The sequence below is a fragment of the Mugil cephalus genome, chromosome 18 (assembly GCF_022458985.1).
Source record: "Mugil cephalus isolate CIBA_MC_2020 chromosome 18, CIBA_Mcephalus_1.1, whole genome shotgun sequence".
Lineage (NCBI taxonomy): Eukaryota > Metazoa > Chordata > Actinopteri > Mugiliformes > Mugilidae > Mugil > Mugil cephalus.
Genome location: NC_061787.1, coordinates 15,014,602 through 15,232,208, shown reverse-complemented (window position 1 = coordinate 15,232,208; position 217,607 = coordinate 15,014,602). Strand labels below are relative to the sequence as shown.

The window sequence follows — 217,607 nt, the reverse complement described above, 5'->3', positions numbered from 1 at the left end:
CGTGGTTGTGGGCTGAAGGTGAGTCGCCGTCACCTCCTCCTGCAGGACCATGAATGAAAATCACTCTCACTTTCCAGTACACACACACACACACACACACACACACACACATATATATACGCAGACACATGGCCATTTTCTTCAACCTTGAAAGGGAAAGCTGCTCCGAATAAGGAGATCCTTTGAATGGGTGAACGGAAGAGGGGGAGGAGGATGGGGGGAGGAGGCGGGCGGGGGGGTAAATAGACAAAAAGCCAGCGGGAGGCGTGGGTATAAAAGAGAGGGAGCAGGTAGGAGGAAGAAAAGGGGAGGGGGGGGACATCAAAAAGAGTCATCATGCTCCATATTAGCGAAATAATGAAATTTGCCTTTTAGCTAATGACATCTCACGATGGCTCTGTTTTCACATAAATTGCGGCAGGACAGGCTGCGTCTCTCGCCCGCCACCTCGGCACAAAGCCATTCACTCCGCCACACACCTATACGCCCGGACACTCGGAAACACACACACACACACACACACACACACACACACAAACACACAAAATGATCAGTGCCACAGCGGCGACCCGTCAGTGTCCCTGTTTGAAATTCAACACTCTCAGAGACCTATATCCCTTTTCTGCCCCACACCCTGAATTCATTACCGCCACCACACACACTCACACCTATAATCATATTCATCATACTCGCCAGAGCCTCCCCTACATCTCTCCCTAAATTTTCTATCCAAGGGAGCCCCAATATGGCGGCTGATGACCTTCATTAGTCTCCCTTTCTTTCTCCTCCACATGCTGCGTTCATCCCCCCCCCCCCCACACTTCTCTCTCGCGCGCTGTGTGCGTTCACAAACTCACCCCTTTTTTAGTATTTTCTCCTGTTTTCCCGACTGTTACACGCATTCAAACACTTTTGCTCACATCTCAGTGACTCTCACGTGTTCTTTCACGCACTGTTTCCCCGTGGCTTTCCTTCTATTTCTCTTTACTCTTTTTTTTTTTAATCCATCACTCTCTTCTCATTACTCCCTGTCTCTGTTTCATTAGCATACAGAGTAAGAAGATGGCGCTGGGGGTAATCTGCGCGAGTCACCGGTGACAAAATGGAGGGCGTCATCAGAGGTCGCGGCGCTGTCACCAGCCGCCAAACCTCGGCTGACGTCTGCCTGTCACACGCTCGCGCGGCGCCCACCGCGCATATTCGCAGGCGCGCGGGAGGGGAAGAGGGGGAGCGTGTATCTGTAATCAGGTGTGACACATCACAGTGTAAACGCTGCAATCCTACCTGACAGCCGCGTACACACAGGCGGCGTTTGCGTCGTGGGCCACCGCGACGCAAACAGACACTGACAGGTATCTGAGTGTATTCTGAGCCGCGCATAACAGCGGTTTTAATGAATACAGCCCGGCTTGTTTTGTTTTGGTTTCTTCAAGTCGTTGGATTTATCAAGGTTTTAAAGGATGTAAATGTGGGTGTTGCGCAATGGGAGATGGACTGTGATTCTGTTTTGTTTTTTGTTGTTTTGTTTTTTGTTTTTTTCTGCCCGTCAAGAAGGCTTTCTCCCCCCATCTTCTGTTATCTCTCATCATCGGTTCAGTAGACGGACGCTCAGAAACTGCCTCTAATCAGTTTAATGGAACGTTGTCCGCACAGAGATCCGTATCATTAGGGTATCTTTTGTGATCAACAGCTTTCTGTCAATCTGTCTTCCTTTGAATGCACGTATCTACCAATCTGCTCTACTCCCCTACATGCCACAGAGTACGCTTCCAGGTACATTGCTAGTGTATTTTATAGAGAAAAAAAAGAGTACAGTGCTGAATTTTTACCTGTTTCTTCAGTCCCAAGATCCTCATTTCTTTTGTCAGAAAGCTACATCAATCAATATTTGTCCTTGCAGTTCATCACTTTCTTTATAAGTTCAGTACTTAATTTCAAGTTTTTGGGAACGTTTCGTGGAAGGTTTTATTCTCATTTCATTCTCGCTGACCACCAAAGAAGGTGAATTCATAGAACTGTGATTACATTTGTAACTTTTAATTGATTTAGCTCAGCGTGTCAGCGTAGGGATATCACCTCAAAAACTAACTTTAAAACTCCAGCACACTGTGAAATGCAGGGAGATCAGCATAATCTTGATTAAACTCATCAGTATTGTTTGAACTTGTTTGCCCAGGACCAATTTTAAAACGGTTGACAACGAGTATGTTTAGCCCGAAACAACAATGTTGCAGGATAATAAACCAGTTCTAAACCATTCTCACCCCAGTTTTCTTTTTTATCTGGAAAATTGGAAACTTTTCTTGTTAAGTCTCCTAGTTTATGTTTTTTCTTATTTCATTCTTGCTGACCACCAAAGAAGTTGAATTCATAGAACCATGGTAACCATTTGTAACTTTAGGCTACCCTGCTTCCATTGCCACCGCTGATACCAACTTTAAAGCTGCAGTGCACTGTGAAACACAAAGAGATTTACCTGGCATCAGTACTGTGACCTCACCTCACCCTCCCTTTTTAAGCATTTGGCAGATTCTGTGGCTATAACTGAGGAAAATGGTAAAGGGTCTCTCTAAGACAAGTGTTTGATTTCTTCACAGAAGTGGACCTGGATCCTTTATAGACACGAACAGATCCTAAACGAACAAAACCAGATGAATTCTTATATTCAGGTGTACACAAATGAAACCATGATTATATCTATTATATTCCATTTCTGCCAACAGATGCCCCTAAATCCTTCACAGAGGACCTTCCACATCATTCCGCATTTTTTTTTTACATTGCTTGTATCTGTAATTAACAAGTGTCTGAAGCACGGCCGTGTTTTTGAACAAAGCTTAGATTTTAAGCAGAGTAATACAAAGCTGACCTATTCATTTTTACTGTACAAGGACATCTAAGCGCACTTTACTTTTTAACTGATTAAAGCCATTAAAATATTAGTGTAAGTAGAAAGAGCTAACTTCTCTATCTGACCTCCGCAGACGCCACGACTTTCATTTACACATCCTGTCATGTTTTTCAGCTTTTCTCTCTCGCCGAGGGAGAAGCTGCAGCGTAGCATGACAGTACAGCGCGTCCAAAATCACGGGTGTGCGCTGATCACTTGATGGACTTCTACTCTGATCTTGATTGGAAATTGTACACTTATTAATATCGGCTCTCGCTTTACAAGCCAACTGTGTCCCAACAAAATGAATCGCACTGGGCTTAGAGAAGGAGAGGGAGCATGTTGGCGTGTAACGAGATGGGAAGAGAAGCGCAAGAGAGGGAAGAGACACTGTTTAAAAAAAAAAAAAAAAAAAAAAAAAGATGGTTACAAAGAGTGGTAGCCATGGAGAGAAAAAGAAAACGAGAGGGGAAAGAAACGGAGAGGACAAACAGGGAGCGAAGGAGAAATTCCCAGGAGACTGTGTTAAGTTGTATTGGTGTGTGAGCTTGTCACTAATAGTGTCCCTGCCATGGTTATGAGAGCTGGAAATGCTTTGGTGCTAATAGACAGATTATGGAAAGAAACGAAGCATGTCCTGAAATCCTCTTAGTGAGGCTTCACCTTTTTATTTATTTATTTCCTGCCATATTCCTTCATTTCTTTCTTTCCCCCCTTTCTGTCTCTACCTCGGTGGCCTTGGCATTGTCTCGCTGAACGTGTTTCATGTTTTGTTGGCGCTTGGCGGGTAGTGTTGTCTCTCTCCCTCTCCCTCTATCTTTTTCTGTCTCACACGTTTTCAAAAGGCACTTTATTTATTGTCCCTGGGGAGCACTACATTATGCATTAACCTGTTCAATTATGCATTCATTTATGCAGCCGTTGCCTTATGTAAATGCACTTTATGATTAAACAAATTGTTTCGCTGTTTGGCCGTGTGTTCCCCACACTGAGTGTTTGCCAGTGACATCATGCGGCGGCGGCGGCAGCAAGAGACTCCATGTCTAAAAGTGTGTATGTGTGAGGCCTATTTGTGCTCTATTAAACTGGTGAAGGGGCCTTGGAGACTGCAGAACACTCTGTGGGCTTCACAGACTGATACAGAAAAGGGGAAAAGCAAAGGTTTCTTCAGCCGCTGTTGTCAGTGCCCCCTAATTCAGAAAGCCACTAAGAGCCCATCTGATAAAAAAAAAAAAGAAGAAGAAGAAGAAGGCATCTGGTCGTCTTGTTGGAAGCTGTTGAATCCTGTTGGTTTGTTGGCTTGTTGGTTTAGAGTTTCCACATTCCATAGTATATTAAAACCAAAGAGACAACGTGTAACAATCCACAAAAGGGCTGCAAGTCCTTTCAAGGCCTTAGCGACTGTGCCAGCCTCTTTTAATGCGTCAGTGCCGGCGGCCAGATGTGTCCGTCTGTCCGGGCCTCCTTTCGCCAACGCGAGATAGTATCTCAGTCGCACTTGATGAAATATCTTCAAATGTGATGGAAAAATCTACCTGGGGTCAAAGGTTAAGGTCACTCTGACTTTGCATTTATTTTTGACAATAACACAACTTGGTACAACATGAGAGGAACACCATGGGGGTTCATTGGGACTGTAGGGATTAGAATTTGGTAGTCAGAGATTAGAAGGGCACAAAACATACTATTATTGTGAAGGAAAATAGAAAATAATATATATGATTAAAACGTTATGACCACCTGCCTCCAAAACAGTTGCGACTCATCAGAGAATGGACATTGGCCGTCTGAGGGTGTCCTGTGGTGTCTGGCAACAGGATACCCAAAGGCGCACAATTGTTAGTGGGAGTCTTTGGGTCCTGGGGGGGCCTCTGTGGATCAAGCTTGTTCCAGTGCATCCCACAGACACATCCCACAGTTTGGGATCTAGTGAATCTGGAGGCCAGGTCACAACCTTGTGCTGGGGAGTAGTGGTTAGAGGTGCAGCTTGAGGGCTGAAAGGTCCCAGGATCACCTCCCACCCTCTCCATGGCTCTGAGCCCTGAGCAAGCACCTAACCTCCAATTTTCTATTTTCTACTTCCTGTCAGTGTTCTAATGTTATGCCTGATCGGTATATATACAGCGTATACGCCCAATATTCCCTAACCCTTAAAATGCTTGTCTCAGACCCGAGGCACCGACATTCTTTCACAATTGCACTCACACCAAACCATTTTAAACACATCTTAGTTGCTTAGTGTCAGAAGATTTTATTATTCTTGGCTGCTGTTGGGCTACAAGCAGTGAACTCACCATGGTCGGCGCAACATTTGTGCTTCTGTGATGATAGACTTAGTGGATGTGTGCCAGGTAATGAGAGCGTTACACCACAGCGACAACACCGTGTTAGAAAGTGTAGAAGAACCCTGAAACAACAGCTAATTTTACAACAAGTACCCTTAATAGGCGGTGTTACAATGCCACCGGAGGCCTTGGAAGTCTCCTGTTGACTAAAGACTAGAGGAGAGTTGCTCCAGACATCTTAATCACAGCTATATATAGCCTTCCCCGCTATCTGACAAGAGAAATGAGCAGCCATTTAAGACAGATGAACTGTGTCTGGATGGCGGGTAGACTTATCTAAACCGCAGCCACACCTTTGATCTACTCCAGAATCTCCCACCGGTTTCCATCTGATACCCGCTATCTGATTTACCCACGCCACTGAGGAATGAGAAATTTTAGAGGAGAGAAGATGAATGGAATATGCATTAAGACACCTTGACTGTACCGTCACTTTATTTTTCCCGCCCCGCTTTCGCCTCTTTTTCTTTTCACATGCAGCTATTCCTCAATCGTGCGGTTGTAGACCCCCCCTCCTCCCCCTCCTCCAACCCGCCTACCCCCAGTTCTCTCTTTTCACCTCTCTTTCCCTCCCCTTCTCCCCTCGGTGCGCCCTGCTCTCGCTCCATCTCTCCGTCTCTGCCGGGGTGTGAGTGAGTGATGGAGTTTTAGTGGACCCCGCGAGTGGTCCTGTGGTTTTTCAGTGCCACACATCAGAGGCAGAGCATTAGCCTTCTGCATGCTTCAGGAGTTTGGCTTGGCAGAGCACCAGGCCCTAACTACCTCCTCTCCAGCGCTCGCTGCTGCCAGCGCAGGCCAGACAAACTACCTGAGCCCCGCTCGCACTACACGTGAAATTACACTGATGTCCCACTGTTTATATTTATATTCATTAACTTTTATGGGGACATATGTGTGTTTTTATTGCATTCATTCTCTGAACGTGGCCGGACACGGAGCGAGCCGAAGTCAGTTTATGTTGGCCATTCTGAAGGAAAGTAGGTCCCTATCTGCATAATATACAGTAAATCTTCATTATCCAAACCTCAGACTGTACGGACTGAATGGCTGAAGGAACAAGCGTAATGAAGAGGACATGCACAGCAATGCAGAGTTATAGTCTGGTAATTTTCTGAATTAATAACTGAGCTACCTGGGACCCGTGTCTTAAAACGCTACCAGACGACGTCAGCTTCGTGGGAAAGCGGGTCCTGGTGGAGATACCGGACCAAAGGAAGCATGACAATGTAAGTATAAAGGCATAACGCCTGTGATTCATGTAGCTTTAAACTGGTCTACAATATATTAAGTAGAAAGGAGAGAGAAAATCTCTTCCAGCCGCCCGCAGCTCCTCCTCGTGCAGTACTCGCAATTTCACGAACAGTAACTGTAATTAAAAACAGATGAGCATTAGTAATCTGGCTGTAAAACACTGCAGGGTCATGTAGTACACGAGGATAGGATCAAACTTAAGTATTCATTCATTATTTACCACATATTAGCGAGTATGCTGCATGCAATCAAAACTCCAGCTCTGACATTCCCTCACATGCAGTATTTCTCGCTCTCATCGCACTGGCGTTTCAGAGACGAGTTCTTCTGGGCCTTTTTTGGCGTGAATAGAAGAGGACATTTATTCTCTCCTTTGGACCCCGGGTCAGCGAAAGAACAAAGTCTTCTCAGTTGTGGGGGGGACAGGGCATGAAACGAGTGTCTGGCTTTTTTTGTTTGTTTGTTTGTTTGTTGTTTGTTTGTTTGTCCTGAAACATTAGAAAGGAAAAAAAAAAAAGAAAGGTTTTACTATGACTGAAGAAAGCACGAGGGCAACAAGAGTCACTACGGCAGACAGATACCCTCAGGCTGTGCCACACACCGCCTGCGCCGCTGCATCCGGCGCACGCACAGTCTTCCGCAGATGTGGTGCATCACATACCATCAACACAAAACACATCGGGAATTTCAATCAACGCTGCTTTATTAAATAGTAATCACCCAAATGCTACATTGGCATAATTTATCACGTCCCCCCCTTCCTGCGAAGGATGTGGGTTGAGAACGCGCACTCCACACATCACGTTCCAGCTAATTCCTGGACATTACGTTCGGCTAATACGCATTCAGAGCAGCTCTCTGGTGGCGGTTTTTGCAAGAGAATAATTTATCAAAACAAGTGCTCCATTTTAGGCTGTCCCTCAATTGATTGTGACCGGCACTAAAAGATGCAGTAGTTAGGCGTGGAGCATGCATAAAATTATGCTAATGGACAACACTCGCATTCATACGTATCTACATATGGATGTATACAAGCAACTTTGATAGTGAAATCCAAGATTCACGTCGTGTGATTTAAAATATACGAATAGATAGATGTATATATATATATATATATATATATAAAAAACTGCGCGCCGGCCTTTTCCTGATTGCACTTTATTGGCAAGACTAAAAGCATATTAAAATGAAAGGCTCATACAGAAGTAACGCACATACATTAGAACCTGCATACAAATGTGCTGGAACGCTGGAGTGTTTTAAGAAGGAAGGAGGTCATTCAGGAACGTGCATTTAGTGTATTTGCTGACATATTAACTCCTTAAACTCGTGACTGAACTGCTCGCAGACTTTTCTGATTATTTTGTACCGTGAAGTTTTGAAGCATACGCCGTTTTCCACGCGCGCTCGTCTTTGCGTTTTATGTACTCGATCATCTCCAGTGATACTTGTTTTTCTGTTTTGTTTTTTTCACAGTGACCCTCACGGTAAGCGAAACATTTTATCCTTTTGACATGTTTTAATCAGTCACGTAAAAACAAATGCTTCAACTGATGCATTGTGTTCGTTTCCTGATAACAAAGGAGCGGTTTGCCACAGGGAAGCTGGAGCGCCATCATTAAGTCTGGAGCTATAGCTTCATATTAATGCATCTTAACCGGATGTTTAGCAGTGCACACACTCATGCATATGGGCCACACAAATTACAGACGTTCAGCTCGCTGGTGACACCTCAGTAGTCACATGCTCGGCCATATATCTGTGATAATGGTTACTATGCTGATGATCAGAGCTATTTACTTTAAATGGGTCATTATCAGTGGAAGTCTCTACCTTGTGATGGTGATGGGGGCTCTGACAGATATATTGCCAAGCGGGAATAGGTAGTGATGATGAGCCACAGAAGTGTGCCGCCATTCCGTGCCTCCGTTCTCTCCTTGTGTCTTTCCACTTCATTGTCGCCTCACCTCTTTGTCCTTTGGTTCAATTTTCGAATCACAAGTCAGGAGCAGTCAAGTGCTGCCATTCCGCCGCGCGACGTCTCAGAATTCTAAAGAGAAGACGGGTGGCGGGGGGGTGGTGTGTGGGGGGGAGATGTATTAGCAACACAAAGTCTGCGCTCTGTTTTTATTGAATTATGAAGAATTTATGATAGCAATTTGATCTGGTGTATCACTTTCAGCTCGGCTCTTGTTCTGCATGTTTAAGATATAGTGCGGCACTTCAATATCGGCCTCTTTGGGGAGTTGGCAGGGAGCAAAGCATGCTGTGTGATGCTCCGCTCATCCCAATCACAGCGTTGAGTCTTCAAAGAAAATATGATGACTCAAAATTATATTTGACACGGTAATTATAAAACTACTTAAAACTATAAAGTCTCTCCCGATCCCCCCCACCCCTTCGTTTTTATAAGCCCGTGTTTATCTCCCCCCATTTTAATTAGTAAGTGGCATTAATTTCTGGTTTTGCTTTTATCGCCAATCATTTACAAGCACGAGGACGATCATGTTAATATTGCCGAATTATGAAATACATTCCTTGGGTTAATTAGGTTGTTCTTTTTAATTAGAATGTAATTGTGTGAATTGGTGTCTTTTCAAGGGGAATGGCAGGCCATCAGAGAGAGAGCGGGCGGTTCCAGCGTGGCAACCGAGACCGTAGGCAACAGTGCCCTCTAGATGTCAAAAGTGAAACCGCACCGCTGGCCTCCCCTCTTGTCAGAAGGATGGCTTGTGAGTGAGTTATTTGCGTGCGTGTAATGGGCCTTCGTGGAAAGAGAAAAAAAAATAGTTTTATGAAGGGTCCACTTTAATGATTCATCAGTGAGTCATAAACCACTCATGGAAGAATATCTATTTTCATGGCGTTTATACTTGACATACTTCTGATGTTAGGTAACGTATTTTTTTCCACCTAAAAACTGATGTTTTGGAATGGCGATCACCTTTGTGTGAAGCGCGGATGTGCTGCAGAGGAGCCTTTTCTGCCTCGACTCCGAGCCGCGTCGGTAATGAAAGGAATTAAAAGTGAGATCAGCTGGAGGGCCTCTCGAAGCGCCGGGCCCGTGCGTGCGCGCACGCCATTCCGCGGCTTTGCCTTTTTTTTTTTTTCCGTTCGCGATGCCCGTTCGCCGACGGCTCCCTCTCGCTCCATTTCACCCGCAAACAGCACCGCTACACGGCAGACCGCAGGTAAACAGCGCTATCTCTAGGCCAATCCTTCAGATGGGGTAAGGCAATTACAAACGCCGCGTGTCACCGCGCCGCGCCACCTACGGCGCACGCACACACCTGGAGACACACCCCTCGGCTTCCAAACTGCACCCCGCGCGCCCTCACTATTTCATCTCCCTCTCTCCGTCTCTCCCTCTCTCTCTCTCGCTCCCTCTCCCTCCCCTCTCTGCATGTCATTCTCTGTCACTCGCCTTGTGCAAAATTGCACTGAGGCGAGCTGCCACAGTATTGAGGAATAGTGTCATATACTGGCAATTTCCTCCCTAGGTGTCAGGCATACTTTACCTTAATATGTCTGCAGCGACTCTTAATAAAACAGTCTTGTCTATATACATATCTCTGCCGCGGCCCGGCCTGTGCCACACTGCACACGGCACTCAATAGCATGCTGTTAAATATTTACCTCCGCTGAATGTCAATGGAGGAGGAGTAGGTGGAGAGGAGAGGAGACAGAGGAGAGAAATGGAAAAATGTGTCCCCGGTTGGTGTTTTAGCTGTCTGGATCTGTTGCATGGAGAAACTCCATATCAGCCAGCAGAATGTTTTAGGATATTGTGACGCCGTATCAGTGTAGTCTGCCTGCTTGAGTGGTGGGGTGGGAGAGAGGAGTGGGAGGGTGGGGGGGAGCTGGAAATTGAAAAATAGTTGGATATTTGCGCCCCAGACAGGAAAGAGAAAACATTTGGAAATTTACTGCGCATGGCTGCCGTGTGTTCACAACCTTAAAGCCGCATTCAGCGCGTTAGCCGGGCCTTTGACCCGAATGAACGCTAGGGCCCATGCAGAAGGTCTGCGCGAAACTATTACGGGCTGAGATCAAGTCGTGCACGTCGCTAATTGAGCTTCTTCCGGCAGACTTTTGCTATCACTCCGAAATCCCACATATGCACAACCTTCTGCAGAGGATAGCCTGGAAATGAAGGTGAGATGAGAAACCGGAGAAAATAGATATTTGACCCTTCATTTCCAAGGTTCGTGCAAGCATTTCGCATGTCAGCGCTGAAGATTTGTGTTGTTTTGGCTCGTTGCTAATAATAATAACATGTGTTCATGCTGCATTGTATGCAGGGAATGCTGGGAATGTGCCTCAGCTTTCAGAGCCACTGGTAAGCTGATATAATCCTGGAGTGTGTGCAGCAGTCGCCCTGGATAATCACTATCAATCCGCGGCGTTTACCCTCGATAGCCTCGCGTTGAAAATTAAAAACGCTCTGCCGTTCAGTCGCTCGAACTTCATCACTCACTCACTCGCTCATCTGAGCGAAAGTTGGAGAAGTATCCGGAGGATGTTAACTATGTGGCAGGTGATCCTGATAATAATCATGAGCTTGAAGGTGGGTGGGGGGGGAGAAGGAAAGCTAACATCTCCTTCAAGTGCAGATTTTCCCGCTCAGACTTAGAGTCGGAAATATTCTCTGCGAGAGGGGAAACACAGAAAAAAAAGGAAGAAAAACGGCAGCCGGGGGTTTTTAATGACTTTCTGCACATTAGAATAATCTGTCATTTCAATTAGCGGGATTGTCATCTGTGAGATGTCTCCCGCTGCACCCGCACGTAGACACACCCAAGGGTGCGCACGTACACACACACGTACTGCACATACCTATACCTTGAGGTTGTCATCTGTACCCCTCATGGGAGAGAAGCAGGGGTGTCAAAGCAAGCCACCCCCTCCCTCCCTCCCTCCCCCTCGCCTACCAACCACCACCACCACTTCCGTCATCACCACCACACGCAGACACGCCGGCAACACCAGCACCGCAACTACACACACCATCCTTAAAAAACAAAGCAAGGTTTCAAGGGAAATTGCTTGACAGCAGCTTAAAAGCCAGTCAGGAATAACTTATCAGGCGAGGGCTGCCATCGTGCCTCGCGGGGTCATTTCATTACGATTACCTTACCCTCCTTAACTCAAAGAGAGTGAGGAGAGAGAATGAGTAAGGGAGAGGGGAGGGATGGAGGAGGAGGAGGGGGGTGGGGGCGGGGGGGTACAGGTGGTGGTGGTGGTGGTGGTGGTGGCAGGGAGGGGGTAAACTCTTCAAGAAAGATAGATAGAAAGGAAGCCGAAGTTTCAGGAAGTGCTTAACTTTTACTTTTCGTCGTCTCCACTCTCTGGTTTTAAAACTTGTCTCGGTAATGAGCTTACATCTTCTTCTTCCTCTTTTTTTTTTCTTTTTTCCTTCTTCCCCCGCCGCTCCCCGCCATATACAGTATTTCATCTCCTCTCTTCTTCTCCTGCAGGTAGCTGTGCAGAAAATAAAAGAAAGGTGAACACTTTATTTGTTTCCTCGCGCTGTCTCTGGTTTTTAAGGTCAACCCTTTTTATACGGTGGAGCATATTTGACCCCGAGACCTCATTTGCCCGAGGGGGCTTAATGCTGTTGTGGGTGGAGAAGCAGAGAGGAAGAACTTGCCCTCACGTCCAGAGGAGTAATTTCATTAAACTTGTTTTTATATATATATTTTGTTATTTTTCTTTTGTTTTGTGAGGATTACTTGACCCACTTTTAAGCTGTTATTACTTCTATCTAATTATGTTTTCTAGCTTAAGGAAGCATATATTTCTTCTTCTTCTTCTTCTTTTTTCTCCTGCCTTTGTACCTCAGGGCAATTAAGAGGCTTCCAGAAAATAAGAGTGTATGGCATGCGGGGATGATGTTATGATTGCTAATTATGCTCTGATGCGGCCCTGAGAAACGCTCGGCGCCCTGGCTTTTGTCCGGCCAGCTTTGCCAGGCCCAGATAATATTTATGAAATGTAGACATTCTTGGGGCTAAGGCAGACTCTTTATAATGGGAGACAGATGGGGTCTGCTTCGGATTAAGAACATCGACTCCGCTATCTGTGGGAACACCTTCCCTCGCCGTATGTGCGCGCTTAAAATGTGTGCGCACACGTTCCGCCGCGGCGCATTTGCATCCGCGCGTACGCGCGCGCCCGAGTGCTCACTCATGTGTGAACGCGAGCGCGCGTCTGTAAACGCAATTGTCTCTGACAGCTGCAGCGTAGTTATATTTTAATGCGTTTCTGAGCTATGATAACCATCCCCGCAGTCTGCCCCTTTCAGTGCCTTATAGATATCTGACAGTGGAAATGGGAATAATTGTACAAAAACGCTTCTCAATAACAACAACAGCAACAAAAAAAAAGATCCTTTACAATTACATAGCTGGAGTTCATTCGGGCCAAAACTTTGTTATTGCCAGCAGCTATGATTCCGAGTAAATGTTTCTTCAATCCTGATTCATCAGAGCCAGCGAAGCTCCAGTACCGCGCTGAGACGTGCAATGCGAAGGCAAATTGCAGATAATATTCCCCTGACAAACAGCATCGCGGCGTATTGTTTACACTGCTAACGCGCCATCCCGGTGACGTCGAGCTAACGCGCTAATGATACCATGACAAATCCAAAGGCGCAAACGATCTTTGGGCTGGTTCAGCGGGCGAAAACGTTGTTCTATCTGTCCAGTCGTTTGCAGTTATTGAGATTTAATTGTGTGATTTCCAGAAAAGGGCGCGAGCGACCAAAGGCGTCTTGTAATGTCTCTGCCGCCGCCGCGAATGGAAGTGATCATTACATTCCGCGGCGGCCATAAAATTAGATGAAGTTTTCGGGATCCATATAGGTGCTTTCACCTGGCATTAATGATAACGGCGCCGGGATATCAGCTACACGACTGCCTATCGCCCTTTCTCCGCTTTTTCTAGCTTTTTTTTTTTTTTTCCTCTTTTGCTTTCTGTGCCTACATTTTCCCTCGCGCTCACCTCTTCTTCCTTTCACTCCTGCCTCCTTTCTTCTCCTCTCTTTCATTTTTCTTTCTATTTGTCCTTTCTCGAACACCTCCGCTCCCTCTTGAGCCAGGGCTGACAGGATAAGAAATATCTTTCAATAAGACGGCCCAGGAGAGGAAAGATTGATAGTGAGACAAAGGAAGGATTATGTACTCTATGTGTGTGCGTGTATTTGTGTTGGTAAGTATTCTTACATGCATGCACACCTGTCTGAGCTGCACGCTCGGAGCTTTCAGCTGGAATAGACAGAAAATGGAGTGAAACTTGGATGATTGCATTACCATTGAACAAGGCTCAGATTCAAGCAGCACAACGCTGCTTCCATGAAATGCACTGGCTGAAATTTATAAAGACACTAATACTCCAGACTTGGCCAAAGGAAACTGAATTTTTTCGAAGTGTTTTCTCTTGTTTGGACAACTTTGAGATCGCTGGACACCGCTTTTCTTACCCTCAGCACATCCAAAATCATCAAAACGCCCTTCGTAAATACATCAAAAATAAGTAACTGAGCTGCGATGTGTATTTTTTTAAGCGAAAAAAAAAAAACATCCAGCTTCAGTTTCAGCAGAGACGAGAAAAAAAAAGAAAAAAAAACACTGAGTCTCTTTTGCCCCATATTAATACTCATCCTTCTCCAAAATGAGCAGATGGAAATTAAGTGAATCTGTTGAGGCCATATTAGTCCCATTTGGGTAAGTGTCATTGAAAAGATAGAGAACAGAGCTAAGTCGAATGACACTTTCAGCTCAATGAATTAGGCACAGTTAAGGATTAGCCCACAATGGAGGTCAATTGATTAACAGTGTTAAATCCAGTGTTGAAGTTTGAATAAAGACAACTGACAGGGGAAGACGGGAGGGAAGGGGGCGAGTTTGTGCGAAACTTGGAAGCGCCGCTCTTTGTTTTTTCCCCTCATCTATCACAGGTCAGGTTTGCATTATGTTATTTTACCAACTCATGTATGTTTTCCTCCCCGTCAGGCTCCGATTTCTGCAATATCAAAGGCTCAGATCGTCCTCCTTTTATCCCGCCGTTCCTCTCCCCTTCCGAGTCTTTTATCCTTCTCTCCCTCTTCCGTATCTTTCCCGTCCTTTTCCATCTGTAGTCGTTCCCCTGGTTTCATCCCCCAACAATGGGGGTGAAAATTACATTTTAGCTGGAACGTTTCATGTTGCAAAGCGCCAGCCGGTGTAATCTTTTTTTCTTTTTCTCCCCCCCCCCCCCTTTTTTTTTTCGCAGAGGTGAAAACATCAGGCTGCATTTGCTGCACTTCATGTATGTAAATCAGAACAGCGATGCACACCTTCAGAGGCCGGCTAGACGATGCGTTCAGACTGCTTAGGGAGACTGATACAATGTAAGCTCTCGGCGTGTTTGTGTGTGTGTGGTTCGCTCTGTGCATGAGCGAGTGTGGGTATGCGTGCGTTCGCGGGCCTGTGTTTATACCCTTTAGTGACAACCTCAACATAATCTGAGCTTGCTCTACAGGCGTGGTGGGATGATACTTCAAAGTAAGTACCTGCTAACAGACATTAGTCCATGTAAACAGGGCGTACTCTGCCTAAGCTGGGTGTGCGGTACTGCACCATGTCTGTGCAGGTGCACGTGCAATGGTAAATTAATGTAATTACGCACTGGTTTGTGGCGTGGTTTCATCCCTGCGTCGGGAAAAACGGTGCCACTCTACGCTGGACCATTCAGCTCGCGCGCACAATTTAGTGTAGCGCGTGCGGTCTGTTTGCTTGTCATATTGCCTCTGTAGTGGCAGGTGAGGGAGCCAAACGTAATGAGGCTGTCTCCCTTATGGTTTAAACATGAGCGCGGAAAGATGGAGACGGAGAGAGCGAGTCAGTACAGTGTCTTGAGGCGGAGAAATAAAGAGGGGACGGCGCTCTCAGCTGTGTAACAGTTTGCCACGTTTTACTGGGAGAAAATCCTCCGGTATGAAAAAGCTGCGTCTTTGTATCTCTGCATGGCTTCATTTGACAAACTTTTTTTTTTTCATATATAACCTGTGCTGGAGTGCAACACAACATGAAATGTCATAAAACAGCGTTTAAAACTGCATAGTGAACGGGTTCCAAGACCATTCTGTCGCCGCAAGGGCCACATATGATTATGATCCACCATTGTGATGTCAACCAACAAAATATGAGCGTCTTCTCCAAAGTTTCTTTACAAAACCATACCTCCAAGAACACATAATTGCTATCTGAATTGCTTTACCTGGAAAAGCTCCATTGAAATCCAGGCCACGTGACGTCCTTACATTGTAAAGTGGAAAGTGGACCAGATAAGAAGATCCGTATGAATGGAAGGAGACACAAAGAAGTGTAAACCCAGAGCGCTGCCTTCTGGTATGTCCATACGACGAAATTAGTCACCTTTATCTTCGTGTCCAAGGCTACTTGCAACAAGTAGAGACAAAAGGGTGATTGACTGGGGCCGGTTGGCGGCACGTCACTTTCGTAAAGGAGGCTGGAGTTCGCTGCTCATCGCAGACGTGCTGTTAATGTTACTGCTGCCCTCTCTGTGACTTTAGCCACACAAATGTTACCAGGAACAGATTTTGCAGCAGTTTCAAAATGTAAATAAAAACAAATCATGCCTGTCATCATGTTCTAAAGCAGGGGTCGTCAACGTTTTCAGGCCAAGGACTGATGGAGAGATTAAGCAGGGACCCCCTACCTACTATATGTGTTCTGTATTAACCTCGGCCTAGTGCTTTATATATATATATTCATTTTTTTTACAGTAGGATGGACATGCACCTGCCATAAACATACCTGACAGGTGTATAATATTGGCAGATAAAGAAAATAAATGATAGATTCAAGTTTTAATTTCGCCTGGGGACAGAATAGACTGGCCAGTTGCGGGTAATCTGACAGAGTCCGCAAGTTATATGCGGCCTTGTGATTGGCTCGGCAGCGATGGGGCGGGTCCTACTGTTTAAAGTAGATTGACATGTCCCGCCTAGTGTGGCGCTCCGTATGAAACGGTGCGCTGCTGAGACAGCTCCTGTATCGCTGAATGAGAAGCACTGACCGAAAGATAATGTCCTGTTCTTCCATTCATCCCTTTACTAAAATGTATTGGGTTCATGTGAATGTGTATCTAAAGAAATTTGTGTGGGGAAATCGTGAGGGAAATTTAAATATATGTATAAATTGAATCAAACAAAGATGTTGCTACCCCCGTGCAGTTCCTCTGCTGACCCCCTAGGGGTTGCGGACCCCCTGTCAAAGAAAGCTCTTGCCAAGGGAAGGATTGTGCCTTTACAATCCTGTGTAATATCCCATAGAGTCCATCGTGTTGTGTCGCCACGTTTCTACAGTCAACCCCAGAGCAGACCTTTTTAGATTTTAAATTCTCTTCTACTTTCACAGAGGATGCGGTGATTGAGAGGCATTCATCAATGAGTTTTCCTTTGCGTAGCTGTGGCTCGGGTTGTCTACTAGTTCCATACCTGGCCCATCCACGCGCGTTGTCCTTGGGAAAGACAATGGAGCAGAAGTTGCTCCCGTTAGCGGCGGCCGTGCAGCTCTAATGCGCGTGTGATTGGATAAATGGTAAAACATTGTAAAGTGCTTTGAGTAACATGTAGGTAGAAAAATGCTATATATGTTCACAACGTCTATTATTTCACCGGCAGCATTCTTTCTCAAAGGGCTTTTAGATTGCGAAGACTGCATCGCTATCCTTTACTTACAGGGAAACAAATTAAATATTATGGAGAAAATAGGGGATTAACTAATAAAAACGAATTGTGCATGAATCTAACTTTTTGGAGACGATGTGTCCTGACGTGATGAGATAACAGGATCCGTCTCTTTAAAAGGATTCTCCCGCATCAAGTACAACAGGAAAAACAATCCTGAAACAAGGGAAGTAATCAGGTGAAACTGGACGAGAAACAAATCATCCGTCTGTCGTTTTATTTGCACTTTTTTGCAGGAGAAAATTAGATTTAAGGCTCAATATGATTCACAGGCTCATATTATCTGTTAAGACAGATTACCTCCAAGTCGAACACCTTCACCCTATACTTCACAATGCCGCTGACATGTCATACATCAAGTGCACTTATCAAACACCATTATCACACCTTTGGATGCATTGATGGTCACCCAACCTGTCCAAACCAGCCGGTTCATCCCTCACCATATGTTTTTTTTTCTTTTTTTCTTTCTTTCTTTCTCCACTGATAGAAATGAGAGAATAGATGTGAAGAAGGTGTAAAAAAAATCACCCTTGCAGACATCATTTCCACCGTGAGACATTTTTGTAAGGATTTGCCTTTGTGTGCGACTTCCATCCGACATACTTTTGCACTTTGGATCCCTCCTCCGTTCCTCGTTTCTGCCACTCCGCCGTTCTGCCGTGTCCCGGCTCGTCCCTTATCGCTGCATGTTCAACACAGGCCGAGGGACTCCTCTTTCCTTTCTCCGTCCTCCTTCTCTCTTTGCCCTCCTCTTTCCTGCCAAGACAATAGTCGGGCAGGATAACCCCTTACTCTAGAATTAATTATCTGCCCCTTTAATTCTGGGCCACGCTGATTAGCTCTGTATGTAAAATGGAGTCCATATTAACATAATATTTGGCTATCTCCTCTAAGCTGAGGTCCCCTGACCTTTTCAATCTCCTAATTCTTTGCCTCCGTCTCTTTCTCCCTCTCTCTCTCTCTCTGTCATCTTTTACTCTCAGGAGGTCCCTGACAGTCCCAGCCTATGAATGTGATTTGAAGGGGTAAATTAGATTTTGCTTCTCTCTCTCGTTCTCTCACGTTTCCCATCCCTCCCTCCTTCTGTATGTGCATGAAACTAACGACAGTTCATTTCGAGGCTCGGGTATAATTATGTGTGCTTTTTTTTTTTCTTTTTTTCTCTCTCTATCATTGACTGCTCTGATGGCAAGGCTGATATGCTGTGTTAATATAAACGTTTAGCCGGGTTATTATGAGCCCTGAGAGTCGTAAAGGACAGCCAACCTGCTCGCTGATTGTCTCCCATGCAGGACGTCCGCTGCCACCGCCGCGCTGCCATTCTTCCCTTTATCGCCGTCCCCTGCCTCTCTGTTTCTATATTTATCGCCGCCTTGTGTCTTTTGTATCGTCGGCTGCGCTCGGTGTAATGTCTCCTGTGCGGAATTAGAGAGACTGGAGGGTGCTTTTAAATCAGCTTTCTTGAATGGGCCGGCATGGTTGGCACTCTTAAGACGGTTGCCGTAGCAGGACTGGTGATAATGTCATTTGTCGAAATGAACATCGGTAAGGTGCATTAGATCAGTAGTCGCATATCGTGTAAGTGGATTCACCGCATGAATAATCACTGCGGCAGAAACGTTGTTAAAGAAGGATTGAATTGTTATTGTGTTTCGTCATTTTCATTAAGTCATGGACGGATTTGACTTTTTTTCAAATTGCTCATTTCCTCTGACTGATATTTCAGAAACCCAAAGATTTAGCATGTTCTGAAATCAAACTGTGGAATAGGTATGACCAAGGCCCGAAAGTATCAATTGGTCCAAATTATTTCTTTTCTTTTCTGATTTGACAGTTGGAGCATTTATTGTCCTTCCTTGGTTTGGGACGGGCATTTCCCATGATCACTTACTGTATAGAATAGATTTATGTGTATTTTCTCTCTTTTGCTATTGTCATGGGAGAAAAAGATATTAAGTAGCTGGGTTTACAGATTACAATCGGTTTAAACCAAATGAAAATGCTCCATATAAACACCTCATTTGGAATAAACAGGCCCAAACCGAATTCAATTTCATTGGGAAAGTCATGTAAACAGTGAATCGGAATGAAATCAGGCCTTCCTCAACCCGAGAGCTTGTTTTTAAAAAATAGACATTATCGCACGCTTAGACGATAGAAAAGATGAAAATGAATTGAAAATGGGATAGACCGAAGCGTGGAACAAATTCAGAACCGCTGGAAACCCTTGAAGACCAGCTGCCATAATGCTAACACAACAGCAAAAGTGGATATGACCCCACAGACTTTCCGAATCAAGATGTTGCTTTAGTAATAAAAGTGTACAAACAATAGCAACGACTGCTGCTGATTGGACCAGAGACCCCCATCTTTGATCAGTCACGTGATGCGTTCATCGATCTGCGCATGTCACACGTCTATAAAACGGCCGTTCCGATTAAACGTAGAGGTACGTGGAAACATCAGACCTCACATGTAAACAGCTGACCTGAAACCTTCAGTGGAATGAGAAAACAGTGTCCATGTAAACCCAGATAATGACAGGGTGCTGTTGAATCTTTAGAGTAATGCTTGCTGCATGATTCTTTTTTGTAATCAGCTCATCTTTAATACCCTCAATGAACTTACAATGCATGCTACTCTCCAGTGGTGCAATAACCCACTTTTTAAAGGACAAGTCCGTCTGTGTTCTCTTTCTGGGTGTCTTTAACAGGAATACACAGTCTGACCCAGGTAGTTCAGAGCACTAAAGGCTCGCTGTCTCCTCACACATGCTGTTTTCTGGCATGGACAGTGACCACACTTTTGGCTAATCCTCTCAATTCACATGTGCAGAAAATGCCTGATGCATGAAAAATAGAAGAACTTCCTACCATCCACTACTTGGCTTACTACTCAGAAAACCGTTGCGATCATTGCGTCCCACAAGTGTCATTATAAGACAACTGAAGAAATACCTCAGCATGCAAGTGGACCATCCTACAACCAATCAGAGCCATTGTGTCGTAAACAAATTGGACTCCATGGCGCTCAGATCATGTCTCCTTTGTCCATCGCAGCATAAAAGCCCACACGAACAATTTGATTAGTCACTCAGACTTTGTCAAAGGCATAACCAGCTCCCAACAGAGTGACTCCAGACCAACTTTCCCCGCAAAGGTTTCTTGGGGGAAGTCAGAACTGTCTTCCAGGCTACTGTTGAACAGAAAACTTTCACACTGCACTGGGAGGATAATCTTCTCCTCAGTGCATGTCTGTTGTTAGAGCTTGTTGTCCAGGAATCGGGGTTTTGTAATGATCTTCAACTCCAGTCGATCCTGATCACAAATTGGAAGCTTTTCCCGCCGCCGACATCAAACTGCGCACAAACAAACCATCACTGCTCAGTCACACGGAATTAGCAAGCTGTAACAACATTTACAGTCTCGGCTAAGGAAAGTCTTTAATTGCCCAGCAGTGTGTAGGAGAGTGTCTCCGTGCATGTGTACGGCTGCGCTCGCTTCCTCCTGCTTCTCAGATTAGATGTGGTGTGTGTTGTTCCAGCTCTGGGCAGGTAAACAGTCAGAGGGACATTAGCTTCCAATCAGCCTGCGCTATATCACCTAGAAGTTTAATTAATTTCAATCCATAGGGCTTGCGGTACATAGAAAGTGTGCATTTCTAAGTGTGTGTTTGTGTGTGTCTGTTTCCATTTAGACTCCCTTATAACCCTTTCACAGTCGGGGTGTCTAAAACTGCAGGAAAGGTCAGCACATAATCACTCTCTTTAGCCTGCCTCACATTTTAATTGACTATCTCCCACCGGCTCCCACACACACGCACATACGCCATTCACACTACCACACACACACACATGTACTGTACATAGACACACACACACACACTCCCCCATCATTATGGTCGGTATAGATCCCAGTATGAATTGATGATCTCCTATCTAAATCCTAATCACTCTCTTGGACCTTAGGGAGGCTCAGTGATCCGTTTCCTCTTCTATTCCGCCGCGGGAATCTCGCATTCACATGCTGAGTCTGTTGATGAGTAGAAAATGAACATTTCTACCTGGCTTAATATTGTACTTCATCAGAAGTCCTGTGGAAAAAATTGAAACGGACATTAAATGGATCTGGGAGACAGGCATCAAAAGCCAAGACGTCGGAGGAAATGAAAGACGTAGAATGCAAACGCAAATTTAGATTAAAAAAAAAAAAAAAGTCATGATGATTTGCCTTTTATTACCAGGTAATCACATGTAATGGCTGCATATAGATGTGAGATCTGTGAGGGAAGGTGAAAGAAGTATAAATTGACAGATGCGAAGAGCATGGTCTATCTTTGATCTCTCTCATGCTTGTTAACGTAGCAGTGACTGAGTCAACGTGATGCAGCTTTAATTGGAAAAAAGTCAAGGAAAATGACATGGGAATGAACATTGTGTAATTCCTTTGCCTTTTAGGCTGAAGATATGGTTGCAATCAATAGTCTTCGCATGTGCATGATGGCTGCCTTCTGTATCCTTCTTCAGTTCATCCCCAGAAATTAATTCTATGTGTACACAAGACACGATTCACACATGAACAGTAGTGACAGTGTAGTACATAGTGTAGTATGTGTATGTGAATGGTCATAAATTTTGAAAACAGCCTTTTAGCCGGTCGGTAATCACCTGCATTTGTACAGTGTGTCCTTGTCGCTGTGCTGTGACAGGAATAGTTGATAGGACTTCAGGACTCCTAAAGTTGACTAAAGACCTGTAGTCCGGCATAGCTGGTCTTAATTTTTTCATCAGAATTTTAGTCTGTTAAGACACGTATTGTCCGCCAGCCATCAGACACCTGAGCTGGCCTAAGCAATTTTGCCAACTTCCTACGAGCCACAATGGTAAGTGAATTATAATTAAGTTCTATACAGTATCAGTTTTCAGTAGGGCACACACATACACACATACAAATCTGTACTTCAGTTTGTGCCCTGAAGCATCAACAGCATCATGTTGTTAGATTCTGCATTTGGTTACAAAACCAAAATCTAGTTTTTAACTATTCATAAAATACTAAACGCTCCGACTGTAGTGAAACAAGGGTTATTGACCTTTACAGATGGATTGAGAGTCATGTCATAGATAGGTGAGAGGTCAGAGGGATCTAGCCTTCAGTGAATCTTCCTGGGTTTTAGCAATACTATAGATATATTTTCATTTTTTTTCCAAAAGAACTTGTGTGACTATGGTTTTAAGACAACACATCCATATTTCATTTTGACAGCCCCACGATCTCAAACTAGAGAACACCTTCCGTCCGCCCACGATCTTTGGCGGCCCACTTTGGTTACGTCAGACCCCAGATTGGAAACAGTTGCCCTGGAGGAATCATGCGAGGTAATGTAGCTTTATGTTAACAATTGCATTTACAATGCCACTGATTGTCTGTGTGGTTTAGAAGCAAATATATGCCTGGACTCAGAGTTCTGATGATGGACAAAAAGATTTGAAGTTAGTGATTTCTCCAATAAGAGTCCCTCAAATGCCATATTTGTCTAAGGAAAAGAAGGATGAGAAAATCATAAAAGAAAATTAAAAAATATCATTGTGTCTTCCTTTAAACCATGATACAACAACAGCATATGGAGTTTTTAAGTCATAATCATTGTCAGTTTCTCTATTAAAGTACAGACAGACCCAGACACAATTATGGAGACCCTGATATACAGACAGACCCTGGGTGGCAGCTATTCAAACATCTACATAATGCCCATTGATGCACCATTTCCTGAAGGAGCAAGAAAGAACCTGCATACGCACGCACACATTCACACACGCGGACACACAAACAAAATGGCCATAACACAGGCCCGCTTTTGTCTCAGGCTTTTGGAAGTAGAGAAAAGGGGAGTGTGAAAATGAGTGAGCGAGAGAAAAGAAGCCCAGGATGAGGTGTGTTATTCAGCCTCGCCGCAGGGGGTTAGGACAACTAGGAGACCAGGAGAGTCTGCCCATTGTCCACACATGCCACACACATCCACACACACCGGACACAAAGCAGGCTCCGCCACAGCAAAACCCAATATGTTGCAACATTTGCCAAAGAAACGTGAAAATGAGTGTAAATTGAGGTTATTTTCTCCACCTCTCCCTCACCGCCTCACACTTGTTATTCAGTCACCCTCGGCCGTGATGGGGGTGCATTCTACATCCCCTTCTGTGGCTGAAGTTCAGCGCAGCCACCGTCTGTGGGTGCCACCAGAAATGTAAGTAAGGAGCAGGGAGCTGGAATTATTCTTTGCTCAGTTTTTCTGGCGCAGATCTCCCTTGGTTAAAACAGCTTATGATTATCCCTTTTATGATGGCATTGATTAGGTGGTGAGTGATACTTTAACTGTTTGCACCCAAAGGTCTTCTGGACTGCGTTGTGCGTTGTTCTGCACTAGCACTACTACTACAGCTACACATTAACAGGGCTCAATGGTCATCGATCATTGTTAGACCATTTAATCACAGAGTGTGTCCCTTTCAGTTACATTTGTTATTGTGCGACTTTAAATGTCTTCATTTCAACAGAGCCGTTTAGAGGCACATCATACAATCACATCAGACTGTGGGGACTCACTTTCACTGTGTTCATACTTTAGAACGTAGGTCTTCAACAGGAGGTCCGCGGAGGTACGGAGGCGAAATTTTCAGTTGATTACACATTTTTTACATTTTTTAATTTTCCCCCACAACTTTGAATGAATCCAACATATTTTAGTGAAGGGATAAATGGAGGCAGAAGACGATATCTTTCACTGAGCACTCCACTCATTCACATGCGACACAGGAGCTGTCTCAGTAGCGCACTGTTTCACACAGAGACCTGTCAATCTAAGCTTCTTGTACAGTTGCACGGCCACCCTACTGTCGCACATGTTGAAATAAAATAAAACGTGAAATAAAAGTCGAGGCGAGTTTAATATAGAACACATACAGTAGGTAAGGAGTCCCTACTCATCTCTCCATCAGTCTGGGGTCCTTGGCATCAAAAACATTGAAGACCCTCACTTAAGAAGTTAAGATCTATTCACAGGGTTTAGGCAACATATCAGGTTAGGTTTGGGAAAAGATCATGGTTTGGGTTATAATAGATCCTTTCAAAATCAACCAAAACCTCCTTTTTGAAATTTCCTGCAGGGTAATTCCCGCCCCAACTATAGAACCATACTCCAGCTCGATCAATAACCCCATAAACGGGGTTTATACTCCCACAGCCAGTCTACACATCAGGCAACACAGACTACTATCTGAGTAGATGGTGCGTTGGAGGCTAAGCAAATGAGATTTTTTTTTGTGCTTGCCATGAGGAAATGCATTTTGGAACAAAGTTACATTTCTGGGGAGGTGCACGTCACTTTATTCCGTAAGCTACGGAAGTTTTCCATCCAGAGCTAAGGTGTAAAAGTGATTAAACTAAATTAAACTAAAGTTGTCAGCATTCAATAAATTGTCGCTGGGGATTTTCATACTGCAGCTGCTTAGAAACAACACAGTCACTTCTCAACATGTTTGCTTCAGCGTTTTATTCCACTCGTAAAACCATCACAATCCTCTTCAATGTGAGCCCTAACCAGAGAGATGTAAACCAAACAGCGATACCCTGCCTTGAAAAGTGACACCTTTTTCTTTAGCAGTTTTCACTTAAGAAAGAAATAATCTTGCCTAACAAATCCGCTATAGAGTTTACTTCTCTATTCAACAAAAACTGTGTGAACCTTGAGTGTGATTAAAGTCATGGTCAACAAAGAGACATGCGGGAAGTAAAGCTATTGTCTGCAACTGCAAGGCTAATGAACATTTCAGTCAATATGAGGACAATTTACATGTAGAGTGTTGTTTGTTGCCTACTCTGCCTATACCAGAAGAAATAAAAATTATGTAGCGCTGCATTACCTCTGAAAATCCAGTTTTACACCTCCTCTACGTAACATTTTTTTGTTTTTTTTTTTTTTTGTTGTTTAACGGTCACAAAGAATCTAAAATGGGCTCATGCATAGTTGTTTATGTTACATGGATATCAGAGACAGTATATCTAGGTCTGAGTTTGGTAAATAATATATTAGATGTACTGATTTTTGGGTCATTGATAGTCATTTTTCAAGATGGGCTTTAAACATGCCTTTTTCTCTGCCTTGTCAAAATTCAGTTGAAACCGACTGCGCAAAAAACATTGAGTACTTTTTTTTTTTTTTTTTAACCAGAGACATGGTGATCAAGGGAGTCCACATGAAAGCTTCGATCCTTTATTGATTCCACCTTTTTAAACTGCGCCTCTCCTGAGGGTGAGATCCAAATTATGAGAGAGACGCGGGTTAAAAAAAGGATTCGCAAATTGACACACTGATCGTGAGAAATCAGACGGAGCTCATTATTAAAATGCCATGCCTAATGTTTCGTACACTCGCTGTTTATTAGTGAAGCCGAGATCCTAATTTTAACTGTCTCCACACATACATCATATTAAAAGACGCAAGCTCGGTTTTTGTTTTTTGTTTTTTCTTCCCTTTTCTTTCTGCTGCAAGACGCCCAGTACAAAGTGGGGATGTGTAACACATGTGCTCGCTTTGAAAAAGAAGTTGATAAGGGTTGATAATGATATAGAGAACTACAGTAGAAACTGTCATCATTTGTTCTTTGTGTAGCACCTTGCAGTCTCGCAAATCAAAACTCCAAACCAGAGGCTCTCCATTTGTCTCCAAGTATTTTGATCATTCTGCTTTATCGGTTTCAAAGGCAATATTGCAAAAAAAATTTAAAAAAAAATAAATAAAATAATGTGTCACAGGAGCTAGGCAGTTGTGACACTCAGGAGAGAAAAGATTCGATGAAGGCGTTCATTGTTGTTAAGCACCAAACACACGTGTGTTTGTGTTCTCATGTTGTGCTTCGCTTGTGGCTTATTCCAGCTGATCCACTGCTTTAAGTAGGTGAATGCAATTTGTAAATGTTGACTTGTGTCAGGTAAGCCTCTGTGCGCGCCCGTCTGCCAAAGAAAAAGTGAATATCTTTGAGTTGCAGCTAATTTACAACAAAGAAACATCAGTAAATTAACAAGCGCTCCATAAATAATTGAAGTTTAGCGCGAGAAATGCTGTAGCTGTTAACTCCGCACATGACATGCTGATGTTCTCTGTGTTTCCTTAACGATGCCTGTCTACTTAGCGCACACTTTTGCAGCATTTTCATCTTTCATTGGGTTAAATGAAACAGATGCAACATGGCTCTCAGATTTTTTTTTTTTTAAAAAAACACTTCATCCCACAGTGTCACTTGTTCAATGATCTACCATGTTCATTATTAGTTGATTTAAGAGAGCTGGAAATGAGAAGAGGAGAGCGCGTCCAGAGAGAGAACAAGCCAATGCTTGTGGGAATGCTTGTGTCAATCTTTTCTTTAATTGTCAGGAATCAAGAGGTGTGTGTGTGTGTGTGTGTGTGTGTGTGTGTGTGTGTGTGTGTGTGTGTGTGTGTGTGTTCGTGCGTGCGCGCATCTGCTCCTGCACAGAGTGTTTGTGCAGTGTTTATGAGAGCTGTGTAATGATAGATTCACAGGTTGCTCCCATTGAGCCGCGGCGCCTCTGACCCCTGACCTTGAAATCTCCAGTCAGGTTTAATGATCCAGTCCTCTCACACCCTGGAATATGTTACCGTGGAAACATAGCCTTTTTCCCCCCACTCATAATGCAGGAGAGTTCTCCATCCGTGTCTAATTCAGTCTCAAGCCAAGTCGGTGACCTCTGAAGAGATGTTTGCAGTCTGATCAGTATATCCACAGACGTACTGTTTGTCTCCCAGAAGCTGATGTTAGGATTTCTTCAGGTTAAATAGTACAGTTAATATTATTGGCAGTGACCTCTGCACTCTATGTAAAACAGTATTACTATATAAAAACATTGAAATTGCATTAAAAAACATTATACGATAAGATAAACATATTTCACTGCATAAAAGATCATATTATATTTCCTATATGTTTTAAAACTGCTTGTTTAGCTTTGAACAAGATGCACTTCGTAAAATGAGCATTGAATGTGTTTGCATAATTTAGTAGTCACATTTTACACATAGCTGTATCCTCAATATGGATTTATATATTTGAATACGAAGCCTGTTTTATAACCATTAGCGCCCACTCACACATGGCTCAATGACTTCAAGTCTGCATTTTACAAATTGATAGCATTACGCGCCAAGCTAAATGTTAGCCAGATAAAGTTAACGGGCTATGGATTCTGCGTGCCCAGCCCTTGTGAGGGAAGAAGGAGCGGTCGCTTTTAATCAATGTAATATTTGTGTCTGTGAGCTGGGGACCAGCCACATTATCATGTCAAGTTACAAATTAAAATGCCTGGCCGCTAACAGACTGGGGATATAAATGGGCCATCATGGCCATCTAAGTGTTCTAATGACATTTTTTGCCTGCCAGACAATTAATTCTATCAATCTGCATAACCTTTCCCAAAGCTCCGAAAACAATGGCATTTTTATGGCTCAAAATGAATGGAGTCCGACTGAAAAGTATGCTCAGGCAATCATTACATTATTTAACAAATGTATTTAATTGGATTTTGATGCCTGGGTGTCTGTTTCTGGAGCGCTGGGGCCAGCATGCTGACTCCAGCTCTGGCTAATTCAATAGGCTAAATGGAATCAGTGGAAACACTCTGCAATCATCACTGCATTAGGACGCTCATTCCCATCATGTAAACATTGCTTTGAGCCCTTGCCATTTATCTTCTGGTCTCTCTGTCTCTGTTTCCCCTTTATTTCCACCACTTCTGAAGACATTCTTTCATCCTCTGTTTAATGAAAGTTGAGGTTGAGTTCCGTTTTGGACTCAAGTGAATTCGCAAAAAGCAATTTACCAAAAAGCTAGCACTTCTAGACGCATGAACTGCTTAGCTCCTCACTTTTCATAAATTAGGGGTGGAAGGCTTCCATCAGACTGGGTCTCCAAGGGATTGGGAAGGTGCTAAGCACGTCTGCCTTTAACGGAGGTGAAAAACAGACTAATTCATTAAGCATTGATCACCCCAAATGACAGCAAAGTGCTTCAACATTTAGCGGGCAAATAACTGGCAAATTGGCACACAATTTTTGTACATTTCCAACTCTTTAATGGGTAAAGTATGGAGCAAAAAGGCAATAAAAATGTTAGCAGACAACCCGATGAACCCACACCCAGCCCATTATGTTCACCACTCCTTATGGCTAAACGTCCTTAATGTCTTAAACTGTGGGCAAGGGCTGTCCTAATGATGCATTTTGGTGAGTGTTTCTTACTTTTTGATCAAAATTACATGTTTTATTTGATTCTTTTGAATGCAGTTTGTAATCGGATCCCCATTATACAGTGGGTGAATGGACCCATTACGAAGGGTTAGGCTTAAAGCACCTGAGTATGTATTTGAGTAAATGTGCTTAATCTTGGATGACCTAATACAATTTCTATCAACACTTCATCCTGTTCCGGCCTACAAGATGAATACTGATATGACCTTATTATTATATTATTATCGGTCGTGCTGCAGACATACACGTACGTTCACACTTTTTACCTGCACTCTTAAACAGGAAAGTGCATCATGCAAGCAATATTAAATGTCAAAACGTGGCAGTACACTTACTGTGTCCAGACATATAAATGGCCTCAGACGTAACTGAGTCTGTGTTTTTAACAGATTTGGCCCTGGGTACAGCTCCATCTGAAAAACAATTAAAAGGGGCCGGAGCATGTCAGTCAACACAGGAAAGCTGGCAGACGGCATAAACGCGAGAGTGTTGGAGTGACGTTAGGATGAACAGTGATCTGACCTGAGCCCTAGCCAGACTTTATTAGCCTAATCAAGACAGGAAATGTGCGCAACCTCTTAAGCTTGACTTTACTCCTCGTCTTCCTGCGCTGTCTCCTTCTCCGTCTCAGTGCTCTTTTCTGTTTGTGTTGATGGCCCCCTTTTTTTTTTTTTTTCCTTCTGTGCTGGCAATGCCCACCCTACTGCGTCTCACATTGTGCCCGCTTTGCTGACGAATTTCTCACAGACGATCAGATAGTGGCGCAGGGATTTTGAAACAATACCTCTTCAAGCGGAGACTCTGAAAGGTGGTAATGATTCGCAGCATTACACCGGCGGATGCACGAGAACTCCTGTGTCTCTGTGATTCATCTGTTTCATCTTCTCATTACATAGCCGCAGATGGATTGACGCCTGCTACTTCTTCTCCACTTAAAACCTTGCTGTTTGTGGCATTCTGAGCTGCGTTGTGCTCATTTTCAGTGTTTTGTGGTTGAGTGCGATTAAGTGTTTGCGGCTAGCTGTGGCTGTTTTACTGCTTTGTGTTTGTAAGGCTTTCTTTCTGGTAATAGACAATTGGTTTGAAATTTTGTGTAGCGGCCGCAGTACGTGGTTAAAGGCTGAGTTATCCAGAAACTACTACTAATGTACTACTTTGACAACTGTTTTATCTTGCATTTACTTTGGGTCTTCTTGTAGTTGAAGCTGCAGTAGGCGGGAAACCTTGAGGCGGCAAATAAACTAACAGCATGTTACTTGTGATCCTGGTCACAATATACAGTAGCAGTATGACCATTACTGTCATGTTGTCTTTGTAAACTTGTGGGTTTGTAAAGATGTGACACCATACTGTAGAGTTGGAGGGTCCAGCTAGAAACATAAGGGGGTTACCGAATTAGCCACAGCTACAAGCAAGAATCTTATACCCCTTTCACATCAAAAATACCAGGTTGGCCCGGGATGTTCAGACCCGGGTCGACTCGCCTTTGGTGCGCTTTCACATCGTCAGAAGTCCCAAGTCTGACGCTGTGAGAGCTGCGTGCCTGTTTTTTCCTCCCTCTCATACACCATTACGTTGACAATGCCATCATGATACATTTAAGTAGACTACACTACGAGGTAAACAATGGACAGTATGATGTTTTTTTTTAACGCTTTCAGTTTGTTGATGACCTGAAGAATAGACCGGTCAAACGCCTGCTCTTTCAAAAGGCTGCTGATATTTGAATAAATCACTGTGTCCTGCACAGTGCCTGATATCTGCCGCCGAATCTCCTCTTCTGCTCGGATGCAGAGCAGCTCGCAGACCTCTCGGTCTTGCTAGTGCGTGGGATATCACCATACAAGCTCTATATATACACATTCGCACATGCATTCCCCCAAAGCGGTGCTGTTTCCAAAACATGACATAGGGCTAATTCACCTAAGCGCTTCCATTAATGATCATGTCACAACACATTTGAGTTGTTTGACAAAATGGACAAAAATCTCTGACCCTCAGAGATCAGTCTCTTATGGGAGTAGATCAAAACTTTACTCATTTTTTGAGCTGCTCACAGCCCTGGAGCTTCTACAATGACACATTCGACAGGCCGTCCCGTGACAAAATCAAAATGTAACAGGCAGGTACATCAACGTCATCTTGTAAATTAGCGGTTCAATGCGGCATTCGGTTCACATCAGAGCCGAGTTGAGCCGAGCTGCTAAAATCTCGGGACAATTGCCAGGTCATTCGACCTGGGTCAAAAACCTGAGTCGACAATCATTTTTTCGTTTGATGTGAAAGGGGCTTTACACTACTTTTTTGAAAAGCACCACCTAACCCACCAGTACAACACATTTAGATAGCTTGAGGAAATGAGAAAAAGTTAGTATCCTACCCGTCCTGCAAAAGTACGGCAAGCTTGAAACCCCAGGTAAGGCAGATGCCAAACGGTTCTCTCTATGGCCAAAATCTCCCATTATGATATATGATTGTCTAAAGCCTGAAAGTAGAGCCAAGTGGAGGTGCACAAGTCTTATTTCCTCTCAGACCACTTCAGTTACAGCATCCCGACATGATTCTCTGACTTTTAAAGAGCCAACTTTGGTCATATCTAAAGGGCTATTTGAGTTTCTACAAAATCTAGTAGTTTCACACAGATTCTGGTCCACTACTGGTGTCCTTGCCTTCAGCAGTAGTTTAACTTTATACATTGAGAATGGCCACGGCTAAAACCAATTAATGATTTTTTCACATAGTCACATATTTAAACGTAGGTCCTTGGCCCTGTCAATAATGCTAAATCCTGGAAGTACAAAGAAACCACCTTGTTGGCCTCGGTGAATTAGACGGAGGACAGGAAAAAAATGCCTTGAAAAGTTAGTTTGAAATGCAGTGAAATCTAATGGCGGTTATCAGTGAATATTACAGAATAATGCTGACGTGATTCGAGGAGCTGGCTGTCAGAGGAATGCGCAGAACCAGAAGTAGCTGTGAAGTACATTTCACCTGGGGTCGGAACAGTCTTATAGCAAATGACGCAAATAAAGCAGAGAGGAATGATTAATGTGATTGCATGAGTGATTGCAGGACTGATTGATGGTTGGCCTCTTTTAATAAAAAAAAAAAAGTTTGTGACAAATAATGTTTTTTTCATCACAAGGAGAAAAAAAAGAGCAGAAGCACAGCAGAGACTGGAGGAAAGTACCCAGACAAGTTGGTGCAATATTGACTGTGCCATCTGTGATGTGTGTGACTTCAAAGGTACAATTACTTTGAGCGGTTTTAAGACTGATACCTGCTCATGTTAAGAGGCAGCCTCTCACCTCCGGAGAGCTGCCTGCCAGACGAGAAATAATTCATTTTTAAGAAACTTAGGCAAGGGCAAATTCTGCCACGCAGCTCTCTTCACATCCATCTTCAAAGAGAACCAAGATCCTATGTGAAACAATGGAATATTTGGCTTCTTTTTTTTTTTTTTTAACCAGTGCAGGGGCCTTTAATTCCTCTATTGTTACTGACAGGCCCTACTGGGAAGGCCTAAGAGGCTTTTTGAACCCCACTGGACACTCTTAACCACAGACCAATCAGAATGCACAATAACAACTGAACATTCATTCCAGAACTGCAGGGATTTTGGTATCGGGATGATCTGCATCTTTAGAGAGACAATAAAAAAGTCCCAAAGACATCCTGGGTGCATCCACGAGAGGCCATTTTGTTCGCTGCTTCCTCGTGTCTCTTAAATGACAGCTTTGCTGCAGCCATTAACATGCATGCCACTGAAACAAGTATTATAGTTTAATTCCTACCATGAAAAGCTTCCAGAGGCATGAAAAAAAAAAAAAAAAGCGAGGCACAATGTGGAGGAGGGTGTAAAGACAGACAAGCTCCAGAGGCCTCGTTGCTTGTGTGTTGCGTTGACTTAATGGCAAATGGATGTCATTGGAATTTCGAGCGAGGCAGCAAGATCTTATCGCTCAGATAAATGAATTAATATTTTACACTTCAGCTGGATTTTTTTTTTCTGTTACAAGAAGTTGAGGGGGGTGGGGGGTTCAAGTAAATTAAGGAGAAAGAAAAGAGAACGAGTGCGAGAGGAATAAGAGCCTGGGATGTGAACTCTCCTAATGTTATTCAGAGGCAGTGAGTCATGTAAGAAAAAAGGATCTTTTCTTGTTCCAGTCAAGGACATTATCTTCTCCTGCTAGCAGTTATTAGCATTAGCATTTATATATTCAATGCAATTTTGAGGTCTGGTGATACTCTGAGGGGTCAGGAGAGAAAAAAAAAAACGAAATGAGGGAGGAAGGATGAAAAAGGTCTTTTCTCTGTGTGCAATTGGTGCTAACCAGCGCAGAATAACCAATGAGGTAAGACACAAGGACATTTCATGCTGGAATTCAATCTGTGATCAGAGCTCAAATTCTCTCCATCAACAGGAAAAAGGCCCCCACCTTGAAAAAGAGCAAAAAAATTACATGAGCAATTGTTTAAGATTCCGAGCAGACCACCATATATAATCAACTATTTGTTGACTGAAGCAATACATTTACATGTGCTTTTTAGCACTCGCATTAATGTTACACATCGCACTTGCCGTGATCCGCGCTCCACAGATGTGTGATAAGGTTTGTGGGTCAGATTGCATTTGAAGCAAATGGTTTGAATAATTGAAGATTGGCTGTTAAATTGTGTTTTTCCATGAAAGAAAAGTGGGGGGAGGTGATCCACTTGATAGACACATGCGCACCCGCGCGCACACACACACACACAAAGTGGCTGGACGTAGTCAGCTAATGGTTTATCTCCCCACCACCGGAGGGTCAAAGATCACGAGCTCAAGCTCTCAGACGGTTTGACGCTGTTAGACGCATCATCTGTTCAATTCAGAAACAATAAAGGGGAATCAGAATGGCTCGTACCTCCCTGATAATTGGAAAAAAAATAAATAAATCTGGAAAGGAGATTTGGAAGAAAATCATTATAGATTTGCAAAAAAGTGTTTTAAAAAAAAAAAAAACTTATATTAAATAATGAATGTTTTTGTTCATCCTCTACCAATAACTCAGTTTTCTTCGAAGGAAGAGTGCAACCGTAACGTATGATTTGTGCTCTTGAAACTCTTGAAAAAGTCACGAAAATGTTGCACGCTATACTTTCTTTATTACGCAAGTCAGTAGACAGCTCTGCGTCTCACGCACCTGCCTTCCAAGGCAGATGTTGCCTTAATGTCCATCATTTCCGCAGAGGATGGGGATTACAAGCTCTGAAACCAATAAGAGCTTTCCCTCCAGAGACAACACAGAGTCTCGTTCCTAAAACATCTTGGCTCATTTTAATACGGAGCCGAGACGGAGGGAAAGAGAACCGCAATCCATGAATCTTTTATCAACATTCATATTTCAATATAGCTTTATGCACCTCCGACGTGAAATATGATCTTTACATAAATTCGTCCCTTTGTGTGTCCACAAATGTAGTCTAATCTCAGATATAATGACTCTCTTTATTCTCATCATCTTTTTGTTTGTTCCACGAGTAATTTCTGAGGCCCTAAGTGTCACAATTTGCCCCCTCCTACTGCACACACACACACACACACACACACACACACACACACACACACACACAGCCCACGCTCCCCTCCTCACACCAACACACACACCCACAGCCCACCTTGTCCTAGACAGTCATTGTGCGGTTGTATTAAGTGGTAGGGGGCAGAAGAGGAGGGGATGGGGCACAGTGAGAGAGGTGGTGGGGGGGCACATTCTCTTCTGAGGCTGACTTTGAGATTGTTATTATCATTTTCAAAGCATCAAAGCTTTCTCTCTCGCTTTCTCTCACTCTCTCTCCATCCAAGCTTAAAGAGATGAAAGTTTGCCTTTGTTCCATCCCCTGCTACATTACCTCTATGCATTAGGCCTCCTCTTTATCCGTGAAATTACCTTTTAGCTTTCTCATTCAGCGCAGGCAGTCTGCATGCGACGAGATGGCTCGCACTTTTTCTTTCACCACATCATACCCCCCTCCTCCCCCCTACTCACACACACACACACCTCTCTCTCTCTCTCTTTCTCTTTCTCTCTCTCTCTCTCTCACTCACTCACACACACTCTCCTCTAAAAAGATTGTTGCATTTGCGGTTTGATTTCGTCTACACCTCCTCACTCCGTTTCACTGTAGTTCCTTCTCCCGTCACCCCCACCTCCTCCTCCTCCTCCTCCTCCTCCTCCTCTCCACTTCATATAAGGTCCATCTGTCCCTTCATTATATGGTTAGTGTTGTTCTTTGATCGTTCTATCTCCAAAGCAAACACGGGGGCCTGTGTTGTTCTCCCCATCACGCAGATGGCTGAGAGATGATGGCTGAGATGCTTCTGTTGTCGCTGCCTGAGCCACTTTACCAGCCTCTTAAAGCGCTCTTTGAAGCTGACAGGAAGCACTCTGAGGGAGAAAAGTTGCTTGATCGTCATGCAAAAACATTTTCCTCCACCCTTTTTTTTTTTTTTTTGTTATGGATGCTTTGATTGAGCTGATCTATCTGTCTATCTAGAAAATCCGGACCAGCCGCATTACAAGCAGCGGATGGAGAGCAGTGTAAAGCTCAGCGCCCGTGCAACCAGTGCCAAGTCAATAGATTTAATAAATGTTCCCCTGTCCATAAAACGCTCGTGCAGGAGTAGCCGCGTGTTTGCTCTGCAAAGCAATACATGTGAGCAAAAGTCCTTTCCGCGCTCATAAACTCATCTCTGGAGAAGCACTTACCGGGCATTGTTTGGCCACGAGACAGCATTAATATACAAATGAGCAAAAGTGTATATGTATATGAGGGTGGGAGACACGCGCGCACGGGCGGGGAAACACACACAGACACACGTGTATTGTACACAGCTGGAATGACTCTCCCCAGACTAATGTAATTAATAGCTTTTTATCCATGTAGAATTTGAAATGAAGATGTAAATTGTTCGTTTAACATAGCCATAGGACATGGAGGCTTCTGCTGTCAAAGTCAATTACAGACTCAGCATAGTCCCAGACTTTATGAAAACCTAATCACGATGTGGTCTGTGTGTGTGTGAGTGTGTGTGTGTATGAACATGTGTGTCAGCTTGTCTGGACACAGGACAAGATGTGGAGTCCGTATGCTTGTGTGTGTGTGTGTGTGTGTGTGTGTGTGTGTGTGTGTGTGTGTGTGTGTGTGTGTGTGTGTACTGGAGTTTCCGTCTTAGAGTTAGAATCGGTTTTACACACTGATTCTGTGCAGGATCGCAGATAAAGAAATATTATCTACAGACCGAACCCTTATCGTCACACAAAGAAGCTAGTTCCGTTTGAGCCGCTGTAACTGAACGCGACTGTAATCTCTGAAAATGTTTTTTCAGCTTTTAATTCTTCGCGTATTCTCGTCAAACCGCCGTAGTCTTTGTGAAGTAATATCCACGTTGGTGCAGTTAATGGTGGAAGTTTCTCCTGGTAGTATTCTCAAGGCAGATGTTGCGCTTTATTTCCTTCCCTTTTCGTGTATTTTAAAGCTTTTGTTACAAGTTACTTTGCAGATTTTATATTATTGTATACATTATACAGAATATTCAGAATTAGATTCTGCTGCAGTGTTGTAATAATATATATTATTCTGAAATGGCCCTTTCTTCGTAATGAATACTTTACGAAGTATTTTAGGTACTTCAAGTATATGTTGATGAAAATACTTTAAGTTAATTTACTTATGTAGGATATTGGATGTCTAAGGTTTACTTGTAACACAGTACTCTTTGAAAAAGAGTCTAAATAGTTTTTCCATTCAGTTTATGTCACTTTTTTTTTTTTAGTATTTTAATTTTTATTCACCATAAACTGAAGGAGGGGTGTGATTGGTCCCAAAATCATTTGATGCCATGACAACTATATTCATACTTACAGACTCAGCTTTGTTGCAGTGGTAAGGCCTATTATAGATCGATTTACTACAGATATCTTTAGTACTACAAGAGATGCTCTCTGTTAAACAGATACATTGTGAAAAACTGAATTAAATTACATAAGTAAAGAATATCAGTTTAAATGCTTGTTGTGTTGTTAGACTTTTTTAAAATAACTACAACGATTCTGAATATGTAAACCCTGGCGGCCATGTTTCCCTATTTTAGGAAAGAGTTGGAGAAAATAATCAGGTTAGTTGCTAAGTATATCTTGTGTAGTCAACAGCGACAACAAGTCCTCTTTTTTTCCCCCCCAAGCAAATATTGAATACATTCTGCTCTTCACCTGCTGATCACGGAGTTAAGCTCACTCTTGATCCACCGATCTGACGTCGTTTATTACCCGAAAAAGAAAAGTCAAAAACACGAGTGAAAAATCTCGTCAAACTTTCTAATGCAACTTGTCACTCCGGTGGACGACTGACACAAATTCTGTTGACAGACCTCAAATACCCAAATGAGCTCAGCGGAGTAAGCCGTGCAGGCGGAGGTTTGCTTGCGTGGAAAGTCATTTATAAACGCCAAGGGTAGCCATTCATGCTCAATGATTTAGGACTTTCAAAACACATTTCTAGCTCATTTGAATAATAATGGTCATAAAAAACACTGCCTCGGGCGCAGCAAGCATACATCAAGCGACAACAAATGCCTTCTGAAGTTGTCGAAAGGCCCACAAACACGAAAACAATTAGGACACACAACTTAATTTGCAAAGGGTATATTTCCCAGTTACGCTGTGCTCATTTTAATGAGTTTGAAGGCAGTTGGGTCCAGTAGTTTGTGCTGCTGATTGATTGACTGTCGCAGCCATAGAGTACAGACTCAGACAGATGTCTATTAAACTTCACTGTGTCTCCGTAGATATACACACTTAGGCCTGTTTACTCATACAAAAACATATTTTGCTCTCCCTAGTTCCTTAAGCCTGGCTTAATCACACCAGGTAGCTGATGATAAGACGTTCAAACACCCACATGCACGGCTCACACAAAGACGGATCAAACAGACCAATCCACTTCAAACAGATGACCTCGTGATTGCGTTACATCAAAACTAGCATGCAATTAAGGCTGAGTAGTGTTCATCAGGCGAGACTCGCTTTGTCCAGAGGCTTTTCATTGTCCACCACACTTAGCAGAAAACATCAGTGAAGAGAATCAAAAGATGAGTGCAATTACACATCATCAGCGTGAGTAAAATAAAAAGGACTAACTTTTAAATTTTGAATAAAAAGAAAATTTGATTTTAACATACTTTTTTTGCCATGCGTGTTGGTTTATATAATTTATATTTGTGTATTTGGTATTGATGTGAAACTGCAAATGTAACACGCAGAAAATAATACAAGACAAAAAAAAGGTGTCTTTATCTGTATATGTGTTTTTCTAATATGAATAAAACCTTTAGCAGGTATTGCAGACAATAATCAACCTGGTTTTTAGAGGTTCACTGCCACGAGATGGGTTAGATTTACTTAATAACATATTTGTGTTGTAGCTCAGACTTTCTCGTGAAGCAAATGGGACGCAATGGTATGTTTGTGAAGTTGTTCAACTTGTAATTTGGCAGTATAGACTTAAGCTAGGGATGTTTAAAGACTGAAACTAGTGTTTCCAATACAGCCACAACCGAACCATTTTATGGCAACCCACTACGGCAACAGAATATGGGGAAACAGTATGCACGTATAATTAAAAGATGAAGAAATGGGAGCGATCTGCACAGTTAGCTTCTCCTCTGCTAATATTGCAGCATGCTTCTGGATTTCACCTGCGGACTGAATGGGCCCTCGGCCAATTGTGGGGAACCTGACAGAGTCGGTGTGTAATATGCAGCCTCTTGATTTGCTCAACAACGATGGGGCGGGGCCTACTGTGTAGGGGGAGCTTAGACTGACGGGTCAAATGTGCCACTCTGTGTGAAACGGTGCGTTGTCAAGGCAGCTCCTTTATCGCTGAATGAGTGAAGTTCTGACTGCAAGATAACATCTTCTGCCTTAATTTATTCCTTTACTAGAATATGTTGGATTCATGTTAATGTGTATTTAAAGAAATTTAAATGTATGGGTGAAATTGAAAAATGTATATATATATATATATATAAAAAATGTCTAATCAACCAAAGACTTTGCAGTACCTCCGCAGACCCCCGTTGTAGACCTATGAGGTAGACAGCAAAGTTGTCCCACCATATGAAGACATGAAGGTGCAAGACATACTCTACAGCTGGAACAGGATGCTAAAGTCTATAACGGAGTATTGTTCGGGTCCAAATATACGATCCATACTTCTCTATGCAATGGACAGTGCAAGACAACACAGTGTCCATTCTGTTTCAGGCTGAGGGGTTAACCCGAAAAGCGAGTTCCTGTGAAGAAACGGCCAACGACCCTTAGCATCAAAACCACAAAGTCAACCTTGACCGCAGCGATGTGTAAGTACTTTGCTATTTGCAATGGTGAGCGACATTGACAAGTCTAGACCGTAAGAATGGCCGACTCTTAAAGGTTTCACAAAGAGAGAAAGGTTCAAGTTCAGTAGATGTGACATGTTTGTTGATCTTTTCAGAAATGGTGGTGGAGGATGTGAGCTCATTTATTTGTACAGACGTTCTTTGTACTTTCATGATACTGTATGTCTGGAAAAAAAAATACTGATATTATCATAGGTTTTGTGATTGCCTTAGATAACCGAATGAGACCATATTGGTATTTCCAACCCAACCAATCCGACGATACCAATCAACCTTCATATTCAGTGAAGTTTGTGTTATTCCGCATAGGAAAATGTATTTTCCATGAACGCAAAGACACCAGAGAAAAGAATAAGTTAATGACATCTCATGACAGTTTCCACAGCTTGATTGCTAGGTTGATGTCACACGCGTAACTGTAAGGTTTGAATAACAACCTGGCTTTTTCTGCGCTTGTCAGGCACAGTGGCCTCGCTGATTGGCTTTTATTGTCTTTGTAACAATGAGAATGACACATTGTCGGTCGCCACTGGAGACCATGTACGTGCATCCAGACGGCGCTCGCATCCACACATGAAACAACATGCAGAGATGCACGTACACTCTTTACGCACCAAGGACAATACCCACTGCAGCCCAGGTGGAAGTGACACAAACAAACAAGCACAGCTCGCTGGCTAAAAACACTACTAGCAAACAATGCAAAGTGAAAAGATATTAATATTTAAAAAGATCATTTGCAAGATTGGTATAATTAGCGGCTCATATTCATGTATTCACTTCAGGGATATCACATCGAGACATGTCTACTTATTCAAATAAGATGCAACATGTCACAGGGTGCATATATGCAAATGCACATATGCCACTAATTACACAATGCCTGTCACAAAGAGAGAAAGGCTTTCAGCGAAAATGTTCAAAGTTTCCTATGAACTGTTCAACCAGGCTGCTCAGGCTGCTCAGGTCTAATTAAAACACGCATGTCCCCAAGGCCTTATCAAAGCACTGTAGAAATATGTACATCTCAAATAGATGAGAATTAGCTAAATAAAGGACCTCCCTGGTGCTTTTGTCCTGCTCAGATTCAAGGCTCTGCACTAACAAACTTTATTTCCGATTGATACTGATAGTCCACCGCAGGGATTTGAGAATATTTTGACCTGAGGCGGGGGACTTTTATTTTGACATCTTTTCCCCTGGCACAATCCCAGATTTGATAACGCGTACTTGACACCGGCTGTATTGAAGGCTGTTGTGATCGAGATTGTTATTTTAATGAGGTGGAAATGAGATGTAAACCTTCTAGGAAGTGTTTTCTAATTAACCAAATGATTTGGCCTATAGGGTTGTCGACTGACAAATCATACATTGTGTACCTCACAAGACGCATAACGGGATTTATTTTAAGCCATCAGAGAAAAGCAAAAGCTACTTTTTTTGCGGGGCACGGGGACAGTCTTCAAACTCTCACTAAAACATAATTTCATCTTGGTTTGATGTGACATGAAAACAACAGGGAGTCATTTCTGAAGTAACTGATAGTTGAAGTCCATCTAAGTATTTTAAACAAGGCAAGTAACCGGACTTTTTTGGACTTTTTTTTTTTTAAGATGTTTCAGCATTCATCCAAATACGTTCTTTGGTTCCAAAATTAAAAGAGAAGAGGCCTGAGGTGGCTTTGTTAAAGGCCCCTTTCAAACTGACATCAGATAACTGGTGGCAATGAAGGGAGACTATGGTAATGTCACATGTCGCTTGTGTCGAGGCAGAAAGTTGCAAAAAGGCCACCACAGCCATATAACATGAGTAAATAACTGTTTACAAGACGTAGTAATACGCATGGGGGAAAGCTAGGACTATCTAGAAAGTTGAAAGTCTAGAAAGACTGCCATACAGAGTATGATCAGTTGGTCTACTATATTTTCCATGTTTTTTTTCATGTTGCAGGGGAAGATCTTCACTGATTGTGAAATTAGAACGATCTCTCTCTCCAACAGGCTCAACAGCCGTATTATCATGCTTAACCGAACAAAAAGAGGTAGTGGTACTGTTGTGGGACATCATGACGCATAAATACTCCATCTAAATGTTATCAAGATGAAATGAAGAAACAGGGACAGGGATTTATTATATATATTATTAAATATATATATTTAAACATATTTAAAGTGCTATGTCTGTAATGGCAATAGCAGCGCGACCAACTACCGTAATAATTGTAGTCTGCGCGCTTTTTGTTTTTTTTTCTCTCATTCATAAAAAGCTGAAATTGGGCACATTTTGGGGCAAAACCACAGTTGGGGGACAGGTCCGCCACAAATCAGGGACATCTGGTCACCCTAAAAAAAAAAAACAACAAAAAAAAACTGACATGGCACTTTTTTTCTGGCACAAGTTCTCTTGCGTTCTGCAGCTTAATTTTTCGAACCTTTCCATCTCCACCACGCATTGCAGTGACGCACTTGCACTATGCGTGTTTAGAAGCGCTACATTTAAAATGGTCCAGTTGGAAGCAGTGTCTGAACCCTCTGTAATCAAATAGACCAATATGTCGGTATATTAAATGCCGGTATTTGGTATGAATCGGTATACTGCCCAGCCCTACGATATGTGTACAATAACATAGCTGATATACAACCATCTAGCAAAACATGGGGGCCTTTGGTTCCTATGGGTTGAGGGGAGGAGCCTCTGTGGATCAGGCTTGTTCCAACGCATGCTACAGATACTTGATCAAGGAGTTGGCTAAATCAACACCTTGCTCTGTGTGAGTCATTCCTAAGCTGTTTTTGTGTATGTGCCTTCACATCCTGGTGGAGATGACTGCTCTTCATTGCTATGAGGTGGGGGAGCCTGGTCTGGTCTAGTTGTCTAAGTAGCATCCACTTCAATGCCAGGTCCAAAATTGTCCCACCAGAACATTAAATTGTCACAATGTTACAGTCAGTGTTATTTCCTTCTCAGTCGGTGGTTTTAATGTTTTGGCTGATCGATGTATTTGAAGCCAGACAGCGGAGACAACCTCAGAGCTTCTTGTCTCGCTGCCCGTCCCGTTTGTCCAACAAGTCAACAATCTTTTCCAGAGCTTACTTTGCAGGTCGACTGGGTGTGGATGAACCGTTTATATGTTTGAGAATCAGCCGGTTCTCTGAAAACGGGAACAGGTGTAGCAAATGCATCAATCAAAAGTAATTGCCAAAAAGGACGTTTGTGTCTCACTCTGCTGCTTTCGAATATATATGTACATTCGTGTTAACATATACTTGCATTTTTACCCACAAACACAAAAGGCTGAAGCGTCTATTCTGCAGAGCCTCGGAGTGCAGAAGGGTCCAGGAGCCCGTCTGTGTGAGGAGAATGTATGCAGCTCAAATCAAAGTGATGTTGCACACAGTAATCTTTCTCTATTAAGGATGTCACTTTTTGCAATCTTTTTGCAATTGCGGCCTAATATCCTTTACCACTCCACTGCTGGGTTGTTGAGCTTCTGCGAGCGTACGTACACACATGCACTCAGTCACTCATCACACATATCCACGGTGTGTAGGTATCCCACAGAAGGAGTCAGTCATGTGTGTCTTTCAGATAGGAGCCGAGAAAGCTCTTGATTAGGACAGGAAGTCATGTGTGTAAAATGCACACTTTTTTTTTTTTATAACCAACATTGTCTTTCTGTACATGGTGAAGGTAATGTGAGTGTGTGTGTGTGTGTGTGTGTGTGTGGCGCACACATCTATAGAAACCATAATTAACTGACGTAAAAGTAAATAGTAATATGAAATTAATTACACGCTTACAGTGAATTCCTTTGTACCTTTTAAGGCGAGCTCAGTTCTAATTTCGAGGTAAAATAATTAGATCCGGAGCTGTTTTGGAAATGAAACGCCTTGCCTCTCCTATGAAAGACAAATTATTTACACTTGGTTTGTTTCTGATGATAAAATTCTAAATGAAAACCCAACAGTCTTGTGAGCTGCAGATAAAAGCGACTATTGTCTAATTCTACTGAGGTGCATTTAGATCCCTTTTTTTCTCTCCCCTTGATTAAACTTCATTTACCCAGTAATGGTCTGATTCACGTTGTGAAGCGCATCACTGTTGACCAGTCGGCATGTTTGTAGAGGCTGACGGCAAGTCGTTCTTCACCTTTAAATACAACAGCGAATCGGACAGATTCTGGAGAATCCCGTTGAACTTGCTGAAAGGCGGCTTTTTGGGGGTTAAAGCGCGGGTGGAGGGAGCAAACGGAAAACAAGAGAGTGAGCCTTTTCCTGGAGAGAAAAAGTGAGGGTCACCGATTACAAGACACAACTTGTCTTATGACAGCAATATCACATTATGGACTATTGATGCAAGTGTCACTGGAGAAATTGCCATCTCTGCCACTTTGCTGATGGATTTTTCCCTTACTGCTGAACATGAGAGTAGACAAAAGCCCTTCCTACTTCACAGGCGGAAAACAAACACCCGAGATTAGAAAATTATGTTTTAGATATACTAGAATCTGACCTTCTTTGTGTTTTTATATATATATATATATATACACACACACACAGTTTTCTCATTTTGTTGTACCCTAGCTGGTGTATTATTATGTATCATCTGTGTTAGCAGCTCTTTGGTGTAAATATCTCCAATAGCCAAAAGCTTTTATATTGACAATCAGGGTGTTCCGACTCAAATGTGAAGATGACGTTCATATTCTCTAATGTATATCGGTGTAAAATTGTCTTTGTGCCATTGCCAAGTCAAATTCTGGCAAAGCCGATGACATTTCTAACGGTCTCGGTCGGACTAATTAGCGGATGTTAGCATGCTGAGATAACACTGCTAACCATTAGAGACATTGCTAACGTGGTACTACACAAGGTGGACCCATGTATTAGCCGGTCCCATCACACTGAAGTTATTGAGTGCTCTCGAGAAGGCTTCCCTTTGAAGGTCATCGTTCAAAGCGGAACACCCGATTTGACACCTTTAACTAGAAAAGTGGGATTAAGAAGCAAAGTCATTTTCCTGTTTGGTTAGAATGCAAATGACTCGTCGGCCTGTGCGGTTTCACAAACAAACTACAGCGAAGGCGTTTTCAAAGAGACGGATCGAGCTGTACGCAGCTTTGATTCCGCGCTGCCTAATGTTTAAATAAGGGCAGTATTCATGCACCCTTTTACTGTTTGATATCACCTCTTATCGCGCAAAACATAGCCCACCCACAAGCTACAATTTGCAGTACGTTTAGTATTATTGACCAAGGTCCATAGGGCCCCTGTAATTTAAGATACCAAGCACAGACTTCTGGCGCCTCACTACAGGGTTCCTAATATCCTTTGGATTGAAGGTGCTTTAGTTCCCAATGCAAGCCCGTGACATCATTAGATGGGCGAAAAAGGTAAGTACTTCCTCAATGCAGATGGAGTTATTGGAAATCATGGCTCATAGTATATTCAGTTCTCTCCCTCCTTCTCTCCTCTCCAACTCCTCCTTTTCTCTCTCGCCCCTTCTTTCTCAATTGTGTCCCTCGCCTCCGGCAAATGGGAGTCATTTGTTTGTGTGAACTTCCCATAACCCGCAGCGTATGAGACACTTATCATTCAGAGTGGGGCTGCTCCGTCCTGAGTTGTAATACCACTCTCTTCTTCTCTTCCTCCCTTCTCCAACGTCCTGCGGTCCGTCATAAATGAGCCCCCCCCCATACTTTCACTTCCCCTTGTAATCCCTGCTACCCCCCATTCCCTTCCTCTGACGGCGTGCCCCACCTCCACCCCCTTCAATCTCATTCCCTATGTAATCTACAGGTACATGGACCATTTTCATTACTGCACTACTCATCTTATCATCCACCCTGTCATCTCCTCCGTCTCCTGTACCTTTCATATTCCTTTATTCTAACGAGTCTGCATCTCAGAACCCATCAGCGCTACACCCCTTTTCATTTCCCTAATGCACCCCAACAAACAATTGCGCGCGCACACACACACACACACACTATCATGGCCCTAACCCCTAATTTCATTGCCCTAACCTGTTCCCCATCATCATGATGTAGAGTGCACCCCGGCTCCCTGCAACAATCACATTGTGTAAGTGCGTAGCCAACGGTGCAGTACTAAATTTATATTTGTGTGTGTGTGTGTGTGTGCGCGCATGTGTGTGTGTGGATTATCTCTACGGGCAAAACAAGCAGAATCAAGACAAACAGGGTATGGGATGATAAAAGTGCAGAAAAGTGTGAGACAAAAATAAATATGGAGGCAGAAAGAGGGGTGAGACAGAAAGAGATAGAGAGAGGAAAAGAGGGATTTTTAAGGAGGGGAAGCTGTCATTGAAGGCCGAGGTGAGCCCTCAGCCTCTTGCTTGCTTTAATCCCTCATTTATGTGAACTCAGCTTTGGAAATGAAGCTGTCGCTGTATTTTCCTTCCCTTCACCCATCCTGTGGTATAATCAGAAACCACACGTGCAACACACACACACATACGCGCGCGCACACACTCATTCGCAGGACAGAGACACAGAAAATCACTCAGGAGAGGTTTTAAATTCATTCCAGAGTTACAGGCAGAGATTCGTACTGCCTCACCTTGTCTCCTAGAGGAGGAATCATCGGATATGTTGGAGACAGAAGGGAATTATGGGTAAATGCACTGGTGAGGAATGATAGTGTGCAATCTCCGGCTGTAATCTGGGCCGGCTGACACATGCCATTCATTTCAGACTGTACCAATATTCCCCAGCATGGCGCAGAGCCTAGAGTGTGTGACTTTGCAATCTTTCCTGGCTATTTTCAAGACGGAACGTGTTCAGGCCGACTGGAAGCGACAAAATTGCGAAGTTAAATTTTAAAAAAACGCCGATGCGCTTTCATTAAAATCTTATTTAAATGGTCCAGAGCGTTGGATCTCGACTTCGCCTGTGTAAGTGTTAGCAGATACAAGTAGCCACAAGAGAAAAAGGAACCACCGTGAAGCACATCCGAGGACGTGTCTCGCTTTCGATGAAAAGATTTGTAATAAAATGTTTTTATGTTGAAGGTACGTCTTCTTAAATGTTAAAGTAAGTGGGCGACGATCGAGTTAAAATGACATTTTCTTCAAATTCTGCTTCTTTAAATCCTATTTCTTAAAAATCATTTGACTTAGGATGACACAGGAAGGGCGAAGCACATGGAGAACAGCCATTGAAGTGGCTCAAGTGTTATTTTGGAAACCGTAGACCTGTACTGCCATCTAGTGGCCTTGAGGGAAAGAGTCAGCATGAGGTGACGGGGGATATTTGTTAATGGACAGATGGTCAGACAAGGACATAACATTTTGCTTTGCAAATCTTTTTTTTTTTTTTTTTCAAAATATAACTTATTTCTAAAATCAATAAAGTGAATTATATACTAAATTGTGTTAACCTGATAGCTCAATAATGTGAATACACTTACTTGTAGAGGGGTGAGTCTAGACAAAACAAATTGAAAATGAACAATAATAAGTATTGAGTCTGAATTTTGGGGGGGAAAATATTGCACATATATCACCTGTTAACCACAGTAAAGCACTTTGGAAATTACAACCTTGATTAACAAACTGAAACGCAACAAGAAAGAAAAAGATATTTCATATTCTTGTCCATCCTTTGTTGCCTCTATCTTTTCATCCCCCTGTTTCTCCCCTTTGTGGTCCTCCTCAGGAGGAGCGAGCATCATACTGGTGTGTAATAGAGTGCTGTCAGTGTGGGCCGCGGCGAGGTGTGTGTGGAGTAGAGCGGTGCGTCTCAGATGAGATATGTGACTGGCATGCTAACACGCAGTTTTATCTGAGGAAAAAGAGAGAGACAGGGCCCCCACAACTCCTCACTATAGGCCTTTGATTAAAGCTCCCTGGGTACACACACATATGCTCTCACTTCCAAAAACACACATATAGAAGTGTGCACACATGCACCTGCTCAGATTATAAATAAATTGCGGGACGGAGCAGACACACACATATAACTGTGTATGCACGCGCACATGTCTCCCCGTTGTAGGTGGTGTTGTTTTGACCTAAGCCAGGCAGCTTGTCCATTATGGAGTTGATAGGAGGATTTGGCCATGTTGATTCTAGACAACATCATCTCCTCTGCCATAAATAACCGGAGTGTTTTCTCTGAGTCACACAACAATATACAGACAATAAGAGCTCTCAGCTTTATCCCTCGGCCTCATCCACTGCACACATGCATCCCGAGAAAATGATTGTGGGAGGATGGACATAAACAAAAAAAAAATCAAAAAAAAAAAATTGTAGATTTAAAAGTACAGTTGGCCCCAATGCAGCTCAGTTTCAGCGCAAATTACCGGTTTGAATTCTAGTTTGGCTTTAGTGTCTGTGTGTTTTCTCAGACGGGCGGCCCAGGAAACTATTTTGATTTTAGATGAGCAGCATCATCCGGCAGTGTGGTCTCAATAGCCTGCCAATAAAGCTTTGGACCGATGAAACTACGGGGGGGCCACGATGACATCCACGAGGGAAGGAATGGATGGACAAACCACACTCAGTATGACTTCATGTGGCTCCACCGTACTGAAATACATTTGTCAGAATTCATCACCCTCTGTCCGTCTATGTTGTTTTTCCCGCAGAATCAAATGTGAAATTTTTCCGTTTATCAGAAATCTACTGAAATGATTTGTTGTCGATGGAGCGGCAGATAAACTGGAGAGAAATCTCCCAATCTCTCCCCCCCATCTCAGACTTTCCAAAACAAGAAAATGAATGAAAGAATGAAATGATGAACGAATATCATTTTACACACAAAACATACAAGGCAATTTACATTTGGTTCCCTGTTGTATTTTCTGTCTTGACAGCAAGAGGGCGGTAGTGAACCATACCATGGGAAGTCTCTGATTGTATAGAATGCATTTCACTCAATCCACTTAAACCAGAACTTTTAATTTCAGTATATAAATTAAGAAGTGTACAAATTATCATTACAAAACAACTGGAACATACAACTGATTAATGCAGACCAATGATATTTGACTATATACAGAAAGTTAAATATTACAATTTACCCACATTTCTTTTTGCATATACCCTGAAGTCATCATCAGCTATTTATATATTGTTGTGATGCTGATGTTAGTCACAAACTGGTATACTTTGTATTATGTTTATGGTGACTGAACATGAATATTAAGACTATAGTGGTGTGATTCTGCATGTTTTTTTTCCCATTATATATTCGTGGCTCCATATCAAATACAAAACACAGAATAATTTTTATACATATAATTGCTATTCTCAAATGTCCTGCGTGCAATTTCCAATGAGTTCTAAATGACAGATTGAAATCCTGAAAGTCACAAGAAAGCAAAATCGGTTTGTTCTTGGAGCAGTTTGCAGGCATGATATAGTCAATATACTGCTGCCTATTATTCATTTTGTTTTTGACAACCAGTTGCACTGATCAGTTGTATTTTCTTGACAGTAAACCATCAGTTTTTCAGCTGCCATTTCCTCTGAAAATTATGATTGGGTAATATTTCTTGCATTTACATATTTTCAATCTGTACAGACGGAATCATCTCAGAACGTGTCTGTATATCAATGCCCAGTTAAGAAAGAACTTAAAAAAAAGAACAAAACGCAGGTTTAAGACATGTCAATTACCCAATGGTATGTCTTATCAACATGAAAAACTAGACGCTAATTGACCACAAAGATTTTTTTAATAAACAGGAAGGACTGGTGTATTTCCTTGAAGCAGTGCTCAGTGCAGCCAGTCATAGTTGTTATTTAAATTCAGTGGGTCTTCTCCTCTTTTGCATATTGAAGTGGTCTTAAATATAAACAAATCACTTTCCGAAATAGGAATTTAAATAAAATACACACGGCCACAGTATGAGTATCGGTTGTGGGAGCTTTCTCAATTTAACGTGTAGTGTGAGCAGTACTGACCAGTCAGGTTTGAGTGGTCTTTGGTGGCATGTAGGTCCGTATAGAGAGCAAAGGTTGCATTTGTCAAGCAAATATCTCCAACAAAGTAGTGTTTTTAAACTGTTATCTGTCTGGTTTTAGTGTTCAGAGTCTCTGGACTCTGTTGTCCTGTCTCAGCTTTCTAGTTGGACTGTAAACAATGACGGAAAACATGGACTTAGCCAGGATATCTGTTATCTTTTAATCCTCTGGCAGCACCAGTAGCCCATTGGTTGTTGCCCCCCATAGGCAATATAAGTGATCAGTCGATAGCTGATGGGTTCCCTCTGGCAAAACAGAAACTAACTCAAGTAATACAATATAATTGATGTACAATAGAGTCAGACTTTGGATTTAATTTCTAGTAAAAATACACAAATTTGAAGGAGCTCAGAACTCATCCTGGCTACAGTCACATCAATCCAGATGTGAACCTGTGAGAATTAATCTTCTATATGGTGCTTAGGAAAAACACAAAATATGGCCTTTAGATGACCGATCCTGCTGCCAGGTTGGAAGATTTAAATAATTAATAACGCTGCTGCTGTGGCATCCTTTCAAATGACAGACAACGCCTCTTTCATATCTGGAGCTGAAACACCCAATCATTCCCGCAGCCTAGCGCTGACTACAGGTAATATGGCCCACCGCACGAACCGATAAGCATCGTGCCCGGAGCCGCTGCTACTGTGAATTGCCAAGAAATAACTAAACAGGGGCAAACAGGGGGGGGGGGGGGAGGAAAAGCTTGGCACCTGTAGGAAATGTCACACAAACTTCTCTTATTAAGCCGTGGTTATTGTTGCAGCAACATCAGACGTTGCAAGAGGGATGAAGCAGGGTAACCAAAAACACTAAACAGAGCTTTCTCAAGTATTATACCATGACTGGGATGAAAACTGAGCCCGTGTCCGATTCTTTGACACAGCGCAGGACGGAGTCAGGGATCTGTCTGTGTGGAAGGTGAGGGACTGGCTGGAGGACAGTGAGGCTGGGGAAAGTGTTTGTACATCTCTTGGGCAGGAGCCTGTGGCGGCGATGGGATTGGAGTGTCTGGCGAGGCTGCAAGAAGAGAAGCAAGTACACGGAGAGACATGCTGGTTTATTTATTTGCAAATGAGCATGTTTTTGTATGGAAACTAAAGTAAGCGACAATGCAAATTGAAAAGTTCTCAGGACTATGTGATCTTACCTATTTGTGGAGTGTGATTGACAGGCATGGTGCTGATGACCAGTGTGTGCCCGGTCACGGGGTCCTGGGCTAGCTGGGTGTGGGCCGAGTGGTGCAGGTGTGAGGGCTCAGCTGTTAGCCCTGAACGCACAAAACATCATAAACTCACAAATCAGTTCCTGTAACCAGTGCACAGAAAGATTTCTTACTTAATTGAGCTAGTTTTGAAGAACCTCGTTCTGAATTGTGTCCTCTGGTGGTATTTGAGACTTCGTAAGTGGTCATTTCCAGGAAGGCAAGATGTACTTCTACGTAAGTAACCCCAGTGGTATCAAGGAAAAACTGTCAGCAATTGCCTAGCATGACTTGCAGCTGATGCAACCACTCCAACACCAAGTATTTTGTAAATATGAGTTCCTGTGATGTAACCACGAGCTCAGTTTCATTAGAAGACCATTTCATCATGTGTGTGACAGGCCAAAATGTCTTTTGAGAAAAAGGTATATGTGTGCTTTCTAGATATGTCTTCCTTTAAAGGACCAGTGTGTGGAATTTGGTCTCATCTAGTGGCGAGACTGCAGAGTGCAATCACCTGAACTTGTCTTGTCTCCAATCCTCCCTTTGCGGGAACTGTAAAGGGCCTTCTCTAGAGCGAATTGTTTTGAAAATGGCAGACTTTAAGAAGAGGACCCCCTACCTAGTCGACTAAAATGCTATAATTCTGACTATGTAAAAATGTAATTAAGAATATTATATTCCATGATGGTACACCACTAAAATATAGACACAGGGCTTTTAAAAGGGCAGAGAAATCCATGAGAACAGCTTCACAACACGTCCAAATAACTGTCTTTTCATTTTACGAATCTCTGATACATCAATAATGCAACAAAGACTATAATCTTTGCACACATATGTAGTGTAAGCCATCTGCTTCCTAATTGTTTGGTTTAGTTGACTACTGTTCTTGTTTGGCATTTGTTAAGCATAGACTGCGTCCGTCTGCAGCTGCACTAAATATAGTAATATTTGAATAGCAGGGGGTATTGTTGTTATTGCCGTTGTTGTTTTCCTTGCGTATATTAGTTCCACATTCCGACAAGACGTTGGATATTAATACAGCTTTTTTTATATATATATATCCTGTCTTCTTAGTCAAGTTGTCATACTGTGGAGTTTTTTTTCTAGCTTACTGTGAAAACTGGAACACGTTGTTCCTACATCTTACCTCATGGTTGTTTGTCAAGGCCCACCCGAGGATACATTTGATGCATGCTGGCTTTAACTTCCTTATTTATAGGCATTTAGATTTGTTTGCAAATTTGTCCCCAGTAGCATCTAATGCATCCAGTTTAGTCCATTGTCTGAATACGGTATGTAAATTAGCCAAAGTTTCACAGTTTTTTGTTTTTTTTCAAGAACTTTTTGCCTATCGTATTTATATCCTGGAAAAGTTTGCTGGTTATGTGCTCCTTTTGTTTTTGCCCCAGTGCTTCATAAGTCTACAGTACACCACAGTCGGGAGGATTGAGGAGTTCCTCCGGAGAATTCAGGGGTATTGCTGAAGGTCACCCTATTTGTCTTTGTCTTGGCTGCAGATTTACACGGCGCAGAGTCTCACCTCCCAGCAGCATCTCGTGCAGCAAGTTGTCTATCTTGGCCAGGCCGCACAGCTTAATGAACTGGAGCTGTTCGATCATCTGCCAGGTGATGCTCTGCAGGGTGGGCAGCAGGAGTAACAGCTCTCCAAAACGACCCCTGGAGTCGTACTGGCGGTCGTTAATGTAGTCTTCTAGACTCATCTGAACCTGCAAACACACACACACAAGACCAAGTCCCTATTACTGCCAGCAAACTGTATGTTTTTCCTCGTATTGATGACAAATGTGTTAAAGGGTAAAGTAACGTGATTGTAGTCGCTAATCTGTGATATTCTAAAAACATCCTAGAGCATGGTAGGAAGCCCGGCAGTGAGCTAGAAGGGTCAAATGGTTGACCTACCTGCAGACGCATGGCCTTAATTTTCGAAGGGTCCCGCAAAGACTTGGCATCTGCAGATTGGGAGGAAAAGCATCAGTAAAGGGGGTTGCATTTAGGCAGGGAGGGATCGGGAACCAGAGTGAAGGACAGGATGAAAAAACACACACACACACGCAGAAAGATCAGGGATGGAATCGAGGACATGAGTGGAATTGATGGAATGATTATCGTCAAACTGGGCATGAAGGCAAAATAAGGGGATTTGGGTAACGCTAGAAGGGGGGCAGGGATTGTGGTCACACTCGGCCACATAGGAGACATAAAGTGGGGATGGAGAGATCGGGATCTAACTTTGAGGGGAATTGTGGCCAGCACGCGTTGGGAAGAGAGAGATCTGGACAGAGATGGTAATGGATAAAAATCATAATTGCCATTTTCGTCCTCCTTATCTTCCACCTATTTTTGTTTTTCATTTACCTCTTAATGTCTTGATATAACATTATCTCTACGTTTCAATGTGCATAAAGTATATTAAGTGTATATATATAACAGATACAATACATGTTACTGCTTATATCAGTTTACAACACATCTAATCAATTACCAATTACTTTAATATTAACCGAGCTTTTCACTTGAGCCAACAAACAGATGGTAATATAATTTTTATTTTTTTTTTTACCTGGGTCAAAGAAGACGATAGCCTTGAGAGCTGCGTACTCATTGTCATCTATCTGGATGTCCTGGAAGGGCCGGACCAGCTCATCCAGCACTCTGTTGGCCACCCTACTTATCTCTGGCTCGGGGCTGTTCCTGTGGATCGTGCAGCCATTACCTGCAGACACGGTGAGTATAGTTAGCGTTGAGACGACAGAAAGGGAAAAGGTATAAGGGTGTGTGTGTGGGTGAGGCGGGTGTGTGCATGCGGGGAAAGGTGATTGTTGTTGCCTTGAGAGAAAAGATAAGTTTAATCTTGTAGACTTTTTATTTGAGGGTTTCACTCAAGGCAAATAGACGTGTCGAAGGTGCAAAGAAGCGTAGCATACTCTAGAAGTACGCTCGAGTGTTTGTGGCTGACAAATCTGCCGACAGCGTGATGTTGGCTCATGTCCCGCTAATAAATAATGCCATTTACAAGAGACACTTTTGAAGTCACAAAGACACAGAAAGCTCTAGTTAATCATTCGCAGCCTCCACACTTCAGCGCTTAATAGCCACACACGCACAAGAAGGCCATTCCAGTGGTCAGTTTCTACCTAAAAGCAGGAAGTCCTTGAACGGCATTGACCGTTTAGCAACCCCGAGCAAGAGGTGTTCGCCTGCATGAGCCCTGAGTAAGCTCACCTGGGGACAAACACACACATGTACACACACAGTTAAACAAACAGTGCAACAAACAATGCCTCCCTTTCACCCCCACTAAACATGAATGCCACTCTTGTTGGGCAGTATACTGTATTTACTTGTCTTTGAGCTAATGTGAAGTAACAGTTACAGCATTTCCAAGTGCATCTTTTTTTTTTTTTTTTAAATTCAAAGCATGGTCGCACATTAACAAAGGTTAGAAATGACCGGCGCAGCAAAATTCACAGCAGGAGTTTGATTTATTTCTTAAAAACAATTATACGCACGCCAGGGATGAGCCATCATGCACCACAGCCCTGTTACCTGGTCGTCCAGAGGCAGTTCTCCAAATGCAGGGATATATTTAGCCCATTCCACCAACACGAGTAGCTGCTGTCTCATGGAATCGCACACGTCCCCGACAGTGGCCGACTTCTGCTCCGATATATCCGATATTCCAACCGGGGTAGTGATCTGTAGGAAAGAATTGACAAAAATCTGTTTATGTCTGTTTTGTGGAACTGCAATTTAGCCACACACAGAAATAATTCATAAGGGGGTTATCACCTGTTGGGACAGTGATTCTGCTTGGGCCAGGATGGTAATGGGCGGCAGGTCTTGGGAGTCGGGGATGCTTCTTCGGGAGCTGATCCGATCTCTCTCGTTCTGCACAGCTAAGAGTCAAAAGGTATCACGCGTTTAAAAGATGGACGGAAATGAAAAGGGAACACGGGGCGGGGGGGAGCGAAATCAACTGCAAATGCTTACGTTCCTGATTTAGGTTAAACGGCCTCGTACGCCAAATCGTGACAGCCGACACTGGGTTAGTTAATATTTAGAAAAATAGCCATACAGGCTGGCATCAGCAGGAGGAGTAAAACGTTAACCAGTCGCAATCCAGAACAACATGTTTGAATAACACATGATTAGGTGTCGTAAAACTCTGTGCCAAGGTTATACCCCTCATAAATATACACACACACTAAGTAATCAGCGGCTTTATGGCCGAGGCGATTTCAACCATCTTGAAGCAGCTCTTGGGTTCTCTGCATTTCCTTCTGTGTCACCGGTTTCGAGTCGACGTGTCGCAATGGAAACACGTAACTGACATCCCGATTGACAGCCAGTCAAGAACGTTAGCCGTGCATCGAACTTTTGTTAAATCTCGGGTGTTGCTGAAGAACCCCACCTTCCTTTTTCATGCCAGCTCTGAAGCATTTGTTGAGTCTGCAGAAACGACACTGGTTCCTCTTATCTTTATCCACGATGCATTGTCTGCTGAACCTGCACAGGATGAACAGACTGATATAAGTACCCTTTATAGAGCCTGGCACGAAGACACAATGTGCTGTAACATAATGTTATAAGGCGTGTCCCAACTAGATGACTGATCTGCAAATTATCACTGGGGCCTAACATGTATGAGCAGGTTTATGTGCACATTTTTTTGCAAAAACACACATGTGTAGTTTTAGTCATGCATGAGGCCACTATTAATGGACTATTAATGGTGCATGTATCAAGTATCGGCCTATTTTTCTTTTGTCATTAAATATGTGAACGTGTCCTCGTCGTCGCCACCTGCAGGTGTAGACGTGGTTCTTGCGTATGGAGCGCCTGAAGAAGCCTTTGCAGCCATCGCAGCTGGAGGCCCCGTAGTGTTTCCCTGTCGCTTTGTCTCCGCAGATCGCACAGTTGCTGCTCACCCCGTCTGAACCAGGTAGGCTCGGCTCTGTCGGCATGCTGTCTGGAAAACACAACAAGGCAATCACACAGGTGAATACACACGCATGATGTTTGCATGTGCGATCTTGTTATCGTCTACAATCTGGACTGTTTCGTTGACACTGTGTTTGAAGATTCTCAGCACATCTCGGTCATGAAACAAAGCTGAAATCCTAACTGGAATCTAACAACCTAAAAGATGACTGGACTTCTTAAAGCCATTTCACCACCCATTCACGCTCCATCTTTTCTGCTAACTGCCTGGTGGTTTCAGAGTGTCTGCGGGTGGAGACCACCTGAAACTTCTGAGGAACCCACGCAGCTGAGTGGTGAAATGTCCTCAAGAAACCTCAAACAACTGCACTATGGCCTTGTTTCAGACACACAAGCTCTGCTGCCATGCGCGCGCATCCAAATTAGAGAAACAACGCATGGCGGCTCAATTATCAGGCATATTAAGCATTTATGTGAATGTCTTTGTTTTTACGGCCACCTCTTTATTGCCGCCATCATGATCATTATCATCAGCGGCAATATCACGACCATAACAGAAAACAGTAATCGTCATGGTCGTCTGCATATTTATTGTTCCATCAAAGCCCATCAAGTACAACGCGATCATGACGGAAATGTAAAAAAGCTCACAACAGGGATATAACTAGAGGCCCCGACTGCACGTCTCCCTCTGTCCCACTCCAGGGCAGGGCGCAGTGTGAGACGGGTCAATGTTTGACTAACTTTTCCTTCACATGCTGAGGTGACATCAGTGTGTAGCGGTAGATGCGTGCTTGCTCTTCGGTTAAATATCTTTATGGCGCTTACCTGCAGTTCCCAGATAAATAGTTCTTATTAAAGTTCAGATTTATTTTATTTTATTTATTTATTTATTTATTTTTATATTTCTTTCTCTCTCCTTTCTTTCACAACCGCAGATTTTCTTTAAGCAACACGCAAGCAGGATTTCTTTTCCCTCAATGGCTGTAAGCAGACAGCTGGATACACGCACTGCTGGCCAAGATTAAAATGTCATAATTTTCCCCACCACCAAATTTAGCCATGTGCTGCAGGTTATGTAAATTTTTTTTTGCCCCCTTTCTGCAAGTAGCAGCTCATTTACCTTCAGCTGATTCACTGTGTCTCACAAACCAACTCACTTCCTCATCTGGTTCTGGGGCCGATGGCCCGTGCCGGATCTTTCATCTTGCGTGAAACACTTCAGTTTGTACACAAGGCTCTTCATCCTCTGGCTACATTAAGTAATTCTGCAGGTATTTGCAACACGTGAGGCAGCTGCTCATAGCTGTTCGTGCCATGTGTCTCTGTATCATTGCAGAATGAGTATGCAAAGTGTGTGTCATGCTAATTTGAGGTGCTTAAAGACAGATGCTTATCTGTGCAGGTGTTATTTGTGTGCATGGGCTTCAGTGTGCTCTCATATCTTACCTCCTCCTCCATAGAGAACCTCTGCATTCTCAAAGCCCAGCGTGCTGTATGAGGGATCCAAGCCTTCACAGTAGTTGGCTACTTCCATATCTAACAGGGATTTACTCTGATGAGCAGGATACTTCATTCCTCTTCTTCTCTTCTCTTCTCTTCTCTTCTCTTCTCTTCTCTTCTCTTCTCTTCTCTTCTCTTCTCTTCTCTTCTCTTCTCTTCTCTTCTCTTCTCTTCTCTGTTTCATCTGATTCTTTCAGACATGACAAGGGGAGATCCCTGGCATAAAAGATCCATAATCCTACCTGATTGGGCCAAGAACAAGGAGAGGGGGAGGAGCCAGGGCTAAGACTTCTCACCTTATTGCATTTTACTTATCTGTCCTTCTCCCTCACACTTATCACAGGGATGAGTAGATAGGGGAGGATGAGATATTTCCATTCTCCCACCCCTCTGGTTTTTACTTCTTTTTTCTTTTCTTTTTTTTTTAACCATGAGATAGATTTCATCAGCTTTCGGTGGAAGTTTTGATCCTTGTGTGACTGTGTTGGCCCTTAGAGACACGGACATTTGAGGTTTGTTCGTGCGTGTGCGAGTGTGTTTGTGTGCGCACGCGTGTCCTTTCCAGGATTCCTAATCTAATCAATAGCAAAGTAACATCACCACCACCACAGCAGATATAGTCCATAAAGACACAAAGCGAAATGAAACGCTGATAACTTCCTTGAAGTCTTCCACAGATAGTGAACAAATTAACCGCTGCTACACAATGACATCTCATATATTTTTCTGTCCAGTTAATATGTTAATTTATTTGTCCATTTGACATTTTTATTTAAATTGTGGGCTTAATTTCAGGGTTTAGGGTTTTTTAAGGGTTTTCCTGGGCTTAATCAAAATCTCCATATGTCTTTCAGTGAAACTGTTATAAATACACATGGAGACAAGACGAGAGTTAAAATAAAAAATAAAGGTTCCTCCTCCTTCTTTTCCTGGGCAGGGCTGTTATAAACACTCTCTAAATTACTGTCACGGCAGTTAAAATGTCCCTTCCCACCTATTTTACATCAGGGGTTTCATTGCACTAAATCTTATTGTGTGGCTGGAAGGTAATCAGTTTGGGGCATTGTGTTAGGGAAGGCTGTAAATGATAAGAGGCAGCATTGCAGGAGACTTGATGCCCCGCATCAACAACAAGTGGGCCAATCAGGACGGAGCACCGAGTATATGAGGACAATATATCGTCAGCTTAAGACACAGGACATCAGAATATACATTAGCACAGATTATTGGCTGAAGAGGGAAAAGCCTTTTGGTGGCAGGCTAATAACAGATATATTAGTTAATATTGCAGGCTGCAGTAAAGGGGTTAAGAGGGAGAGGTGTGAGAGGGAGAGAGGAATGATAGAGAGATTACAGTTTAACCAGGCAGAAAGGTCACGACTCCTGACTCATCAAGTTTGTGGAGAGTGGAAAAGAATTAAGTCTTTACAATCACCTAACACAATAGAGCCGTAACTATAGCAGCATTGGGGTGAAATTACAAAGAAAAAAAAAAGGCGGCCATAATATTAAGAGGCGGTGATGTAATAAGGAAAAAAGAAAAAGAGTTTTTTTTAAGTTTGAAGTTGGACATAATATTAAGAATAACCATACTTATTGTTAATATTGTACTGTATTTGTTAACAAAAGAAAATTAACATATAACGAGATATAAACAGAATCTTTATGGTTGCGGGGGCAGCACAAAGAGGTGGTCCCATCCTTGTATAACACAAAAGTGATCTTTTGCCAGATCTTATAAAACTTCTCCTCTGTTTGTTCAGAGAGGATTTTTATCTCAGGAATTTCATTGTTTCATATATTAGGTTTAGTACAGGGTTGTCAAACATATGGCCCGCGGCCAAAAACGGCCGGCCGGAGAATCTTATCTCGCGGCATGAATTTCCAAAGTACCAATTGCGGAAATTACAGAGAAAAAAAAAACACTGGTATTTGGGAAGATGAATTAAGTAAGCGGAATATCCTATGTACAGCATGGTTCCCGAACGCACCACCGCCTGGTGTCGCAAATGGTACGGAAGGTGTCAATCTGTTTGATTGGCCAATTATTGATGTTCAGGTAAACGTAAGGGGTTTTCCCGGTGGGTGGAGCTGAGAGGAGAGAGAGACGGAGCACGAAGGAAAGTCGCCGCTAAAACTTGGCTCATTAAGTTGCAGTGTTTTAATGCGGTGTAGTTATGCGCCTGCCTGGGCCTGACCTCACTGCGGACTGTCGCTAGTTAGCTGCTGCTAGCATTATAAGAGACTTGTGCTCGAGAAACACTTACTCCTTTTCTTTCTTTCTTTAGTTTTGATATGAAATGTGGGGATCACATGGTCAAAAATAAACGCTGTGTGTGCCTCTGGAAGTGTCTTTGTGGTAATAATTCCTGGTAAGGAGTAGGGAACTCAGTGGTTTTGTTAATGGATGGGAGGCTGGGCTCTCATGGGCTGTATGTGAAGCTAACCAGTTCTCTCCGCCCCCTAGAAATAAAGTGATTACCCTTTGATTAATAGTTTTGAGTTACCCACCCTCCTGTAAAATAAGAGAACAGAGGTAACTGCTCTTCCGAATTTGTCCAGCTAAATGCTAAATGAGCTAAATGTCAGACAGCAATAAAATTCCACTTTATTATTATTACTGTTTTTAAAGAAATTTCAGGTAGTTCATACAATGTTATCTCATAACATGTAAACATTCCCTTAACGTACTTCTACTTCTTTGCACTAAAACAAAGCAAAACATTTGGAGTTGCCTTCATTTATAGGCTATTATACTATAACATGTAATTATACAATAATCTGTTTGGCACTGGTTTGTTTTCATGTCGACGTCCGTAACTCCCAGTGTACCCCATTACAGCATCTAATTTGGGTCTATGCCAAATACTTTACTATTTCAAAGTATTTCCTAATAATCTGACACTCCCCGACAGCTAGGTGACCTAACGATGCGCCGGTCACACGAAGAGTGTACATCTAAAAATATTTCACTGAGCTTCTGTTTGTTGACAATGTACCACCTCGAATTGTAAAAGTCTGTGTCTCGCACCGGGTTGTGAATCAGTTTTGACGACGTGTGCCAGTCTCTCTTGTTATATCTCCTAAGTCATTGCTGAAGGCTCAAAGTAGCTTCACATTGCGCTCCGAGTAAGTGACAACAAGCACAGAAATTCGTCTTTATTACTGTAACGATGAGTGCTTTTGATCCTTTTTCTTTTTCTACACGATAAACACTTGACCATTGCCTCTTGGTTTGTACGATTAAACATTCACAAACAGTTCCATTGGATGGCTCACTTAGTTCATCACGCGGACACATTCAGCCACTGGGCGAACACATCGTGCAGAAGCTAACTTTTAAAGTTTTGTTTTAAAAGCACTGTGTACGGTTAAAACAATAAATGGTATCGTGGCCGCTTCCAGGACATAACTGCGCAACCTCGTGCCCGCCTAGCAACCAAAAGCTCTCTGCGGCCATAAAAGCCACCGCTAAGAGGCTATCTGTGTGTGAACGGGCCATAATGCTGTCGCCTCTATTTGGACTGGGGGGTTTTAATAGTCGCAGATGATGATCAGCCGCACAGCTCGCTCTAGTAAACCCCTACTTCCTGATACCCAGGCGACAGTAATAAAGAAAAAACTACACAACTCAGTACGTTCACTATTTCAACTGCACATTTGCATTGTGTTTGTGGCTTCATTGATCGTGTCTTTTCTATGGTTAGTTAGTTAAGATAAGTTTAGTGTCATGTGTGGCCTCATAAAATAATTATGGCAGTCCATTGTCAGGCTATGCTGTGTACAGGCTCAAAAGTCCACCAACAATTCTCAACACATTTTCTCATATCTACATAAAATAAGTTCTTAAGTTTTGTGGTTTGGATTGTTCGTTATTGTATATTTGTTGTGTGTGTGTTTGTGTGTGCACTGTCCACTTCATGTGTCCTCCTCAAGGTTTTTGGGTATTGATCAAAACTGGCAGGTACAAAAAAAAAGTTTTTGAGCCTCTTCTGAGAAATGAAACTATAAAGCCCACGTAGCCTATTTAAGTGGTTTTATCGTGAAGAGGTACAACGCATCGTGAGCAAACAATCATCTTCCTGCTTTGCTTTTGTTACAGGTTATGTCCCTGCGCTCATACAATGGGTTATCGCATGATCTTTACAGCACAAGCATGTGTGACAAAGTAAGTCTTTCTTATCTGTTTTCACAAGAATATTTCTGCTTACAGAAAGCAGCTCTAGAGACAAGACATGCAGCAGTGCGTGAAACAAGGAGTCTCGCCATTACCACCAAAATACCAGACCACGTGATTTAGGAGAACATGTTAGCAAACTTCCTTGAAAAAAACTGCTAGAGGTAAGATCACTTCCTCTTTAATAGCGACGATATATCTTAACATGTGGCAAATCTTGACGTTCGTACTCGCTAGTCGCCCGTAAATCGTTTGAGTTCGACTTACCTGCGTTTCTATTTCTGCCTGGGATGTGCATTTATCCAGGTGTGCTGTCCTACTCCAGTCGTGAGCAGTCCTCAGTGTGCCAGCAGTCTAAGTGACACTGAGCATGGGAAAATGGTAAAGGTGTTCAGCCACATTAAAAGGGAAGGTTGGAGACCTGAGCAGCCTATAATTCATGAAGCGACACATTGGATGGCGCCACCATAGCCCTGTCATTAGATCGATTTACTAAACAAACTCAAACTAGGGTGGGGACGTTAAACAGTAACCCAGCGCCATAAAACTGAAAAGGAAAAAAAGATCACCAGGTATGTGTATTTGTGTGTCCGTCAGGGACTCTAACGTCACCTCTTGAGGGCACAAGGTAGGAGATCCAAGAGGTTTTGAGGTAATGTTTCACAAAATAATGGCGGAAACATAATGACTTTAATGTTTATTTTTCTTCTCAACTCTGAATCTGAGCACTCCAGCTATGTACACAGGAGTCAAGTGTTAGCAAATACAGTGAAATAGATGTATTTTTTATTCGCACTCACAAGCCTTTGGCATTTAGTTACTGAAGACTGACCCTGAATGCCCAGTGTCATTACATAGCATAGTGTATACAGTACAAAAACATTCTTTAACTTGAATCTTGTGCAGTATAAAAACAAACCAGCAGATGGCAAGAGTTCATTCATTTTGAGTCAACAGCATACAGCAGGTTCCAGTCATGTACAATTCTTTAAATACTTTGATAAATAGAAACCCATCTTAAGGGATAATTTATATCTACTACCTGTCATGAATACAAATACAACTAATACATACACTTCCAGTCAAAAGTTTTAGAACAGCACGTTGTGTCCTCTGGTGTAGTTGGTCAGGGCTTCATCTTACAGTAAGTTAATGACTCAAAACTATAGTCCAAGCAACACCAGAAGTACCTCAGGATCAAAAAAAAGAAAAAAAAAAGATGGAAAGCTTGAAAACATGGAGTCCAGTGTCCAGTGACTTTAACTCCATGGAGTTGGTTTGTGATGAACTGGAGAAGAGTGAAAGCAAAGCGCCCTACAAGAGCCACACGGTTCTGGGAGCCTCTGCAACAAAATTGGGAAGAACTCTCTAAACAAAATCAGCCAAAGATGGTTACTTTGATAAGTTGAAAGTTTGGAAAATACAGTATTTTAGGTTATATATTGAGTCCATGATTTCTTTTTAACTCTAACCTAACCCAAACTTCAGTTGTTTATTTGGTCTGTGCTTTCATTTCTGAGTGAAATGAGACATTGAACCGCATACATTTTAATAAAAAAGAAGGGCAGAATGTTGGAGTGTACTAAAACTTTTGACACATATATATAAACTATATATATAGTATATATAACTATATATATATAACTAAAATAAAAAAATAACATAAAGTAGAGCTAGGGCTGTAAATCAGACCGCGAAACATTTGGCCTTGCGATTTGGTTTAGGAGCTTTACAACATAATTAATAACAAAAGTAGCACTAATAAGGATAAACAATTATTGCAATAAGAAATGCTGGCAAATATCCACTGAGTAAAATTATTTTTTTCTGATGATAAAGTTCCTGGAACTCAAAGATGAAGCCCCGGGTGCCTGTTGCTGATGTTTATGGCAACTTTTTCAATTCCATTTTACATGTTTCTGCAATTGTGCAAAACACAAGCACACACACAGTCATCTTCGTACCAACAGTTTTCACGCAGCCCTTCCTGGCAAACACACTCTGAAGGTTCTCCTTCCCAAGAAGGTGAGCATGTCCAGGCAATTAAAAGTGGTCAGACTCAGAAACACCTCGTTGGCAATCTCCAGTTCGCCGGAGAAGTTTCCTATGTAATACAGTCGGAAAATGTGGTAGGGAATGAAGCAGGCCACCATGATTAGGGCGAAGCACAGGCTTTTCAGCTGAGCCCCGAAGTCCTGCTGAGAAGACCATATTTGTTTATGCTGCCTGTATAAAACCCGCAGAACATTGGCTTGGAGGGCTGTCAGCACGACGGCCACAACTATGATCAATACACTTATGACGTAGTTAATCCCCTTGAATTCCTTTACCTTCTCTCCAAATTGGAAGCATTCTGTATGGTTATGGTTATGGCTGCGGTTGCTAGGGTTTTTTTTGTAGCCGTAAGTAAAATGGGTGATGCAAGGGTACGAGACGAGTACGATGACCCACACCACAACGCTGAAAAGGAGCGCGTGCATCCTCCGGAAGGTCGGCACCCGCTCATCCTTTTTGTAGAACGCCAGCAGGCGCATGATGAGGATGATCACATAGAAGATGAAGGACATGTACATGTGGATGTGAATCATGGCGCTGACCATTTTGCACCAGCCGTGGCCCAGGGTCCACTTATTTGTTGCGTAATAGTAAAGTCTGAAGGGCAAGGTTAGAAGGAAGATGAAGTGGGTAAAGATGAGGTTGAGCACAGCTATGGAGGTGGTGGAGGTCGCACTGGATTTCAGGACGTGGATCATCAGGCTGAGGCTTACGGTACCACAGAGCAGAACCACGGTGTAGATGCCCAGTACTATCATGTGGTGCAGTGGGATGTTGGATTCTGGATCCATTGAACTCGTAACTGTGGACAGTGTGGGCAGTGTGCTCTGGGCTACCGTGGAAGACATCTTAAAAGAGAGGAAGTAAAAAAAAAAGAAAAGAAAGGTGGACACATTGGCCAAAAAGAACATAAAGAATATGTGACTTTAACTTATTTTAAAGTGTACAGTGCACCACAGTATATTTACCTATTTTATGACATTATATATTGGTCCTATTCAAATATTTTCCAGACCACGACATTAACTGGCTATTTAAGCATTACATAAACGGACCGAATCCAAACAGTAACAGACATTAACGCACCGTAGTGAGATAACAATACAATTAAAAGGTGCATCATCTAAAGTGTTAAATTCAAATTATGTACAATGGATGAACATAAAGTTGAAGTCAGAAGTTTACTTACTTTTTTTTTTCTTTCGTTTTTTGCCAAAGAAGGACCGACTGCCGAGTGCTTGACTGTATCAAAACGAAGCTCTGTACTCTACAACATCACGTCTCCCCCGAAGCGGTGGTAAATCATGCCAGCGCCGCTGAAGGTGGGACAAACTCCGGTTTTAGGGGAAAATGCCCATTTGCTGGGTGTCTGCTTCTGCTCCGTGGAGTGGGCTCACCCTTGTGCTTGTACGGCAAGACTGGGAGAATGAACGGTTTGTGCGTTTGCGCCTGTGAGAAACCACCGTCCACTTTTGCATACTGTTTGCCTACTCTCTGTCAGAAACAGGAGGTGACAGCACACTCACAAACATGTCAGCGCAACCACAGAGCTGGTTGCTTCCTCGTTTTGGTCACCTCTCTTTCTCTCTCTTTCTTTCTCTCTCTCTGTCTCTCTCTCCTTCTCCCCTTCTCCTCTTCTCCCCTTCTCCTCTTCTCCCCTTCTCCCCTTCTCAAATAGACAGCTAACATGAGATGTGGTGCTTCACTTGGTCTGATTTAGTTATTGATTCATTGTTTAGAGGAAATCACAAAAAGTTTTATCGGGTGGAGTTGGGTGTCATATTGGCAAGCTATGCAGCATCTGATTTGCAATCAGAAGTTATCCGTCACGTTTCTAATGATATGACATGACCGATTCCAAACTAGGAAGACATCATTACCAAATACTGTAAATAATAGTGTACTTTGTACACAGTTGACGTGCCAACATGCATCGTTGACGTGCCAACATGCATCGTTGGCACGTCAACTGTCAGCGCTTCTGTATTTTAACATCAGTCCAAACAACAATAATCAAGTGCGTGATTAGTCTCAAACCAACCACAGTTGGTGTGTACTCCATGCAAGCCTAACTCCAATCACTTGATTGTTACACCATGTAGACAAAGTGTTGACTAATGCAAAAGAGAAGAAGTGAATCAGGATGTGGTGATGTTAGCTGTGATGTTGACAGATGTGTTGACCTCCTATGAAGTCAAATGCACACACGCTAAAAGTCGGGATAATGATCACAGATGACTAAATAAAATAAAAGGTATGTATTAGACACCACGCAGCATTTCCCTACAACGATGTGAAGGAAAGTCCCTTGTGATCACCGTAACCACAAACCCCTTAAGTTCACAGTAGCAGTTTAAGGTGGGAGAGTAGAGGTAAGCAAATGTGGTAAACAGTTCCCAACTTCATTATCTGTAGTGATGTTGAGTTTTATAATGTTCCCATTGATAAGAAAAAAAAAAAAGTTGTTTCAAAATTTGTTCAACATTCATAGTGATACAGTGATAATACAACCACAGTCTCAAGGACTGGGGTTTTTACTTCTTCTTTCCGTGGAGATAATTGACAGACATGTAAGGATTTCCCTTTTGCTATCCCACCAACCCCTAATGAGTCATATGGCTCCCTGATGTCGTACAAAGCCCATATACCCATGCAAATGCTTCACTTGCAAACATCCTCTTTGAACCAGTCCCTGCATATGAAGATGGTAGACTTGATAAACACGACAAAAGATAGATGATTAGCAATTAGATGAAATGCTGTAATTTAACCCTTGAAGAGAAGCTGGCAATTCCTCATTTAGACAAAATAGCTGCTTTTGCACAACAGTCTGCGATGGCATTTTTGATCCGTTCCTTGTAGGATTTTCCGCGTTTATTAGCCTGATAAAAGGTCAAATTTTGGTTCAACTTTATGTTTCTGTCAGATGGCCTGACAGCTTCACGCACTGTTGTGATGCCAAATTCAAAGGTGGACTCGATGTCCACTCCCCGGCGCAGCAGAGCAACCCTGAAGCATGGTGCTTCCACTGCCGTGCTTCGCATGTCTATTTCTGGCAGACAACTCTATCTTTGGTTCAGCTTACCTGCGTGTTCATAGGCATACAAGTTTTGTTTTAATGTTATTTGTGGACGGCGTGGACTTTTTTTTTTTTTTTACCCTGTCATGCATCGCAGAACTGTTTGGCATAAAACTGCAATAGCAAACAGAGTGGTAGACCAAAGATGTCTGAGGTTCTTATTTTCTAGATATGAATGTGAGATACATGTGACAGATCAGTTTACAGTATTTGCTCATCTTTATTAACACACACTGGTTTATTTCTGTGAGACACATATGTTTCATTTCTCTCCCTCAGGTTTATTTGCACGTATCAGTTCACAATAAGTTAAGACAGAACCCTCTTTCATTCTAAATCTTACAGGAAATTGTGTTAGCCTTCTTGATAGATCGGAAACAGCACTCTTGGCAAAGGCTCAATTCACAGTCAAATATTCAAGTAACACATTCACCAATGATTAATGCAAAATTAATGAGCTTGTACCAAACACAGGAAACCAGTGAAAAAGTATCTCCCTGTAAGACGTCCTTCCAATAGTATGTAGTACTGCGTAGTGACTTAAAACCGTATCCCATATCTTATATATAAAAACTGTAGAGCAATAACATAAATTAGCTACAAAACTAATCTGCAAAACTTAATTGAACAGTGTTTCTTTGAGTCAGTCTGTGTGACGCATGTAAACAGGCCATTTAGGGGAAGTGCATCTTGGGTCTCTTCCACAGGATGAGCCTTTGTGAGGTGAGAATGTGCGTGACAATGCTAAGCAACATCAAGAAGATGGTCATTGACATCACTATCACATAGTGGCTGATGCTGCAACAGATAAGAAAAAACAACAAATTTATAGTTTGTGTGTACATTAAGAAAGCCCACACACCACTCATGACAGACAACATATTTCCTCTACCTTGTTCCGATGTCTAACCAGCTGCCATAGTCCTGCACCAAGAAGAAAAAATGCTGCGGAGACGAAGAGTGTGTTAATAAATTCTCGTTATAAAATGTTAAACCAAAACCTTTGCGACCGACAGGAAATGTCTCACCAGAGCCATCAGGTCAGAGATAACCAGGACGATGAGGAACAAACTGGAGAAAAGGGGTAAGAAACAAAAGAGTAAGTTAACGAAAACATTACAGTCACAGAATGGACATCTGCAAAAAGATCATGCACGATACTGGACTAGGGCTTAACTATCTGGGAATCATCTAATTGTAATTTTTCTGACTGACATTCTGATTGTTTTGTCATGATTTGCAGTTTTATGTGACCAACTGGTGCTTTTACAGAGATGATAACTCAACAGAAATCCTTTTGATTAACCATTCCAACTTAACTGTTTACATCACTGTAGAACATGGGCCTTCAACAGGGGTCACTACAGGTGGGAGGGACTCATTCAGCGGCTGTCTCAACAGCCACCGTTTCACACAGTGTGCAACACTAGCCCTGTCAACCTAAGCTTCCTGTACACAGTAGACCCTGCCCATGCTGAGCCAATCACAAGACCGCGGACGCTGTCAGGTTCCCCAAAATTGTCTGGGAGCCTATTCAGACCCCAGGTGAAATCCAGAAGCACACTACAGTATCAGCAGAAGAGATGTTATATATATATGTTTATGTCACGCACTACTACTGTTGCACATTTGAAATGAAATGAAAAAAAAAAGAAAGAATATGAGAACCTGTGTATTATGTGAATATCTTAATATTGAATGCGAAATGATGATAATAATGTATATTTATAAATAGCATCAGTCCGAGTTTAATACAGAACAGGCAACCCCAGGCGGACCCCCTGTTGAAGCCCTATGTTATGGTATAGATTAAATAGCTCGATGTGTCAGAAGTGTGATTGACCCTGTTTGATTCAGCAGAGAACTCTAACCAACGTAGATCACTGGCTGTAGCTATTCTAAGATAGATCTGCAGGGGTAGGTGTCCCCATTTAATCTCTCATCAGTTTGGGATTCTGATATCTGACCTCAGCTGTAGAATATAACTTCTGTTTTTATCATGTGCCCAAATTAGGTAATCTCACTGGGAACGGTTAACCACGCCAAAAAGAAGAAGTTTATTTTTCTCAACATTATTGACAACACTGAATTCACTGAAGAAAAAGGGATGATTCACACTGTTCGTCTCTTCAATGCACTTTTTTTTAAACGAATCGTTGTTTTGTCGCTACCTTGTTTCTGTCCCTAATGTTTACCGCAGTCTGAGCAAACATGCGAACAAGCGAACATGTATTTGTTCCAAATATAGAGAACGTATTACATCTAGAATTTACGTCAACATTATGACGTAAGACCGCCTTCCCAATATTGTGTAGGTCTCCCTTGTGCCTCCAAAAAAATTATGACTCATCAGAGAATGGACATGGGCCTTCAGAGGGTGTCCTGTGGTGTCTGGCAACAGAATGTTAGTGGGGGCCTTTGGGTCCTATTGGTTGAGGGGAGGGGCCTCTGTGGATCATCACCCCACAGATACTTGATCAGTTTGGGATCTAGCGAATTTGAAGGCCACGTCAACACCTTGTCATGTTTTCTACTTAGAACACGTACGCAGACACTAGTGTTTTGCAAAAGACCTGAATAACAGCCTGATCAGAACAAAAATGCCTTATGTAACCACCTCAATCGGACCGGACCGGCCTGACCTGAAGGAATTTTCAGTTGGCAAGAGGAGTGGATTTGATCATCAGTTAGTAAAATATTAAACATGGCATGTGAGCCAATGTTTGCTCTGCTATCTGATTCTTTAAGACTTAAGTGAGAGCTTACCTTCTTGATGAGAGCTGTGTTGCAACTTGAATCGTCTCAAATGTGCACATAACTATGATGAATGGAATTATAACCTGGAGGAGAATTTAAGAATCCATTTAGATTTCTAAAAACCCAACAAAAACAATAGAGACAATTGAGACAGCTGATCCAACACTGATTGTAAGTGATTCTTTGGCCGTGATTAATGCGATCCAATTGTATTTGCCCCTCAAAAATTCACAGAAAGGTCAACAGCGTGAAAACTTGTGTCTGTAGACTCTGTCAGGCAAGTTAAAACACACAAACATATTTATCAGACAGAGTGCGACTTTTAAGTAGTATAAATAGCCCCCATGAGCAAGACTACTTCCCCTTCTAAGAAACACATCATTTATCTAGAAAATAAAGAGTGTGAAGTGCAGCACCTTCCACATCATGAGACCTCCCATGATGAATGGGTTGAAGACAGTGAGGAAACAATAAACAGAGGCCGGGTCAAAACTAGACGAGAGGAGAGAGGAAAAAGAGGAAGTTGGTATGGACCAGAATCTGTATCGGGGCGATACCGCTCTGACGCATTGCTAAAATAATAACAACAAAACACTCGCACTGTATGTAGATAGAATAATGTATATACCTGTTAATGGAGGCTATGTTTCCAGTGCCGAAAAAGGCCGTAATTATAAAAAATACCTGAAACACAGTCAAGGAAAAGACCTGAATCTTTTAAACTGCAACATTAAAAAAGAAAAAAAATTATCGGTCCATCTAATTGCGTAATTTCTAATTGTGGATACGAAAAAGTATGATCTTCTGATATCATCCAATTTCAGTTGGCGGATCTTGGTGATGTCGATGTTTGCAGAGAAATCTATAGTGGACAGCTGGAAGAAAAAAAACACACACAGGTATGATCACACACACAAATAACAAACCACAGAGGCTTTAGTAAGAAATGACACTATTTTATCATGAGATGGGGTTAGTTTGGCACTGTAAAGAGTGGACCGATGACACCGCAAATGTGTGCTTTCATAAAATCTAGACAAATATGCAATAATACACTGATCAAGCTTAACATTATGACCACTGACTGGAGAAACATTGACCATATTCTGTCCATCTCTACATCAGTTTGGGGGTCGAAAACATTGAAGGGCCCCTGGTCTTATCAACTAAAGATTTTGCGACCCCCTAGGGGTCGCGGACCCCCTGTTGAAGCCCTATGTTATGGTATAGATTAAATAGCTCGATGTGTCAGAAGTGTGATTGACCCTGTTTGATTCAGCAGAGAACTCTAACCAACGTAGATCACTGGCTGTAGCTATTCTAAGATAGATCTGATCTAAACTGAACGCGACACACCCGGTCATCCTTGGCACCTCCACCAGTACAAGTTTAGAGAATTTCCACTTGGTGCGTCTACCTCTTGCCTGCCAGAGGCGCCCTGAGCGAGCAAGGCCTCCTGTTCAATGTTGATCCACACAAACATTACCCAAGACAACACAGGTGGGAACAAGGCCTCCGACCTGGGTGGGAGAAAGCGGGAGAAACATTGGATCATTACTTCTGTAGCTTTGCTGCAGCGGCAAAACTCCACGCGAGCCGTCTTACCCAGTGCTGAGCAGCAAGTACGTGCACGTGAGAGACAGGAATATGCTGAGGAGTCGATGGAAAAGACGCGTGGAGCTCAGCAAGGGAACCAATATAGAAGAAGCTGAGAGACGAGAAGAGGCGGGAGATCGCATTAGTGCATCAGAGCATAGTTTACACGTCTGTTCAACCTTGCCAGGAACTTTAGGGTGAATGTAAGTGTCCTGTGCTCTCCTACCTAATGTGCTCCAGCTGATGATCTGATTAAGAAGCGGCAGGCCCTGTTTCTGTTGCAGGCTGGAGTGCGTGAGGGATGGCACGTATGCACAAACCGCAACGTGGAGCATCTATTCATTTTGACAGGTAATAAATTATTTCGTAGTGACACCTCCACGTCCACACATGATGCGATCGGAAACACGGTTACCTGACATATAAACTGCTGCCTGTCGCTGGGGTGTAGTGGCGTCCTGTGCCGTGATGACCATAGGTAACAGGCCGAAGTGAAGAGCGTGAGAAGACCTGCACAGGCACTGAGCAAACACACAGGACTATCATTTTAAAGGCGCACAGCTGCACACGTTGCCAAATACAAGAATCTACATTGCATCTTAATGCTGAAGACATCGAAACTGTGACGGAACAAACATGGAATTATGTAGTGAAAGTGTTAAATGAACCTGATTTCTTCAAATTAACCACCTTTTGGTTTGCTTTGCGCACTCTTAGCGTTCTCTCAATCGTCTTCATGGGGTAATCAAATGGAATAGTTTTCCATTAACTGTGCCGCCCAACTGACCACAAACCAACTCAGCGGGGCCTAGCTTGGGGGATTGTGGAGAACAGGCCACGGGTGACGTAGCACATCCGTCACACCCCTCCTCGGTCAGATAGCTCTTAAATAACCTGAAGGTGCGTTTGGATTCACTGTCCCGCTGTCAAAACAAATGACGGCCCCGAATAGAGAACCAACCAAATGAGGTGGCACATCGCTGCAGAATGCCTTGACAGCCACCCTGCTTGAGCACGCCTTGCATTTTGAATAAGGCCTCATTTTCATCGTCATCATCTGTGACCGCGACCAAAGCACACTCACATCTTCACACCTCCTCCTCTGTGCTTCAAGGTGAGAACCAAGAAAAGAAACAATTCAACCCCCCTTTTCTCACAAAGACATCAGGCCTGAGTACGGAAATCCACTGGTTTAATGTCCAATCCTTGTGTTTCCTGTCTCAAGCTTTTCTCTTGTTGTTGTTCATTCCCTGTAGTGGCTTCTTTGAAGCAATTCAACCGTAAAGGCCTGATTCACACAGTCTGCCACTTGACCTATGTGAAGCGTTTATGTGGCTCTGATCTGACATGGTGGTTAGTTTGTTTCAGAGTCTGCTCTTGGTTTTCTGTTCCTATTTAGGGGAAATGTCATCTTAGCCTTTGCTGGTGTTTGTGACTACACTTGAAAGGTACATTCAAGTTCTTGAAATCTCGCAGTGTTATTCACTGTGTACCGACCCTAACTACCTCGCCTCAACACAACACGGCTGGGGTTTAGCACGTAGAGTTGGTTGAAACAGGAGGTTGGAGGTGCGTGGACGTGATCTTGAGCGAGACACTGAACACAAGACCCTGCACCTTAACCTGTGGTTTCATACAGTAAGAACGCACGAAATTCCACAAAGTCATTCTTGCAAGGCACATGCACGGTAAGAGTTGTCATCAAAGCAACCAATAGGCGGCTAGTTTGAATAATCAAAAAAACATACTTACGTTTACACCGATCCAGCATAACATTATGACCTCCTAATGTTGTGTAGGTCTCCCTTGTGCATTCAAAACACTTGTGACTCATCAGAGAATGGACATGGGTCTACTGAGTGTGTCCTGTGGTGAGTGTGAGCGTGTGTGTGCGTGTGTGTGTGTCAGGCTGCATCCTGCTGGGGGTGGCTGCTGCCATCAACGAGTGTCACTGCCATGGGGTGGAGGTGCCAGGTCTGGTGTAGGTGCGTTCCACATGTCTGACAAGTTTTGTGGGCGATTGGTGTATTTAAAACTTTTAAGTTTAGAGAAGGCACGTCCAAGTTTTGACTGGTACTGGATGTTGAGCTAATTAAATGTTCATATCTCTCTCTAATTCAGACATGAATCAAGTTCCTTATCTGTTTTTGGAGTACAGATAAAATAAAAGATTCCCTTCTAACTGACCTACCTTTACATGCTTTTGTGTTTGACCTCAATGAGGCACTGTGGTGAATATTCTGATCAATATAGGTCAGGAAAGGAAGTACTCACACTAGATGTATGTTAGGCTCTCTACCCACAACAGGCATCAGGGGGAAAGCGGCCAAGCACAGACAGCCCAGAAACCAGCTCAGTGACCGCAACTGCAGACAGATAATTAGTTCATGTAGTTTGACATATTATACATTTGGACTTACAAACTAGGTATTTACCTGAGAGCAGAAAGTTCAAAATATAAGTAAAAATGATTATATTCATCCACATTGTGGACACAGATAACTGTCAGTACAGGGGATGCCAGAGCATAAAATTCGAATGTATACATGATTTGGTTACGGAAATGGAAAAGACAAATTGGAATGACCGCTGGCCACTTTAATCAAAAATCTTACGGAAATGAATTCTTGGAAAAGCTTCCTGACCGCACACCGTTTTCCATATATATCCATATAAAAAAAGTTTGGAAACAAAGCATGACTTTTCCTGGGGAATCCCCAGCTGTGACACACATTACCAGTAAAACGCCTGGACACACCTTCTCATCGGACTGAACGAGGAAGTGTGTCCAAACGTTTGACTGCGAGGTATCTTACCTTGGCCTTGCCAAAAAGCCCCGACAGGAAGGGCCAGACAGAGAGAGCAGCCAGGCCCACAGTCAGCATGGCGCGATGGAAGAAACTCAACACCTGGGGGCAGCAAAGACACACAGGCGGCCCAAAATGCAGACTGATCTCACGGGGTAAACTGGTGAGGAGTTTATTCGGGTGCATGTTGAGGTAAGTGTTTGCCTCTGCTGTAGCAGACACGTGTCTTTAAAAGGCAGAGGAATACTTACGAGTAGTTCGATCCCAAAAGCCACCAGCACAAAATAGCCGAAACATTTCCATAGGGGCAGAGAGGGGGCGGACCGGATCAAATCTGTTAGAGTCCCAGACCTAAAATGGACCAATCGTGAGAGTATTTTTTTCTTATTTTATCTATTGCGCAGGAGAAACATGAATGGTCACAACACTACTTCATAGGATCTAATTATTATATTAATTATTAATATAAAACTGCTTAGTTCATTGACTGTTCTGATATTAGACTTTGATAAAGATAGGGTTTACGGACGCTTAAAGGAAATTGCTTGGTCACAGTAGCTCACAGTTGCAAATAAAAAAAGAAAAATACCTGAAGAAAAATAATTATACAATAAAATAATATAAAATATACAAGATTTGCATATGTACAAAAATACAATAAATAGGAACAGAAGTACAAATAGGATAAGAAGTGTAGGATCTCTTACTCTGATTAAAAGTTTACTTTTTATTTATTTAATTGCTGTAATCACTTACTCTTTAAGAACAGAGTACCATACAGGGACGGGCAGCAGGCAGTAAATGTAGTAGGTAACGGGGCTCCTTTGGATGAGCAGGAACACAGTGATCACCACCGCCACACACATACACAGCCTCGCCAAGGTATGGTTGGGATTCTGCGTACAAACAAGAGCAGCTTAACGAGACGATCAGGTTTCGTAAACTTGTTCAAGTGGAGGCAATCGTAAGGGGCGAAGAAAAAAGAGATTGCGCACTGTTGTAAATCCTAACCTGTTTAGTGAGATTAGGATGTCTGTTGAGGCTGGCGTGAGTCTTCAGTATGACTAAGATAACATATGAGGTCCAGCCCACAAACCCCAGCACCACACTGCAGCCCAGGAAGAACCTGTCGTAGGTGTGGTAGTAGACCAGGCCCTCCAGAGAGAGGGATATCAGAGAGCGAAGCAGAGAGATCTGACAAGAAAGAACAGGGGAAATGAAACAAGATGCTTGTGCAGCATTTATTTTGCATAGAACCTGTGGACTGTATTCTCCTTGACACTCACAGCATCCTCATACTTCTCCAGCTGAATTAGTATTCTGGCTTTGTGAGTGAACTCTGCTTGTTTTGACTCCGTCAGTAGTCTGGGAACACAGAGAAACAAAGCAAAAACATGTATGAAGTGTGTGAAATTTAACTTAAATCTTAGACGTATCTGACGGAATGAAGGAAACATACAGCGATCAATCAGCCATAACATTATGACAGGAGAAGTGAACATTGACCATCTTGTGACAATCCAGTGTTCTACCAGGAAACTTTTGGACCTGGCATTCGTGTGGATGCTACTTAAACATGTTCCACCCACCTCGACAAGACCAGACACCCCCACCCAATAAGAATGACACTTCTTGGTGACAAGACCCGATCCACAGAGGCTCCTCCCCTCAACCCATAGGACCCAAAGGCCCACACCAACAACATTATGTTCGCTCGCTGCTAGTAAAAGTAAAAGTCATCCATTAGCTCGTTGTACTTACTGGTATGGGGTGAAGAGAAAAGGCAAGGTTGTTTCCTTTTTCTGGTTCATTTTCATCTAGAACAAAAACATATATCTATTACACATATCTAGCTAGTGTGCTCATCAATGTGCCAACTTGAGCAGACATGCATGCTGTCATACCTTGAACTGTTCTAGCACTTGAATGGCATTGGTGTACATGCTCTCTGCCTTGAACTGGTCACTGTTGTTGAGGTAGAGAAGTGGTAACACACCCTAAAGAGATGCAAAAAGCCTTAAAAGTTGGATTGTGATACTGAAATATGAAACCAAATTTCTGTTATTTGACTGGGCTACGCAGCCACAGAAGTGTATTTGCAAAATTAAACTTTAAGTTGATAACATATAAATAGCTAGAATATAAAATTTGCCATTAAACTCACAACAGAGTTAACAGGAATGGGGACACCAATGAGAGAAGCCATGAGGGGAGCAATGTCAGCCTGCAAATAAAATAGAGAAAAACAGAATAACAACATCTGGAATTTGGTGGCGCTCATTGATAACACTGACATCATTAAAAGGCTCCACTGTCATTATAACCTTACCTGATTGACGTCCACTCTACGGAGTTGTTCCAAATTCCAATCTGAAAGAAATAGTAAATAAGGACAACAGTTTAGACTTCATACAACACTGGAGAAGAATCCGAAGCTAAAATCTTCAAGAGTACCTTTTAGATATCCGTCATCGTATGGCTGGGGTTCAGTGACTCTTTGGGCATTTTGAACCCCAGCTCCCCACACTACTAAAGGGGTGAGCGTCTCAGAGGGATGGCCTGCACCGTGGGAACCTGGGGGCACAGGCACACCAATGTACCAAAACAGAAAAGTGCATTTATTACTTTGTTTAATTAATAATAAGCAGACAGTGAACGCTATTAAACAGCAAATGTAAAAGTCTTACCCCAGTTTGTCATGCCATGATCCGAGGTAAACACATAGGATGTCCGGCCATCGTGACCAAAGAAGGCCTCTATTACAGACACGATTTCAGCTACGCCGCTATCTACTAGCGCAATATTGTCTAGGTATTCCCTGTACAAGAAACAAAGTATCACAATAAAGGTTAGCGTGACTGAAGACTACAGTCAATCGAAATGAATGTGGAAAGAAAAACATGAAGCGATTCTAATAAAAGTTGATCTATTGTACTCACTGTGACATTGGTCGGTGAGCGTGTCCATTAGTGTCGATGCCCAGCAGGTGCAGGAAGAAGATGTTCTTGTCCTCGAGCAGGCTGGCCTTCAGGGTGGAGTTTGACTTTGCTGACCGAAAGAAAGACTGTAGCAACAGATTTAATATTGCATTAATTAAAAAGCCCAATCAAGCTCGTTACAATCATTCTATAGTGTATTTGGATGACTCCAAGTGGCTTTACTTTTTAATACACAAAAATGCATGATTTAACTAATTATTTAAACATGACATAGTCAATATGTGCAATTATGGCTTACTTATAGTAAAAACTAGATATTAAGTGTTAGCATACGATCAGCTTTTTTGTTAGTACTTCCACTACCATACTTTGACTTGACTGAACACCCAGTTGTCCAGCCTGGAGGCATCTGTGGAGGCGAAGTCCTCCTCCTCTGCTGGGTATGTGTGGGTATGAACATGATCTCCACTGGCGCCTGGAAGAATCAGAGAAGGAAATTGGTTTTACTACAGCAAATATTTCATTAATTTGGTGGCGAAATGTGTATACCTTTGGCAAACATAGGCAGGATATCAGGGCTGCCCCAGCACCAGGTGTGTCTGCTCTCATTAAACACCGAGTCGAACTCCACTGGATTCTCCTTCCAGCCTGAAAACATGCACAACAAAGGGTAACCTGCAGTGACAGACATGGCACTAGAGTCGCACACAGACACAAAGGTAGCATGCGACAGTCGGTGAACACTAAATGGCCTTTTCTGTATTTAAAACACACTCCAAGGACTTACCTTTAGCAACTGCACTGACATCCTCATAGAATCCTGCGATGAGTGCAACATGACCTGGACGAGACTCAGTAGGCACACGCGTGTGTGACACACCCCAAGTACCAGTGTCCTCTATTATACTCCTGATATTGGGAAACAGCATTCAGACAATTACTATCAATCGACACAGGACTAATTAACACACATACACACACACACACACACACACACACACACACACACACACATATTATTTCCTGACCTTAGGTATGGTGTTCTGGATGAGCCGTTGGGGAGCAAGGTGAAGAGACTGTCTGCTCTGAGGCCATCAGCCACCAGTAACACCAGTCTGGAGGCAGGGGCTGCCAGCGGTGTGGACTGGGGTGTCATCCCATGGACCAGGGGAGAAGTGAAGTAGATATCAAAGATGGACAGGAAGAAGACCACATGGACCGTCAGCCCAACCAGGAAGAAGGTGATCATCCTCATTTTGAATAACTGTGGAGTTACTTGAGCTAGAGAAGGGAAGAGTTTATTTATTTGGTAGTGAACGAAACTGGGGGATATGATAAAAACAACTGTTTTAAAAGTTAGTCTGTTTTTACATTCACGAGCAAGAACGTCAAAGTTTCAGAATAACACAGACAAGATAATCCCAAAGTATCTCACGTGTAACGACTGCTTAAGAGCAGGGTTAATCCTTTGTACACCATATGCTATTAGCCAATGTTCCAAAAATAATAGTAGTTAATAGTTATTTCGGTGCATTTTAATGGTACATAAAGTTTCAGCAGACTGACAGTCAGCATCATTGCAAACGTAACAGGAATTAGAAATTTTGGTACATTTTAAGGGCATACAATAAGACTTACCTACACGCAACGTCACCTCACCATACAAACAGGGATGAATGAGTGATCGGTACTATCTACTACTATCTATCATTCCATTCATTCACCTGTTAGGCAGAATGATTTTACTCCAACTTTATCTTTGTACATGACCAATTGCATATCGAGAGAAGCCGGTAGATTTAGGCTCTGTTGTTCGAGGCGAGATCGACGTAATCTTTAAGTGCGCACTTTTTACAAAACCAACTGTCCCCCGTCTCTAAGAAGATTACTAAAAGAAATTCAGGCACCATGAGCACTCACTTCCTTGTTGTTACTTCGACGTTGACGTTTGACGTGTGTAACATGCAGGTGCATTCTGGGTAGTGTAGTTAAACGCCACTTTATATTCCAGCGAACTTTCTTTAAAAAATGTATCTCGAAACGTAACAAAAATAAGTTGCTTTGTTTGTTTTTAATTCCACCTTTTGCATAACGGTGTAGTTTCATTGAAAACTATTTTTTGTCACAGTTTGCGTTTTTGATAACATATTAACCAGCTATTAGCTGTCAAACGTGCCCAGCCCATTTTTTCCTCTTTCTCCTTTAGAACTATCCAATCATATTGTCGTATCCCATAAAAGAGGCGGGCCTATGAGGTAACGTCTTTCAATATTGACCAATCACAGCTTCGTATTCCTTTCTCTTGTCATAGCCGCCTACCAAACCTCGGCTAACCTAATATCCATTCAGGAAGCAACGGGTCTGACTAGCCTAGTTAGCCCTGGTTGCTAAAAATCTTTATAGTGCAAAAATGGCGTCGGTCAACCCGTTTAATCTCAGTGATTCTGAGGAAGAGGCTGAACGGCGCCCCAATGAAACAATTGACACGGAGAGGAGCCCGAGTGACGGGGCGCCAGGGCCCCCGCCGGGAAACCCTTTCTCTCCGCCTGCGGACGCCGAGCTCCCGACGCTCCTGCTCTCTAGCAACCGGACGAGCCCCAGCGGTGAGGGCATCCCGGTGTCGGCCGCTGTCACCTCCGCTATGGCCGGCAGCGCCGAGGCACGGGTATCGGTGGACGTCATTGCTGCCCAGTTATTACGGGACCAGTACATCCTCACGGCCCTGGAGTTTCACACTGAACTGCTGGAGGCAGGCAGAGAGCTTCCGCGGCTGAGGGATTATTTTTCCAACCCTGGCAACTTCGAGCGACAGAGCGGCACTCCACCTGCTAAAGATCAGGTACTCGGACCTGGAGGACCTCTGAGTAAGTAACATTAGCTGCTGCTTTGTCTTTAATATTACACGTTAGCCCCACTAGCTAGCTAGCGTTAGCTTTAAACGTGGGATCTGGAAGCCGATCGATCTTGAAATATCCGCTCGCTGCACCTGCCCCTCAAGGGCCGCAGTCAACAAACGGGTTTTGTGGGTCAGCTGTGTTAGCAGACATAAACACGGAGGCTTTAGGGAATCACAGAGATGTGATAAGGCCACGCTGCATTCAACAGTCTACTAGCATGGGAAAAGGTGCATTTTGCAGACGGATGCTTGACATTATGACATACATATGACATCGCTGTTGTGTGATTGAGTCCTGTTGGAAACCACTCCTTTCCTAAGGAGTATCGGTTAAAGGTCAGGAACCACAGAAAAGAAAAAAATAAGTGTTATCATTTACCCACTGCAATGCAAAGATAATCGCTGTAAGTTGTTTCTGCAGACCAATGATATGTTAATTTTACTGTACAGTTAGAGGCTTTACATGCAGCACCTTAATCAACTGAAAACGGAATAACTTGCAGCATTGCATGGTGTCTGAAAAGGGTCTGGACTCATAAACAGACATACCATGTATATGGTAACCATGGTCACAGCCCAAGCTGCCAATAAATTAAGCCTGCTGTGAAGCAGTAGGAGTAGTGTTACCTTCAACCCCAATGTTGCCAAGCAGGGTGGCTTTGCATCAAAAGTCATTTTAGTGGCAAAACCCTTTTCACCAAGCTCAGCAGAGCAAATTTATTCTCTCCAAACATAGACCTAAGAGCAGCAAATTGGCGACACACTGAAAGAGCACTAGAATGGAGACAATACAATGAGGATCTATTGACTTACCCTGGAGAAGTGCCTATAAGTGTATAGATGTCAATATATATAAATCTTTACTTTAAACAATCAAACAATTTCTTTTAAGCAGGACACAGTGTAGGTTGTTTGAAGTTATTTAAGCAAATTAACACATTTTTTTTACAGATGCTGCCTCAGTTAACCTGCAACTGAAAAGCAATTCATTCATTTCTGTTGATCAGAGAGGGCAGATGGTATTTGTATCTTGATGTTAAAGTGTCTTGTCATACCTGTGGGCGTGATTTTAGAAACTGAACTGCTTCCAGTGTCTGTCAGTCTGCCAGTAGTAGCTACTGTCGCAATCAAAATGAAAGTGGAATACCTTTCCATTAGTTTTTAAGTAGTTGTGGAGAGTAACTGTAGACATTTATTTTTGACTTTACTCCTACAGAATAAACTCAGATAATGCGCCTTTGTCAGTTTTCCATCTGTGGGGACCAGGGAATAAGAATACTTGCACAAATTGTGATTTTATAATCAGAAAATGTCCAACACTTTATATCCAGTAGCTGCGGACAATGACCTGATATCTCAGGGGGCTGTGTTGTGTTCTAGTGCATGTGTCTTTGGAACTGGTGTGAGGCTTGATATTGCAAATAGGAGATTGCAGCAAGTCACATCCACTACATCCTCTGCATGTCAGTATAAACTCCCACCTCTACAATTAAATACTGACTGGGTGTGTGTATACACACAATATCTCCATCCCCACGGCAGCAAATTCAAAATACACGTGTGTGATATCTGTAAAGATGTGGTGCAAATCCCTGAAAGGTTTGGATCATTGTAACAGAATAAATGTTTTCTGATGGTGTCAGAACATGTCAGGACCTGACAGCTCTGCTGCAGGACTCACAGGAACGTGTCAACACTAATCTCTGAAGAGCACAGGTCCATAAGAATATTAAAACTGGATCAAGCTGGAAATTCTAATCTACCACATAGAAGAAAAAAAAATGCAGCAATTAGTATTAAGTTGAAATTAGAGACAGACTCAGCCCGAGGCTTTTCCCCCAGCATATTCCAGTAGCCAAGACCTCATGTGATCACTGGAATGAGGGGGAGGATTCTCATCTGCTGCTGCGCCAGTAAAACAAAATACATTCAAGTACTTGTTAATGGAGAGTTGTGCTGTTCAAATGTTGCTTATCTTCCCCAGTTGGTAGAGCAGCTTGCCATTTAGACAGACAATTGCTCGCATTTTCTTTCAGAAAAAAATAATTGTCCATTGTTATCACACTATATTCCATCATATTATGTTGAGAGGATCACGCTGTAGCTGTCGCATAACATTAAATTGAACGTGTAACACACTGTGTCACGGCCCAGCGTGATAATCATATATATACATATTATATATATATGTTTAAACGATATAAGTTTGATGAATGGTGTTGTTCAGCTACCTGGTAAGGTTACAGGTTTTTACTACTACTGTGCTATGAATGCACGACCTGTGACTGGTACTCAGCCGATTGTGCGCTAATGAATTTGTTACGAACTGCATCTGCCACATGACACAGCGTGGCATCTCCCACCACCTTGCTAATTTGCTTCAGAGGCGCATGAAAGATTCTCTCTTCCACTCTTTTTACATTGTCAAGTACGTATTTGATCATATGACTGTGGTTAATAGAGAGCTGCTGCATTTTATGGGCTCAAAACAAGAAACTGTAAGTTTTTCTGTATAGTACTAAAAGCATGTTATTGTGACCATTTTTTAGGTTTGGTTGTTTGTGACCTCAATGTATGTGTTACCATGTTGGACATCATTTGGCATGGTTATATCCAGAAGTAGTGGTTGTACGCCTGTTGAAATAAACTTGCTTTTTGCACCTCTGCCAATCAAGTAGCATTGCCTGTTAGGTGGCCCAGCCTCACATTCTCTATCAGCTCCCTCCACCCATTTCTCTGTCTGGGCAGAGCAGAGAGTCGCCATTGTGCGAGAATGTGATTAATGATATTGCTGGAGTACTGGCAGGGCTCCTTGTCATTCTGGACCGGCTCCGACTGGCTGCCTGTTCATAACTTTCTGCCGTTTATTAAGCTGTTTGTGCGTGTGTGTGTGTGTGAATGAGAGTACAGGGGTTTCTGCTGGTGTTTATGTCCAAATGCGCACATTTCCGATCATAGCATGGGCGATTACTGTGTGTTGTGGTTTGACTGCTCCTGGTGCTACTGTGTACAGTGGAGATGAGTAAGACTAGTGTAAATACATTTTTTTGTGTTCACCCCATTGATTCATTTCTTCTTTATAACTGCATATTAAGCAGTTGTACCAGTTTTGCATGACCCCGTCCCCTGTGTCATGGCTTTATAAACCTAAACACGGTACTCTAGGTATTGGCAAAAAGCTGCTGGGTGGATTAGAGCATCGTGGACGTGTGCTCAAATACGTCTTTGGATTTGAATACAACTGGGAAGCTACAAAGCGATTTAAAAAATAAACGAGGAGAATGATAGAACCAAAAATGAAAATACCTGCAATTACAGTTCTCACACACTTAAACACTGAAGTTCACTGTTTCGACAAATGAGTTGCAGCTCCTTACAGATAAAATCTCGACACGTCGTCAGGAAGTAAGGATGACTAGAAACAGCTCCAGTTGACCTCACACCGCCTTGACAGAACAATGACACACACAAAACCAATGCAGACAAGAACAGAAGTCAATTATTTTTATCATTGTTTGTCATTTATTTGTATTTTTGTTTTGTTGTTTGTTTTTTTGCTAAGGCCTTCTTTCTTGTTTGGTCTGCTCTCAGTGATCTTACAGTTGAATGCATTTGCGTGTACATCGAAGCTAAAACAAAACAAACAAACAAACAACAACAGTGCTGAAAGAAGCCACTTGGTTGAGTGTGAACAAGTCTTCAAGAAAACTCAAACAAGCCCATTTGGCTTTGGTTTTAGTTTAGTTTTAGATACACCGTGACCAGGATGATAAACAATTAAGTGGATTATGCTCTATCTCTGTACTGTCATGTCATGCTGGTGCTTTGCTGCTTGGTCCTACGAACATTTTATATGCTTTTAAGACAATTTTATTCACTTGTAGCAGAAAAGGAAAGCTTTTACTCTTATCACACATTACTCACATGTAAAGAATCTTTTTATTTTCTTTGTTTTGCCCCAAAGGCGAAGATATTAACCTGCAGTTTGTGCTCGTACTCGAGACTAAATCAGGTTTGTTGATTTAGGAAACAAGTTCTTTGGTCTTTATTACGTCTACGGCCCGTGCTCCTCAGCTTTGCTCGCTCGTTGCTTTCATGCCGGCGAGGCGTCATTTGGCCTGACCTTCTACCGTATCTTGATATCAGAGAACAAACAGGCCAATCTCACACTTGCACTGCAGTGGAAAGAAAGCCAACACCATTGACTAAGCTAACAGGGTAGCCTAGCTCAGTGAAATGTGAGCACGAGAAAGGTTATTTATCAGCTTAGTCCGTTCACTGAGTGAACAATACTTTTGGCGTTCCTGTGTATCGGTTTGGATGGAGTTAACATTTTTTGATTGACTGGTCTCCTCCTGTGTGCAGTTTACCAAATTGTTTCTTGGTTAAAGTATAATCTTCCTACAAAGTCTGCAAAGATGTCTGCTTTTATCTGCAGAAGCCTCTGTTTGCATTGTAGAGAGATGTTTAATTAGTGAAGCATCCTTTAGAGAGTTGTTATGTTTAAGGTAGGATTTCAAGTACACATTGTCACATTTTGGCTGCTTGACAGTGTGATGATCCGTTGATTGCATGTTGCCTCACCGCTGTCTCTGTTTCTGTGTCTCTGTACAGATCGAGCAGGCAGCATCAGCACCTTGGACTCTCTAGACTTTGCCCGCTACTCGGATGATGGCAACAGAGAGTCAGACGAGCGAGTGGCAGGTAAGACGAACCATGCTGTCAAAGAGGGAGAGAGAGATTCAGCTTCCCTCGGGGAAAGAGAAGATCAGGAGAATACATAATGGTTTAATGGCAGGAGCCCATAGAAACGCAGGGAGTCGCCTGAGAGCTGCGTTAATAAAAGCCGGAGTGATTTCAGGTTAATCCGACCTGTAATGATGATAATCTGATGTATGTTCAACACATTCTACTTTTTAAATGCAGCATGTTTCTTTCTTTAACTTGGCTGAGGAGGTGTCCTTGCCTTCAGCCGACATCTGTCAGACTGAGGAGTCAGTCAGTGGTATTTTTGGTGCAGGACTTGTCTCAGCATTGTTTGAAATCGCACTCCCTTTGCCCCGTGGCTCTGTCGTGACAAACCATCCCATAGTTTTAGCCCAGTACATTAACGGTTGTGTCTCACACCAATGACGCATCCCCACTCAGCAGCAGCTTTAACAGCAGATTCTCAGTTAACAGCATGTTGTAGATATATAGATAGATGCTTTATTAATCACAAACTGGGAAATTTCATTTGTAAATCTTCAGTTGTTGTGTAATGAGTATTTTTACGCTGTTGGCTCAATAAAAATCAAAACCAAATAAATCTGCTTTTTTACTTGCAGATGTAGAAAAAACAGCATCTTCTCTCCTATAATGTTAATGTAATTTTTGCATAATTTTTATCTTTTTACTTGTTAGTCACCAACATGAAGATAGAACGTTCTGGCTATGTACACTGTACCATAATACAATTGTTGACATTATCCATTACCAGCTTTCTGTAGTCATCCACCCATTTGGTTGGTAAGTGTTAGTCAGTGAGTCAAAAAGCCCCAATCCATAACTATGAGAAGGATTTATACCAACTTTGACATGAAATCAAATTTTCCAGGCAATGTATACGAATGCTAAGCATTTTAGTAAGGTTTGAGTTCAGCAGGATGCAGCTGCATTAGATCCTGACTGCGATACACTCAGTGGAGCTGATCACTTTAGTTAATTTGTGCAGTTTAACTGGACATGCACGTTTCAGTGGAAGTCCCACTAAAAATACACACCCTGGAAAGGAAGTCAGGACACAAGAATGGTAGAGCATTTCATCAAATTTCAAAAAGGTAAACACCTCCTGCAGGGTCCCGCTCATCTCATCAAAATCACTCAAATCATTCAGCGAAGCCACAGTGGTTTGGTTTGAAGCTGTGCGGAACACAGAAAAAACTGCTCTCCAGCCACATCCTGTATTAAACGTGAGAATGAGGAATGCATACACATAGGTAATTATAAATTTCCGTATGCTGAAAGTGTCTATATTGGAATCAAAAAACTTTACTATTTCCCCAGTCTTAGGTCTTAGGTGGATACTTCTAAAATGGAAACAGAGAAGTTACTTGCTTATGGTTTGGGGCTTTTATCAGGTGATGATAATAGTTAAACTACAAATGCAGAGTTGAGCACAGTTAAAACCATGCAGCAGAGATGTTGGTTCCACCTCACCCCTAGAAAATAGGCTTTATTTAAAAATGAGAAAAATATATATGTATACAGTATATTATTCATACACTTCCCACTGTACCAAATTGGCACCCATCTCCTCCCTCCTTTCCCCACTTTCCAACCACCCCCACTCTCATTCCCCTCAACCTGTTCTTCTTACCAAAACGCCTGCCCCCAGCTGTCTGACTCTGGGTTTTCTGGCTTTCTCCTGACGTTGATCAAACCCCAGTGAAAATACTGGACAAGTCACTCCATCCAGACTAGCTTTTTGCTTATTTTTTTATTTTTTTTTTCTCCCCCCCCCCTATTCAGTTCTTGGTTTTCCATTTTGTTGCGATTGCATCCTGTGCACTCTTGATCTGCTGCAAAGGGTAGCGGGTCAGAATGGGTATCGCGGCACTGCTATCGAACCGCGGTAGATTTCTACCTGCCTCTCACACTTCCCGTGCTGGTGTCGTAACGAGTGTGAAACCTTGGGCGACTTGGTTTTTGACACAGGATCAGATCACATAGCAGATTTTCAGTGCACAGCTATGCAACATAGTTTTCTTGCTCCATCGCTTATTACTTTTTTTTGCGTGTGTTCTTGATCTAACGTGTCTTAAGATCTTGTGTGCTGTTTTTCTTTATTCAGTGTTAGTTTAGTTTTTCAGATTTCTATTTATGAGCTAAGACTCCTAACGATGGGAGCCGCTGCTTCTGACTGTGTGAGACGTCAGAAGCGGCCTGCTTGTGTTACTGTGAACTAGGTCCTAACCAGTTATCTAACCATGCCTAAACCCTGTTTTGACTCTTAATTTTCATAGCTTAAAGTTGTGTTGTCCGTGGTGTGATGGACCAGTCTGCTTACAACAAGTAACCTGAGCAGTGGCTGTCCTCTGAGTGGCTTGAAACCAAATTATTTTAATTGCTAATTAGCAGGGCATTTGCCTGGAAGAAACCTGTGTCAGACAGCTCCTAGATTATCAAGGAATTCATTTCGGTAGCTTGATCTTGGATTTTCTCACCTCAGCTGCAACACATTTGGACTCCCATTTATTAAGTCAGGCACATCCGTGCTATTAATGGGATCAAAACGAGGGCAGGGAATCCTAGCATTGAGATGTGCCTCAATGCGTTACACACACCCGTCAGACAAAACATCCAGCCAGCTTTACCATGATCCTCTGCTGCATGCGTTCCTTGGACCCATGATTTGCATGCATCCTTATTCATTAATTTATTTTTTTACTTTTTTATTTTATGACTCTTACAATCTTTTGTGTCGTTGTTTGTTTTTTTTTCATGCCCATCTTTGTTTTATTTGTTTGTTCCCTGTCTTTGGTTGGATGCACTTCCTGTGTGTGTGTGTTGTCACTTCCTGTCCAGTGCTGGAGTTTGAGCTACGGAAAGCAAAGGAGACCATTCAGGCTCTGCGCGCCAACTTGACTCAGGCAGCAGGTGTGGCGTACTTTTAACTTCTTCTCCACCTCAACCCTTTTTTTTTGTTACAGCGTTCTCTCCTTTTGTTTTCTAAGAGAATTCTTGTGAGCCGAGTGGCGCTCGGCACCGTTTCAAACTCATCTAATGTCTTCTCAATTTCTCAGAGAGCGAAGTGCCCTCTCAGGAGAGAAAAAACTTCAAGTCGAGTCCTGAAATTCAGGTGGGGAATCAGTTTTTTGCCTTCCGTTTTCAAAATGAATCGAGATATTGGATGCGCTCCTTAAAACCCCTGCCAGGGAATGACTTGTAAGCCTCGAATGAATGATTTTAAAGCTCCTCCCTTTCTTCTCTACCTCAGGAGCCTATACGCCCACTGGAGAAAAGAGCCTTAAACTTCCTTGTGAATGAATATTTATTAAAAAACGAGTACAAACTCTCATCCATCACCTTCTCTGATGAAAACGATGATCAGGTAAAGTTTGTCTGACTGCCTCATACTTGGAGACATGTATCTAAAGGGAGTTTCTACTTTTCAATGCAAAGTTTCTTTATTTCCAAGTCAGAATATGATGGAACTGTTATGGAATTAGATAGTGTGACTTTAAATCAACTGCCTTATTCTCAGCTGAAACTGAGTGCTCCTTGGACTCCACAGATAAAATGCTGATAACAAAACCACCTTCTTCCACAAATGCTTGTTGAGAAAGCAGTTTTTGTCATACTTCTTCCCAGGACTTTGAGTTATGGGATGACGTCGGCCTCAACATCCCGAAACCCCCTGGCCTGTTGCAGCTCTACAGGAATTGCGGCAACACCCTCCCTTCCGCTCGAGACACGGCCGACGTGTCGGTAGGGGTTGACTTTGGAGATCTTCCCGGAAACTGCATCGCACAAGACACCCCAAAGAAGCCCGACCTGTTGCAACAGGTGCGTAGATGATGTGTCCGAGCTGTCGTCCATGTTTTCACCTCCGGTACTAGCGAAAAGATTCGGTGGGATGTTTAGCTTCTGCTGCATTAAGCTTGTCATAATAATGACACAGATGCAAATATTTTTTTAGATAAAGCGCATTTTAATCCGTGATTGAGCACTTTGAGACTGCAGTTATAGTTCCTGTACCTGGAGGAGAAATAACCCTATTTTTCTGTGTCCACACTCCTCCCATTTTTCCGGGTCTTATTTGCCTCCTCCTTCAAGGAAGGCACTTCCTTTGAAGAGCCTTGATTGACGCAAGTTCGCTTTAGAAATGGAACAAAACAGTGAAGTCAAGGTCTCATGCAGCCTTTGTGCGACGTTGTTAATATATGTTTTGCGCTCCCTTTTCCACACCGCCCGCCATCCAGATGTTACATCAGCGTCCGTGTCGAAAATGCAAATGGGAGAATGCCCAAAACAAAACATGAAAGAAAGCACCTGTTCAGAGGCACCGCTGTTGTTCCTGTGATGGCCTGTTTGTTTGACCCATCATAGTGGAGCGGCGGAGACAGTCTATACAGCAGCACTGATAATAACGTGTTGTCCATTGAGTGTCATTTTCACACGTTCTGTTTGTTTTTCACCACAGCAACAGACAGAAGTGGTCCAGGAGTTGGAATACCAGATCAGCCTCCTCAACAATGAAAAGCATAGCCTCGCTGAGCAGATCAAGAAACTGCAGAGGTGAGTGCGTGCCTGTGTGCCCTATACTGCTGAGGCACAGCAAGCTGTGCTGCTGACAAGGTTCCCTTTGTTCATGCAGTCACCGCATATGTGATGCTACTATATAACAACAAGGGGAACGTGAGAAACATCCCTAAAAATCATAAAGGTTATATAACTGTTATTAAAACAGGTCATGAATTGGAGGAAGTATGGACATCTCCCCCTCAAGCACCACTGATGAACCACTGCTTTATAGAATAATGCAGAAAAGTGGGATGTTACTTTTGATGTAGAATTTTTTAAAGGCATTTTACACCACTGTTACTACTACTACTTCTGGACAATAGTGCTGTAGAACTGTTTGTCTGTCTTTCGACTTGCAGCTTCACCAACAAGAAGTGTGTACTTGTTATTTATTTTTCTTGACAAGCTGACATTTCCTGTGCCCCGCAGTGAGATCCAGACTCTGAAGAGGACTGTTTCCTCCCCACCTCCATCCTCTCTGAACCTGGGTTCCCAGAGTTCATCTAACCCCGCCTCCTCCTCTTCCACGACTACCGCACGCTCCGCGGACCCTCTCTCCGTGGTACGTGTGGGCAGTTAGAACGAGTGGCGCACAGGCTCACGCCCGTCTATGTCGGTATTAGTAGGGCCCGTGTCCTACAGTGGAAAAAAGTGGTAACGTCCTGTGGTAGCTTGTAGCGTGTATGCAAATTTCTCTGTGCAGACTGGCATAACGATCGACCTTTAATCCTAACTTCCATCCGGTCTCACCCTCAGCCTCCTACAGATAACGGCCAGTATCTGGACATCCGAGGGGTTTCAGAGCCTGAAAGCAAGCCAGACGCCCCCTCTACACAGACCACATCACAGCCCCACCCACAGCCCCACAATAAGCTCAAGAGTCAGCCACCTGCCCAGTTTGACCAGCCGAACAGGTGAGAGGAAACAAACTGAGAGAATATGTAAATGTTGTAATAGACATATGCAGCCTGACGTTCCTTTATAAACCATGAATACACAGTAGAATATCATAATCATGTGGCATTTATTTGATATTTATGGTTTATACATGATAATGTTACATTAAATAATCATTGAATATTTGACTGTAATGCACGTGATTAGAATGCAGAATGTGACATTAAGTATTTGTAGAGTACACCCTGCACATATCTTATACCAAGTGTAGTTCTTAAATATAACCACTAGATGGAGAAAGTTATCAATCTTTGTATCCACAAGGCACAAAACAGTTACCTGGTAGGTGGCTGCCCTCTTCAGTGAAAATGTAGCAATTGCTCCATTTCCTCTGTGTTCATAATAGGAATTTAACTTTTTTGGTTTAAAAATATCTTACATCTGCTCCATCCATGTTTTTAAAATATTAAAACATCAAGTAGTGGAGGACTCCCCCCACTGGAGCGTTTTGTTTCCTGTGGCGTCATATCTTAAAGCATTCATAAAAAACAGATGTCAATGCTCCTTTAAAGTGGTGACTTTTTACGGTCTCTTGTTGTTTGTTGCGTCTCAGGAACTTATCTCCAGCCTTCCAGCAAGCCTTGCTGTCCTTCTGCAGAATGTGCTCCGACAGCCGCCTGGGAGCAGAGGTCACGACCACACTCGAACAATCTTCTTGCAACAAATTGAGCCACGCATTCACGTAAACGACAGCGCCTAACGTGTGAAGCGTCTCGTTTCCAGGTGTCCCGCATAGCAGACAGCGAGGAGAGCGTGATGCTGATGCTGGGACGCTGCCTCCCTCACATCGTCCCAAACGTCCTCCTGGCTAAACGAGAGGTAACCGCACTTCTGCTGCTCCTTGTTGCTCCTCTTCCTCTCCTCCCTTTGTCCCTCTCCATTGTTGTCATCATCGCAGGCTTGTTGTCTTGATGTCCAATAGATACACACACAGCAGCAGGGCTAAGCAATTGAGAACACAGTCATTTACACCACACAAGTATATACATATAAAAATAACCTTAAAGTCTCATATGATAAAAGCTGTTATTTGTACAATTATTATTTGTCATTATGCCCAGTTTACTTTGTTTACCTCATAAAAACTCGAACCGAAGGGAATGAACACTTTTCTGTTGGTGATTCATCCTTGTCAACATCTGCTGTTTTGAGAAATGTTCAGTTCTTTCTCCTTTGACAGAGCAGCACCCTTTTCTCTTGGTTTGTCCTCGAGGGATTCGTGTAATGCAGAGGTTGCCGCTCTTCTTTCAAATTGGCCAACTGGTTAGATTAGTTTTTTACAGGATAATCATTCGAAAGCTTCAACCTAATGTCCTAAAGCTGCACAGAGCACCATTTGCCTTGAAGCCTGTTGCAGATTTTCTCTACTTTGTCGTAGTCTGAAGATTCATTTTAGACATTTTTATTAACCTTGCTACCACCCAGCTGACTTGTGTCTATCTACTGATTTGGAACTTCACCCTCTTTTAAGATGGCATTCGTTTTCACCGGTCGCCGTCGCCATCGTTTCCTCCTCTGCTGTTTTTGTCCCCCACTCAACATGTGCTGTCCTTTTGCCTTCACTGGTTTTTATTTTATCTCTTCTCTCTTTTCGTCTCACTCATTCTCTCACTCTCATGCATGCCTCTCTTCTAGAGAATGGTTGCGCATCTTTGCCAGGTGAGTCTTTCACGCACTCATCTGCATGGTCCTCACATGACCCGTAGCTTTGACGTGTTCTCTATGTAACTAATGCCCAGCTCCTTCAGCTACAACTGCTGCCACTAAGGCTTGTCATAGTTATTACTCGGTTGTTATTTGTAAAAGCTGCAAGTGCAAATGAATGTTAAGCTAACTTTGCCTTAGAGGAAAATATGGGAATTTATTTGTTGCCAAAATATCAACTGACATGGTAAGTTGGCCTAAGGTAAGCAGTTATAGCCTTATGTGGGTGTTGTATTGTACTTCAGTCTAGCGAATCCTTCTCTCCTTTGCTCTAATCTCTTTAAACAGCATTTAAACTACCTGTTTAATAATATGATTGTGGTCTTTTTCCATTTAGGAAAGTTGCTTTATTTGTTAAGAATTGGGTGTGTTTTTTTTTCGTTTTTTTTTCTGAGGAGAAATGTGAAATAGGATGTTAAAAAAAAGATTAGATGTTAACAAGCCATTAATCCATGTAAGCTGTAATGCAGACACCTGCACAGGTGTTCTGTCTGCAGATAACTGCTCGCATGCAATCGAGTGTCTGTGTGTTTCCCTGTGTTCACAAATACAGCGTGCTCGAGGTTTTGCACAAGATACTGAAACTTGACAAGACGTAAAATTGAATATCTGAAAGGGGAAAGTCTGTTTGGAGTGGCTCTCGGCCAGGCTGCTTTGCATATCACCATGGTAATTTAGTTTTAATCAACCAGTTTCAGCAGGCAGTTATGGAGAACTTAATCTGATTGCAAAATCAAGATAAACACGCTGAAGGGAGAGGCTGGCGAGGCGTTCAAAACACAGCAGATCACGAGGCTTTTGGGGTTCTTCTTGAGTGTCGTGGACTTAGGACTGTGTCCGTTAGATTCACCAACCATGACATTTTACACACACACACAGCTGCTCACACTTCCATCTTGAAACTTGAAGCTTTGTGAGTGCCACAGACCTGGAGACACACCTTTAGTTGTTTGAATGTGACACCCTCTTAAGAACAAAAGGTGTTTGACTTAAAACGGCAGTATGAGACACTGAGACGCTGCCTGCCACCTGGCTGTTTTATCAGTCGCTGTAAATCATTAAACATGATGTTTTTCTTCGATATACACAACTGCTCCGAAGCAAAGAATGAAGTTTGCATTCTTGGCAAAGATTACTTGCACTTCATTCATTTGCCATTGTCTTAATTCCATTCCATACTTTCTTATAAAGCCGTCATATTGTGCAAAAACTCAGTATAAGCTTTTCAAGTAGCATCACTATGGTAGGAGGAAATACAAGCTGTAATAATTGACTTCCTTCTTTCTACTGGCCAGGTTAACTGTGATCTCTATTGGCAAGACAAAGATGATTCATACTTCTATTTAGACTGTTACTGTGGCTCATATGACAGACAAATGCGGTTCAAGTATTAATGAACACGTTCGTTACTGATTAAACAGACACAGTAGAGACCAGTGAGAGAAGAATAAAAGGGGGATTTAGTGATTACGACGTTGCAGAAGTTCAAAATCTGGGAGTGTAACAAAGTGCAGGCGAGGTTTGAGTCTTTATCAGGTGAAAAGACAAGGGAGCACTAGAATTGTTTGTATTCATCCTGATGGAGACGTGAATGTGTTTACACATTTTCTTGGCAGGCTGTCTAACAGTGGTTGATGGTGGCGCCATGGGGGACCTTGAAAGTCATTGGTATCCGTTGGCTTATCACCAGCAATATCTGTACCAAATATGCACTGGATGAAAAGTCATTGGAACGCATCCTGCGGGAACTAAGAATGTGTGGGTAGATGTGTCAAGGCTGAGGAATACAGTCATTTAAAACAAATTGGTTCGGTTATTGCTGACATTCTTATTAGGAGTGAATTCTGGTTCGATATGTGTGCACAGTTTAAAAGGAGTCCATAATTAATAGTTGTGGAGAAGTTTCTGTTTGGACTGAACTGATGAGCCAACAAGCTGACGCTACAATTGCCAGAGATGCGTTGCTAACACAAAGTTAAAAAGTGTAGGCTCATGGAGGAGAGAGAAATTGTTGGTTGCTATTAAATGAAACATCGTCTGCATACAGTGTTTGTCTATAGGGTGGAATTTCTAGTAGCTGTGCACTTTAAAGAACAGGGTCGGGCCCTGGTCCTGGCGTCGTTCTGTCCACTCTTACCTGCCCACAATGTTTACCCAGCTCTGGTCAGATATTTCACCTCCTGAAGGAGGCTTCACATAAGAAACAGATGACACCGAAATAGAACAGGGCCAGCATAGTTGTCTACTCTTTAGATGTGTTCTCCTTATGAATTCCTCTGTTTGTTTTATCAGGCCCGCGCTGTTGGTATTCACAGAGGCCAGGGTAAGAAAATATTGAATGTGACAGTTAAGTTTGGCTGAATACAGTTAATTTGCAATGATTTGCTGTTTTTTTGACACCCGACCTTATTTCACCCTAATTGAACTCGTCAGTAACCACTTAAAATGGCCCTCTGACGCGTCAATGTCATATTTTTACTTTTCAAAAGATGGCCAACATGGCACGCACTACAGAAGCTTGGTCCAGCTTTGAGCGAATGAGTCATCAGAGCCTATCTTTACCCAAGTCTCTCTCCGTTAGATCCGTCCGTCCGTCCGTCCAGTGTTGGGGTTTTGCTTGTTCTTCCAGCGCTTGGCAGGAAAATATGATATCTTCCTGGAAGAAGAAAAAAAAAAAGGGCTCGAAAAAAAAAATATTTTTAACTCTGTGCACTCTCTAATTTCGGTATGTGTGGCGGGAATGTAGGGCTGACCACAATTTGGCGATGGAGGCCGAGTATCAAGGGCAGCAGATCTCTCCCCACTTTGGCTGGAAGGTCTGTGAACTCTGTCTGAACTCTGGGACCGAGATCAGTTCTAGGAGGGGACTAGTATATGTGGTATGTGTGCGTCTGTCTATATGCAGCTGTGTCTGGGTGTGTGCATGCACCGTTTCATCTTCTTCAGTATGTGGCACTAGTCGGTGCGTACGACTCCAAAGCCAAATGAGTCAAGGTATAAACCCAACATGTATTTGAGGTAAGCAGGTTTCCACTGGTGTTGAAACCCTCCAATTGATTTTAAAAGTTGACCCGTGGTGTACCTTTTTCCCTGAGACTTCCCGTTTTCTCTATTCTTTTCTTAATAAATACCTTCTCCCCCTTTCCTGTAACTGCTGCTCCGTAGATTTATAGACCTGCTTGACTGCTGCAATCCACCCTTTCTCGATGTGTTGTAACCATAGCCATATGTTTTTCGCAAACCAGTCAATACTGATGCCAGCTTCTTCTTTCTGCCTGTCTGCCCTCTTCTGTTGTTCAGGAACTGATTCCACTCATCTTGTGCACCGCCTGCCTACACCCAGAGCCTAAAGAGAGAGATCAGCTCCTCCACATCCTTTTTAATTTAATCAAGAGACCGGATGATGAGCAGAGGTGTGTGTTTTTGTGCCAATATGCAGTTTACTGTCCTGTTTGGCCATATAGCTATGTATCATTGTTAAGACATGATAAAGTGAGACTGTGAGTTTATCTGTTGTGTTTGTGTGTCTTCAAAGGCAAATGATCTTGACGGGCTGCGTTGCGTTCGCAAAGCATGTGGGTCCCACGCGTGTCGAGGCCGAGCTGCTTCCTCAGTGCTGGGAACAGGTACAGGACAAACTACAGGTGGCTTTTGGTGTTGAGTGACCGAGTTTCACAGTCCACAAGTCATGTGCGCCGATCAGCCACAACATTAAAACCACTGACAGAAAGTAAATAACATGACAGTTCAATCTGCTGCCGGGAAACTTTTGAACCTGACATCTGTGTGGATGTTACTTAGACATGTGCCTCCCACCTAGACCAGACCAGACACCCCCACTCTATAGCGATGACACTCCTTGATGGTAGCATCCTGCGTGATGCGCTGGAACAAGCCTGGTCTACAGAGGCACCTTCCCTCAACCCATAGGACCCAAGTACCCCCACTAACAACTTTATGTTGCCAGACACCACAGGACACACGCAGTAGGCCCATTTCCATTCTCTTTTGTGCCGGAACTGTTTTGGAGGCACAAGGGAGACCTACACAACATAAGGAAGTAATAATGTTAATGTCATAATGTTATGCCTGATCGGTATAGTTAATGTATATTATATAGTCAGAAAACCCTAAGCCTGATTTTGTCTCATATTCTTTTGCTGCTGTATTGTTTTTGTGACCATATATGTCTGTTTTGTTACATTGTTACATACACTACAGGCCAAAAGTTTGGAAGCAACATCAAATTTGTGCATAAAAGATCATAGTTTCATTGGTATACTTTGCATCAAAATACAGATCATTATTATATGAAGAGTTTTTCTTTCTTCACAGTAACCTCCAATGGCTTTAACACGAGCATGGCATATACCAGGCATTCGTTCCACAAGGGGTATTTGTATGCAGACTCTCAAAAGTCAAAGAGTTAAAGTGAATAATGCAAGCTGTTTTTTTGCTGTTTTACATTCGCACAGAAGTTGTGCAAACTTGCAAATCTTCTGGACTCTAAAACTAAGCCCTTGTTTTCTTTTACTGTCATTTATTCAGCATCAATGTTACATGAGGAAAATGGTTCATATCAATAAAAGCAACGTCTGATCATTCAGTAAATACATCCCAAAATACATATAACTCATGCTGGTTTTTAAGAAAGGCATTGTGAACAGAAACTTGAAGTTGGTTCCAAACTTTTGGCCTGTAGTGTAGATTTTTCAGCCATTTCATTCATCAAAACTTTACCTAAGGATATATACATAGTACATATAGTACATACATACGTAGCTGTGAGAAATATCATCACCTCCACCGTGTCCCTGACTCAAATGTGAGCAGTTCTGTTTTCTTTGCCACCTGTGTGACCACATGCAACCCATTTATGACAAACAAAATCTGCTGCCATGGCAACGGCAGCTGCTGACAGTTTGGAGGCTGAGAATCTGCCCCGAAAGACAAATAGCGGTTTCCACAGGGTCAGCATGTTGATGATTCTCAAACTTGTTTCCATTCCATGGCGGCTGCACTCCCGTCTGCCTCTCCCTTCCTTTCAACTTATGTTCCTCTATTTATTTCAACATTTCTTCCTCTGAATTTGTCTCTTGCAGATAAACCACAAATATCCAGAGAGGAGATTGTTGGTGGCAGAGTCCTGTGGAGCCTTAGCACCGTACCTGCCTGTGAGGACGTATTTTGCATTCAAAATGTTTTTTAAAAAAGGAATATAGATCAACACAATCAAAAGCCATCCTCCTTCTTTCTGAGTCTTGCTTTCTGTCTCTCCAGAAGGAGATTCGTAGCTCCCTGGTGTTGTCCATGTTGCAGCAGATGCTCACTGAGGATAAGGCCGACATGGTCAGAGAGGCTGTGGTCAAGAGCCTGGGGATTATCATGGGTTACATAGACGACCCTGACAAATACTCCCAGGTATGCGTATTTCTTTAAAACGGAACGAACAGCTACACATCTGTTTTTACAGTCGTTATAGTGCCAACATTTCGCAACAGCTCCTCTCTTGCTGTCGATGCAGTCTTTCTTTATATTCTTGTGGTTTAGCTTTCAGGTTGCTTTTTTCGTCCCGCGTGTTTTCATTCCAGGGTTTTGAGCTGATGCTGCTGTCCCTTGCGGACCCGTCAGAGCGGGTGGTCAGCGCTGTCCACCAAGTCTTCATCCCTGCCTTCGCTGCCTGGACCACAGAGCTGGGCTCCCTGTACACTGGACTCATCCCCTCACTGTTGGCACGCATAGAGAAACTACTTGCGGTAAATGTCTTCGAGTTCGCTTTTCATATCTTGGAAATCTCGGCACGGTGCAAGATCATTTATTTTCCCATCTCACGTTCCGTGCCTGTGTTGCTTCCTTTTTTCGTAGCAGGGAGAACACGGTCTGGACGAACACAAGCTCCATGTTTTCCTGTCGGCCCTTCAGTCTCTCATCCCTCCTCTGTTCGCCGTGGTGCTGCAGAACGCACCCTTCACCAGCAGAGCGAAGCTCCACGGAGACATACCTGCAATTGAAGGTGGGATCATTGTGGAGTTGATGACATGATGTTTTGGAATCATCTTCCTGCCCATATAGACATTTTCTTCTGGAGCAATGCTTTCTTTTGTCTCTTAATTCTCAGCATGTTTCTACCCTGATCCATTATCTTTGCAGTGACCCGGTTCCCCCGGCCAGCTTCTCCCCTCCAGGATGTGGCAACAATCATCGGCAGCAGGGAGATGCTCAGTGCCCTGCTGCTGCTCTATGACCACCAGCTAGAGCACGAAGGAACCACCGGCTGGGAGAGTCTACTATGGGTGGTCAACCAGCTGTAAGAAATACACGCTCACAGAGCTGATAACGAAAAAAATAGTTTTTACCACTTCTGCAAACCTTACATTGATTCTAGCTCATTTCATGGTGACTCATAATAACTCCCAACCGCTGCTTTCCTAACCCTGACCTAAAGCCAACCTCACTCAAAGCTTTTAAACGAGTCTCCAATAAAATTCGATGATTAACCAGAGGGGAGCCAGGCTAAACAGATTTACACAGTATAAATAACATACATGCACACGCACGCACACACCATTGTATACACATGGTATTGAGATATGCTCCTCTTCCCGCAGCCTGCCTCAGCTCATAGAGATCGTTGGTCGCATCAATGTGACGTCATCGACCTGCGTGCACGAGTTCTCTCGCTTCTTCTGGAGGTTCTGTCGCACGTTTGGCAAGATTTTCACCAACACTAAGGTACAGCCAGTCGACAGTCAAATACGTTACTGATTGGGATTACTGAGCTGTGTCTGAGTCTGAAGTGGAAAGCATGCAGTTGCTTGAAAAATCCTGCAACAAAACAATAAATGCAGCGTATAATTAAACATTTTAAAAGATGCCTTTGTCACAAAAACAACTCGGTAAATCACCAAAACACGCCATGTTCATAGTGAATCATGGTGGTCACAGTGTCGTGTTTTGGGGCTGCTTTTTCTTAGTACTCGCACCAGACCTTCTGGTTAGGTTATTTTAATTTTTTTAAATAATTTCTCTCTAAAATATGTCACATTAAATATGATTTATTTTCATTTAAAAATCTTTTTTATTCGGCCGTAACTGAACAGAAGCCTGTTGATTCACTGCAATGAACTTTTTTATCATGTATTTATCAGAGGCTCATTCCAGGACCAAATTTTTGTCCTTCTCTGCTTTAAATATATGAAAATTCGGTGCTGAGGCGTTGTCCATTACAACAAATGTCAGTGCTATTTATAAATGACGTGATGACGTATTATTCATCGTTGTGACCTTTTCAGGTTAAACCACAGTTCCAGGAGATTCTCCGACTGTCTGAAGAAAATGTCGGTAAGGAACTCTTTAACCTCACTCACACAAAGTGTTGGATTTTCTCAGCTCTCTGAAGAGAATGTCGATAGGTGGAGTTCGGACACAGACACTGTTGATGTAAACAAGCTATTTGCAGTCAGCTATGGGTGTTCCCCTCTTTTTTTTTTTAATTCCAGACATGTTTCTGTAGTTATAAAGAGGTGCTTGGTCTCATTTGGCTGCCAAGTGATTTAGCTTTGGTATTGTGGCCATTTATGAAATGTGTTTTGTGTTGAGACCCAGTTGGTGTTGAGGTCATGGTGACCTTTGTGTACCAATTGTGACTTCCAGTGGATTTTTGTTAAACCACAACAATATAATGTATGCTGAGACCACGCTGCTGCGGACATAGTAACGTAACCAAATGCTCAGCGCAGCATGATCGACCATAGCTCAACATGCCGAACGTGTGTTCAGACTGTTTCTCATTGTATTATAATTTCCGTAACTAATTTAGCAAAAAAAAAAAAAAAAAAATGTTAATTCACATTATGCCAGCAGGGTTTCTTTTATGTTGATCCACGGATCTGGGTCGTTTGCCCAGAACAAAATACAACCACAATAAAAAAATGATTTTGTCTGGATTCAGAAAAAATGTAAATTACACTTTTATTGCTGAAATTGGAAATTTATATGTTTATTGTTTTTACTCTTTTTCTTTTTCTTTTTTTTTTGGTTTTCTGTTTTTTTCAGATGCTTCAACGGGGAATGGTATCCTCACCAAAGCCACAGTCCCCATCTATGCCACTGGAGTGTTGACATGTTATAACCAGGTAACGGCCACACAGGAATACATCTCTGTAAGTCAAAGCTTTAGATGCGTTTTACACCTCTTAGTATTTTTAAATAAAAAAAAAATAATTTACTAGTTACAGGATTAAAAGATGTTTCCAGGAAAGTCTTAAGCAACCTGACATTAATTTTAAGGGTGATGATATAGGGTGAAGGGTGGTAATGTGTAATACTATCTATATATAGATATATAGATCTATATATAGATATATCTATCTATCTATCTATCTATATATAGATATATCTATATATAGATAGATAGATAGATCTACATATAGATAGATAGATATATCTATCTATAGATCTATCGATAGATATATCTATAGATAGATAGATAGATAGATAGATATATCTATATATAGATCTATATATCTATATATAGATAGTATTACACATTACCACCCTTCACCCTATATCATCACCCTTAAAATTAATGTCAGGTTGCTTAAGACTTTCCTGGAAACATCTTTTAATCCTGTAACTAGTAAATTATTTTTTTTTTATTTAAAAATACTAAGAGGTGTAAAACGCAGAAGTATCCATCCTGTTTCCTAAAAAGGCTGATGGAAGAGAGACAGAAATTTCATTTTATAGGTCCGGTCTAAAGAAGTTAAGTAGAAATATATATTTTTTAGTTCTTTAGTCCGTTACAATCCATATTCACTGAAAACCCTTTCACAGTTTGCATGTTTTCCCTGTGTCTGTTTGGTTTTTCTCCGGGTAATCCGATTTCCTCCCACCCTCCGAAGACATGCTCGTTAGGTTGATTGGTGATTCTAAATTGGCTGTAGGTGTGTGTGCGAGTGTGAATGGTTGTTTGTCTATGCGTTAGCCCTGCGATAGACTGGCGACCTGTCCAGGGTGTACCCCGCCTCTACCTCGATGATAACAGGGATAGGCTTCAGCAGCTCCCACGTCCCCAATGAAGATAAGCGCTATTAGAAGATGAGATGAGATGAATCTATGTTGTAAGGCAGCTAAAAGTTATGAAAATTCTCATTTAGGATTCATCTTGAAATTCTAACTAATTTAGCCAATATTTGATTTACTTAACAAGCAGCTAATGCTTGGTTCCGAATTAGTTCCAAATTTCCTACTTCTGTGGAAGTAAGGGGAAGATCATTTCGTATTTGTAGGAAATGATGAAGAACTTTTCCAGGACCTTTTCTGACCTTTTTATATCACAGAAGAGCGTGAACCGCATCACACTTTGGCCTATTGTTTGTAGTCACAAGGGAAAATCCAGTCCGGCACGCGTCAGGCTGCCACATATTTTTGTTTTGATTTTTAAGCTTGACAGAATAATGCAGCACTTGCAAAACAGAGTGGAGTGGAGTGCAGGAGTGTTGTATTTTGAGTTAACTTTCAACATGGTGTGCAAACAAAAGACAAGACCAGGCCAATACATTTGATTTCAATAGATGGATGGAAGGGTGGATGGATGGATGCTTTATTCACCCCAAACAGGGAAATTTCACATTAAAATGTAATTACACATAAGTAGGCTCTATTACACAGACGTACAAAGTAAAATACCAGTATGAGCATAATTGTAGCCTGCGTGATTAAACTGACATAAATATGATTTCCCTCAAGGAGGAGGATCGCAAACTGCTGGTGGGTTTCCTGGAGGACGTTATGACAACTCTCTCTCTGTCCCATGCACCTCTGGACAGCTTGAAGGCCGCTTTTGTGGAGCTGGGGTGAGACGCACACACACACAGCAGTCATTAGTCAGGGGTTGCTGCAACATTTCCCCGCATTTACACGTCTCTCCGACTCAGGGCCAACCCGGTGTACCATGAGCTGCTGCTGACCGTCCTGTGGTACGGGGTGGTGCATACGTCCGCTCTCGTCCGGTGTACTGCAGCGCGGATGTTTGAGGTACAGAACACACACGCACACAAACACACAGATAGTTGACTGAGCAAGCCACAGTTTACTAAAAAAAAAAGTGTTGATACACGATACACTGCTGCAGAGTTTGTTTTAACGCGACGTGCAGTAACAAGGCTGCACCATTTAGGATAATGTGTCGTGCATTTTGATTTTCTGTAATCATAACTACATTTGCTATCATTTTAAAGCATCTTAAATGTGTTACGCAATGACTGTAATGTGTTCTATTTGTAATATTGCATTGACCAAAAATTGTCTTGTGCAGTCCTGCAGTATAAATGCAGTTTTCATGATTATCTATTCCCTGTGCGTGTGCTAGCTCTGCTTGCTGTCGCTGCTCTTAAACACACATTTAAGATTAAGCTACTCTTGTCTTATGAATGTGAGTGGAGACTGTAGCTGTAGCTTGTCAGCGCCCCGGTTCCAGCTGTGTGCCTAGACCCTCCTAGAGTCAACATCGGACCTTTCGCCGTGCACTCGTCTCAGAAGTGACTGCATAAATATCTGCTACGTGTCAGCGAATCGCTCGCGTCAGCAGCCCTGAAAGCGGCGCGCAAGCGAACGCAGGCCTGCTCCCTTCCAGTGTTGTTGGAAAGAATAATTTCATCAGAAATGTTTTCTCATGAATATTTTCAGTATTACAGTTCTCGTGGAAATATAACCCTACTATTATTTTTAAAAGGAAGACAATAGCTTGCCTGTTTTGCTTCTTGTTATTTTATCCAGCTGATTGCAACGATTTTTAAGCCAAGGCTGAAAAATCCTGGCCGAAGCCTTGAGAGACATGAGACCTGTGCACGCTTTAGGTCAAATGTTGGGATGGGGGATCTAGGTGTAGCGCTGGAACCTGGCCCGTGTTGATCTAAACCTGGGGGAGGAGGAGCGGTAATCTGTATTCATGTCCCCCTGTTTTGTGAAGTATTTGCCCCTTTCCCCGAAACACCTCACTGTCACCATCCCATAGTGTAAAGCTGTCCGTCATCGTCAAAACTGTGGATTAAATGGTGACCACAGATGCCAGATCAAATTCTTCTCTCGACTTTTTTTTTCACAAATTCAATGAAATAATCTGATCTGGAGGACGTGGAATGAGCCCACAGTTTTCTGCTCACCTTATTTGTAACGGTTACTTGTGCAGTTTAGCCGCGTTGGCTTTGCCGTGTGCTCTGCATACCTCTGAGTGCATGATTGTGTGTGCGCGTGTGTGTGAATGTGTGCTTGTCACACTTGCCCGATACATGCAGTGCCGTTCCGTGCCTTGCAGCTACGGTTCTTGTCATTGTTTATCACTTTCTTCCTATCTTTTTGTGTTTGTTTTTTTTTTATTCTTCTTTCCCCCCCTCCCCTTCCCTCTTTATTTTGCTTTTTTTTTTCTTTCTTCTTTCTTTCTTTTCTCTATCTATTGGCGGTGTTGCTCGCTCTTGTCCCAATGCCACGCCCCACCTCTGTGACATCACGGCTGGCTCTGTCCAATCCGATCAGCTGCTGGTGAAGGGGGTGAATGAGACGCTGGTAGCTCAGAGAGTGGTGCCGGCTCTCATCACACTGTCCTCCGACCCTGAAATGTAAGTGGATCAACAACAACAACAACAACAGTAAACCGCGCCGCGTCTCTCTCCCCCTTCTCTTTGCCGCCTGAGAACTATCACACAAGTCTGTACCTGTCAGGAGCAATTTGAAGGCAAATTAAGACAATATCGCCAATAACTGACATTCAGGTTCTAAAGTCGCTCCATTGTATTATTATTATTTTAATTTTTTTTTTTACTTCAATCATGGTGCAAGTGGTATTGTTTCCAGTAAGTTTGGAGTTGCTCCTGCTCTGCAGTGGTGTGGTTCTTCAGCACGACCACTGTCAACACTAACATTGTGCATGTCCGCGTCATTAGCCTGCAACACTAACTCATGCCAGCTCTCATCGCCTCATCAGTCTCACACACTAACCAGCCCCTCTGCCTTGACTGTTGCCCACATGTGACAACGGCGCAATCCCAGCATGCTCATTTGCATCCCACCCCCCCCCCTCCTCTTCCTCCTTCCCCCACTTTGGTGAAGCAGGGCCCCCCTCCTCCTGACCTGAGTCCTCCTCAGCCAGCGGCCGGTTGTCCTCACCCCGTCTTTCTCAGTTTATCCCGTCAGTCTCTCTACCTCCTCTGTATTATCCTCTCTGCCTCTCCTCCGTCTGTATTTCCCTCCCTCCTGTCTCTGTCCCCTCCCACCGTGCCTCTCCCTCTCTCTCATCCTGCTGTGTGGTGGGTTTGCAGTTGGTTCTCCGAGGCATGAGTGAAGCATTAGTAGATCGCCGGGCGGCTCCAGCCCTTATAACTCTGTGCAGTGGGCCTGAATTGTGAGTCAATCGACACAAGAAAAACCTCTCTGTAAACATTGTCATTTTGCGGGCTGCATCCCTGCAGTGTAAAAACATCTTTATCAAATTTCAGCCGGCTCTAAAGGAAACTAGTGACGCCAGGGCTTTGTATTCTAATACTGGCTGATGTGGCGGCTCTTTTACTACCACAAGAAAACAACAATGAGTGGAAGAGGAAGTAAAAGCCCATAGTCATTGCTCTCTCTTCCTCTGCCCTTTTTTTTTCCCCCAAACACTCTGATCTGAACTGTAACAGCTACGGATGGCTACTTTCTAAATCTCTTCTTGTTTGGTCACACACTTCTCACTCAGTGGCCGTTGATGCAGTGTAACAGAAGGGTAATGTTCTTAGACGCGACTTAACACCAATTCAAAGGGAAAGACATTGGCCTCTGATTTCAAACGTCACTGTTGGGATGCAGCCCCGTTCATTTCATGATTCTCTGTAATGAAATACACATGAATGAGCACATACACCCATCCCCAACATGCACACACACGTATTTATTTAAAAATCTCAAGTGTGGATTTTATTTCATGCGAACTTTTACATTTTGTGCCTCGATTCAGATTTCTTGCCATGTCCACAGTCACAGAGTATAAGTTGGAAAATTAATGTTTGCAGACATAATGATTCCTGAATGGCTCTTCTTCGTGATCTTTTCTGTTATTACTGACCAGTGGAATGATTACCTAACATCGCCCTACACTACACCCCATTAACCTTGCTTTATGCAATCATTTCAATCATTAATTATTCAGATAATTCCATTTCATTTTTGGTTTCAGAATAAGATGGTACATTTATTAAGTTCAGCTTTAGTTTATTTTTGCTTTGACGTGTTTAATGTAGATTTGACTCAAATATTACTTCCAAAATGCCTTTTTGGTGACATAAGCTAGGAAATTTCTTTTACTAGATGAGTGATCAGATTATGACTTGGCAGCGCCTGAGTCATAGCCAACTTGTCGCTGAAGTTGTGTATAAATTTCATTACCTCTGCTTGTGTAATAAGCCCAATGGAGAGCCTAAACTGGCAGTGCAATAAGCACCCGTCATCACTGTGGTTACCAGCATGTCATTACTTTAAAATCGCCGTACTTGGATAAAAACCTAGTGTATGTGTCAAACGGAGTCGTCCCGCTTCCTTGCGGTTTTAGAATAAAAGATCACTCGACTCTAGATGTGCCACTGTAATGAGAAAATGTGCACTGATGCATGGATTCGGTCGATACATGAATCTGCTTGAAAAATGTGTGCCAGGAATCCTGAGTTATGTTTCCCTACTGACGTCATATCCCGGAGCCATGTGAGTAGCTTTACACGGCTGTATCCCGACAACCTGGTGATTCACACGTTTTGAAATAACTCTTTGTAGACAAGATTTGACTCATTCGGATTCTTGCAAAAAGACATGCCAGTAGAGAATTTGGAGAATTCCATTCCAGCAATTACAAATGGTCAAAGCATTGTCTTGCTCTCCTCCTGCTGCTTTTAGCTCAGTGAGGATATCCACTATTCCAGCCTTTGGTACCATCATGGAGACCGTCACACAGAAAGAGGTAGGGAACCCAACTGCTCACTTGCCTAATATGCAAATGGTGACTTTAATTAACTATATCATTCTGACATAAAAAAAATAAAAACTCTACATGTTTTAAGCTGCTGGAGCGTGTAAAAATGCAGCTGGCCTCATTCCTGGAAGACCCTCAGTACCAAGATCAGCACTCTTTGCACATGGAGATCATCAGGACATTCGGGAGGGTCGGACCTAATGCAGAGCCGCGTTTCAGAGACGAGTGTAAGTAAATGACGCATAAACAGTTTATCTCTCCAACTCTTCCTCTCACTAACATTTTGCCGGTGTCTTTTTGCGTTCCTCCAGTTGTGCTACCGCACCTTCATAAGCTCGCACTGGCTAACAACAGCCAAGCGGTGGAAAGCAAGAGGATCGACATCGCAACCCAGCTGTTCGAGGCCTACAGTGCCCTCTCCTGTTGCTGTATCCTTTCATTTGTCTTTGTGAACTGGGCCAAGTATTGATATTCATTGCCTCAATATTATCTAGATGCATGATTGTAGATGTAAGCCCCGAGGGAAATGGGTGTAGTCACATATTTCCTATTTGTGCTTTCAGCTTCTGTAGTACTTCCAGAGGACTTACTAGAAGTCTTTCTCAAAGTTGGCTAGTGGTCAGGGTTAGCTGTTGTAACAGTGAGTCAGTGGGAACACTGTTAGAGTAGCTGGTCAAATGTTAGCTGCACTGATCATATGTGCCTCTGAGTGTGTCTGTAAAACTGCAGCTACACTTCAGCGTGGCCCTGGTGCCTGAGTGTACGGTTCACTGTGTGCATTGGCAGAGTTTGCCTGTCATTTGGCAGGAGGAGAAAGGAAAAATAAGCTGCCTCCATTTTGGGGGTAGAGGTAATTACAGGGTTGGTTGAACTAAGGAAAGGATGAGAGAGGGAGAAAGCGTGTGAGAGGAGGAAAGGTCTGAACATCAACTCCAATCGTCAACAACAGTTCCCAGGATAAGACAGAGGTATACACGGCCTCTGCTCTGTCTCTGACTTCTTTCTCTTCTGTGATTCTTTCCCCTCTTACTATTTATCACACGCTTTTTCCTGTCAGTATTTCATCTGTCCTCCGTCAACTCTGCCCCACCCAGTTCCAATACACACACGGGACAGCTGGTCTGAGGTTCATTCCTGTGGATCTTTCTCAGGCTGTGATTTCACAGTGCAGTAGTGTCCAGGAGGTATAGCCCTAACCTCAGAGGCTTTACCTCCCACTGCACTTCTTTCTCTTGTAATCAGTGAGACGAGCTCGGAAACTGTACATTCCCATCTCTAAAAATATAAATCTGTCCACTGCGTGTCCCACATAGCTCCGCTTTATTTGACAGGTGGCAGAACACATGGAGCCCTGGACGAACATTTACATTTACGTTTGTTTGAACCTATTTTGGTGGCAGATGGATGTCATGTTCTTGTTGGCACTACAGTGATGAAGAACATTTATACAAAGGAAAATATTGGGCCAGATGTCATCGTTTTCCTTGAATCTTTTAAATTGTCCTGATGTAAACCTCTCCCAGTTACTATAAGCACTACCCAAACAGTATATCTGACTGTTGCCCTTGGAAACACAAGCTCTTTAGTTTGAATGTCTATACATGTAGCAGGAAAAGCAAGAAAGTCTGTAGAGCTAAATATTTTTGATATTATAACATTTTATTTGCTACTATCCATCAATTTGTAAAGGTACACTTGTGTTCACTTAGTGTATTTGTACCATGTACTTTGCACACATCCCATTCACAAAACAACAGTACTGTGGTTATGAAAAAATGCTCTACACTAAGAAAGCTGTTAATAGTTTCTTTTTATCAATTAACAAAATGCAGTGAATGAATAGAAGAGAAATCTAAATCAAATCAATATTTGGTGTGACCACCCTTTGCCTTCCAGACAGCATCAATTCTTCTAGGTACTTGCACACAGTCTTTGAAGGAACTCAGCTGGTAGGTTGTTCCAAACATCTTGGGGAACTAACCACAGATCTTCTGTGGATATAGGCTTCCTCAAATCCTTCTGTCTCTTCATATAATCCCAGACACACTCCATGATGTTGAGATCAGGTCTCTGTGGGGGCCATGCCATCTCTTCCAGGACTTCATGTCCTTCTTTACACTGAAGATAGTTCTTCATGCCCTTGGCTGTATGTCTGGGGTCTTTGTCATGCTGCAGACTAAACTTTGGGCCAATCATACTTCTCCCTGATGGTACTGCATGATGGATAAGTATCTGCCTGTATTTCTCTGCATTGAGGACACCATTAATCCTGACCAAATCCCCAAATCCATTTGCAGAAATGCAGCCCCAAACTTGCAAGGAGCCTCCACGTGCTTCACTGTTGCCTGAGGACACTCATTATTGTAGCGCTCTCCAGCCCTTTGGTGAACATTTGCCTTCTGCTACAGCCAAATATTTTCAATTTTGACTCAGCGGTCCAGAGCACCACGGTCCAGAGCACCAGCTCCAGCTGCCATTTTTCTGCACCCCAATTCCTATGTTTTGGTGCATAGTTGAGTCAGAGTTTTGGGTGCAAGCTCTTCTATGAAGACTACTTCTGGCCTGACTTCTACAGAGAGTAGATGGCTGTACCTGGGTCCCACTGGTTTCTGTTTCAGTTAATGACTGTGTTTCAACCTACATGCGACAGTGATGAGCGTTCAAGTGTACCAAAAAGAACTGATTCTGGTTTGAAGGCAAAGGGTGGCAACACCAAATGTTCATGTGATTTAGATTTTTCTTTTGTTCCCTGACTTTGTATTTTGTAAATTGATTTAATTGATTAGTTATATTTTTGAAACCATTCTTAGTTTACAGCATTTTTTTAACACCTGCCTCAAACTTTGGCACAGTACTGTACATCTCTGAAACCACAGTGAGCAATAGCAGTCTGATGTTTGTTAAATCTGTTCTTACGAACGTACCTTAAACCCCAGATGTTTCCCAAATGTGTTGCACACAGTTAGTGGAACTGAGGTCCGATCACCAGTGACTCAAGATGCTTCTTAGTGCCAGATGTGGACAGAGCCATGAACACTTATTCCTGGTTATCTGACAACTGTATTGGAGAGAGCTAGGGGTTTGATTTTGACTGTTAAAAAAAAAAGTAGTAAAGAGGCTGCGCTCAGACCTGGAGTTAAAATGCGTCCTAATCACTGCGACCGACTTTAAGTACATGTGTTCACACCTGGGATTAAAAAGCATCTCCACATGCGTCTCAGACTAACACTTGAGATCCCTTCTCAGCTTTGTGCCCTGTGTTTAAACAAACATCATTTGGGACATTTAAGAACACCAAGGAATATTGTGCGAACAGGCGTCAAAACAATGGATTTCTATCTACTGTTGTTTCAGAACCACAAACATTGTTCTATGTGCACATAACATTATAATTATCCAGTTAAGAACTACAAGGACAAAGGCTATTAAAAGACTTTCACAACTTAATGAACAAACACTACGATGCTTTTGCTCATAATAACATTTGTGTTCTTAATCTAAAAAGATTTGGATGCATGATGTGTTCACTCCTCTAAAGGAATGTGGTCACAAACAGCACAGATCACCTCCACATGTTTTCTGAGTTATTGATCTCAAATGTTCACCCATCTGTGTTTTCAGCGGGCCACTTGTGATCAGATCAGCCAGGTACGAACGGGGCCTTGGGTTGAGCTGGATTTTTGTTTTACCTTACAAGCCCTTAACGTCCCATTCAGTCATTTCCGAGGAGGTGATGGTCAACCATTTCCTGCCGGGTCTCAGGTGTCTTCGCGCCGATATGGAGCAACTCTCTCCAGAGCATGAGGTCGGAAGACAAACAAAGACACGTGCGCACACGGCAATATCAACACGAGGATATCATCTGGTTATGAGACACAGAGTCTGACACTTAAAAATCGTGCATGCAAACACCAACCACAATATTTTCATGGTCATGCACTGATGGACTAGACTGTCGCCCCTTTTTAATTTGCTACTCCCAGAGGATCTCACACAGTCGAGACAGAGAGTCTGAGCCTTCATCTCTTTCTCGGACACACTCATACACATACCTCTGCCATATTTATTCATGTCTCAGAATCGCACACGATCCATTTCATGTGAGCATTTTTCCCAAAGTGACTAATGATCAGCTGATTGTTTGCCTCCCTACGCCTCCTCTATGTCTCTTAGCTCCATACACCAGATTCTAAGACATGACTAACACAGTGAAACGTTCAGGACTTTATTTTGTGTTGGTACGAGATCACCTGACCTGTTGTAAAAAATTTCTTTTAATCAGACTTTGTTTTTTCCTCCTCTGTGTCATTTACAGGCAATTCTCAGTTCTATGATCAAAGAGTGCGAAATAAAGGTGGAAAACAGAGGGATGTCAGACGCACAAGGGTGAGAACCGCCGCACGCTCGCACTCACGCAATCGCTTCTCCTAAGAGGACTTGCAAAATGTTGCTCTTTATTGCGTGAGACAGCAACAAGTGAAGTAGTAAAGTAGGCCTATCGGGCAAGAGGGGTCAGTTACCATAATAATCATAGACAATGCTGGGCCTCAGCCCGCCTTGTGGGTTCATTTCCCAGAGGGTGAGGAGAAAATGTCAGTGTGTGAGTGAGTTTCGGAGCCACACTCATTATGTGGTATCTACATAGAGACAGAGAGAGAAGACAAATGATTTGTTGAAGCTAAAAAAAAAAATAAAAAAAGGGGGAAAAAGCTCAGACATTGGCCATATTTTGGATAACTTATAAAAATGTTTTCCTCCATCCATTTCCTCCATTGTTAACATTTGTTTGAAGGGCATTAAAAAGTGTGTGTGTGCACGTGACTGTGCAGGAAGTGTAGGCCCTACATTGTTATTTTTGCAGCATGTATATTTAAAGGAGATGTGATGAAGCCTTGAGAAAAATGAAGCTTTTGGAATTGTTTGATGCATGAAATTGCTGGAATGAAACAAATGTCACATTTATACTTTTTAAAGCTGCAACCACTTAATATAATTGTAAAGTGCTTGAAGGTAAGTGAGTTAAGAGCGGTAACACCTCTGGTCTGGCACATTGTTGGCGTCAGGCAGCAGGTGAAGTTTGGTAGTTACAAATGTAACCGAGGTTCTATGAATTCAAGATTTCTGTCTAAAAAAATCCAGTCTTCACTCTGGTGTTGATTTAGAAGTGATGATGTCTACCAGTCACCAGAGTCTTAAATCTATTGCTTATAGTGTGTCATTAATATGTGATGTTTGCCCTCCCGTTGAGCTATGCAGCAGCTTGGCACAGAGCTGCAGCCTCTCTGTATGAATCCCAACTCGAAAGAGGAACTTGAGGAGCCGTTAGACTGTAAAAGTGAGGAGGGGCATAATTGGCCAACAGCATTTCCTCTCTGTAGTAAAGGTCGGCTGGTGTGACCATGCAAGATTTTATGTATTTTTTCCGCACTGTTGCGATTTAGTTTGCTTTTCAGTTCATGCGTGCAAATGAAAAAAACGAAAAAAAAGTAGTTGCGTCACGGCCGAATTCAAATTCTTCTGCCGTCTTTCTTTCCGTAGCTCGATGTCCATCGCATCCAGTTTGGTGGGAGAGGATGCCAAAACCAAGTTCCTGAGCAAGATGGGTCAGCTGACCACCTCTGGCGCCATGCTGGCCAACGTCTTCCAGAGGAAGAAGTGATCGCAACGCTGACTGATCGGCTATCGCAATTAACTGACGAGCCCCTGCTGTCTTTGGGAAGCACTCTGTCTTACTGGGGGAAAAGCATCGGTTCCGCTTAAAGTAGAAGAAAGTCTAGTGTATAGTTTAATCAGTTTTTAAGAACTGGGGGCTTGCTGAAGGCTGCAGGCTGCAGGACTATGTGCTACTTAATGGTGAACTGCAATGATTTTTTTTTTTTTTTTTTTTTTTTCGATGCTTCCGATGTTTTTTCCTCTAACTGATTGTTGATGATGACGAAAGCAAAGGATTTGCCTTCATGAGTCAGTGTTAACATTGTCATTTACAGAGGGGGTTCAGAGGGGATTCACGCAAAGTCATAACACGGAACTTGACTTTTCTGGACCGGAAAGACAGAATTTCGTTTCATTTTCTGTGGAGTACTTCTCGTTTCAGGAGAGCTTCACCCCATAACCTGGAAAGAAAACTCTGAGCGCGGCCAGCTGGGATTTGTGTAGGATTTTAATGGGCGCCATTGTGGATCAAAATGTTCTGCAACAGTTGCGTTAGCTTGTAAGTGAAAGGTTTGAACCACAGTGTGTCTGTACGGCTCAGAAGTATCGCCTACTTGAAACTATAAACAATTGTCTTGCCTTTTTTTTTTTTCTTTCTTCAAAGTCTGTCTCCGGTTTTTGTTTTGATAGCTTCTATTTTATAACTTATTTATGTCTTAATGAAGGAAAAACATACTTTATTCCAACTTCCAAAGAAATTTGCACTTCACTTTACAATTTCGTTCTTTATTATATATATATTTTTTGTTTTGTTTTAATTCAGAGTCTTATACATAATGATTATCACTACTGTTAATGAGTTTTCGTTTGTTTATCCGTTTCGGAAATGTGAAGTTGAAGAGAACACTGATCATAATTATTCCCTTTGTGTCCGTTGCATTTTGTCTCCACGTGTTGCAGTGTCTCAGATAATGTACTTTTTTTCTAAAGTGGGAATTTGGGTCTATATATATATATTATTATTATTGTTTCTTTTTTTTTTCGGTTGTTCTTTTTGGATATGCTCTAAGCAAAACAGTAAATAATTGTATCATACACTGAACCGAAGAGGATGGTACACACTATGTATATTTGAAATTCATGTCATGGTGTAATAAAAGGTGGAGCTCAGTTGTGTACCTAAATGTGCTTCTAGACACTTCAGTGAAGGATGGTTGTTGAAGTCTTATGGATCCGTTTGTATTCACATTCGTCGATCTGTACGGTTGTCGATCCGTGTGTTCATAGTCATTTGAAAATGATTTCAAATGTGATTTATTTGTCACGATATGAGTCTGGTAAAACTCATCAATTCCCATCTGAGGGGTTCCAGACCAATTTTCAGCCACAAACTATTTGCAGTGGGTGAAGAAGTATCTTTCAGATTAAAAACATGGTCATAAAACATTGTTTCTGACCATAACTCAAGAGTTTGTGTGACCACTTTAAACTATCACACGAACATTGGGTTATAATGATGAAATTTGGTATCCACTGCATCCTCTTCTTATTGGTAATGTGATGTTCTACAAAAACACTTTCCTTTAAAATTCCTTTAAAGTCTTTGAAATTATAAGCCTCGAAAAAAAAAAAAAAAAGAATGGATGTCATTGGATCCAAACAGTAAAAGTCTTGGTTCAAAGTGTCGACAGGTGTTGGAAGGCAGTAAAACCGAGCCATTTCATAAAATAACGCACACTCCTACTGTCCCGGCCCCTCGTTCCAAACCCTTTGATGTGGCTCGTCGTCCGCTAACACAACAAGCCAAAGTCCATCTTATGGGACATTCCCAACTACTTAAAAAAAAAAAAAAAAAAAAAAAAAGCCTAGATCTGCCGACAAGATTACACTCTCAATCCATGCTATCCTATAAAAAAAAAAAATAGGACTTTCTGACTGTAACGTGGCAAATTTTTCCCTCAGTCTTTACAAAAACAAAAAAGACAAATGCCTCCCCTCTGAAGGTCTCCAAAGAAGTTCGAGATAACCGTTAGAGCGCAATCTTTCATACATGTTTTTGACCCTCCCGGATCCAGTACACTGATTTGTCTTGAAAAGAGAAGTGGGTCATGCAGGGCTGTTGAGCCATACTCATTTAGTGACTGAAGATCATGCGAGTTAGGTAACACTCTGTGATAAAGCAAAATATTTGCATATTCAGGGTAATATTCAACCACCACTCCTGATAACCGGCCAGGTGGACAAATAATTGATACATGCAGGGTTTGTGTGTTCTCCCATTCCTTAGTGGGCGTGCCTGTGGATGTGCGTGGTTTGCGTTCAGGGGGACTAGTTTGATTTTTCATGTGTCAGAGCAACCCTGCACTGTACGTACGCTGGTCAGGAATAACATTATGACCACCTTTGTGCCTCCAAAACAGTGACTCATCAGTGAATGGACACGGGCCTTCTGAGGGTGTCCTGTGGTGTCTGGCAACAGGATGTTGTTAGTGGGTTGAGGGGAGGGACCAGACTTGTTCCAGTGCAGCCCACAGATATCAGTTTGGGATCTAGTGAAATTGGAGGCCAAGTCTAAACCTTGTGCTGTTTTTTTTGTTTTTTTTTTTATATTTCATGAGTTGTTCTTAAACCGGTTTTGTGTGTGTGTCTGTGTCAGGCTGCATCCTGCTGGGGATGGCTGCTGCCATCAATGAGTGTCATTGCTGTGGGGTGGGGGTGCCTGGTCTGGTCTAGGTGGGTGGCACATGTCTAAGTAACATCCACACGAATGTCAAAAGCTTCCCAGTCACAAGATGGTGAATGTCATTCACTTCTCCTGTCAGTGGTCATAATGTTATGCCTTATCCGTGTATGTGTACCTTCGCGCGCAGCTGGGTTGGAACCCCTGTTTTCATTTGTGTGTGTGTCCATAAAATTGTCCTGTCATTTTGTTTAGATGTAGAAATGGTGTTAGCTGGGAGCTCTTACTCACGTTGGTGACTCTGGTGAGTCACGGATCACATCTGTTTCCTAAAAGGCAGCAGAATCAACGTAGATCCCATCCTAAAACCGCCGGAGCACGGTGGCTTCGGTTTAAACTTATTATTTCCCCTGGTTCTGTGTGTGTGTGCGGTGGCCATGTGCTTGTTTTTTGTTGTTTTTTTCCCCCCATAGTTTTAAAGGAGACCAACGCTGGCCCTTGAAGATTCCTCTAAAATCTTGTTACCCAAAAAAGGCTGCGGCTGTTTTGTTCTACGCTACGAATGTGCGCTCCATTAATCAAAACCATTCGGTGGCTTATGGCACGCGCGTTTGTGTGCGTTTTTTTTTCTTGTGCACGTGAGCCGTCTGAAGCGGGCCTGCTTGATGAACTTTGACTTGTTTCAAGTGATGCTAAGCAACACAACAGACGTACTTAGAAAGGTACGCAGTCTGTGCTCTGACCCAGGTCATTAGAGGTGTAATGCTTGTAAACCCTGCATGGTGTTCGCCCTCTGCCGAGCTGCAGTTTGATACATCAAAACAACCTACGGGGTGTTTGAAGTGGGGCCTAGCAGAGACTTCTGGATCTCGCCAGTGGAGTTTTCCTATTGAGGGCGCGTTCAGAGTCGAGCTGAGGTTTTGTTTTTGTTGTTTTTTTGTTTTTAATTGCTAAAATAGTGAAAACTTAATCGCTACTGTGCAAGCTGCAGGGGCCCCGCCGCAAAACAGCTTCTCTCAGCATGTTTTTTACGGGAAGAGAGGAAGAGGGAGCACAGAGCTATTACCCTAAATGGCTCAGTCCCCCCTCCTTTCCCTCCCCTTCCCCACAGTGAAGAGTTAAGAGGTTGCTTACTTAATATACAGAATCTTTTCAGGGATAGCAGTGTGTGCAACAGTGAGGGCTGCACTTTTGCACAAAAACGTTTTGCTTCATTTCTTTGCACTGAGATTTCCTTGTTTACCATGTCTCTCTCCCCGTTTAATCCATCCACCTTCTTCACGTTCAACTCAATATTTGCATAACTGTCACCTTGGAGGGAACATGCTCCCCGCACTCCCCCGATCCTTCTCTCTCTTGCCTTGCCAAGGTAGGCTGGGTCTCATCTGTCATGCAAATTTTGAGGGGGAAAAAAATTATTTTGTATTTCCTGGAGGCTATCGCTGTACTTTGAAATAAATGACTTTTGTTGAGTGCAAAGGTGGTCATGGATGTTCCAGGGCCCACGCTCCAGGAACTATGCAGAGTAGAGTCTACTCGCTTCCATGATGATTATCTCATGCCGGAAGTGAAATCTACGAAAGTGACCACATGCTTTGCCTCCTGTGTCTGACCTCACCTCTTGATGTGAGGTCATTAAAAAGTTCCACGAGACAAACACGCACGACATGATCAGGCATTGTGCGCAGGTATTTTGGAACAGATGCGCGCCACAAACGCGGCACCCCAGTATCTCCGTTGATCTCGCCACCCTCGGTCACATCGCCCTTTTTCATATTCACACGCAATTTCTACAGAAAAAAAAGACAAGTCAGCTCATCGGGCGGATCGGGAGGATCGGGGGAGGGAGGGAGGGGGCCTTGTTCTTTACATACGACAGCGTGGGAGGAGTTCCCTCCCTCACGCCCTCTTTCTCTCCGTCTGTGAATCAGTTTTCTCAAGCCGTTCCATGCAGAGCTTTCCACAACGCGTGGGTGAAAAGCAGAAGGAAGGTGCGAGGGGAGAGGATGGGAACCGTAGCTGCCTAAACGGGAATGAAGGCGCAAGACTGTCCAGATGAGGTGTGAGACATTTGCGCACACCAGAAGTAGCGACTTGCAGTGAGGGCATTTGAAGAAGAGTCTGAGGAGTCGGATCTTGGCTTAGGAAGACAACTTTCCCTCAGAAGTGTAGTATATTCACAAATCAGCAGAGATGAGGCTGAACTTTACCACGAACTGGATATTCTGGGGCTGGATAGCGTGTGTCCTTGTCACTTTTTACGCACAGGTAAAGCACCTCTGAATGCCAAAATACTTTACAGTCACCTATATGTGTATATATTTTTTTCCTTAATGCAAAATGCTGGTTCTTATCATGTTTTTGTTGCGCCAAAGCAGATGATGCGTACAGGAATATGTATTTGCATGAACTGGTCAGACAGAGGGACGAAGTGGGAGGGCGGGAGTGGGTGTCGAGTTTTTACGCGTGGAGACTGACTGGAACCAGTCGACCTCATGCCTGTTCTCACCACAAAAACGCCGCTGGCAACTGGACGTCCTTCTCCCCGCATCAAGCTCCGTCTCCACGTCCAACGTGGAGCAACGTGAGCCAGAATCTCTCATCAGGGGCCTCGTCAGATCCGCCAGAGGCGAATTCTCTTTTTAAACACGGCGGTGGGGAATAACTGGGGTCACGAGGTTACATCCACACCACCAACTGATTTTAAATGCCTTGAAGGCACGCACCGATGGGCTTTTAGTCAGTCAGGTATAGTCTGCACGTCCACGGTTTCGTTCGAAAGGCATGGTTGTATAGGTTGTGACAGTTTTCTGTCTGAGTTGTTGTTTGGTCCCAGCAGCTAACGCTCTCCAGGTGGATTAGTTTATAGGATGCGGTTGAAGCGGTGGGACTGCTGGGCACCAGCGATCTGTCACTGCCCGTATCCCTGCCCGAGTTACTGTAAGCCAGCATCTTTAGGATTTTCACTGCGTGTTTTCTTCCCTGAAATGTGTCGCAAGAGCAAACGCTGGAGAGGCATCTTGTTGATGCTGCGATCCAGCGAGGCGATTAAAGAAGTAGAATAGTTTCCCCCCACTTTTTTCCCCTCAGGTTGTCAAGTTTTTTTTTTTTTTTTCATGTGACAAGAGGAAGTAAACACATATCTGGTGCCTGGGGAAAAATAGCTCTCATCTACGTTTTAAGGTGACACTGCAAACCTTTGGCTTTGTGTTTGTGCTCTTAACCATGGTCTTGCCATTACTGACTCACACTATCCCAGAAGAATTCCCCTTCATTTTCTTGGTTTTCATCCGATCCATTCCAAGCTGTCTGTCTGACATTGAGCAATACACGATTACTTCAAGATGTTCGGAGCTCAAAAGTCAATATATCATGAAAGCGCTGTGTGTTTCTTTAATTCGTTTACTTGCATGCAGGCGACAACGGCTCCTGGACGTTTTATTTTATCCACCAGCGTGTCTGTTCACCCCTGCACGTCTGCGTTCAAACGTCTGCCCGTCTCTCGGGCTGACAGTCATCCACCAGGAGCGCATCGCCACCTCTTTTCTGACTCGTTTCATTCAAAGGCTGACACCTTTTGACCGTTTTTCTGCTTCCACCCATTAATCCTTTCATTCACTGATACGGTGTGACTGTGTGTCTGCGCCGCGTTGCCTCAGACCTGCAGGTCCCGACTTGATATAGATTTGCAGATTTGCAGCACATTCAATTGACAGCAGCTCTTGAAATGAGAGTGGAGCTTTGTTGTGAAGGAAGGAATTTAGCTCTGTGGACATTTCTCACAATCGCCAAATTGAACAAGTCCAGCCAAATCAGTTGACACAGATTACATTTGTTCAGACTCCCTTTTTTTTTTTTTTTGTTAACTGTGTTCACAGATTGTTGGCAGGAAACTTCCAACATGTCATTTCGCAGAAATGACATGTTGGAATGACCATTTTTAACAGACAAAAGAAACTAATAGTCGAATGCTGTTTTTGATTATGACCTGTAGGCAATAAAATCCCAAATCAAACATATAAACGCATTCATTCATTTATGTGGGGTTTTAAATCGTGATTTTTGCAGGTTACGCCACAAAGGATTTGTTTTTATGGCTTTCAATCGCAGGTGCAGATACTGCGCACAAATGTGATGTGTTGCGCAATACACTTTTTTTTTTTTTTCTTTCACGGCCCCTTATCATGGCTCGCTAAAAACCCTCGGGGCCTAAAGGGCACACTGTGCTTCTCTTGGCTCCGTGCCCGCAGCTGCTGTGGCCGTTATGCAAATTCTCCTCGCAACTGGAATGCACTCTGCGCGACACGACGTGGATAGGATCACGCGAGCTCTGGGAGGATTTTTTAAAACATAAAACGGCAAAGTGGAGGATGACTGATGGGAAGGGGTCGGCGCCGCTCTCCTCCAGCAACTCACGCGTTCGCATGTGGGCCCGTGCGGCGGATAGATTTAGCCTTGAGGTTGGATGTTCCGTCCTGACCGTTGTGAGAACCTATAATCTTATAGGGTGGCTCAGTGGCTCTCCTTTTGACATATATACTTAGTGAGTAAAAACACGCCGCTTCACACAACTGAGACCCGGTGTTTAGTTGTGGCGGTAGCGAAAATACAATACCCGGCATTCCTTTTGGCTACCCGTGCGCTCCAGCTCGGCCGTGCAGATTAAAAACCATCATTTACCAAAAATATTCACATATATATATACGTTACACACACAAAGGCAGGAGCCTCTTAGCATGGGAACCTTTTCTACCCTTGTCACTTATGCCTGCAGCAGCACATGGTCCTCATTACACGTGCGGTCCGAGCTATGAGCGCTGTGCATCATTATCCCTCTGGTGAGATTGTAAAAAAAAAAACAAAGACTGGCTGATGTGCGAGTCTGAGAGGAGGTTATTAAACGCTCTCCAGCGTTCATGTGGTGCTGCTGTCGTTGCCCCAAGGCCGCGGAGGTGTAAGAATGAAGAGGGGGGAAAGAAAAAAGAAAGAAAAGAAAAAAAGATGCTGTGGATCTTCTGGATTCAGGTTTTTAATTGTATGACAGGGGGAAAAAAAAGTAATGGTTATTTAGTTTGCCGCCTCCATGCAAAAAAAACAACAAAAAAAAGGAATCATGTATGCCTCCAAATGAAGATCTTATCGCAGAATAATGTTTTCGAAAGTGTCAAGCGTAGATGTTCCTGTGAGTTATGGAGACACACAGATGTGCTGTCGGAAAGAAAAGGGATAGCCCGTGAGGTTAAACGTGTTGACAGCCTGACGGATGGAAACGTCTGAAAATTGCTCCCGGGCCGAGCGGGGAGACGGATGTTTGGACGTTTCACTCAACTGTAACAGCATTTTCTTTATGCTCTACAAATTACAGAACGAATGAGCGAATTAGCGTGTAATTTCATGGTGAAAGGCAACTTCTAGAGGGCTGAGCAAGAAAATACTGGAGGTTGGTTCGAGGTCAGAGTGCAGCCAGCCCTATAGGTTGTATTTTTCTTTATGTATATATGTATAGATATAGATATATATATAGACACTGTGGCTTTGGGTAGTTTCTGTCATAACAGCCTTATTCTCGAATTCAGCAGTGTGGCTGGGAGGTGTAATGTGTGTATGCGTGTGTGTGACCCAACACAAGCACTTACAGTGGTTGGAGGAGCCTTTTTGCCAGTGCTCCCTGCAGGAACAGCTCTGTCAAAGTCCCACCGCTGAAGACGTTTAGCTTAACTGCTGCCTCGAGCACACAAGCAAGGGACTGATGTAACCCAGGAGAACATCAGCAAGTGTCTATTAATTCTGGTTTTATTTCACCCTGGTTGGTTCCCATTATGTGCCCGGGTGCTATTACAGTTTGGTTTGCTGGTTTGGAGGCTATGCAGCGCTGTGGTCAGGTGCTTCTGAGAGCATGGAAAGAATTCCTGAGCAGGTCTTGGAAATATTTTAACCAGCGTCCTCAACCCTCATTACTCACCCACATCTCAGATTGTCACGTGTGGATTTGAAAGATGGCATAAAGAAGGAGGAGGGACACGCTTTTATTAGAAGTCCCGGCAGCAGAAATTGGATGGTTTTCAAAATGCAAATCATGTTCCTTATGTCTTAACATTTTATTTTATTTTTTTTTTCAGAACGCGGCCTCCAAAGCCATCCAGTGTGGTGACAAGCAGTACCTCAGGGGCCAAAGATGCTGCGACAAGTGTCAGCCAGGTAATAAAACGCACAAACACAAGGAAGTCTGCTTTGCTCTCTGGAATCAGCCTGTAGCGGATTTCCATTCATAAAGATCGTAACTAAAAAGAGGAAGGATGTTTAAAAACAACAGCAAAAAAAGGAACTATTTTGGCTTAAAATGGCTCAGACGTCTTCCAACAATCACACTCAAAATCTAAGGCTTAACCTACTACTTTAAAAGAGGAAAGGGGTTCTAATTTTGTTAATTTCTCTTTTCTATTTTTAACACAATCTTTTTTAACTTGTGTCTTATTTATTTATTTGTTTATTTTTTCCATCAGGGCTCCGCGTGTACGCCGACTGCACCCACTCCGAAAAGACCAAATGCGTCAAATGCAATTCTAACGAGTACCAGCCCACCTGGACGGAGCGGAGGGAATGTTCCCCGCAGAAGACCTGTGATAAAGGTCCGTGCTCACATGAGGATTTCGCGGTTTCTGCTACGCAATCCCCGTTTCCTGTCTGTTGAAATAACTGTTTAACAACTGTTAAAATAAAAACTTCAAGTGCAATACCATAAACCAATGCCTAAATAATTAGGCTAAACTTAAGATGTATTTTAGGACCGGAGGATTTGGAGGATCCTCTTTTTGTGCCCAAGAATCCTCAGATACTCAAGATAATTATTTCTTTCTATAATATTATATAGGAAACTCTAAATAATCGTGTAGGGAATCTCTCCAAAGTCTCTGAGGAAAGCGGTTTGCACCATTATTTTTTTGAGTTTTTTGAGGGTATGGAACTACCTGCGCACTGAAGCTCTCCCTCTTGTTGACCTCCAGGCAGGGGCTTCATGGACGCCGTCGAGAACCCTCTGGCAGAGGAGCAGTGCCGCTGCCGTGCCGGCCTCCAGTGTCACCCCATTAACTGTGAGTTCTGTGAGAAGATACCCACGTGCAACCCCGGATATGGACTGGAAGCGGACCCTGGTGAGACAGTTTAACTAACACAAAAACACTCCTGAGCTGAGGATATGTATACTCCTGATATAACCAATTCTTTATGTTCTTTATAGACTCAACAAATGGAAGAAAGATATGTGTCGCATGTAAGAAAGGCTTCTTCGCTGATAAAAATGATGAAGAGTGCAAGCAGTGGACCAAGTAAGTTTATATACACACATTTAATGCTTTTTTTTTTTTAGCTTGGAATATTTTGACATGTTGTGCAGGGAGCCCAACGCAGTAATGCTGTTGGGTAGCCATCCTCACCAGCGGCCAGCTGCCATGAGTAATACGTTCACCACTTCCCCCGTAACTCTTTGCCAGACACCGGCTTCCACTGGTATTCCACCAAATTTGCGATGATGACGATAGGAAGCGAGAGAAAAGAATTTTGTTTTTCCTCTATAGTCTGTCTGCCGTCATAGCAAAACCACCGTTAAAGGCTTGGCTAATGTAATGCAGAGGGAATGAGGGATTGTCCAGTTGCACAAATATTCCTCTTCACTCCTTGTTTTTTTTTTGTGTGTGTGTGTGTGATTTTGTCTCCTTTCCCAGTTGTAAGGCTGAAGGCAGGATCGAGACAAAGCCAGGCAGTGCAGAGTCTGATGCAGAGTGTGGACCTCTAGTCTCTGGTAAGATGCTTTCGCTGCAGGCGCAATTCCCACGGAGCCGTGATGAATAGAACAGCTGCTAAAATAAAGACTCCGCAACTCATCTGTGCAACTTGGACAGATGCAAATGAGGGAAAACTGTGTAAAAACGTCATTTTGATTTATTGTGTGCGTTGATCAGCCACAACATAGCAGTGACACTCCTTGATGGCGGCAGACATCCCCAGCAGGATGCAGCCTGACACAGACACACACACACACACGCCTTAGGAACAAGGTGTTGACCTGGCCTCCATATTCACTATATCCCAAACTTGTCAAGTATCTGTGGGTTGATCCACAGAGACTCCCCACTAACAACACCCTGTTGCCAGAGTCACAACTGGTTTGGGGACCTACACAACATTAGGAAGGCGGTCATGATGTTATGCCTGATTGATGACCGATGCTAGATGTTAAATAGAAAAGCACTCTCTGAACTGGTGTTTTCTTTCAGGTGCAGCCTCGTCCTGGGTTGTAGTTTCAGTGCTGTCAGTCATTACTGTTCTGTGTCTCCTCATTCTGCTCCTCTTCTGCTACAAGGACAAACTTAAATTGCTCTCAGGTAGGTAAAAAAAACAAAAAAACAGTTCTCATAAGTTCTCATCTAGCTGTGTGTTTCATGTTTTTGTTCCTTGCATGGGTTTCTGACGGTCCGGCACTGGTTTGAAACCGACATGTACGCATGTACATCTACTCCACTATTAATATAGACTGTGTTCTTTCTTGGTCTAGTAAATCTACGATCATGTGTCCAGAATCTGAAGAGGACCAGAATACAACAGGTAAAGTGGAATTTCTTCTATCAGCTACTTTGCAGATTATTGAATAGGGAGAAATGAGGGACTCATGTGTTTCTGTCGTTCTAGGAGACCCTGGCTCCTCTTTACAACAGTGGAGCAGGAGGAGGCCCTGGAGGCCCCAGATGTACACCGTGCGAGGTGACCAAACTCATCTGCCAAGCGCCCCACACACCTGCTGACGACCTGCCATGCACCTTCCCCTCCTCTGTCCCTGACGTCAGAGCCGCTCTGCCCTTCACGGGGCAAGCGACGGAGAAGGAGGTGGCCAAGGAGAAGATAGGGCTGGAGGACCAGAGTGAAGGCTCTGGAGAACCAGAGGAGGTGTCGGAAGAGGAAGAGATTGTGAGTGTGCCTCCGCTTTCGGTGGGTTCTTGTGTGTGTGTCATTCCCATCCGTGAGCCGCTGGAAGTAGGAGAGAATGAGGACTGTAGCCAGGCTGTCAGTCCCGGGACGCCGGGGACCTGCTCCTGCGGAGGTCTGGATGGAGACGAAAGTGACAGTAATAGAGGCGGAAAGAGGGGCGGAAGTCGGGAAAAGCTGGTTTCACCCACGAGCGAGGCGGGTGTTGCGCCCCTCGTCTCTCTTTCTCCTCCTCTCCTCCACTCCTCCATATGCGGCCCTCACACTGAACTCTGCCTGCCGCTGTCCCAGGCTCAGGTGAGGCCGGAATTTAAATCTCACCTGACAGACAGACCGGCGATAAAACAGGAGGCCTTACACAGACTGGTGAGCACAGACTCCCCCTCAGCGGAAAATAGCCCGGCCTCCCCGATGACCTTGGTCAGCCCCATGACGGCCTCCTCGTCCGTCGGGGACCTCTACCTGGACAAGCCACCCGGGGCCTGCGGCCTCGAGCAGAGCCAGGGAATTTCCTGGCGGGATAACAGGGAGAACAAGTTCTCTTCAGGGGAGTCAGAACTGGAGTGTTCACCAGAAAGTCTCCATAGTCAGCTGGCTGAACCAACTCTCACCTCAGGTGGGTTAAACCTCAGGAATTTAAATTCAAATTGAAAAAATAAACAAGTAGGAATGCAAAAATGAAAATACTTATTGTGAAACTGTAAAGCAAAACGAGAAACGTATGAGGTAAGAAGTCAACATGACGACTGATGCAATAAAATAAAAAAAAGCAGAAAAAAATCATATTATTGCATCTCGGGTTTAAGGCATAGTTCTTCAACAGGGGGTCCGTGACCCCTAGGAGGTCCGTGGAGGTACTGCAGGGGGATCCCAAAATCTTTGGTTGATTAGACATTTTTATATATATATATATTTTAATTTCCCCCCACAAATTAAAATGTAGGAGTCCCTTCTTAATCAGTTTGGGGTCCTTGGCCTGAAAAACATTGAAGACGCCTGGATTAGGGTTTAAATGCTGTTGGCTTTAAACTGCCCATTCCCAGAAAGTTATATTTAGCTGCCTCGGGTCAATCCAAAGTCGCACTGTGGAGCTGGATTCTTCCTGGATGTTTTTTTTTCTGCTTTGACCATTCAGCAGTATCAAAGAAAGCGAAATGCAAAGTGGCTGTGCGCCATGTTGGATAATGGCTCATTACAAAGACCATAGGGCCACGGTTGTGTTCGCCGCGTGGACTCTCTGTTCATTGTTTGAGCGTGGCCGATGTACCGCCACAGGGTCATACCCACGGATCCACAACACGGCCGAGTTCTCTCTCCGCAGAGTACAAGGGACTGGCCACCAAGACTAACAATGTAATTTAGATGGGTTTGAATGGAAAGTTTAACTGTCACATGGCTGAACTTGTATTGTTCTCACACAGAGCTTTAGGTGCTGCCAAAAACCTCTGGGAAACGTATTTACGGTAGTCATGGCTTGTTATAAAAGCAGTAACCATCAGAACAGCCTGATGGGCGCAGCGGTTAGCTCAGCCTGCGGCATTATTAAGTGATCGTCCTGAAGAAAACTCACAAGAGAGGATAGGTTCCAGCGCAAAGAGCAAAAACTTTGGGTAATTGTTTCCAAGAAGTATGTTTTATTAAAGCCAGTATTGATAGTTGATTTTTCTGGGCAGACCACACAGGGAGTGGGAAAAAGATACCCGAGTCTTTCATACTCCAGTGGCCTGCCAGAACCACACTCTAACAAACAGGGATCAGTGCCCGCATGAGTGTGAACCAAGCCATCGACGGTAAAGCGCTCCTGTTTACCCAGAGTTCCATAGGGTTGCGCAAAGTGACCACAGGTTTAATTGAAGCAAGATGTGTGCAGCTTGAGTAATACTTTTATAACCCTGCCCGCCCAACAAAAACACACACACACACTCATACAGACTTGTAAAGACTTTTATTTTTATTTATTTTATTTTTTTTTTAACTCTCACTGATGACTGGGTACTTTAATTACACTCTTACCAGCTAGAAATGAACACAATTTCCCATCATGCAGGAAGGATAATTGATTAAATGGGCTTCCCGCACGTGCTATTTAAAGGCCAATAGAGGGTCAGAGGTTTCACAAGTCTCACACAGGCCACGCGCCCCATCAGGACACTCTGCGGCCGAAGGGCGCCCCAATGCTACTGCTAGTGGCCTGCGCTTCTGGGAGTCAAACTGGCGGCGCGCCAAAAGAAATAAACAGATTTGGAAAAAGAAAAGTGTGCTTTTCTTAGACACCAGACAGAAGGAGAAGGCTTCTACCAGATCTCATCTTTGCTCCTTTGTAAGTACGCTTGTTGTCGGGGCGTCTATAAAACTCAACGCGGCATTAAGGAAGGCTAAACAAAAGGACCCAAGCAGATTCCATAGAGCTTTGTTTTCAAAGCTGTGGTGAAATGACATATTTTCGAGCTAGACCTCTCAGACTGGTATTCCGGGAAAGGCGCTCAGAAGGAGAACACAGTAACACACTCTCTGTGGATGTGTTTGCATGCCTTTTCCAACTTTATAAGGCTGTGTGTGCTCTTCTGTGTGTGTGTGTGTGTCAAGATGTGTAGGTGTAAAAATGTCTGAGGACTTGTTTGCTTACGTTTAATGCAGTCGTGTGTGTGTGCGTGTGTGCACTGCACTCTGTGTGTGTGCGTGTGTGCATGTGTGTGTGTGCGTGTGTGTGTGTGTGAACGGACGAGACAAGAGCTGTGAGTCACAGGCTCGTTTCAGTCGACTGGAAAAGTTGGACAGAAGGTTGGATGAAATAGGAATCAAAGGCTCAATGTGGTGAAACACCCTGTTTATTTCCCAACTCACCTGGCCGATATAAATCACAGCTAGCAAGTCTGTACACATGATTTAGAGGCAGGAAACCCAGCGCGGAGGCAGGGTCGAGATTAGCCGCAGAAAGTTTCTCCTTTAGCAGCACATTTTTTGCGCTTGTTCTCCTCCGTCCATGAAACCCTCAACCCAGACGACATACTTGTCTTCACAAGTCTTCAGTTTCTCACGCTAAAAACTGCCGGACAAGTGTGGTTGGAGGGGTATGATATGGCGGTCAGTGAAGCTGTGGCCATCCTGTGGTCGTCCTGCACTGTCATTACACCCACTGTCCATTTGTCACTTACGTCATGAGTAGAGGAAGCTCTGTAGGTCTGTGTGTAGGGGGAAATTGGCCGAATTGCACAACCAGACCATATATATAAATATATACATAAGTTTCGCCACACTTCTAAATAAGGTGTTGTTGCATCGTCATTTTAAATGCTGCTTAGAGTGGAAAATGTTGCTCAATCTCCCTTGAAACTGAGACTTTTGACCCAAAAAAAAAAGTGACCTCCCAATTTGTCTTCACACGTACTTCTACTCACGATCTCCCCTGCTTCTCTGTGTCCGTTTTGCCCACTTCAGGTCAGGTGTCCGGGAACAACAACACCACCTTCATCTCCAGCGGTCAGGTGATGAACTTCAGTGGCGAAGTCATCGTCGTCTACGTCAGCCAGACGTCCAGCGGCAGCGACTGCGCGGGCCAGGCCGACGCCTTCGGGAGCCCCGTGCAGGAAGAGGCCAGCGAGACCGCTCAGTTTTTCCAGAGCGGCCACAGATCTCAAGGGGACTTCGTTTCCCACGGCACCTTGCAGGACGAGACGCTGCCAGTCCAGGAAGCGATGGAGGAGCGGGCGCTGGGAAAGTGACGACTTTTATGTCGGCGCGCGGATCGTCTCCACAACCCAGCCGTCAGTTAGACCGGGTTTAATTGACCTGTTATAGCTTCTGTTAGCTACAAATGAAATTACAATATTATTTGAAAAAAAAAAGAAAAAAAAACCTGATCAGCTGATCACCCAGAGTACTGACAGATATAAAATGTAGTCCTCCTTTCAGATGTTTGTCACTGAATCCTGCCTAGGCCTTTATTTCCAGCAGAAAGCTGCAATATTTTTCAAATGGAAACTTCCTCCACTCCAGACAGAGATGGGGAAGTTTGCTGAGAACTGAATGTGGAACCAGAGTTCAGACTGGAAAACCATAATGCTTTTATTGTTGTATGGAAACTACAGCTGGATCCGGAGACAAAGAAGTTACTAGATGTATCATTTCCCACCTTTTATCATTAAAGTGCCTTCTCTAAGTTTGACATTTGGATGGATTTAAGACTTTCCTTACGTAACAAATTATCCACCATGTGGAAATCATTTCGAATATTTTCATAGCAGAAGACTCAATTTACTCGCTACAATAAGATCTGGCAGGACGGAAACCAAATTTGTAAAGGCAATTTTTTAAACATTTCACGAGTGAATTACTATATTTCTGGTGTGCAGGATCAAGTAGAATCCATCTTTACAGTAACGACACATCCAGTTTTGGTACGATGCTTGTTTAGCCTGTATGTAGTTCTTTCTCTCCTTATTGCACCACAAGTGCAGTGTGTGTCTACGAAGAAAAATGCTATGCATTTGATAAGCTATTTTTATTACTGGTTTGTTTTGTTTCATTATATTTTAATGTGCAAGCCTTAATGAAGAAAACGTCTGTAATTTTTTTAAAAATAATTCTACAAGGTAATTTGTACGTGTTTTTCAGAAGTTTCACGTGTGATCAGTGTTTGTATATATTTCAAAGGAGCATGATGTAAACAAATATTCTCTCATTTGACTTGGGGGGGAGGGGGGTTTAAAATCCAGCACGCGGCGTCGTAGAAAGTCGTCCACAATTCCAGCCTCACCATATGTATGCAGCTTTACGGAGATTCTGTACATATCAATCAAACCGACTGCAATGAATAAGTGAAAGAATATTTTGATTGAAATTAAATATGTTTTGCATCTAATTGTCTCATGGATGGCTGCCTTCCTGCATTCTGTGGTTTCTGTCTGTCAACTTTCCTATTTTGGGATCGAACAAATTACAATGAAAGAGTCATTTATCTCCTGGAGATGATCTATAATCTTGGTGAAGCAATGCTAATTATTATGTGGCAAGGCCGCTCTGTCTTTGTCCCTGTGCTGACAGACAGGCATCCTTTCATCAGGCCTGGGGATGGTGAGCAGCTGTGAGGAGAAACTAATCTAGCAGGCAGACCGGCTAGCGTCACAGAGAGACCACATGAGAGGAGCTGGCAGCGCTCATTTGGGCCTGGTTTGGGTCAGCGCGAGTATGTTTATGTATGTGTGTATGTGTGCGTGCATGTGTGTTACGTTTGCGTCGTGTCTCAGCTTATTTTATGGTTGTTTGTGAAAACAGGAAGTTATGACTAGCTCTCACATGGTTTACATGAGAACTGGCTGGCCGGCCAACACAGGACCTGACTGTAGATTTAAGCGATTTCGGCTTTTTTTTTTTTCTTTTCTTTCTGCTTCTTCAGCTTTTCATGTGTGAAAAAGACAGTCTCTCATTTGACTGAAGATATGTAGAAAGGCATAAGAAACCGCAGGTCAGATTGCTGTAGTCTGCCCCCTAGTGGTAGGTACACGTGAAAGACATAGTTTATATTTTTCATCCGTAGTTAGTGCACTATTTTAAACTGTTAAAAAAGGCCCACTTAAAATAATAATAATAAGAAGATTTATCAGTCTTAGTACATGCTGAATTTGCTTTACTTTTATTTATTTATTGCAGAGAGCTAAAGCTGTTGAATCGATTTTCCCTGTTTCACCAGAGTCCATTGTCAAAAACAGTAATTTTACCACTCGGGAGATGAAAGTCACTGGTCGACAACTCTGTGATTTTGGTGTTCTGACATGTTATTTTGATTCTCACTTAATGTCGTAACACAGCAAATTCACACAGTGACACAAACAAATTAACTGATCAAGGCGGAGATAGACCAGCTACTTCTGTGTTTTGCAAGGTAAAAACACTGTTTTTGTCAATGGGGTCTGGCGGAGGTTCTGCTTCCTGGCAGAAACAGTTATCAGTGTGTTAATATAGTGTGGCCCTAAAACTCAAACCTGGGGTGTGCTGATTGCCATCTGCTGCAAATTCACTGCCTACGGAGAAGTACCTCATGCAACCCCACCAAACAAATCTTAAGTAAATGTGAGTTTTTACACGTTCTTATGGGCAGATACAAATCTGTAATAAAAAAAAAAAATGGAAGTAATCGTGAAGGGGAAACCCACTTTCGAGTGGTGATCTGGGCTCAGCTTTCTCACCGCTGACACTTTCTAGGATCCAATGAATTCACTGCCTTTCCGGCCCAATCAGCAATTTAAAACAACAGGCCTGACCCGCAGTTAAGTGACCTGCGGAAAGCACCAGAAAATCCACAGTGGCGAAATGCTGAAATTACAGTCGTCTCACCTGTGTAGGCAGGTTTTCAGTTCCACGGCGGACTCGCAGAAGACTGCAAAGATTGGTTACTTGTCACCGATAGCGGATGAAGTTTCCAGTTACTCCCCAGATAATATTTTTTATGTCCAAGACATACGATGAAGAGCTGATGAATTCATGTCATTTAGCAACACCTGGCGTGTTGAACCTTGCAGATTAAAACATTTAAATATGTGAGGGACTTCTGTTGAGGAGGGTTATTTTTATATACTTCACGCTGCAATACTTTTACAAGAGCAGCTCTTAATCCCGGCAATGGAAAAACGACTCTAGGAGAGAAAAATCAAGCTGCTACTGGAGACTGCTGCCAAACAAAATTTCCTTGTAACTTGTGTGCAGTGATGGCCAGTACTCAGTTCTGTAACCATAATCAAGCTGGAGCTAAATGCACAAACCCATCTCTGTTGCTTGGGCTCATTCGCTCGCCATGTGATCGCTCATAAGGAACCTGATTTTAATTCCTAATTGATTAGTTACAACCATCGGCTTTTCAACAGAAGAGCTTTTATATCTAATGAGGGCCCCTCACCCCTAACTCTTCGCAGTGCATTTAAATAAGGCAGTCGTTATCTCTTGGTTCTTTGCCTCATCTCTGGACCTGTGTCTCAAATCAACTTCGGCCAAAGAAGGAGTCACCTAAATTCTTAGGAGGAATTTTATGATATTGAGCTTCCAGAAATGCAAGCTCTCAGGTAAGATGTATCTCTCTTAGGACGATGTATAGTGATTAAATGTTTTTTTTCCAGTATGCAGTGTTTCAGTGTTTACTAGTAAATCCTCTTTGCTTCTTTGAGTGTCACCTGGTTAGAGATCAAGTCAGCTCAAAGCCTGTGGAGTGTTTTGTTAATACAATGATTGTTGTTTCTGGCATTCACTGTTGTGCCTCAGGTGGTACACTTCACTCATACCTCATAAATTAGTTCCTGGAACATATGTCATTTATTCCTTTGTTTATTTTTTTAACTGAAGGTATTTTGTGTGAAGTTCCTCCTTAAATTCATTTGTTAAATCTCAAGGATGAAGCGCTGCACAAGCCCTACATCATGTACTGTATTTACAACTTTGAAGCGCAGAACAACAGTCTCCACTAAGAATATGTTCGACACCAACGTGTTTTGGTAAAGTACAGGTTGCATATTTATTCAATATAATGGTTGAAAACTCTGAAGTCAGCTAAGGTTAACATAACTGGATAATGAGAATGTCCAAACGTGTCAAGTTATTTTACAGAAAGTGTAATTTACTGCATGTGAGAACTTTAGCAGATCCACTGTCTCCAATCACCTCTCTGCCCCTGACTGTTTATACTAAACACTGTTTTATTAGAATATGGTCGACATTTCTGTGCCGTCAGCTTTTGTTGGGAGGATGAAATTTGCCTCTTCAAGCATTTCTTGAGAAACGGATGCTGGGTGTCATGGCGCCTTCGAGGTGTTTTTTGGAGTTTGTTAAAAATGGTGACACTGAGGAGGAGGAAAAGAATCTACTGGAAATGTGTGCTGCCTGCGTTTGCGATTGTAGCTTTTGGAGTCGGTTGCTGCACCGGTCCAATGAAGCACAGAAATGTCTTGGAAGCTTTGCTCGGCAGACACATTGAGAGACCTCAATAAATAAATAAATAAATAAATAAATAAATAAATGGTATTTCAAGTCAATTTAAATCATGCCTTAATTCTTTTGATAAACTGACCCAAACAAAGAAATAGTTACAGTAATAGTGGACTTTTTAAGGATATGCCCCCTCTTGGACCACATCTACAGTAAGGCTTTATTGTTTTTCCGATAAACAATCCATTGATTCTTAGTCATAATGCCACAGTTATGCTCTTAACTAAATTCATTGCATTCTAGACACTCTAGAGTCTGCATCCAATAAAACAAAGAGTTGCAAAACATTTTTAAATGTTTCCCGTGGGCCGTGGTGTGCATTTTATCTTCTTTTAATGGCTGTATGAATGCATATAATCAAGGATTTCTTACAGCGTGTAATATGCAGTTTATTTGATTTGCCTTTGTTTTTCATGGATTAATGTTTCGTTTCTGTGTAAATCTTTGTCTCTGCCTTTCAACTTGATGACCAGCCGCTCATAAACGCAGATCAGCCTCAACGTTAAAACCACTGACAGGAGAAGCGAATAACATTGACCAATTTGTGACAAGTCAGTGTTCTGCTGGGAGACTTTTTGAGCTGGCATTCATGTGGATGTTACTTAGATATGTGCCATGCACCTAGACCAGACCAGATGCACTGGGGCGAGTCTGATTCACAGAGGCCCCTCCTCTCCACCTATAGGACCCAAAGACCCTCACTAACCACTAACAACACTGTGTTGTCAGACATGATGAGACACTCTAATAAGGTCCATTCTCTGATGAGTCACAGCTATTTTGGAGCCACAAGGGAGACCTACATGATATTAGGAGGTGGTCATGATGTCATGCCTGATTGGTGTAGGTTTTTTTTCTCCTGCTATGGGTTCAGTTACATTAACATGCATACAACGTGTTTAAATTTATTAAACCACTGAAAATTTAAATCTGCTTTTTTTTATTATTATTATTTCTTAGGTCTCTGTTTATCTCCAAGTGGTCCTCAGATGTTTCTCTGGAGGGAAAGACGGCTATAATAACCGGGGCCAACACTGGAATAGGAAAAGAGACGGCTAAAGATCTGGCCGGCAGAGGCAAGAAAACAGAGCTCCACACCTGGCCATGTTGACTTGTCGTATTATTTTTTTTTGTAACAAATGTAATGAGGTGACTCAGGTATTAAACGGCTGAAGTCGATGCTGAATCATGCTCATGAGAACAGGGGCAATTATCTTCTCGTTAGGGCAGAAAAACATTGCGCTTGCCGCCTAACGCAGATATAAAACCGAGGCCCAACGCCAAATTTTCAGCGTGCATGCACATGCAAACGCACGCACCATTAACGAGAATGAATCTCCTCTAGGTGCCCGTGTAATCCTGGCGTGCAGAGACATGGCGAAAGGGGAACAGGCTGTCAGTGACATCATGAAGGAGGTGAAGGGAGCCAAGGTTGTCGCCAGGCAACTGGATCTGGCTGACACCAAATCGATCTGCCAGTTCGCTGAGAATATCTACAACAGTGGGTGGCACAGGTAAACACCAGAGTACAGTGTGAATATATATATTGTTTACATAAAACCTGTTTTCCAGCTGAGAGGACTCTTCACTACCTGATCAACAATGCAGGTGTGGGCATCTGCCCTTACGCCAAGACGGTGGATGGATATGAGATGCAGTTTGGAGTCAATCACTTGGGTACGAGATACAAAATATATATATGTGTGTATATATATATATAATTGTTTGTGGAGCCAGTGTTTAGTTAAATGTGTTTCGTTAAATCCAGGGTAAGTATTAGCAACATAACAAATTTGTTAATTCTGTACATTTCAGGCCACTTCTTCCTGACTTTCCTCCTGCTGGACTTGCTGAAGCACTCGGCCCCGTCCCGGGTCATTAACGTCTCATCGCTGGCTCACAAAATGGGCAAGATCCAGTTTGACGACCTGAACGGGGAGAAGGACTACCACCCTGTCAGGGCCTACGCGCAGAGCAAGCTGGCTAACATCCTGTTCACCAGAGAGCTGGCCAAAAGGACCGAGGGTAGGGCGTGAGATGCAAATATTTCTGTATATTTGCCTCTCTGTGCTTCTCTGTTTCTGTCCTCGTCCATAAATAATAGATCTGCTTCATCTCTTGCCAGCATGAGTGTCTCATGCCCCGACCACAACTGCTCTGGGCAAAGAAACATGCTTGACAAAAACACTGTTCTCCAAGTTTAAACCTCACCCTGTATGATCACAGTTTGTTTGCCAGTCTTGGTCTAATTCTTTCTACAGAAGTAATTGTAAATGTTTTCTGCGAGTTCTGATCAGATTAATCTTGATGTAATTTGTTTGACTAGAATGTTTCTTTGTACTATAAACAAATAAATCAGCCAAACGAGGAGGAATTCAAATCCATCCCTGTGATTCCCTCCTCCCCTCTGCAGTTCTAGGTGTGATGGCTTACTCGGTGGACCCCGGCATGGTGAACACTGAAATCACAAGGCACATAAGGCGCCCTCTTGTGGACCTATTCAAAACATTTGGTTTCCTGATCAGGACCCCAGCGGAGGGGGCCTACACCAGCATCTACTGCACCGTCACTCCTGAGAACCAGATGCTCACTGGAGGACACTACAAGTCAGTTCAAATGCTGGTGCAGAAGCAACAATACTCTGACTTATATCTTACAAAATAAGACACTTACAGGAGCAAATCCGAGCCTTTTTAATAGTACGTAGAAGCAAAAACATGTCAACAACAACTAAATCCACAGGCAATCTCAGTTAGCCGCTAAATAGACTGTAATAGACTGAGGTAAATTGTATTCATTACATCATTATGTTTCCTTTTCTTGCCCATCCTCGCAGGGACTGTGCCATCGCAGACAGCTGCAGGGCAGGCCAGGATGATGGCACTGCTCTGAAGCTGTGGGCTGTGAGCTGCCACCTGCTAAGCATCCGCTGGAGATGAGCTCACCACTCCTACACACTGCGCGGCAACATTCCTTCTCACCCTGAGCGACACCCTTTCATAAAAGAGGCTGAGGCTTTCTAGTTTGCCGGAACATTATGCATGTGTTGGAGTTTGTGAGAATAGTCTAAAAGGATGAAGCAGCTGAGATGCACATTGTAACAGAAAGTTGAAGCTATGCATTTTTAATTTCTTCAAGGTATTTGGGATTAGTAGGACCATCGTCTTTAAACAGGAAGTCCATTTAATTTATATATATAATTTCATGGTATATCATGATAAAGTCACCAATGTGTAACAAAATAGAAAATTATGTATTTTAAGACCTGAGCAAAAGCAGAATTGTAAACAACGAAGTCCCAATGCCCTCAAATGAGTAACTTAGCCAACTAATGTGTAGCTCATTACACTATTGACAGACATTGTTAAATTTGAGTGTCAAACTACAAAAGCTAACAAGCATAAATTAACAAGTTTCAACTTCATGAGGTTTTGTTCCTTGTCCACTTTTTGCCCTGTGATTGACTATAGAAGGAATCCACTGAAATGTCCCCATATGTGGACGCGAGGTTTCGGGAGGTTGGTAGGAGGGTGGAAGGCATGAATACATAGCTGCTTGTAATAAAAATATCACAGATACTCAACAACTTGTGTGTTTTGTTGGCTTTGTAGTTTAACTAGAAGGATGGATGGATGGATGGATGGATGGATGGATGGATGGATGGATGGATGGATGGATGGCTCAAATGTGATTTGACAAGGTACTTTTCTATCTATCTATCTATCTATCTATCTATCTATCTATCTATCTATCTATCTATCTATCTTGACTGGCTATTAGAACTTTCAAGTTTGATTGGAGGTCCATTTTTTTCCACACACTGGAGAGTTCAAATGTGGTCATTCATTTCATGTGGTAACACAAGATGCATGAGATTCTCTGTCTCTCTCTCTCGGGTTACTTGAGCTCATATCTCCAGACTCTCCAGCAGCAGCAGCAGGGGAGCCGGCTGCTCCCCAGTCTCTAACTTGTGAATCAATTATGCGTCAGATCGGCTCAGACGCTGGCATGTGAAAAGGAAAGAAAAAAAAACGAAAAAAAAAAAAAAAAACACGGAGGGGCGGGGACATATGACAAACACGACCCCCCCTCCCTTAATGAACTGTAGTGGTGAGGGACTGGAGTGTTGTTTATTTCTGTCGGAGGTCTCTCACCGGTCCGGCGGAATATCTGTTGCTTCTGGGGAACAATGCACTGCAGGTAGGAGAGAAAGAAAAAACACAGAGATAGAGAGAGAGAGTAAAATAAAAAGAAATCGATTAGGATCAGCTTCCCGGTGTCTGGCTCTGATAGTAACAAGAATGTGGGACATTTTAAGAAGATTATAGTTCGCGGTGTCACCAGATTTGGCACAGACTAGTTTAGAAATGCAGCTTTTTACGTCGATCCGAATGGTTAATATGGCTAATGTGGTTAATATACCTGCTTCAAACGGTTTGCTTTTCATCCTTTAAATCTGTTCAAGTGAGTTTGAAAATGTCATCACATATGCGCATGACAACATATGCAACTCAAATGTTTGTGCTCTAATCCAAAACGTGTTTCATTTTTTAATTTACCGTTTTCTGTATGTTTAAATGATCTCTTGACATGTGATCACTAACAGCATGACTTGCACATTTATAAGGGTTTTCCTGCTGCTTAACCTGCGTGTGTTGTTCAGGAGTGTGTGCTGCAATCGCTGGTCATCTGAGGAGAGGCTCGATGGGAAAACTGTCATCATCACTGGAGCCAACACCGGGATTGGCAAAGAAACTGCCAGGGACCTGGCAAGAAGAGGTACTACCCATCTGTGCGTCTGTCCCCAGATGCCTCCTTCTATTTCTGCCTCAGCTGCATTGATGTGTACCTGTGCCTTACCTTCCAAACACATGCCATATGTCATTTCCTTTGGAAATAAGCACTTCTAATTCATACTGATTGAAGGCACATCCTTAACCCAGAATTAGGCTTAATCCTGTTTATTTGCACTTCAGTTTGATGATCTATTTAATAGGAATATTTGTCTATTTCCAGTCATTGTGCAGTTTCAGCATACCTTAAACTCTCAAAGACAGACAAGAAAGAGTTTTGACGTTAATGAGCATCTGGCTTGACATTTCAAGTGGTAAACAAAGCAGGGATGGGAGACAGATGAGGCGTCAGGGCGACAGAGGGAGCATTGTGAGGGTCCGCTCCCCTCCCTGCGCCAGAGAGGCGACAGAGGATAACACAAAAAGAATAATTGCTGCCAGAGGAAAATAATAACACCGGGGCTCGCTCTCTGTCAGATGACGGTGTCATCTCTCCGTTAATTGGATTATGTAATAACAAGATGACAGCCAGATTAGATTTACAAGGATTCATAACGGGAAGTGATTCCTCTGGGCACTGCATGTGACAGAGGGAAATCAAACTGAGCCTCAGCCTTCTCAATTATGATTATTTTTTGCCCATTTAGCATGTTGACACAGTTACTTATGCATGCTAAATGTAATACTTGCAAAGTGAAATAAGGGAGTGTGCAATAATGAGTCTTGGCTCCAGCCGTTATTTGCATTATTTGCACTCTGTAGACCTTGGCTGGATGATTTTTAACTTGACGCAGCATAGTCTTTCATTCCCACTGTCTGAGTTTGTTTAATTGAGTGAACTTGGCTACGCTGGAAATGTGGGAACAATTGGGTTTTACCTCATGGGAGCTGCAGGACAGAAACAAAGACACTGAGATGGGATACAGGCCCTTCAACTGATTAATGGCGCTTCTATAATTGCCGGGCACAGCAGCTATTTCGTGTGTCTGGTGCTGGTTTGTGTGTGTGTGTGTGTGTGTGTGCGCGCGTGTGTGTGTGTGTGTGTGTGTAAATATGGGGGGGCGGGGGTTGTCTGCCTGCATGTTTATTTGAGTGGAAGGCTGAGTGCATGTGTCCTCAAAGCCCCTCTCTGTGCTCATTAAGTAGGATGCATGGTAATTTGTGTCAGAAGCGGATGAGAATGACACAGTTGAGAGGGTCTTGTGTTCAAGCGAGCAGAGCAGTCCTCTAAATGGGATGCTGAGCGAGAGCTTAGAAAACATTAGGGGATGATCAAAAGCACACCGAGAGATCGAGGTACTTCATTCCTCATTTTAATTTGGCGAGGGTAGCTTTGTATGCCTGCAAATGAGAAACGCTTTTGTAGTTTGGAAACTTTGAAGGATTTGAACCTCTCATGTACAGAATATTTGCCCCAGTGCATCACTGCTTAAGTTTCTATTAAGCCATTAGAGTAAGGCAGTTTAACTTCGGTGAACACGACTGTAATGGGGTGTATAAAATGCGCTTGCAGCTCAAAGATAAAAGACATGATGTGAGCTCATAGTGAATTTCCTGAGCTATTTCTTTCTATGCTTCTTACGCGGAGGAGCAGTGCCAGGAAGCACACATAACAAACTTGAAATTTGAATTTCAAAATTCACCTGAGTTGGAAAGCTGACATTAAAGTGGTGCACATCTACTTTTCTGTCACAGAAAGTGAGACATTATTGCGACACCAACATGTGATCTTCGGTACTCGCTTTATTAGGTGCACGCATCATTATGGCATGCAGAGACCTGGAGAGGGCAGAGGAGGCACGGGCAGACATTTTGGAAGACACAGGAAATGAGAATATGATCATCAGAAAACTGGATCTGTCTGACACCAGGTCCATCCGAGCCTTCGCTGAACTTATCAACAAAGGTAGGCAACTAATGATTTGCACATTTTTCCTTTCAAAAATAAAAAAAACACACAATTTGCAATATTGTTGAAGAGTTAGTGTTAGCTTAGCACACTTTGGCTTAGCAGTTTCCCAGAGTATCAACAGAGTAACTACGACATGAGACATTGTATTCATAGAAGGATAGATCTCAAATGAAATGCATGCAACACAAATAAAACGGGCCCAAATTGGAACCCTGAGGTGCTTCACAATTGATTGGGGAGGTAGAGGAAGAGGAACTAGGGGTTTATGGAGCAACAAGTTCAGTTCCTGGATCACCTCTTGGCCCAGCAGCATTCTTTGCCAGAGCATTATCAGTTCCAACAGAACCAATCCAGAACAACTTTCCACCTCAAAGAGCTTGTTTGAGGTGAAAAGTTGGTCTGGCTTCCAGGCTACTGGTGCATAGTACATGTGCATGTACAAATGCGATACCTTCATCTTTTTACATTTGTGTGGTATTTTCTTTTCAGAGGAAAAACAGGTGAATATACTGATAAACAATGCTGGTATTATGATGTGCCCCTACTCCAAGACCACTGATGGATTTGAAATGCAGCTAGGGGTCAATCATTTGGGTAAGTTCCATCTTTTTCAATTTATTTTTGTATTCTATGTTAGTGATTCTCATTTGATATTGTGTCTTAGTAACATGAAACAGTTACCAGGAGAAACAATAAATTACCATATCAGGCCAGGAAAATATACGGGAGTTACTGTTTTCTTCAAGCTGTGAGTGATTTCCTCTGTATTGGACCATGGCTTCCTTCCAAATGATGTTTTCGTCTGCAGTATTTTTGTCACAAGCTGACAGAGAGAACACGCAGTGCTCACCCACATGGATATGCACACACTTACACATACCTGCCTACACATATACAGTACCTGTACATTTCTTGGCATCCTGTATACATCTGCGCACATTTACATTAAATAATCACAGTGTTTAGGTCAAGTGTAGAACAGGAAATACAGAACAATTGTGAGGAAAGAAAAATCGCCAAATCAGTCCTTATACATGTTAGTTTTACGGACAGTGTCATTGTGTCTGCATTCCCCAAGCAGAAAGCCTTCCTTCCTTACATTTACTTAAGATAAAGTAGTCCGGCAGGAAGAATTTCATCCTGTTACCACCTCATCTTTCTAGCTTGTTTCTCGCATTTATGCAGCATCACATTTCTAAGAAACAATGTAAGTCTGAGCTGTCTTGCTGCCAGTCTTTCACAAGCTTTCCAACTCCACAGTGGTTCCAACTTGCTCATTAATCCACTTTTGATGGATGGAAAGAAAAGTAATCTGCCGCTGTTGTAATGATTAATCTGTTGTTTCTGTCGTTTGTCAAGCTGAAAATGTGAAAACTCTTTTCCATTAAATAAGAGGAGGAGAGGAGATCATTGTAAACGGAACATTTGAGCGTTTGGTTGAAGAAAACCAGACATTTGAGAGTGTTATTACTTCTTTTATGACATTCCATAGACTAATCAATTAATCAGAAACACAATCAGCAGATTGTTAGTAATTAAAATAGTTATTAGTTTTAGCCATTTAAACCTCAGGACACTTCCTGTTGACTCATCTGCTGCTGGACCTCATCAAGCGTTCAACCCCCGCCCGCATCGTTGTCGTGGCATCGGTGGCCCACACCTGGACCGGCCTTCGACTCGATGACATCAACAGTGAGAGGAGTTACGATACCATGAAGGCCTACGGACAGAGCAAACTGGCTAATGTCCTCTTTGCACGCTCACTAGCCAAGCGGTTACAAGGTGAGGTCAAGGTTTTTAAGAGGTTGGTACACAAGGGCACAAAGGAAGGAAATAATAAAAAAAAAAAGTTTGTTTTTTTGAAATGAGGGTCTGAGGGAATACATGGCTTTGTAATATACAAGCACTGTTTTTTTCTATACAGGAAAAAAGGTAATTGCATACTAACTAAAACTGAAATATATAACTTCAGCATTTGAATAACATGGACTGTAATGACTGGCCATGTGAATAAAGTGACCTTTAAAGAAGAAATACAGCAAAACATGTCTTAACTTTAATCAGAAGTATATTATCGATCAGTCGTGGTTTTACAGTATTTGTGTAGGTGAGTGTTGCGTGTGTACGTGTTCCAGGTACGGGGGTGAGCGTGTTCTCTCTGCACCCGGGGGTGGTTCAGTCGGACCTGTGGAGGCACCAGCACCAGTGTATCCAAGTTGCCGTGAAGATCTTCAGGATTTTCACCAAGACAACAGTGGAGGGAGCACAGACCACCATTTACTGCGCCGTGGAGCCGGGTCTGGAGAGTCTGAGCGGAGGTTATTTCAGGTACACACACATTTTTTTTTTTTTTTTACAAGCAGTGGGTTACATAAGAGCTTTTAGAGAGCCGACTTCATGCTGCTCTCTATTTCTACCTGCTAACTAACAATATACTGTACTGCATGTGGTTGTGGGTTTACAGATTTTTTTTTTCTTCTGTAACAATGCCAGAAACCATGTGTTACAGCTATTTTCTGTCCTTGTCTGTGTTTAGCGACTGCGCCCCTACAAGGTGCTCCAGGGCGGCTTCTGATGATGACTTGGCCCAGAAACTGTGGGAGGTCAGCTGCAACCTACTTGGGATAACCTGGCAGTGAATAGTGGCAAATTAAGTACAGTAAAAAAAAGTAAACATTGTATTTCATGTTTAAACATCATGCTTCAGACAGCACTTCTATAGAGGCATTAATGTTACTGTTGTGAGGTAGACTCAAAGCACAGTAGAGCCCAAAGGTATCTGGATCGCTCCAAAGACCTTCTTTGCGTTTGTCAAAAACAAATCACATGTTTTAATCAGACTGTACTGTATGATCAGAAACGGCATGACATTTGTCCGTGTAAAAGTGTTCCTTATATGACAGTTTTCAATACTTTTTTGTAGAATTTGAAAATGTTGAAAGATCAATTTTAATGTCCTGTCTTTTTACCGTGCTTTTACTAACTGATGAGGACTGTGTGGTCAGTATTGTGTCCAGAGTGCAGACGCTGCTGCTCTTGTCTTGTGAAGAATTTAACCAGCATGATTTGCTGTGGCTAAAACTTACCCGAGGCGTGAACTACATGCAACTTTACAGACTTTTACTTTGCAAACTCTTGCGCAGAAGAGAGATAGTTTTGTGCCACTGATGAGAATAATTCTGCTCCAAACCAACTTCCAAAGTGCATTTTTAAAGTCGTATTTGACTGAGTCCTGTTAAGAGTCGTTCCAACGAATGAGGAATTCACTTATGAAGCTTGCGTTACGTCTCTGCCCTTTTTACTGCTTAGAGTATCACAGTGTACATGTGTTGATTGGTATAACTCAGATTTTTTTCATTGAGCTGCTTTATTGAATTGGGTTGGGCCGTCATATGAACTGCTGTTTCTGTGGCTTTTCCTCTGTGGCTATATTTAATTAATAAATCACAACCACAATATGGTAACGTATAGTTGTAATTATAAAATCAAGTGTCATTCACGTTGACTTCAATAAATCATCTTATATCGTGGATATGTTTTGTTACGACACAATGTAAAAAAAATAAACCCTTTAGACTGAGAACATTTTTCTAATTTCTTCTTGTCGTCTCATGTCTAAGCTAACATATAGCTTGCTATTGTGTTTTGATAATGCGGATGTTTTCCACTGTGTATGGTTGACCTTTATAGAAGCAATAACATGTGATACTGAGACAGGTTAAAGGAGATTAGGTAAGATAAGCGTATTAACAATGGGGGAACCAAGGGTCTTAAAGTCTTAGCCCATACCACCCAAACAGATGACTGAAAGCATCAAATGACATTGTAATCTTACCATTGGCACTTCTACCCCCATAGAATAAGACAAAAGGGGAGAAAAACGATAGAGTGAATATGCCAGATTTCTTTTTGGAAATTGCATATTAATCTCAATCACATGGATGAGTATTTGCTACTAAAGGAATGTGTCATTAACAACAGGAAAAAATAGTCTACACATCATCTGTCTGAACAGTGTGAGCATTGTGACCTTTATGTGTATGCAGTCATGTGAAAATACATAGCTTGGAAGGAATGTATGGCTGTTTAAAAAATGAATTACAGGGGAAATGATCTTCAGTCATTCATTAAACAAAAACATTAACAGATCGAAAATATGACTAGATACTTTTGGCCCACTTTAGATTCTGTGGATTTATTCTTCATCTGATAAGGAAAAACAGTGATGAACAAAATATTACATTTATCGTAAGGCCATTAAATTATAAACAATACTGATATACAATAATTAAAATAAAAAAAAAAACGTTATTTATCTAACAATGGGGAAATTGCAGTTTGCAATGGCATACATAGTGGCAGAAAAGTAACAAGAATAAAAAGTGTACTGTATAGAAGATAAAGAATAATATAAAACAGAACAGAATAAACAATATACAAGCACTGGCAAATATACAAAGTACTGAATTGCATATAATGATTGTCGGATATTGCACAGAGTTGTACACAGTACATAGTATGTAGTGAATGATGAACGTGTTGAATCTTAAGGCGTAATAATATTGCACTTATTAGGAATGTTCATTGTGGAGCCTAACAGCAGCAGGAAGGAAAGACATTCTGAATCTTTCCTTCGAACAACAATTTAGCCAGGACTCTCCTGTCACCCACCTCCCTCACTGAGTCCAGGGAGCAGCCCAGGACAGAGCTAGACTTCCTGATGACCTTGTCCAGCTTCTTCCTCTCCCTCTCTGTGATACTACTGTTCCAGCAGACCACTCCATACTGATGCCACTACAGAGTCACAGAACATCTTCAGGAGTACCCCTTTCACTCCAAAAGACCTCAGTCTCTTCAGATGCCTGCTCTGTAAGAACTGTATTCAATCTTAAGGAACAGGACAGTAATGCAAATACAAGTAAAAATAAAACTAATAATAAAAGTATGTCATGTACCAGGCGGTCTGTTGCTGTATTGAAACCTCCTAGCCTGAAGGTGGCACTATAGGCAACGCGCCAACTCTTACACGCATGCGCTGTTAAAGTATACGTCAGCTTTTACACTCTTTCTTCTTAACGACCAGCTGTGTTGAAACTACGTGGCTCTCAGTTCGCCTCTGACTCTCTTCTCACAAAACATCACACCGAAAACAGGTTCGTTGCTGGCTGTTGCTTTAAACAACATATTTATATGTTTTACTATTTCGACAATGTTCCATACTTTTCGGATAAAGCCTTTAGAGTTTAATTTGATTTACTTGTTGGCTTCTAAGCTAGCGTAAGGTTACGTCGGCGTGATAGCTAGCTTGTTTTACGGCAGCGTTAGCAAAGGATTTAAGTTTCATGACTAACTTTAAATCATGTTTAAATGATTACGGCGTATTTTTTTTCTGTGTGTATTTGTTTCTGTGTGTTCGTTGATGTTTTATGGAAGATAATTTTAACGCTATGAATCCATGGTTAACTCGGGGCTCCTGAAGGCAACGTCAGCACTGAAAACTGGCCCAAGCTTCAACACTGACTTTTTCATTTCTGTCCGCAGCCTGAACGACATGGATCAGGTAATGCAGTTCGTTGAGCCAAGCCGGCAGTTCGTCAAAGACTCCATAAGGCTCGTAAAGCGATGCACAAAACCCGACAGAAAAGGTAGGTTTTCACGGTTTGATTTGTTTTACAATGGTCCATGTCATGAATCACCGCTTGCCACTAACACGTATCTAAAGATGATAGACATGAGTTTTAATAATATATTAATATATATCTTTTTTCTTTGTTAGTATTTCTTGTAATTGATTTCTTTTTCTGCCCTGATCCAGAGTTTCAGAAGATTGCCATGGCCACAGCCATCGGGTTTGCCATCATGGGTTTTATTGGTTTCTTCGTCAAGCTCATCCACATCCCCATCAACAACATCATTGTGTAAGTACAGTTATCTACACGGTAGGTTGTATCACACTGATTCTCTTTGTCGTTTTATCTGAACATATTCAGTTTCTGTCAGATCGGATTCAAACGATCAGATTCGTTTGATCCATTGTCTCACTCATAAACAGTGATGACTCTTCATTAACGGAGGAGTTTCTAATTGCTGATTGAATCACTGACCCGCGCTTCCTTTTTTCTGATCAGTTGCCTTTAATGAATATTATCTACATATCTCAGTGTAGAAAATGCACGTCTTTGTATTTGGACGTGTTTCTCTTTTTGCCTAATGATTGTCTATTAACCAATCGTAATATTTTTAAGTGTGCTTCTTTAACAAATATTTATATTTCTGCCATTTTAGTGCCTTAATTATAGTGAAAACAACTTGTACCATTACCCCAAAAATAGCAGCGTTTATGCTGCACTGACTTCTGTGTATTGTCCTAGCACTAAACCACAATCACAGTTTAAGTTATAATATCATAACATGATCACAAACCTCTTTGTTCTGTCTTCGAGTTTGCTTGCATAAAACAAACGCACGTTGCATTAAATTAATTCTAGGATGGCACAAACTTGGAAAAAGTCTCACTGGTAGCATTGCTCATTTTATACAAACATGTACAAAAAACAAACACTCCTTGGGCTGTTATGATAGTCAGATTATTTAGTATACGAGCGTTGACGGTCATATGATTCAAAATCACTGCAGTAGTACTCACGTGAAATCATCGTGCTTGGATGAAACTGAATGTTGCATAGAAAAATATGGACACACTTCTCCAGTTGCTAACTCTGCCTACCTTGTTTTTCTTCTAGTGGTGGTTAAATCGAGATCAAGCAAAAAACACAAACTTCACTATCTTGGGACAGGAGGCCGTGGTGTTATCGGGCTGGTGTGATGGGGGACTGAAGGGATTGAATTTTTACATTCTGTGCTCAACGTTTCTATTTGACTGTAAATAAAAAAACAAACGGAGACCCAAACGCTGATTTGTCCTGTCTACTCAAATACTACCAATACCCCTGCAGCATGTACTCAACACTTTTGTTTATTTATTTATTTTTATTTTTTTGCCTTTTTTTTGACTTTCAGTAGTACAGTAATAAACTTTCATTAAAGGGCATTGATGGCTTGAGATGAGATGTTAGGAATTATTTGACAAATAATGATCTTTAATGAGAACGGTGAAATACGATTTTAAAGGCACATACTGGAGGCTTCAATACAGAGATGATACCTGCGTATATGCAGGTGAAAGGCAGCATTAAACAGTTCATTTAGCGCTAAATAGTGCCAAGGCAATAAGGCACAATCACAGTAACATACGATAGCAACCGTCAGTTCATGTCTCTGTCAAAGTTACTGCTGTAGTATCAGTAGCTTATCATTTGAAAGGATGGCCACTATGGAGTAGAGAGATAAAATATATGCTATTCAGTGATTTTCACATTTTTTCTTTTCCACCTAAGCGGACCTTCTTGATTATTACTCAAAACACTTTTCAGTCAATACTTTTTTTTTTAATTGTGCTTTTGGCCCTTTCTGCTGGAAATAACTTGTATAGGGCCATAGATTAGCAGCTTATTCAGACCAGCTGTTTGCGTCGAGATGGATGGACTCGTGTTATTCCCCATTTTTATGGATGCCCATGCTCCAAAGCAGGGGCTTGTCTGTGGTCACAGTAACAGCCTTCCGGGGGCTTCCAGTCTCGGTGGGCTCGTAGGTGTTGGAGGTGCTCACCAATACCCCAAACTGCAAGTCCTGATTATCTGGACGGAGGAGACAGACAATTAGACACAGTAGTAACAACATACTAGTATGTGATGCAATGCGTAATATCTGAGTTGCATCACATTAAATGTGTATAGTTAAAAGGTTTTCAGGTTTCCTAATTCTAATAATCTGCATCTGCTTAAGTATTTTGTGGTGGCTATTCAGAATGTCGTAATGTATCAAAGCCTTGTTTGAGAAGACCGGAGCAGCGCGTGTCCCTGGGTAACCGAGGTGAGGTATTCCATGTGACTTTTCATTGTGTCTCGAGCAAAAAAAAAAAGTTTGGATCTAGCAAAGTAATCTGAGGCCATACAGGGTTTCTGGTCACAGCCACAGAGATTCACAAAGGCTATTATGCTGAGGCCGCTGAGAATACTCCAACTTTGTGCTCACTGAAGTGTTTTTCAAATCCTCTGAGATGGGAAGCCTTCAGCTGCTTCTAACAGGGAAAGTGACCATTGAGGTGTAGAAGTCACATAAGGGTTTTTTGTTCGGAATCCTTTATTGTGAACTCTATAAGGCCAGCGTTTAGAAGAAGAGTTCAGGAAAGATACAGCTTTACAAGTGTTTTATACCATATGTACCATATCAACCAAATATGCAATAAAGGGGAAAGCACTGACCTCAAGTGGGCAAAGTAGCAAACTACAGTACTCAGAGCACATTGTTATACAAATTCTGCCACCCGCTGGTTCTCTGTGGAAATACAAGATGACTGTTCTCTGGGGATCTTGGCTTATGAACTATAAAACCCCGGCTCTGGAAATATCTGTCTACTCAGTCTAATCTACTTAAAGTAATAAAAGTGAATATACTTGTTGCAGAAAAATGTGACTTGTGACATGTACTCAGACATTCATTTAAAAGCAGGGTTTTACTGTTAATAATCTTGTAGCTATTTTGTATCTGCAAGTGCAGCTAATGATTATTTTCACTGTGGATTAACTTTTATTATTATTATTATTATTTTCCCATTAGGCAAATGAACATTTAATGAAAATGAGTGGGGAACCGTGTTCAAGAGAAAACAAACAAATCAAAACAAGTGGCTTTGTTCTAGCTTCAAGTGTGACCTGGATGACTGAGAATCTTCAGTATAATACTTGAACGCATGCACTTAGATACACTTCACCTCTGTTGGTCCCTACGAGAAACTACTCCTCAGGCAGGTGCCTCTTGCTTTATTTACAATTTGTGAAGCACTTGTAATGCAGCATGAAAGGTCCTCTATGAAAATTACGTCTCATCAGTTCCTATCAGTATGAGTGGAAACAACTTAGGAAGTTACTTGAATAACAAATTTACTGTGTTCCGCCGTATTAAGAGAACCATACAGCTGTCCAATATATACATGTTGAAAATTAATAGTTATAATTTAATATAGTACTTAACAGTTCTTGTGACAAATTTAGTCATGCAAACTAATAAATCACTGATGATGCTTCAACAAGCCCAAATGATGAAAAAGTGAATTTGCGCATCACCTTCTCCATTAACTGTTAAATTTATTTACGCCGCGTTAGCTCTCAACAGACTGAGCTGACGAGCACCCTGAGAATGGGGCTGTTGGATCGCGTCTAATATGAAAAGGCCAAACTCGCCATTGGAGGTTCACACCAGAGGCTTTCTGGTATTTCTTCACGTTTATCTGTCACAACCGTCTTGCTGTAACATCTGCAGCAAATTAAACAGTAAATTAATTTCCGACTTTACATGTCAGCAAATCTGCAAAATTCTCCCACAATTATGTTCACGTCAGGAAGAAGTGATGTGGCTTTTGGTTCTGTCAGGCTTCCACCTGTGTATGTGTCAGCACTTTCATAAATCAAGACTCTGTAGACGTTTTTTTGTAATTGGTCTCTAAAGCACTCCATCTCTCATTTACTTTTATTTGATTTGCATGATTGGTGTCAGTGGGCCATAAGCAATGTTTGAAAGTGAGTGAAGTGAGGATTAGTGCTGTGAGCGCCACAATCCCCATCTGGAATGATAAGGGGGGGTACGTTTCTTCGTGTCAATCATTTCTGCGCCTCTCAGGGATCTATTTTTGTGTAGCAACAACTCCACTAAGGGCTTAAAAGTGAAATCACTGCATTGACTGGTGACACTAAGAAGCACTGAGCATCTGTAATAAAGAGTACAAAGAATAGATTTAGCAGTTAAACGTATTATCCTTGCCAGGTAACAGCTGAGGTAAACATTACTTAATACAGCGACAGGTTATGGTGCACTGTGTCACATTATGCATAAAGATTCCATTCACACTCCAGTACTTTATTCACGCCACCTGTACCCAATCGGCTAATAATAAACTGTATTGAATAAAGTCCTGTCGATCCAGTATCGGTTATAATAAAGCAACAGAATCTGTAAACATGAGATTTAACATGACTGTTGAGAGATGAGCTGGTTTGAGTACTGTGGATCTGTTGGAGGAATGTGTAACGCCCATTATCTTTAGAGCCTTGTCAGTGTGTGTGGAGAAAAAGTCCAGCGAGAGGCAGGTGTGTGGATGGGAATGCCTTGTTGATGGCTGGTTGCAAAAACGGTGACTCGGATAACTATTGTGTACAACTATGGCAAGAAAATCAACTCCTAATGTACAGTATCTCCAACTTAGAGGCAGACGGGGGGGAAGTATCCCTGTCCAATGAAACTCAATTTTTGCTGAGGCTGCAGATGGCCGTTTCAGAGTTTTACATCAACAGTATTAATCCATGGACCCAAACCGCCTTGTGTCAACAGACCAGGCCGGTCTAATGATGTGGGGGAATGTCTTCTTGGCCCCTTGATACCAGTCAATCATCGTTTTGTATGCCACAGCCTATTTGAGTATTGCTTCTGCTGGCCACGTGCATCCCTTTATGGTCACAATTTACCCGCTGGCTAATGGTTACTTCCAGCATGATAATGCACCGTGGCCCAAAGCAAATGGCCTCCCTAGTCACCAGATCAGAGGCAAATAACACATTTGGGATGAAATAGAAGATTTGAAAGATGGAATTTTTTACAGTGGCAAAAACTCTGTGCACATTTGACGAAGTAATCATTTCAATATGGAGCGGAATATTTGAGGAATATGTCGGATGTTTTGTGGAATAACCGCTAACGCTCATTGGGCAAGTCAATGCCCACCCTATGCCAGCTAACTCATTTGCATTGACAGGAACTTCCTTGTGCCTCCAAAACAGTTGTGACTCATTTAATGTTATGGCTGAACGTTGGGGTGGGGACAGATATTGTAGGATATATTCTTTTCACTAAGAATATGATGTATTTCTTCTATACACTGAGTAGAGTGAGCTTTCGTAAACTGAATCCTATTTCAAAAGCATTACTTAAAGCAAAAGTTTAAACTCATCATTAGGCTGCATGTCTGGGAATATTTGAAGGGACAGTTTTCCTCCAGCCTTCCTCCAGCCGGCTGCTAAGACGGTTATGGTGCATCATTAGTACAAAATATCTTGGGTAATCCAATTTTTTGGTGGGCTTTACGCTTTGATGAAAAGAAATTTAATGGCCCACACTTAGACACACATATTCTCGCTCTTACAAAGGGAATTCAGCCTTTATATGTTATATAGGTTATTTTTATTTTCTTGTGAAGAATAAAGAGATTAGCCATGCTACCTGATTTAAGCACCGCTACACCTCACGTATCATGCAGTATATTGAACCCTTGTAGCCCAAACCAAAACCTTGCATTGTTTCGGCTTCCCTTTGAAGGCTCGGAATAATAATGGCATTAGAAAATAAGTAAGAGTTTTACGAATGCGTAAAAATAGTTTGGTTCAATCACATCGCACAAGGGTGAAAATGAACACAAAAGAACAAAGACAAGAGAGAATGAAGCGAATCATTTGTCCACAGGCGCCTGCACGCACATCAAACGGGGACAAAGAGAAATCATATTCTGCTTCAAAGACTGCCAAACAAGCATGGTATTAGAGCAGCTTGACTCGGAATGAGGGCGGAAAATAAGTTGTATGTGAAGTTGGGTTACTTAATAATTGAGTGCGCGCAGAGCCACAGTCTATGCCATTGTTGTATGAGAGTATCGCCTGTGTGAGTGCTGGCTTGAACTTTACTCTTTACAGGGTAATGTGTTTCCAGCAGATTGATCATGCGCACTTCTATAGCTCTCTTAAAGAGGGTCAGAGTCCTCTGTGGAATACGTATAATACACGGGCAATTTTCTGCCAAACACGATTGGTTTTGTTGTTGTTGTACCAGTTCCTATATTTGTATTTTAATCACATCAATTCTTACTGGTGTGCTTGGACTATTTGGAAAGGAGGTGACATGTAGAATAATGTGGTAATTAAATTATAATTATAACGCTTAACAGATCAACAATAATGTAAAATATGCAGAAAGTTTCAATTCAAGATATCTTCTTCAAGATTTTCCTTCTCTGTGGCAGCACCTATGGCAATAATCTGTGTCTTTCTGAACTTTACTTCCATGTGTCTGTGCAATGTTTGGATTAGGGTCTAATATAAGTGCAAGTACAAGGAATTAATAAAATAAACAGGGATCTGTTATGCACACGTGTACTTAACAATGCCACCAGCAGAGGCAGCAGAGCGCCACAATAGAAAGCATTAGGACTTATTCTCAACAGGAATGAAGAGAGTCACCTACATTTACTCATCACAGTGTCGCCATCTGTCTGTGTCTCACACACACATCCATTAACAAACTCGCTCACACACTTAAAGACACGCACACATATGCACGTGCAAACTTTGCAAAGCACAAAAGGCTTTCAGATGGCTTCATTAGTAATCCCCTCCTCAAAGCTGATACCGATCACCCCTCCCCTGTTGAGTGGGGGGCCAAAATGAGCGTTGCACCCTCCAGTGATAACAATGGAGATGTTTGCTGCCTGTAATTGCATTTCCAGCGCCACAGCCGAGAGGGCCCGTCAGCTGTAAGTAAACCGTATTTACACAACAAATTACCCAGGAGAGAGGGTGGGCGATGAGAGGAGAGACTCGCAGACACTGGCAAAGCAGTGGACGGGGAGAAAGGCGAATTATGGAGCGTTTGGCGAAGAAAGAACTGTTGCTGCTTTAATTTTAGAAAAAGGGATGTTAACAGGTACTACAGGAAGCGAAACAAAAGTAGTAAATATCTGTGCTTGCCTTTAATCACAGTCAACTAATGAATACATGGCACTTCCAGTGCTTTTGCCATTTCACCATTTCTGTTGTTCTTTCATAATAGCCACTCTGTGTCTCTTCAGAATCCACCCTGGTAAATGGTTTCTTCAGTTAACATTTATGGTCATATTTAAAAACCCTTTTTCCCATAAATGTAAAAGCTTATACTTATCTGTGAATCTTTGGCCTTGTTCAGATCTGGTATTAACACACATCCCTGAGCAATGCGATCACAATTGTCCATTCTTTAAAGAACAAGATGCGTTTTATTGATTGTTCTAAACACATTTGAAGTTGGTCTGGGCCGCTTGTGGCCACCTCCTTTCAGTAGTGCGGATCCTGAAGAGACACAGGGTGGCTATTATGAGTGAACAATGGCAAAAGCATTGGAAGTGCCATCTATTCATTAGTAACCTTTAAATATCAGTTGCCCCTGTGGCTGTTAGCAAACTAAATATGGTAGATGATTTTTCTTTTCTTGCTGCAAATAGCGAGGCAGTGACATCACTTTGAATATGGTTGCCTCAAGAGTTTCAGTTATAAACTAAGCTTTAGCGCAAGTTTCTAAAATAATCACGTCAGGGTCAGGCATGAAGTAATAAACAACTGAACGTGTGCTCTTGGTGAGCCAGAGAGACTTTACTAATGAGCACAATTTCTATTATGCGCACATACAGGAAACCTCTGTTAATGGCTTTGGAAGAGTGGTTGCATTGTGTTGAGCAGGTGGTTGCTACTGTGCCCCAAACAATGCAGCCTATGTGTTATTATCGTACAGAGCATAAAAACTGTGATCAGATAACAAGTGCCCACTTGAGACACATGTGGAGACACTTTTCGATGCCAGATGTGAACATGTGTCATTAGAGCTGCCCACTTGTGACCTGAATGCTTGAACCAAATTAAAACATTGAAGTACATGTAAAGTAATTATTTTTTCCCCCCAAGGATGATTTGAGTCATTTTAGGCAGTTAATATAATGCTGATATTACGTAAGAGTCCATTTTTTCTGATGAGCTCATGATTACTACAAGTTGCCATGCCAACTGCTCCATGAAGCTGTCCAAGTTTTATAAGTAAGTAAGTACAATTTGTAATCCAGGATTTCTTTGTAACTGCTGGAGGAAGAGTAGTGCGCAGTATTAATTAAACAAAAACGTCTCGCAAGATGACAGCGCCCGTATCTCTGGGAAAATAGCGTCAGTTTGGCCGATGCAAGTAGGCGTAGGTGTCCATATTTATATACAGTCTATGTCCAAATCACTCAGGACTCCACATGTAGCTCCTGACATTATGAACTAGAAAAAAAAAACCCTCACTGAAAAGTATCAGGATGACTCAAAGTCTTCATCTTCTCCTTAAAGACTTGGTTGACTCATGATAATTTTACCAGTTACTCATAATGAAGGATGAAATTGTTCACTGAGAGCAAAGTGTGACACCTTCGAGGGGAAAAAAACATTCACAGAGAGCACAACACAAACGGTGACACATCATTTTCTCTTCCCATTACATCTGGATGTGTTTAGCGAGGTACACGTGTCTCTCTTTTAACACGACTTGTCATGGAGAGGCAAATTACGCTCAGTCTGTCAGGGGGTCGATCTTCCACTCCTTCAGACCAGTGTGCTATCAAATTTCATCACACTTCACGGTGTGACGGAGAAAATCGTTTTCTACAAATCGTGTTTGTTCAGTGCAGAGCTGTCCAAATTACTAAAATGAGGTGAGCGTGTGACTGGGTTTCACACAATAATACAGTTCTGAGGACAACATCATATGTAGTTGAAATAAATTGACTGTAAGTTGAGACCTGTAAGAGAACATTTCACCTCAGATGCACCAAGCAACTTTTGGAAACCCACAGAAAACTTCTTTCAGAATGCTGAAATTATAAGCTCATGTTTGTCTGCAAAGTTTAGATGGATGAGTAAAGACTTAAATTAATTCACATCTACATTATTCAAGTCGTTTCTTACTCTAACAGAATGCAAGAAAACACATTTTGGCTTTGCCGTGAGAACCATTCAGATGCAAAACTACACGAGAGCCTCTTGAGGCTTTTGTTTGTACTCTCTGCGCTAATAACATCACCAATAAATGGCATTTCAAACATCATTAATCTGATTATATTGGAGAATTCATGCACGGTATATTATATCGAACTGTAATTTCAATACAGCAGTCTTTTTTTTTCCCCCCACACCTCACATTCTCCTCGTATCTAAGACTATTTATTGGCCGCGACACGAGTTAAAGTGTGCTCTAGCGGTGTTGGCAGCATCTGCTGTGCGATGATAGCCACATGCTTTAAATGCTGCCGGGTTTAGGAGTGCGAGGTGACAAACACTGCTCTGGCTTTAGTTGACCTTCAGATAAGAAAACTCATCTCTGCTGGGGATGTGGCAGCAAATGAGTTGAGAGACAGGCAGCGGAGCAAACTACGCCGATCAGCCAGAACATTAAAACCACTGACGGGAGAAACAAATAACGTTATCCATCTCTGTGACGATACAATGTTCTGCTGGGAAACTTTTGGACTTGGCATTCATGTAGATGTTACTCAGACATGTACCACCCACCTCGACCAGACCGGGGACCCCCACCTTAAAGCAATGACAGGCTGACATAGGTGCTCACAAGCGGTTCAGGAACAACTCAAAAAAAACATGAAGAACAGCACAAGGTGTTGACCTGGCCTCCAAATTCACAACAAATACAGCCACTATTTTGAGTTTGTGTCAGCTAAAGAAAACAATATTAAGGTTCACTGTGCAGGAAGTCCCTCACCGCCCAAACAACAAAAGCTGGACTTTGCTGCAAAACCAGTAAGTGGGCGAGAATTGAAGAAGTTGGTCAGGCAGTCCCATGTTGTAGTGGAAATGCTGCCTTTTTAAAAATACAAACAAAGAAACAAGTAATCAGTAGAGTATCAAAGTACCAAGGCCCCTCCCTTCAACCTATAGGACCCAAAGGCCCCCCACTAACAACATTCTGTTACCAGACAACACAGGACACCCTCTGAAGACCCATGTCCTCTTTGTTCTCTAATGAGTCACAACTGTTTTGGAGACCTACACAATATTAGGAAGGTGGTCCTAATGTTATGCCTGATCGGTGTATATATTTTGATATTAGATGCTAATTAATTTGACTTAATGGTGGGGTTGACCAAAGAATTTATATGTTTCAATGTCCTGCTGTGAATTCTGAACACATCCCCATACAGTACACACTGTATGCGCAGGACTGTCTTCGCAGCAGGTTGCAGCTAATACGTAGTTTGTCCAAAATACTTGAAGTGCACGAATGTGTGCACTCCTCTCCCTCCTTGCCAGTCTGCAGCTCCGTTGGGGGTACTAGCAGCGGTTCACGTCGGGCTGCTCTTCATTTCCCCCCCTCCGCACCCGCGTGTGGTGTGCACGGCATCAGAAATCTACAGATCCATAAATAAAACCATAAAACAGCAGTTTTCCCACCCGCTGTCACACTGTGCTGCTACAGAATACATACACTTTTCATCTCCCCTGTCTAGGACCTTAGCCAGCAGGAGAGAGGGAGGAAATGAGAGGGAAAAGAGGGAGTGCTAGAAGCAGGATGGGGGGGGGGGGGGGGGGGGGGGTGGAAAGAGGTAGGGCAGGCGCATTATGTATAAAGGTGTAACAGAGGAACAGTGCGAAGAGAGCACATAAAAAGGAAAAGCAAGACAGATAAAAAGGGGAATAGATTATTTCTGCTTGAAAGAGGGAGACATTCAGCGAGGATGGATGTCGAAAAACATGAGCGGGGAGGGGAAAATAAGAGAAGGTCAGGGTGCATGTTTGCATCTTGAGAAACAGAAAGAATAGGAGAGATCTCGCAGTAGAGATGTCTGCCTCTGGCAGGGACACCGGGTTAGACCTCACTGAACCAAGTTTGTCAGACACATCTATCTGTTGGACTACAAGATAAAGTACGCTGCTTTGCCCTCCGCAGAAAACAATCCCATCCAGTATGTAGAATGCCTTCTGAATACTGAAAACTCGGCTTCCACATAATGCTAAAGGTTCAAGATGCACAACATTTGAGTCACGAAAGCAAATCTTTGAAGGCACTTCTGTCAACATTCATTTATTTCTGAGTCCTTTTTGAAATGTTTCAACTTGCTTTTTCTGTTTTTCGAGGAAGGTTGTTAAATTTTCTGAGTCAGACATCACATCTCAAAATCTGACTTAGAACTTCAACACAACAGAAATCCCTGCTGCTTTTGTCAATAAAGTATGTATTAGGAAAGTTTCCACAAAGAGCGCTCCACTCTCAAAGCAAACGAAGGATTTTCACCACCGCTTTCAAAGGTATGTCAAAGTTCAGCGCAATAGCAGAAAAGTGGCGATGAATTTCTAAGGATATTATTAGCTGTACCTAATTTGTCTCAGCAAGTATTAATTATGCTAATTAGGCTACATGCATTTTATTATCAGGCTCCCTCTGCATGTCTATATTGTCAAAATACTGCATATCTATACGCCGTGAACGAGCGGAACTAAAAATATGGAACATGTCATCAAGTCCTTATTCAAACACGGTCTCATTTGCATTCCGACGTGTTTTTGAAGGCTTACATTTCATAAACAGCATGCTCTCATTAACGGCGAGGCCAAGCTCTCTAATCTTGCCCAAAGTTTACTTTTAATTAAGATTTCTAAATTGCCTCAGCTCTCCGGGAGACTTTGCCGCAGAAATCCATCTGTGTTTCATGTGTTTGCTTTTTATCAAACTCAGCACCTGTCCATGTTGGAGTTGAGCATGTGTGTCCGCGTGTCTCATGTTTACGTGCGAACAGATGCTAGCGCCTGCAAATGTTGGTCGTCTCCTTGTGCGTCTGTGTGTGTGTCTGCACGCTGCTGGGACAATGAGATAAGGGACACCACCTGGTGGGTCATTTAAAGATCCTTTACCTTTGCGATGCCCTTTTAAATGCGGCGCATCACTGTCTTTAGAGTCGTGCAGAACGGTATAAAGCCTTATCTGTGTGTTACATGGCCTCTTGGGAAGGCCTAAAGAACAGGGGAAACGAGGGAAAAGGAGAGGGAAAGATATATATATATATTACAAATTTGCATGTGTGTGTTTCTATATACCAGACTTGGGTATGTATATCATATATTGCATATGTCAGGCTGAATTTAAGACAGATAAGTGGGAAAAAATAAGCCAAAAATATTACATTTCTCTGTGTTTCATAATACGTGGTAGCAGATATTTGGGTAGGAACTACTTATGCTCCATCAAAGCTCAATAGCAACAGCTTGTAACAGCAATGTAGTCATACACGTCATCTGCGTACTATAGAGTTGAAGCTGTTTGCATGCAGTGGAATAGCAGAGGTTTGTTGTAGAGTTATGTCGATAAAAACGTACTGGTCTAAATTCTAATAATAACAATAATTAAATGTTGAGAAAAAATAAGATATGATACCCTACAGCCCTCTAGAGCAGTGGTTCCCAACCTTTTCTCCTTGCAGCCCCCCTGGCTTGTATCTAAGAAAAGCTAAATGTTAATCTTTTTCTTTAATCGCAATCAAACGACCTAGTGATCTCAGATCAGACAAGTTTTGCCGCACCCACTGTGATCTCTGGCACCCCCTTTATGGGGGGTGTGGACCCCACGTTGGGAATCACTGCCCCAGACGACAATGGTTATGGAAAATTAATGAATGCAATAAACCCAAGGGATATCAAATATTTAGAAACTAACCACTCAAACTTAAACTAAAGAAAACGTACGTTGGGGCAGAACGCAGAACATCAGATCAGAAGTTTTCTTCCAGGTTTTGCTTGTAGTACACCACCCCAGCATATGCTTCTGGTACGGTTCCTTCCCTTTAATGCACGTGAACTATATCTATGGTGAATATGCAGAGCAATTTCACAATAGCTGAGCCACGTTATGCAACTTGGGTCCACCATTAGATCATGAGTGCAATGTCTTATAAATAATGAATAATACCATTTATTTATACTGCACTTTTCAGACAAAGTGCTTTGTATAGTTAAACCAAGGTCAAGACTCAAATCGAATAGGGCAATAAAAATAATACAGGTGAAATTAAACACATTGCCCAAAAATAAAGAGAAAAAGGAATAGGACAGTCTTCAGGGATTCACGAAAATATAAATCTGGGGAACTGGTTTGATTCTGTAAGCTGCCAGCGAGCATCTGCAAGCAGGTGTTCCAGAGCTGAGGGGTCCTGACTGCAAAGTCCCAGTTACGTGAGCGCAGGTCCAACAGTGAGCGGTCGCCTGCCTAAGGATGCCACCCTGTGTGCGAATGATTTACCCTAATTTTAAAGTGAGCAATTTCTTGAGAGGTTCTTTTTTCAAACTTCCAAATCATGCTGTGACACAATTTTAGCAGTTGTACAGAGTCGAAGTAGTTTGTTCCCCCAGTATATAAAGGATGGGTATGGACCTGGATCTGGCAGCATGTTCATTGTCGGAACTTTACCCCTGGGAGGTTGTACCTTTGGAAGCGATTTCTCTACATGGATCAAGGTCTGAATTAAGTTCTCGGATTTTTTTTAAGTGCCAAAGTAGGCAGTTTGGACAGAAATGTCAACCTGCAATGAAAAAGCCCAATTTAGCAAACTGTCCTGAATAATCATATTTGAGATTTTGTGAAATTCGTCAAAAGAAAAAAGCTATTTTTTTTTTTATCATGATTTACTGTCCTGCTCTAATGTGCATGAGGATGATGATACAGAAGGTATAAGGAACGAGTGTTGTGTAGTACTAGCAGCTTATTTACATATCAAGTTGAATGGAAACTCTACAGAAGAAAGCCTCCTCAGTTGTTTTGTCATCAGTGAGCTGACATCCATTGTTCATATTCCACACAAGTTTCGCTTACTTTTTGTCACACGCAAAAAAACAAAACCAAACACACCACACATACGGCGTATATCTGCATACCCATACATGAAAGGAAGCCATTATACAATGGAACACAGAGACGAGCACAATAACACGTGCACACGCACGCCCACAAATATAAAACACAAGCATAAAAGGGATACGTTCACACTCACCCACTCACTGTGCAGGAAAGAGTTGGTTTGTGGATGACAGCTATTCAGATTTGTTGTTCATTATGATCCATGCTAAGCCCAAAACATCATGACGAGGCAGGTTTTAACACACTATCTCACACACACTCACACACACACACACACACACACACACACACACACACTGTGCCAGAAGCCATAGCTCAGACTGTCGCTGCAGGATGAAAGCTTTTTAATATTAAGCTTTCGGATAGGTGAGGGCTGAGTCACAAAGAAATGACTAAGGAGGTTTTCTGCATGCCAGCACAAAACACACACACACACACACACACACACACACATATATAGTATCAGTCAGTCACAGATTGAGAATCATTGTCTCCCTGACCTTCGTGATCATAATCATTCATAAGGCCTTTGCTTTTGACTTGTTGGAGTTAAGTTTTGTGATGATTTAAAAGTCCTCCAAACGCACGGTGGAGGAATTTTATCCATGGATTACAACTCTTGACCCCTCTTTGCGGAACTGAACATTTAGAGACCACGCATAAACCCTGAGACATGTCAGTTGCCAGGATTTAGTTTCACACTTTACTTTATGTGTGCGTGTAAAAATGTCCAAAACCCCTTTGTCCACATGAATTTAATGTGCCATCCGCGGCCTTGAATACTATCCCTATTCCCATCCCTATTTGAAGTCTGTCAGTATGAACATAACAATATTTTCATAACTGCTAGAAAGACACTATTCCATATGGGATCAAACTAGATATTAACACACCATCGGGAAGAAGTGTGATAAAATATAATTTGAATATAGGAACAACCCCACATAAGAAGGTTCGTCATTTGATAGCAGTCCTGTGGAGAACACAGAAATGTCACAGATCATACAACCGACTTCAGAAACGGAATTTTCACTTTCAACAAAGACCATAAAAGCTATGGAAGATGGCTCTGCTCGAAGAACCAAGAAGCAACAGACTGTATGTGTCACCTATATTAAATCCATTCACTATTTAAAACGTGCCGATCAGGTATAACATTACGACCACTCACATAAGTAAATGACAACAACATCTGAAAATGGTTTAGGAACAATTAAAAAAAGACAAAAGGCCTCAAAATTCACCAGATCGCAAACTCATCAAGTATCTGTGGGGTGCACTGGAACAAGGCCGTTGAGAATTTAAGTCCAAATTATATATATATATATATATATATATAAAAGTTACGTTGTGCAGCCTCCTACAACAAATTTAGACTGAATAGCCTCCAAAAATCCCTGTTTTCAGGCACAGTACTATCAAGGCATGATAATGACACCTACATGGAATCCCCTAGCTTTTCATCATCCACCCACAACCATTGTCACTAAAATACAAACTCAGCATTGGCAGCATATCATAGGATAATGTTAGCTCAAAACTTTGGAAGAAAAATATGTCATCTTACCTTTACAGTAGTTTCACAAATTTACACTGCGCATAAACACATACCAATTAACTTCACAAATACATTTAGTTATAAGTGGGACTATAAAACTAGGTAGTAGTCTACAAGCTATAAGGCAGTTTAGTGGGTTAAATATATCTCACCTGAACAGAATGATCTTAACATTACACATAACAAGCTGTCATTAATTATTCAAACTTACAGATTACATTTTCTGCGTGTTTATTGAACCTGTGGAGGTTACAAGGCCAAAAAAAAAAAAAAGAATGCAGCAATGTGTACGTATCGTAGTGACCTTTACGTCATGGGGTCGGCACAGTGGCTTTTCATGGCAACTGAACAGGGCTGGAAAAATGTAGAAGATGCGACATGCACGACGGATACACAAGGACTGCCAAGCTGTATATTTCCAGATCTGCGAGATGCCAAACATCGCTAAACATTATAATCAGCGTGAATAAATCCATAATGCTAGAGAGAGTTCAGAGCAAACCCCCGATCCCCAAATAAATGCAGGAATTAATGTGTTTGAGCGCACACAAGAGCGCAGTGTGATCTCAAGGTTGCCGGGCTAGAGCTGAGCGTGTCAGTGGTTTCCAGTGGGTAACTCCTCTCCTGCTTTCGTGGCTGTGGATGCTCAATGACATCCCTCTGTGTCAGATTAATGTTACAGTAGTTATTTGCTGTTGGCGGTCCAGTGCCACTCATTTTCTGTGGTTAGAGCAAGGGCAAATGAAAGTGCTAGAGCAGAGAAAAGTATCGGTTAAGGCTACTTGATGCAAATAAATTGGCCGGGGTCCTAAAGTATTACTTGGGGTAATGCCCTCGACATTCAGAGGCTGCCCAACTAGAACTTAGTTTGTATTTATGTGCCTGAGTATGGCCAGCGAAAGTGCAAAGAGCTCACTCTTATTTTGCATAATCGCTGGTATCAGCAACCCAGCTTGAGTTTAGTAAAGGCTATGAGAAAAAAAAAAAAAAGTTCTGTCAGAATCTGGCATTACTCATGCAACAAATACTTAATTTAGTAAAGAAGTGCAACATCTTGCAGGAGCTTTGCGTATGCGGCTAAAATACCTGAAAAGCTTTGCCATTTAAGGGTATTCATGTTTTCATCCTCTGATGAGCCTTTGTTGCGCACATCTTTATGAACAAGCCAAACACGGTGAGATGTCTGTGCGTGCCTCTGCTACTGAATTGTGTACAGTGAACTTGTAGGGTGAAGCCTTGAGACAAAAAATTCTTACACAGCAGCAAGTGCATGAACATTACACAGCGACTTTCACAGATGGTCGCTACGTTATTTCGTTATTTGGAACAGATGCACTGCTTGACATTTAGAACCCAGACAATTTGAAAGAAAAGAAGTCTGGAGGATAGGTACGAGGCGGCAGAGCAGCAGATCATGAAGGCTAAAATGATGAAAGAACATATAATACTTTTAAAGAAAATCTATAAACTTCTATATGTGTCCAACAATAGAACAAATCCATGATTTTCATGTAAGGAAAAAATGGAGATCGGAGCGCGGCTCACGCCCCTCATCCCGAAACAGCTCTGACTCATCAGAGAATGGTGTTGTAATGTGATACCTGATCGGTGTATATTGCATTGTTCTGTATATTCACATAAATCACATGAAGGTTACTAAACTTCTTTGTGGCCTTCTTCAAAATGATTAGTTTCAACTTTATTCATGAAAAAAACATTTTGGGTTTGAGAATAATGAATGTTTTAAAGAGAGCATTCATGTAATATGGATGACGCATACAATCTGCTGTCTCCTGGTTAATGCGATGTCTTTGAACAGAGCTGTCTTCCAGCCAGGCCCAAATGTTTCAGTGCAGCAGAACATTCCACCGTCACAATGTGGTCAATGTTATTCACTTCTTCTGACGGTGTGTTTAATGGTGCAGCTTATCGGTGTATACAGTAGGGGAAATAAGTATTTGATCCCCTGCTGAATTTGTAAGTTTGCCCACTTCCATAGAAATGATCAGACTCTGGTTTTTATGGTTGTTTACTGGTTATGGGTATAGACAGAATATCAGTCGAAAATGCATAAAAAACACACAATCTAAAAGTTATAAATTGTTATGTATTTTATTAAGGGAAATAAGTATTTGATCCCCAAGCACAACACAAGTCAGTACTTTGTAGAGAAACCTTTGTTGGCAAGCACAGCGATGAGACGTTTCTTGTAGTTGGTCACCAGGTTTGCACACAGCGCAGGAGGGATTTTGGCCCATTCATCTTTACAGACAGTCTCTAAATCCTTCAAGTTTCTTGGCTGCCTCTTGGAAACTCGGAGCTTCAGCTCCCTCCACAGGTTTTCGATCGGGTTAAGGTCTGGAGACTGACTAGGCCACTCCATGACCTTAATATGCTTCTTCTTGAGCCACTCCTTTGTTGTCCTGGCAGTATGTTTTGGGTCATTGTCATGTTGGAAAACCCACCCACGAGGCATCTTCAGTGTTCTTGCTGAGGAAAGAAGGTTTTTGTCCAAGATGTTACAGTACATGGCTGCATTCATTGGCCCCATAATGCGGTGAAGTTGCCCTGTACCCTTTGCTGAAAAACAGCCCCAAAACATGATGTTTCCACCTCCATGCTTAACCGTGGGTATGGTGTTCTTTGGGTCATACTCACGTTTTTTCATCCTCCAAACACGGCGGGTCGAGTTAATGCCAAATAGCTCAACCTTGGTTTCGTCAGACCACAGCACTTTCTCCCAAGCCTTCTCTGAGTCATTTAGATGTTCACTGGCAAACTTAAGGCGGGCCTGTACATGTGCCTTCTTGAGCAGGGGGACCTTGCGGGCACTGCAAGAGTTCAATCCATAACGGTGCAGTGTGTTGCCAACTGTTTTCTTGGTGACGGAGGTCCCAACTGCTTCCAGATCATTAACAAGCTCCTGCCGTGTTGTTTTAGGCTGCTCCCTCACCTTTCTCATCATCATCCTCACTCCATGAGGCGAGATTTTGCGGGGAGCTCCAGACCGAGGACAGTTGATGGTCCTTTTATGGGTCTTCCACTTGCGAATAATGGCACCAATAGTTGTCACCTTCTCACCAAGCCTTTTGCTGATGGTTTTGTAACCTATACCAGCCTTGTGCAGGTCTAAAATCTTGTCCCTGACATCTTTTGACAGCTCTTTGGTCTTGCCCATGGTGCTGTAGAAGTTGGAATGTAAGAAACTGATTCTTAGAGCAGGTGTGCTTTATATACATGACGAGTTAAGATCAGGAGTATTGGTAATTAGTTGACTGAGCACAGCTGTGTGCCACATGCGCACCAGCCAATCTGTAGGAGCCTGAATTCTAAGTGAATTGTTGGGGATCAAATACTTATTTCCCTTAATAAAATACATAACAATTTATAACTTTTAGATTGTGTGTTTTTTATGCATTTTCGACTGATATTCTGTCTATACCCATAACCAGTAAACAACCATAAAAACCAGAGTCTGATCATTTCTATGGAAGTGGGCAAACTTACAAATTCAGCAGGGGATCAAATACTTATTTCCCCCACTGTATGTATAAAACGATGTGTTTGAGAAAGAGATTTTGGAGATGGAGAAAACTTCAAATGCACTTTTAAAAGCACCTGTGAGTGAAGCCGTTAAAAATACTTTTTGAATTTCGACAAGATGCACAGAACACTAAATTGTTAGAATCAATGTTATGCTGGAAATCTAAAAAGGCCCAAGGTACTTTCATACATTTACGGTGCCCGTCACGGCCGCATTTATACTGGAAGAAAGGTCAAAAGTGTATTGCGCAATGCAGTTCAATAACAACAGACACACGGTACAAGTACGGACTTGCATTGGACGTCCTTAACCACTTTAAGGTTTTCTATGGATTGCCTGAAGCACTGATGGACCAAGCACAATAATGGCTGGATGATGGATTCAGCACAGGGGCTGGAAGTCACTGAGAACCTCTCCATTTGATCAATGTGTTGCCTGTGGACTGGGAAAGGTTGGCGTATAGAACAGCATCATAGAGGGTGACTAATAAGGCCAAAAAAGGTACACCCATAAGTAGGGCAGCTACGTTTTATTGTACTCATCCGTAAAGATCTGTAAAGAATGTATACGTTGTCAAAACAGATGCTCCTTTATTTTATATGAGTGTCTGGGAGGTCTTAAAGGAGATCTTTTGTAACTGACTATTACTTCTGAATTGTACTGATGAATGAATGATGAATGATGAATGATATTGGAAAAGGATGGCAACCATTTCAAATATGCCCTTGTTGTGAGGCATGTCTTTTTTTTTTTTGCTAATTCAAAATGGATAGCATCAATTTAGCAATTTAGTCATGACAAATGTATGAACCCCCAGCATCTATTAGTCTGAATTTTGACCAGAGACTGGGATAAACCAGTAGGTCAGAAAAGAATTAAATTATGAGAAATGGACAAACAGGTTTAAAATGGGCCTCCCCCCACAGCATATTGGCAAGCATCTGCTGTAACGAACTGTCCTTGACAAAGAAACTCGATACCACTGTGCAAACCCACTCTTCTGCTGAAATGCCTCACATTTGCCATGATGTCAAATAACTGGAATAATAAAAGCATTGAGCACAAACGAGGAGGGTTGGGGGAAACCAGGAGAAATCGGGAAACCAGAACTTCTTGTGCGAAAAGAAAAAAACAAAGAATACTTTATTGCACACGGACTACATTACAGATGTGACTGTGCCGTTGGTGTGCGTGTGCACGCCTTTTAAAAGCTCCTGCACACTTCCCAACAGTTTCCATAATCTGACATTTCCTGCTGAGTCAGCACCCTCCAACATCAAATGAAGGTGGCGCCGGCCGTGTCTCTTTCTCTCCCTCTCATATGTCATCCCACCGTAACCTTTCTTCACCCTGCCAATACTCCTTTCCCCAAATCCATCATTTACCACCTCACATTCCTAACCTGTCACCTCAGTGTTTGTCTCCCTTCCCACCTCGAACTCTTTCATGAATGGAATGGGGAAAATAAGCAAAAAAAAAAGGGCATCATCTTTGCATATTGGCTGGACACTGTGGTTGGACACTTCAGTTGCAGTATATGCAGTATGTAAATATAGATGGTCAATACTCAAACCGAATAAATTTATTCTCTTCATCTGCAGAGATATTCCTCCACCCCCTCTCCTGGTAGACTTATGATGTAAAACGTGTGCAAGAGGTGTTTAGCCAAAATATAAGCAGTCGGGGAAATCCAGTAATGAGAGCAGCATTCATATTAAAGAATATATAGAAATGAACAGTGGTAGCCAGTACTTTGCTCTGATGGAATATAATCAACAAATCTCCCACTGATATAAATGTTGCTCTTATTTCAGTAATATTTGGATTATTTTCCGAATTTTCAATTGATAATTTTGTTAAATTACCACAAATTGATCTTTCAACCCTTTACTCAAACATTTACTCATCATGGTATGTTTTAACATGAAATCCATAAATGAAGGAACAATTTAGCATTGATCTGTGTGTTCCTCATGAGTCAAAGTTTTTTATCGTAGTTTCACCCACAGGCACTAGTATATAGTGAGATAACAGGACGTTCCTCCAAGACCACATGCCGCATAAAGTGCACGGTTATGCAGATGATACAAAACAGTGCAGAAATAATGCATGCAAGTGATTGATAGCACCGATTAAGTGATTTTTGTTTTTAAAGTGGAAAAAAATAAATGCAAATAATTCACCTCCCTTAAAGAAATGCAATGGTCATATACCAATACAGTATCTATTTATAGTAAAACCAGTATCACCAGTTATTAACACATTAACCTAAAATGTAAAAAAAAATTGCTGCAATACATAGAAACAGAAAGCGGCTTTACTTTTTTGTCGTTTTCTTTTTATACACTGCGCATCCTGGATACTTTACAAAAAACTAAGAATATTGCAAAGAGGTGTACACTTATCACATAAAAGTGGGAGTTGTTTAATGATGTGTGTGTGTGTGTGTGGGCATGTGACATGAGCTTGGAACTTCACATGAATGGAAATGACATCGTTATGGAATCTAGCCCTGAGCTTCCATCCAAATCACATAACACATCTTAACATACACAAGCGTGAAGGCATCACACATGCATTGTACCTAGACGGCGCAACAACATATGTGCACCTACATTGCGACAGTACATAAACTGACAGTTTCCTGGGGGGGATTTTAGAGCTGAAGATTGGAAATTAATGTAACGTGCCGAAAAAGATAAGTAACTCAGCTGTCAAAGCATCTAGTAATGAGAGGGAAGAGACTGTAGGAGTGTGGAGGAAGGTGAAAAGAAAAGGAGAAAAATAGAATAAAACAAGGAAATGAGATGAGTGTGAATTAGATGGATATGTGAGCGGGGGCCACACATCCATCTCTCTCCAGCTGTCATTCTCCCCATATGAAATGCATGAGCCTTTACACAAGATATAACAATCACTGGAATCACTTCATTGTAAAACTTGACTCCTCCTTGATTTTTTGTTACTTTCAGTATTCTGCAGTCACTTCATAATTTAGTAGCACACACCCCTCTCCTTTACTATCATTACCGCAGTGCAGTCCTTTCATTAGACAGCAGTCTCAACAAAGACTCTCTTGAGCCACAGCAATCCGGGGGCTTTCTCCTCTGCCTTAGCGATGTTGCAGATGGCTGTTCCTCCTCTCCTCCCTGTTATTGTTCACTAACTGCAAGAGGCATTTGACTCTAATGAACTCCCTATGCAAGGCCCGTGCCTTCAACATGTTTGAACTGCGATTTGCTGTGCAAAAATGAATACCAGGCCGGCTTTATAGGACATACTATTTACCTTGACAATGGCAAGTTCACAGGTTCAAACTATTACTGATCCCAGGCAGCTTGAATATAAGTCTACTTTAGTTAGTCTACAGTCAATCAATTTTATACCCTATGATTTTATGCCTCTTTGAAGTCTGCATCTGTCTAGACTCCAGTAATATATGTAGGGAAGATAGTGAAGGACTCACTTCAGTGAATTCTGGGTCCACTGTGGGGTCTCCACCTAGCTGGACATGCCTAGTAATCCTCCCATGAGGTGCCCAAACAACCTCGTGTGGCCCCTTTCGACGCAAACTAGCCCAGCCGCAACACCATTCTTTTCCTTTTCCGTTTATACCTGAAGTTCTTGACAATAGACTCTGATATCAGCTCAGCCTCCTCCTCACCACAACGATTTGATACAGCATTACTTACATTACTGCTCCCACAGCACCGAACCACCCGTCCGTCTCGTCAGCACCAACACTGATGTGCCAGATTTGTACAACATGCCCTCAAGGCTTGTCTGATTTATCATATTCACAAAAATGGGAGAGACTTCAAGCCACAGCGGCCTTTGACCACCGAAGTCTAATAAGCCCTGTCCGAGCGGGTGCCAAATTTGAAGAAATTCAAGGCATTTTTACGGCCTCACATTCACACGAAGGATGGATACAATGCCTCCGGCCATGGCTATTACCAGCAGAGAGGTATAACAAAATCTGGTGAATCATCAAGGTATTAGCATCTTTTTCAGAAGTATAATTAACACAAAAACAGACAATTACACTGAAGTGTAGTCAGGGTATTGTCATTTTCATTTCAGGTATGCATTCTTAATGGGAAGCCCCGAGAGAAATCAACCCGTGCAAATTTAGGTTAGTTAACTGCTCCCTACGTTGGTCTCTACTCTGCTGATAAGCGCGTTTCTTTGTAGCTCATCAACATTCACTAAACATCACCTCTTACTTTTACTTTCGATGCCTAATTTAACAGCATGCTAAATCTGTGTACCTCAGCTGAACCCAGATTATCCGCGAATTTCCTGCACAAATCTTGGAGCAGATTGCTTTTGCCGTGACCTTCAGGAACAGACTGTGCTGCCAGCAGTATCTCCTTCGACCTGTTACAACGGGGCATCGACCCATGTGCTCCTAGGCTCCCGTACAGTTCATATTCTGGTATCTCAACCTGGCCTTCATGCCTTACAGGGTCAATTGATGAAACAACAAAAGCAGATTTTCCTCTCACGCCTGCTTGTGTCTTGCAGTGTATTTTCTTGAGGGTTGGCGTTATATAGGACGCGACTCCGCGAGCATACATGTGCACTGTGTCTGATCCAATTCCACAAAAATATTTCCACTAAATTATTGATAAGCTAACAAGAAGTGAACATATGATACAATTAACTTCATCCACGGGTATTTCAGCTCATCCTGTGCAGTCCTCGGGAGTACAATAACCAGAAAAATGTTTGCTCAATAACTGACTACTCATTCCAAATTTATGCTCTGGATCAAAACAACTCGAATCACTGCAGTGTTTTATTCTTTGAAGCGAGAGTAAAAACAACCTCTGGATGAAGGCAAAAATCTCCTTTGGGCCAGCGTGGTTGTAATGTCTGACAGCCTAAGTCTCTTTCTTTTATGGAAAGATCATATATTTTTCATCAAATAAAAGCTTTTGGACCCAAGTGTGGGGTATCATTTCATCGGACTTCTGAAGAGCTTTAGTGTTACCCAAGAATGGCACCACACTGTCTTCAATAAGTAAGCAACGTCCCCACATATATAGATGCATACAATAAAAACAACCACAAACGACAGGGAGAGTTCATTAAGAGATACGCTGTCACCATATGTTCTCGGTTACACATGTGAGAAAAAAAAAAAAACTAATTTTCCTAATTTTTGGTTTCATATTCTGATCCTACTTTCCAACCCCATAGGGAAATCATTACTCCTAGCCTTCTAAATATGCATGTGGTTAATTATGCATCTTGTTATCACTGGCTAATCTGCATAGGACTCTCATGTATAAAGTCCCTCTCATTACCATTTGGTAGCCCATTGCACAGGTGTGCTGTGTAAATATACGACACACTGTAGCTGGTTAAAACACACGCACACACACACACAAACAAGTTAAGAAACAGGGCTGGAAGTGCGCACACGCTTGCATATTCAAACATGCACCGAGACATGTTCAAACAAGGAAAGACACGTAAGCGTGCTCGCTCAAGTGTATAGACTCCCCAAAAACCTACAGAGTGGACACCCACCAGGAAGCAGACGCATTATGCAACCCCACTGACAGAAGGTCCGGGCTTCCCTCGTATGGGGCCAGTTTAGTCTGTGCCAACTCATTAAGAGCACAGCTGGCCATAAGAGCTGGAGTAGGGCAAGACCGCAGGGGTCCTCAAATGAGTGTCTGATTGGATTTTCCACATAATGCTCAAGAATATAAAAAGCTCTTCCAGGCATGTTGTATTATATTGTATTTTAAACTTGTTAAACAGCAAAGTCATCTCACAGAAACATACTAGGCCTCCAACGACACTGTCTGTGTTATGCACAGGAAGTAGTTTTAAGTATGCATGGGAAACTGTTAAATGTCAGCTACAATATAGGCAGAGTGATCTTCAAACACCTTTTCTACTACTACTACCTGAGTTATAAAGTTTCAGAGCAACGCAAGCTGAACATAAGCAGTGAGGAGTAACTGAAATGTTAATAGTGATAAAATGAAAAAAGGGGGGACTTACTCAGGTTCCATTTGAGGCCGGTGGTGGTAGTTTTGCAAGGTCCACCGACTGGAATGAGGCTGCACCAGTCGCCCTCCAAACCTGTGTTCACTTCCAGTCTGTGGTTGCCCTGGTAGCGCATAGCATGAGGGCAGCATTAGAACTTTTTCAGGCCCGACTGATAAAACTCTGTTTCACCACCCTGGGATCAACGCTCATTAGAATAAATTATTGCTTCCAAAGACAATGAGACTATTAAAATGTTATGGAGAATAATCAGGATACAAAATTAGTGTCACAAAAACACAGATTTTGGCAATAAATTAGTCCCCGTCGCAAGAGATGGAAGACGTGTACAAGCACAAATGGAATGCTAAATCAATGAAATATTTGGGTGTAAACATTACAGATAGCTATATAATGTAAATTGCATGAAAATAAACCAAGATATTAGAATGGACCTGGAAAGATGGTCAGCTATTGGTTTGGATTTCTGCTCAAGGATGGAGATTATTAAGACAAATGTTTTACTGAGACTTTTATATCCTTTTCCATCTATGCCTGTGATAATCCCACAAAAACAATTCATAGAATGGGATAAGTGGATATCGAGGTTTATGTGGGGAGGAAGAAAAATGGGATTCGATACGAAACCCTGCAGCTTTCTATGGAACGAGGAGGCCTTGCTTTACTGAGCCTAAAGGAATATTTCTGTGCAGCACAAATCAGACCTCTGGTATGTTGGTGCAATGATGTTTCTGTTGCGAGATGGAAAAATATAGAACTGGGTACAATAGACCTAGAAGTACAAAACTTAATAGCGCACAAGCCCAAGTATCACTAGGAAAATTATGTAGCCGGCTGGATATAATAACTAAAACTACAGTAGAAATATCAAATATAAAGGTATAAATTGGAGATAGATAAAGCCGCTGAGTTGGTTTGATTCCGGGGTTTATACCAGGGATGATTGATAAAGGAATCACAGCAATATGCACAATGGTGTAAGCTGCAGTTTTGAGAGGGTTGACGGGACAAATTTGGACTAAATGAAAATGACCAATATCATCACCTTCAACTAAAGGATTAGTTCGAGAAGGAGATGAAAACAGATGCTGATAATGGAACTGTTGAGGAATTTCAGAAGACCTATGAGAGGAAAAAGTGCAGGGTAATCTCAGCTGTATACAAAAGTTTGATGTCGAGCGGGGAGTCTTCCCCTCTATTTATTAAAGAAAAATGGGAAAAGGAGCTGAATGAACAAATAACGGAAGAGAAATGGTTTAAGTGTAAATCTGTATCCGATACCCAAAACATGTAAATCGTCACATGATATAATATACTGCTATCAGCAAGTAAAAAAGTAATCACCAGACTGTGGTATAAAGTAGAACCACCCACTGAGGAGCAGTGGGGATGCACTGTTGAAGAAGAAGAAACTCGCACACACTCGCACATTAATACTGCAGGAAACACAATTTGAAAGCTGATTTCAGGACTGGACAATAAGGACATTGATATAAGATGGATTGATGAATGATGTAAATTTGCTTTGCCCTGACACTGAAAAATTCCAGTGAAAAAATAAGTTACAAAAAAATGAATAAATTATTGCTCTTGTCAAAGCAGTAGCCCATTATCACTTCCTACCCACATTTAAAAAAGAGACCTTGCTCTTTTGAATTATAGTCTTATAGTCTGTTTTACTGCGCTGTGAAGAGTCAAAAGAGCTTTGTACCGACATCCTTCACTGTATTAACAACCAACTTTAAACTTAACTGTCACCAATACCTCACTTGAAGCTAATAGGCAGTGTAAGCTATAATGTATTCAATGTCTTAGAAAATAAAATGGGGCGAATAGTTTTGGCAGTGTTAATAGGTATATGCCACTGGTGTTTGAAAGATAGATGAAGAAAAGTTTCTGAGGTGCGCTGACATTTTTATGAAGTGCTCAACAAAGACAATAACCTGGACAAAATTTCAAAATGTCACAGTATCCCTTTGAGAAACTGGGTTCGTGAGACAAAAAGCAAGAAAATAATACAGCGCTAGGTGCAAGTCAGCGTGCTGCGCTTCTGGCTGAATAATGACTTAGCTATGTACGCACTGGAAAAAAGGTCAAAGCAAAGTTTGTCTTGATTCACAGTATGAACAAAGGTACAAAGAAACACCTCAGTTTCATTGCAACATTTAGTAAGGATGTGCTGCAGCTGCAGGAAACCGAAAATTTGCTAATTTAATCGAGTATGTACACTTAAGTCTGAAGTGCAGGGATTTAAAATAAACACGGCAAACACGCTTATGCAACACTGATTGAATTTGAAATCTCTCATGATAATATGTTTTACCAGCAGTGACTGAATAGGAACGCAATCTTGGCGAGCATAGCAACTCCAAGCAGACTTTGGTAACCGATAGTACAAAGCAACGGGAGTTACAAATGTAACTAAGGTTCTATGAATTCAGAGTCTCTCGCAGTCGGGAAGAATTTAGTAGGCGTTAAAGAAAACTCAGTTTAAACAACAGAAAGATTGACAGCAAGGGTAAACACAGTTTGCTGTGGTCACATTTACTCGCTGGGTAGCACTGAAAGAACCCTAACCCTGTCGGCATAAATCATATGCACACATCTGACATTATAATTATCAACAGCAACAGAAAAGAGAGCAGGGAGTTAATGTATCTTTAAACGGCCACACTCCTAAGAATTAACGCAAAGACAAAACATGTTGACAGCTACAACTTCACACATCCAAAAGAGGAACGAAGACAGACACACCCAATTAAGAGTTTGACGGCTTTAAAATCGTGACATGTTTAAAGTAGACTTTCCTCCGCTCGGCTTCCTGGAGCTGCAGAGCCAGAGGGAAGGGGGTGATGGGGAAGTTCTAAGCTTTGCAGCGTTTGGTGTTCAGGAAACAAGCCTGAGGTTGTTTTCTATACTTAAACATGGTATCTTTGTGTTAAGTGTGTCAGAGCGAGATGGCGTATGAGCAACAGAGGACACAAATTCAAAGCAAATGCATGTGCTCCTGCAAATGAACACGCACGCACATGCAGACTTGACTCGGAGGAGAAATGAAGCCTTTTCTGGTTTCAGAAAAGGAAAATAGAAATAGAATGAAAAATGCAAGGGTTGAGAATTCAAACACTGGAGGGAAAGTTTAATTTTTAAAAGTTTCCTGGAATCTAATGGAATGTTATTTATCCAGTATGAGACAGAGTAAACATGCTTGCTTATAACGTTACTGCACATATTTTTAGGGCTGGATATTTTTTGTGTCTACTTTGTGTTACATCCTCCATAACTTTGAGATGGGTATCAAATATCGAGTATTCCAGTTTGAATAATTTTTTCGGAGAATAAGCATGTGCTGTGCCGTAGGCATATATGCACAGTATAAAATATTTGGGAATAATAAGCATAAAACACTAAGAGCTATATTTTAACCATGGAAATGCAAATTGAAAGCAGTAGGTGTTGGGCGCTTAGAGCAGTCTTGTATGTATAGTATTGACTTAATATACTTTGTAGCAGCTTAATGTTGTTTGCTCATGATTTAATAAAGTATATGGTCACGCATAATTGCACTATGCAGGTTCTGTGGGACATAGACTCTGCTTTACTAATATATTTTTATAAATATAAACACATTTTTTGCACATTTTTTACATGCATCTATTTGCTTGGGAGGGCCAATAGATTTATTCACACTGTAAGCATTATTCAGTCATTGCTACACATTTGCTCGAGGTATGTAGCTAGCTGCTTGTTAAAAAAGCTACCTGAGTTATGTGGTTTCTCTGTACACAGTCTCCAGCATCCTAACTTTTGTTTGTGCATCTTGCAACTGGCACCAAAATATACAAAGTTGTTTAGCTGTGAACTCAGATTTAGTTTTACTGTTCTGCATATCTTTTTTAAATTTATTTGTAGAATCAGCCTTATTTTCGTTGTAAATGATACATGTTAGTATTGGACAAACCGTCCCGGGTCATGTTTATATTTATCTTATGTTTGAATGTCACATCTTTGCGAAGTTTCTCCGGCGCAGAAGCCGAGATGCGTGAACACACCTCAGGTATCGCACTTAATCATTTAAATCAGCTACTGCGCGGACCAGTTTCACTCCTCAAAAGGGCATCGGGTAAACAAGCTTGTAGTTTTGACCTGGAGTCTGTTTGCTACAATGATTTATGGCATTGATTGGGCTGACACATGCCTTTTTGAGGCACCTTCAGGGGCCTTGGGATACTTATTTGAGTAAATGTGGCTCTGCTCGGCCCTCCAACGGAGACGCCACTGAACAGAAAGCAAGAGAAAAAAACAAATGAAGCAGATCAACCCGGCAGAACTTCAGACTCAAATTGAGTAAAGTGAGTAAATTTAGCACTACCTCGGGACTTAGGCTGATTAAAACATCCTCTTGTCGTGTAGGGACGCGGTATCAAAAAGCTTGCAGCCTTTTCAGTGTCCCTATACCCATAATTTAATAAAAGACAAGAGAATTATGCAATGCCCTGAGCCGCTATAGAAAACACATGACTTCGGAATATTTCCCAAAGATAGCATAATAATACACTGACACCTCATTTGGGAAACTAAACTAAATCAAACCCTGATTAAATCGGTGCACGCCCTGTGACTCACACATACACTGATTTAATCAAGATGAAAAAGCGTGTCTCTCTTATTTTATAAAATGTGCCGATTTAATGAGATATCATATGCATAAGAAGCTTAAGTCTCTATAGTGTAAGCTGTGTTTTCAGATAACCTCCACGTGGCCAAGCTACACAATGGACAAAAAATGGTAATTTAGCTCTTGTCTTAATTTGTTGCCTGTGTGTTTTTTCTGTACGGTGCACGAACGTCGTCGTACGCATTGCCACCGAATCCCGAACCCGAGCACGTAGCGAACCCGTGATTGCACGGAATACGGGTTGTGAGGATATTTGGCAAAAGTTGTAAACACTTCAATTACAGATGTAACTTGAACAAATGGCGCCGGGCCTTTCGAAGGTTGCGTTCACCTTCATGTACAGGCGTCTGCGTTCATCAGTCGCCGGCGAATTGGTGCTGCGTTGACAAACGAGCTTAATTTACCCTCACTGAAGTAAGATTAATTGGAGGTGTCGAGGTATGAAGCAGCAAATGACAACACGCCTTTGGAATAATGACAAGAAGTAGGGGGAGCGCGTACGAGAGAGAGGTTTGCTTAAGGTATTACAAGGCGTCGCCAGGAAGTGTGGCAGTTCCGCCGTTTGTCCCGAAGACCTCGAGAATAAACAACGCGGGATGGGGGGGAGATGGGAGCAGTGTGTCCCAAATGGCGGCGATTCAAGCCACTTGTAAACTCAATCAACTGTGGAGCATGAGAAAGTGGCTGGCATTGAGGAAAACAATTTGGGAGCATCAAAGGAGACTCATTTTCTCACACAAGCGCAAATTGGGGCACCATGAGAGGAAAGGATTGTGTGTGCGTACTCTTGAGGTGATTACTTAACAAAGAAACAAAGTGTTCAACACTCCAATCAAGGTGGAAGTCGAATGAGGAAAGGAACATCTTTCAGATGGAACAGAAAATGAAGAAAATGACAGGGAAGAATTAAGGGCTAGGAGTTGCTCCAGCAGGATAGCAGAATGTTGGTCTGGAGAGGAGTGTTCTTACTGCTATTATTTCCCAGTGCAAAATCTTGGCTGCCACGAGGGAGGAAAAAAAAAACATCAACAAGAACTCCCGGGAAGCCTTATTCTTAGCTCTCCCCTGCGAATTCATTATGGGATTGAGCCGGTTAACGCCACTAATCGGTTATATTACCATGTCACTTAGCAGACGCTCCTATAAAGCTCTCATAAATTAGCTTACTTAGGTGTTTCCCAAGGAACAGAAAAAAACAGACAAGGTATTTAAACAGAGCAGGCAGTTACTTAGGTGGGGGGCGTTGATTCATCTTTCTTCATGCTGTTTGCGTTGGGGTAATGCGCATCCTGCCTCGCTTCCTATTCTTCTGTGACTACTGAGCGTGTCTATAAACTTTTACATGCGACTTGATTAATGTAACTGCAGTGCAGGGATACGCTCTGTGGTTCTGTGGTTGCTGCGAGATGCGCGGTGGGAGAGACTCGTCCTCCTTGACAAGCTTAGGTTGAGTAAGACACACAGGGGCTGTTAATGTTGGTGTTAATTTGTTGAGTGATGGGGAAACAATCAAGGGTTTCGTAAATGCTAAAAAAAAAAGCATATGCAACATAAAATAACTGAGATGGCTAAAGTAAGTCTGCCTTTAGGCTTAACTGGCCTTGTAGCTCAAAAGCAATAAAACGAAAGGGCCTATAAGTTAAGTAGACAACTTTATTAATCCCAAGGGTAAATTGTTGTTTTGTTTTGTGGTTTTTATCGTGTACTCACAGGTCTGAGTAGATATGCCAAGTTTGTCCCCTGTATAATCAACACAGGGAGCGTTGTCCTGGACATCGCATGGTAGAGCGTCTCGACAGATGCCATGATCTGATCAAATCTGCCCGCCAGACCGCCCAGGACCACTATGGTATCCACCTGGAAAGACAAAAAGAGTTTAATAAGACACAGTCGAGGCCATGGTTTGATATAGTGGCTGCAGCTGTTGCCGTCGCTTGCTTGACTGAAGCAGCGCGAGATCCGTTTCTTTCAGAGACGGGAAAGAGGTGGAGACAGAGAACGAGGGCAGAAATAGTTGCATCCGTTTCCAAACGAAACTAATCGCTTGTTGAAGCCCTTTGCGAACTTACACAAAGTAATGTTATCCTTTATCACAAATTAAAAATCAATAACACCAACTAACACAAAGTTCCAAAGAAAATTAAAGTGCAGTTGTGCCATCACTTGCATGAAAAACCAAAAGTAAAAGTACAGTAGTCGAAAGTGCGGGAAAAAATGAAGCACCGTTTTAGTCATTTGCAATAAAGCAACACAAAACAACAAAGCAAATCTATTTGTCAAGGCCTCCCCAAGCAGACTGCTCAAAGAAATGCATTGCAGTAAGACTGAAGTAAATCCTCTATCTCTTGCTCTTTCTAACACCATTGCACTGTAACATAATCCATAGAAATATATTATACATATCCAATAAAGTAAATGTTCACATTGGAATATCAGTAACAACATTTCTTTGCAAAAAAAAACAAGGTAAAGTCAGCCCATGAAGACAGCTATTTTGACAATGGCTGCCCATGCATCAGATTTCATAGAACAGGTTTTCAGGTTAGTATTGATTATTAGTAGGTGGTGCAGAGGAAACTAATCTATCAAATACGACACATGGGTAAACAATTAAACATGGCTTGTTCCGTTATTACTGCTCCACGAACATGAGCACTGCAGTTTATTGTTTTGTTAGTTTCTAATGCTCTATTGGTTTTGGACTTATTATTGGCTCGGTTGACGACGACAAGAAATATAGAACACCACAAGTCCAATCATTTGACAAATGACTAAACCCAGAACAACAAAACCCACCGGGACACGAAATCTTTAGAAGAAACAAAAGCTTAGAAGATGGAGCACAGATAAACAATATGTGATATATCAAAGGATGAACGCGGGCCATTAAAGTGAGGATGAGCAGAATCTGTCTTGAATTAAGAGGGGAACATGTTAAAAGAGGCTCAAGGGAACTAAGTGGATTACTTGAACTAATACCATTCCCAGCAAGCTCAGAGCATAAATGAGGTTTTTCTTAACTTTGAGCCAGCATTTCACTTCAGTACAATATTTACAGTTCTCAGCATTTATATCCTTATAGAAAGTCCCAGAGCAGTCAGGCACCAGTGCTGACAGCCTTAAAACCCACCAGAGTCTAAAGGGCAAGAGCTGCTGCCATAGGCTGACGACTGACAGTCAGACCAGCACAGAAAATGAACCAAATGCCATCAATCACACACACTTCAGTGTTTTCACTGCGGCCACACACTGCGAATAAGTGGAAAAATAAACAGAACGTAAGAAGTGAAATGACTTTTTATTGCCTTCTCTGATGTTGACCGGCATTTCTTGAGATGCAGCTTTTGTGACACACGGTACCCACTCGTCTGTGACTTCTCTCTCCAGTTAATCATTTAAAACTTTTAAGTAATTCACATGAAAAGTGGAATTTGTGTTAACATTCGGACAAATGTGATCCTCCTTGAAAAGATACAGGGAATATAGTGGAACAAAGGGAAATTTATTCAACAAAAATATCATCAACTTGAATATTCATTTGTGGAAAAGGGAACTGCATACAGATTGGCCTCAGAAGCAAGTATTTGCCCCCTTCAGCAGGAATAACTTCTTGTCGGCATTTTGCATAGCTCTCCGCCAGTCGCTGACATCAGCTCGCTGATATTTTTGACCGCTCCTCCATCCAAAATTTCCGTCAGCTGCAAAATATTTGAGGATTTTCTTCCATGTAATGCTTATTTTTAAATCCTTCCACATTTCCGCCAAGCAATGGCTCGCTTTTTGATGGCGTGTTTAGGATCATCGTGCTGTTAAAAGCTCTATTTCTGGTCCAACTTTAATTTGCGGACGGGTGACCTCACAAGACCTTCAAGCACTGTGTGCTTTTAAGCAAAATTCAGAGTTGCCCCGACCCAAGCATTTCCACCATCGTGCTTTACAGCTGGTGGAAAGGTCCGTCTACTCTTACTGTGACCAGACAACCCTTTGATTCATCTGTCCAGGGCTTATTATTCCTTTTGCTTTGCTTTAATGTTCTTTGTGGACAGCAAAGGTATTTACTTCACAGATTTACCTAGCAGGCCTCCTATGGAGGGAATCTCTCTCTTAGACATCTATTGTTTCAGAGATGCCTGCAGATAATGAGATGAAGGTTTGGGTTTTCTTGGATAATTGTTCCTAAATTCGCTTCGCTTCCGGTCCTGGACTAAATATCTTTGGCAATTGATTTTCTAACAGTGTAATCATTTGTTTAATATAGAGAAGTTTTTTATTCCATAACTGACTCACAGACATTCCCTAATGTTAGAGAGCATGATGGCACTGCAGTAGAAAAAAGACACCAGACTCTGTATGTCAAAGGTTTAAATGAGACAGAATTCACCTATTACTCCCTAGGGATGCTCTAATCATTAGCACCAGATCTGGAACATCTGCATGTGACTGAATAGATTTCGAGGTATGATGAATACAGGGGTGTATTTTTTTCCTCTGACTGGTGCGTTTTGCCTTTAAAAAGAATAAAAAAAAATAGACCAACTTTAATGTGTAATTTAATAATGAGGTGACCCTCATATTGTCAAGTGTCGGCCATGGGATGCATGTACTTTTCACATGACTGTGCAGCTATTCGCAGCAGCACTAGTCTGCATTAACCCATTTTAGATTACAACTCAGTAAACTCCATCCGTGTCCCTTAGTCAATCAGCAGCGCATTTTCATCGCCCATGACGCTGACGACTTTGAACAACTGCTTCACTGCCTTCAACAGTTGGCAGCGCTTAACAGAATCAGACCAAACTAGTGCTTCAGCTAACGTCAACACAATTTGTCTCATAACTAACTTCCTGCCTCAGGAGATTCAATTATACCTAAACCACGTGCTGGGATTAATGTTATTTCGACATCTGGCTGACGCCCCCACATGCGGCGAGGTCGCCGTAACTGTAAACAAAAAGACGCAGGGGTCATCAGGTAGAGGAAAATGCAAATCCTCCTTGTGATTGAATAATTTTACCCGATAATCAGAACCTTACACAGAGAACTCCAGCCATGTGTCGCTCCAAACACGGAACAAACACTAGAACGTCTTTCCAAATATTTGCTCTCTGGACTTAAAATGATGATGCTGATCTTACTCATTAAGTGAAAAGACCAAAGTCATCCATGCGTTAGTCTGCTTCTTAACTTTCCAACTTGTGTAGAGTTTGTGTTTCTCGTCCCAAGTCCATTTATTCCAGTCACAACTGTAAATCTTCAATAACAGGTTAAAAAGACACAGGGACTTAAAATCACCCAGGCACCGAAGCTTTTAGCAACGAGTTGCTCAAACTGGAGTAAACGGTGCATTTATTGGGGACTATTTTTAGCCCCAGACTAATGTGCTTTTGGTGCCCTTTTTACAGCAGGACCCTGTCACCAAGCAAGGTTTACCATAGTTAATTTAGTTAAAACTGTAGGCGTGAATAAAACATTATAACTACCGTAAATATCTTTAATATTTTTGTTCCATATCGTTATTGCTGACTGTATAAAAAAAAAATAACAAAAATAATAAGCAAGAACAATTCAAAGAAAAATAAAGAATACAAAAAGTTTCATTAAAATACGAAGGTTTAACACCTGATTCTGGTAGTATCAACTCAAAAATGGTTTAATCATTTATCTGTATGGACCAGTTTGCTAGGTGAACTCATCAATAGTGTCATTCCCACCGTTCTTACTTCTAACTAGTTCTTCTAACTATATGAGTCTGGTTACATCCAGTCTGGATTTCATTATGAGGCTTGTTTCAGCCATAAAGAGAAAAGAAATACCTCTGCACACAACTGTCAGTCCGACAACCGATCAGACCTATTTCGTTGTTTCATTGTAAACACATTCAACACGGTGCTCGGATGACGTGTATGACTGCGTAGCTGTTACAGCCCGGCCACACAATTTAAGTGGGTCCACAGATCTTGGCCGAACCACAGTCAGCTAATTCTTACATAATCCTTCAACACAAAACTAACTGGGCCAAAGTTTCAGGGGAAGAAATGAAAGAGGGTTGGACGGACTGAACCAACGGTGGAGAATACAAGTTGGCTCAAAACTCACAACAAGTCAACAAAACTAGAGCACAGCGGATGAAAGACAACAAGGAACGATGGCCACAGGGGAAAAAAAAAAGGATTGTTTTTCAAACTCCAATGACACAGCCGCTTGCTCAATTTTCGCTTTCCATCCACACTTCTGTTGTGTCAGCTCCGCATACCAAACACTTTGTAACTGTATGAATTTTTATTTGTTCCTATTTCATGTTTGTTCGCTACAAAACAAACCGTCAAGCAGGGCAAGGGGAATCTCACAACTGGAGAGAGAAAATTTTAACAAGTTGGCTCTACGGAGCCAGCGTCTCTCTCCTGGTTGGCCGGGGGAACCGCGGCGAGCGGCACTGTCTCAAAGATCAACACAAAAACTGACACGCGTTTACTGAGGACAATGAACGGATAACCCGGGAAGGAAAGAAGAAAGCAAAAATGGAGCTGCTGATCATGTTCACAATGGCGAGGGGAAGGAGAGAGAAGCGTATAAACCCACACACACACACACACACGACTTCAACAAGTGCATAAAAAACTGATTTAAACATTCATGCTGCATTCATACATGCTAGCCTTTCACAAACACTGTCCTCCGAGCACACAGACACATAAACTCGCATATATAAATATATATTTATGCAAACAAACGAGCAAATACATACTCATCCACCCACCATAATCCTCCGATACTATTCTTTGGGATTTCACCTGACACAATAGGAGAGAAATTCTCTAAAGCGAGCGCTAAGCAGTGTGGAGGAAAACACTGAACAGCTAACATGGCGAATCTTAAAAGCCCAAACCCACAATGCTCGCTAATCTGCAAATCATGCTGTTATTATTTCATCTAGGTGTTTAATTCATTTAAAGAGGCTAGGTGGATGGAAATTAGTGAAGGTGAGCAGGAGAGACAATGCTTGATATTATATCTTTAGAAGAATTCTGCCTTTATGTAATCTGCGCCTGTTTTAAGAGCTCAAAGAACAAAATAAGTCTTTGTGGGTACAAATAAATAAATAAAATAGGCTGGCAAACCAACAAAAAAAGTCTCCATCAGCAATTCTTCTTGAGCGTCAAAACTGATTGCCAAGCTCCTATCTCTCGCTGGCAGACAGATGGACAAACACTCAGCGCCAGTTCAAAGACAGATTAAATATTAGCTTGAGGAAAAAAAAAAAAAAAAAGGTGCATGGACGGGAAGGACAAAACGGTTTCGTCTCCTAAAAGCCCAAAACAACAGTGTAAACTGTGGCAACACGCGCGCACGCGAGATGGAGTGCGCGTTTGCACGTCTCCAAGTGTCTCCTGCATGGCCTTTCATTAGCTTGGAGATGTGAAGTGATTGAGACACTCGGCCGTGATTGGAGCAGCACTCGGCATGTTGCTCAAAAATCCTCATAATAAGAGAAGATAAGAAGACGTAAACAGGCAAAACGCAATGTTCCTTGACACTGCTCATCTCAACAAGAACGACTGAAGTTACATTTCTACTTGAAGTTGAAAATGTGTTGCATATTTCTTTGGACATTGTATGAACAGTCTGAATGGAAATTGCTCATTACGCAATTTTAAGTATCAGGTTATGAGGAATTGCTTTTTACAGTTTGGACAGGAGTTACCTATTTAATCTTAAAACAACCAGATCATTTTATTTATGGGTGTTAATGGCTCGTGTGATACCCAGAACGACACTGTTTCATGTCCGTACACCCACACAGAGTCACAGCAGGGATTTGCCACTGGTAAACCACAGTCCACCACTACTGACCTCTGAGGACCTCACTCATCTCGTGTACCCGAGGACTGAATACATTACACGAGGGGCTGAGCAAGAGCAGAACTTTCCTCATTTACTCTACCTAGTGCTGAATCTTTATTTATTTATTTATTTCTAACTAATATTCCGAGCAAAAGCAACTGCATTAAAGTTTCAACCCCGTGAGTTAATTAGAGTATAACTAATTGTGAAAATAACACAACACCACCCAGCTTAATCTGTACAACTTTATAGGCTGTAGTTGGTCGTTCATTGACGCTGTAGTTATGCGAGTGTCAGGTGGTACCAGCCACGGGTATTACAGGCCATGACCTGGATAACTGAGAATCTTCACGGACGTCACTTCAGGTGTTCTGTTTCCATTGGTCGCCTCTTTACCAATTACATTGTGAAGGGCAGCATGTAGTCTGTCACATGTCAACCAAGCCACAGCAAGACATTAATGGTGATATAGTAGGAGCACAGGAATGCAGGCATGCATATTGTGATGCCAGTCTGCAGATTTTGCTACCTTGGTAAAGCACCTGACTAGCGAATTCCCTCCGTTTCTAGTGTTTATGATAAGCTAAGCTGACAATTTCCAGGTCCTAACTTCATATGAACCAGACAATTATAAATACCAAGGCTTTTCTCATCTAACTCTAGGCAAGGTAACGAATTAAATGTAAGTGTGGAAAATGTCTGGTGTAATTTAAAACCATTACCTGTAACTTTTGCCTCTGGATCTCCGTCACCATGATGTCGAGACACTTGGTGAAGTCTGTAAGATCCTGGTCTTCTGTTTCAATCAGTTTGGACCTCTGTGCACACGGAGAGAGAGAGGAAAACACGCAGGCAACACAACACAATCAGACAAGGTGTACATGGACACAGATAGTGAAACAAATACCCAGACCCGAGATAAGGGATGGGGGGGTGAGGGGGGGTAACGGAGTACAGAAAAACTGAAAGGGATAGAGAGATTGAGAGAAGCATAAATCAGTGTTTTAGTGCTGTCTGCGGGTTGTGTCGCTGAATAATGTAGAGGTTCCAGTCAGTGGCCCCAAACTACAGCATCCAGGTAAACAACCATGCTCTGGATTTCTCTTCCTCTATCTCTTTCTCAACAGTGTCACTTTCCTTCCTAAAGCACACCAACGCCCCTTTTTCCCTCTGACACACACACACACAGCGCAGTCAGTTCACACAAACTTGTTCACTGTGCTCTGTTTGATCCCATCCATCCTCACCTCCGCACCCCTCCTCTCCCACCATCCCTGCCTCCCCTCTTGTCTCTCTCCCTCCCCAGTGGATGCTTTTCTGTTCTCTCCCTTCCATTTATGCAGAATTATTCACCGTTGGCAACAGAATCTCTGAAGGAACGCCTCAAACTTTCCCATTGTTCTGCTTCAAAAGCAGTCCCATAACAGTCTGTTCTCTCTCACGGAAAAAGGCACTGCTCTTTGCTTTTCTTTTCTTTCTTTTTTTATTTTATTTTAGGCAACCTGTGTGATATGTGCGAAAAGGGTTTAATATTACAGATGGCTACAAAGAGTGGAAATGGGTGAAATGAGAAAAAAAAAAATAGTGCCACAGCTGAAGGTATCGCAAGGTGTGTGATTTGCGTACCTATGATGACTAGTATCCACTCAATTCTCACCGATGTGTGTTTCTTCTGTGTGTGTGTGTGTGTGCATGTTTGACTTGCCCTGCATTAATTATTTATTGAACTGAGCTTGGGGTTTGACATTTTGGCTGCTATAAACAAGGGACTGTCCACTTCATAGAATAATTTGCATTTTATTTTTTTGACCTTGGGAGAGTTTAGGCTGAATATGCCTACATGAACACTTCTTCTAGCACGGCCAGGGACACGCGGAGTAAAGACAATGACATGGGATGTCACTAGACAACTCGCAAGAAGACTGTGTTAAAAACAAAAATGCAGATTCCTGCTCATATCTTTTTTTGTATGTTACCCATCTGGACAGATTTTAGCCATTTAAGGCTGTGTTATTTAATTTTGTACTCATACGCTGCTTTTTTTTTATTATTGCTTTTTTATTATTGAATTTTCAAAGTAGTGAACCTGTGCATTTAACCCTTTTAAAGGTTCTTTTTTTAGTCACCCGAGGTCTGGCAGTTCTGACCAAGTTCTTTCTTTCCTTTCTAAATCAACATCCGTCCCCATTTACAAAGAACTGCATTCATGTGTAGCAGTGGTTGAAGGTGGGGTCAGCCATTCCCAATAAAGACTGCTGATATCTGAACCTGACAGTCAAACAAACATGCCAAAAAAAATGGAGAAATGGTTCTCCAGAGGCAGCACACCAGCTATGGGCAAGGTGGTGGAAGCAGGCTGGTCCGAGACAATTTTCTTTATGCAGTTTGCTGTGCAGAAATGTTTCTTCAATTTAACTAAAGCTCTATTCGATTAGAATGGCTCATTCCACTGTGAAAGAAAAAAAAAAAGACGAAGAATTTGTTAACACTTCTAACGTCTATCTCAATTTTAAAGACTGTTCATGTGAAGTCTAGCCTGCAATACATTTTTGATGAAAATGAAGCAGCAAGTTGACATCTGACTCTTGGCGCTACATGTTGCACAAGATGAAAGCTGAGCTGGACACTCTGACCAAGTCGCAGCTTTTGACGGCCGTAGTGTGAACACACCTTAAGAGGCAAGTGGTCACATGCGTACTTCTTTGTTTAGGTGCAGACAAACCATTATCAGAGAACAACCGTCAATTAGAGCTGATTGTGGCTTCACCTTGCGTGGCCTGTGTCTGGACCAAAAAGTTTCACCTCAGCCGCTTTCACATCAAGTGAAAAACCGAAAGACTGATTTTGGTACTCAACAGCCAGTCAGAGTCCCAGCAGAGCAAAGTTTTGGTTTACTCCCGTAAAGACCGATCTCTGAAGGGCAGTTGTTATACTATTGTTGTTGGTATACGATCGTGAATGGAAGCACATAGGTGAATCAGCCCTACCTCATGTTTGGGATCGGGGGAATACATGTGCGACTGTGTTTATATACAGCTTGTATAGAGATATCCCACACCTTTATTAACGATCATGGCAGCGCTCTGCATCTGAGGAGATTTGGCGGCAGATATCGGGCACTTTACAGGACACAGTGATTTATTCAAATATCAGCAGCCTTTTGAAAGAGCGGGGGTTTAACCGCTTTAACTTATAAAAAACACACCATGCTGTCTATTGTTTACCTCGCAGTGTACTGTACTTAAATGTGTATTGATGACGTTGTTGACGTTATGACGTATGATAGGAAGGAAAAAAACACGCAGCTCTCACAGCTGAAGGTCCACCCTGGGACTTCTGGCGATGTGAAAGGGGTATTTGACACATCACAAACACTACAGCCAACGACCGGATTAGCTGCTATTAGCTGGGAAGCTATGGAAGCTAAGAGGTACAAATAGCTACATGGTGTTGTACAGAGCTGGCCTATCCTGGATCATGTCGTTGGTCTACAGTATACTCATTCAATGAGAAAATATTTGTGTATTTGAATTTTCAGATTTGATAGAGATAGAATCGAGAAGAAACTCCTGTGTGTGCTCTACGGACATCATTGGTTTGTTAAATTCACTTCTTCACATTTGTCACCTAGGTTTCCCTTCTCATTGTCTGGTTCTCTAAACTGAATAGCCAATCAGAGAGAGGTCTCTGGCCGACTCTCACCAGTAGACCCATCACTAGAAAACAGTCGCCCAGTTGTTCGAAACTGGGCGAATGAACAAAAATCAGTTTTGTTTAACCTGAATTATCCCTTTAAAACTCACTCAAGCATTTTCACTTTATGAACGGGTCTTAACGTATCTCAAGAGTGCTGACAGCTGAATGCTACTGTTTGTCTGGCTGCACACTCGTACCCACTTTGATGATTCAGCTCTCGTCACTGCAGGTGGATCTCCTGGAGAGTCTCGAGCATGAGAGCTATTTAACCCGAGTCAGCTTTGAATAGCCATTTATCTACTTATGCTGTGTGATTTCAGCTGTGTAACCCTACACCCTTCACACTCAGAAAGCATGTTTTCTCCAGCTCAGGCTGAGCAGTCAGTTTATCACTGTAGCAGACGGATTGGTTTGCTGAATGCCAGCGCCAGTCAGGGGGTCACATGTGACTATTTTCAAGTTCAGAAGTGCAGTATTTCATTGGTTCATTAGCTGATAGATTTGTGCAGAAATGAGGCAGATGCATGTTGTGATTTTACTTCTTTTACAGGCAAATTTGATTGTGAAACTTTTAAACTGACATCAAACATGACATGAAATTGTCTACACTGTCAGTGAAGTTTATTTGTTCAGAGGAAAGTAAGCTACATACTGAGATTCTCTGTATACCAAGGTTATTAGGGAATCCAGATGCATGTTTTAGGCTTCAGATAGTGTGCTTAGATTGAAGCAGTGTTGCATTTTGGGTCTGAGGTACAGCTTTAATGTAAACACTTGTAGTTTTGTGTGTGTGTGTAAGAGTTCTGTTCCACTCACCTTGCCTTCATAGAAATCTCGAACCTCGGAAGTAATGGAATCAAAATCCCCGCTGATATAGTCGGGGACGAAGCTGGATGTGAGGACAGAAAGAGAGGGGGTGAGTGACAGACGGAGAGGGTTGAGATTGCAAGAAAGGCAGAGACGGAAGAGAGAAGGAGAAAGAGAGAGGACACGGGGGCATGTGTCAGTTCTTTGATCTGTGCAGCGAGGGAGAGGAGTGACACCGCCGGGGAAGGCGAGGAGACACACCAACTGACAGGGTGATTCTCTGTGGCACGGAGTCTCGCCCTGTCACACTCGCACACTCGCAGCCGACTGCAGAGATTGATGGGAACGTACACCAAAGCAAACATGGCAGCATGCACAACGAAAAGGTTCATGTTTCTGTTCTGATAATTGGGTACACATGGACTGATTAATTCCAGCATATAAACAGTGCGGAATAATTACAAGACTGGATTCCAATTTACTCAAGTAACAACCATTGTAATAAACAGACGTCAGTCTCTTTCTCTCTCACATATGGTTTGTAAACAATGTGACGTATTTTGAGGGGTGGGGCTTAATTGGAGGCAAAAGACCTCAAACACTTTTTCCTGTAAACGGCGGTTAGCATATTTCAAGAGGCTGTTTTGGCGAGAATGGCGGAGGGAAATGCATATTTTAAAGAATATACCGATGCACTCACTCCCCGAGACCGTGAGTGTTATTTTAAAAAGTTGGCTCTGACTGATGGGACCACATTCACCGACTCCTACACTCTCACTCATTGGATGGACGATTTGATCAAAGGACAACACAGAGGGGACGAGGTCTGGGCTGTCTTTATTAAGTGCAGCCTCTTCAACAAAGATATTACAAGAAGTAAGTGGAACCATTGTGGAGGGTAAAGTAGTACATGCAACTTCTGCATGGACAATGCTGAAACACGCAAGTAACGTTGCGTTAGCTCGTGATTAGCATTAATTTGTAACAAGAATCCCCTAAATAAGGTGTTTAAACTGATGATGGATTACATATTAATTTGACCTGATATGAAGTGTGTCGGTTGTTGATTGTCTCACTCCAATCCTTTCTTTTATCGCCAAAGCCAAACCGACTTGCAGGGGCTGGTATGTGATAAAACTTCAAGTTAAGTGTTTTTGATTTTTCAGTTTAAGGAGCCAAAAATACAGCAAGACAACATTTTCATAGTTGAAAGTCACAGTGTTCGCCCTCGAGCTTCCCTCTCTTTTGCCTCCAGCTAAAATCATGACGTCACAGTGACGCCATGAAGGGGTCTATAGAAGCAAAGAGAGCTTAATGTGCCTGGTGATGATCAGCTGCTGGTTAAACTGAATGATTCAGTCCTCCATTAAGGCTGAGTATCACTATGGCAACTCGACGTCACAGTGAAACGTAGTTCGTCAATATGTTGCTGTAATATAACGTATAATAAAAAAAACTGTAGTAGTTTAGAATTGTATCTGGATTAATAATGGGGGCTGCACACACTGCAAACAATAATGATATAACACAATCAGTGTAAACCGAATGTCACTTGTTGACACCAACTAAGTCTAAACAGTTTTGACTGTCAGTCAAAAGTAACTAAATTGTTCTTTTTCCCCCCATATATTTAACAACCAACACATCAAACGTGTTTTTTTTGTTGTTGTTGTTTTTTTCCTGCCAGAAAATTCTGTCAGTGTACAAATTAAAAGCAGACCTGCTTGAAGGTAGGTAAATGAAAAAAAGAAAAGAAAATCACAGAATTTTGGTCAAAGTTCAACTTTTAAGGTCCTTTTTTTCCGGCTTTTTTTAATGATTAATTAAGAAATTCAGCTCTCTGGTATTTTAATAAAGCCTACAAAATTAATGTTGACAGCTCAGAGTTTTGCAGTAAGTATGTGTTAAATGAATGCACACTACCTTTCATGTTTACAGAAAATTAACTTAAACCTCTACTTTTTTTTTTTTCTTTTTTAAGTTTGGAAGTTCATGGTTTGCTTAAGTAATGCAACGCTTTTATGCAAGTTAATGGGATACAAATCTAAATGCACAACGACCCTGCTTCCTCATGGTTTGTGACCCGCATAACCAAGAACTGCCTCGAAGGAAACGGGCACAATATGATCACAAAATGAAGTAATACGCAACATTAGTATTTAACTAAATCAACTGGGCAGAAATAGCATGTTAATACAGGCAATTAAACGGACTGTAACTGCAAATTAAACTGGGCAGGAGGTGTGGGAATACACACGCATTCATGCTTTGCGTCCTGAATATAAATTTTCCTACGCATTTAATTTATCCAGATGCAACTACGCGTTGAGGCAACCTACATTCCCAGGGTGAAGGATTTAACAAGCTCTGTGTGAGATATCAGTGAAAACAGCCCAAAAACACCAGCGAGAGGAACATTCCTGCCAGAGTGAGACAGATAGCTCTCTTTTTATTCCATTTGTGTGTTCATGTGTACGGGGCAAGACCACGTTGGGATGCAGTTGCTGCTATCCAGGGGCATTAACAGGTCTGACATTACGATTTCACGGTTGGTTGGGTAGTGTGTTTGTGCGCATTTGTTTGTGTGTGTGTTCCCTTAGCAAGAGGCGAGAGTGATGTTCCGGTCGGTTGAAGAAAGAGATACATGAGGATTATTCTCTCCCTCCTCACCGTTCCCATTTACACCAACAAGATACCACGAGACAAACACAACTGCAATTGTATGCAATCTTTCCACCACACACGCACACACCGCAAGCATGTATAAAGACAAACAAGCACAACTCCCGAGCTGGAGAAAGACTGCGGTTAAGATAGAAACGTTACTCGCCAGGACACACACAGGCACCGAAATACGACCACAGACGTGTACCCGACACAAAGTCGTGCCTGTACACACAAGCACGAGCAAAACACATTTTGCCCTCCTTCTTATAATACAGACGCCACAATTGCATCTACTTTCAGGAATAACCTTCATGTGACAGATGGGACGGGACACGGGGCCTGATCAGAGCTTTCTGCTCACATATGCGCACATACACTCACATCCTCCATGACCTGTGTGCATGACACCATCGGCGGATGGTAATTGACCGGGCGAGACTCTGAATTCTGCATTTGTGTCTGTGTGCGCGAGCGTGAATGCTGTTTGCGCGTGCGTCTGAATGCTGTGTGCTTGACAGTCTTCACTTCCACATTAATATTAACTGACACTTTAATTTGGATGGGAAATAGAGCATTTTACCACCGGTTTGTCTGAGCACCCGGCGGCGGGGACGGCTGCGTGACCTTTGCCTGTGTTTGTGTGTATGTATGTGCGTATGTGTTTGTCTGTTAGACTGCCTCTGCTTCTCCTCTCCTCTCTGCCTTTCCACGGTGACTACTCTTTGACTGCCTCTTCCATGTTCTTCACGTTTCTGCTATACAACACTAAAGCAACTTCCTTTTATCTTGGTACTTCATTAAGATTAGAAATGTTTATTCTGTCTTCATATATTCTCATGTTTTTCCTTAATTTCTTGTCCTTAATTTCTTCCATCTCCCTAAGAATGCCTCTTTCCATTTTAACACTTCATTACAGCCAAGTTTCAGAAGTCTTCTATCACGGCTTTCTTCCATCTACCGAATCACAACAAGATAAACACTCCTCTCTGCTTTTCTGGGCTTTTCATCACTTGAGGAGATGTCGCTCTGATTACTCCTCTCATCCCACCCATGTCCCAATCAACCAAGGAGAAGAGACAATGAAGAGGTGGAGGAATTATTTTGGATGACATCATTAGAGCCTGTGTACATAAACAGCCCGAAGCCCTTTGGGCATGTTCAACTCCCAGACTGGTATGAACTATACACATAAAAACCAACATAAAAATGTGACATTTAATGAGTGTTTCACACAAATGTGTCCAACTGAAACCTCTTGGTGTCATGCAAATAATCACGGTATCACTGAGAAACAAACGAGTAGAGGTAAAAGAGCATGGCATCTCTTAGGGAAGAAAGGTGGGATGAATAGTACATTTATGCTGGATTTGCATCTATTTAAATGTGCCAGTGACATTCAAGCCCTTGCCAAAAACGGTTCACACAACAAGTGAAGTAATCTGAGCCAACCCAAAATCTTTTTCATTGTTCCCGTGCTTCCTGAGCTGTATTATAAAACGGTCTAGTAATGTATTCCGCATCTACCATAGCTGAAAACAGCAGTGACGTCAGCAGAGTAGGCTACAGCAACAAGGGGGGGAAAAAAAAGGTTAGGTTACTAATGTAACCATGGTTCTATGAATCTAAAAGTTTCTGCTCCAGATTAAAATGAAGATTGTCGAAAGTTTTGTAGTCAAATGACCTAGTTTTTCCTTTAGGCACGAAGGCTTGTTGATTTGGCGACGTAAGCTCTCAGTTTTTAGAAGTGTGTTTTATGACTGTGGGGTCTCTAAGTGTTTTTTTTAATTAAGCAGCTCTGCAAACGCAGGCATTAAAACAACCAATCAGTGCTAGCAGAGCACTTATTATCCCACTGCAACAAAGATTGTAATCATGAAAACCTCAAGGCACATGAATGTGAGCGTACTAGCATGCAGATGTACCCGTGACTTCATGCACGTCTATAACAATAACACCTGTTTGCACATGGCACAGTGTGTGCGGCGTGTATGGCTATAGTACGTGTGGATTACAGAAAAAAGTTTCTAATCCCAGAGTTAATCAGCCCAATTTCTGTAAGCAACTAATCACCACACATGGTGATAATTCCACACACCTCTCACATCCAAAGTGCAGCCACTAAGTTTATTAACTCTTAATCACTCATAGGGCTTCTAGGTGTACAACAGGGGAGAGGGAGGGGGCGAGAACTGTAATCTTAATTATCTTTAATTGCAACAATTTTAACACAATAAACTTACACAACACGTTTTGTAAGAACAGAAGCGCAAAGACCTGATGTCAGAAAGAAAGAGCCAGATCCCTATGCTTGCCATCTCACCTCAGCATGTCAATTTCCAACAGCAATTAAAAAGGGAGGATTTTTAATCAGTGTGTAATATATAAACTCCGCCTGGAGTCTAGCAGAGTCAAAAGTCTAGAGAGAAGCAAACTTGTTTGGCTGTGGTGATTGGACATACTTGTATTGATTAGGTAACTGTAGGTGTTAAACCATGTTTAACTGTTTAATAATTGAACTGGTAAAATCTTGTAGCTCTTTGTAGTCTCCATGACAAATTTAATTGTGCCACGTACTGGGAGAAAATGAAGATCAGTGTCTTGCCCAGTGACACTTGAGCATATCGTCCATGTACTGGGAATCACACCACTAACCCTCTGGTTAGCTCTACCTGCTGAGCCACAACCAACCCAATGTTTTCGACTGGGGAATCTTTTGGACCTGACATTCATGTGGATGTTACTTGGACATGTACCACTCACCTAGACCAGACTCTAGGTGGGTGGTACACCCCATAGCTACGACTCTCCTTGATGGCAGCAGACATCCCCAGCAGGACGCAGCCTGACACAGACACACACACATGAAAATGGTTTAGGAAGCATCAAACTCAAACATGACACAGAAGGCCCATGTCCATTTTCGAGTGAGACCTACGCAATATGAGGAACATGGTCATAATGTTGTGCATGATCGGTGTATGCCATAATATCAATATATCTCCTTGTGAATCTTTACTAACCTCATCTGTTTAACAATACATCTAAAGTAACAAAAACCTCTTGAAGTACTGAAGTCAACACATACATACAGGTACATACCTTGTTGAACACAAAAAAATGTGAGGTATCAACAGACAGAAGAAAACGTGGAACTGACAACTAAAAGAGAGACTGTCGGGGATATCTCTAAGGCCTGTAAAAAAGCAGTCTCCCTTCTGACAGCTTAATTTGCTGGGGCTGACAGCATTATCTTCTCCAAACCAAAACGCATACACAATCATATGCGGATACAAATATGCTCTGAAAGTGTCTTGCACATATACTCATGCAAAGTCAAATACAGAAAGAATCACACCTGCCTATGTCTGCATCACCCCAACAGCATGCTGCAAATTTGATAAACTTTGCAGTACAACTGTATACTTACACCTCCTCTTGTGTTTAGCCACGTTCTTTTCCTTGTTCCTCTGCCGCTCGACTTTTTATCTTGTCTGAAGATTTGATCAGATGCACAAATCAGGCAAAATTGCAATTTTCATTTGAAGCAGGGGAAAAAAAATGGATTAGATTCACAGCAGAGCCAGGGGGTGTCAGCTCTGACAAAACAGCAAGAGCCTCCACAAAGGCAATTTTCATTTTCAAGTTTAGTAAATAATCTATAGATATATTTTTTTCTATGAAAGACAATATATCCCATTGCCGCAGTTGTCCTACTTTAACCCTGAGATAATTCAGTTACATCATCATAACAATGTCTCGAGCACAGGCTACATTTTACAATAGTTTTAGTTGTCTGTAGTAGTAGTCAGTAGAGATTATTACTTCATTAAAATTGTGTTGACAACATCTACAGTTATCTTAAAAAACCGACCAAGCACCAAGAGGTTGAGAAACTACAGTTGCAAACTTAAGACACATGCTAGTGGTTGAGTACTTGATTGCTTCGTGGAGCTCATAGACACCGTTATGGGCCTTGTAAATATGTAAAGCTGAACTAGAGATTCAATCCCTGGAAAAAATAAAAAATAAACTCTGTGACCTAAATTCATAAAAAATGTGCAACCGCTTGAACAGAGGGAATAAGGTCAAACAGTAGATATGCCAGTGTACATCATCAAAGAACAGGGTTTGTAGAGATAGAAAGAATACATAAAAATGAATGGGAAGGCTGCTAGTAGATTATCAATAATAGACAATGTGAGTATATTTCAGCGGCTTAAATAAGCTAAATAAAACAGTTAAGTATTGAAAATGGAGAGGATAAATCCCAATTTAAATGGAGACAAGCGTCCTCCATACAGTTCCATCCCATCCTTGTCACTTGACTCATTGTGAGAGGGAGAAAGCCTTAGTCCAAAGCTCCCCACTACCCATTTTTATTTGAAAATATCCCTAATATCTACGATTGAGGCAGTAAATTACGAGGCACCTTTCTTTTAACTGTGGGAGGCCAGCCACCCACTCTGTTATTGCGGCAGTGCAGGAGACCGTGGAGGTCCACCGTAAACTTTATTATCCTCATTATTTTTCAGTGGAAACATGTAGTCAAAAAGCCAACTTGGACAAACACACACACAGCCTCACTTTGCTTATTAAGGCCATCACTTTCCCAATGCCATTTACATTTCAAAGAGAACCTCAAGAAAACTGCAAACATCCTTGTTGGTTTGGCCTCCAACACACAACAACCACCTCTGGCAATGTTCCCCGCGAGGCAAATTGAAATGCCTTGATTTCCTCCACGAAATCTGACATAACTTCCATCTTCACCAGCACAAATGCAGAAAATATGGTGGAATTGATGACAGGACAGGAAGACAGTGGGGAACCTTTGCTGGACTTCCTTTTAAAAACTGAATTTCACAAGTCAAAGATTCAGTGCTGCCTCACTATGGGGTAACGTTCATGAATCTTTTATTCTGCAAATTTAGTTGTGGAATCTCTCTGCATGCTCTACTCTGCGTGATGTTTCTGAAGGCTCAGTGTGTAGGATGTAGTGGAATCTATTTGCAGAAATTCAATATATTTTTATAATATGTTTTCCTTTATGTATAATCACGTGTAATTACAAACAGTTTTCGTGTCCTCTGCTACAGAGCCTGTTGTAATGCATTGCCATTCTATAGTAGCCCAGAATGGATGAAAACCAGACACTGACTCTCGAGAGTAGGGGTGTGAAAAAATATCTATACGGCAATATATCGCAATACTTTTTCTTCCGATACAGTTTCGATTTTGAGTGTCTTCATATCGATTTTAAAAGAGAAAGAAAAGTCATGTATCACCACCTTGCTATGCAGCATTCCCTGCAGTGCAGATCAAGCCAGCCAAAGAAGTGGACAGGCAAGTAGCAGAGATGAGCATGGCGGCGTCGGGAAAACTTGAAACGCAATTAAAATGCAAAACTGACGTTTGGAGGCAGGAACTAATGAGCTGGACAAAGAGTACGCAGTTTGCAAACTGTGCTTCCAGTTAGATATTGAGGGAACGCGACCAACTTGCGAATTCGTCTAATGAGACACTATGAGGTATTTGCGCAGCAGCGGCTGCAGCCGTCGAAACCTGTTGATCCAAAGCAAACTACACCAGATAACACACTACTTAGGCAATACGTATGCATAGGCATTTTATTTTCACATCTGTTCAGTGGAGTATTCAAACGGTGAAACACATTTTTGGAAAACTGGATCTACTTTTTGTGCAGTAAACTGGTGTTTGAAATGAATTTGAATTAATATCGTTTTTTTCAACTTAGTTTGTCTAGTGAATTATCACTGTCATCCGATGCACATGTATACAACTAGTATTTTAAGCTGCATTTAAATATTTCTCAGTGGACTGATATTGTAATATCGCAATAATGTATCGTATCGTTACTCAAGTATCATGATACGTATCCTATCGTAAAGTCCTTGCCATAGTCACCCCTACAAGTGAACATGAAGTAAACATGTGTGTGCCATTACAGGCTTTGTTTACACAACGGAAGTTTGACCAATAGCTTGTTTGTCCAAAAATATGCTGATGCTAGCCTTGCTAACAAGACATTTACATTGTTTGCCAATATACTCACTCTTTTACTACTGAGGATTACAGGCTCAAGAATGCACTACAACCATCACTGTTGAATAATCCAACACTCAGACCACTGCTAGTATCATACCACAGCTGATAACATCTATTTCTTAGACATTTAAATGGTCAACATGGCTTTAGTTTAGTGAGAAGTGGCATATTACTCACAGAGATTCAATTGTCTTTTTTGCTTTTTCATGCAGACAGAAATTATTTTTCGCTCATACCCCACAACATTTAATATAGTGGGATGCAGGGCCAAGCTACTTCTCTTGTTTGCGTTCCAGTACTGTTAAGCTCTCCTAAAAACTTGGCTTTGATTGATTACTTGCGTCTCTCCGCTTCCTCTCCGTACTCCATTAGTTATGGTAATGCTGGGTTAAATACATCTTAACTTGCTGCTGATTGATTTACTCATCCCCGCCCATAAAACGTTCTCCCTCTTTCCCTTCTTCCAACCTCCTTTCACATGCGATTCATAACATTTCAGGACAGACGCTGTTAGTGTTGGGTGCAATCGGGCTCAGATAAAGGCTGACGGAGCTTTGACTGGAGGGTCAGAAGATGAATCTGCTGTGTCATACGAACACAAAGAACTATGAGCGATGCCTCTGCCTAGTGGACTAAAGCTCTCACTCACGGAGTGTTTGACAGAAATAGATGGCTGGTTTCATTCTAAAAATACAATGAGAAAACATTGTTGTGGATGCATGAAATGCACCTTTTCTTATTATTTTGATGGAAAATGATTCATGTAAATTTCATTGACAACATTTGAAAGCATGCAGTGTGCTACCTCATCCTGCTTATGCATTTAATTGTGTGAAATCATCCATATTTAAAATTAAATTGATATAGTGCCAGGCTAAACTTGCATTTTAATTCAAAATGATCATTTTGTAGTTATTGTTGTGGGCAGAACATTAAAACACCAGTGTCTAGTTTGATCTGTGAGCATTTACAATAGTAATTAAGTATTAAATGCTGATCTTGTAACATTTATGTCAGTTCTATGGGTGTGCTGTGAAAACTGTGAATGCTCATCAATTTTGCACTTTCTTACTAGTGGTAGTGTTCTGATCAATGGCTTTGGCATGATAAAATGAACACAACAGACCAAACAAATGAGACTAAAATAAGTAGCTAATTATGAAAAGGATATGTAATTGCATTGAAATAAATGAATGAAACTATATATATTTACAGCATATAATTAAAGTAAAGTAAAACGTCAATTATTTCAGCTTTAAACTCCCAGTATCAAGGACTAGGGTAAGTTTTCCTGGTGAAAAAGTGCTAAATTACGTCACTTGGCAAAAATGTCCTCACCTCAGATGTCTACAACTTAAAATCGTTATTACAGAGATAGAGTTGCAAGAACATGCACGAGGACAGACAAACACAGAAACATAACATCCCATTCACACCTTGGGAAAATACACACTCATGCTCACACTCCAGGCGTTAATGTGAAAGCCTCTACACTTCAGGGACTCAGTGATCCCCAGATCCATCTCAGGTCCTGACAGCGGTTCTCCATTAGCCACACACAGCACTTTGCCAGAAAAACACAGCACACACAGTCACACACAAACAGGGTGCATTTCTTTACCTGGAGCACACACACACAGTCACGCACACACAACCAGACACAGTGCTGCTGAATTCAGAAAACCATGCTGATGCTGCAGGTTTTTTTTTTTTTTAGTTTCTTTTGGTCAAATACAAACATCGTTTTTGTAAATGAACACTATGCAATTTAATCATCTTTCTACAGAACACACAGCACAGTTCACACACACAAAGGCATTTAAGAGAAAACAAATTAACTTATGCTAATGTAGGCACAAGGCAGACTCACCTGTCGCGATCCCCAGCAGTGACATCATAAAGATGATTGGCACCTCCATCAGCACAAGCTTTCAAGAGAGCTAGGAAGAAATGGACAAGGATGCTTTAGTCAGTCTAACTGAAAGCAGTTGGTTCAAAATGACTCCAAAACAGCTGTGACTCATCAGAGGATGGACATGAGCCTTCTGAGGGTGTCCTGTGGTGTCTGGTAACACAATGTTGTTAGTGGAGGTCTTTGGGTCCTATAGGTTGAGGGGAGGGACATCTGTAGATCATCCCACAGATACTTGATCAGTTTGCGATCTAAGGGATTTGGAGGCCAGGTCAACACCTTGTGCCGTTTTTTATGTTTTTTTAGTCGTTCCCAAGTTGTTCCTGTGTTTCACTGGTATGGGGTGGGGGTGCCTGGTCTCGTCTAGGTGGATGGAACATGTCTAAGTAACATCCACACAAAATCTTCCCAGCAGAACCTTGTATTGTCACAAGATGGGTATTCACTTCTACTGTCAGTGGTTTTAATGTTGTGGCTTATCTGTGTATTTCTACTTTCTTTCAAAAATCAGCAAAATACTGACCTAGTTAAAACTGGTGTTCAAACTGGTATAAACAGTTTCCACTTATGCAATGTGAGCTTAGGGTGGCTATGGTGGATTCGTATCTATATTCATAACATTAGTCTATCTGTAATTTTCTCCACATGCCTCATTAGCATACATTTTCCTGCAAACCCATGACATTTGAAATGCCTCACTGCAAACATTAAACACTACTTATGATTAGTCTCAGAGGGGTGGGATACCAACAAGAATGGCACGTACTAATATTACTTGGAATTAGATATAACAAACTGAAATGAGCTATTTATGACTCCAAATTATATAAGAGCTGTCCGACAGCATTCTCTCAGATAGAGGCTTGAAACATGCTGTCTATAGGAACCACTTCGTTCCAGAAAACCTAAAACATGCATTCTCATTGCCTTGCACACATACTCCTTTTAGAAACGTGTCAAGGCTCTTTGAACAAATTTATAGAATAAAATAAAAGATGGAACATTAGCAGAGAGCACTTTTCAGTCTCAAGGTTTTTGTTAAATAAATATTCATGCTTCAATCATAAACTATGTACAAATAAGATTTAAATTAGAAATGGATTATCTTTCCACAGTTGAAAGAATAAGTAACACGCCACGCCATGCAAGTAAAGCACCATGGTTAAAAACAATTTGACCTTTTAAAGGGAAAGTCAATGAAACAGCCCTTTTCTGTTCAGATTTTCAAAACTGTCAAATGGGGGGGAGGGGTTATGTGCCATCCTTTAAAATGTTATTCAAGTTTCAGTAAATTAGATGCTAACTATTTGCAAATGTATGCTCTTTCAAGGCTTCCATTCTATTCAAATTGAACATGAAGCCTATTTTTTAAGAGTCCTCTTTCTGTTGGGGTGCACACGGGGGAAAACTTCAAAGAATCAGACTTAGCTTTTCCTCATGCACTTTGTTTAAAACTAACTAAAGCCTGCACCAAAGAGACGGGCAACACTTGTATGCATATTTTTGGCTCATTGGCTTTCGTTTCGATGTCCACTCACCGTACCTTTTTTATTATGCTTACAACTGTGTTGTCTTTAGAACATGGAAACTTTTTTATATAACATATTTATTCAATTTACACTACTCTAAGAAACTTCAGACATTAGCGTATTCAAATTGGTATTTATCGCCTTGTCTATAGTGTTTAATTATTACTTATCCTTCTTAATCTGACTGTCCTCGCCCAGTGCTCTAGAGATGCAAGAGAATGCAGACGCATTTGCAATGATGCAAATAAGACACTTACACCGATGGTATTGCTTTTATTCATATCCCTCCACCTGCTGTCAATGTTTCGCATCAAGAAGTGATTGGAATGCAAATGACTCATTATCCCTGAGAGAGAGATCAAAGGCTGAGAAAACTTTTCAAATGACAACTTCTCAAAAAACAGAGCAACTTTTTCTTTAAGCCTGGTGACAGACTATAAAGCTCTCAGTCATTATCTCTGTACAGGTATCTGCACACTCACTCACTCAAAGACAGACAGGCACGCTGAATAATTTTCCAGACTTTCAGGCGTCATACAACAGTTACTTCTGTCTGCCAATCATTTTCTCGGCTGTTTGCACGGCGTGTCATTTAAGCACACAATGACATACAGCTACAGTAAATCTGAGAGCCCTGCTGTGAATCATACAAATGTTCCGAAATGATGTACTTATGTTTGTATCGGTGACTATTTTTTGCCTTAATGTCACCTTGATATCTTCCTTTATTTACACTCAAATACATAAAAATGGCCATTAGTCAACCGCAAGATACAGAATTTGATAGCGGGGGATCTTCTCTTGACAGTACTCTCATTGAATGCATTATGTTACTTTCCGGCATTATGAAAGACAGTCATAAAGATATTGTCTGAGTGATTTCCAATAATTCACGCATACAAACACAAAACACAACCCCTTTGTATTTCTGTCACCCAACATATAACGTTGGACGAACCTATCAAAACAACATGCGAATCAAATCTCTGCCTCCTGAATTACTTGGCCCCAAAACACTTTCTCAGTTTGCATCTCTACTCTTTAGAGAAGTTTAAAGTGTTGAGGAGTTTAAAGAAGGAGCAATGAGTCACATTTTCTGTCTGCATGTCAAAAGGGGTGCTTCGTTTATTTTAATATTGCTGGTCATGACATAAATCCTTTAGACTGAGATATATGCATGCAACCGGTCAAGCTTATTAAAAACTTTATCTTCATTTTAAGAGAAAGTTTCATAAAAGCCTCTGTGAGCATCTGTCTTTCTGGATCTCTCAGCACCCCATTTGTCTTCATCAGAGTAAATGGCTAAAGTGGGTAATCTGAACTTGAGAAAGATTATCTTTCCATCTGCACTCCATCCGCAGGCGGTGAAGACACAATTACTGTCAGTCTCCCATTGAAAACAATAAATTGTTGGCTGTTCCAAGTAGGCCACAAATACAACAGTATAACCAATTATCTCATCTTCCTTTTCTCTTCAGAGCATTTATGTCTAACAAGCTGACCAGAAAATCTCATTCAGTTCTGCTCTAGGTTTACATACGCTGGCACAATCTGTGAAATATCAGCTAAATTCGACTGATAACAAAGAAAACTTTTATTTTATTTAGGGATGGTCACCAGAAGCAGACATCTATTATTACATAGCGGGTGTGTCCTTTTAAATCAACCAAATAGCCCTCAATCAAAAGTGCACATACGTTTGAATGCTTGGCCAGAGAATGTACACACAAGTTGACACACAGGTTTAAATGGCTATTAAGAGTACATTTCCACACCTGTGACTTGTTTAATTGCAATTAGTTTGTGTGTATAAATAGTCACTGAGTTCGCTCTTGAGAGACCCTTGCACATTTCATCCAGGACTGCACTGATTTAGCTGGGTAATGAGCCATGGAGGAAGCAAAGGAACTTTTAAAGAACCTGCTAGATAAGCTAGATGCACTTGAGGAATCAAAGGAAGCACATCAAAAGATATCGGAAGACTTGTAAGTGGCAATGAGTAATGAGGAGATACCAACACGCTGTCCGGTGGACCAAAAAATATGAATGGAATGCAAAGAAAAGCCAATAACCACTTTCAGCTGAAATATAGGCGGTTCTGCAAAACAAAATGGTGTGACTCTTTCGAGATGAATATTTTGAACTTGAACCACAACACACTGCACAGTCAAGTTGCATGAAAAAGCCAGTTATTAAAATAAGTATTAGAAAATCCCAAAGAGTAAAGGGCACGAGTATCAGTCTAACAAAAACTCTCTCCATATGCTACAAGTGTTGCTGAAGTTGTACGTTAATTGCAGGGTTGGTAGGTTCATACCTGGTTCCCTCCATATGTTGTCCTTGGGTAAGACACTAAACCCGAAATTGTTTGAACCACACCCTTTGCCCTTGTCAACGCTCCATAAAAATAGGTGAAGGTGTGCTTGGAAACCCCAACTCCAACTTTATGGTCACACAGTCAAATGAAGAGTGTATCTTCACTACCCCGAAAACATGGTGGTGGATCTTTGATTGCAGTTGGAGTATGTGAGCTGCAGCGGCATAGGAAATTGATGGAAAGGCAAATGCAGAACGTTGTCATAAAGGATGAAAGGTTTGGCATTCATCTGGTTGGAAGCTCTGCTTAGGATGCACTTGGATTTGACAATGTTCCAAAATGCAAAGTCAAGTCGATCCTTCAGTGGCTACGACAGACATAAGAGAAGGTTCTGGAGTGACCATTACAATCTCTTGACCTTAGTATCACTGAGCCACTTTGGGAAGATCTCAAATGTGCAGTTCTTTTCAGATAACCCCAGCATTTACGAGACTCAGAGCCAAAAGAATGTAACCAACTAAAAAAATGAAGGGCCTAACTATTTAAAAGCCTGCAAGCTGTGCATAATACAGCATTAAGAACTAAGGGTATGCACATTTTTGAACAAGGACAATCTTGGTATCTCTGTTGCTATATTTTGACTGAGTTATTCTTTAAAGTGCATCTTACAAATTCAGCAAGGGTATGCATGAGCAGGACTAGCCAATGACATACATGTCTTTTGAAACCTGGCAGCGATATGCAGTGAGCGGAGCAGGAAAGGCAGAATCAGTAAAGAGGAGATGACCTTGTAAATAAACTAGCCATCATAATCCGTCCCTGCAGGCTTGAGAACCAACTCCTCTCGTCACTCACTCTGATGGATGATGGATACACATGGTGAGCAGGAGATAATGCACTTCCACACACACCAATAAACATGTCATTGTAGCACTTTTTAATCATGCCGTGTTGCGTTTGATGCAGAAAAGGTACATATACACATTGATGTGGAAACACACGCACACATGCACACACCCTGCTCCCAGGTATATTCTACTGCAGGCCTTTATTGATGGGGTTTATGGGGAGGATTAATACCTGTCAGGTTGGGGCTTTAGTGCAGTACAGGAGAGGGCAAACGGTCACGAAGAGTGAAGAAAAGATTATTATCCTTATTATGATGCCTTGGCGTCCTTCCTTCATCTATCAGTCCACCTCTCTCACTTCATCTGTCACCCTGTCTCCAGATCCACCATGATCTCTACACCTTTCCCCGAAATTTGATTGATTTCCTGCACAAACATCTCATTTTCAGTCTCCCTAGCTCCACTCTGTTACTCTTTACACCACTCTATCCTTCTTGTTGATATTCTAGGTGGCACAACTTCCCGAGCTTTCACGCTCACTCTCTCCTCCTTTCCTTTGACAGTCTCGCCGGAATTTAAGCTGACTTTAGTTCTCAATCCTTGCCAACAGCTTCGCTCTTCAAATTCACCGCATAGCTGTTGTCACCATCTGACGTGCGCTCGGGAATCTAGTGCAGAAACACAACATGCGTGCGGCAACTCATCACAGCCGCCGCATCGAGCTGGCAAGGTTGATACTTGACTCGCTGGTGGGCGGCGTCCACAAACTTCAGAAAACTGCTCATCAGCTAATGATGAAACGAGGCACTTGTGGTCAACGCGTGCTCGTTTTCTGTTTTGTAGTTTGCGTCACCTCCACTGATTGCTTTATTGAACTCCTTGTTGTTGCAAAATGAGCAGGTGAAAGATCTCAGCGTTAAGTAATGAGCGACTGATTGCGTGAATGGGTGATTGATGAACCAGATGAGAGAGGGGTTGCGTGAGTGAGATAAGCACCTTGATCCCACTTCACAACATCACTCTTGGCGCCAGTAGATGAGTTTCCCCTTTGATCAGTGTTGCACTCCTGTAGCCTCCATTGCTCCTGTGCTCCCTGCTGCTCTACCTCTCCCACAGGTGATGATGGGGCCCAAGGGCAGCACATCAGAAGACCTGAGAGAGAGTTGTGTGTACGTTCGTGTCAGACCGTGGATGTCTATAAGGGGCGGGGATGTGGCTACGGCGCCTCCAGGTGAACAACCATCTGGAGAGTGACGTGCGCTCAGACTCGCTCATGTGCAAACCAACATCTGCTTATCCCATAAACAACATTAAAAATACATGGCATTTCAAGCGAGGAATGGTAAAATTGCTATGAGCATGTTTACCATCAAACTGCAAGAGATCTGAGATCAGCCATTCACAAGCAATTATCATCCTGTCAAAACTTCTTCGAGTCCCATGCGCAATGCCGCCAAAGGCAAAACTGATCGAGAAGGCTTTCACTTTCTGACATCCAAACCACAGCATTGCTCAAGGTACACCAGAAACTACCTTCTCTGAAACCTTTTTTTCAGTAAACTTTCCCAGGAGTAAGCAAAACATTTATGGCACACAGCGTTAAGATCTAATTCTTTACAGGTTACCTTTTAGACCAGTTGTTCTGTGTGTATATATTTTCATTCTCCTCTGTTAAGTCTACCAAAAGAGCCATTATCTCAGGCAGCAGGAGACTTCTGGTGTGAAATCACACATGAGGACTGCTTTGCCTAATGCCTTTAAATATTTTCAACAGGTCCTTGAGTGTAAAGGCTCAAACCAAGACAGCTGCGTCTATGTAACTGCTATGTGATGGAAGGAGCTCAGGTGCCTCTCGGGTTTCTGCTAAGTTGATAAGAATATCAAAGCCGAGTTCATTAAAATTCCGTCTGAATAGCCTAAATCACAAGTTTGCCTTCAAAGTGATTTTGTTTACTAACCTTCTTCACTGATTGCATAAGATGATAGATTACACCTTTCATAAATACGTACTCATACTATTTTTTTTTTGGTGTCTTGCGGTCTTTGTATCATAACTGTGGAGAACCACTGATCCAGGCCACTTCTTTTTCACTCTGTCCTTGATAAAATCAAATCAACAGCACAGTCTGATTCATGTTATTCGTGTTCAGTGAAGGTCTGTTTCAGATCATTTCACAGCCTTAAAAGAAAACCACCATTGTAGGATATAGTTTGACATGACATTGTCTGGTTTGCGTATTTAATACATCACAGTCAAGTAGCAGAACCGCTACGCATCACTGCGTCTCATAAGCGACACCTCGGGGAGCTCTGCTTCTGTTCAAAAACCTATTTTTCATTTTAACAACGAATCTTTCATGCATTTTTTCCCCCAGAATCCAAAAAACTGTCCCTAATTTTTATGTCCTCTAGTTCCCGAATACAAAAAAAAAAAAAAAAAAAAAACGTGGCGGCAGTGTAGGGAGGATCCTTGGTCCATAAACTGCCAGCAGACTTTTTACCAGTAGGTGCTTATGTGAAACCCCATCTTCAACCACAATCATGAAAATGCCCTTGGGCCCTAACTGATATTCTGAAACTGCACAAGTGGAGCAATTCACTTAGCGTTTATTGAGCAATGGATGTTTGATTATGATTATCCAGAAGCTGCTTTAAATTTTCCGTGCTTTCAGCAAAAAACGTCTTTGATGAAAGCAAGAATTGTGTAACAGTGATGTCTGTGAAGGTTCTCAGTCATCCAGGTCATGGTAATCCAAAAGGCAACTTGTGGACTTGTAGAATTCTACAAGTCCAGTTGTAACAGTGATAAACCCCTTACGAAGTAAGAGCTCTGTCCTCTTTAGATCATTTTCCCCTCACTAGCTGGGTTTACATGGAGACATATACAGTATTTCGATTACAATCGGTTTAGAAGCCCAAACCGAATGAAAACACTCCATATAAACACTTCAATCAGAATAAACAGGCCCAAACTGAGTTTCACAGGGGTAGAATATCCCTTTTCCCATAAACTTCTTAATCAAGCTGTTGCTTTAAGAATAAAAGTGTAAGAACTATAGCAACTACTTTGCTGATTAGACAAGAGATCAGTCACAGGATTATTTTACAGGATTGTCCCAACCCACCCTCCATTTCAGTAGGTGGCGGTAACGCACCAGAAAGTTGCTTGTCAACCGGCATTCAAAAGTGGAGGAAGAAGAAGACTGAAATGGTCGTTTCGATTAAAAGTAGTGGTGCATGTAAACATCAGATTGGAATAGAGCACCTCACATGTAAACAGCTGGCCTGAAACCTTTAATCAGAATAACGCCAGTCAGAATGAGAAAAAGGTCTCCATGTAGACATAGCTACCGATAAAAAGAGGTGTCACTGATGTAGGCAGCAGCTCAGAGTCGATGCTGGTTGGGACTTTGTCATTAATGAAATATCCATGTGTTGAACACAGGGGGCTTTGCTCTGGTGCATATGGTTCATATCAACGGCATCCCCTGCAGGGTAGAAGGACACCTTCCGCCACGGCCTGTGTTAACATTAGTAATTCAACAATAGCGAAACAATAGAAAATTACAGTTGTATTTTTTACAAGTGTACATCCAGTGTAATTACTATTTGCCTCATGCTCATCGTATGGCTGAGATCGTACTGTCTTCAGATGGAGGATTTAAGATATGACATGGAGTATTTTGCATTTTCTGGGTGTTTGAGAAATGCCAGATATTGTGAAAATCTCAGGGAGATTGTTGTTTGTGCATCCTGCTCATAAATCACACCCTTTCCGTTCTCGTCACTTTTTGTCTAACAGAAAACTGTTATGGTTCTTGTTGTGACACCTAGAGACCAATGCGTCGCATTTGAACGCAGAACTCGGTCCGAATTTGCTTTTCTATGTAAAGCCTTCACATTTCTGCTGAATATCTGCAGATGTCCATACATCTGCTGACATTAAACATTCACCAGTCTTCCATATTTCATCATGGTAGATAATCAAATGTCCTGGAACAAATAGATCAGATATGGGTCAGGATATGGCAGTGATTAAACACTGCAGAGATTGATGTCCAATTATTTATTAAAGCAAGTGGTGTTGTCACACTTAGACTATTGTTCTGTAATTTGGTCCAGTACGACAGGAAATAACTTGAGTAGGTTACAGGTGGCCCAAAATAAAGCGTCCCATCTAGTCCTTCAATGCCCATACCGAACAAATGTGAATACAATGAACGATCACTTAGCTTGGTTAAGTGTAGTAATGTAGGGTCAGTATTCATTAATGTGTCTTAATAAAAACAACAAAAACACTGGAGACAGGACACCATCATTTTACTCGACAGTTGTCATAGAGTCGGTTTTTGTTGCCCCAATGTAGAACCACTTCAAAACAGAAAACACTGCATCACAGAGCAATGGTGGACTGTCTTGGAAAGTAGTGTTATGAGTTTTAAGAAAAAGCTTAAAGTATTTTTGATGTACCCAGCAGGTATAATTAAAAAAATGTTATATGCTGACTACGTATATCAAGGTGTTACATTGAGCTATTTATTTCTCTTTTGTATTATGTTATCCAGTAAATGTATTGTTAAGTGATCCTTATAAATGACTTTATGAAATTTATTGTCACTAAGTAGTGAGAGTATTAGTTGCATCAAGTTTTGATCAGTTGTCTGGTGCTGTGTTTGTTGCGTGTATAAATGTGTGTCATAGTAACTATATTTTATGTTCGCTGAATTGTTTGGTTGATGAAAGTGATGAGACCCCAGAAAGAGTAGCTACGGTTAAGTTCCAACAGCTAATGGGGATCTAATAAATAAATAAAAAAACTATGTAGATCTTCTTTTTGCCTCCAAAACAGTTGTGGCTCATCAGAGAATGGACCTAGTCTTCATATACTTGACCAGTTTGGGATCTAGTGAATTTGGAGGCCAGGTTAACACCTTGTGCAGTTTTTTCATGTTTTTTGAGTTGTTTCCTAAACTGCTTGTGTGTGTGTGTGTGTGTGTGTGTGTCTGTGTCAGGCTGCCTCCTTTTGGGGCTGCTGCTATAAAGGAGTGTCATTGTTATGGGGTGGGGGTGTGTGGTCTGGTCTAGGTGGGTTGTACATGTCTAAGTATCATCTGCACGGAAACCAGGTTTTAATGTTGTGGCTGGTCGGGCTATCACTACAACTCTGGTTTGGATTTGACTGATTTTTCCTGGGAAATATTATATTATGTTACACAAGTTTGGTGAACTGGAACTGCATTCGCAAACAACAACTGGTTCGGTTCAACCGAGGCCAATCACAAATAGACCAGCTTCGTATTTTGACCAGGAATAGCAGTGACAAAGAAAGCAACACAATACTGGATTTTGAGTAGTGTCCCTCATCTGCACCTGTGCACATCTGTGGCCTTTACTATTACTGTACATGTGTTTAATGTCTGACATGTCATTATCAGCATTAAGAATAATTCAACTCACCAGTCAATAATTAATTTGCCACTCATACATTGTGCATCAGTGATGGAAATGTCTATTGTTAAAAATTATTTTTGTTTTGAACTTAACAATTATTCGACTCAGGCAGCCACAGAAGCCCTCAAAACAAACACAAAGGCGCCCAAGCAGAAAGGGGAATTATTTTCTGCAAAACCACAGGAAAGCCCAACAGAGGGAGGGTAAGGAGCATTTTCATCGACATGGCAGCAATTAAGTTTTTGCACAGCGGAGGCTACACGGGCTAAAGAGTGCAGTCTGACAAAAACAAGCAGGACACTCACGCTCAGCGCAAACCAGTGCTAATGGGATCTAAATGATATAAAATGGGCTTGTAGGATCTATTTGAAGTACAAGATATTTACCTTTACTCCAGAGGACGTCTAGGTAGTCTTTATCCAGAGGCTGGTTCAGAATGATCAGAGAGATATTCTGTGTGCCTGGAAAAGGAGACAGAGGGAAAAGGGTAGATGTGTGAATAGCAAATAAGCAGAGGCAGACCCGGGCAATTGATGCGTAACAGGCAAATAGAAAAACCAGAAAAGATAAAACACGGTCTCGTATGTGTTTAAAAGGCGTTGATTTGAACGTGCAGGTAAGGCTGTCGTTTGTGGCACTAAATGCGCAAAATAAAGCTCAAATTTGAAACAAAGCCGCAATAATGAGGCCATTATCAGGCTCGGCATGGAGGCAGGAAAATAAGAGAGGGGATTAAAAGGGGAAACCATTTTCCGACACGTTTTGATTTCATGCGAGATGAAAATGTTTCCCACTGGATCCAATTTAGCCGGAAGTGATTTGTGTGCAACATAAGATCAGAGGATAACGAAAACCTAAGCCGAATGTACGCGGTGTGTGTTCGACCCAGGCGGAGATTTTTCCTCAGCTACAGTACCTCGGCTCGGGTCACAATCAATGTCTAAGCTAAGTGAAATTAAGGGAAATCGACTTGCACACATTTAATCGTCTCTCATCTGAGTCCCTTGACCTTGGTTTCACACCATCTACAGCTACAAAAGAAAAAAAGAATCCTTTCAAATCGTAAAAAAATGACCATAACCTACAGTCCTCCTCCTCCCCCCTCTTTTATCCTCATCAGCGTACCTGCACGCTTCTTTGTGCAGCATTTCATAAACCCTTTTCTTCCTTCAACCCCCTCATCAATCTTGCTTTTAGCTTTCTGTTGCTCTGCTGCTAATGCAGATCCTCTGACTAATACATTAGACTTATCATTTATCTATCTGCACGAGAAGGGAACAAAAAAAAAACTGCATTCGTTGAGAAAGGAAAAACAGACCTGGTTGAAAAGCCTTAATGGACCAAAGACTAAAACACTACCCCCTCGCCTTCACACTTTTCATTGCTTTCTCATTTATCTTTCTGTCTCATGTCTGCCCTTACGAATGATTTCCCGTTCCTTTTGAATGTTGCCTTTCACAGCCAAGCCAAAATGCCACGTCCAAGCTTAAGCAACACTTTATCATTACCCTCTCCTGAACTGTATTTATGTAACTTTTTACACAGTTTAACTGCAGTTTTGGAACAGCAAAATACGGAATATCAAACACAGCTTTTATGGTTCCCAATATAGCCAGAAAGAAAATAGAAACAAAAGAATACACTTTAAGTTTCATGAAATTCAGTCGTGCAAAATGTGCATCACCTTTAAAAAAAACAAAAAAAACACAACACCCTTTCTGGATTTATACCCTCGGGTATAAAGAATGTATTTCGGATTGAGTGAGAAAGGGTGGAGGGAGCTAAAGAAGTCCTTTGGGTTTGTGACTTTGTTGCAGCGGCGGTCTTGATGTTGTTAAAAAGTTCACATCACTGGAAGGTCATTTCCAATACGAAAGTCAACCCCGGCCCGAGTGTGGTAAAAGGGAAAAGGGAAGGAGGATAAAGAGGCGACACAAAGGAGGGAGAAAAGAAAGGAGGACATGCGGAGGGGTAGGTGAGGAGGAGGAAGAGGAGGAGTAGATTTGTCAGTCTTGTCTCTTAATTGGCTGGAGGTGTACAGAGAACAAAAGACAAACCCAACCAGCCGTGACTTTTCAGATAACCCGCCGTCACACAAACACTCACCTCACCCGCGCACGCGAACACGCACGTGCTGAGGAGGTGCGCGGCCTTTCGCGCACTCTGTTGAAAGAAATGTCACCTTGGGATTTTTTTAAAAGTGCCAGACAGCATAAGTATCCACAAACACAGCCGCACACACACACACACACGCCAAATTCAAGCACATAACCTAGCACATAGATATTCCAGGAATAGGCATTTATAATTAAAATGGTGAAATTTAAAAGGCTAACTGTGCACACCAGGGATTTTAAAATGCAGACATCCGGGGGCTGTTTTTTTTTTTTTTTTTTTTTTTTATTATTCTCCTGGAGTCTAGATAAGTATTTCCTGCATGAGATTAAACTGTGGAAGCCATAGAAATATATTCTAATTTTATCTATTGGGGGGGAAAAGAGCGTCTCACTGTTCTGTGTTTTAAGTGTATGATAAAGGGAATTTCAAATGCATCTTTTACGTTTGATAGCAAGTGACTAATTTATCAGCTAAATTATATCATCAAGAGGAAGTGTGTGCTCAGATCTGCTCTGTCCTGCCACCATTTGGGGGATTATCTCCGCACCCTGTGCAGTCTTTAAACCAAGTCTTGCAGTGTGTACAGTGTAACTCGGCAAATATGTGTGAGTAAACATTTGTTGTAATAGATGCTTCAAAACTGCTGATGGCTTCCATCAGAGGTGCGTGTCTCTTGGCTGATGCCGGGCTTTGATTTACAAGCTGCACGAGAATAGAAGATCAAAAACGGTCCCGTGTCTCCACAAATCTTCCACGTTTCAGGATGTCAAGTGTATACAAACACGCTGTATGAACGCCAGCATGCAGAGCAGCTTTTGTAGTCAAACAAGAGGATTATAGATTAAAAGAGACAAGAAAGATCGCCATATGCCGTATAAGCTGTATAAACCAGCATTGATGTCCCTTTGATATAAAATGTTTACGCTGTTTAAATCTTTATAAATGTGTTTGCACTATATATGGTAGTATAAGACCTAACAATAACAAAAAAAAAGGTCATTTGTGGGCGTTAAAGTTTGTTTTTCCCTGAAAACTATTTAATAAATGTTGATGACTCATCCTGCACTCAGGGGCCACAAGCTAATGTTGGCACCAATGAAAACACATGTCCCTCCCTAGCTCTGTGTCTTCCTTCGCCAGCAGCACTGGCTGCTTGGTATCCTGGCTCAAATGTGATGATCTTCCTAAATCTTATCATGTCCGATTTGTAACTGAACTCTGTGGTCGTGAGAATAAGCAGCAGAAAGGAGTCTTTCATCTGCAGCTACCAAACAAGTAGTTAGTTACAAAACTGATACCAAACAGTGGATGGCACCAGTTCAGATTGGTGGAGATGACCAATCAGATAATGAGAGACTGGACTTCCTGTTTTTATTTTTTTACAGCTTAATTTATATTTTTTCCATATGGAGAACACTGACATCATAGTTAAGCATTTCTTACTAAAGTTGTGAACCTGTCTCGCTCCACCCCATCCAGGTGGCATCCCCTCAAACACATCCGCATAAACACTCACCTAGCAAGCGGGCAAACTTGAAAACCAAAAGAAGAAAACCAATATACACAGACACAAAAAAAATAGACATGGACAATAAACACTCAAACCAATCTGTGTTGACCATCATGGTCATAACACCAACTTTCTGGACCTCTGGCATAAGAAAAATAAAGAAAGTCCCAACACTCAAATCAGCTTTGGTACAATCTAAAATAGACCTCGAGTTCTACTGGAAAACAGCATGAGTTGGACCTGCTATTTCTATTTCCAGATAAGTAAATTATGATATATTTTTTTCCAATCTTAAAAGGCAAATGTTTATCATGCAGATCTTTAGATCTGTTTTCCAGATTGTTCAATGGAAATAATAAAGATTTTGACTAATTAACCTTCTACCCTGATACGATGGAGAAAGTGCTCTGATATTTGCAAAAGTAGATCATCAGCACACAGCAAAGTTTTATGGTTTGTGTCACCCCCGGATATACTGTTAATCCCGTCATCTGATCTAACAGCAGACAGACAGCAACCCTGCCTCTGTACCTCTGTATTCCAAGATCAGGCCATTTGTCCTGATGTGTCACAAAAAGATAGGTCCATTCAAGTCTATGAAATGCATTTTCTGCGTCAAGGCTGAGAATAATTTCCGGTTGTACTGTTGAATTGGGGGGAAATAACACATTAAATAGTTCCTCTCACATTAAAAAATGATTGCCGTCCGGAAATTGAGCCTGTTTGGTCCTCATTAATGGATAATGGAGTCTAACTGTTGTACAAGGGTGTTATTTAAAATTTTATATTCACAGCACAGAAGGCTTATTGGCCTGTATGAGCTCCACTGTACAGGATCCTCATCTTTTTTTTTAGTAAAGTTGAAATTGTGGCATAGGTAGGTATTTGCGTTCATTTTCCATTGGCCAAAGATTCATCCTAGACTGATGACTTTTAAAACTCTATCAGGATATGCCAGGTCTGGACGGGAATCCGTCGGGAAGCCTTGGAATATCCAGCGAATTAAGAAACGAATAAAAAATCACAGATGAGCTACTATCTACTTCTGATTGACATAGAGAAGAATAATATTGTTTAAACTGATCATTAATGACTTGAAGGCTGCAAGATATCGAGTCATATTAACTCCAGGGATCATTTGCTCAGCTGACTGCTGTTTAAGTTGAAGTGCAAAGGAGCCTCCCCACTTTCTGGATTTAAGATTTTTTTTCCAGCTTTCCATGTCATAAGTGTATTAAATTAAGTTTCAACAGTATTTTATCCTTAAAAAGATCAGGCATAGGCGAAAGAGCATGGCACCTGTCAATGTGTGCAATTTTGTCAGCCAGCTATTTAAGTATAGACTCCCACAAACTCCCCTTGACACATCCTGAGAGTCATTAATTTTCAAAAAAGAAGTCAATCTGATTGTAGAGAAATGTTCTAAAGTGTTTGCATAAAAGTAATTGGGGATTTACCTGCCAAGTTCACTGGAGCGCTACACTGACTGGAAAAATTAGACCCATCTGCACAGGGCTGTGATATTTTGTGCTGGAAATTAAGGGGAGTAGCTGGTTATCGAAAATATGGTTGGGTTCTTGTTTTAACAGAAAACATGTAAATATATAGAAATAAATTGCAGTCAGCCGTTTAATGAGACTGTTCATAAGCTCAATTCTCTCCGGTGGTACTCGTCTTCAAATTTCTTCTCTGTCTGACCAGAAAGGACACAATTTGGGTTTTCTGTCTGCTGGATTGGGTAATGGTTCTATCATTTCATCATTCAGGTTTTCTGTTCACAAAGAGTGATTGGATTCAAGTTCAATACAAAGACTTTAAGCCAGAAACCGAGTCAGGGCAATAACTGATAGGCAAGGTTTTTTTCATCCGTGTAGCAATGTGGCTTTATCAAAACAGCTTTGCTGAACTATAAATTAATTCAAATTTGATCATTCATATTAACCTTAAGTGCCTTCTTTTCATTGTTTCATTTTTGAAAAGAATTTTTTGAATTTTTGAGTTTCCTGCTCATATTAAATCCATTCAAAGCCTTTAAAACATGAAATGTTTTTGAAGGGGGCTTTTTACCTTGCATTCCTAAGCCCTGTGTACTTGTTTGGTGGTGTATTTTTCACATTCCACTCTGTGAATTGTCAAACACGTGGACAACAAGGGGTCAAGGCGGGGTATTTCATGTTCAGCTACGGTGCAGCTCGTTTCTTCAGCTATCCAACCGTGGCAGGCAGGAGCGGTTACACCGAATTACAATACCTCTTTGTGGAAAAACTCCAGGAATGCAGCAAACACCACAGATCATAGAGACACTTTCAGAAGTGGAATTTTCTAGGACTCTGGCCCATGTATTGCAAGAGACAATAAACAAATTAGGTTGTCAATGCTGTCCGCTACTGATATATTTAGCTTCTATAAATCGGCACCGTCAATGATATTTCATAGCACATGTAACATAATGCTGGGAGTCTGCACGAACAACAGGCTGGACTGGAGGGACAACAGTGACGCTGTGTACAAGAAGGATCTAAGTAGACTTTCTAAGGAAGCTCAGGTCTTTCAGTGTGTGCAACGTTTGTTGGGGAATAGTACCAGCAAAAAAGACATCAGTAGGATCAACAAATTGATCCGACATGCGATTGGCAGGGAGTTGGAGACGGTTGAGACAGGGGGACACTGGATAAACTGCTCTCCATCATGAAACCATCCCATCCACTACACCAAACATTAGAGGAGCTCATTCTCCAGCAGACTGATTCAGCTCCACTCCCATAGTGAACGCCACAGGACTTCTTTATTACCTTACTCTATCCAGCTGTATAACAGCTCATCTTTTTGTAACAACTAAGCTACTATGACCAATTGATTTCCCTTGTGGATAACTGAAGTCTGTCTAAGTCTAATATTCTGCATGTTACGGTAGAATGGTACTTCCACACATGATGAACCGCTGCTAGTTTGCTGCAATGACCTCCTGGGCTCCTCATCTGTCTCCTATTTGGCGTCTGCGTTGTTATTGTCATATGATTGCCGACTGGTCAACTTACTGCTTAAAGCATAGCAGTAGAGTCGACTAGTTGGCACAACACCTAATCTGTGATTGTTGTACGCCAAAGAATCTGACAGGACTAAGACTAGTGGTGAGTGCTGAGCACACTGAGGATATAACAAAAGCTTCTCACTCCTAAGCTATGTATTTCCATATCTCCGTGGGAAAACAATATTTTCAGTTTGCATCAAACACCCTCCACAAAAATGATCGTGCATGTCTTTCTTTTAAACCAGTGGCGCTCCCCTTTCATTACACTGTAAAGCCTTCTGAGGCAGGAAGGTCCTGCAAAAATTAAACGAAACTAACAAATGTAACTCCAGCTGTAGTACAAGAAACAGAGGGAGCTACATGTGCTCCACAGGCCAAAGTGTTCTACAATCCCCTTGACCTTTCCAAGTCTGGGTAAAACCTGCCTCTAGGCCCCAATCAGTTTCCCTACCTCCACACTCATATACACACCACCAGGGAGCTCACATCGACACTGACCTGAGAGCTGTTGCTAAAGGCGGCTAAAGCCAGCTTCCTCCTCAGGTCTGTCAGTCTTGACTATCTGGAGAGTATTTTTTAAGGCATATCAACAGATAGAGAATATGTCAAGATTTTCATTCGGGAGATGAATCTTGCTGGTATGTGTCAACAAAACAGATGCTAAATGTACCACAGTCTGACTTTCTTAGTCAAATGGCAGCCTGAAATACACTGAAGAAAGTGAATGTATTTGAAGATAGGGATTTCATGCAGAAGCTAGATGGATTACTAATTTTAAGAAGGATTTGAATAATCAAACTGCCGTTTCAAAACACACATGAAGCCCTCTGTGGGAAGGGTGCAATATGAATGCATGATAAAAAAAAAAAAAGACACATACTGCATGATACATATACACACTGTTGTCCTGGAAGTGGTAGTGGTTTATTTTTGAGTTCTAATTCCCCCAAGACTCTGCATGTGTGTGAAAGCCAGTGGGAAAAGCCAAGAGAGGCAGACCGGTGTGACAGTGCTGTGAGTAAGCGTGCATTCTGATCAGATGCATGAAAAAAAAAAAAATCTTCCATACGGGCCTAGCTCGGGTGTGGGAAATCACCATATGCATCTGTGCGTGGACGTGTGTATTTTATGCCCGTTTGCGCCAAGGGAGTGTGCGTTTGAAAGGCAGCACCTGAAGGCAGCAGGCAGTCCAAAGGCGTCAGCTCTTCCACCATGGCCTCGATCCGCAGGAGCTCGTCTTCAATCAGCCGACTCGCTTGGAGCTGAGGAGAAAAGTGCAGACGTTGCTCCAGCTGTTCCTGCTTTTGAATTTTAAATGTCCTTCTTTTGTTCTTTGGGGTCAAACCTAGTAAAAGCAGTCACTTTGTTTTCAAAGTTTTCTCTAATTCGACTTAATCGCCATCCTTCACCTGTGCTGCCTCATATTATGTCAGGTGTCCTGTGGTGTGTGGCCACAGAACCTTATGGGCTGAGATCAGGCTTGTTTCCGTACATGCCTCAGACACTTGATCAGTTTTGGGATCTAGTGAATCTGGAGGCCAGGTCAACACCTTGTGCTTTTCATGTTTCTTTTGAGTTGTCCCTAAACGTTTTTTGTGTGGCTGCTGGCTGCATCCTGCTGCCATCAAAGACTGCCATTGCTATGTGATGGGGTGCCTGGTCTGGTCTCGGTGAGTGGTTCATGTGTAAGTAACATCCACACAAATTCCAGGTCCAAAAGTTTGCCAGCAGAACACTGAATTCTCACAACGTGGTCAATGTTATTTACTTCTCCTGTCAGCAGTTTTAATGTTGTGGCTGAATGGTGCATATACAAACACTAACATGCACATGAGAATATGACTACACGAAAGGCCTCAGCATGGTACTGGGTTGGGGACACGCAGAGCTGTGCAGAGGTACATCTAAGAGTTGTAGCTAAAAACAGGAGATTGAGTCAACTCTTATTTGTGTTTTGTTGCTTCTTCTTCTTTTGTTTTACATTTGCAGAAAAGACTGGATCAAAATAATTTGTCGGAGCTGCTGTACCTAAACATAGAGCTATCGCTAACGAATCTTGTCACGGTATTGACTTTTGAATTGTTCTTGTCAGTTGTATGTCCCATGTAGTCTCACCTGTGTCTTGTTCCCTCATTAGTTCTCATTGTGTATACAGTGTAGACCTGTCTTTGTATTTGTCCCTTTTCAGTTAGTCTGCACACTTGACCTAGTGTTATCTGGCATTTCTGTTCACTCAACCTAGTTTACTTGCCCTGGATATAACCTGCATTCTTCCCTGGATGTTTTCCCTACATTTTTCCTCGTGAGTCCTTACCCTGCTTCCTTTAGTTCTTTCTGAGCTTTCTCCGCAGTGCCCACCTGCTAAAAATCAGTTTTTCTCTCTTTCATCATGTGCTTTGATCATAAATATACAGCATATACCTTAGCATTTTTAATTTGCGGTTTCACTTATTTTTATAATTCTGTAAATAACATGTATATAGTAGATTGTGCCTCATATATAGATTGTGTTCATATATATTTATATAATATAGTATGTATGGTGCTAAGTGCCTGTACTTTGCTGCTGCAAATGGTGAAATTGCCCAGTTTGGGATTAATAAAGCATCTATCTATCTATCTATCTATCTATCTATCTATCTATCTATCTATCTATACCAAAAATAATCATTAGCTGCGTTATCTCCCTTTTAGTCAAGCCCTTTACAAAATGTAAGGCACAGTTACAAATATGGAACGATACCACAACATTTTCTTTTTCTGCCTTAATATTCTGTTTACAGTTACAATAAATAAAATGCAGAAAATACATTGAGGCTGGATCCAATGATTTAAAATAACTGTTTGTATTATATTGGCTTTTTTATTAACTGATTTATGAATCTACCAAGCATTGACAAAGACAACAATCCTGTCACGGTGACACTTAAAACTCAGCAGGACAGGTTATACAGTACACCAATTCTGTAAATAGTAACATAGTGACCTCCTCTCTGATCAAAGGGGCACCAAAGCACCGACACATGAACCCGGTATGTTATAAAAGTTATATATAAAAAAAGAAAAATGTGCTAACTAATAGCCAGATATTAACTACACTATTAATTTAATTTATTTCAGCGTCGGTACTATGGATGTGCACACGATGAAGCGTTCACTGACACTATCTCACTATTACGCCACTAGTACATCGTTATCTGCGGCTGTTCATTCATTTTATCACGCTCCACACATGCCTCTCTATTTCGTTCACCGATAAAAACCTGTTTTCGGGACAAATATAAACGACCCAATTCACATATAATAACCCGACTTCATCCTCTAAAGCTGACATGGCCGTACTTTATTAAAAAATGTGCAAAAACTTACAGAATTATGTGACTTCCGCGGCTGACGCTTTCAACAGTCAACGACAGTAAGGCAGTTCTGTCAGAGACGGTACCCAGCAGGCTTTAAGGAGCTGCTGGCTTTTGTTATGGGGACACCTAGAGGCGAAAGGTGGTGTTTTTATTCATGGCAATTTGTGAATACAGTTTATCATTATATATACGAACGTTGTCAGAAATAAATAAACAAACAAACAAACAAATATGTGCATAAAGTAAATGCCCCCTAAGAAAGATTAAATATAAATACAATTGCAGTTTTATTAGTAGCTTTATTGGCCAAGTTTGGGCGCACATACAAGGAATTTGACTTAGTCACTTTGCTCAATGGTACAAGACAAAGCACTGAAATAAACCTAAAAAAAAACATAAATTAGACTTCAAGCACAAAAGAATTTAGAGAAAAGAATAAAGGATAAAGGGCAGAAGCAGATATATACAAAGAACCTTAACAGTATAGTTAATCAAGAGTTATTATCCGAACGGTCACGCTCTCTGTGACTGCTCAGATTTTATCAGAGCAATAGCCCGGGGGAAGAAACTGTTTTTGTGGCATATGGTGCTCTGTAACACCGGCCTGAGGAGAGGAGCCTGAACAGATCGTGTCCGGGATGTGAGGGGCCAGTGGAGATTTTGCTGGCCCGCTTTCATTTATTTGTGCAGTTATTTATCTTGGTATTCATTTTCAAATTAATTTCCGTTCTCATTTAAATGTCTATTATATTGCATCTATTGTTTTGTGTTTATTTAATATTTACTATCTGTTTGTTGTTGTCGTCGGAGGCAGAGTAACGACAGAAATGACTGCCACCACTTGACAGATCATTTATTTAATTTAATCAAAGAAAGGACTGCAAGTGTAAGTTTAAAAAATAAAAAAAATAAAAAAACACATATTCACAGTGAGAAGTAAGAAAGAAGTACAGCAGCAAGAAAAATAGACCCTATTTATATGAAGAGACTTTTCCATGTGTGTTTCTGAACAATTCTCAAAGTTTGTCCCAAGTGTTCTCCTCCTAATTAAGAAGTAGTTTAATTTCACAATGAGTGAGTAAGTATAAGAGATAAGTATCCTGATAAGTAGAGATAAGTATCCTGTTTTCAAGAAAGGAGTTCAAATAGATCATGTTTTTATGAAAGTCATTTCGCATTAAGTCAAGTGCTGATTGGTTATGTCCGGTGGCATATATAAAACCACAAAATGTCAAGAACATTTAAAACAATTCTGCATTAAAATCGGTGACCCATACTTGATGAGACTTCCTTTTAAGGAGGCTATCTTCTTACATTTAATTCTAATTTAGCTTAATGGAGCATAAACAGTTGGACAATTAGACGCTCCAGTGATCCTCGTCCGCTGGGGGATCTATGAGGTCTTATCTCGCTTAAAGAAAGGTGGATGAACCAGTACGAATTCCCAGCTATATTTGCCACCCGGCTAACCCGAAGGTGGAACCAATATCTACACATTTTGAGCAAATTAACTATAAATTAAATTATCGATCGTTTGACTTCAAAGCCCCTGCAAACCAGGGCTGCGGATATTTCTGGGGACATCGAGATGAAGTCTTTTGCATTGTGCTCTAACCTTTATGAGCTGTAGCCCCCTGGGGAGGTGAAGGTGATCGTTTTTATGGTTTAGGGGCCATTTGGGGTAATGGGGATAATTATCCGCGATCAATTTTATATCACACATACACACAGCCGTCCACACACCTCACTCAGTTCCTGCTCCGCTTTGCTGCCATAGATAGATAGATACTGTAGATAGGTAGATAGATGGATGGATAGATAGAAACTCACACGTACAAATGCAAGAGCCAAAACACACAGGTAAACAAACTTCCCGATCTCTCTCACTCACACACACACACACACACACACACACACACACACACACACACACACTAGACCG

At 42.1% G+C, this 217,607-nt stretch overlaps 8 protein-coding genes across 23 annotated transcripts; 4 read left to right on the top strand and 4 right to left on the bottom strand.

The window, feature by feature from the left end:
* Positions 1–47,906: 47,906 nt before the first annotated feature.
* hnf4g (hepatocyte nuclear factor 4, gamma) lies at positions 47,907–61,332 on the bottom strand. Of its 2 annotated transcripts, none has more exons than XM_047568682.1 (11): positions 61,115–61,332; positions 55,030–55,195; positions 54,638–54,732; positions 54,016–54,122; positions 53,773–53,922; positions 53,361–53,448; positions 52,787–52,939; positions 52,126–52,175; positions 51,746–51,932; positions 50,146–50,265; positions 47,907–50,015 (listed from the first exon to the last, which is right to left on the bottom strand). In XM_047568682.1, the coding sequence occupies exons 1-11, from the start codon at positions 61,143–61,145 to the stop codon at positions 49,894–49,896; spliced, it is 1,269 nt and encodes a 422-aa protein (XP_047424638.1). In that variant the 5' UTR covers positions 61,146–61,332; the 3' UTR covers positions 47,907–49,893. The 2 variants fall into 2 exon arrangements, with proteins under 2 accessions (XP_047424638.1, XP_047424637.1); XM_047568681.1 differs by lacking the exon at positions 61,115–61,332 and adding an exon at positions 56,617–58,017.
* Positions 61,333–61,531: 199 nt separating this feature from the next.
* LOC124995923 (probable G-protein coupled receptor 141) lies at positions 61,532–64,447 on the bottom strand. 2 transcript variants are annotated; one of them, XM_047568684.1, is made up of 2 exons: positions 64,088–64,447; positions 61,532–63,750 (listed from the first exon to the last, which is right to left on the bottom strand). In XM_047568684.1, exon 2 carries the CDS (start codon positions 63,748–63,750, stop codon positions 62,821–62,823), a length of 930 nt encoding a protein of 309 aa, XP_047424640.1. In that variant the 5' UTR covers positions 64,088–64,447; the 3' UTR covers positions 61,532–62,820. The 2 variants fall into 2 exon arrangements, with proteins under 2 accessions (XP_047424640.1, XP_047424639.1); XM_047568683.1 differs by having other exon boundaries at positions 64,092–64,446.
* Positions 64,448–66,177: 1,730 nt separating this feature from the next.
* pign (phosphatidylinositol glycan anchor biosynthesis, class N) lies at positions 66,178–77,996 on the bottom strand. The gene is made up of 29 exons (XM_047567960.1): positions 77,719–77,996; positions 77,109–77,361; positions 76,868–76,989; positions 76,630–76,728; positions 76,449–76,555; positions 76,081–76,205; positions 75,829–75,959; positions 75,596–75,715; positions 75,471–75,511; positions 75,306–75,365; positions 75,046–75,138; positions 74,903–74,958; positions 74,428–74,506; positions 74,153–74,335; positions 73,898–74,037; positions 73,393–73,492; positions 73,151–73,243; positions 72,609–72,700; positions 70,750–70,855; positions 70,561–70,669; positions 70,344–70,446; positions 70,156–70,258; positions 69,527–69,613; positions 69,367–69,422; positions 69,155–69,230; positions 68,748–68,821; positions 67,010–67,052; positions 66,874–66,926; positions 66,178–66,779 (listed from the first exon to the last, which is right to left on the bottom strand). The coding sequence occupies exons 2-29, from the start codon at positions 77,333–77,335 to the stop codon at positions 66,656–66,658; spliced, it is 2,802 nt and encodes a 933-aa protein (XP_047423916.1). The 5' UTR covers positions 77,336–77,361; positions 77,719–77,996; the 3' UTR covers positions 66,178–66,655.
* A 359-nt stretch (positions 77,997–78,355) lies between these two features.
* On the top strand, positions 78,356–111,740 carry relch (RAB11 binding and LisH domain, coiled-coil and HEAT repeat containing). Of its 12 annotated transcripts, none has more exons than XM_047567953.1 (31): positions 78,356–78,944; positions 83,591–83,680; positions 86,543–86,614; positions 86,761–86,816; positions 86,955–87,068; positions 87,329–87,523; positions 88,161–88,255; positions 88,691–88,823; positions 89,018–89,175; positions 89,772–89,847; positions 89,942–90,037; positions 90,854–90,877; positions 94,223–94,335; positions 94,458–94,548; positions 96,025–96,096; positions 96,203–96,343; positions 96,514–96,678; positions 96,791–96,935; positions 97,073–97,229; positions 97,531–97,654; positions 98,215–98,263; positions 98,978–99,057; positions 100,673–100,779; positions 100,861–100,960; positions 102,458–102,540; positions 104,843–104,906; positions 105,007–105,145; positions 105,230–105,346; positions 108,635–108,723; positions 109,234–109,304; positions 110,457–111,740. In XM_047567953.1, exons 1-31 carry the CDS (start codon positions 78,491–78,493, stop codon positions 110,575–110,577), a joined length of 3,591 nt encoding a protein of 1,196 aa, XP_047423909.1. In that variant the 5' UTR covers positions 78,356–78,490; the 3' UTR covers positions 110,578–111,740. The 12 variants fall into 12 exon arrangements, 11 of the variants coding, with proteins under 11 accessions (XP_047423909.1, XP_047423906.1, XP_047423908.1 ...); XM_047567950.1 differs by having other exon boundaries at positions 98,978–99,084; XM_047567952.1 differs by having other exon boundaries at positions 96,788–96,935.
* A 3,454-nt stretch (positions 111,741–115,194) lies between these two features.
* On the top strand, positions 115,195–127,090 carry tnfrsf11a (tumor necrosis factor receptor superfamily, member 11a, NFKB activator). The gene is made up of 10 exons (XM_047568836.1): positions 115,195–115,518; positions 119,370–119,448; positions 119,754–119,879; positions 120,255–120,401; positions 120,488–120,575; positions 120,972–121,048; positions 121,524–121,631; positions 121,802–121,851; positions 121,936–122,845; positions 125,668–127,090. The coding sequence occupies exons 1-10, from the start codon at positions 115,444–115,446 to the stop codon at positions 125,949–125,951; spliced, it is 1,944 nt and encodes a 647-aa protein (XP_047424792.1). The 5' UTR covers positions 115,195–115,443; the 3' UTR covers positions 125,952–127,090.
* A 187-nt stretch (positions 127,091–127,277) lies between these two features.
* si:dkey-73n8.3 (uncharacterized protein LOC100150965 homolog) lies at positions 127,278–133,783 on the top strand. Of its 3 annotated transcripts, none has more exons than XM_047567915.1 (7): positions 127,278–127,424; positions 131,161–131,276; positions 131,546–131,701; positions 131,773–131,877; positions 132,016–132,225; positions 132,614–132,806; positions 133,037–133,783. In XM_047567915.1, the coding sequence occupies exons 1-7, from the start codon at positions 127,366–127,368 to the stop codon at positions 133,137–133,139; spliced, it is 942 nt and encodes a 313-aa protein (XP_047423871.1). In that variant the 5' UTR covers positions 127,278–127,365; the 3' UTR covers positions 133,140–133,783. The 3 variants fall into 3 exon arrangements, with proteins under 3 accessions (XP_047423871.1, XP_047423873.1, XP_047423872.1); XM_047567917.1 differs by having other exon boundaries at positions 127,281–127,414; XM_047567916.1 differs by lacking the exon at positions 127,278–127,424 and adding an exon at positions 129,158–129,284.
* Positions 133,784–133,964: 181 nt separating this feature from the next.
* Positions 133,965–140,499, top strand: zgc:112332 (uncharacterized protein LOC553712 homolog). Its single transcript, XM_047567918.1, has 7 exons — positions 133,965–134,400; positions 134,864–134,979; positions 136,744–136,899; positions 137,395–137,499; positions 138,478–138,687; positions 139,041–139,233; positions 139,442–140,499. The coding sequence occupies exons 1-7, from the start codon at positions 134,390–134,392 to the stop codon at positions 139,542–139,544; spliced, it is 894 nt and encodes a 297-aa protein (XP_047423874.1). The 5' UTR covers positions 133,965–134,389; the 3' UTR covers positions 139,545–140,499.
* A 3,151-nt stretch (positions 140,500–143,650) lies between these two features.
* On the bottom strand, positions 143,651–215,752 carry tpk1 (thiamin pyrophosphokinase 1). Its single transcript, XM_047567919.1, has 9 exons — positions 215,676–215,752; positions 213,478–213,568; positions 206,034–206,108; positions 195,461–195,530; positions 184,867–184,939; positions 181,077–181,172; positions 174,223–174,369; positions 167,829–167,937; positions 143,651–144,602 (listed from the first exon to the last, which is right to left on the bottom strand). The coding sequence occupies exons 2-9, from the start codon at positions 213,518–213,520 to the stop codon at positions 144,457–144,459; spliced, it is 759 nt and encodes a 252-aa protein (XP_047423875.1). The 5' UTR covers positions 213,521–213,568; positions 215,676–215,752; the 3' UTR covers positions 143,651–144,456.
* Positions 215,753–217,607: the final 1,855 nt, after the last annotated feature.

Bases quoted from the DNA above. Each gene is read 5' to 3' on its own strand.
- hnf4g (XM_047568681.1), bottom strand. From the start codon at position 56,854: ATGAAACAGAGAAGAGAAGAGAAGAGAAGAGAAGAGAAGAGAAGAGAA. The intron at 55,196-56,616 runs GTAAGATATGAG...TGTGTTTTCCAG, and splicing joins GGTTCTCTATGGAGGAGGAG to ACAGCATGCCGACAGAGCCG. The intron at 54,733-55,029 runs GTGGCGACGACG...CATCCTGTGCAG, and splicing joins AACCACGTCTACACCTGCAG to GTTCAGCAGACAATGCATCG.
- LOC124995923 (XM_047568684.1), bottom strand. From the start codon at position 63,750: ATGTCTTCCACGGTAGCCCAGAGCACACTGCCCACACTGTCCACAGTT.
- pign (XM_047567960.1), bottom strand. From the start codon at position 77,335: ATGAGGATGATCACCTTCTTCCTGGTTGGGCTGACGGTCCATGTGGTC. The intron at 75,960-76,080 runs GTGAGTACAATA...TTTCTTGTACAG, and splicing joins GCTCACCGACCAATGTCACA to GGAATACCTAGACAATATTG. The intron at 75,366-75,470 runs GTAAGGTTATAA...TTTTATTTGCAG, and splicing joins GTAGAGTGGACGTCAATCAG to GCTGACATTGCTCCCCTCAT.
- relch (XM_047567949.1), top strand. From the start codon at position 78,491: ATGGCGTCGGTCAACCCGTTTAATCTCAGTGATTCTGAGGAAGAGGCT. The intron at 78,945-83,590 runs GTAAGTAACATT...GTCTCTGTACAG, and splicing joins CGGACCTGGAGGACCTCTGA to ATCGAGCAGGCAGCATCAGC. The intron at 86,615-86,760 runs GTGTGGCGTACT...TCAATTTCTCAG, and splicing joins CAACTTGACTCAGGCAGCAG to AGAGCGAAGTGCCCTCTCAG.
- tnfrsf11a (XM_047568836.1), top strand. From the start codon at position 115,444: ATGAGGCTGAACTTTACCACGAACTGGATATTCTGGGGCTGGATAGCG. The intron at 115,519-119,369 runs GTAAAGCACCTC...TTTTTTTTTCAG, and splicing joins TTGTCACTTTTTACGCACAG to AACGCGGCCTCCAAAGCCAT. The intron at 119,449-119,753 runs GTAATAAAACGC...TTTTTCCATCAG, and splicing joins CTGCGACAAGTGTCAGCCAG to GGCTCCGCGTGTACGCCGAC.
- si:dkey-73n8.3 (XM_047567915.1), top strand. From the start codon at position 127,366: ATGAGAGGAGCTGGCAGCGCTCATTTGGGCCTGGTTTGGGTCAGCGCG. The intron at 127,425-131,160 runs GTATGTGTGTAT...ATTATTTCTTAG, and splicing joins GTCAGCGCGAGTATGTTTAT to GTCTCTGTTTATCTCCAAGT. The intron at 132,807-133,036 runs GTCAGTTCAAAT...CCATCCTCGCAG, and splicing joins CTCACTGGAGGACACTACAA to GGACTGTGCCATCGCAGACA.
- zgc:112332 (XM_047567918.1), top strand. The intron at 134,980-136,743 runs GTACTACCCATC...TCGCTTTATTAG, and splicing joins CAGGGACCTGGCAAGAAGAG to GTGCACGCATCATTATGGCA. The intron at 139,234-139,441 runs GTACACACACAT...GTCTGTGTTTAG, and splicing joins CTGAGCGGAGGTTATTTCAG to CGACTGCGCCCCTACAAGGT.
- tpk1 (XM_047567919.1), bottom strand. From the start codon at position 213,520: ATGGTGGAAGAGCTGACGCCTTTGGACTGCCTGCTGCCTTCAG. The intron at 184,940-195,460 runs GTGAGTCTGCCT...CCTCACATCCAG, and splicing joins ACTGCTGGGGATCGCGACAG to CTTCGTCCCCGACTATATCA. The intron at 181,173-184,866 runs GTGAGTGGAACA...CCGTGTGCACAG, and splicing joins GAGATTTCTATGAAGGCAAG to AGGTCCAAACTGATTGAAAC.